The sequence below is a fragment of the Erinaceus europaeus genome, chromosome 5 (assembly GCF_950295315.1).
Source record: "Erinaceus europaeus chromosome 5, mEriEur2.1, whole genome shotgun sequence".
Classification (NCBI taxonomy): Eukaryota; Metazoa; Chordata; class Mammalia; order Eulipotyphla; family Erinaceidae; genus Erinaceus; species Erinaceus europaeus.
Genome location: NC_080166.1, coordinates 125,091,258 through 125,346,245, shown reverse-complemented (window position 1 = coordinate 125,346,245; position 254,988 = coordinate 125,091,258). Strand labels below are relative to the sequence as shown.

At 44.6% G+C, this 254,988-nt stretch overlaps 2 protein-coding genes, 1 long non-coding RNA gene and 1 other non-coding gene across 14 annotated transcripts; 2 read left to right on the top strand and 2 right to left on the bottom strand.

Annotated features, from left to right (window-relative positions):
• Nucleotides 1–28,599: 28,599 nt before the first annotated feature.
• On the top strand, nucleotides 28,600–97,264 carry DZIP1 (DAZ interacting zinc finger protein 1). 8 transcript variants are annotated; one of them, XM_060191763.1, is made up of 23 exons: nucleotides 28,600–28,736; nucleotides 29,328–29,425; nucleotides 29,753–29,968; nucleotides 30,970–31,193; nucleotides 31,297–31,845; nucleotides 36,002–36,086; nucleotides 38,630–38,754; nucleotides 44,010–44,171; nucleotides 50,072–50,209; nucleotides 53,876–53,938; nucleotides 59,223–59,363; nucleotides 60,601–60,649; nucleotides 64,570–64,626; nucleotides 67,756–67,815; nucleotides 76,453–76,512; nucleotides 80,845–80,987; nucleotides 82,182–82,377; nucleotides 83,539–83,707; nucleotides 86,910–86,960; nucleotides 87,858–88,048; nucleotides 91,306–91,454; nucleotides 94,278–94,452; nucleotides 96,153–97,264. In XM_060191763.1, exons 4-23 carry the CDS (start codon nucleotides 31,191–31,193, stop codon nucleotides 96,227–96,229), a joined length of 2,643 nt encoding a protein of 880 aa, XP_060047746.1. In that variant the 5' UTR covers nucleotides 28,600–28,736; nucleotides 29,328–29,425; nucleotides 29,753–29,968; nucleotides 30,970–31,190; the 3' UTR covers nucleotides 96,230–97,264. The 8 variants fall into 8 exon arrangements, with proteins under 8 accessions (XP_060047746.1, XP_060047750.1, XP_060047747.1 ...); XM_060191767.1 differs by having other exon boundaries at nucleotides 82,179–82,377; nucleotides 86,913–86,960; nucleotides 87,873–88,048; XM_060191764.1 differs by having other exon boundaries at nucleotides 82,179–82,377; nucleotides 86,913–86,960.
• Nucleotides 66,535–66,659, bottom strand: LOC132538890 (small nucleolar RNA ACA64). Its single transcript, XR_009550195.1, has one exon. It is a non-coding gene; the product is annotated as a small nucleolar RNA ACA64 (small nucleolar RNA).
• A 3,748-nt stretch (nucleotides 97,265–101,012) lies between the features above and the next one.
• On the bottom strand, nucleotides 101,013–244,620 carry CLDN10 (claudin 10). 4 transcript variants are annotated; one of them, XM_007526843.3, is made up of 5 exons: nucleotides 244,176–244,620; nucleotides 128,766–128,927; nucleotides 128,601–128,682; nucleotides 102,719–102,826; nucleotides 101,013–101,357 (listed from the first exon to the last, which is right to left on the bottom strand). In XM_007526843.3, exons 1-5 carry the CDS (start codon nucleotides 244,387–244,389, stop codon nucleotides 101,210–101,212), a joined length of 714 nt encoding a protein of 237 aa, XP_007526905.1. In that variant the 5' UTR covers nucleotides 244,390–244,620; the 3' UTR covers nucleotides 101,013–101,209. The 4 variants fall into 4 exon arrangements, with proteins under 4 accessions (XP_007526905.1, XP_007526904.1, XP_060047744.1 ...); XM_007526842.3 differs by lacking the exon at nucleotides 244,176–244,620 and adding an exon at nucleotides 139,197–139,503; XM_060191761.1 differs by lacking the exon at nucleotides 102,719–102,826.
• On the top strand, nucleotides 195,172–200,377 carry LOC132538733 (uncharacterized). The gene is made up of 3 exons (XR_009550086.1): nucleotides 195,172–195,488; nucleotides 197,894–197,975; nucleotides 200,256–200,377. It is a non-coding gene; the product is annotated as an uncharacterized LOC132538733 (long non-coding RNA).
• Nucleotides 244,621–254,988: the final 10,368 nt, after the last annotated feature.

The following is a 254,988-nucleotide window of genomic DNA, read 5'->3' as shown; positions in this document are numbered from 1 at the left end:
GAAACTCTGCGAGGGAGAAATGGACTGCGACTTGGCGGCTCCCGCCGGGGTCCTTGACACCAGCCCAGCCCGCCCTCTCTGGACATCAGCGATGGGACGTCTCCGTGGGGGAAGCAGCGAGTGCATTGCCCGGTGCAAGCGGATTGCGCTCCCTGTGTGTGTGCATGAACTTGCTACCTCCACCAGACTCAGAAATTGTAAATAGGGGCCCTCTGGAGTAGACCTAAAACAGACCTACTAGCTTTTTCCAAAATGGAGACCCCAAATCTTCATCTGCAATATTCTTGGCTTTAGGTTCCTGGTTAGTCAACGATTTGCTCTGCTTTCTGTCTTAACTCTTTCTCAGCCACCAGGTTCCAGATGTTACCATGATGCCCACCGGACTTCCCTGGGCAGACGACCCCATCAATGTGTCCTGAAGCCCTGCTTTCCCAGAGCCCTGCCCCACTAGGGAAAGAGAGAGACGGGCTGGGAGTGTGGATCGACCTGTCAACACCCATGTTCAGCAGGGGAACAATTACAGAAGCCAGACCTTCCACCTTCTGCATCCCACAATGACCTTCGGTCCATACTCCCAGATAAGAAAGCTGTCAGGGGAGGGGATGGGATATGGAGCTGTGGGGGTGTGGGCATTGTGTGGAAATGTACCCCTCTTATCCTACAGTATTGCCAATATTTCCATTTTATAAATTTTTAAAAAATTAAACAGAAAGTAAATAGGGTGCACTGTGGCTTCCTGAAGGCACTTTCTTCTTCTTCTAGCGTTTGCCCCTGAAGGCACTAAGGAGAGTGAAAACATGAAGCTTTCTGTTGCAAAGGAAGTGATTTCAGGGAAAACACACACACACACACACACACACCTGTTACCTGAGTCCTGACTAGTGGTGGAAGGCAGTGATACATAATGTTAAGAGTAAATCATTTTTTTGAAAGTAAATAATTCAAGACGGGTGGTGGCGCACCTGGTTGAGTGCACCTGTCACAAAGCACAAGGACCTGGTTGGCGCCCCAGTCCCCACCTGCAGGGGGAAAGCTTTGTGAGTGGTGAAGCAGGGCTGCAGGTGTCTCTCTGTCTCTCTCCCTCCCTATCCCCTCCTTCCCTCTCGATTTCTGGCTGTCTCTATACAAAACCTAAATTGAGATAATATAATTTAAAAAATAAATAATTGAGATCTAGGAAATGTTAAGTCCACACACCATGACTGTTAGCTAACTCACCCCCCTGCAGTAGAGGAGAAGGGTGCTGATAGGCTGAAAGCTTCCTCTTGAGGTCTCATGAAGGAGGAAAGGGTTCTTGTGAATTCTAAAGTGTTACGTGTACTGTCAGTCCCTCATTTCACAAGAGCCGCATAAGGAGGAGACGTCTTTGGAAATTCACTTGGGATTTGTTTTTCCTTCGGCTAGTTTTGTTTTGCTTTGGTTTGGTTTTGTTGTTTGTAAGAGAGACCAGAGCACTGCTCAGCTCTGGCCTTATGCTGGTATGGTTGGTGCTGAGGGTTGAACCTGGAACCCCAGAGCCTCAGGTATGAAAGACTTCCGTGGGAGTCGGGCGGTAGCGCAGTGGGTTAAGTGCATGTGGTGCAAAGCGCAAGGACCACTGTAAGGATCCCGGTTCAAGCCCCGGGCTCCCCATCTGGAGGGGAATCGCTTCACAGGCGGTGAAGTAAGTCTGCAGGTGTCTGTCTTTCTCTCCCCCTCTCCGTCTTCCCCTCTTCTCTTCATTTCTCTCTGTCCTATCCAACAACAACAACAGCGTCAATAATAATAATAAGTACAACAATAAAAAAAAAAAAAAGAAAGAAAGACTTCCGTGAACATTATGCTCTCTCCCTTGCCTTGGCTAATACACTCCTTTATTGATATCCCTAGCTGGTGTGAGGGGAGACAAATAAGTGGCAGATAGGGAGTCCGGCCTTGGCGCAGCCTGTTAAACGCACGTGGCAAAGTGCAAGGACCAGCAAAAGAATCACGGTTGGAACCCCCGGCTCCCCACCTGCAGGGGAGTCGCTTCACAGGCAGTGAAGCAGGTCTGCAGGTGTCTGTCTTTCTCTCCCCCTCTGTCTTCCCCTCCTCTCTGCTTTCTCTCTGTCCTGTCCAACAACACGACATCAATAATTACTACAACAATAAAACAACAAGAGCAACAAAAGGGAATAAATAAATATTTTTTAAAATGAATAAGTGGCAGATGGATCAAGGGAAATAACAATGGTTATGCAAAAAAAAAATTCATTCCTGGGGCTGATAAGTCACAGATTCAAACCCCCACTCACATCACCATAAACCAGAACTGAATAGTGCTGTGGTAACAAAAAAAAAAAAGAAGAAAGAAAACATAATTAGATGATTTCATTGTCCACATGTAGCTGGTGAAAACATCCTCCAAATGAGGGACTGTGACCAAGACAGTCAACAAAATGCTGAGCTTAGTGACGGAAGTTTTGTAAACAAGAACACTAGACCCATGAATCATAACCAGATTGTTTATGATGCTGATCTTAAGACAAAAATCGGCCCAGGAGGTGGCGCAGTGATCATTTGACTCTCAGTTGTGGACTCTTAGGAGCTGGCATATGCCAGAGTAGACTCTGGTCATATGGCTTGTTCTCCTCTCCATAAATAAAATTGTAAAATATATATACACAATTATATTTGCAAGGATGAGTTATTTTTACGTAGACTGCTGCTCAGCTCTGGCTCAGGTGGTGCTGGGCCTTGAACCCAGAACCTCCAGTGCCCCAGGCTGGTTCTCTCTCCACGATTTTCCTCCTCCTCCTTTTTAGTATCTTATTTAATTTTAATGAGAGAGCAAGAGACACAGAAACACACAAGAGGTAGCGAGTGGGGCCTTGAACCCACGTCCTCAGGCATGGTAAAGTACACACTTAACCTGGTGTGCCACTGTCCAGACACTTGTATCTTTTATGTTTTTTTTTTTTAAATAGCTCCTTTCACAAGAAAAGACTTGTACCTATTTTTGGTAGTGAATATTAACAAATTTACTGTGATTGTCATTTTTAATATATACATAGATCATTATTTTTTTTTTTTTTTAATTTTTTTTTTTAATATTTATTTTCTTTATTTATTCCCTTTTGTTGCCCTTGTTGTTTTATTGTTGTAGTTATTATTGTTGTTGTCATTGTTGGATAGGACAGAGAGAAATGGAGAGAGGAGGGGAAGGCAGAGAGGAGGAGAGAAAGATAGACACCTGCAGACCTGCTTCACCGCCTGTGAAGCCACTCCCCTGCAGGTGGGGAGCCGGGGTTCGAACCGGGATCCTTATGCCGGTCCTTGTGCTTTGCGCCACCTGCGCTTAACCCGCTGCGCTACAGCCCGACTCCCACATAGATCATTATTTATTTATTTGATAGAGACAAAGAGAAATTGAGAGGGAAGAGAGATAAAAAGAGAGACAGAGAGATGCCTGCAGCACTGCTTCATCGCTCATTAAACTTTCCCTCTGAAGGTGGGGGAGCTTGAACCCAAGTCCTTGTGCATTGTAATGTGTGTGCTCTACCAAGGATGCCACCAGCAAGATCCTTTTAAATGTATTTTTTTAATCTGTTTGTAGATCATTATTTTATACACCTAAAACGAATACAACTTTGCATGTCAATCATAATCAATATATTGTTTCCTTTTTTGTTGTTGTTTGTTTGTTTGCTGCTGGAGACTAGTGCCTATACAGTTCTGCTCCTGGGTGACTAGTTTTGTGCATTTTTGTTTTCAGATAGAGGGTGGGAGGCAGAGAGGCAGAGAGACACCACAGCACTGCGTTACTATTTGTGAACATTCCTCTTTGCTTGGTGCTCTTACGTGGTGGTGAAGGGCTTGAACCCAGGTCCTCGCCTCACGTGTGGTGCAGTGTGGGCTCTACTAGGTAAGTCATCTCCCTGATATTCATTATTTAATTATTTCTGTATTTAACCAGAGCACTGCTCAGTTCTGGCTTATGGTGGTGATGAGAATTTTGCATCACCATTGCAATATCTCCCTACCCCCAATCTTTAAAGTTGAGCTAGCTCCTTATCTTTTGATTTTATTCTGTGAACTCATTTTTATATAATGGATAAATGATCCAAAACTTAACCTTTCTAAATTTAATGTTGCAGTCCAACATTAAATTCAGAGATGGTATAGTGGATGAAGCACTGAACTTCTGGACCAGTGAACTATCCATGAATAGCTTGCTTAGACAGTGTGCTGCTTTGCCGCGTGCATGAACTAGACTCGAACAAAGTCCCCACTGCTTCTGTCTGTGGTCTCTTTCGTTCTCTCCCTCTCTCCCTCTCTCTCTCTCTCTCTGCCTCTCTATATCTCTCTCAAAAATAAATACATAAATAAGTCACTGGACTTTCAAGCAAGAAGTCCTGAGTTTGATCCCCAGCATCACAATGCTTTGGTTCCCTCTCTCTCTCTCTCCCCCTCCCTCCCTCCCTCCCTCTCTCTCCTTCCTCTATCACTAATTAATAGTAAATCTTAAAAAAATAAATTGTATGGTGACTAAGTAAAAATTATAATAGACAAAATATTTTCAAAGGTTTCCTATATAATTCCTATCACAGCACAAAGCAAAAGGACTTTTGTGTGCCATACCACATTCTTACATCTAAGCCCAAACATAGCAATATGTACTACTGCATAAAATACAGATGTTATTGAGATGATCCTTCAAAGAGGGTCGGGTAGCTCACTGAGTAAAGCACATGCCTTCCCGTACACACTACCCAGGTTTAAGCCCAGCACAACATGGGAAGGACTGTGGTGTCTCTCCCTCCCTGGTTGTCTCTGTCTCTCTGAATGAAAAAGAAAAAGCAGCCGGGAACAGTGAAATCTCACATGCACATGGGCCACCCCCCAAAAAATTTTAAATTAAACGTCAGGGAGGGGTGCTGGGTGGTGGTGCACCCAACTGAGCACACATTTACAAATGCATAAGATTATAGAGATAAGTTGTCCAGAAGTTGGCACAGTGGATAGAGCACTGGACTCGCAAACATGAGATCCTGAGTTCAACCCTAAAACATGAGATTCTGAGTTCAGTCCTCAAACATGAGATCCTGAATTTAATTCCTGCAGTACATGTACCAGAGTGGTGTCTGGTTCTCCCCCCCCTCTCTCCCTCTCCCTCCCACCCCCTCTTATCTTTCTCATTAATAATGTTTTTTGCCCCCAGGGTTATCACTGGGGCTTGGTGCCAGCCCTATGAATCCAGGGCTCGCAGTGACCATTTTTTTCCATTTCTTTTTATTGAATAGTGTGACCTCTACCAGGTGAGCCCTCTCTAGGCATTCTTTATTATTATTATTATTTTATTTTTATTAGTTATTTAATAATTGTTGTTTTCAACGGGCTATGTTGTTTTCGCCAGGCTGGCTTCACAGGCGGGTAACAGACGACCAGGGACTCATGGTTGAGCTGTAGGCAGGATCTCTTTATTCATGCAGGACACAGCACAATCTAAGCTGAGCTAAGCTAAACTAAACTAAAGTACCCTAAAACTCACAATGCTGTCTTTATATATACTTGCCAAGTAGGGTGGAAACAGGATGTGACATAGAGAGGGTGGAGAGAAAAGTGACTGGTGAAAATCAGAGTGTGACAAGGAGAGGATCAGGGTGTGACAAGGAGAGGGGGCGGAGCAGGTGAGAATTCTACCACTAAACCACCAATGCCCTGGAGGGAAGGTGGTGATTGTTAACAGAGGCCATGTAAATAGAATGAAGTGGTTATGCAAATAGAATAGTGTTAAGCAGGGGGGATCTAAACCAAATGAAACAGAAGGGGTTTTTAAAAGCAGAATTAGAAGATACCAACAATTCCCCCTTTCTTTTTAACTAATGGCCATAGTATCGGGATTGCGGGGCACTTTGTGAGGCAGGGAGACTGATACACCTTTTTGGGGTTCTACTGTCCCTCCTTGCTCAATCTCTCTGTGGAGAGAGAGACTAACAGGATTGACACACCCCTCAAGCTCAAGCCCTTCCAAGCTCAACCACATCCTCACAATTCCCCAACATCTCTCTCTTACTTTATGGCCATATATAACTGGGTCAATGTCTGTAAAAGGCTTCATCTCTGTCAGGGGAATATCAGTGTAGGGGTGAACAGAAACCTATATTGTACAGGCGTTTTCAAAAGAACTGGCATAAGACATGGAAAACAAAATAGGCGAACAGCAATAACCAGTGTGATGCCAAGGGGAACGTTTCTTGCCTCAAAGGGCAAGGCCTAGCAGGCAAAAGGGCATTTCTTGCCTCTGGGAGCGCTTCATGCCTCTGGGGTCATCTCTTGCCTCAAAGGGCGTTTCCTGACTCTGTGGGCATAACCTAATAAGGAGGGGGAGTTTTCTACCTCTGGGGACAGAGCCTGCAGGCGAGGTGACATGGTCTATAAAGTCTCAAGGCAATTGGCTGAAGTTAGTCTTTGAGAAACACAGCAGCGTATACCAGTAAGTCCGATGGAGGTGTCAGTCCAAAGTAGCTGACCACAGAAGAAAATGCCAAGGGATGAAATGCTGCATGTCTGTCTCGATGGGGAATGTCGGCCACCAGAATTCTGCTTTTCTGTAGAGAGTGAGCTTTGGAGTCTGTGAATCTGTTTCTTCAGGTCGTGCCAGGTCACATCATTGGTTTCTGGGGGTGTGTTGTAGTCATTCCATCTTGTGGGCGATGTCAGAGAACAGGATCCAAATGGATTTCCAGGAATTCCATTTGAGTAGATGGTTTTTCATGTGAAGACTTGACAGCTGAAATTCACTTACTTGTCAAACAAAACAAGTAGCATCAAGAGTCTCCGGAGGGCATCCTAGTCCAAAAAGCTCCTCTAAATTCCATTTAGGGTGCTTCTGACTATTCCTGCTGTATTGCTTCAGGCATCTACTTTTAAAAGCGTCTTCCCATCAAAGAAAGAATCCAATCAGGAGAGTAGAACTAACCATGTGTCTCCATTATTGGGGACTGCCAGGGTACTGGAGAATGCTTCTCAAATTAGAGTAGTCCTTCTCCATGGGAAACATGCGAGAAGAAGTCCAGAAAGTCCCAGTGTAAATCCCCATGCATATCCCAAGGTCTACGATCACGGTCATAAAGAACCAAATTGTGGCCCAGAGCAAAATGCAGTCCTTCTCCTCGGGAAACATGGGCAAGGGAATCCAGAAAGTCCAAGGAGAAATCTCCGTGCATCTCCCAAGCTCTATGATCCCGGTCATAAGAAACCAAAGTTCCCGGTCAGGAAAACAAAGTGTGGCCCAGAGCAAAATGTTCCAGAGACAGAGTAACTGTCTCATGATGAAACAGTAGAGGCTTTGGCAAACCTCTTCATAAGTAGAAGAGAAGACCATAGTGCATAGGTAGGCAAAGTCTTCACTTATCTGGGAGTTGCACAGGTCTGGTCCCACGTTGTAGGCACCATTATGTTGTTTTCGCCAAGACTGTGGCATATGAGGGGTATAATGCCACACAATTCCCACCACCAGACTTCCATACCCCTCCCCTCGACTGGAAGCTTCCCTATTCTTTTATCCCTCTGGGAATATGGACCAAAGATCTTTACAGGGTGCTGCGGAAGGTGGAAGAGCTGGCTTCTGTAATGGCTTCTTTGCTGGACATGGGCATTGACTGGTCGGTCCATACATCCAATCTGTTTCTATCTTTCCCTAGTGGGGTTGTGCTCTGGGGAAGTGGACATACTGGTGAGATTGTCTGCCCAGAAAAGTCAGGTTGGCATCATGGTAGCATTTGCAAATTGGTGGCTGAAAAGCATTAAGATATAAAGCAGAACAAACTGTTTAATAGTCAGGAACTTAAAGGTCAATAGCAGATGAAGTTTGTGATCTTCGTGTTAGAAGGAACTAGGAAGTCTATTTTAGGTATATTCCACAGGGCGTTCTTTCTTTTTAAGTGCACCTGAAGGATTCACAAAGATAGACCATATTATAGATCATAAAATTAACCTTAACTCTGGTCAACTCTGGTCTCTGGTGGTGGGAGGATTGAACCTGGAACCTTGGAGCCTCAGGCATGAGAGTCAGCTTGCACAACTACTATGCTATGTACCCTCACCCAAACCTTAACAAATGTCAAAACATTGAAATCATAGTAGAATTAAAATAATTTGAATTATATAAGGTATGTTTCTTGATTATAATACAATTACCTCAGAAATAAGTACAGTAAGAGGTCAGGTGGTGGTGTGCCTGGTTGAGTTCACATGTTAAAATCCTTAAGGACCTGGGTTCAAGCCCCTGTTCCCCACCTGCAGGGGGAAAGCTGCTCAAGTGGTAAAACAGTGCTACAAATCTCTCTTTCTCTCTCTCTACTTTCCTCCATCCCTCCCCTTTCTATTTATGTCTTTATGAATAAATAAATTTTTTTAAAGCAAGGAAGAAATAGCATAAAGGTAATGGGAAATTAATGCTTAGAAATGGCATACTTGGGAGTCGGGCGGTAGCGTAGCTGGTTAAGCGCAGGTAGCGCAAAGCACAAGGACCGGAGTAAGGATCCGGGTTCAAGCCCCCGGCTCCCCACCTCCAAGGGAGTTGCTTCACAAGTGGTGAAGCAGGTCTGCAGGTGTCTATCTTTCTCTCCCTCTCTTTGTCTTCCCCTCCTCTGTTGATTTCTCTCTGTCCTATCCAACAACAATGACATCAATGACATCAACTATAATAACTACAACAATAAAACAAGGGCAACAAAAGGAGATAAATAAATATTTTTTAAAAATGTCTGTCTTAAAAAAAAAAAGGGAGTTGGGTGGTAGCGCAGCTGGTTAAGCGCTGCAAGGACCTGAGTAAGGATCCCCATTCGAGCCCCCGGCTCCCCACCTGCAAGGGAGTCGCTTCACAGGTGGTGAAGCAGGTCTGTAGGTGTCTATCTTTCTCTCCCCCTCTTTGCCTTCCCCTCTTCTCTCCATTTCTCTTTGTCCTATCTAACAATGACATCAATAACAGTAACAATAATAACTACAACAACAATAAAAGAACAACTAGGGCAACAAAAGGGAAAATAAATAAAAATAATAATAATAAAAAGAAATATCAAACTCAGGGGCCAGGTAGTGGCGCACCTGGTTAAGCACACACATCGGGAGTCAGGTGGTAGTACAGTAGGTTAAGCACTGTTGGCGCAAAGCACAAGGACCGGCCTGAGGATCACGGTTTGAGCCCCCGGCTCCCTACCTTCAGGGGAGTCGCTTCACAGGTGGTGAAGCAGGTCTCCTGGTGTCTGTCTTTCTCTCCCCCCCCATTTCTCTCTGTCCTATCCAACAATGACGACATCAATAACAACAACAATAAAACAACAAGGGCAACAAAAGGGAATAAATATTTAATTTTTTTTTAAAAAAAAGCACATACATCACAGTGTGCAAAGACCCAGGTTCGAGCTCCTGGTCCCCAGTTACAGGGTGAAAGCTTCACAAGTGGTGAAGCAGAGCTTCAGGTGTCTGTCTCCCTCCTCCCCTCTTTATCTCCCCCCTCAATCTCAATTTCTCTCTAATTTCTCTAGCTAATAAATAAAATAAATCAAATACTTAAAAAAAAAAAAGAAATGTCAAACTCCTAAATTGATCAGTCAGAAAGGAGATCTCAAGAGAGACAGAAAGAGTAGGAGAGATGTGAAAGCAGTGCTCAACCATTGGCAGCATTTCTCCTGGTACTGTCCATGATGCTCCCACATGGTACTGGGGCTGGACCCCCGGCCCTTGAACATGGGAAGATGTGCACGCTATTGAGTGAACTCTCTCTCAGCTCCTTAGAATAAATGTTTTGGGGGACTGGGTGGTAGCGCACTGGGTTAAGCACACATAATGCAAGGATGCAAGGATCAGAGCAAGGAGCCCGATCACTTAGCAAGTGGTGAAGCAGGTCTGCAGGTGTCTATCTTTCTCCCCCCGTCTCTGTCTTCCCCTCCTCTCTCAATTTCTCTCTGTCCTATCCAACAACAACAGCAGTAACAACAACAACAGTGAGAAAAAGATGGCCACCAGGAGCAGTGGATTCCTAGTGTAAGTACCGAGCCCCAGTGATAACCCTGGAGGCAAAAAAAAAAAAAAAAATTGACAGTGGCTCAGAAAAACCTACAGGCAAGAGGAAGCTAAATAAAATAAATAAATAAATCTCACTTGCTGAACCTCCTGAACCTCTATTTCTTTCTCTTTCTCTTTTTCTCTTCTTTCTTTTTTTTTTCACCAGAGTTATCACTGCAGCTCCATACCTGCAGGATGAATTCACCTCTCCTTGATGCCATTTCCTCCTCCTACCCTTTATCCCCCTCCTCTTTATTTGATAGGACAGAGAGAAATTGAGAGGGGAGGGGGGCATAGAGAGGGAGAGAAACAGAGTCACTGGTAGTACTTGTTCCACTGCTTGTGAAGCTTCTCTTCTGCAGGTAAGGAGTGGGGGCGTGAACCCTGATCCTTGTGCATAGTAACGTGAATTTAACTAAGTGTAGCACCACCACCCCAACCTCTATTATGAATTCATGGTGACAATATACAAACTAAAATAAGAAAGTAAACAAAAGGACCTGACTTGAGTCTCCATCAAGGTCTGAGTTTCCATGGACTAAAAGCAGGCACGTGTACACAGAAACCAGAGGGCTGCAGGGCTTGTGTTTAGATCTGGGAAGGAGTCGGACGTAACCTAGAGACAGTTTCTCTGGCCTCTTTGCCATATGACAACCCATCCAAAGCAGCTAGATTCTAGAGCTCCTAACTGGGCTTTGTGGGTGCCTAGCAAAAGGGGAGCCAGCTGCCCTGGCTGGCTTGGCAATGCCAAGGAACTGCCTCTCTATCTAAGCCCCCATTTCTATTCTGGGCACCTACCAGCAGAGTTCTGTGTCCCCATTCCCTCCACTGAAAACTGCATTAGTTCTCCCAAGATCACAGATGTGGGTGTACTAATAAATATATATATGAAATATATATGCGTATATCCATTTTTTCTGCGGTCCTCCTTTCTCTTCCTATCTAAGTCGAATCTACACCTATTACTGTTTCTGAATGCCCTTCCTTTTTATTTCTCTTCTCTCTCTGGGTCCTGATGGAATTGGGGTTCCCTCTAGTCATCCTCCCCTAACATTTCTCCCTCTGGAAGTAGGGGCTAACATTCTTTTTGGAGTGCAGGAGGAAGTAGTTCTAGCTTCTGCTTCTCTGCTAGTCGTGGGCATTGGCAAGTCAATCAATAAAGTATTTCTAGAATACTGAAAACTTAACAAAGAAAAAGAGTATGTCAGAAGCCTTGAAACTACACAATTGTGAAGCCCCAGTGAAAACCCGGGCAGACCCCAGCAATATGTCCTGGAACCCCACCTCCCCAGAGTTCTACTCCTCCAAGGAAAGATAGAAACAGGCTGGGGTAGGGGGAGTCGGGCGGTAGCACAGTGGGTTATGTGGGTTAAGTGCAGGTGGCGCGAAGCACAAGGACCGGCATAAGGTTCTAGCCCCTGGCTTCCTACCTGCAGGCGAGTCATTTCACAAGCGGTGAAGCAGGTTTGCAGATGTCTCTTTTTCTCTCCTCCTCTCTGTCTTCCCCTCCTCTCTCCATTTCTCTCTGTCATATCCAACAATGATGACATCAATAACAATATCAATAATAACTACAACAAGGGCAACAAAAGGGAATAAACAAATATTTTTAAAAAAGAAAGAAAAAGAAACAGGCTGGGGATATGCATATGATAGACCTGTCAATGCCCATGTCCAGTGGAGAAACAATTACAGAAGCCAGACCTTCCACCTTCTGCACCCCATAATGATTCTGGGTCCATACTCCCAGAGAGATAAAGAATAGGGAAGCTTCCAATGAAGAGCAGGGGAATATGGAAGTCTGGTGGTGGGAATTCTGTGGAATTAAACCTCTCTTATACCATAAATTTGTTGAAAATTATTAAATCACTAATAATCAAATAAAACCCTTGTGGAAAGGAAAAAGAAAGAAAGAAGGAAAGAAAAGAAGAGAAAAAGAAGAAAGGAAGGATTGGGGAGTGGTGCACCTGGTAGAATGCACAAGTTATCATATTTGAGGGCCTGAGTTCAAATCCCTAGTCCACACATGCAGAAGGGAAGTTTTATAAGTGGTGGAACAGTGTTGTGGGTATTTCTTTTATTTCTTTCTCTGTTTATTTCTGCCTCCATCAGATTAAAGTTTTTTTTTTTTTTTTTGTAGGAAAAAGTGGTGCAGTGAATTAAAGCACTAAACTCTGAAGGGTAGAATCCTGAGTTCAACACCCAGCACTGAATACACCAGAGTGAGGTTCTGGTTCTCTGTCATGTTAAAAACTTTTAAAAAGTCATAAAGAAGGAAGGAAGAAAGGAAAGAATGGAGAAGGAAGGGAGAGAGGGAGTAATGAAAGAAGGAAGAAACAAAAAAAAAGTGACTTAGAAAAAATGTAAACTGGTGTGAAGTGACTCCCCTGCAGGTGGGGAGCTGGGGCTCAAACCCGGATCCTTATGCTGCAGGTCTTTGCGCTTCACGCCACATGCACTTAACCAGCTGCACTACTGCCCAACTCCCATTAATGCCATTCTTGTAGATTTTTAAAGTGTTCTGATAGATGGCATATTTATGGTGGTCTGACTTTATAGGAGGCCTTTCAGAAGTTCTTTCAGGGCAGGCTTGGTGATAGTTGGTTCTTTCAAATGTTGCTTGTCTGAGAAGGTTTTGATGCCTCCATCTAGTCTGAATGACAGTCTAGCAGGAGACAGTAGTCTTGGTTGCAAACCTTTCTCATTGAGCACTCAATAGATATCTTGCCATTCTCTTCTAGCCTGTAGTATTTGTATGGAGAAGTCTGCTGCTAATCTTATGGATTTTCCTCTGTAGGTGACTCTTTGTTTTTCTCTTGCAGCCTTCAGGATTCTTTCTTTATCCTTATTCTTTTCTTTTCTAAATAGGATGTGTCTTGGTGTCTTTAAGTCTGGGTTAATTCTGTTTGAGACCCTCTGGGTTTCTTGAACCTTTGTTGTCTAGACTAGACAAGTTCTCAGCTATTATGTCTTGGAGAATGTTTTATTTCCCTCCCTCTCTTTCTTCCTCTTGTAAGCCAATAATGCATATATCGTGTTTTTTGAAGTCATCCCATAGGTCTCTGTTGTTGTTTTCAGTATCTCTTAATCTTTTTTGAGATCTCTTTCTTCCTTTTTAGTTGTCTCTAATTTGTCCTCGATCTTGCTAATTCTGTCTTCAGCCTCATTTATTCTATTGTCTCTCCCCTGTACTGCTTTCTGTAGTTCATCTATTTTGTTACCCTGCTCTGATACTGCTTTAGCTTATTCAGCTGGTTGTGTTCTTAGCTCAGCTATTTCAGCCTTAAGCTCTCTCTAATAATCTTGAGATAATTAGTGTTTTCTTCCAGAGTCTCATCTGTTGTTTCTGCATTTCTGATGACAATTCTTTCAAACTCTTTACTCACTCCTGTGATTATTTCCTTAACTAGTGTTTGGATGTTGACCTAATTATGTTGTGCTTCACCCTTTGGGGGGCTTTTAGCTGAACTCTTGTCCTGGTTCATTTCTCCAATATTTCTTCTTGTTGGTTTAACCATTTTATATAGTATGTTATGAGGTCCCTCTCTTGGTACTTTTCAAATTACTGATCACTCTTGCCTGGATTGACTTGTGTCTAAGTAAGGCAATTAAAGGGTTCACAATTGTGGAAATTGACAGTTGTTTCAATATTATTTTAATCCCTGAGTTGGAGCTCAGTGGCTTAAAAACCTCTTTTGTTCTTTTTCTTCCCCCTAGGCTATGGGACTCTGAGGGCTTTTAAACTATAAGGAGGCTTCTTAGCTTAATCACTAACTCCTGACCAAGAGATATGGCAGGGTGGTGCAGAGACAATCCAGTAGTTATGCAAAGAGACTCTTACAGCCCCACTGCTAGGCCTAGATCTTCTCCTGAGTTCCCTTGTTATTTCTCTGTCCCCTGGTCTCAGCACAGATCCTCCTCCACCCCCCACCCCCTGCCCTGCTCCAGATTCTGAGGCAGTAGCAATGGAGGCTCACAGTTGCATTTGGTGAGTCTTAGGGGAGTCCTCTCCTCCCTTCAGTTGTCTTTTTGTTTGTGAAACAGACTGGAGGTGGTGTCTCAACTGGTAAACCACTTGACCCCACCAAATCTTTTAAATTTTCTGACTTCAAAATAATACCTAAGTCTTTACTTCTTTTGTCTGTTTTTTTTTAATATAACTTAGAAACTTCCATTGTTATAGGTCAGTTGTTTTCTAGAATGTATCTATATAATAATTTATGTAATTTATGTAATTTTTTGTAATAATTTATGTAATTTTTTTCAAATAATTTATGTAATTTTTTTTCTGTACTGAATCTTTCATTAAAAAATTGAAACTGTTGTAGTGTGTCTCCATAGTCTTTTTTTATTTTAATAATTAAAATTTTTTATTATCTTTATTTGTTGGATAGAGACAGCCAGAAATCAAGAAGGACAGGGGAGATAGAAAGGGAGAGAGAAAGAGAGACACCTATAGCACTGCTTCACCACTCGTGAAGTTTTCCCTGGGCAGGTGGGGGCAGGGCCTCGAACCCAGGTCCTTGTGCACTATAGCATGTGCACTTAAGCAGGTGCGCCACCACCCAGACACATAATTTTTTTTTTAAAGCACTGCTCAGCTCAGGTTTATGGTGATGCCAGGGATTGAACCTGGGCTCCTTGGTGCCTCAGGAGTGAATACCTATTGTGTAAACCTGTGAGGGGCCCGGTGGCGGTGCACATGGTAGAGTGTACATATTACAATGCTCAGGGATCCAGGTTCAAGCCTCTGGTCACCACCTGTAGGGGTGAAAGCTTCACAGGTGGTGAAGCTGTGCTGCAGGTGTCTCTCTGTCTCTCCCTCTATATATTTCCCCCTGCCTGTCAATTTCTGGTGTCTCTATCAAATAAATAAAGTTAATAAAAAAATAAGGAAAAAAAACCAAACTGTATGCTATTTCCATGACTCCCACCCATCACAGTCCCTTTTCCCACACCAGCAGAAACATAATCCTGGGAATTGGGCAGTAGCACAGTGGGTTAAGTGCACTTAGTGCGAAGCACAAGGATGGGCATAAGGATCCCAGTTCGAGCCCCTGGCTCCCCCACCTGCAGGGGAGTTGCTTCATGGATGGTGAAGCAGGCCTGCAGGCATCTATCCTTCTCTCCCCCTTTGTCTTCCCCTCCTCTCTCCATTTCTCTCTGTCCTATCTAACAACAAAGACATAAATAACAACAACAATAATACCTACAACAATAATAAAAAACAAAAAGGGCAACAAAAGGGAAAATAAATAAATAAATAAAATTTTAAAAGAAACATAGTCCCAGCACATTCTCTCTCAGACAGATTAGATTCTGGACAGAATTTCAAATAGATAAAGGTAAACAAGGCAGTGAGACTGCCTCCAGAATTAAAGAACATTCATGGACTCACCAAGTTATTTGTTTGTTTGTTTGTTTTGTTTCTACCAGAGCACTGCTTAGTTCTGGCCTATAATAGTACTGGGGATTGAATTTGTGATCTTAGATGCCTCAGACACACGCATCTCTTTGCATTACCATTATGCTATATCCCCAGTTCCAAGCTACTGAAGCTACTGTCTTTAAATATCTCCTCTGATGCTGTGGCCTCACCACCATTCTCTCAGCACTCCACCAGGGAATCAGAATTAGCAACTGTACTTGTCAAGCAAAGAATCATACCAAATACGGAAAGTGGTAGCAGAGAATGGGCACTATTGGCAAAACATGAGGAGTCTGAATTAATTATATGGCTAAGAAAAGGCAGGGAGATCTGAGGCTTCCATTCACATCCAGGCTAGAAAGTTCTGGCATTAAGAGCTGGACTTTGGTAGCTAGGAAGTCAATGCCATTGACCAGTTTAAAGGGGCGAAAACTTAGGTCCAGCTGGCTGTGATGGATCCTTCCCTCCCTTTTTTTCAATATTTTATTCATTTTATTTTCATGAGGACGATATAGAAAGATACATAGAGATAAATAGATAGACAGACAGACAGACAGACAGGAATCAGAGCACTGCTCAGCTCTGTCTTATGGTGGTGTTGGGAATTGAACCTGGGAACATGGAGCCTTGGGCATGAAAGACTTTTGCAGAACCTTGATGCTGTTTCTCCAGCCCAAGGTTTTTTGTTTGTTTGTTTGTCACACCTAATGCATAAATTTAAACAAGATAAGATAAAAATCTCAAGATTTCATGCTGGCCATACTCCTATTGCATGTATAATTTTGGCAACGGTCAAATCCTATGTGAAGTTGTCAGATCTTGGGGCCTGGGAAGTGGTTCACAGACAAAATTTTGGACTCAATCTGAAGCATGAGGTCCTCAGTTCAATCTCTGGCAATGCACCTGCCAGAATGATATTCTCTCTCTTCCTCTCTCTCTCTCTCTCTCTCTCTCTCTCATTAATACACAAATAATATTTTTTTTTAATTAAGTCATGGAGTTGGGCCATAGCTTACCCAGTTGAGAGCATGTTACTATGCTCAAGGACACAGGTTCAACCCACCAAGTTCCCACCTTTAGGGGGAAGCTTCACAAGCAGTGTCTGCAGGTGTCTCTCTTTTTCTCTCCCTCTCTACTCCCCCTTACCTCTTGATTTCTCTCCATCTCTATCCAATAAATGCAATGCAGTGCAATGCAATGCAATGTAATATACAATACAGTACAAATCATAAGACACAGGACTTGCAAAACCAGAATTAGAGCATGTCTCTGTAAGTAGAGTTCATGGTCATTGTCAGTCTACCACATGCAGGTGGAGAAGAATTTGTCACGAGAAGAACCTTGACAAATGGTAGCAGCAGCCTTTCAAAGTTGTAAGCAGGGGATGGGCGGTAGCACAGTGAGTTAAGCGCACATGGCGCAAATGGCGCAAAGCGCAAGGACCAGTGTAAGGATTCCCGTTTAAGCCTCCAGCTCCCCACCTGCAGGGGCGTCACTTCACAAGTGGTGAAGCAGGTCTGCAGGTGTCTATCTTTTTCTCACCCTGTCTTCCTCTCCTCTCTTGATTTCTCTGTCCTATCTAACAACAACAGCAATAACAACAACAATAATAACAACAATGATAAACAACAAAGGCAACAAAATGGGAAAAATGGCCGTCAGGGGCAGTGTATTCATAGTGCAGGCACCGAGCCCCAGCAATAACCCTAGAAGCAAAAAAAAAAAAAAAAGAAGTTGTAATGCATGATGCAGTGGTTCTCACACTGAGAGTCTCCAGACCAGGGACATACTCCTTGCCAAGGGAGATGGTAGATATGCAAATTATCTGTCTCTCTTCAGTTGCATTAAGTCAAACTGTCTAAGAGAGACACACAGCTCTGTGTTTTGTTTTTTTATTTTTCTCCAGGGTTATTGCTGGGGCTCAGTGCCTACACCATGAGTCCACTGCTCCTGGAGGCCACTTTTTCCCGTTTGTTGCCCTTGTTGTTTTATCATTGTTGTGGTTATTATTATTGTTGTTGTTATCGATGTTGTCATTGTTGGATAGGACAGAGAGAAATGGAGAGAGGAGGGGAAGACAGAGGGAGGAGAGAAAGATAGACACCTGCAGATCTGCTTCACCGCCTGTGAAGTGACTCCCCTGCAGGTAGGGAGCAGGGGACTCAAACCAGGATCCTTACGCCGGTCTTTGCACTTTGAACCCTGTACACTTAACCTGCTATGCTAAAACCTGACCCCCAGCTCTGTGTTGTTAACACATATTAGGGCCAGGTGGTGGCACACCTGGTTGAGCACACATGTTACAATGTTCAAGAACCTGGTTCGAGACCCTGATCCCCACTTTCAGGCAGAAAGCTTCACAAGTGGTGAAGTAGGGCTGCAGGTGTCTCTCTCTCTCTCCCTCTCTATCACCCCCTTCCCTCTCGATTTGTCTGTACCCAATAAATAAATAATAAATAATAAAAAAATCAAGGTTAAAAGAAAATCTTTCAGGAAAATTGGATGGACACCCGAGGGTGACAGAAGTGGAGAAGCCGAACTCTCCAGTCCCCCTGAAATAAGTCCTCACTCTGCTGTTTTTGGCTGAGGAGCCTGTGCCGCCTTTGCATGTGAGAACTTATGACTTTCCTCTTAAGGAGCCAACTTGGAAGGGAGCTAAGGCAACCAGCACACAAATTTAGCAGGGGAGAGGGGAAATGAGGCCATATGGAAGAGTCAGAAATCTAGAAGTGGTGGAATTGGCTGCTTTAGTTTCTCCAAAAAGTAAGAAAGAAAGTGGGAATGGGTTTGAGGAATGTAGAGACCCAGGAGGAGGATCTCTCTGTCTTGGATCAGGTCAGTTCTATTTATTTATGTATTTATTTATTTTTACCAGATCACTGCTCAGCTCTGGCTTATGGTGGTGCTGAGGACTGAACCTGGGACTTTCGGTGCCTCAGGCATGAGAGTCTTTTTGCTTAACCATTATACTATCTCTCCACTCCAGGATCAGATCAGATCTATAGTCTGCAGTGTTCCCAGAAATGATAAACTCAGTGTGTAGCAAATACATGAATACTGTTAACTATAAACCCCATTGATCTGACCCAGGGTTCATGTCTACTCATATTCAGCACAGGAGCTGGTGTAACCTCTGCATCCCTGTCAGTCTGAGCAGTCCATGGTCACAGTAAGGAACATTCTAGGCTGCACTCATTTCAGGACCTGTCTTCCTTGAGTGGCTGAGCAGGCTGACCAGCCTTCCTTTGGAGAAGCAGTCCCTACCATTGTTATTCTACATTGAGGGCAAGGTCCTAGAGAGGCCCACAATAGGGCTTATTATGTTGTTCCTGATGGAGATGACCAGTGATGGTGAAGAGAAGGATCTGTTAGAGCTCTAGGCCCATTATATCCATGTGGGGATCCCAGGATTCCCTGACTAGAGCCCCAGGTGATGGGGTGTCCTTGTAATGACCAAAAGGGCCTTCATTAAAGTGTGCCAGTTTCTGGTCTTTGTCCAGCTTTGGTAGCTCTTACTTTATCTGACAAGATTAGATTTAGAGTGATTGAGGGAAGTGAAATAGAAAGTAGGTGAGGTGGGTATCTAGGCCTAAGCAGAAAATATTTGATTAAGTACTTTATAGTGTCTTTCTTAGGTCTTTCCACTTCTGCACCCCATAAAGAATTTTGGTCCATACTCCAAGAGGGATATAAAATAGGGCACTTTCCAATGGAGGGGATGGGATATGGAACTCAGGTGGTGGGAACTGTATGGAATTATACACCTCTTAGCCTAAAATCTTGTCAATCATTATTAAATCCCTAATAAAAGAGAAAAAAAAAACACAAGCAAATGCAAACAGGAAAAAAAATTGATATGGGCCAGAGATAGCTCACTAAATAGATAATTTAATTCTTACTAAATAGATCATCATGTGTCTTAACCAAATAATGAGGCTCTGGGTTCGAGTATCCAGTACCATATAAGAGTACCATGCACAGTACCAGGGGAGAACCATGAACCATGGCTGGGAGAGGTAGGTGCTGTAGCATCTCCTCCTCCCTGTGTGTGTCTTACTCCTTTTTTTTTTTTTTCCAGTACTACAATTCCATTGCTCCTAGTGAACTTTATTTTTTTTTTTCATTTTATTGAATAGGACAGAGAGAAATTGAGATGGTAAAGGAAGATAGCGAGGGGAGAAAAGACACCTGCAGACCTGCTTCACCACTTGTGAAAGTGCCTCCCCTGCAGGTGAGGAGCCGGGGGCTCGAACCAGGATCCTTGTGTGGGTCCTTGTACTAAGTACTATGTGTGCCACCTTAAAATCATACTAGAAAGGACTTCCGGGAGTCGGGCAGTAGCACAGCAGGTTAAGCGCACATGGCACAAAGCACAAAGATCCAGGTTCAAGCCCCCCCCCCCAGCTCCCCACCTGCAGGGGAGTCCCTTCACAGGCGGTGAAGCAGGTCTGTAGGTGTCTGTCTTTCTCTCCCCCTCTGTCTTCCCTTCCTTTCTCCATTTCTCTCTGTCCTATCCAACAACAAAGACATCAACAACAACAATAACAATAACTACAACAAAAAGGGTAACAAAAGGGAATAAATAAATATTTTTTTAAAAAAGAAAGGACTTGCAAAATTATAAAGGTACTTAAACCAATTATAATCATCGAGTTATCAATTATAGTAAACTTCTAATTTGTTACAAGTTTTTTCTTCACAAGTAAGTGATTACAGCTATGTCAAGCCTTCACATGAAGAAGCATCTGCTCATATGGAATCCCCAGACCACCGCCCCCATGTCTCTGTTTCTCTCTCTATCTCCCTTCCCCCTCTCAATTTCTCTTTGTCCTGTCAAAGAAAAAAGAAGAAGGAGGAGGAGAGGAAAAAGAAAAAGGGGAAAAAATGGCTGCCAGGAGCAGCGGATTTGTCATTTAGGCAGTGAGCCCTACCTAGCCAAAATCCCAGTGGCAACTAGAGAGAGAGAGAGAGAGAGAGAGAGAGAGAGAGAGACGGGACATCAGATGGCTCAGGGAGGCTGCATAGCAGTGGATATGTGAGGTTCTGAGTTCATTTCCCATCCTGGGAAGAAAAAAAGGAATTGATTAGGTTAAGCACAGGTGGCGCAAAGCACAAGGACCAGCGTAAGGATCCTGGTTTGAGCCCCCGGCTCCCCACCTGCAGGGGAGTCGCTTCACAGGCGGTGAAGCATGTCTGCAGGTGTCTATCTTTCTCTCCCCCTCTCTGTCTTCCCCTCCTCTCTCCATTTCTCTCTGTCCTATCAATAACAACAAGGGCAACAAAAGGGAATAAATATTTTTTAAAAAAGGAATTGATTAGATTATGCTCACTCATTTTTGTTTCTCTTGTTTCTAGTTATGAAAACATAGACTAGTAAGGGGTATCAGTATGGGTTTACTGTAGTAAGCCACTCTAGGTAGTTTAAGCACTAAGGTAATTGCCTCCAACTGGATAATAACAGGTTCAAGGACTACAGCAGTGGGGGCTGGCAGGGGGCGGGGGTGGGGGCAGCTGTGCTCCTGCTGTGCTTCGGAGTTTGAGCCTCTGCTAAAACAGCCACTGCTGTTTCAGCAGTCATTTGACGCTTTGAAAGCTGTGACTAGACATGGAATTAAGCTGTTACTTTGACCAGAGGACACTGGCCAGGGTGACTTTGTGTGCCAGAGAGCAGGAAAGTAACTTCAGTCTCATTTCTGTCTCTTCATCACTCAGAAGTGTATCTGATTTGCAAAAACTCATTTGCTTCCAGAACATGAGCTAGAATGGATTCAGGAAGCCTGGCTTTTAGTTTTCTCATCTCTGCAGAGCAAGAAGGGAATGGAATGGGGCAGTGGAGAGAATTTCACTCTGGATCTACCTCTTGAGGGCAGTGGTAACTCTGTCACAAAAAGTCCTCTCTCTAGTCTTGGAAGGCCTTATTTCATGGAGCCGGAGGAGCTCAAAATGGCGGTGCCCGTACAGATGCTGTCTTCAACCAGAGGAAAACTGAGCGTGGTTACCCTACACGACTGTACCATGACCATGGCAATGAGCTTCCAAATGCGACCAAATAATCAACACTTTGTGCAAAATTGTGTCTGTGTTCTGTTATTGCCAAAACTGGCAACCCTTCTAGTTTTAAAGATTTTATTTCATTACTGTTACTGCATAGCAGTGGATATATGAGGATATAAATTATTTATTTATTTTAGAATTTATTTATTTACTCATTAGAATGATAGGAGGAGAGAGAGAAAGAACCAGACATCACTCTGGTACATGTGTTGCTGGGGATTGAACTTGGGACCTCATGGTTGAGAATACAATGTTTTATCCACTGTGCCGCCTCTGGACCACTTTATTTTGTTTTTTAATTTTTTTAACTAGAACACTGCTCAGCTCTGGCTTATGGTGATGCTGGGGAACTGAACCTGGGATTTTGGAGCCTCAGGCATGAAAGCCTTTTTTTTTTTTTTCATAACCATTATGCTGTCTCTCCGGCCCATCAGCCCCTCTAGTTTTAAGGAAGCACAAAACATATCTGTAAGAACCTTATAGCCTGGAAGATGTGATACGCCCTTGTCTGGGAGACACTGATTGGATTTTGATGGGTCCAAAAAAGCCAGGGAGTATGCTTGGACTGATAAAGACTCCAGACTTCTGGCTGGACAGAGCTGACCAGTGAAGACTGCAGTGAAACCTCTCTTGACTGACACCCACCTACTTCCTTATCAACTCTCTATTGAGTACACCCCTGCTGAGTTTTGCACACCGTTTCTGTACCTACAATGTATGATTATCCGTATTCACTGTGTGTCGCTCCACTGTACAAACTCACCATTTCCCTTCATAAATATGCATGCTTTTTCCTTGAAAAGTTCTAAATTTGTAATACTGGTCTAATCACCTAGCTCGACTTGGCATAAGACCAGTTCTTACTTTTCCTTTCTGACTATTACTCTGTAGCCTGTGCTGGTTAGGCATACTTCCCAACGCACTAATTGTTTTCTAGTTGATAAGGCTCTTCTTTCTCTATTTGGTTGCTCTTATGCGTTTTGGATATCATAATAAAAGTAGTCTGACCCTGTGTGTCAAGAGGTGGTGCATTGGGTAGGGTGCCAGACATTCAAACAAGTGGTTCAGAGTTTGATTCCCAGCCTCCCATTACCAGAGTTATGCTCTAGTTCTCTGTCATAAATAAATAAAAAATAAAAATAAAAGCAGTCCAGTGGGCTGAGTAATGGTGCACCCAGTAGACTGTACATGTTACAACAAACAAGAATCTCCATTCAAGTCCCTGCTCTCCCACCTGCAGGAGGCGAAGCTTCACAAATGGTGAAGCAGTGCTGCAGGTGTATCTCTGCCTTTCTCACTCTATCTCTCCTTGCCCTCTCAATTTCTCTCTGTCTCTATCCAATAGATAAACAAACAAATACTTAAAAATAGCCTGACACTCATAGATGGTCTTTACTCCAATTACTAAGTTAGTCCTTTTGGAATTGTTCCACAGTTTGCAGGTGTTGTTTCTTTTCTTTCTTTTTTAGATAGGACAGAGAGAAATGGAGAGAAGAGGGGGAAGACAGAGAAGGAGAGAGAAAGATAGACACCTGCAGACCTGCTTCACCACCTGTGAAGCGACTCCCCTGCAGGTGGGGAGTCGGGAGCTCAAACCCGGATCCTTAACGCTGGTCCTTGCGCTTTGCACCACGTGCGCTTAACCCGCTGCGCTACTGCCCGACTCCCAAGGATCCGGTTTGAGTCCCCACTCCCCACCTGCAGGGAGAATGCTTTATCAGCAGTGAAGCAGGTCTGCAGGTGTCTCTTTCTTTCTCCCTCTCTATCTCCCCTTCCTCCCTCAATTTCTCTGTCTTATCCAATAAGATAGAAAAATGGCCACCAGGAACAGTGAATTGGTAGTGCCAGCATAGAGCCCCAGTGATAACCCTGGAGGTGGGAAAAGATTTATTTATAAGAGAAAAGAGAGGAGAGAGAGGAGAAGAGAGAACCAGACCATCACTCTGCATACTTGATGCTGGGGCTTCAGATCAGGACCTCATGCTTGAGAGCCCGACACTTGAACCATTGTGCTGCCTCTCAGGTTGCCAGAAGGCTTGGAGTTAAAAAAAAAAAAAAGTAAATAAAAAGATTGGGCCAGCAGAATAGCTCACTTGGACAGCACACTGCTTTGCCATATGTGGGACCCACATTTGAGCCCAGCCCCCACTGCACTGAAGGAAGCTTTGGTGCTATGGGGGTCTCTCTTTGAATCTGTGCTTCTATAAAAAAAATGGATTTGGGAGCCGGGTGGTGGCGCACTGGGTTAAGCCCACATGGAGCAAAGTGCAAGGACTAGCTTAAGGATCCTGGTTCAAGCTCCCGGCTCCCCACCTGCAGGGGTGTCACTTCACAGGTGGTGAAGCAGGTCTGCAGGTGTCTTTCTCTCCCCCTCTCTATCTTCCCCTCCTTTCTCTATTTCTCTCTGTCCTATCCAACAACGACAACATCAATAATTACAATAAAACAAGGGCAATAAAAGGGAGTAAAAATGGATTCATGCATCTTATGAGAGATTTGTTAAAAAGTGAGTTTTATTAAATTGGATAGAGATAGCCATAAATCAAGAAGAAGGAGGACACAGGGAGAGAGAGATACCTGTAGCACTGCTTCACTACTTGCAAAGCTTTCCTCCTGTAGGTGGGGACCAGGGGCTTGAATTTAGGTCCTTGCACACTGTAATGTGAGTGCTTAACCAGGTGTGCCATGGCCTGGCCCCAGTCAGCTGAGTTTTTCCTAGAACTTTGCCCCTTGTACAGAAACCCTAAGTGGGTTTTCTTTCTCCCTCTCCTTCCTCTTTCTTTCTCCCTTTTCTTCCTTCTTCCTTCCTTCCTTCCTTCCTTCCTTCCTTCCTTCCTTCCTTCCTTCCTTCCTTACCTTTTAACAGAGAGGGGGGACGGGCAGAGGGAGGGAGGGAGAAACAGAGAGAGAGAGAAGATATAGCACAGCACTACTCCACCTCGTATGAACTTCCCTTGTGTAGGTATCTTCATGTGGTGGCTTGGAACTCGAACCCAGGCCTTTGTGCATGGTAAACCGTGCACTTTAATGGATGAGTTGGCTCCTGGCTCCTATATTTTATTGGGTGGGGGCCGTCTTGGGGCACTGATGGACCCATGTTAATAACCATGCTATTTTATTTCATCTTTATGAGGGAGAACGAGAGCCGCTCAGCTTGGGCATATGCTGTGTCAGAGATGAAGACTGGGAGGTCCTGCATGCAAGCTGGAATGTTTGGAATGTTCTCTTTCTTAACCCGGATGTTCGGTATATTAGAGGTCATTCTATTTTCTTTAAAAAGTGGATCAATGTTTCACAGGCCTTTGTAAGCTATATCAAACTGAAAGACCTTAGCCAGGTGATCCAAAAAAAGGCAGAAATGACCTGTATTGTCTGACTCAATAGCAGCTGATTATTTTGTTTCCTTGTCTCCCTTCAGCTCTCCAATCTTGGTTTTACTCCTGCCAGACCTGGTAGTGGTTAATAATAAATAGATACCATGCTAACCACCCTGCTCCAACTGCCTGCTCCAATGGCTTTTCACTTTTTTGTACTCTGCTGCTTTCAAGGAAGAGAAATTCACCTTTAAAATAGGTTCAGCGGAATCGGGCGGTGGTGCAGCGGGTTAAGCACAGGTGGCGCAAAGCGCAAGGACCAGCGTCAGGATCCCGGTTTGAGCCCCCGGCTCCCCACCTGCAGGGGAGTCGCTTCACAAGGGGTGAAGTAGATCTGCAGGTGTCTGTCTTTCTCTTCCCCTCTCTGTCTTCCCCTCCTCTTTCCATTTCTCTCTGTTCTATCCAACAACAACAATAAAACAACAAGGGCAACAAAAGGGAATAAATAAGTATTTTAAAAAGTAGGTTCAGCAACATTTAATTACTATAGAAAATAATCAATGCCTACCAATATGTTTCTATAAAAAAAATCTTTCTGTTAAAATAAAGTTCTAGGGAGTCGGGGTGGTGGCGCAGCAGGTTAAGCGCAAGTGGCGCAAAGCACAAGGGCCTGAGCAAGGATTCTGGTTTGAGCCCCCGGCTCCCCACCTGCAGGGGAGTCACTTCACAGGCAGTGAAGCAGGTCTGCAGGTGTCTATCTTTCTCTCCCCCTCTCTGTCTTCCCCTCCTCTCTCTATTTCTCTCTGTCCTATCCAACAACGATGACAACAACAATAATAACTACAACAACAATGAAAAGCAAGGAAAAATAAATACTAAATTTTAGAAGAAAAAAAAAAGTCCCGTCTTAATAAATAAGAGAAAAACAGGCCAGGCAGTGACATAAACAGTAGACAGTATGTATGGAGAGAGGAGGGGAAGACAGAGGGGGGGAGAGAAGGGACTTCCTTGCAGGTGGGGAGCTGGGGGCTCCAACCAGGATCCTTATGCTGGTCCTTGCGCTTTGCGCCACCTGAGCTTAACCCGCTGTGCTACAGCCCGACTCCCTGCTTGAAATTTCTACCTTGAAATTTTTATCTCTACTGCTTAGAGAACTAGTTATTTATTTAATTCTTTTTTCTTTTTATTCTTTATTGCCACCAGGGTCATCATTGGGGCTCGATGCTGACACTATGAATCCACCGCTCCCAGCAGTCATTTCCCTCTTTTTCTCTTATATTTGGTAGGACAGAGAGAAATTGAGAGGGGTGGAGGAGCCAGAGAAGGATAGTCACCCGTAGACCTGATACACCACTCATGAAGCTTCTATGCCCCACAACACCCACTGCAACAGGTGGGGCGATGGGGCTTGAACTCAGGTCCTTGAGCACGGTAACATGTTCACTCAAGGTCCCTGCTTAGAGAACTTTTATGGGAGTATTGAATCCTCTGAAATTTGAATCATTTAAACATCAGAAGACTCCTCTGAGGCTCCTCCAGACGTTGTGCTTTCAAATAAACACTCATGAGATTTGTAGTTGACTAGATAGCTCACCTGGTAGGGTGCCTGTCTTGCTGTGCTCTGAACCCACGTTGGAGCCCCCAGCATACCACACAGGAGTCCTCTGGCTATGGCTGTGGTGTCTCTCTATCTGAAATGCTGGTGGGAGGGCTGCAGAGATAGCATAATAGTTATACAAAAAAAGATTTTGATGCCTGAGACTCTGAGGACCTAGGTTCAATCCCCAGTACTACCTTATGCCAGAACTGAGCAGTGCTCTGATCTCTGTATCTTTCTCTCTGTATCTCTCTCATTAAAATAAACAATAAAACAATAATAATAACTACAACAATAAAACAACAAGGGCAACAAAAGGGAAGAAGTAGATAAATATTTTAAAAGAATAAACAAAATATTTAGAAACATGAAAAAGCTGGTGGGAATGGTGACAGCGTGCTTTCTTAAGCACCCCTCTCTCCCCCTACTAAAGCAACTCATTATACTTTACTATTTATTTATTTAGCCAGTGCACTGTTCAACTCTGGTTTATGGTGGTGCAGGGAATTGAACCTGGGACTTTGGAGCCTCAGGCATTAGTCTGTTTGCATAACCATTATGCCATCTACCCTCTGCCCAGCAACTCACTATACTATTGTACTATCTCACTATTATGTTGGAAACATTTTGTTAGGGTTTGGTGCAGTGTTGATTTGGCATGGGGAGTCGGGCAAGGAGCATGTTGTTATCATCCAGCCAAAAAACAATAATAATAATAATAATAATTTCAGTTATCCCTTTCTAACTGGAACAAGTTTTATCCCAAAGGACTCTACAATTTTGCTCATGGTGCTGTCAGTCATCTCAACAGGGGTCAACCTCACGCTGCTAAAATGGCATGTACCCTGACGCTGGTTGGTAGGGCCGACCTGACTGAGTGCACACATTACAGTGTGCAAGGATACCGGCTCAAGCTTGGGATCCCCACCTGCAGGGGAGAAGCTTCAGGAGCAAATGGAACAGTGTTGCAATCCCCTTCTGGATTGGTCGTTATTTTAAAGTACTTAGTCAGGTTGGGGAGACAGCATAATGGTTGTGCAAAAAGATCTTCATGCCTTAGGCTCCAAGGTCGCAGGCTCAGTCCCCAGTACTACCATGAGCCAGAGCTGAGCCGTGTTCTCTTAAAAAAAAAAAAAAAATATATATATATATATAATAAACATATAAACATTTAAATATATAAAATACAAATATAATATATAAATATCAAATATATAAAAATAAATATATATATAAGCATGGGCATCGAGTGGTGAACCAAGTACTGCAGGTGTCTTTTTGCTTTTCTTTCTCCCTCCCCATCCTCATCGCAATTTCTCTCTGCCTTATCATATTAAACATATTTAAATAAAACTTGTATGAATCAATATAAGTAAAATAAAATAAAGGGCTGGGGAGACAGCATCAAGGTTATGCAAAAAGACTTTCACACTTGAGGCACCAAAGGTCCCAGGTTTAGTCCCCAGCATGAACCAGAGCTGAACAGTGTTCTGGTAAAATAATAAGTAATAAAATAAAATGTTTAATCTGCACACTTTTCAATTTTATGCAAAATAACAACAACAAAAAAGCCACATTATTTCTAAGCCAACACCCCTACCACCCCAACTTTCCATCAACAGAAATCTAGTTGTCATCTTAAAGTGAGCATAACAAGGAGGCAGAAGCCTAGCGGGAGCTTCAAATCCTGGGGTGCTGAGCACAGCCTCATGGTCCCCTGCAAGTGCGGACTCCGGCGATTAAACCGAGAATCTCAGCACGATAGGGAACTCACAGGAAACCCTTGGGGCTAAGGGGCTGCTTGGAGCCTGGCCAACCAGCGGTTAGGAACGAGTCTGGTTTCTCTTTGAAAAGCTTTCCCGGGGCTTCCATCCTGCGCCAGCAACAGAGAGCGCCCCGGGACCACGTGTCTGCACCCGCCGCCGGATTGGCCCAGCGCGTTTTAGCGCTGCGGGTGTAGACGCGCGCGGTCCCGCCCAGCAGCCAGAGAAGCCAGGGCCGCGGAGCCGAGAGGCCAGAGGGGTTTCGCGCCGGGGAGGGGGCGGGAGGGGGGTGGGGGATCCCTAGGCGCCCGCAGCCCTGAGTCCGGGAAGGAGGCCTCGGAGCGGCGCCAGGCAGCCCGCCTCGCCTCGACTTGCCCGGCCCTGGCAGGCTGCATCCTGCGCCGCCCGGGAAGACGCAGCTGGCACGGCTGCGGCTGCTCGGTCTCCGCCCGCTCCTCCTGCGCCCGCCGCTTCCCCGCGACCTGGGTTCCCCGCGCCGTCCCCGCGGGCTTGCAGCGCCCGGCCTCCCAGCCCAGGAGCGCGCAGCCGGGGTGAGCCGAGGCACTGGATGTGCCTGCCTTCCCGCTTACCCCCCTCCCCCCCCCCCCCCCCCGGTATTACCATCCGGGGCTCTGCAAACCCCGCAGGCCTGGTGTCTGCACCCGCAAACCCTCCCCCAAACTTGCGGCTGGGAGTCCCACATCCCCTGGCCCTTGTGGGTGCAGTTCGCCGTGCGCTCCGGGTTGGAGGCACCGAGACCGTGGCGCGGCTCAGCCCAGGGATGGAGAAGCGGGTGGTGGAGGGAGCAAGGAAGCGTGCCCCCCTTTCTTTCCTGTTCCGGCCATCTTGGGCCCAAGAGTCAGCCTGGGGGCTAGGGGTGGACAGCAGCTGGGCGTTGGCGGGGGGGCGCTGGAGCGGTGGCCACCGACCGAGGTGGGGGACTGGGGCCTCGCGCCCAGGCAGCTCCCCTGCGTTCAGCCTCCAGGACCCGGGCCCGAAGCGCGCGTGAAGCCCCCTAAGAGAACGGAGATTCGGAAGGAGAAGGGCCGAGAGCTGAGACTCTCTTAACCAAGCGCCCAAATGCACCCGATTCTCCTCCCACGTGTCCCTTTGGCAATTTCTTGTCACCTCTCCTGCCTTAGGTGCTGGGGACATAGCAGTGAGCTGGAGGCCTCAAGGCCTTGGTTCCCGCTGATGCTGCAGCCTAGTGGATGGAGCCCACAGACCACAAAACCTCCAGGTTGGTATCCGGACACCCTCTTCTAAACAAGTAAGGAAACAGGCCTAGTGCTGAAACTGTTGTAGGAGAGGTTGCATGCAGTGGAAGGATCAGACCTTTAGGACCTCTCAGCCCTGAACTGCAAAGAGTGTTGTCTCTTCTCTTCCCCCCCCCCCCCCTCGGCAAAGGCCCAATAAACGTTACTGGCATGTGACGTTTCTATGAAGTCATTGGAAGCATGTGCTTATTTCCTGGCTGCATGTCCACGTTTACAGTTTCTGAAGAGGGCCGCAGATTCGGCAACTCCGAAATGTATTTTCTTTTCTCCCCGTTCATGTTGTCTGTTAGGAAAGCAAGACAGTTTCCTGATGGTGGGGCCCAGCAGGGACTCCCCGGTGGAGTGAGGGAAGTCTGGCCTTTCCTCAGCCCTGCCATCTGTGTGGTGACCGCAGGCAGACCCCAGAAGGCCCCCAGAATGAGAGGCCGGAGGTCTCCGTGGTGCTGCTAGAAATATTTTGTAGTCTTTCCAGAGAAGAGAATGCAGCCTCCACACATGTTTGTAAGGTAAGTATCAGCGATCTTCCTTTTTTTTTTTTTTTTCTTTCTTTTTTTTTTTTCCCTCCAGGGTTATTGCTGGGCTCGGTGCCTGCACCATGAATCCACCGCTCCTGGAGGCCATTTTTTCCCCCTTTTTGTTGCCCTAGTTGTTGCAGCCTCGTTGCGGTTATTATTGCCATTGTTGACGTTGATTTGTTGTTGGATAGAACAGAGAGAAATGGAGAGAGGAGGGGAAGACAGAGAGAGGGGGAGAGAAAGATAGACACCTGCAGACCTGCTTCACCGCCTGTGAAGTGACTCCCCTGCAGGTGGGGAGCCGGGGGCTCGAACCCGGATCCTCACGCCGGTCCCTGCGCTTTGCGCCACGTGCGCTTAACCCACTGCACCACCGCCCGACCCCCAGCGATCTTCCTTTTAAGTTTCCCCCACATTAACTATTTTTGCTTTCACATTTTGCATATGTAGCCCTATAAGAATCTGGGATGAAAGGAATTTTACAAATCCCTTGATGAAATAAAAATGAGGAATAGAGCGCAGTGAAGCAGAGCTGCAGGTGTCTTATCTCCTTTGTCTCTGTCTGATCAAAATATATATATATTTGTTTTATATATATATATATATATATATATATATATATATATATATATATATATATATATATATATACACACACACACACACACACACACACACACATACAACCTTATTGAGGGGAATGTACAAAACCCTCCCTTAATGTCCCGTGTGAATTTTGTTAAAATAATAATATATATATATATATATATATATATATATATATATATCTCCAGGTCATCAGCATTTCAACAAAAAACTATGCCTAAAACATACAGATTCCTCTTAGCAAAAGCTAAGAGATTTGCAAGAAACGCAGATTCCTGGGGTCTTGATGCCCCAGGCCTTAGGGGATGTTGGTGCCCATGCTGAGGTGGGGGCGGAGGTCCCGGAGGGTGGGCGGGGACGTCTCACCGGCTTCTCTGGCCCTGCAGGGGCCTGGGTGCTCGCTGACCGCGCGCGGCGCGCCCTTTGCTCCCGGTGCCCGCCCGGGGCGCTGCCATAGCAACGGCCTGGACGCCCAGACCTTAGGCCGCCGCCGCCGGGGCCCGGCCTTCTCCCGCTGCTCCGCAGGGCTCGGGCGGCGGCGGCCGGGTGGACGCCAGCGCCCCCTCCTCCTCGGATTCCAGCAGAGGCGGCCGACCGGCTTCTGAGGATGGTAAGCGGCGGCCTCGCCGGGGGCCTGGGGCGGGGACGGGCTCCAGGGAGGGCGCCCCGGGCTGCCCCGCCCCAGCGCTCGGCGTCTCCCCTCCACCCCGCAGCCCTTCCAGAAGCACGTGTATTACCCGCTGGCCGGCAGCCTGCAGGAGCCCGACCCCCCCGGCGCGGGCGCTGCCTCCATGGCGTGCGCGCCCCCCGGCCTGGCCGCGGGCCCCCTGCCGGTCTTCCAGTTCCGCCCGCGGCTGGAGAGCGTGGACTGGAGGCGGCTGAGCGCCATCGACGTGGACAAGGTGGCGGGCGCCGTGGACGTGCTGACTCTGCAGGAGAACATCATGAACATCACCTTCTGCAAGCTGGAGGACGAGAAGTGCCCGCACTGCCAGGGCGGCGTGGACCCGGTGCTGCTGAAGCTCATCCGCCTGGCGCAGCTCACCATCGAGTACCTGATGCACTCGCAGGAGTTCCTCACCGCCCAGCTGCGCGGCCTGGAGGAGCGGCTGCGGCTCAGCCTGGCCGACGGCGAGCAGAGCAAGAAGCTGCTGGCCAAGCAGGCGGGCGACCTCAAGCTGCTCAAGGAAGAGTGCAGGCGCCGCAAGAAGATGATCTCCACCCAGCAGTTGATGATCGAGGCCAAAGCCAGCTACTACCAGGTACGGCACCTCCTCCCAAATCTCAGGTTCCCGGGGCTAGGGGGCATAGAGAGCAGAGTCTGGCCTCACCCGGTGGAGCGCAGGACCTGCGTTCAAGCCCGTCTGGTCCCTGCCTGCAGAGGGGCAAGCTTCATAACTGGTGAAACAGTGCAACAGGTCTCTCTCACTCTTTCTTTTTCTCCCTCTTTATCTCCCCCTTCCTGCTTTTTTTAATATACTTTTTTTTCCACATTATTCCTCTTCCCTGTCCTTATTAATTAAATTTACTTATTTGTTGGATAGAGACAGTAAGACATTTAAAGGGCAGGGGGAGATGGGGAGAGAGAGACACCTGCTGCACTGCTTCACCATTTGCAGAGTTTTTTTGTGCAGGTGGAGGCCGAGGGCCTCGAACCCACGTCCTTGCGCATTGTAACACGTGCACTCAACCAGGTGTGCCACCACTTGACCCCTATTTTTTTTTATTGGGGGATTCATGGTTTACAGTTGACAGTAAAATAGTCGTTTGTACATGTGTAACATCTCTCAGTTTTCCACTCAACAATCTAACCCCTCACCTAGGTCCTCCTCTGCCCTCAAGACCCCCCCCCCCCCTTAGTGTTTTACTTTGGTGCAATATACCAAAATACCTTTTTTCTTAATATTTTTAACTTTTTCTCCCTCTTTATCTCCTCCTTCTTGCATTTCTCAAATATGTTTTTAATAAATATTTTAACTTTACTTGCTAGGACAGAGAAATTTAGAGGGAAAGGGGATAGTGAGGGAGAGACACCTGCAGCACAGCTTCACCACTGGTGAAGTTCCCCTCCTGCAGGTGGGGGCTGGTGGCTTGAATAATGTGTGCATGACCGCTGCCCCCCCACCCTGACTGTGTTCTCTGTCACTATCCAGAAATAATAAGTAAGTAGCTCAGCCTGGTCGAACCCTAGTTGGCATGCCTGAGTCCCCAGGGCTACAGTTTCAATCTCCTGTATGCCAGAGCTGAGCAGGGCTCTGGTCTCTTTCTCTCATTCACAGAATGAATCATTTTTCTTTTAGGATTTACTTATTTATTTTTATTTATTTGTTTTGGAGACAGAGAGACATTGAGAAGGAAGAGGGAGGTAGAGAGGAAGAGATAGAGAGAGAAACACCTCTAGCACTGCTTCACCACTTGTGAAGCTTGTCCCTGCCGGTGGGGACTAGGACTTGACAACGCAGCCCTGTCCCACCAGCCATGGAGCACACCTAGGTGGTCCAGAGCCTAGAGTGGACTGTCTAGGGGGTGAGCTGTCTGTCTCCCAGCTCTTGAGAGCATTTTTCAAGTCTTATTTTACTGCTGGGGAGATTAACTGCAGGTCATGTAGAATCCCTATCTGCCTTCTCACCCTGAATGGGAACCTTAAACTTTTTTAAAAGGGTTTTTTATAATTTTATTTATTTTCCCTTTTGTTGCCCTGGTTGTCTTTTTATTGTTGCTGTAGTTGTTGTTGTTATTGATGTCGGATAAGACAGAGAGAAATGGAGAGAGGAGGGGAAGTGACTTCCCTGCAGGTGGGGAGCCAGGGGTTCAAACCGGGATCCTTATGCTGGTCCTTGCGCTTCGTGCCACATGCGCTTAACCCACTGCGCTACTGCCCAACTCCTGGGAACCTTAATTTTTACAAGCATAAGAGTCTGTGCAGTGAACAGAGATCTGGAACTTCTTACTTTTTCTGGTAAAGAGTGAGCTGCCTCTTGCTCAGTGTCTGGTTCCTCTGAGATGATGGTGAAGAGCCTTTTAGTCCCACTGGAGGCACATCAGATAGCCTTGACTTTGGGGCCTGACAGACCTGGCCTTGGAATCCTGGCTCTGTCCCCATCACCAGCCACACTGGAGTGTCGTAGGGCTGGAATGAGACTAGTGGTATAAAGAGCTTGTCATAATGTGGGCACCCACACCTAGGAGATGTTTGCACCATTGAGATCTATAGTGATGGTTATCTGTGCCTTAAACTCTGGGATCCTGTTGGTTGCCATGCTAGGGAAGAGAGGCACAGAAATATGGGATATATGTATATATGTGTGTGTGTATGTATATATGATTTTTTATTTTATTAATTTATTTAATTGCCACTAGGGTTATCGCTGGGGCTTGGTGCCTGTACTATGAATCCACAGCTTCTGTGGATTCCTTTAAAATTTTTTTTTAAATTTGATAGAAAAACTGAGAGGGAAGAGAGGGAGTTAGAGGGAAAGACAGATGCCTGCAGATCTGCTTCACTACTTGTGAAGTGCTCCCCCTTAAAGTGGGGAGCAGGGTGGAAGGATGAAGCTGGGTCCTTGCACATGTTCATATCGATTCCCACTGAGCTGGTCCATCATGACTTTGTATTTGCTCATGTTAGAGCGGTTGATAGATAAGTACCTCATTTTTTGAGGTGAGAGTGCCCAGCTTTCACAATTCAAGGTGTTATAATGATGTTATGATTGATTGCATTCAAGGAACGTCCCTGTCCTTTAGAATTCAACTCTGAAATGTTACCAAATGATACTGAGAAGCTCTGAGGATTTCCTTGAGCGTAGTCCAGGACTGAAGCTATAGAAGAAATAGTGGGGGAGTCGGGCGCACGTGGCGCAAAGCGTGAGGACCGGAATGAGGATCCTGGTTCGAGCCCCCGGCTCCCCACCTGCAGGGGAGTCGCTTCACAGGCGGTGAAGTGGGTCTGCAGGTGTCTGTCTTTCTCTCCCCCTCTCTGTCTTCCCCTCCTCTCTCCATTTCTCTCTGTCCTATCCAACAACAACAACAATAACTACAATAATAAGATAGGGCAACAAAAGGGAAAATAAATATATAAAAAAAAAAGAAGAAATAGTGGAATTTCAGTTGAATCAGTGTTAGTGTAGAACATTGAGATTTTGGAATTGATTTTTTTTTAATATTTATTTATTCCTTTTTGCCGCCCTAGTTTTTTATTGTTGTAGTTATTATTGTTATTGATGTCATTGTTGTTGGATAGGACAGAGAGAAATGGAGAGAGGAGGGGAAGACAGAGAGGGGGAGAGAAAGATAGACACCTGCAGACCTGCTTCACTACCTGTGAAGCGACTCCCCTGCAGGTGGGGAGCTGGGGACTCGAACCGTGATCCTTACGCCGGTCCCTGTGCTTTGCATGGAATTGATTTTTTTCCCCCAGTGATTTCATTTCAGTAGGTCCCTGGGGAGGAAGGTCTGGGGACTTTCTGGGTAGGGGACCCTCCAATGCTCAGTCAGGCTCTGAGGTTTCTTGAGATGAGCAGAAGGCAGATTTGGCTGTGTTATCCTGGAAGGTGGTGGCTGAGTCCCAGAAAGCCCTCAGAGGGGTACTCTAACAATCAGGGGGTGATTCTCACTGCTCTGCATTCCTTTCATCACTTCTGGGCTGACTTTTTTTTTTTTTTTATTCCTTAAACTATTGTAGGGGCTGGGCGGTGGCATACCAGGTGAAGTGCACATAGTATGAAGTGCAGGGACCCGTGCAAGGATCCCAGTTTGAGCTAGAGCATCACTCTGGCATATTCGATGGGACTGAACGTGGCGTCTCATGCTTGAGAGCCCAGTACTTTATCCACTGTGCTACCTCCCGGGCTACACCAAGATGATAGCTTTGGGGTGATCTGATTCTGATTCAGTCACTTTTTTTTTTTTTAGACAGGGACAGAGAAGCAGAAAGGGGGCGGGGATGAAAAAGACCATAGCACTGGAGTTGCCTTCAGTGTGGTAGGGGCCAGGCTTGACCCTGGGCTGCACACATGGTAAAGTAGTGCACTGTCCAAGTAAGCTGTTTCAAACACCAGCACTGACGTGTGTGTGTGTGTGTGTGTGTGTGTGTGTGTGTGTGCGCATGCACGCACTTGGGCTTTGATTCCATCACTACCAGCAGTTTCTTGTCTCTTTTAATTTTGGATAGAGACAGAGGGTGAAAGAGGGAGTGGGGAGGGAGAGGAAGAGGAGAGACTTCACAGCCCCACTTCACTGTTGATGAAATTTTCTCCTGGTGCCGTGCATAATACTCCCATGTGGTGCTGGGACTTGAACCTGGGTCTTCAAATGTGGTAAAGTGTGTGATTACTGGGCGAGTTATCTCCTGGTCCCATGAGTTAGATGGAAGGACACTGGTCACAGACATTTGCATGTTGTTATTCTTTGCTCTTCCAGTGCCATTTCTGTGACAAGGCCTTTATGAACCAAGGCTTTCTCCAAGGTCACATTCAACGCCGCCACCCAGAAGACTCTCACCTGGGTAAGTGGGGTGGGGGTGTTCCCTGGCAAAGAGTTGTGTTCTTGCTAGTGTGTTCTTTGCATTTCTTTCCAGCGAGACACGGTCTGGTGCAGTTCTCAGTCTTTTTCAAAGGAAAACATAACAGTCTTTATCTATTTGACTGAATACTGAGCTCCTGCTCTGTGCTGTGCAGTGACTGCAGGCTGGGGTGATAGCTGAAAGTGGACAGGCTTTATGGGCAGGGAAGGGAGAGACACAGTGAAATGAGTGAGGGATCTTTTCCAAACGGTCAGCCCAACGGAGAAAATTAAGCAGGGTGATAGGATAGAGGAAGGTCTCCTGAGAGAGAGGGAGGCTTCACTGAGAAGGTGATATTTGATCAGAGAATGGAATGCGATGGTCCTACCCTGGAGAGAAATCAAGGAAAAAAGTCTCCCAGACCAGAGAAACTCTGCTTTGTGAGATGTGCTAATGGGAAGGATAGGAAGAGGTGTTTGAGGAACAGGGAGAAGGTTGCTGGGTTAACACCCAGGGTAGAGTAAGGGTAGAGAGGAAGAGGCCAATTGATTTCAAAGGTCAGCCTCCAGAAGCCCTGGGCAGGTGGTGGGTAGGTTGAAAGGGCAACGATGGAAGAGTGAGGAGGCAGCAGGGGCACTTCAGGGAAGACAAGATGGCGGCGGCCCGGGTTGGTATCAGGGAGGATGGGAGAAATGAAGATGAAAAGGGTGTGAGAAGGGTGTGAGTTTCTTGCAAGAGCAAGAAATTTAGGTGACCCTAGAATTGTCCTATACGTTCGGGTGAATGATGTTGTTCCTTGCTAAGATGGAAGAAGGCCTAAGGGTTTGGGAACAGATTGAAGGAAGAAGGAGAATGCAGCGCTTATGTTGGCCCTGTTCAGTATGGCCTCTGCAGCAAATGGAGATGCTGAGGGTCTATAGTTCCAGGCTGCAGATGGCACTGTAGGAGTCATTAACAGAGCCGACCTGGCTGGAGTCAGCTCCAAGGCCCTTCTAGATGCAAAAGGCTTGAATGCCCTCTCAATGTTATTGGTGCTCAAAAGGGGCAGCCAAGTTGAGTGAATAGCCTTCGGTGCATTGTCATAGAAGCCAAAGGAAATAAGGACACGGAAATTATTCACTCAATGTTTCTTAGGTGGAGGAAGATGAAGACTGAGCCGTGACCTCCGCTGTCACAAAAGCTGGTGGTGACCCTGAAATGGCCACCTTGGTGGGGACAGAAGGCCGAAGGGAGGTTGCTGAGCTGGGAGGAGGGGCTTGGACAAGGACAAAAAAAGTTTGGGTGTTGATGTGGATTAGCTGGTCTATAAAGAGGGAAATTGAAGAAGGAAGAGAAGGGATGGGTGGAGTGTCTCACCAAGGGACCAGGACTCTCACTGTCCACTGTTCTCAAAACCAAAGATGGCAGACAACGTCCATTTCTCCATGTAGGTCAAAAACACTGCAGACTGAAACAATAATCTACTGCAGTTCTCATTTATGATCTTCAGTGGTTTCAGTATCTAGAGGAGTGTTCTAGCTCGTGCTTCAATTCTTGATTTCCTTCTATGTTGGACAAGTCTGTTTCCATCCGTGCCAATTTCAGGTGAACAGATTTCTCTAGAATGTAGCTGAACTTTATGTCAACAATGTAAAACTCCACTTATAAGCCCTGGCCTGCCGATAACAATTTAGCAGTGTATTGGTGAAATTGGAATGATGAACGATTTTAACCAACCTACCATTCCTCTGTGTGAAACTGACCTGCTTTCTCTTCTTGTTTCAGTATCTTATTCTGTTTCATACTTGTTTCAGAGGGCTTCTTTCAGACTCTGAAATGAGTATTATTTCTTCAGGTCATCTTTGAGGTTCTGACTTTCTGCTTTGGTTTCCATCCCTTTCATGTCTGCCCTCACAGACCCATGTATATCCATTCAGTCATGTGTACACCTGCATGTAAGTACATTGGACATTGTAGCCTTCCCTTCACTTGTTGCTTCCTTTTACAACTTTCCACCAGTACCTCAGTGGTACTGAGTTTGCATTTTTCAGTGTCAGGCTCTGCTGGTCTGGGCACTGCTGGTTGGGTTCCTAGTTGTATTTGGTGGGTGCCAATGGGATGGTGACCTCAGTTCAGGGTAGGGGTGCCTGCCTTGGAAGTTAAGTCCTTGTTTCCCTTCTCTGGTTGAGACCAGCATCTCTAAGAAGCAACAAGGGATACCACTGAGTTTCAGCAGCCAGGATTGTCCCTGTCATCATTATCGCTCCATCTTTGTTCTCACATGTACTCTGGAACATGATTGGAACCTCAGTTCAGTGGCTGAAAGAAGCTGTCATAAATAATCCAGAACCCAGTCAGATAAAACACTGGAAATAAACATCAAGGGAGAACAATTTGGCTCATGTAGCATGAAACAAAAACAAACAAACATATATATATGGCAGTAACATCCCAAGTAAGAGCAGAGTCCTTAGTCTCTGTCTTAGTGATAGGACTGTGCCCTGTAACTTTGCAAATTGGTGTTTGATAAGAGATGGGATCTTGACAAACTGTTTCTGTTGTGACAGAGTATAAGAAGAGGGCACAGACAGACAGGCTCCAGAATGAGGTGGACATGCTGAAGGAGGAACTGCAGCTCACCAAGTCCCAACTGGAGGCTGCACAGCACGCCCACGCCGTCAGAGTCTCCAAGGTAAGAGTGCGGCCCTCAGATGGTGCCGTTCTGAGAATGCCTGGTGCTGGGCCAGATGATGACCCCCCTGGTAGAGGACACACATCATCATGTGAGAGGACCCTGGTTCAAACCCCTGGTCCCCATCTGAGAGGGAAGCTTCGTGAATGGTGGGGCAGTGCTGCAAGTGTCTCTCTTCCCTTCCCCTCTGGTTCTGTCTCTTACCCTCTAGCAAAGGGAGAGATAGATAGATAGATAGATAGATAGAATATATGTCTGGTGTTGATTTCTTTTATGTTCACTAAAATCTACCAGAGAAGCCTTCTGGTCCTGGAGTTTGCTTTGTTAGAAAGTGTTCTGTTTTGTTTAGCTTACTGATTAATTTTCCTTATTTGTAATGGGTCTATTTAAATTTCAATGTCTCCATGATTTAGTTTTGGTAGGTTGTATGCTTTTAGTAATGTATCTATTCCTTTCAGATTGCTCAAGGCGTAGGCAGTCCATTTTGGCTATAGAAGAAGTTTCGTCAGGGAGCCAGGCGGCGGTGCTCTGGGTTAAGTGCACATAGTACAAAGTGCGAGGACCTGTGCAAGGACCCCGGTTCTAGCCCCTGGTTCCCCCACCTGCAGGGGGATCACTTCACAAGTGGTGAAGCAGGCCTGCAGGTGTCTTATCATTCTCTCTTCCTCTCTGACTCCCCCTCCCCTCTCAGTTTCTCTCTGCTCTATCAAATACAAAATGGGGAAAGAATGGTCTCCAGGAGCAGTGGATCTGTAGTGCTGCCCCTGAGCCCCTGTGATGACCCTGGAGGCAAAAAGAAGTTTCTTGAGAACCTTTTGTGATTCTGTGATCAGTTTTTAAAAAATATTTATTTATTTATTCCCTTTTGTTGCTCTTGTTTTTTTTAATCATCTTTTAAAAATTTATTTTCCCTTTTTGTTTTATTGTTGTAATTATTGTTGTTACTGATGTCGTTGTTGTTAGATAGGACAGAGAGAAATGTAGAGAGTATGGGGAGACAGAGAGGGGGAGAGAGACAGACACCTCCATCTGTGAAGCGACTTCCCTGCAGGGGGGGAGCCGGGGGCTTGAACCGGGATCCTTACTCCAGTCCTTGCACTTGGTGCCACATGCGCTTAAACCACTGCACTACTGCCGGACTCCCACCTTTGTTGTTTTATTGTTGTAGTTATAATTGTTTTTGTTATTGATGTCATTGTTGGATAGGACAGAGAGAAATGGAGAGAGGAGGGGAAGACAAAGAGGGGGAGAGAAAGACAGACACCTGCAGACCTGCTTCACTGCCTGTGAAGCGACTGCCCTGCAAGTGGGGAGCTGGGGGCTCGAACTGGGATCCTTATACTGGTCCTTGTGCTTCGCACCACGTGTGCTTAACCCGCTGCGCTACCGCCCGACCCCCCATGATATCAGTTTTAAGGTCTCTTTTTTATTATTCCAATCTTGTTTTCTTTCCCTCCTCTTGTTTGGTCTAGCTGAAAATTTGTCAGGTTTATTTCTTATTAAAAAACTCAGCTTTGGAGATGGGTGCACCTTGTTGAGCGGACGTGTGACTTTGCACAAGGACCTGGGTTCCAGCCTCCAATCCCCCACCTGCAGGGGTAAAACTTTGCAAGTGGTGAAGCAGTGCTGCCGGTGTCTCCCTCCCTGTCTCCCACTTCCCTCTTCATTTCTGTCTGTCTCTAACCAATAAATTAAATAAAGATGACTAAAAAAATAATAATAACTCAGCTTTGTTGATTGTGTGTATGTGTGTTCAGTACAGTGTGTTTAACCTGTTGTTTTCCTATGCTCTGTTTAATTTATTCCCGCTGTATAATTCCTGTTATTTCCTTCCATCTCATACTTCTGGGCTTAGTTCTTTCTGGTTCTTTGAGCTGTGAAGGTAGGTTGTATGCTGAGATCTTTCCTATTTTTGTGAATGAAGGCATTCACAGCTATAAGCTTTGTTCCCACAGCTGCTTCTGCTGCTCCCCTTTGTCGCTTGCTGTGCTGTGTTTCCATTTTCATCTGTCTCAAGATGTGTGTGTGTGTGTGTGTGTGTGTGTTAAGTTGCTTTATTGAATAGAGACAGAAATCAAGAGAGACGGGAGAGAGAGAGAGAGACCTGCAGCACTTCTTCACTGCTTGTGAAGCTTCCCCCCCTGCAGATGGGGACTGGGGGGTCTTGCAGCCCAGTGCCTTGTAACAGGCGAGGTCTACTGGGCACACCACCTCCTAGTCTGCCTCCACCAAAATGTTTTTTAATACAGAGATTTTAAAAGATTTTGTTTGTCACCAGGGTTTCACTGTCCGGAGCAGACCTGTCATTTGAAGCTACTTCATATTTTCCTATTTTAATTCTCTCTGTGTGTCCTCCTTCCTCTCTCCCCCCTCTTGCTCTCTCTCATCTACCTCAAGATTTTTTTTTTTTTTTTTGCCAGAGCACTGCTCAGCTCTGGCTGATGGTGGTACAGGGGATTGAACCTGGGACTTTGGAGCCTCAGGTATAGAGTCTCTTTGCATAACCATTATGCTGTCTACCCCTGCCCCCCTTTTTTTTTTAACAATTTCTTTTTGTTTTCCTACTTTGTTTTTTTAATTATTTATTTATTCCCTTTTGTTGCTCTTGTTGTTTCATTGTAGTTGTTGTTGGATAGGAGAGAGAGAAATGGAGAGAGGAGGAGAAGACAGAGAGGGAGAGAGAAAGATAGACACCTGCAGCCCTGCTTCACCGCCTGTGGAGCAACTCCCCTGCAGGTGGGGAGCCGGGGGCTGGAACCGGGGTCCTTGTGCTTTGCGCCACCTGCGCTTAACCCGCTGCGCTACCGCCCGACTCCCTGTTTTCCTACTTTGACCTGCTGGATTGTCAAGTGTATGTTGTTTAGTTTCCATGTATTTGTGAATTTTCCAGCTTTCCTTCTGTCTTTTTTTTTTTTTTTTCTTCCAGTGTTATCACTTTGGTTCAGTGCTGCCACTATAAACCCACTGCTCTCGGCTATTTTTTCCATTTTATTGGCTAGGACAGAGAAATGGAGAGAGGAGGGGAGGTAGGGAGACAGAAAGATAGACACCTGCAGACCTGCTTCACCATTTGTGAAGCGTCCTCCCTGTAGGTGGGGAGCCGGGGGTTTGAACCTGGATCCTTGCACGGGTCCTTGGGTTTATTTACTATGTGCACTGAGTACTGTATGCGCTTAGTAGTATGTGTGCTTAACAGGGTGCGCCACCGCTCGGCCCCCTTCAGCTTCCTTTCTGTTACTGATTTCTAGTATACCATTGTGATCAGAAAAGATTTGGGAGATACTTTTAATTTTCTTGAATTGTTTAGATTTGTTTTGTGACCTTACATATAAGCTACCCTGGTGAATATTCCTCTGTGTTTAAAATCATATTTGTGGCTGTTAGACTTTTCTATGTCAGGTTTATTTCTTATTAAAAAAAAAAACAACAGCTCAGTTTTGATGTGTGTGTTTAAATCCTGTTTGCTTATTTTTTTCCCCTCTAAATTTTATCTGCCCATTATCCAGTGAGGTACAAAAGTTCTCTATTCTGGGAACTGAGGAGTTAGCAGAATGGTTCTGCAAGAGACTTTTATGTCTGAGGTTTTGAGGTTCCAGGTTCAATCCCCAGCACCGCCATAAGCCAGAGCTTATTTATGAGTAGTGTTCTGATAAAAATAAAAAAAAAAAAGATCTCTAGTCTTATCATATTGGTGTTTATCTTTCCTTTTAGTTCTGTTAGTCTTTGCTCTATATATTTAGGTGTTGGTAGCAATGTTGATGCATAAATACTTAGCTGTTTTGTCTCCTTGAGGAACTGACCCCTTTTCATTACATACTGTTCTTATGTATCTGAGATTTAAAAAATTACATAATTAATATGCGGTCTGGTGGTGGCACAGCAGGTTGAGTGCACACATTACCATCCCTAATGGGCCTGGCCTTAAGGTCCTGGGCCCTACCTCCAGAGCAGGAAGCTTCATAAGCAGTGAAGCAGTATTGCAGGTGTCCGTCTTTCTCTCTTCCCCCATCTCCTCCTCCCCTCCTCTCTCAACTTCTCTCTGTCCTAGCAAATAAAAGAGGAGAAGGTGGCCACCAGGAGTAGTAGATTCACTGTGTAAGGCAAAGAACTCCTACAATAACCCTGGTGATGGTAATAAAAAAATTAATGTAGGCATTTAGAGTTACGAAGTTTTCTCAAGGATCGATTTGACTTTTTCATTTTGGTATTCTGTATTTTCATTTGCCTTCTACTTAAACTATTTTTTTCTAGTGAGTTTTTCTTTGACTCACTGACTGGTCGGGTTATATTGTTTAATTCCCATGTGTTTGTGAATGTCCCTTCCGCTACTGATTTTTCTAGCTTCAGTGCATTGTGATTAGATGAGATACTAACCACGTTTTCAGTCTTGTATTACATATTCCGATGAGCTCCAGGCGGTGGTACATCTGGTTAAGCGCAAGGACCCGTGTAAGGATTTGGGTTCAGGCCCCCGATCCCCACTTGCTTCAGGAGTGGTGAAGTAGGTCTGCAGGTTATCTTTCTTTGCCTCCAGGGTTATCACTGGGGCTCGGTGCCTGCACTATGTCCACTGTTCCTGGAGGCCATTTTTTCCCTTTTGTTGCCCTTGTTTATTGTTGTTGTTATTATTACTGTTGTTATTGCTGTTGTCATTGTTGGATAGGACAGAGAGAAATGGAGAGAGGAGGGGAAGACAGAGAGGGAGAGAGAAAGATAGACACCTGCAGACCTGCTTCACCACTTGTGAAGCGACCTCCCCTGCAGGTGGGGATCTGGGGCCTCTCGAACCGGGATCTTTATGCCGGTCCTTGCGCTTTGCACCATGTACACTTAACCTGCTGTGCTGCCGCCCGCCGCCTCTCTTTCCCTTTCGCCTCCTCCTCTCTCAATTTCTCTCTGTTCTATTCAATAAAAAGTGGCTGTCAAGAGCAGTGGATTTGCAGTGCTGATAGTCCGTCTACCTATTACCACACACCTGCCCTTGAAGACATGTAATACATGTTCACAGATCTTGTAGTTTGGGGCCTCTGGGTTTGTCTTTCAAGGACTATAAGTACAGAGGATGGGGTGTACTGGGTCTGGAAAAGTCATCCACAGAACCGCTAGTATTGACAGATAAAGCATTATTGCTTAGCCAAACTCAAATATGCAGGACAAGCAGCCATGCTTGGAGTGAAGCTACATTCACTGATTTGAAAATGTGCTTCTTTGCTTCATATCAGAACTATTAAAACCCTGTATGAAAACGGTTGCAGGAATATGAAATGCAGAAGGCAAAAGAGGAAGAATTTCTGAAATTATTTGACCGATGGAAAGAAGAAGAGAAGGAGAAGCTAGTGGGTGAAATGGAAAAAGTCAAGGAAATGTTTATGAAGGAGTTTAAAGAACTAACTTCCAAGAATTCAGCATTAGAATATGTAAGTATTGGTGCCCGTGAGGAGTTCCTGTGGTCTTGGTGAAGCTGTTGACCTTATCAGACAGTGTTAAAATGACCTGATGGAGTAGAGCCAGAATTTTTGTTTTCTTTTTCATATTTTTCTTATTGGATAGAGAAAGAGACATTGAGAGGGGAAGGAATGAATGATAGCGAGTGAGAGAAACAGAGACACCTGCAGGACTGCTTCACCACTCGTGACGTTTTCCCCATGCAGGTGGGTGACCAGGGGCTTGAACCTGCGTCCTTTGCACTGCAGTGTGTGTGCTTAACGAGAAATTTCTTTTGTGCGTGTTTGTCCAGAAACCCTTCCTCCTTGAAAGTCCTATGGTCTCTTCATCCTTTCTCTCCCCCTCTGTGTCACTATCTTTAAAAAAATAAGATGGGGGGAGACAGCATAATGGTTATCCAAACAGACTGTTATGCTTGAGGCTTTGAGGTCCCAGGTTTGATCCCCCACACCTCCAGAAGCCAGAGCTGAACAGTGCTCTGATTACAAAGAAAACAAGCAAAATATCAAATCAAATCAAATGAAATCAAATCAAAAAATAAACCGAGGGCTGGCGAAGTAGCTCACTGTGCTTGTACCATACCTTGGTGCTGTGCGTGCGACCCGCATGCAAACCTCGGCTCCCACTGCAGTGAAGGAAGTTTCAGTGCTGTGATTACTGTCTCTCTGTCTTCTGCATCTCTGCCTGTCACTGTCTCGGAGAGAGAGAGAGAGAGAGAGAGAGAGAGGTGGTGGTGGAGGTCTCTCTTTCCTTAGCTTATTGGGTACACTTACTTATTTTTTTAAAGTATGCTTACTTTCTTAATCGTGGTAATAAAATTATTAATTTAATTTAATTTTTGTAAATTCTTTAAAAATATTTATCTATTTTTTATATTTATTTTATTTATTTATTCCCTTTTGTTGCCCTTGTTGTTTTATTGTTGTAGTTATTATTGTTGTTGTCGTTGTTGGATAGGACAGAGAGAAATGGAGAGAGGAGGGGAAGACAGAGAGGAGGAGAGAAAGATAGACACCTGCAGACCTGCTTCACTGCCTGTGAAGCGACTCCCCTGCAGGTGGGGAGCCGGGGTTCGAACTGGGATCCTTATGCTGGTCCTTGTGCTTTGCGCCACCTGCGCTTAACCCGCTGCGCTACAGCCCGACTCCCCAAAATATTTATCTATTTATTCCTTTTTGTTGCCCTTGTTGTTTTTTTTTTTATTGTTGTAGTTATTATTGTTGTTTCTCTTTTTAAAAAAATATTTATTTATTTTCCCTTTTGTTGCCCTTGTTGTTATTGTTGTAGTTATTATTGTTGTTATTGATGTCATCGTTGTTAGGACAGAGAGAAATGGAGAGAGGAGGGGAAGACAGAGAGGGAGAGAGAAAGATAGACACCTGCAGACCTGCTTCACCGCCTGTGAAGTGACTCCCCTGCAGGTGGGGAGCCAGGGGCTTGAACAGGCAACCTTATGTCGGTCCTTGTGCTTTGTGCCACATGCACTTAACCCACTGTGCTACCGTCCGACTCCCAATTATTGTTGTTGTTATTGATGTCGTTGTTGTTGGCTAGGACAGAGAGAAATCGAGAGAGGAGGGGAAGGCAGAGAGGGGAATAGAAAGACACCTGCAGACCTCCTTCACTGCCTGTGAAGCAACTCCCCTGCAAGTGGGGAGCCAGGGGCTCGAACCAGGATCCTTGCTCCAGTCCTTACACTTTGTGCCACTTGTGCTTAACCCGTACACTACCACCCAACTCCCTATTTTGTTTAATTTTATGAAGAGACAGAACCTGAGTATCACTCTGGCAATATGATATTGGGGCTCAAACTTGGGACCTCATGCTTGAGAGTCTAAAGGTTTATTCAGGGGGCCAGGCAGTGGCACACTGGGTTACGTGGATCCTGGATCGAGCCCCAGCTCCCCACCTGTAGGGGGGTCACTTTGCAAGCAGTGAAGCATGTCTCCAGGTGTCTATCTTCCTCCCCCCCATCCTCCTCTCCTCTTTCAACTTTTCTCTGTCCTATTCAGCAACAAGAACAATAACAGCAACAACAGCAATGGAAAAAAGAAGGCCTCCAGGAGCCCCAGCGATAACCCTGGAGGCCAAAACCAAAAAGGTTTATTCACTGTGCCACCTCCTGCCCTCAACCCCCCATTGGTGCTCTGGAGATTGAACCTGGCACCTCCAGCACGCTATGTGCCACCACTGCAGTCTCTCAGCCTGAGTTTTAGATCACTTTATACCATAAAACTCTCCCTGAGTTTTGGAATGTTCCAAGACCATAAGGCACTTTCTGGAAACGCTGACACAGACCATCATCCCTGTGAGAGAGGATCTGGAAGAAGAGGAGAAGGCAGCTGAGTGGGAAAGACAGAGAGGCAGGACCCTCCACAGACCTTCCTCAGCCCCCAGCCTGACTGGTGGGGAGGATAGGGCCTCTAGAGGAGGCAGGATGTGGCAAAATGAGCCTTTCTCCTGAGAGAGGAGCTGTGGTTACGTTCTGTCCTGGTAACTTGGGTGACAGACAGAGAGACACCTGCCTGGGGGCGGGGGGGGGGGGGGGGGGGGGGGAGGGGGAACTCAGCCTCCCTGACCCCTTCCTCAGCAGTCAGCTCTCACCATCCTCCAGGGAAGCTCAGTCTGGTGGAGTCATCCTGGCAGGAGAGGATGGCCCGGGAGGTGAGATCCTGGAGCGCCCCCTAGGGGCTAGCAAGCTCTATGCACTGAAGTCCAGAGAGTTTTGCTCTGAAAACTACTTGAAAACTGTCACTTGGCATGCTTTTTTAAATAAATATTTTATTAATCTTATTTATTTATTTATTTTTATTTATTTAATTTTTTAACCAGAGCACCATTCAGCTCTGGCTTATGGTGGTGTGGGGGATTGGACCTGGGACTTTGGAGCCTCAGGCATGAGAGTCTGTTTGCATAACCATTATGCTATCTACCCTCCACCCTATCTTATTTATATTTTAATATTTATTTATTTCCCTTTTGTTGCCCTTGTTTTTTTTTGTTGTTATAGTTATTGTTGTTGTTACTGATGTCATCATTGTTGGATAGGACAGAGAGAAATGGAGAGGGGAGGGGAAGGCAGAGAGGGGAAGAGAAAGACAAACATCTGCAGACCTGCTTCACTGCTTGTGAAGTGACTCCCCTGCAGGTGGGGAGCGGGGGTGGGGGGGCTCGAAATGGGATCCTTACGCCGGTCCTTGCGCTTTGTGCCATGTGCGCTTAACATGATGTGCTATTGCCCGACTCCCATTAATCTTATTTTTAAAATTAAATCACTAGTTCATTTCAGTTTGATAGGACAGAGATATGGAAGGGAGGAGGGGAGATAGATAGATAGACAGATAGATAGGAAGGGTGGGGGATGGGAAGGGAAGAGACCTGCGCTGTATCATTCATGAAGGTTCCCCCACTGCAGGTGGGCACTGGGGGCTTGAACCCACGACCTGGTGCATGATAACCTGTGTCATGTGCACTCAGCCTGGCACACTACCATCTGGCCCGACTGTTTTATGTATTTTTAAATATATATGTGAAGAGAGAGAGAAGAGAGATGCTTTGAACTCTGGCTCATGGTGGTGCTGGGGATTGAACCTGAGACCTCAGGGTCTCAGGTGTGAAAGTCTTTTGCTGAAGCACTATGCTGTCTCCACAGCCCTTGGTATGCTTTTTTGTATGACCCTTTGAGCTGTGAATGGTCGGGTGTGCTGTGTGTTAGCTCTGCCTGCTGCGCAGTTTCTTCCCCCACCCCCACTTCTCACACTCTGCTCTTTGTTCATGAGGCAATAGGGAGTGAACCACGGCCCTCACACACAGGCGTAATATTCTCCCCCACCAAGTTTGTTGTTGTTGTTGTTTTTAATTCTTTAGATTTTGAGAAAGTGGAAAGGGGGCAGACAGACAAGAAGAGATAAAGAGAGAGGGAGAGACAGGAAAACCTTAAGCAGTGGAGTGGTGCCCAGCCTTCTGATACTGAAGTTCACATAGCATCTTCTGCTTTTTCTGAGAGTTTTCTCTTTTTAAATTTTTTATAATTTTCTTTTCTTTTTTTTTTTTTTTTTTTGTCTCCAGGGTTATTGCTGGGGTTTGGTGCCTACACTACAAATCCACTGCTCCTGGAGGCCAGTTTTTCCATTTTATTGGATAGGACAGAGAGAAATGGAGAGAGGAGGGGAAGACAGAGAGGGAGAGAGAAAGACAGACACCTGCAGACCTGCTTCACTGCTTGTGAAGCGTCCCCCCCTTGCAGGTGGGGAGCCAGGGGCTTGAACCCAGGTTCTTTTGTGGGTGCTTGCCCTTACTACTATGTGCACTTAACTGGGTGCACCACTGCCTGCCCCCCCCTTTTTTGCCTTCAGGGTTACTGGTGAATCTCAGTACCCCAAGCCTCCATTCCTGGTGACTTGTTTTTAATTTTTTTTATAGCCACCAGCGTTGTAGATGGGGCTAGATACTAGCACTATGAATCCATTATTCCCGGTGGTCATTTCTGGATAGGACAGAGAGAAATTGAAAGGGGAGAAGGGGAGAGGGAGAGAGAAAGATAGACACCTATAGATTTGTTTCACTGCTCATGAAGCTTTCCTCCTGCAGGTGGGGAGTAGGGGCTCAAACCTATCCCCTTGTGCGTGGTAACGTGAACACTCAACGGGCCATGCCACTGCCTAACCCCCCCCCCCCCCATGGCCATTATTTTAATAGAGGGAGGGAGGGATTTGAGAGGGAGGGAGAAAGAGGGGAGGGACGGGGGGAAGAGAGACACCTGTAGCACCTGCTTGACTGCTTGTGAAGCCCCTCTCCAACCTCCCCACCCCCATAAGTGGAGAATTGCAGGTTCAAACCCAGGTCCTTGTGCATGGTAACATGCACACTACTCTACCAGGTGACCCACCACCCCGCACCTTTTCTGCGGGTTCTAACTGCTAGTAACTCTGGGATGCGCGTACGAGCAAAGCGCACTCTTAATACTCAGTGGCTCACTGATGACTGAGGCCCTAGCAGGGTGGCGGGTGGTGGCCTTGTCACTTAATCACCTTGAAAGCCTGCTGCTCCCAGTCCCTCTGCTTCTGGCAACTGTTGAGAGGCCTTGGACATGTTTAGATGGCTATTTTTTTTTTTTTTGCCTCCAGGGTTATCTCTGGGGCTTGAGGCTTGGTGCCTACACTACGAACCCACTGCTCCTGGAGGCCATCTTTTTTTTTTTTTTTTTCCTGTTGTTGTTGCTGTTATTATTGTTCTTGTTGTTGCTGCTGTTGTTGGATAGGACAGAGAATAATTGAGAGAGGAGGGGAAGACAAAATGGAAGAGGACAGACACCTGCAGGCCTGTTTCACTGCTTGTGAAGAGACCCCCCCCTTGCAGTTGGGAAGCAGGGGGCTCGAACTGGGATCTTTGCATGTGTCCCTGTGCTTTGCTTAACCCGGTGAGCTACTGCCTGGCCCCCTGGTTAATTTTTTTTTTTAATGATATGATGTGTATTTGTTTTAATATTTTTATTTATTTATAATTGGATAGAGAAATTGAGAGGGCAATGGGAGACAGAAAGGGAGAGAGACAGAGAGACACCTGTAGCCCTGCTTCACCACTCGTGAAGCTTTCCCCCTGCAGGTGGGGACCAGGGGCTTGAACCTGGAACCTTACGCGCTGTAATGTGAGCGCTTAACCAGGTGCGCCACCACCTGGCCCCATGTGGTTAAATTACTGTATTCCCTTTCTCACCTGGTACGTCTTCCCTTGGAAAAACCGGGGAGCATGAAGAGAAGGCGGGAGAAGCAGGTGGCAGACACCAGAGAAGCACAGCGACAGTCGGGGTCCCAGTGAGGCTGCACACCCCCCCCCCCCCATTCTCTTTCCGACTGCGTCTGTTCTTTCCCAGCAACTGTCAGAGATCCAGAAGTCCAACATGCAGATCAAGTCCAACATCGGCACACTGAGAGACGCACACGAGCTCAAAGAAGAGCGGCCACAGCAACCCCAGGATTTCCAGAATGTCATGCAGCTTCTTGACAGTCAGGTGCGTGGCAGCGAGCGAGGGAAGGGGAGGCCAGAGTGGGCCGTGGAAACCCCTCTCACTGAAACAGTTTCCAGCATGCGTCATCCACAGGAAAAGTGTTTTCTCAGTGACCCTGAAGATGACTAGTCTTCCTTCCTTTCTTCCTTCCTTCCTTCCTTCCTTCCTTCCTTCCTTCCTTCCTCCCTCCCTCCCTCCCTCCCTCCCTCCATTCCTTCCTTCTTCCCTCCCTCCCTCCCTCCCCTCCCTCCCTCCCTCCCTCCTTTCTTTCTTTCTTTCTTTCTTTCTTTCTTTCTTTCTTTCTTTCTTCCTTCCTTTCTTTCCCTCCAGGGTTATTGCTGGGGCTCGGTGACTGCACTACGAATCCAGTGCTCCTGGAGGCTATTTTATCTTTTTTGTTGTTCTTGTTTATAGTTGTTGATGTTGCTGTTACTATTATTGTTGTTGGACAGGACAGAGAGAAATGGAGAGAGGAGGGGAAGACAGAGAGGCGGAGAGAAGGATAGACACCTGCAGACCTGCTTCACAGCTTGTGAAGCAACCCCCCTGCTGGTGGGGAGCTGGGGGCTGGAACTGGGATCCTTCCTCTGGTCCTTGCGCTTTGTGCTGTGTGTGTTTAACCCGGTGCACTACTGCCCGGCCCCCTCTTTACTTTAATTTCTATGTAGTTTATTTGATAAGACAGAGAGATACCGAACTGGGAAGGGAAGTTAAGAGATGTGCAGAGAGAGACAGACACGTGTAGTTCGTTTTCACCACTCAGAAGCTTCCCCTCTGCAGGTGGGGAGTGGGAGCTTGAACCTGGATCCTTGTGCACTGTAATGTGTGTGCTCAACCACCCGACCCCATCTCCCCCACCCCCCATATTTATTTATGAGAGAGAGTACCAGAGCATCACTCTGGCACATGCCATGCTGGGGATTGAACTCAAAACTTCCTGGCTAAGAGTCCAGTGCTTTATCCACTGTACCACCTCCCAGGCTGCTAATCTTTTTTTTTTTCCCCTTCGTACACACATAAAATGCAGAACAGGTGTCCACTAGGTGCTTGTTAATTGACCCAATGTGCCTACAAGACAGTCAGCAAAATCACTTCACTGCTCCCTAAGGCAGTACTCAGATCTGCTGGCATTGCCTTGCTGTTCGCTTTCACTTTGGAAAGGCAGCAAAAGGTCTGCTGAAGCTCCGGCTTATTTTTAGAGCTAGACAGGTGGCCGCCTGGACAGGTCGTCAGTCTCCCCTGCTGGGCAGGGGCAGGTGTGGGTACAGGCACCGGGAAGTGAGCCCTCATTTAGGATTTTTTTTTTTTTTTTTTTTTGCCTCCAGGGTTATCAGTGGGGCTTGGTGCTGTTTTATTGGATAGGGCAGAGAGAAATTGAGAGAGGAGGGGGAGAAAGAGAGGGAGATGAGAGAGAGAGAGAGAGACTTGCACACTACTTCACTGCTTTAGAAGCATCCTCCTTGCAGATGGGGATCAAAGGGCTCGAACCCAGATCTTTGTGTGGGCCCTTGTGTATCACACTATGCACGCTTAACTGGGTGCACCACTGCCCGACCTCCATTCAGGAATTTTCTTAAAGCCAGAATACATCATTTACAAAGTTTTTCCTCTCTCTCTCTCTCCCTTCCTTCCTTCCTTCCTCCCTTCCTTTCTTTCTCCTTTCCTTCTTTCCTTCCTTCTTTCTTTTTTCTCCATATAGACAGACAGAGGGAGAGGAGAAATGATACAGTGTATGTGTGTGTGTGTGTGTGTGTGTGTGTGTGTGTGTGGTGGTGGGGGGACTTGAAGCTGGATTGTGGTCATGACAAAGCAGGCTCACTGTCCAGGTATCCAGGTGGGCTCTTTGGCCAGCCCAAATATGTGCTTTTGAAATACCGTCTACTGCTTCTGTTTCTTGCTTCTCTGCTTGTTCTTCCTCCCTCTGGTTTGCAGCCTTTCAAAGTCATGCTCCTTTTCACAGGCCAAAGCGTGGAACTCTTTCCCAGCTTTCAGAGTCCCGTGGGATCTTAACCCCACCGATTATTTATTAAAGGAGGAGGAAAGAGAGGGAGGAAGCATAGGACCACTCTGCTACTCGTGATACTGGGAATCAAACTTGGGACCTCACATGTGAGAGCTCAATGCTTTATCCACTTGCCACATCCTAGGCAACTATTTTATTTTATTATTTTTTAAAATTCTTTTTAATCAGGATACTGCTTAACTCTGGCTTATGGAGGTGCTGTGGGATTAAATCTGGAACCTCAAGCATGAAAGTTTTCGCATAACCATTATACAATTTTCCCCAGCCCTTGCTATTTTATTATTATTATTATTTCTTAATGAGTTTATTATTTTCTTGTTAAGATCTATTTTATTTATTAAATTGGAGATAGAGGGCAGGAGGAGATAGAATAATGGTTATACAAAGAGAGTCTTATGCCTATGGTCCGGGAGGTGGCTCAGTGGATAAAGCACTGGACTCTCAAGCATGAGGTCCTGAGTTCAATCCCCAGAAGCACATGTACCAGAGTGATGTCTGGTTCTTTCTCTCTATCCTCCTAGCTTTCTCATAAATAAATAAATAAATAAATAAAATCTGAGAGAGAGAGACACTCATGCCTGAGGCTCCAAAGTCCCAGGTTCAGTCCCCCATACTACCATAAACCAGAGCTGAGCAGTGCTCTGGTAAAAAAAAAAAAAAAAAAAGATATATAGAGAGATCGAGATCCTCAGAGAGAGAAAGAGAGAGGCAGAGGTAAGCCAGAACACCACTCTGATACACACAGTGCCAAGGATCTAACCGGGTGCCTTGGGCCTGCAAGTCCTATGCTCTACCAGCTGGGCTGTTTCACTGGCCACTGGGCCCTATTTCCTTGATACTGGCAGCAGCGGATCTCACATAGCTCATAAGTAAGATAAATCTTAAAAGAATAAATTTAGTGACAGATAGCCACACCCACTCACTTACATACTCAAGGCCAGTGTTATTGCCAGGGCTCTGTGTCGGCACTATACATCCACTGTTCTTGGTGGCTATCATCATTTCCCTCTCTCTCTCTCTCTCTCTCTCTCTCTCTCTCTCTCTCTCCTTTCTATTTTGTTTAACAGGATAAAAAGAAGTTGAGAGGGGAGGGGGAGATGGAGAGATAGATAAGGAGAAAGATAGACACCCACAGACCTCTTTCACCACACCTGAAGCTTCCCCCTATACAGGTGAGGAGCAGGAGCTTGAACTCAGGTCCAGGGAGGGAGAGGGAGAGACACTGCACACTGCTTCAGGGCTCATGAAGCACTCCCCTCCCTCTCTGCCTGCCCTCCCCACCCCCTCCTCTCTTCCCAGGCACTTCTGTGTGGTGGCCTGGGACTAGAATCCATATTCTCACATATGGTGACATGTAAGCTGTAGCGGGTGAACCGCCTGCAGAATTGCTCAGCATTTCACACATACACACACACACACACACACACACACACACACACACACGCACACACACGCACACACACACACACACTCTAAATGTGCCAGTTACAATTTGACCACATTTTCACTGAATTTTACAAGTAGTTGTACACGCACACGTACACACACACACACACACACACACACACACACACACAGCCTTCATTTGGAGTTAACTTCAGCGTTCACAGCAATATCCTGGTTTTTCTCACTTTACTGTCCCCTAGGAAAGCAAGTGGACGGCTCGTGTCCAAGCCCTGCATTCTGAACATAAGAAGGAGAAGGGCCGGGTAAGCGTTTCACACACCTATGACCTCTGTGTGGATCATTCTGGGAAGGACCATCCTTTGTGGGCCCGACTTATTCCACAGAGTCCCTTCAAACGAAGTGCCAGGCTGTTCTGGAAGGGGCAGAGCGAAAGGAGAGACGATCTCCTCCTGGCCGGGAAGAAGTCAGCTGCAGATTGGGAAGTAGAGGTGGGGCAGCTTGGCCCTGCAGTTCACAACCTGGAACAGCACAAGTCAGAACCTGCAGGTCACACTGTCCTTGTGTCTGGAAAAATCTTTACACCTTCTCTCTGCTCTGTGTTGTTAGTCTTGGATCATGGGCTCTACCCCCTCTCCCCGTGTGTTATAGGGGACAGGTTGTTCTAGCAAAATTCCACAGTCTACATGGCTTAAACCACAGACACTTGGTGTGTGTGTGTTCCTATCAGGGCTTTGAGCCCGTATGAGTCCACTGCACCGAGGGGACTGTTTTTTTCCTTTTTCAATTTCAGAGAGAGTCAGGAGAGACACCTCAGTATATTGCTTCACCATTATGTAGCTCTGGGTATCGAACCAGAACCTCAGGCATGCAAGTCTGATCGTCTGCCACTTGAGAGCTGTCTTTTTTTTTTTTTTTAATTTTTAATTTATAAAAAGGAAACATTGACAAAACCATAGGATAAGAGGGGTACAGCTTCACACAGTTCCCACCAGAACTCTGTATCCCATCCCCTCCCCTGATAGCTTTCCTATTCTTTATCCCTCTGGGAGTATGGACCCAGCGTCACTGTGGGATACAGAAGGTGGAAGGTCCGTGCGTGAGAGCTGTCTACCCAGCCATAAAATTCTGTTTCAAATCCTTATTTTGAACCAGTGTTCCTAGATAACTTGGAGCTTCTACTCTTACTATCCAAGACTTTTTTTTTTTAACAGCATGGATGACGGAACTCATCCGTCATCAATTTTCCTTATTAAATTTTCCTTATTAACAGGGCTGCCTGATTTGTTTTTTTAATAGTTCTTTCTGCTTCTCTACATCTTGCAGTCGCTCAGAATCCCAGTGGCATTTTGCTGTGTGAGTTGGCCCAGGCTGTGGTTTTATACTTGAACCCTGCAAGTGGTGACGGAGCCCTTCTCCAGCTCGCCCCAGGGCCCTGGAGGTGTGGAGTATTTGGTGCCACCACTAGGTGGCACTCTTCCCTTGCCGGCTGATCCTGCTTCTGCCTTCTCCCTCCGTTTCCCTTCCACCCTAACAGAGGTGAAATCACTCAGGCTTAGTAGCCTCTGCCGTGGACTAACTGCTAATTATTCCACATGATCGGTGCCCACTGCTGTACACTGAACACATTGTATTTCTCTGTGGAAGGGAAGTTGATGATCGTCGATTTTTTTTTTTTTTTTATTGCTTGACTCAGATCCTTGGCAGTCTCTTTCTTTCATTTTTTTAAAAATGACATTGGTAAGAGTTCAAAGACCCAGAAAAATGATGGCTTGCACTTTTGACCCAACAGAAGACTCTTTAGAGCTTGGGAGGCTGGAGAACAGCCTTGCAAGGAAAGGGGAGAAAGTCGGGGTGGATGCGGAGGCTATAGTAAATGGATTGAGGGGGTCGAGCAGTAGCGCAGTAGGTTAAGCACACATGGCACGAAGTGCAAGGACCTGGCTCATAAGGATCCTGGTTCGAGCCCTGGCTCCCCACCTGCAGGGGAGTTGCTTCACAAGCAGTGAAGCAGGTCTGCAGATGTCTGTCTTTCTCACCCCCTCTCTTGTCTTCCCTTCCCCTCTCCATTTCTCTCTGTCCTATTCAAAAACAATGACAATGATATCAACAATAATAACAATGATAAACAACAAGGGCAACAAAAGGGAAGCAATAGCCTCTAGGAGCAGTGGATTTGTAGTGCAGGCACTGAGCCCCAGCAATAACCTCGAAGCAAAAAAAGAAAAAAAGGACCGAGGGGGGGTGCTGGGAGACAGCTCACCTATATTGAGGACTCTGTTTGAGCCCCCCAGCCACCATGTGGAAGTATTACATAAAGGAGAAACTCAACAGGAGAGCAGTTCCGTGATGTCTCTCCTCTCTGTGGCTTTCTCCATCAAAACAAAAAAGAAAAGTTTGCTGGGTCACAGAAGCCAAAACTCTCACCTTTTGTACCCCAAAAAGAATTTGGTCATCACTCCTAGAGGGGTGAAGGATAGAGAGGACCAGATGACCAGAGGGCTCTGAGCCCCAATTCCATAGGGAATGGAAATGCTTGTCACTGGGGACCTTTGTTTTTATACCATCACTGAAAGGGAAATGAATTTGGAAAACAGCAGAGGAAGTCAGGCACTGTCTCCCTTATCTGAGAGAGAAGAGGAAAAAGAAAGGACACTAGGAAGTAGTAACATGCATAGGAGTGGACTTAGAAAGGAAATGAGGGCAGGATCATCGAAGTGAATAAAAATAGGCAAGACACAAAACCATGTTCACTGGAGAAGCAATTATAGAAGCCAGACCTTCCACCTGCACCTCATAAAGAATTTTGGTCTGAGTCCAGGCCAGGCGGTGGTGCACCTGGTTTAGTACACACACTACAGTGCACAATGACCCAGGTTCAAGTCCCTGGTCCCCACCTGCAGGGGGAAAGCTTCACAAGTGGTGAAGCAGGGCTGCAGGTGTCTCTCTCTTTCTCTATCTCCCCTTCCCCTCTCAATTTCTGTTTTATCCAATAATGAAAAATTTTTTTTAATTAAAATTTTGGTTCATACTCCCAGAGGGATAAAGAACAGGGAATGGGGATGTGAGGGCGATCTGGCTGTGACATCTGTCACCCCACTGATCGTCAGGGTTGATTCAGCTGATCTGGCTGGCTAGGTGGGTATCCCCTCCCTCCCTCACTGCTCCATGTGCGTCCCTCCCGAAGCTGCGCGCTCGGTCGAAGAGGACGGCCTTCCCCGAATAGAGATGGACCTGTCTTCGGTCGAGGGTATACGAGTAGCTGCGCTCCCCTGCTAGAACCTCCAAACAAGCTCTCAAGAATAGGGAATGGGACACGGAACTCTGGTGGTGGGAACGGTAGAATTGTACCCCTGTTATCTTATAACCTTGCTGATCATTATTAAATTACTAATGAAAGAGGGCAAAACAAACACAAATGTAGATACAGATATAGATAGATAGTCAGCCCATATCTGTGACCTTGGGAGCACTTCTGTAGTTTCCACTGGAGAGGGGTGGGAACACAGAGCTCTGGTGGGAGGACTGGTGTAGAATTATACCCCTATGATCTTAAAATCTTGTAACTCAATATCACAAATAAAGTTAAAGAAGAGTGCTGGGATCACAGGGATAACTTTGGTGGAGGAGGAGATAAAAAGAAAAAAAATGGGCTTCAGAGCGACAGACTTTTGGAAAACAATGTCTGACTAGCTCCTGCTAAGTTAAGCTGGACAACCACATTATAATTCTTGATACAGATTCTTTTCTGGTCCTTCTGGTCAGTTTATTTATTTATTTATTTATTTTTTACCAGAGCACTGCTTAGCTCTGGCTTATGGTGGTGTGGGGGATTGAACCTGGGACTTTGGAGCCTCAGGCATAAGAGTCTCTTTGCATAACCATTATGCTCTTTACCCCCCTCCTCTTCTGCTCAGTTCTCAAGTCTACGGTGAAGGCTGTGCCAGCCTTTGGTTTCCCCAGGTCCCATTTCTTCACAGGACCTGGACTCCCAGCTCTGTTGGTCCTCAACCCCTGCCTATTGCCATCGGCTGTCTGTCCGCCCAGCGTTCTCCCAACAGCCTCTCGGACTGGGGGGCACTCTAGCATGGCTCTGTAGATAGGTTCTCTTGAGGTATCCTCTTTGGGGGACATTGTTTACATCCTCTAGGAACCTCTAGATCTTTTCAGCCTCATTCAGGGTGGAGGACCCTTGCACCTTGTTCAGCCCGCAGACTCACACGAGCCCATGAGCCCAGAGCCCTTCAGAGCTGGGCCCTGCTAGCGTGTTTATTAAGACCATCCGTCCTTCCCTGTGAGCATTTTTCGGTTTGACTTTTTTTTTCTTGGTCATTGGGCCTTGGCTGGTCCAGCCTAACTTCAGAGGTGGTGGCGCTTATCCCCAGTGCCGTTGGGCTCTCTCCCAAGTGGTATACAGAGTGTGATTGTGGGCGGGGCGCTCGATCTTGGGCTGCATGCCTGGCAGAGCAGACACCCTGCTTGCTTGCTTTTAGCATGAAGAGATTATTTTTAGACTAGGTTTAGGTTCCCAGTTTAGGTTCGCAGTTGAGCAGAAAGTGCAGTGTTCAGCTGCCTCCTAAGCCTCCATGTGCAGAACCTCTCTGACTGTCACATCTGCAATCCGTGTGTGTGTGCGCGCGTGTTTATGAGTGGGGGGAGGAATCCCCATAACGTGGTCGCCCAGAGTCCATAATTCACATTAGCAGTTCATTCTTAGTGTTGTCCATGCTGACATTTCCTCTTCTTCTCCTCCTTGTCCTCCTCCCCCTCCTTCCTTTTCTTCCTCTTCTCCTTTCTTCTTTCTTTTGCCAGCAGGATTTTTGTTGGGGCTCACTGCCTGCATGGCGAATCTACTACTCCTGGTGGCCATTTTTTCTTATTTTCTTCCCCCCTTTTAAAGAAAAACAAACAAACAAAAAGACATGTATGTCCTGTGTTTAGTCATTTGTTTATGTTTATTGGATAGAGACAGCCAGAAATTGAAAGGGAAGGGGGTGATAGAGAGACAGAGAGACACCTATAGGTGGGGACCTGGGGCTTGAACCCGGATCCTTGCACACTGTAATGTGTGCTCAAACAGGTGTGCCACCACCCAGTCTGTTTAAAAAAATTTTTTTTTAATATTTATTTATTTCCTTTTATTGCCCTTGTTTTTTTTATTGTTGTAGTTATTATTGGTGTTGTTACTGATGTCATCATTGTTGGATAGGACAGAGAGAAATGGAAAGAGGAGGAGAAGACAGAGAGGGGGAGAGAAAGAGAGACACCTGCAGACCTGCTTCACCGCCTGTGAATTAACCCCCTTGCAGGTGGGGAGCCTGGGGCTTGAACCAGGATTCTTATGCCGGTCCTTGCGCGTTGCGTTGCACCATCTGCGCTAAACCTGCTGCGCCACTGCCCGACTCCCACCACCCAGTCTCTTCTCCCCTTTATTTGATAGGACAGAGAGAAAGTAAGAGGGGAGAGGAGAATAGAAAGGAAGAGGGACAGAGATGTCTGCAGTACTTGTTTGTTTCCGTTCTCGAGCTTCCTCCCTACAGCCGGGAGCGAGGGCTCAAAGCCAGGGGAACAGCTCTCCTGTCTCCCCAGCTCCTGTCACATATCGAGAAGCTGCGAAGCTCCATGATAGAAGATCTCAACACGAGCAACGTCTTCTACAAGAAAAGGATAGAAGAGCTAGGACAGAGGATCCAGGAACAGAACGAGCTGATTGTCACTCAGAAGCAGCAGGTGGGTCTGGCTTGAGCTCGGTGCTGGGCTTCTTTCAACAGGACCACTGATCTGAGAACACACGCTGTCAGTTGAGAGCATCTGTGAGTTAAGTAGTGCATCTCCCCAGCCCCTGCCCCCATCCCCCCAGCCCAGGATTGTTTGTAAAAATAAATCCAAGTGTTTTAGGAGGCTGGGAAATGACTCACTGGGTAGAGTGCATGAGCTACCATGTGTAAGAACCTGGGTTCGAGCCCATGGCCACCATATTGGAAGCACCTGCCTACTGAGGAGCTTCCTGAGTGGTTGAGTGGTGCTGTGGTGTCTCTCCTCCTCTCTGTATCTCTCTATTCTTGGTCTTTCACTCTCTATCTAGAGGAAAGAAAAGATTAGAATTGCTACCAGGAACAACGAAATTGCACAGACACAGCCCCAGCTGGAATCCTCGTGGCAGAGATAAATACATAAGATTTAAGTGTTTTAAAATACTGTCAAGCCAGCAGATTTGTATAGTAAGAATACTTTTTTGGGAGTCGGGAGGTAGTGCAGCGGGTTAAGCACAGGTGGCACGAAGCGCAAGGACCGGCGTAAGGATCCTGGTTCGAGCCCCCAGCTTCCCACCTGCAGAGGAATCGCTTCACAGGCGGTGAAGCAGGTCTGCAGGTGTCTAACTTTCTCTCCCCCTCTCTGTCTTCCCCTCCTCTCTCCATTTCTCTCTGTCCTATCCAACATTGACAACATCAACAACAATAACTATGGCAATAAAACAACAAGGGCAACAAAAGGGAATAAATAAATAAATACTAAAAAAAAAAGAATCCTTTTTTTGTTTGTTTGATAGAAAAAAGAGAAGTTTGGTGGGGGGGGCGGGGAGATCTCGAGAGATAAAGAGAGACACCTGCAGCACTGCTTTACCGCCTGTGAAGCTTCTCCCCTGCAGGTAGCAGCTTAGGGGACTTTAGTAGGAATTCTGAGTCACAGTAATTGCATGTACTGTAAACCGTTCATCTCCCCAACAAACAAAAAGAATTCTGACTCAACTGCAAGCTTGATAAATTCTCTGGGTCATCACTTTGAGACGCAGCCCAAATCCTAATGCCAGTTGACTAGTACATTAGCTGAATCTCTGTATCTTTGAAGGCTGTGCGTTCTCGAGACTTCAGCAGGAATGTCAAAACCTTGTAAAACTAGGGATCTGTCTGTGAACCAGGTATGACCCTCTCTACTTCCAAACAGAAGACTGTTTTTTTCTTTGCAGATTAAAGAGTTTACCAGCAAACCGTCGCACACTGCCATCGAACCCAGAGGTAAGTGGACCAGGGTCCCCGAGCTGGCCCCCCCATAACCACACGCCAGGTGTTAGACGAATATGGGGTCCTCATGGCTTAGGGTAGACTTGTGAGTCCCAAGGTGGAGATGGGGGAAGAATTGCTACCACCAGTCTAGGAACTTGAAGAAACACAGATAGCAAGACTGTCGTTGAGTGGTGTGTGTGTATGTGTGTGTGTGTGTGTGTGTGTAGCTGGGGCCTCTCGTGCATGTGACATTTAACAACTCCTGAGTCACTCTTTCATTCAGATATTAGTCACTTATTTTCTTTTTTAATTTACTTTTATTATCTGTATTGGATAGAGACAGCCAGAAATCAAGAAGGAAGGGGGAGATAGAGAGGGAGAGAGACAGAGAGACACCTGCAGCCCTGCTTCATCACTCGTGAAGCTTTCCCCCTGCAGGTGGAGACTGGAGGTTCTAACCTGGGTCCTTGCACATTGTAACATGTGTGCTCAACCAGGTGTGACACCACCCGGCCCTTGATATTAGTCACTCCCCCACACACACACACATTAGCACTCCCCTGGTGTTGTTACACTCAAGTGCTTGGGCAGCTAGGCCTGTCCCCTAGCATTTCTCTGACCTGCAGTCTCCTTCTCCTTCCTCTTCTCCTTCTCCTCCTCCTCCTTTTAAAAAAAATATTTATTTATTTATTTTCCCTTTTGTTGCCCTTGTTTTATTGTTGTAGTTATTATTGCTGTTGTTGTTAGATAGGACAGAGAGAAATGGAGAGAGGAGGGGAAGACAAAGAGGGAGAGAGAAAGATAGACACCTGCAGCCCTGCTTCACCACTTGTGAAGCCACTTTCCTGCAGGTGGGGAGCCAGGGGCTTGAACCGGTATTCTTATGCCGGTCCTTGAGCTTCGTGCCATGTGCGCTAACCCACTGCGTTATTGTCCGACTCCCCCTTCTTCTTTTATCAGAAAGCTTGTATTCATTGTGCTCAGCAACCTGAACAACTGTATGGTCAGATGGAGCTTTAATTAAAAGCACACTGACAGGGTATGGGTCGACCTGTCAACGCCCATGTTCAGTGGGGAAGCAATTACAGAAGCCAGACCTCCCACCTTCTGCACCCCACAGTGACTCTGTGTCCATACTCCCAGAGGGTTAAAGAATAGGAACGCTTTGCATAAGGATCCCGGTTCTAGCCCCTGGCTCCCCAACTGCAGGGGAGTCATTTCACAGTTGGTGAAGCAGGTCTGCAGGTGTCTGTCTCTCCCCGCACCCTGTCTTCCCCACCTCTCTCCATTTCTCTCTGTTCTATCCAACAACAATAATAACTACTACTAATAATAACTACCACTGTCAATAACAATAATAACTACTACAACAGTAAAAAGACAACAAGGGCAACAAAAGGGAAAATAAATAAATAAAATTTTTTAAAAAAAGAATAGGAAAGCTATCGGGGAGGGGATGGGATACAGAGTTCTGGTGGTGGGAAATGTGTGGAATTGTACCCCTCTTATCCTATGGTCTTGTCAATGTTTCTATTTTATTAGTAAATTTTAAAAAAAAGGTACACTGGATACTGACAGGACTCAACTCCCACCTCCAAGTAAGGCCTTTTCTAGCTTTGAGTCTCTGGAGTGAGTCTTCCCAGCTCCAACTAGCCTTCTCAGGAGGATTCAGTGGGAGAATACGCATAGTGCACCTGCTAAGCTTCTGTCGCTGTTGGCTGTTATGCTGGGAAGTCCACCCATTATTCAGAAGGCCCATAAGGACTTGCTGCTCTATTCTCAGTTGTGATTTGGGGCTAGAGGTTGATTCTGCACATAGAGAAGAAGTGCTTGGGCAGCTGACCACAGCAGTGGTGGCCACTTGTCTCTGGGTCATTCCAGGGCCTCACCAAAAGGGAGACAGAAATACGGGCTCTTAGTAGAGCCAGTCTGAGATCCTGCTGAGAGATCCCACTCTTAGTCTCTGCTTGCCTGAGAATGTTAAGTCACTCTCAGGCAGAAGTTGAGAAACAAGATCAGAAGAGAAAACTCAAGGAGAACCTGAACTGGAGTTGGTGTATTGCACCAAAGTAAAAGTCTCTGGGGTGGGGGTGGGGGGGAAGTACAGGTCCAAAAGGGATGACAGAGGACCTAGTGGGGTTGTATTGTTATATGGAAAACTGGGAAATGTGATGCATGTGCAAACTATTGTATTTACTGTTGACTGTAAAACATTAATTCCTGGGGGTCGGGCGGTGGCGCAGTGGGTTAAGCGCATGTGGTGCAAAGCGCAGGGACCGGCGTAAGGATCCCGGTTCGAGCCCCTGGCTCCCCACCTGCAGGGGAGTCGCTTCACAGGTGGTGAAGCAGGTCTGCAGGTGTCTATCTTTCTCTCCCCTTCTCTGTCTTCCCCTCCTCTCTCCATTTCTCTCTATCCTATCCAACAACGAATTGCGTCAACAAGGGCAATAATAATAACCACAACGAAGCTACAACAAGGGCAACAAAAGGGGGGAAAAAAGGCCTCCAGGAGCGGTGGATTCATGGTGCAGGCACCGAGCCCAGCAATAACCCTGGAGGAGAAAAAAAACAAAACAAAACATTAATTCCCCAATAAAGACATTTTAAAAAAGAGAAATATTTTTTTAAATAAAGATTTGTTTATTGACCTGAGAGAAAGAGAGAAAGCAAGGGACAGAGGGAGAGAGAGAACCAGAGCACCAACTCTGGCTCATTCAGTGTTGGGTATTGAACTCTGGACCTCCTGCTTGCCAATCCACATGTTTTATGCACTGCACCACCTCCCAGGCTGCAGTTATTAGGAAATCCTTGTCTACTTAATGGTTACTAGCCAGTAATGGTCTCTCTCTCTTTTCTTTTTAATAATTTATTTTTTTACTGGATAGAAACAGAGAAATTGAGATGGGAAGGAGAGGTAGAGAAAGAGACAGAGAGACACCTGCAGACTACCACTCGTGAAGCTTGTCTCCTGCAGGTGGGGACCAAGGGTTTTACATACTGTAATGTGTGTGCTTAACCTGGTGTTCCACCATCTGGAACTCCCCCCCCCCTTTTTTTAATTGCCACCAGTGTTACCACTGGAGTTCAGTGTTGACACTATGAATCCACTGCTCCTCTATTTTATTGGATAGGACAGAGAAAATCTGAGAGGGGAGGGGGATGTAGAGAGGGAGAGGGAAATAGAGACCTGCAGACCTGCTTCACCACTTGTGAAGCTTCTCCCTTTGTGAAAGGTCCCCTTTGCAGGTGGGGAATGGGGTCTGGAACCCGGTCCTTGTGGGTGGTGTTGTGTGAACTCAACCAGGTGTGCCACCACTCGGCCCCTACCAGTTAAGAACCTCACAGTCTGCATTCCTGTCTCGTTTCTGGAGGTCACCAGGGCGATACACTGGCCAACACACATGTTCCCTTGTACCTTAGGAAACAAACCCTGATTCCTTGCACAATGAGAGTTCATTGAGTGAGGGACAATGACTTAGTCACTTAGCACAAATATTTGAATGAAAAGCAGCATAAGGAAAAAGCTCTAGGGGCCGGATGGATGGTGGCACACTTGGTTGAGCACAGATGTCAGAATGTGCAAGGACCCAGGTTCGAGGCCCTGGTCCTCACCTGCAGAAGGAAGCTTCACAAGCGGCGAAGCAGTGCTGCAGGTGTCATTCATTCTCTCTCCCTGTCTATCTCCTCTTTCTATCTCAGTTTCTCTCTGCCTCCATCCAATCAATGAATAGATGTTAAAGTATTAAAGAAGAAGGGAAAAAACTGTTAGCAAAGCTTACAGTACATAGCTTTATTGGGTGAGCCGCTCCCTAGATGTTGGTGGATTTTTGTCTATTTTCTGGGGAGGAAAAAATGAAAATAAATGTTGCAGGGATAGAAGCCACAGTTTGTGGTTGTTCTTACTCATCATTTTTTTTTTTTTTTTACTTCAGGGAATCATTTGGCCTGGCAGACCTTTGACTCCAAGCCAGCCGCCCCAGCTGTACCAAGTAAGTCGCAAGGACGGGCTCAGGGGTCTAATGCTGTTTTGTAAATTGCTAATTTGTAAAGCCAATGTGTAACTTCTACCCCCTAGTTTGTGGGGCTTCTTGCTGAAAGGCAATGTGTTTGGAGCTTGTGCAATGACCTGTTTTGATGCCTGCTTTTGACCTTAGTGCTCAAACCTAAGATCATGTCCCTCTAGGTGATTTTGTGGTGAGTCGTGGTAACTACTAAAGGAACGACTAAGCATTCTTTGGCATGGCCTGAGCTGGTATTTTAGCGTGTGTGTGTGTGTGTGTGTGATCTCACAGCTCAGAGTCACATTTTTATTCAGAGAAAGGGATGGTGCAGGCAGTGGCATATCCTGACACTAAGTTCAAGGACCTGCACAAGGATCTAGGTTCAAGCACCTGGTTCCCCACTTGCAGGGGGAACACTTTCCAAGCTGCTGAGCAGGCCTGAAGATGTCTCTCTTTCTCTCTCCCTCTCTATCTCCCCCTCCTCTCTCAGTTTCTCTCTCTTATTCAGTAAAAAAAAGGGGGGATTGCCCCCAGGAGCAGTGAATTCATAATGCCAGAGCTGATCCCCAGCAATAACCTTGGAGAGAGAGAGAGAGAGAGAGAGAGAGAGAGAATGAAGGATGGACCTTAGCACAAGAGCTTCCTCTATCACCATCACCATAGCACCTCCCATGTGATGCTGGGGCTTCAGTCTTGGTTGCACCCATGAGAATGTAGGCACCTGCCCAGTGAACTCTCTCTGGCTCCTTCAGTGGGTGCTTTTGGACTTCCCCAGGGACACATAGAGGGTGAGGATGTGGCTAAGTGTGGGGTGGCCTCCACAACTTCACACCACTGAGACCCTCTACTATCTTTCAGAGCTGTCAGGACTCAGCTGGATACAAAGCACAGAACCTCTGCAGTGTAGAAGTGAATAGGCTTTTTAATTTAATTTAATTTATTATTAGATAGAGATAGAGAGAAATTGAAAGGGAAGGGGGAAATAGAGAGGGAAAGAGACAGAGACACCTGCAGGCCTGCTTCACCACCCGTGAAGCTTTTCCCGCTGCAGGTGGGGACCAGGGTCTTGAACCTTGTGCACGATAATGTGTGCGCTCAACCAGGCACCACTGCCTGGCTCCGAATAGGCTGTTTTCTTTCTCCTGTTCCTCCTCTCCTTCTCCTTTCTTTGTCTTCTCCCTCCTTCCTTCATCCTTTCTTCTTCTCCTTCTTTTAAAATTTTTTAAAATATTTATTTTCCCTTTTGTTGCCCTTGTTGTAGTTATTATTGTTGTTGTTACTGATGTCGTCGTTGTTGGATAGGACAGAGAGAAATGGAGAGAGGAGGGGAAGACAGAGAGGGGGAGAGAAAGACAGTGAAGCTTGTGAAGCGAGTCCCCTGTAGGTGGGGAGCCCGGGACTCCAACTGGGATCCTTCCGCCGTCCTTGAGGTCCTTGTACTTTGTGCCACGTGCGCTTAATCCGCTGCATTTCTGCCCCATTCCCTTCCTTCTCCTTCTTTACCTTTAAAAGATGAAGCAAGGGCCTCATGCATGTGTGACACTGCTGAATGGTTTCCCCAACCCATTTTTTCTTATTTTTTATATATTTATATATTTATTTATTTTCCCTTTTGTTTTTAAATTGTTGTTGTAGTTATTATTGTTGTTATTATTATTGATGTCATCATTGTTGGACAGGACAGAGAGAAATGGAGAAAGGAGGGGAAGACAGAGAGGGGGAGAGAAAGACAGACACCGGCAGACCTGCTTCACCGCCTGTGAAGCGATCCCCTTGCAGGTGGGGAGCCGAGGGCTCCAACCGGGATCCTCACGCTGGTCCTTGGCTGCCATGTGCGCTTAACCTGCTGTGCTACCGCTCAACTCCCCCCAACCCATCCCCCCCCCCCCCCCCCGGAAGTGTTAGGGCCTGGGTTTCACCTGTGCGCACTGCGGGCGGGTGGTGAGCTGAGGCCCCGCCGCCTTTAGGTGCTGGATCTCACCCGCGGCCACGGTAGAGGCCGAAGGTGATTTTCTTTTTTTTTTTTTCTTTTTTTTTAAATTTATTTATTCCCTTTTGTTGCCCTTGTTGTTTTATTGTTGTAGTTATTATTGTTGTTGTCATTGTTGGATAGGACAGAGAGAAATGGAGAGAGGAGGGGAAGACAGAGGGGGAGAGAAAGACACCTGCAGACCTGCTTCACCGCCTGTGAAGCGACTCCCCTGCAGGTGGGGAGCTGAGGTTCGAACCGGGATCCTTATGCCGGTCCTTGTGCTTTGCGCCACCTGTGCTTAGCCCGCTGCACTACAGCCCGACTCCCCGAAGGTGATTTTCTAAAGACGCCGACCCAACCCATTTTTTAAAGTCTGTATACTTAGAGAAACGTAAGGAAGGAGAGGAAAGACACCAAAACTCCAGTCTACCATCCATGGAGCGCTCCTGTTGTTGTCCATGCGGTTTCCATATGGTGCTGGCAGAGGAAGCCAGGGCCTTATGTATGTGAGGGGTGCGCTCTGCCCTCTGAGCTGTGTCTCAGCCCATACAGATTACTAAATCCAAGTCTCCTCCTCCTCTTTCCTGTCTCTCCCTCCTCCTCCTCCTCCTCCTCCTTATTACTTACCAGAACACTGTTCAGCTCTAGCTGATGGTGGCACTGGAGATGGCACCTCAGGCATGAAAGTCCTTAGTAGTCCTACTAGTGCTATTCCTCTGACGGTTTTTTAAAAAAAAAAACAATAAATAATAAATAACCAATAAAGAGATGGGTGGCGATGCACTCGTTTAAGTGTATATAGCACTAAGCACAAGGATCCCTGAAAGGATCTGGGTCTGAGCCGATGGCTCCCCACCTGCAGGAGAAAAGCTTCACAGGTAATGAAACAGGTCCGTAGGTGTTTCGCTGTCTCTCTCCCTCTCTATCTCCCCCTCCTCTCAATTTCCCTCTGCCCTAGCCAATAAAACGGAAAAAGATGACCTCCAGGAGTAGTGGATTCATAGTGCTGCCACCGAGCCCCGGTGTTAAACCTGGTGGCAATAAAAAAAAAAAAAGAGAGAGAGGAGGAGAGATTTATGGGGCTGGGAGATGCTCATGTTTGAATCTTGAGACCCTGTAAGCATTTTTTGTCTCTGCCGTTTCAGTGAGCAGCGCCCCGGCCCCGCCAGCGGCAGATACTAAACCCAGTCTGGCAGCAGTGCACGGTAAGCTTCAGCAGAGTCTCGGCTGTTTTCTGTGCAGTTTGCGCCTGGGGTCAGATCACTTATTAACTGAAAGTGCTTCTGTGGGGGCTCATTATGGAAAGCAGAGAGCAATGGGGTGAATGCAGAAAAAGAAAAAAAAAAGAGTTCCCCAAATAGCACCCTCATTTCACACCATTGTGAACTGAACTGAACTGCACTGAATCAAATGTCAGGACGTAGAAATAATGGTCAGGCTGCCAGACTCGCACATAGAGATTGTAACTTGGGGAGGCACTTGGATGAAAGGCATGGCTTGCGGTGGGAGGTAGTCAGTACTGGGGTCAGAAAGAGGGTGACTTTTGACCAGATCAGCCAACCAGCACATGCCACAGGGCTTGTGGGATTGTTTTTGTAACTTTCAATGTGGTAGCAGGTCACCCTTTTCAAACAAACAGGTGGAGCAGTGGGTCGGGGAAAAAAAATCTAGAAAAGATGTGGTAGGAACCGAAAGGAGAAAAAAATAAAAAAGGTAGGCACTCACCACTGAATGGAAGCGCGGCCAGGACCTTCTCTTTGAATGGCACTCCTCAGGTGATCATTTTTATCACGATCCCTTCCACAGGGTGAATGTATGAGCATATTTAACTTCTTACATCTGGAACTTACAGTTTTGTCAGTATGTGTTACAATGTGTGGCTTCTGTATAGTAAATGAATTAAGATGGGGGGGTTGCTTTTTCTTCTCTTTCTTTTTCTTCTTTCCTTTTCTATTTTTCAAATATATATTGGATAGAGACAGAAATTAAGAGGGGAGAGGGAGATAGCGGGAAAGAGATAGTGAGACACCTGCAGCCCTGCTTCACCACAGGTGGAGCTTTCCCTCTGCTGGTGGGGACCAGTCCGTGTGCACTGAAATGTGTGTACTTAATCAGGTCACCACAGGTGAAGCTTTCCCTCTGCTGGTGGGGACCAGTCCGTGTGCACTGAAATGTGTGTGCTTAATCAGGTCACCACAGGTGGAGCTTTCCCTCTGCTGGTGGGGACCAGTCCGTGTGCACTGAAATGTGTGTGCTTAATCAGGTCACCACAGGTGGAGCTTTCCCTCTGCTGGTGGGGACCAGTCCGTGTGCACTGAAATGTGTGTGCTTAATCAGGTCACCACAGGTGGAGCTTTCCCTCTGCTGGTGGGGACCAGTCCGTGTGCACTGAAATGTGTGTGCTTACTCAGGTGAGCCACTGCCTGGCTCGTTCTTCCTTTCTCTCTGCCATCCTCCCTCCTTTTTTTTTTTTTTTTCCCCCTCCAGGGTTATTGCTGGATAACAATCTTCCGCTCCTGGTGGCCATTTCTCCTCCATTTTATTAGATAGGACAGAGAGAAGTTGAGAGGGGAAGAGGAGATGGAGAGGGAGAGAGAAAGACATCTGCAGCGTGAAGTGTCCCCCTACAGTTGCAGAGCCAGGGACTCAAACTTAGATCCTTGCGTGGTCCTTGCACTTAGTACTGTGTGCACTTAACTGGGTGTGCTACTGCCAGGCCCCCTCTTTTTAGTGTTTCTTTGCCACGAGGATTATCTCTGGGGTTTGGTGCCTGCACATGAATACACTGCTCCTGGCGGCCATTTTTTCCCCCTTATTGAATAGAACAGAGAGATTGAGAGGGGAGGGGGACATAGAGAGGGAAAGAGACAGAGAGGAGACACTTAGAATACATCTCATGAGCCTTCCCACCCTGCAGTTGGAGACCAGGGGATCTGAACCCATGTCCTTGCACAGCTAAGGTCCTTGCACACTGTAATGTGTATACTCAACAGGGTGCACCACCGCTTGACCCCAAGGTGTTATCTTGTCCCTGTCTTAGCTATAAAATCTGTAGTCTAATGATTGCTTTGTTCCTTCCCCCGCCCCCTTTCTTTCAGCTTTGGAATGAGACTTAAATCAGCATGTCTGGCCTGGCACTTTGTCACATCTCTCTATTGGCCCATGTCTGTGGCCTTCTAGAATGATCCTTTCTGTTCACTAACTGATTCACCAAGTGCTGATTGTCCACCTTCTGCTCCCCAGCCTTTTTCTTTTTCTTTCTTGCCAGAACATTGCTAAGATCTGGCTTCTGGTGTTGCTCAGTCTGGGGACTGAAGCTTTCTATATTTAACCACTATGCCCTTTCCCAAGTCTGGTTGCCCCATTTCCTCTCCCATCAAACCATTTCAGATTTACCAGCCTCCCTGAGCTCGTGCTAACCAAATGCACAAAAGCCACCTGCATGAGGGCTGCCATTATTCCCAGATTCTGAGAGGATGCACTTGTTCCCCTGTGGGCCAGTGATAGGTGTCCAGTCCACGTGGGCTTCATACCAATTTGCTGGAACGTTACCTACACCAGAAGTCGGTCACTGAGAATCACCTTTTGCAGTATTTAAGTCAGGCGGAAGTCTCCCTTGCTTCCTTTCTCAGGATGAATTCTTTTTTTTTTTCATTATCTTTACTTATTGGATAGAGACAGCCGGAAATTGAGAGGGTAGGGGAGATAGAGAGGGAGAGAGAAAGAGATACCTGTAGCCCTGCTTCACCACTTGCAAAGCTTTCCCTCTGCAGGTGGTGACCGGGGGCTGAAACCTGGGTTTTTGAGCACTGTAACATGTGCACTCAACCAGGTGCGCCACCACCCGATCCCTCTCAGGGTGAATTAAAAAAAAAATTATTAGTGATTTAATAATGACTAACAAGATTGTAACATAACAGGTACAATTCCACACAGTTCCCTCCACTGGAGTCCCACATCCCATCCCCTCCATTGGAAGCTCCCCTATTTTTTATCCTTCTGGGAGTATGGATCAAAATTCTTTATGGGGTGCAGAAGGTGGAAGGTCTAGCTTCTGTAATAGCTTCTCTGCTGGACATCGGCCTTGACAGGTTGATCTATACCCCTAGCCTGTTTCTATCTTTCCTATGGGGCAGGGCTCTGGAGAGGTGAGGTTCCAGGACACATAGGTGAGGTTGTCTGCCCAGGGAAGTCAGGATGGCATCATGGTAGCGTCTGCAATTTGGTGGCTGAAAATCGTTAAGTTGTAAAGAAGGGCAAACTGATTAATGAACAGGAACTGAAATGGAGGAGTAGAGCAGATAAGAATAGGGATCTTAGGGTGGAAAGAGGTGAAGAAATCTATTTTAGGTATGTTCCTTGGGGCTTAGGATTACTGTAATTTTTGCTTGAGTTTGATAGCTAACATAGAGTTGGACAAAACTATTGTCTGAGAAGATGGTATCAGAGTTGAGCATAAGGCTAGAAAATTTGATTAGGGTAGAGAATAGCTCCCAGTCTTGAAGAAAATCTTGGAATAAAATTAACCATTTACTCCATCCACCTGATTCAGGGCCCATATATATTCCTATTTAGAACAGAAACCTGTGTTGCCTCTGAGTTCCTGTTGATTTGAGCTTGCAGCCCATGTCACAGCTGGGAACATTCTAGGCTGCCCTCATTTCAGGACCAGTTTTCCTCAAGTGGCAGAGTAGGCTGACCCAGCCTCCCTTCAGATAGTGGGGTGTTTCTACCATTGCTACTTTGCAGTGAGGGCTAGGTCCTGGAGAGGGCTTATGTTGATGCTTCTGATGGAAGTGACCAGTGATGGTGGAGTGAGGGATCTGTTAGACTTCTAGGCTGAGGGTGATTTTGTAGAAGGCATTGCTGACCCTTCTCGTGCTTCATTTATTTATTTGTTTATATGTTGATGGTCTTATTCTGTTGGCCATCTGCCTGACATCATAGGGGAGCCTCCCTCCCCTTCATCTTTGGGGTGCTTGACTCAGCACACGAAGGTGTGTCCCCGCTGTCTGGGCTAACTCAGGGGTCCTAATCAGTCTATGAGCTCCAGGGATCTAGGATCTAGCAACTCTACCAAGGTCCCTTGCTGGCATCAGCTAGGACTGAAATACCTGTTTGAAAGGCCAACTAGGCCTGGCACAGCCCCCGGCTCAGGATCCAAGCTGGTTTGAGAGCTTCTCAATGGGCAGGGCCAAGGGGCAAGCAGAGCAGGCCCATTGACCACTGCATTCTCTCCTCAACTGCTACAGAGTCCTCCAACTTCACGGCTGAGCCAGTGGCGGGTAGGGAAGTTTATGATGTATTATTACACAACCTTAATTAGTCTGGTCACTTCTCTCTTTCCCCTACTTTCATCTGAAAGTCTGGTGAGCTCTTTGCCATAGAGAAAGTTGTGTTGATTCACCTTTTTTTTTTGGGGGGGGGGGTGAATTCACCTTTTTTTTTTTACAGGGCAGCACTCTTAGATGTGCAAGGAAGCAAGACTGGGTGGCAGGGGGACACTGAACCAAGCCCCATCTTCAGCTGATGTCAGACAAAAGGCAGAAGCAGTCAGCAGCAGGAAAGCACTAGAACAGTGCGGGAAACCAGCAGGCTGTGCAGAGTGCAGAAGCAGTTAGAGGCCTAGAGGGTGGATAAGACTGTTCTTGGCCACCTTTGAGGGCCATTCTGTGGCATCGTGCAGCTGCTGTGTGGTCTGACAGCTGAACATGGCAGGGAGAGAGAAGCAGTGCTTCTGGAAGCGTGGCTGAGTCATGACCCAAGAGGTGGTGCAATGATTGAGCTTGGGACTTGCAACTCAGAGGTTCTGAGATCAGTCCCCAGTACCACTTGTCCCACATAGCCACATGACCCCTTTCTCTGGCTTACAAAATAAACAAAAAAATAAAGCTGTATGACCAAACAAACATGGGCACAAAAACCAAAGAGCCAGAGCTGGCTCTTGGTGAGGGCACTTTTTTTTTTTTTTTCTTTCTCTATTTTGTTTGATATGATGGTGAGAAATTGAGAGAGGACAGGGAGATAGAGGAGAGAAAGATAGACACCTGCACACCTGCTTCCCTGCTCGTGAAGCGCCCCCATTGCAGGTGGGAAGCAGGGCTCAAATCTGGGCCCTGTGCATAGTACTGTGCATAGTGCTTAGCACCACCGCCTGCCCTGACTCTATCTTTTCTTCTCTCTCTCTGCCATGACAACGATATCATTTTGGGGACGTTAGGGAGTATTCCTGGCCAACTTTTTCAGACAGAGAGAGGGAGAGAAAGGGAGAGGGAGAGACACCATAGTGCCTAAGCCTCTCTCAGAGCCTTAGTACTCCCATGAGATACCTTGGGGCTTGAACCTAGCTCTTGTACAAGACTAGTCAGGTGACTTCCCAGCTGAGCTATCTCACCGGCCCCACGGCTGAGGCTTCTTTGCCTGCCAGATGGAATGGGGAGAACAGGAATGGTTACTTCGGTGGTTAAGGATAGAACAAGGCAGAGCCTGTGGAGTCACTGAGTGTGCCCTGGTTATTATCTTCCTTTTTAAAAAAAAAATGATTTAATAATGATCAACAAGATTGTGGGATAAGATAGGTACCACCACCAGAGTTCCATATCCCATCCCCTCCATGGGAAGCTTCCCTATTCTTTATCACTCTGGGAGTAAGGACCAAAGATCTTTATGGGGTGCAGAAGGTGGGAGGTCTGGATTCTGTAATTGCTTCTTCACTGGACATGGGCATTGGCAGGTGGATCCATACTCCCCGCCTATCTCTCTCTTTCTCTAGTGAAGCAGGGCTCTGGAGAGGTGGGGTTCCAGGACACATTTGGTGAGGTCATCTGCACAGGGAAGTCAGGTTGGCATTATGGTAGCAACTGCAAGTTGGTGGCTGGAAAGCATTAAGATATAAAGCAGAACAAATTGTTTAATAATTAGGAACCTAAAGGTAAGAATATAACAGGTGATGGGATTTGGGCGGTAGTGCAGTGGGTTAAGTGCAGGTGGCGCAAAGTGCAAGGACCGATGTAAAGATCCCGGTTCGAGTCCCTGGCTCCCCACCTGCAGGGGAGTCACTTCACAGGCAGTAAAGCAGGTCTGCAGGTGTCTATCTTTCTCTCTCCCTCTCTGTCTCCCCCTCCTCTATCCATTTCTCTCTGTCCTAACAATGACGACATCAGTAATAACAATAACTACAACAGTGAAACAACAAGGGGGAAAAAAAAGGGAATAAAAGTTCAAAAAACTTTAAAAAAAGAATATAACAGGTGAGATTTGGGGTCTTCATGTTGGAAGAAGCTAGGGAGTCTATTTTAGGCATATTTCAAGGGACCCAGGACTTTACAAATTTTGCCTGAGCCTGACAGCTAACGTGGGAGATGGTGTCAGAGTTAGAAATAGGACTAGAAAGCTGGATCAGGGAAGAGAGTAGCTCCCAAATATGGGAAAAGTATATAAATACCATTAACTGTGAACCCCATCTATCTGCCCTAGGGCCCATGTCTAGTCATATTTTTCCAGTCATATTTAGAAGCCGTTGTAGCCTCTGCATGCCTGTCAGTCTGAGCTTGCATTCCATGGTCACGCTGGGAACATTCTAGACTGCACTCATCTCAGGACTATGGCAGAGTATGTTAACCCAGCCTCCCTCTGGACAGTAAGGCAATGTCCACCACTGTTGTTCTACATTGAGGGCAAGGTTCTGTAGAGGGCCACAAGAGGGTTTATGATGTTGTTTCTGATGGAGATGAGCAGTGATGGTGGAGAGAGGGCTCTGTTGGAGGTCTAGGCCCATCATATCTATGTGGGAATCCCAGGATTCCCCGACTAGGGCCCCGGATGTTGGGATGGTGTTATTGTCTTCCTGACAAGGAGTGAAACTATTCAACAGAAACAACCCAGTGGAAGATAAAACTATGGCTGAAGAGTTGGGTGGGAGTCTTTCTATTGGAGGTAATGAGAGGGGATGGACATACAGATTTTTTTTTTTTCCTGAAAGTTTCTGGCATTTTTCAAGGGAGAATTCGAGGCCCTTGGTGTTTCAGCTCTCACCTTGTCCTGCTGTGTACTACACTGGGAACGGGCCCTGTGGCTGATCACGCATGAGAATGGCAGACTCGCTCTTCCCCACCAGAGACATCAAGCCTGTTTGCTTGGGGAGCTGGAATTTGGCCCATCTCAGCCTTGTGTCAGAGGCCAGGGCTCAGGAAACTATCCCTGTCTCAGAGCCCTGCCTTCTGCACCCCATCAGGAACCGTCAGAATCTCAATTTATTCCGACTCGAGGGAAATCGGTCATAGAAGTGTATCCCCACCCAGCATAATCAGACACTAGATAATGTAACATTGACCACATGGGAGAAGGCCAGCTGAAATACTGTCAGAGGGAACTTCTAAAGCCGGGACTGTGAGTAACAAGGAGTCCATTTTCATCTTTAAGCATGAACTTGATTTTTTTTCTTTTGCATACTTTATCTCTTATTTTTAATGAAAGAGACATATATATATATATATATATATATATATATAGAGAGAGAGAGAGAGAGAGAGAGAGAGAGAGAGAAACAGTAGAGCACTGCTCAGCTCTGGCTTCTGGTGGTGCTGGGGACTGACTGAACCCGAGATCTCAAAGCCTCAGGCATGAGAGTCTTTTGCAGAAATATGCTGTCTCCCAACCCTGAACTTGACTTTTTTCCCTTTGTTACTCGGTTTTTGATAAAATGCAAATGATTTGATTTTTTTTATTCATAACAAGCTTTAAACATTTTAAAGTAGTTCTTTTCCCCACTTCTTTTTATTTTTTATTCCTTATTTAATAACTGGCAAGATTATAGGACAAGAGGAGTGCCATTCCATCTAATTCCCACCAGTTTGAACTGCTAATAACAGAGGGTTCTAGATGGTAACTCATTTTAGGTTTTATTTGTTTTTATTGTTCTTTTTTAATATACTCATTAATGAGAGGGTGAGCAAGAGAAAGAACCAGAGTGCTTGTCCTCTGTTAAAAAAAAAAAAAAAGCTGCCAGGAATGGCGCTTTATGCAGGCATGCAAGCACTGAGGCCAGTGATAACCGTGGTGGTCAGAAGACCTGGGGGGTGGGGCAAGGAGGGGGGTGCACATCAGAGCATCCGTCTGGCACATATCAGGTTGGGGATTGAGCTTGGGACTTCATGCCTACAAGCCCAGCGCTCTAGCCCCTGTGCCCATCCCAGGCCACAAGAAGTTCAGACTTTAACTTGATCTCTATTAATGATAAAAAAACTAAGAACAACACTCTGGCACATGGGATGCCAAGGATGGAACCCAAGACCAAAAATCGAACTCAGGACCTGACGCTTGACAGTCCACAGCGTCACCTTCCAGACCTAACCGAATTCTTTAGATTGATCATTTTCCGAGAGTGGAGAGATAGCTCAGCGGGTGTGTGTGTGTGTGTGTGTGTGTGTGTGTGTGTGTTCTGTCTTCCTCTATAGTGTGGGCAGTGCCATGACTCATGGTGGGGCAAGGGAAGTTCTGGTGCTGTGATGTCTCTCTCTCTTTCTCTCTCTCTCTCTCTTTCTGTTTATCTGAGTGAAAAAGCAGCCAAGGAACTTTGAAATTGTGCAAATGTGAGGGCTTCACTCTACCAAAAAAAAAAAAAAAGAAAGAAAGAAAAAGAAAGTAAGTAAGTAAGAAAAGAAAGCTAGTGTCCAGCTCTGACTAACTGCCTCTGCCTCCATACTTTCCCTAGTAGTTGGTTGGCGATTTAGGAATGATGACAACATTTGTGGAATTGTTTACCTTTCAAAGCTGTCTGAAAGAACACTGACTTTGCTTGGCTGTCGCCCTCCTGTACTCTTCTTCTCTTTCCTCGTCAGTAGAGCAGGCATTCTCGTCGCACGTGCTGGAGCCAATAGAAGAACTTTCAGAGGAAGAAAAAGGTAACAGGACGGACTTGATGAGCGTTTGCACTTGTGTGTGAGTGGTGGGTTGAGGTACTGAAGGAAACCCAGTCCTGTCAGAGGTTATCCCGTGGGTGTCTAAATAAGGGGTCCAAAGGAGGGCAGGCCATTAGGTCTGGGTCACAAGATGAGGCACAAACAGCCGTCACTATGGTTCCTTCTCATACCCTGTGAGGTGAATGAGGGACGTATCCAATTCAGACTTATTTGTTTTCATTTATTTTTTATTGCCCCAGCATTATCGATGGGGCTTGGTGCCAGCAGTATAAGTCAGCCACTCCCAGCAGTGGATACCTTTCTCTTGTATTTATTTACTTACTTCTCTAATTTTATCGGCTACGACAGAGAAATTGAGAGGGGAGGGGAAGACAGAGAGGCAGAGAGAAAGACAGACGCAGGTGTAGACCTGCTGCACTGCTCGTGAAGCTTCCCCTGCCCTGCAGGTGGGGACTGGGGGCTTGAACCTGGATCCTTAGGCCTGCAGATGCATGTGCTTAACCAGGTGCACCCCTGCTTAGCCCCCTCAAAATTTTTTTTCCCAAAAAAATAGTTTAATAGTATGGAAAATACAGCTCTGAATGTGGACTGTTGATCTTCAAAGTAAAATCTTTATGTTGGAATTTGAGAGGTCTCATAGGCTTAGGGAGGTACTTAGACTTAGTACTATTCTAGTCCTATAGTTTGGCAGCTCTAAAATTGATTGTCTGTCAATTTTGGAAGTTTACGAACTTTTTTTTTTTTTTTTTTTGCATTGTAAAGAGTATTTTTTTAAAAGCCAGACTTGTAGCTCAGTTACATTTATTTGAATGAAGCCAGTCTAGTTTTTTTCCTTTGTGATAGTGGTGCCCTGCTATAAATCATGTTCGAAAGGTTACATTGTTAGTATTGAAGTGAAACTATGTGCCCCATACCTAAACTTTTTAGTATTTGCTATAGCTTCTGTGTTCTATAGACATTTCCACTTTAAATTAAAAATTAAAATTGGGGAGTGGTCAGGCAGTAGCGCAGCTAGTTAAGCGCACGTGGGGCAAAGCGCAAGACCAGCGTAAGGATCCTGGTTCGAGACCCCAGCTCCCCACCTGCAGGGGAGTCGCTTCACAGGCGGTGAAGCAGGTCTGCAGGTGTCTGTCTTTCTCTTCCCCTGTGTCTTCCCCATCTCTCTCTATTTCTCTCTGTTCTATCCAACAACAACAACAATAATAACTACAACAACAATAGAAAAAACAAGGGCAACATGAGGGGGGAAAAAAGCAAATTAAAAAAAAAATTTAACATGGCTATGAATTGAGAGGGGGATGAACTCAGGCATTCCCAGAATGCATCAGGCTGGCCATTTTCATCTTCCTTGCAAGTTATGCAAGTGGCATATGCTCTCTGGCTTCGCCACAGATATCTTCTCTGGACGCTGGCAATGCAGAAACTGTTCATTTTTCATAGACAGGGTCTGGGATTTTGAAACTGGAGCCTCTGCTCATGTAGGTCACGTTCTTTTCAGAAGAGAACTAGAAGGTTCCAAGGGGAGCAGTCATCTGTCCACCACCCCCTTCACTCCCAGTTTCCACCCGTGGCATCTGTCTACCTGTTGCTGCAGCTGCTGCTTCTTCTCCTCCCCCTCCTTCATTAGTGACTTAATATTGATTTACAAAATTATCAGATAGCAGGGGAATAACTCCACATTGTTCCCACCACCTGAGTTCTGTGTCCCTATTTTTTCCATTGGAAAGTGCAGTGGTTCTCCCAAGGGCACTGATATGGGTTGACTGTTATTACTATAACCATATCTATCTACCCATTTTTATATGGTCCTGCCTCCCTTTCTAAGTCACACCTACACTTATTATTATTACTTCTGAGTGTGAGTGTCATTTTTTTCCTCTTTTCTCCCCAGGTCCTGGTGGAATTGGGTTTCAGAGACCTCTAGTCATCTTCTAGCATTTCTCCTCCTCTGGGAGTATGGACCAAAATTCTTTTTTTTTTTTTTTTCTCCTTTCTTTCTTTTACCAGGCACTGTTCAGCTCTGCCTTATGGTAGTGCTAGGGATTGAACCTGGGACCTTTGGTGACTCAGGCATGAAAGTCTTTTTGTATAACCATTATTCTACCTTCCCAGCCCTTGGTCCAGAATTCTTTATGGGGTGCAGAAGGTAGGTGTTCTCACTTCTGTAATTGCTTCTTTACTTAACATGAATGTTGACAGGCTGAGCCACACCCCCATCCCGTTTCCATCTTTCCCTAGTGGAGTAGGGCTCTGGAGAGATGAGACTCCAGGACACATTGGTGAGGTCACCTGCCATAGTAACACCTGCAGCTTGGTGGCAGATTACTGGCTTTGGAAGGTTGACCTCTTAGGCTTGGCATCTCTGGTTGCCTGTGCTTATTTTAAAGTCCATCTGCCCAGGACCCTTGACTGCAAATGCCACCGTTGGCCGTTGCCACTTGGGGAACCAGATCAGGGGAGGAAATAATGGTTGCTGCCTTGCCTATGCTTGGACCCAGCTCTTCTGGGAGAGAGGAGTGTGCTGAGGGCCGCTGGAATCTGTCTCAGAGTCCAAATCTAAGCTCCAGTCAAAGGCTTCCGGCTGAGCAGCTAGTGGATTGGAAGAAGATGTGTGGTTATCTTCAGTCAGTTCCCTGTCTTGCAAAGACAAGGACACTGTTAGCAAGAAGACGCTCTAATGTGAATATTCCTGCATGCTTACTTGTGGGACAGTTGTGTCGAGATGGTGTCAATGTTGCTGTCCTGTGGGGTGTTAGAATGTGAAAGGGGGGCAGGCTATAGCACATCTCGTTGAGTATAGAAGGACCTGGGTTTGAGCCCCAGCTCCCCACCTGTAGGGGGACACCTTAGGAATAGTGAATCGGGTCTGCTGGTATCCCCCCCTCCTGCCTCCCCTCCTTCCTTTTTTTTCCCTCACACCTCTCAATTTCTGTCTATCTTATCAAATAAAAAATAGGGGCGGGGTGGGGGATGGCCAGTGGGAGCAGTGAATTTGTAGTGATGGCAGCAAGCCCCAGTAATAATCCTGGTGGCAATTAAAAAAAAAGTAAGTTCAGGGGACTGGGTGGTGGCACTAGAAATGACACATCTATCACATGTGTCCTTTGAAATTCTTTTTGAGTGGAGCCGCATGGAACCCAAAAGGGTCCTTCCTCCCAAACCTTTCAGCATCTCTCTGGGTCCTCACAGAGTTGGAGTTCAGAGCCCTCTGGTCATCTTCCCCCTATCATTTCTCCCCTGCTAGGAATATGGACCAAAATTCTCTTTGGGGTTCAGAAGGTGGGAGATCTGGCTTCTGTAATTACTTCTTCACTGGACATGGATGTTGGCAGGTTGAGCCACACCCCCAGCCTGTTTCTGTCTTTCCCTAGTGGGGCAGAGCTCTGGAGTAGTGTGGTTCCAGGATACATTTGGGAGGGTGTCTGCCTGGGGAAGTCAGAATGGCATCCTGGTAGCATCTGTAACCTGGTGGCTGAAAAGCAGTAAGATATAAAAGCAGGACAAAAATGATTAATAAACAGGATCCAAAAAGTAGGAATTGAGCAGATGAGAATATAGATTTTGTGGTGGAAAGAAGCTAGCAAGTCCATTTTAGGTATGCTCTTAGGGGCCCATGACTTTTAGGTGATTTTTGCTTGATAGCCAACATAGAGGCGGACTGGAAATGTCTGAGAAGATGGTGCTAGCTTTAAACATTATGATACTTGGGGCTGGGACCCAAAAGAGTGCACATGTTAATTGTGCAAGGTCCTGGGTTCAAACTCTCATTCCCCATTTGCAAAGGGGGAAGCTTCATCAAGTTGTACTTAAGTGCTGTATATTGGGCTGAATGATTAAAATATCTGATGACACTAAAAACATGACAAAGAGGGGAGTCAGGTGGTAATGCAGTAGGCTAAGCACAGGTGGTGTAAAGTACAAGGACTGGTGTAAGGATCCTGGTTCGAGCCCCAGGCTCCCCACCTGCACAGGGGGGTTACTTCACAGGTGGTGAAGCAGGTCTGTAGGTGTCTATCTTTCTCTCCCCTTCTCTATCTTCCCTTCCTCTCCATTTCTCTCTATCCTATCCAACAACAGTGACATCAATAACAACAATAATAATAACTACAACAATAAAAAACCAAGGGCTACAAAAGGGAATAAATAAATATTTGGAAAAAAAAAAAGACATGACAAAGGCTGGCTTGCTGTTTGAAGCTATATTTTGCCATTTCCTGCTTAGGGATTTATTTGCACTTTTATTATTATTTTTTAATCTGAATTTGTTTAACCCTTAATGCCTCTTTTTTTTCCTTTCGAAAAACTTTATTTCAGGAAGGGACAGCGAACAGAAACTAAGTAACCACAGGATACATTTAAGGAAGGTGTTGAAAAGTAACCCGACCTTCACAAAGGAAATACGAACAGTCTTGGAGCAGAGTTTGGTAGAGAAGCTGGAAACCTTGGGGATTGATGCAGTAAGCTCATCCATTTTTTTTTCCCCAGGGTTATTGCTAGAGTTGGTGCAGGTACTACAAATCCACTGCTCCTGGCAGCCATTTTTTCCCATTCTGTTGGATAGGACAGAGAGAAATTGAGCGAGGACCAGGAGATAGCGAGGGAGAGAGAAAGATAGGCAGCTGTAGACCTGCTTTGCTGCTTATGAAGCGACCCACTCCCTGCAAATGGTACGCGGACGCTCGAACCCAGATTCTTGTGGGGCTACTTGCTGCACTAGGTGTGTGTAAATGGGTGCGCCACTCTCCGACCCCCAACTCATCCATCTTTGGACTTCTTGCTCATTTTGTTTTCTAAGTTAAGGGAAGAGAAGAAGGCTTGGTGGCTCTGTCCAGGAGAGCTTGCCTTTGCTCTCTGTGCCTGGCTCGTGCCTCAGACGTCACAGATCAAACCTGAAACAAATCTGTGAGGGCCAAGCTCTGTTTTCACAGAGAAGCTACAAGTTTATGCCTGTGTGGTATATACGGACACATCTGCAATGGACACACGTGTCTACATGTATATCCAGATAAATATGGATGTAGATGTTGGTTATATGTGTACGGGGATGTGTGTGTGATTTGCAGGCACCATCCAGATCAGAAGGTTGGCTCTTTCTTTCTTTCTTCCTTCCTTCCTTTCTTTCTTTCTTTTCACACCAGGGCTATCACTGGGGTTTGGTGCATGCAGGATGAATCCACTGTCCCTAGCAGTCATTTTTCCTCCTTTCTTTGATAGGACGGAGAGAAATTGAGAGGGGAGGGGAGATAAAGGAGAGAGACAGAGAGACACTTGCGGTATTTGCTTTACTGCTTGTGAAAGTGGGGAATGGGGGTTCGAACCAGGGTCCTTGCACATGGTAACCTGTGTGCTTAACCAGATGATCTATCACCTGCCCCCTAATTTCTAATACCCTAGAAGAGTCTTTGACCTTTTTCTAGTCAGTACCACCCATCCTACCTCATTGAGTCTTCCCATCCTTCAGCCTCCCCTTAAGCCACTGGGGCCTCCCTCCCCTGGCCTCGCTCCTTATGGCCCCCCTGTGTGTTGAAATGCCCCCACCTGACACACAGCAGTAAGGATGAAGGGTTGGGATGGTAATGCTAGCGAATGTTGAGGCAGAGGAAATATCCCAGGATGTCACTGACAGACTTGACACCTTCTCCCTTCAGCAGAGCCGCAGCATTTCAAGTGAGCACTTCAGCAGAGCGCTGAGGTCCCTGGAGATGACGAGACGGGAACGAGAAAAGAAAATCCCTAACATCCAGCAGATCCGAGACTACCTTGCATATCAGGTGGACCTGAAAGTCGAGGAGAGAACATCAGTGTCTTCAGGGAAGCCCGTGACCAACGGGCATTTTGTGGCTACAGGTGGGAGGAGGGTTGAATGATGGTTCACCGATCTTCACACATAATGGGCAACTCTTACTGTGTAAACTGCCAGGCTAGCATGGGGGTGCCTCTCTGGGTTGAAGAGAACGTGACTGGAGCCAGCCTGGGCTGCTACTCAGTGGCATGAGGGAGATGACTCATGAACAGAGCTCATGGAGGCAAGGCAATTTGATTCTTTATTGATCAGGGAGCCCAGGCTTTTAAAGGTCAGACCCGGAAGTGGCAAGTCGGAAATGGAAATGGCTTGACATGGTTTGGAAAGGGGCAGAGAAAGGCAAAAGGGGCTGGGAAAGGTAACTTCCTTAGCAACTGTTGTGAGGGTTTTAATTGGTAGGATAAATAATATCTTGCAGGCAGGGAGAGTCTTGAGGGTAGAAAGAAGATAGATCAAAGGAATGGAATCAGTGGGGATCTTTCAGGCAAAACAATGATTATGTAGATAATAAGGGAGCAGGCCATAGTATCAGGAATGCAGGGTGCTTTGTGAGGCAGGGAGTCTGATAAGACGGGGCAAACCTTTGGGGTTACTCCTGTCTCTCCTTGCTCAACCTCTCAGTAGAGAGAGAGAGAGAGAGACTGACAGGATAGACACACTCCTCAGTCCAAACCCTGCCAGGCTCTACCACATCCTCACAATTTCCCAACAGTGAACCATTATATGTTAGATGTATATATATGTTTGTATACACACACACACACACACACACACACACACACACACACACACACGCCACCAGGGTTATTACTGGGACTCGGTGCCTGCACTATGAATCCACTGCTCTTGGAGGCAATTTTTTCTCTTTTGTTGCCCTTTTTTATCGTTATTGTTGTTGTTATTGCTGTTGTTGTTGTTGGATAGGAAAGAGAGAAATCTAGAGAGGAGGGGGAGACGGGGGAGAGAAAGATAGACACCTGCAGAAACAACGATGACATCATTAACAACTACAACAACAATGAAAAACAACATGGGCAACAAAAGGCAAAATAAATATAAAAAATTAATTAATTAATTAAAAAACCTCTCCTATTCTGTGAGCTAGTCCCTAGAGATGGACTTGTTTATGTCACTGCCAATGTAGACTGTACTGTATATTCTTCTAAACATATAGCATATTCATCTGCTATTCCTTTACCACTCAGAAAGGCCACGGAGAGTCTCCAGTGACAGCATTGTCTCTGAGAAGCCCAATGTCTCTCAAATGGACACCCTTTCTACTGGCGAAATACCCAAAACAATCCAGCTTCCTCCCAAAAGCAGACAGCTGGTTAGACAGAGGCCTGTGTTTACGGACAAGACATCTGTTCCCAAGTGCGTATTAATTTTTTATAGTTTTTTTTAAAAAAATTTAATTATCTTTATTTCTTTAATAGAGACAGCCAGAAATTGAGAGGAAAGGGGATACAGGGAGGGAAGGAGACAGACAGACCTCTGCAGCCCTGCTTCACCGTTTGTGAAGCTTTCCCCTGCAGGTGGGGACCAGGGGCTTGAACCTGGGTCCTTGCGTTATAGTGTGCACTCAGCCAGGTGAGCCACCACCCGGCCCCTCAAGTGAGTATTTTACCACCTCTTTTGCCAAAGCAAAATTCCACAGATAAATGGCTTACACGAGGGATGTTTATTTCCTCACACTTCGAAGGCCGAGACTGGGCTGCCGGCATGGTTAGGTGCAGTTTTCTTCCTGGACTGGTAGGTGGGTCACCTCACTGTCCTCCCATGGTGGACAAATGTTGGTCTGCTTCTAAATTCTGCTTAAAAGACCTTCATCACATTAGGTTCTCTTGTATTGCTTAACGCTGTGGTCTATTTACATAATCATTGTTTTCACTGGTTTAATCCCCACTGGCTAGCTTTTTCCTTCTCCCCACCCCCTATCCTACATACCTCCTCTTCCTGACACTTCCGCCTCAGGAGATATAAAGGACAGTATTTTCTAATGAATAGAGATTAGATTGTTGAACTGCATCCCCGCTCGTCAGTAAAGATTGAACTGCGCGTCCCACTGAGCATGAGTCCCTGGTCGCCTCTCTCCCCCCACCCCGCGAAGCTAGCCCGGCAGACAAAGAAAGAAAGAGCAAAAGAGCTCGCCCACCCTTCCTTCCTCCCTTCCTTCCTTCCTTCCTTCCTTCCTTCCTTCCTTCCTTCCTTCCTTCCTCCTCCCTTCCTATTGTTGTTAGGATTCATCACTCTGGACCAACACTTTTTTAAATTAAGGATTAAACTTTTTTTTTTAAGTTTTTTAAAATTTATTTATTTATTCCCTTTTGTTGCCCTTGTTGCTTTATTGTTGTAATAATTATTGTTGTCTGTCTTCATTGTTGGATAGGACAGAGAGAAATGGAGAGAGGAGGGGAAGACAGAGATGGGGAGAGAAAGACAGACACCTGCAGACCTGCTTCACCGCCTGTGAAGGGACTCCCCTGCAGGTGGGGAGCCAGGGGCTTGAACCAGGATCCTTACGCCGGTCCTTGCAATTTGCACCACATGTGCTTAAGCCACTGCACCACCGCCTGACCCCCAGGATTAAACTTCTAAAAAATATTTTATTTATATTATTTTTAATGAGAGAGAGAGGTACACACAGAGAGAGACACCAGAGCACTGCTAAGCTCTGGCTTATAGTGAGGCTGGGTATTGAACTTGGGGCTTTGGAGCCTCAGGTATGAAAGTGTTTTATGAAACCATTATGTTGTCTCCCCAGCCCAAGGATTAAACTGTTGTAATTTAACTTAAAAGGGGGTTGGTTGGGGCCTGCTGTGCATAAAAGGATTCACAGCAGGGAGCTGGGAACTGGTTTAAACAATACAAGGTTTATTAGGGTGAAACAGGTAAAAGGTAAAATAAGCAATTATCATCAAGGGTTAAGAGTTTGCTAGGTCCATAAAGTCTGAGTATAGTTAGCAAAAGTTTAATCTCATCAGATAAAAAATTATCAGCTCTGGTAAAGGTTGCTCATGGCTGTAGAGGGGTCTAAAAGTTTACCAGCTAGCAGAGTCATGTGTTCAGTTCCCATGGTGGATACCTGGTGCACCTCCGCCAAGATGCATCTGACCAGGAGAAGCAGCAGCAGCCAAAGAGGGTGACCTGCTCCAAGTCCCGTGCTTTATACCTTCCCGTCTCTGTCCCGCTGCCGGGTGATGCCATTCATATGCTAATCGCCCCAAATTCCTGTTGGGGTCACAACATTAAACTTGTATAAATGACTCATGGATCAGAGTTTTTTTTTTTTTAATTTAAATATGTTTTTTATTTTAAATTTTTTAAGAAAGGATTAGTGAACAAAAGCATAAGGTAGGAGGGGTACAACTCCACACAATTCCCACCACCCAATCCCCATAACCCACCCCCTCCCCTGATAGCTTTCCCATTCTCTATCCCTCTGGGAGCATGGACCCAGGGTCACTGAGGGTTGCAGAAGGTAGAAGGTCTGGCTTCTGTAATTGCTTCCCCGCTGAACATGGGCGTTGACTGGTCGGTCCATACCCCCAGCCTGCCTCTCTCTTTCCCTAGTAGGGTGTGTCTCTGGGGAAGCTGAGCTCCAGGACACATTGGTGGGGTCTTCAATCCAGGGAAGCCTAGCCAGCATCCTGTTGGCATCTGGAACCTGGTGATTGAAAAGAGAGTTAACATATGAAGCCAAACAATTTGTTGAGGGATCAGAGTTTTTTTAAATTACATGGAAATAGCCAATTTTGTCTTCATAGTGACATCAAAATCTGGGCTGATGTTTCCAGGGAGAGAGGGAGAGAGACAACACCTGGCTTCTCCCAGTGCTGCAGTGCTGGGGTAGTCAGGGCAGAAAGTGGGGTGGGGCTCAGGGCCAGGCAGGCTCCCTCTCAGCTGAACTCTCTCTCCACTCTCTTTCTCTTTGCTTATGCTTCCTTTTTCCCTCCTAGAGACCGCCTCCAGAGACTGCCACATGGAGGGTTAGGACTTCAACATGGGAATTTTAGGGGGACATAGACTTTCAGTCCCTAACAAAGACTCAACACCTGCAGTTCTGCCCAGGGGAGAAGCTTCATGAGCAGTGAAGCAGATCTGCTGGCCTCTCTCTCTCTCTTTTTGTTTTGCCTCCAGTGTTATAGCTGGGGCTTGATGCCAGTACTATAAATCCACTGCTCCTGGAGGCCATTTCTTTCCATTTTTTTAATAGGATGGGCCAAGATAGACACCTGCAGACCTGCTTCACCGCTTGTGAAATGACTTCTCTGCAGGTGGGGAACTGGGGCTCGAACCAGGATCCTTACGCCGTTCCCTGCACTTTGTACTATGCGCATTTAACCTGGTGCACTACCACCTGGCCCCTGGTGTCTCTCTCTCTTTCTCTCCTTTCCCTATCAGTTTCTCTCTATCCTAGGAGACTCACTGCTGCTTTTTTCTTCATGACTGATGCCCATTATGGGCAAAACAAACAAAAAAAACCCCATCATTTCCATAGAAATGAATGTTAAATTATTCATCCATGCCATTTAGGAATAATATATATATATATCTGCTGGTTTTTTTTTTTCAGTAGTAAGAAAAGTATAGAAGACCACCTCCCCAGAAAATCTTCAACCCTCACGTGAGTACTTGGGGTGGGGCTATGACTTAATTCATTTCACAGCACACCTCTTTCCATATGCATTCCTGTGCTGCCGGTGGTTGACTAAAGCTGTATTTGCTCAGTGACCTAACTGCTTTGTGATTCCTTTGTGATATGGGGTTTTATTCTTTATGGGATGGGAAGCAGTTCAGTCAGCTGTCATCCACTCTTGCTTCCCCAAGCCAGTGAGACCACACCTGAAGTATTTTTTTTTCAATTTTTATTTATTGATTATTGAATAGAGACAGAAATGGAGAAGGAAGGGGGGATGGAGAGGGAAAGAGACGGAGACACACCTGCAGCCCTGCTTCACCACTTGTGAAGCTTTCCCCCTGCAGGTGGGGACCAGGGGCTTGAACCCAGCTCCTTGTGCACTGTAGTGTGTGTGCTTAACCAGATGTGCCACTGCCTGGCCCCCACCTGAAATATCTTGTTCATCATCATCATCATCATCATCATCCCTGCTTCTTAGAACCCTGGGGTTGAGCAGTTTTCACTAAGCATCATGAAGGATGCTGGGCTTTCGTGGCTGGACACACAGTAGGGAGGTCAGATAATATTTTAGTGGAACTTGACAGTGGCTCTAACCTTTGTAACCTAAGTTCTCCAAGGCTACTAAGAACCCTGACTCAATGACCCTCGCTGAGCATGGGCCACTGCTTCCGCTGTTCACTTCTTATCGTTAGTATGGGAAAATACTGTCTTTTTCACAGACTAGAAATGTCCCTTCAGCCTGTTCCACACAGCCTAGTCTTGCCGTCATCTTGTCCTGTGATCCCACTGTGTGTTGGTCTGACTGCGATTCACCTGAAAGGCATATGGTGTGTCCCAAACTTTACGAAAATAGTATCCACCATGTGCCAATCATTTGTTCAGGACCCCTCCCTTTAGCTCAGAAGAGGAGCTGGAGGAGGAGGAGAATCTTGTCCAGGAGTTCACGCCCCTAGACTCGCTCCCTGTGCCTTCTGCTAAAGGCCTGAAGGACGGCCTCGGAAAGAATGCCTTCCGGAGTGACACAGAGGGAAGTGAAATGGACGACTCAGATATCTCCCCCAAGCCCACTGCCGGTGAGTTTTATCGTCTGAAAATCCTTTTTGCAAATTTTTGCCTAAGAGAGTTCTCTGATGAGGCACCAGGCACAGGAAGTCGGGACTGGGGAAGTGCTAGAAGGAAGGTTGGGCTCATCTGAAAGCGACTGTTGCCTGAGGAACATGAGCAACCAGGGGTGTCCTCTGGGGGAGGAAAGGCAGGAGTTGGGGTGTCTGAATGTGTTCATTTCCTACAACCACTATCACAAAGTACCATCCACTTGTACCACTGTTGCTGTCGGCCCGCAACAACGACACGGACGCCAGAGTCTTCTTCCTCAATTCCCTTTATTTCCTTCTTATGGCCACCTTAAGTTCCTTTCACTGTTACATAGTCAGCCAGTGGGCATTAAGCAAGCATACAGCATTCATAGATCATGCAGCCTTCTACCAATCATAAAACAGTTCACGTGTACAGCACGCAGTCTGTTCAGTTGGATCGTCCAACTTCCGCAAAGTTGTTTACCACTTTACTGGTTTAGCCACCACGTGGCCGGCGCCATCTTGGGGGCGTGATGTGCAGTGTCATTATGGCTCCCGACATACCACAAAAGTGGGTACCTCCTAGGAGCTTGAGGGAGGGAGGGAGGGACGGGGGGAGAAAGAGAGAGAGAGAGACTTGTAGACCTGCTTCACCGCTCATGAAGCTTCTCCCATGCAGGAAGAGACTTGGAGCTTGAACCCAGATCCTTGCTCTTCGTGACAAGTGTGCTCAGCTAGGTGCTCTACAGCCCAACCCCAAGGATCTTTTTTTTTTTAAAGAAATTGTGGGGACAGGCAGTGGTGCACCCGGTTAAGCACACATAGAACTATGCACAAGGAACCGGGCTTGAGCCTCCTGCCCCTCCCCCTCCCCCCCCCCCCCCCCCCCCCGCCTGCTTCAAGGACACTTCATGAGAGGTGAAGCAGGTCTCTCCCCTCTTAATTTCTGTTCTGTCAAACAAAATGGAAAAAGTGGCTGCCAAGAGCAGTGGATTCACAGTGTTGACACAAAAAAGAAATTTTGTTTAATGCAAAACTTAAAAAAATAATGTATATGTACACGTGCACCATCATAATTCCCTCTTCTTTTTTAAATTTATTTTTCATTTATTTGTAAAATGAAAAATATCAACAGAACCATAGAATAAGTGGGGTGAATATCCACACATTTCCTACCACCAGAGTTCCATATCCCATCCCCTCCATTGGTAGCTTTCCTATTCTTTATCCCTCTGTGAACATGGACCCAGGGTCATTATGAGGTGCAGAAGGTAGGAGGTCTGGTTTCTGTAATTGCTTCTCCGATGGACATGGGCGTTGACAGGTTGATCCATACTCCCAGCCTGCCTTTCTTCCTTTCTTTCTTTCTTTCTTTCTTTCTTTCTTTCTTTCTTTCTTTCTTTCTTTCTTTCTTTCTTTCACCAGAGGACTGCTCAGCTCTAGCTTATGGTGGCACAGGGGATTGAACATGGGACTTTGGAGCCTTGGGCATGAGAGTCTGTTTGCATAACCATTATGCTATCTACCCCTAAAACCTTTATTTCTCCCTCATATTTGAAGGATAATTTTGTAGGATACAATATTTGTGGCTGGATAATTCCTTCTTTATAGACTAAAATATAATCCTATGATCACCCATTTCTCTCTGGTAGAGACAGGAGAGGGAGAAAGACACAGAGTTAGAGAGAGGAGAGACATTCAATATCACTCAACCATTTGGGAAGCTGTTATGCTTAACCCAAAGGAGTTGGGGGCACCTGGATTTGTTCATTTCCTAGAACTGCTATCACAAAGTACCGCCCACTTGTACCACAAAAGTGGTTGCCTTCTAGGAGCCTGAGGGAGAAAGAGAGAAAGAGACCCCTGTGAGAGAGAGAGAGAGAGAGAGAGAGAGAGGGAGAGAGCCCTGTGACCTGCTTCACCGCTCATGAAGCTTCTCCTGCAGGTGGGGACCTGGAGCTTGAACCCAGTTCCTCGCACACGTTAAGGTGCAACTTTCCTGGATGGTTTATCTCTTAGTTCTTCAGTCATATGTCTTAAACATATCAGATGCAATTAATGTATTATTTTTTATTTTTTTAATATTTATTTTTCCTTTTGTTGCCTTTGTTTTTTTTTTATTGTTGTTGTAATTGATGTAGTCTTTGTTAGCTAGGACAGAGAGAAATGGAGAGAGATGGGGAAGACAGAGGGGGAGAGAAAGACACCTGCAGACCTGCTTCATCGCCTGTGAAGTGACTCCCCTGCAGGTGGGGAGCCGGGGCTTGAACTGGGATCCTTACGCCAGTCCTTGCACTTTGCACCATGTGCCCTTAACCCGCTGCGCTACCGCCCGACTCCCGCAATTAATGTATTCTATATACTCTGCCTATAGTATGTATCTTATTTCGATAACCATGTAAGAGGTAACCAATTTATTTAAAAGTAACATTTTTTTAAAGCCCCGTGTGAATGAATATTCCATGTATGCAGGCTACCTCATTGAAATGAAAGTGTCTGACCATCAGGGGGAGTGGAAACTGGCCTCCTCTAACTTAAAATGAAAGTCATTCTGGTCTAAAAGTGGATAAATGATTTTAGGTGGGGGGTGGTAGTTAGGGGTTTGCCCTCCAGGCAAACTTTTTTTTTTGCTCCAGGGTTATCGCTGGGGCTCAGTGCCAGCATTATGAGCCCTCTGCTCCTGGAGGACATCCCCCTCCCCATTTTATTGGATAGCACAGAGAAATTGCAAGGGAATGGGGAGAAAGAGGGAAAGAGAAAGATAGACACGTACAGATCTGCCTGGCTGCTTGTGAAGCATACCCCCTGGGTTCGAACCTGGATCCTTGCTCAGATTCTTGCACTTAGGACTGTGTGTGCTTAACTGGGTGTGCCACTGCCTGGCCCCTTGCAGACTTTCTTACAGACAGAAAGAGAGGGAGGGAGGGAAAGACACCACAGCACTAAAGCTTCTTCCAGGGCAGAGGTGTCAGGCTTGAACTTGGGTTGTGTATATGACAAAAGTAATAAGCACACTATCCAGGAGAGATGGTTAGCCAGCCCCAGGTGATGGGGTTTTAAAAGGAATTTCAAGTACTTAACGTCACCGTCTTAATCCCCCCCATACAGGAATTGATTTCATTTTAATAATCCACAATTATTTGCAAAGCTTAGAGTTCCTCAAACTTGCTCAAAAGGGTATCTTGGAAATGAAATCAGGCAGAGCTGTTTTTTTTTCTATAACCCTTACATATTTTTCTGTTTTGACCATACAGGAACAGGAACGGGAACAGGAACCTCCATTAAAACACTAACTGAGAAACTTGAAAAGACAGTTTCAAATAAGCAAAATGGGAATAAGCCAGTTGGTGGGCTCAGCGTAGCTGAGGTGTTCGTCAGAAAAGAGCTGCAAGAAGAAGTCCAGGTGAGCTCACCTATTCTTGCCAAGTATTCACAGTCCAGTTCATCTTTTAATGGAGGCCCCGTCACAGCCGGGTTTATCAGCGAGGTAAAAAGCAGCACAACAGTCATTACAGCAGAGACTGTGATGCCAGATATCATGTTTTCAACACATTCCCCTCCCCATTCCATAGAGAACCAGAGATAGTGAAATAATATTTGGTGATAACGTCTCATATGATTATTAAGCGTTCCAGGTTTTCAAAAATTCTGTCACATGGATTATTTGATGCCTGTGGGTATATATGGTTTAATTAATTAGTTAATTTTTAGTTTTTAATATTAATTTTCCCTTTTGTTGCCCTTGCTTTAGTTATTGATAGCGTCGTTTTTGTTGCCTTTGTTGTAGTTATTGATGTCGTCATTGTTGGGTAGGATAGAAAGAAACAGAGGAGGGGAAGACAGAGGTGGGGAGAGAGAGACAGACCCTGCAGACCTGCTGCACCGCCTGCGAAGTGATTTATAATTTTTAATTATCACCAGGGTTATCACCGGGGTTGGCACTTCAAATCCACCGCTCCCAAGTGGCTGTTTCTACCCCCCCTCCCCACCCCTGCCTTTTTTGATAGGATAGGGAGAAATTGAGAGGCAGACAGACAGAGAGACAGAGAAAGAAGAGAGACATCTGCATACCTGCTTCACTGCTCCTGAAGTGTCCTCCTGCAGTTGGGGAGTGGGGTCTCAGATCTGAATCCTTCTGCATGGTACTGTGTGCGTTCAGCCGAACTGTGTACCACTTCCAGCCCTGCTAATGACTGAGATTATGATGGTGAGATTATCAGGCCTCCACGTTCAAGTCCAGGAAGTTCTTTGCTACTGTTGTGTGACCTGGAAGTGGACTATGGACTTCTAGGGTCTGGAACCTACTTGGGAACTGGAATAGGGGAGAGAAATGCTTTGGATAAATGTGTGACTTGAATCTTGAGGACAGATAGAGAGACAGGGAAGTGACACCAGAGGGCTTGTGCTGGCTGAGGTCTCCTGGTGTGTGCTGGTTCCGTTTGCTTATTCATCTTGTATTGCTGTGGTGGTCTCAGTTTTTCACTTCATGTTAGTCTCTTCCTCTATGGAATCCAGAGATCTCTGTCAAACTTCTTTTACGTAAATGATGGCTCTTGTCACTCACCAGTGAGCTAAGGTGTCTTCCTTGTAAATAGGTGTAGTAGATAAGTGTCCTTACACCTTACACCTGTTAGTAAGTTAGGGGCTCTTTCTGCTGGGCACCTGGAGTGAGTCTCATTTAATTAAATACCTTCTCACAGAGGCAAGAGCCCTACAGCTGGCCTAGCTCCTGCCTAGGGAGCATCCTAACTTGACTTCTACAATGGGGTGTGCCTGGGATTTTCTCTTCCTTTCTTCCTTTCTTTCTTTCTTCCTTTCTTCCTTTCTTTCTTTCCTATTGGATAGAGACAGAAAGAAATTGAGAAGGGAGGGGGAGATTGAGAGGAGAGACAGAGAGACTGGTGCTTTAAATCCACCACTCCCAGCGGCTTTTTTTCCCCTTTTTTTAAATGTTTATTTTTTTTTAATTTTATTTTTGAGAGAGATGCAGAGAGACACACAGAGAGAAACACCAGAGCACCGCACAGCTCTGGCTTATTCGTGGTGTAGGGGATTGAACCTGGGACTTTGGAGCCTCAGGCATGAGAGTCTCTTTACATAACCATTATGCCGTCTACCCCTACCCCCCCTTTTTTTTTTTGATAGGCTAGGGAGAAACAGAGAAGCAGCCCTACTTCACCACCCATGAAGCTTTCCCCCTGCAGGTGGGGACCAGGGGCTTGAACTCAGGTCTTCGTGCACTGTAATGTGTGCACTGAGCCAGCTGTGCAGTACTGGCCCCTGGAATTTTTTAAATTCATGATCACTAGGCTATAAAAGCAGACATTTCTGTGGCAAGAAACAAATAAAGTGATGATGCTTCTGCTTACATTTCTTTTGTCATTGCTGGGGCTTCACTACTCTGACTTTTCCAGAAAGAGAGGCAAAAGGAGAGAGGGAGAGATACCACAACACCACTTCACTATCCATGGAGCTTCCCTTGGTGCTGTCCATGCTCCATGTGGTACCAGGGCTCAAAGCCCAAGGCCTCGTGCACAGAGAGGTGCATGCTTTCCTGGGTGAACTCTCCTGGCTTCGGCCCCTTCTTTCCAAATTTATTTCTTTGCCTTCCAAAAATGACCACATGGGGGTCCTCTGGGCTCCCTCACCTTCCTTCCTTATCATTCAGTGCTGACTGCTCAGTTGAGCTAACAAAGAATTGAAAGGCTCTTGTTATGTGCTGTTTCTTTCAGAAACATTAACTCTGTGCCTGGGAGGTTGTGCATGGGGTGGAGAGCCAGACTTGCAAGCGTGGGGTCCTGGGTTCAGTTCCCAGCATGGCATGTGCCGGAATGATGCTCGGGCTGGCCCTTCTCTCCATATCGCCCATCAATAAATTAATCTTTTTTTTTTTTTTGCCTCCAGGGTAATCACTGGGGCTTGGTGCCAACACTACGATTCTGCTCCTCTTTTTTTTTTTTTTAAATTCAATAGGACAGAGAAGTTGAGAGGGGAGAGGGAGTGAAAGATGAGAGAGAAAAGAGAGACACCTGCAGACCCTCTTCACTGTTTGTGAAGCATCCCTGCTACAGGCGGGGAGCCAGGGACTCGAACCCAGCTCCCTTGCACGGGGTCCTTGTGCTTCGTACTATATGCACTTAACTGGGTGCGCCACCACCTGGCCCCCTCAATAAATGAATCTTTATCCAAAAGGAAACATGACTTCTCTCCACATGTTTTTATTCAGTGTATGGATGTCGATGACGATGACTGGGACATCTCCTCTTTAGAGGAAGAGAAACCTCTGGGGAAGAAAAACGGGCAGGACCCCAAGGATCCACCAGCCAAGAAGAAGGACCCACATCCTGCCCAAGTGCCGTGTGCCTGGGGTGCAGTCAGTTCCAAGGGCGTCCGGACTGAAGGTTTGCATCTCCCGCAGAGCTCGCTCCCTGTCGTGTCGTCTTTGCCAATGACAAACAGCCTCTGCAAATATTTAACTGAGCTATGCCAGCAATGCCCTCGGCAAACCGCTTTCCTGTCCTAACCAAGGTCTTGGCTCCTCTCTCTCTTTCCCTCCTTCCCTTCCCTTCCCTTCCCTTCCCTTCCCTTCCCTTCCCTTCCCTTCCCTTCCCTTCCCTTCCCTTCCCTTTCCTTTTCTTTTCCTTCTACCCTGCCCCTCTTGCTTTCTGCTGGGGGGGAGGAATGGGGGTTCTTGGGGTTTCTGTGCTGGGCGTTGAACCCGGGGCCATATATATGCAAAGCAGGCATCCTATCACTGAACTACTTCCAGTCCCCATCCTTTCAGTGCCTTCTTTATGATATTTCTTTCTTTTTTTCTTTCCCCATTTTATTGGCTAGGACAGAGAAAAATTGAGAGAGGAAGGAGAGATAGAGAGGGTGAGAGAAATAGAGACACCTGAAGACCTGCTTCACTGCTTGCAAAGCTCCCCCCACACACACACACACACATACGCACACACATGTGGGGAGCCAGGGTTCAAACCCAGATCCTTTTAAAGGTCTTTGTGCTTAGTTAAGGTTAAGGATGCAACACTGCCTGGCCCCGTGTAATTTCAGTAAGGACTAAGTGTACAACACACTCACACACACACATAAGTACACACACAGGGATTTTTTTTTTTCTCCAGGGTTATTGCTGGGGCTCAGTGCCTGCACTACAAATCCACTGCTCCTGGAGGCCATTTTTGTTCCCCTTTGTTGCCCTTGTCTGTCGTTGTTAATATTATTGTTGTCGTTGTTGGATAGGACAGAGAGAAATGGAGAGAGGAAGGGAAGACAAAGAGGGGGAGAGAAAGACAGACACCTGCAGACCTGCTTCACCGCCTGTGAAGCGACTCCCCTGCAGGTGGGGAGCCGGGGGCTCAAACTGGGGTCCTTATGCCGGTCCTTGCACTTTGCGCCATGTGCGCTTAACCCGCTGCACCATCGCCTGGCACCCCCCACACTGGGATTTTTTTCCCCCTCCTCCACCAGGGGTATAGCTGGGGCTCTGTGCCCAATTCCATTGCTCCTGGTGGACATTTTTTTTAAAAATATATATTTATTTAAGGAAGGAGAAAGGATAAAGAATAAAGGCATGAGTAGAAAGCTTAGAGTACACCCTTGAGAAGAGGATGGCTGACGAGAAACCTCCCCCTCCTTTAGATAGAGGGTTATGGAGAGACAGAGATGGAGAGAAAGCTAGATGGGGAAAGGGAGACAGAGGAGAGACACCACAGCACCGCTCCTGAAGTTTCCCCTTTGTGTGGTGGCTGGGGGCTCAAACTCAGGTCCTTGTCATGGTAAACGTTGTGCCCAAACAGATGAGCTATCTCTTGGCCCCCTGTCTTAGTTGTTTTTATGAGAGAGGGAGAAAGCGAGCACGAGTGCAGGATGTGTTGCCTTTCTGCCTTCATGCTTCTGGGTGGAAGTTTCCACACAGGGGCCTTGGAGAAAGCCTCCCAGCGCAGCTCTTGGGGCCTGCAGGTGGTGCGGACGGGCGAGCAGATTCTAACCGGGTGAGAAGTTATAGTCTGAGGTCAGGGCGTTTTACAGGCCTGCCACCTCACCTGTTGAATCCCTGGGGCCTCTTCCTCCTCTCCCTCCTCCCCTCTCTCCACAGGACTCCAGGATGAATCGAGCACCATGAAGAGCAGCCTGGTAACCATAACTGACTGGAGCGACTCTTCAGACGTGTGACTAACCCCATGAATCAGAAGATCCTTCCCGAAGCCAGGAAGTCCGGCAACGCAGTATCTCAGCACCCTGTCCTCACACAATCTTAAGGATCCTACCTTCTTCCAGTGTTTATTCCCCATCGTTAGAAGGGAGCTGACGGAAAGTACAAGGACGTCACTTCCGCCGTACCTAAAACAGTATTGACCCACAAATCGTCAACAGTATTTTGCAGCGTGCAAAAATGTTTACGATGACTTCTGCCTTTCAGAGATAATGTTGTCATGGAAGTCATAAAAAGCTTTCTCCCCTTTAGAACGTACTCGAGTGTTCTAAGTATATTTTTTCTTTCCAGCGAACTTTTCAAGTGAAAAATGTTTTTTTTTAAACGTAGCAGGTTTCAGTTTGAATTAATTTAAAAACAAACAAACAAACAAAAAAAGTACTTTATTACACTGTCCCAATGGCAACTGTTTTGATCATAGAATTCTGTTAGCATCCTGGACATTGAATTCATGGAATCAGCAACATTGGTAACAGTAGATTGGTTATTTGCCATGTAGATCTAAGTTTGCATAAAAAAAAAGAAAGAAAAGAGAAATATAGCATTTTCCAGAACTATCTTGACGATTTTCAGCTTTGAGCATGTTGCTATGAAATAATCAATTTAGGACTCTGAATACAGTTTCACCAGCATACCCCTTACTTTGACTGGCTTATGATTAAAACGTCAGCTATTTTAAATGTCAGTTAAAAGAAAAGAGTAAGTCGTTACTGGGTTCATACGTGTTATGTAACCCCCCCCACACACACACACACGCAGGCTTTTTTACAATGCCCAACCCAGATTATAAAATACCTCAAAACCAATTTATTTTTTAACAGTGACCTTTGCCAACAGTTAAAAAGTTCATATCAACTGTTGTTTTCTGTGTCTTTTATACTTTGTGGTACTAGCTGTACTGGTTAAAAAACAAAGTGCCATTTTAACACTAGCTTATTTGTTGGGTTTGGGGCCTTTTCATTTTGTCACCTTTTCAAGTAAAGTCCTCCATTCGATCCTGACGACTGCGGCTGAGTTATTCGAGACGATCTGAGTTAAACTTACCTCATTCAGAGATTTACAATACCTTGCTCTAAAGTAAGAACAGCTCGGCCAGGTGGTGCCACACCTGGTTGAATGTACCTTTTCTATACCATGCTCCAAGACTCAGGTTCAAGCTCCCGGTCCCCACCTGCAGGGGGGAAGCTTCATGAGCAGTTGAGCTGGGCTGCAAGTCTCTCTCTCTCTCTCTCTCTCTCTCACACACACACACACACACACACACACACACACACACACACACATCTCCCCCTCCCTTCTCAATTTCTCCTGTCCTATCACATGGAGAGAAACAAACATACCAAGAAAAAAGAAAGAAAAAGTAAAAATATAAAGAACAACTCTTTGTTTCTGCCTCACCGAGGTCCTCTAGGTCGTAACCCATTCCCACCTTTATAAGAATCTCCACAGGGTAGGGCTCCTGCATTGCCATGCTCAGGCCCACATTCAAGCCCTGGCACCACATGGAGGTGCTTTGGCAGTGGGGGAAACTCTACTGTGTTATTTCGTCTCTTACCTGAAGGAATAGCGGCCTGAGAACTGTGAAATCGTATATACACAAAGCACTGCGAAAAGAAAAAAGGGGGCCGGACGGTAGTGCAGTGGGTTAAGCACACATGATGTAAAGTGCAAGGACCAACACAAAGGATCCTGGTTTGAAACCCTCAGGCTCCCCACCTGAAAGGGGGTCACTTCACAAGCAGTGAAGCAGGTCTGCAGGTGTCTCTCTTTCTCTCACCCTCTCTTCCCTTCCTCTCTCAATTTCTCTCTGTCCTATCCAACAACAACAGTAATAACAATAATAATAACAACAATAATGGCAACAAAATGGAACAAATGGCCTCTAGGAGCAGTGAATTCATAGTGCCGGCACCGAGCCCCAGCAAGAACCCTGGCGGTTAAGTGGGGGGGGAGAAGGGGAATGAAAGCAAGCAAGCGAAATCTTCCCTAGAGACATTCTATGCAAATACACTTACTTTAGATGCAACTTTATATATTTTATTTATTTATTGGATAAGATCCAGGGAATTTAAGAGGGAAGGAGGAGACAGACACTGGCAGCGCTGCTTCACTGCTCATGAAGCTTCTCTCCTGTAGGTGGGGAGCGGGGCTAGAATCCGGGTCCTTCCTTGCACATGGTAACCTGTGCACTCATCCAGGCATGCCACTGCCTAGACCCCCCCTCCCCATGTAGAACTTTGTATAAGCTTTCATAATGTAACAGGACAAAGACATGCAAGCAACAAAATCACACCCAGTCTAACAAGGCATATGGCTGGCCTCATGCAGTCAACAGATGAACATTGAATGACTTGGATCCATTTCTTTTTGGCTTGCTGGGGTTTCTTGTACCTCAGTGACTCCGCCTTCTTCTGGTGGACTTTTCATTTGCGAAATGGAGAGAGGGAAGATACCATAGCACTTATGCCTGGTACTTCCACAGGGTGCCAGGGGCTCAAACTCAGGTCTTTAGACACAGTGAAGTTTGCACTCTGCCAGGTGAACTATCTGCAGTCCTCCCTTTTTTAACATGTTAGTAGTTCATTTAAAACAGCTTTGAGATGTAGTTATGACTGATCTTATCTCATGCTCTTAATCCAATGCTCTCTCTACTCATGGTGTCACTTCTCAGGCTGCTGTGTAATCTAAAAGAAACCAAGAGGTGTGAAGTAGCTAGCTAAAGGTCCTTCAGCCAAAATAGGGAGAGCCAGCTGGGGATACTCAATTAAAAAAAAAAAATATATATATATATATATATATATATATATTACTTATTGGCTAAAAACAGATTGAGAGGGTAGGGAGAGATAGGAAGAGAGCCAGACACCTGCAGCACTGCTTCACTGCTCAGGAAGCTGCCCTGTAATAAGGACTAGGCTCTCGAACCTGGGTCTTTTCACTTGGTAACTTGTATGTTTAACTGGTTGTGCCATTGCCTGGCTCCCTAGAACCCAAATTTTGTCTGCCTTGCCTTTGTCTCTGAATGTAAATAAAAGTTTAAAAAAATGGGAGTCGGGCCGTAGCGCAAGGGACTCTTAATAAGCATGAGGTCTTGAGTTCAATCCCTGGCAGCACATGTACCAAAGTGATGTCTGGTTTTTTAAAAAAATTTTTATATTTATTTATTTTTCCCTTTTGTTGCCCTTGTTGTTTTATTGTTGTTGTAGTTATTATTATTGTTGTTGGATAGGACAGAGAGAAATGGAGAGAGGAGGGGAAGACAGAGAGGAGGAGAGAAAGACACCTGCAGACCTGCTTCACTGCTTGTGAAGTGACTCCCCTGTAGGAGGGGAGCCGGGGGCTCGAACTGGGATCCTTACACCCGTTCTTGTGCTTTGCACCACGTGCGCTTAACCCACTGAGCTACTGCCCGACTCCCGTGATGTCTGTTTTTTTTCTCTCTCTGCTTTCATCTCCAGTTGAGTCCAGGCACCCAGGAGTGCCCACCACAGGAGACAGTGATAGGGATGAAGCAGGTTATGGCATGTTAGTTTTTCAGGACTCAGTCTAGCACACACCATCTTGTTAGTGGAGAGAACTTAAATGATAGGCGTTTTGCCAAAAGGGTGAAATTCCTGATTTTGTCCAGAAATTACATGTGTCATGCTAAAACTCGGCCCCCTGGATGAAAGTGAGGCAGGTGCTGTGCTCCAGAAATGCCCTGGGCTGGCTCCAGAAATGCTCTGGGCTGGCTCCAGAAATGCCCTGGGCTGACTCCAGACTCAGCCATGGTCAAGGTCCCCAGCTCAGCCCTCATTTGGTGCTCTTGCCTGGAATCTGTACTCTGTCAGAGAAGCCTAAGTGATTATGTGAGGTGGACAGGCCAGGGGAGGGTATGTAAGGGGTGGGGGGTGTCCCTTAGGGGAGATGCTGGTTTTTTTTTTTTAACACTTTCATTTTTCCTTTTTAAAAATTTTTAAAAAATATTTATTTATTCCCTTTTGTTGCCCTTGTAGTTACTGCTGTTCTTCTTGTTGCTAGGACAGAGAGAAATGGAGAGAGGAGAGGAAGATGGGGGGCGGGGGAGAGAAAGACACCTGCAGACCTGCTTCACTGCCTGTGAAGGGACTCCCTTGCAGGTGGGGAGCCAGGGGCTCGAACTGGGATCTTTACACTGGTCCCTGAGCTTTGCATCACCTGCACTTAACCCGCTGCACTACCGCCTGACTCCCGAGATGCTGTGCTTTGCGTGAATGAAGTTCCGGGTTTAGTCCCTGGCACCAAAATATTTGTTTTAAGTGTAAAAATAAATGGCAATAATTTCCTGGTCTGGGTGGTGGTACACCTGCTTGAACACATGTTATAATGTGCAAGGACCCCAGTTCGAGCCCCAGCTCCCCACCTGCATGAGGGTCGCTTCACAAGCAGTGAAGCAGGTCTGCAGGTGTCTTTTTCTTTCCTTCTATCTCCCCCTCTCCTCTCAATTTCTCCTTGTCCTATCCAATAAAATGGAAAAAATGGCCACCAGGGGCAGTGGATTAGTAGTGCCAGCAATGACCCCTAGCAATAACCCTGGAGAAAAAAATATATATATAGATAGATAGATAGATAGATAGGACAGGGACACAGGTCATACTCCTAATACTTGCTGAGCCTTTGGTGCTAATTATTTTGTATGTTCTGTAAGTGCATGAAATATATACTCGACTCTTGTAAATAATCCACTTATTTTTTTTTTTTATAGAAAGCCACAACAGAAAATGATTAGCACATAACTGTGTAAGAACAGGGACATCCACATAATCAAGGACTTCTCCCAATCCTGATCTTAGATACGCTTCCATGTGTTAATTCTAGGAGGGCCCTGGATGGGGCCATCGGGGAACAGTTCATTTCCAGAAGCAACTCAAGATCTCGAGATGCAGCTTTTGTTTTTTGTTTTTGCAACTGCCAGTGCTCTTTCAGACATAAGCATTTTTGTCAAACTGTTTGGATGGGCTTGTGGTTTTAAAGTCACCGACGCCGCCACCGCCAGCACCGCCACCGCTGCCCTGATACTTTATCCGGGAAGACATGACTGAAGTGGCTCCATTGTAAGCGTACGCCATTCTGCAAGGCAAGACACATGTTTGGTGGATTGGGTTCTGCCAGTGGGAAGCACAGCTCCCTGCCTGTCCAGTGCTGAACTGAAGTCTTCTGTCGATGATCCCTTGGACTTGGCTTGCTTCTCCCCCCCACTTTAAATTAGTATTTACAGGTGTCTCTCTGCCCCTAGTCCTTCTTCTCTTTTCAGATACTCCAGTGTCAATTCTGCATGGCTGGTGTGGCCAAGAGAAAGTAGAGTTTCCCTAGAGGAAACTCATGGCTTGTTGACTTTTTTAAAAAAATATTATTTATTATTGGATAGAGATAGAGAAATTGGGAGGGGAGAGGGAGATAGAGAGGGAGAGAGACAGAGAGACACCTGCAGATCTGCTTCAACACTCATGAAGCCTTCCCTCTGCAGGTGGGGACCAGGGGCTTGAACTTGGGTCCTTGTGCACTGTAGTGTGTGCTTAACCAGGTGTACCACCACCCAGCCCCACTTGTTGACTTATTTAATGTCCTCCAAAATGATTTTTAAAGCTTCTGTCTAGAGTTCTGGACTCAAGTATTGACCCCTATCACTGACTTCTACCTAGCTGAAAATCATGATGAGGCCAGCATGAAGAACATACCACCCTGTGAGCCCATATTCTGCTTCACAGAAATAGCTTTAGAATACAAGGGTCGGTGAGCACTGGTTTTTGAGGGTAACTGTAAGCTCTAGGACATCTACGAGGCCACTGGCTGTAATCTGTTTGACTAGCCTTTCCTCATTCTAGGCCTCTGACCTTTCTCAGAAACATGTGAACTCTCTCTCTAAAATATATATATATATATATGGAGTCGGGTGGTAGCGCAGCGGGTTAAGTGCATGTGGCGCAAAGTGCAAGGACCGGTGTAAGGATCCCGGTTTGAGCCTCCAGCTCCCCACCTGCAGGGGAGTTGCTTCACAGGCATTGAAGCAGGTCTGCAGGTGTCTTATCTTTCTCTCCCCTCTCTGTCTTCCCCTCCTTTCTCCATTTCTCTCTGTCCTATCCAACAACGACGACATCAATAACTACAACAATAAAACAACAAGGGCAACAAAAGGGAATAAATAATATTTTAAAAATATTATCTATATTGGATAGAGACAGCCAGAAATAGAGAGGGAAGGGGTAAACAGAGCGGGAGAGAAGCAGAGAGACACCTTCAGCCCTGCTTCACCACTCGTGAAGCTTTCCCCATGCAGGTGAGGACCAGGGCCTTGAACCTGGGCCCTTCTGCATTGTAACGTGCGCTCAGTCAGGTACACCCTCACCTGGCCCCTCACATGAACTCTCTAGGATTTGCCTCGCGTGCCTCGCTGTACTTTCCCACAGGCCATTGCTGCATCTGTTTCGTACCTGGGTGTTTTGTGGTTGTCGGTTATTGAAAAGCAAAAGATGGCACCACCAATGATACAGAGCGAGGCTCCTGCCCATCCAATGAACAGGGCTGCCCCTAATTCGTACCTGTGAGAAGGTATTGCACAAGAATTACAGAGGACTCCTTGGGAGAGTAAACAGCATTAAACACCACCAGCCAGCACTGACACAACACTCACTGTGATTTTTTTTAATGATTTTTTAAAAATTTATTATGTACATGAGAGAAAGAGATTTAGGAAACAGAAAAAGAGAGAGAGAAGCCAGAGCATTGCTCTGGTGTATGCAGTGCAAGGGATCAAACCAGAAGCCTGGGGCATAAAAATCTGGTTCTCTGTCAGTTGAACTATCACCCCAGTGGCTCAGTGAGATTTTTTGCTGCTGGAGCTTGTACAGGAAGCAGTCACACCTTCTGTTTATGTAATGCTTTAAAATTTTTCTCCAAGGTCATTTTTTTTTGTTTTGCTTTTAAACAAAAAACCAAACAAAAAAAGATTTAGGAGGCCGGGTGGTGGTACAGGTGGTTAAGTACATAGTACTAAGTGCAAGGACTGTGCAAGAATCTGGGTTCAAGCCTCCAGCTCCCCACCTGCAGGGGGGATGCTTTACAAGTGGCAAAGCTGGTCTGCAGGTGTCTATCTTTCTCTCTCCCTCTCCCCTCTCAATTTCTCTCTGTCCTATCCAACAAGATAGAAAAAATGGCCACCAGGAACAGTGGATGTATAGTGCTGGCACTGAGCCCCAGTGATAATCTTGGAGACTATATATATATCTTCTTATTAATTGAGAGAGAAACAGCATCATTCTGGCATGTGTGGTGTCCGGGACCAAACTCAGGAACTAATGTTTGAGAGACCAACATCCTATCTACTGTGCCACCAACCTCCTGGACTGCCAGCCAGTGTGTGTCTCTTTTGGCTGCTGCTTCTTTTCCCCCACTGCGGTTCTACACCTGCACGATCCCATTGCTGCAGTCAGTAGTAGAGTAAGCTATATAGAGAGACTCTACTTAGAAAGGGAATGGCTGGGGGCCGGGCAGTAGGGCGGTGGGTTAGGCACACATAGTGTGAAACACAAGGACCAGCGTAAGGATCCCAGTTCGAGCCCCCGGCTCCCCACCTGCAGGGGGGGTGCTTTGTTGCTTCACAAGTGGTGCAGCAGGTCTGCAGGTGTCTGTCTTTCTCTCCACCTCTGTTTTTGCCCCCCTCTCAACTTCTCTCTGTCCTATTCAACAACAATAACAGCAATAAGAACAATAATAATAACAACAATGATAAACAACAGGGCAACAAAAGGGAAAAAATAGCCTCCGAGAGCAGTGGATTCGTAGTGCAGGCACCAAGTCTCAGTGATAACCCTGGAGGCAAAAAAAAAAAAAAAAAAAAAGAAAGAAAGAAAGAAAGAAAGAAAGAAAAGGAATGGCTGCCTTGGTTTCCATTTTCATGAGTAAACATTCACTAAGCTCCTGCTATGTACAAGCCCAAGTGCGAGGGCCCCTCGGAAAGGGAATAGCCAGGACCTCCATGAAGGTTTTCTTGACTGATGGGGGGATGAGAAGCAGCACAGCAACAAAAAGCAGGAGTCAAACCAATCAACTGACAGCCCTCTCCCTTCTCTCCTGGAAAAGACGCAAGTCAAGAGCCTAATCTGTCCACCTAGGGCACCTAAGGGTCCTGTGTGACAAACTTTGCTAGAACTGCTGTTTATACACCATCAGCTCTCCCATCTATCTGCCCCCCACAATTTGCCAAGGTCATGGCCAGCAGCTCAGTCCGTCCTCTGTCGTGTCTCCCCTCACAGACTATATGGCCTTTTGTGGAGGTACCACCTGAGCCCAGGTCCTCAGGACTCCTTTCAGCCACTCATACTGCGTCCTCCATGTGTCTGTGTGGTGCATGTGCTTTTAAACTCCTTCAGATGTCACCGATCCATCTGATGTGTGTGACCGCAGCCAGAGAACCCGAGAAGCAGGTACAGCACCAGCTTCCTTAGCCACTGCCATCTCACAGCAGAGGAATAAATAATAACTACACTCTAGTTCTCTGGCATATCCTAGCTGGCTGGTCACACCACTCCGCTGGTGGCCAGAGCAGACTCGAACATCAACAGACAGTCGCATCCTGGGGAGAGGGACTAAGGTACACAGGGCATCTGACTCTGCCGGGAACAAAGAAGGAAGTCACTCGCTGAAGAGGCCTGGGAGGAATGTTCACCCAGAGAAAAAAATAAGGAGTGGTGAGAGGACGCCAATATCTTGGGACTATATGTGTTCTCATGTCTGCTGGCCTCTCTCCTGAAGAACTGGCTGAATATAGAGCAGTGACTCTCTCTCTTTTAAATATTTTATTAGTGAAAGGAAAATGGGGAAAAGAGAGAAGAGGGCGGGAGTCAGGTGGCAGGCAGCACAGCGGGTTAAGCGTGCAAGGACCGGCATAAGAGAGAAGAGGGCATCACTCTGGCATATCTGATGCTGGGGACTCAGGACCTCATGCTTTAAGCCCAATGTCTTATTCACTGTGCTGCCTCCCAGGCTGCTAACTCAGTGCCTCTATACTTTTGTTGGGACCATACACCTTCATTCCAAGGCCAATAGAAATAGTCACTTGTTATGGTCCAGGAGGTGGCGCAGTGGATGGGGCATTGGACTCTCAAGCACGAGGTCCTGAGTTCAATCCCCGGCAGCACACGTACCAGATTGATGACTCGTTCCTTCTCTCTCTCCTCCTATCTTTTCTAATTAATTGATAAATAAAATATTTTTAAAAAAGAAATAGTCACTTGTCACAGGGGGAAGGGGATGTTTCATTATGCAGGATCCAGAGAGGAGGATAAAAAAGGAGGAGGAGAGGGAGCCGGGCGGTAGCGCAGCAGGTTAAGCTCACGTGGTGCAAAGCACAAGGACCAGCATAAGGATTCTGGTTCAAGCCCCTGCCTCCCCACCTGCAGGGGAGTCGCTTCACAGGCAGTGAAGCAGGTCTGCAGGTGTCTCTCTGTCTCTCTTCCTCTCTATCTCCCCCTTCTCTCCTAATTTCTCTCTGTCTCTATCCAATAACAAATAAAAAAAAATTTTAAAAAAGACTTGAAATTTAAAAAAAAAGGAGGAAGAGAGAGGAGTTGGAGAATAAGGAGCAAAGGTCAGTTCTCTCCCAGCCTGCTTTGGTCCTCAGGAAGGGTGCATGGTCAGGTTTGGCTTAAAACCATGTGGCCGTGTGACAGTAGCTGGTGTGACCTGCTTATGTCCATCCTGAGCTCTCTGTCACCCCTTCTCATGTGTGGGTCACTGGGTGAATGAGCCCCTGTTCTTTAAACCACCCAGCTCCCATCACAAGCTCCAGGAAGCAAGAAGGAGCCTCTAGAGAAGATTTGGGAGGGGTTGGACTTTTAGTGCAGAACAGAAAGTTGTCTAGAAATATGTTGATTAACCATGGTGCACACTACATATACTGTTATCAGGCAAGGTCAATTCAATGGGGGGGGGGGTGATAGGGCCAGGTGGTGATCCAGGTTCCAGTCCCAGGTCCCCACCTGCAGGGGAGGAAGCTTCATGAGTGGTGGAGCAGTGCTGCAGGTGTCTCTCCTACTCTCTGCCTCTTTTCCTCTCTCTCTCTCTGAAAAGAAAAGTGGAGAAAAAAAAAAGACAAACAAAATACATGGTCCAGGGCAGGGTAATGGCACACTCGTTTGCAAAGATTTAAGTTCAAGACCCCAGTTCCCACCTCCAGAGGGGAAGCCCAGTGATAACCCTGGTGGCAAATAAAAAAAGAAAGAGAAAAAAGAAAGAAAAAGAAAAGAAAGAAAAATGAGGGACATGGCTCCATCATCTATTTTTAACACAATTTTATTTCTGATTGATTCAACCCTCATTTGTAGTACCATATGCCTGGGAGGCACTGTTTCATACATCCCAAATGTAGAAGTGTTTGTGTACCACACTCACTATACCCACCACCAAAGCTCAAGTGTCATCATACTCATTGCCTATTTCTAATTCTGGCTCTGAGGACAATTTCATGACCATTTTAATAATGAAAATGTTACAAGGACAATACTCTCTGCCCTGAAATCCTTTCTTTTCCTGGGACATTCAAGGCTGTGTTGCACATTGGACAAGGAACACTGCACAGGTCACCCAGGGCTAAGCCTCTCATCCTACAAAGGAGCCTGGACTGGTTCTAGGACCCGGAAGCTTCTCCAATCATTCCCATCAGAGGCAAGGGCAGAAACAGGTTAATGTAAGTGCGGGGGTGGGGTGGGGTGGGGTGGGGAAGACAATGCCTTCCAAAGCCCAACAAAGCCAGCCCAGCGGAGAACTAAAGAGAGAGGGTGTGTGTGTGTGTGTGTGTGTGTGTGTGTGTGTGTGTGTGTGTGGTGGAGCGAGAGAGTTGGCCGGATGGACAGAACTAGAGTTGTTTAATCAGAGACACCTTCATCAAACAGCTTGCCCTGTGTCTCAGAAGGATGTCCTGGACACAGCCAGCTCCGCTGTTGGGATGTTTGAACAAGAATGTCAGCACAGACAGAAAGCTGAGAGCCTGCCACAGGTGTGTGCCAGTTGAGACTGTTTCAAAACATCTGGAGTTCCCTGGGAAGAGGCTCAGAGCTGTCCGTCATCAACCTCCCCCCCACCCCCCATGCAAAGACCGCTGAAGGAATGTGAAGTGTGTACACCAAAAAAAGGTCTACCTGAGAAACGTTATTATACTGCAATTACGATCTAAGGAGCCGTCCTAATTTTTTGCTGTTTTCCCCCTCCATCCCCACCACCCAGTGTTACTCCTTGTCTAAACACTCCCTGAAGCAACAGTCTGAGAAGTCTCTTAGAACATCTGGCTTCATGAGACAGTATGTCCTGGCCTGGGACCATTGTCAATTTAAAGTCTCTAGGGGCCGGGAGAGGTAGGTCTGTGCTTTGCACATCCCAACTTCCAGCTCTTGGTACTATGTGGGAGGTGCTATGATGGTTCCCCCCCACACACACACCTTCTCTCTCTGAATGAAAAAAAGCAAAAACAAACAAATGAAAAACAGCCTAGGGGGTAAAACTGAACACAGTCAAGGCTCTGCCCAGACTCCACCAAACAGAAAACAAAACTAAACAAAAACAAAAACATCATAGATCTCTAATTATAAACAGTGGTTTGGTGAGAGGAATCCTCGCCCACAGCTGAGCGGAGCACTGTTGTAAGCCATTTACAAACACATGTATGTGTTATTATAAATCAAGAGTTTACATGCCCACAAAAGCCAAAATGACCAAATGAATGGACTGTGTCTTCTTGTTCATTTGCGCTTTCTTTATTAAAAGGATCTATTTATTTTATTATTTTTTACTACTGATTTAAAAATATGTATTTATTTTTATGAGAGAGAGGGGGTCCAGGTGGTGGTGCACCTGTTAAACACATGTTACAGTGAGCAAAGACCCAGGTTCAAGCCCCTGGGCCCCCACCTGCAGGGGGAAAGCTTCACAAATGGTGAAGCAGGGCTGCAGGCGTCTCTCTGTCTCTCTCTCTCCCTATCTCCTCCTTCTTCTCAATTTCTCTCTGTCTCTATCCAATAATAAATAAATGACATTTAAAAAAAATTTAAAAATAGGGAGTCGGGCGGTGGTGCAGCGGGTTAAGCAGAAAGCGCATGAGGATCCCAGTTCGAGCCCCCGGCTCCCCACCTGCAGGGGAGTGGCTTCACAGGGGGTGAAGCAGGTTTGCAGATGTCTTTCTCTCCCCCTCTTTGTCTTCCAATCATCTCTCCATTTCTTTCTGTCCTATCCAACAACAACGACATCAATAACAACAAGAACAACAACAACAACGACAAAGATAAACAACAAGGGCAACAAAAGGGAAAACATTAATAAAAATAAAAGAAAAATGGGAAAGAAAAGGAGAATAAGGGGGAGAGAGAGGGGAAGGAGAAAGGGACAGAGGGAGAAAGAGAGACACTAGCACCCAACTTAGACTATGTGGGGCTGGGGATTGAAGCCGGCATCTCAGGCATGACCGTCCTGAGTTCTCCCATCCAGCTGTCTTCCTGGTCCTTATTTAAGCCCTAATATAGGAGGAACGTAAGAAATAAGGACAGAAAGAGAAAGCACAAAGTAAAACGGGCTGAGTTTGGTGGCTGGCACCAAAGCAGAAGACCCTGGGGAAGGGGAAGGGGAAGGGGACGCGCTGGGGAGGGGCGGGGCTTTGGGGTCCTGGTGCGTGATGGACCCAAGCTGCGGGTGAGAATGTTTTGCAGACACTGATCACAGGGAGATGAGACACCGTGTCATGTGTCCACAGCTGTACCGCCATCCATTAACCCTCCAATTAAAGAAAGCAAAAACCTCTCTGGAGAGACTTCAGAATTGTGAAGTTCTGACATGAAGCCAGTTTTACTGCCCATTAGGTGGCGCGGTGGATAAAGCAACGAACGAGCGCTTAGGCATGAAATCCCTGGCACTGGATCCCTGCCACGGGATAAGCCAGAGTGATGCTCTAGTTTTTGCTTTCATTGACAAATAGGTAAAACTTAATAAAATAAAATATTATTATTTTTTAAGTCAGTTCCCCCCTTTTTTACTATTTAATATTAGGATATATATGAAATCTATAGCATAATATATAATATATGTTATTTTATTGTGTGTTTTTTAATGTTTATTTATTTATTTATTCCCTTTTGTTGCCCTTGTTTTATTGTATAATAACTGTAGTTATTATTGGTGTCATCGTTGTTGGATAGGACAGAGAGAAATGGAGAGAAGAGGGGAAGACAGAGAGGGGGAGAGAAAGACAGACACCTGCAGACCTGCTTCACCGCCTGTAAAGTGACTCCCCTGCAAGTGGGAAGCCGGGGGCTTGAACCAGGATCCTTACGCCGGGCCTTGTGCTTTGCACCACGTGCACTTAACTCGCTGCGCTACCGTCCGACTCCCCTAATATATATTATTTTAATAAGTCCACTGTGACTGGTGGCCATTTTGGGGTGGGGGGTAACCAGAGCACTGATGAGCCCTGGTTTATGATGGTGAGGGGGACTGAACCTGGAACTTTGGAGCCTCAGGCTTGAGAGTCTCTTTGCATAAACCATTATGCTATCTAGCCCTGCCTTTTCCCCCCTTTATTTGATAGGATAGAGAGAAATGGAAGGGGTAGATAGGAAGAGAGACAGAGAGACAGCTGTAGTACTTGCTTTACTGCTTGTGAAGCTTCCCCCCTGCAGGTGGTGACTGGGGTTCAAATCCGGGTTCTTGGGCATCACTACCTGCCCCTGTCCCCAATTTTTCTTTCTTTCTTTTTTTTTTTTTTTTGAGCAGAGTACTGCTCAGCTCTGGCTTATGCAGGGGATTGAAACTGGGACTTTGGAGCCTCAGGCATGAGAGTGCCAATTTTTTAAAAAAATACATATTTTAACTTTTTTTAAAAAGCACTAAATAGGGCTGGGGAGATAGCATAATTGCCATGCAAATAACTTTCAGTTCGCAGGTTCACTCCCCAGCACCACGAGAAGCCAGAGTTGAGCAGTGCTCTGGGAGAAAATAAATAAATAAATAAATAAAATAAATGACTAAATATGCATTTTAGTCCTAGAAAAAAAAACCCTTCCCATTTTAATTCCCTATAAATTCTATCAGAGACAACAATGAATAAATAATACCTAAGTCTTGGTACTGTTCTGTTTAGGTCTGAACCCTTACAAGAATTCCACAGGAGCTGGGAAGTGGAGCACTTGGTTGAGAGCACACATTGGAGTGCACAAGGACCCAGGTTCAAGCCCCAGCCACCACCTGCAGGGAGAAGCTTCATGAATGGTGAAACAGTACTGTTGGTTTCCCTCTCTCTCTCTCTCTCTCTCTCCATGTCCTCTTTTCTCTCAGTGTCTCTGTCTCTATCTAAAATAAATAATATTTTTAAATATTTGTGTCCCACTGAGACACAAATCCTCTGAAACAATTGGGCTGGCAGGGTTTCTGTGTCCAGGTGCTTTCTCTCCCAGAGGCTTTCCCTTCTCCAGCCTGTTGAAAAGCACTTTCAGTACCCTGCCACTGGAGGAAGACTGGTCCTGAAACGAGTGCAGCCCAGAATGTTCCCAGCTGTGACCATGGACTGTGAGCTGACTGACAGAGACTCAGAGGTTACACAGGCTCCTGTGCTAAATATGGGCCCTAGATCAGATGGACGCAGTAAACAGTCAATGGTATTTATATACTTTCCTCATATTTGGGAGCTACTCTCTGCCCTAATCCAGTCTTCTAGTCCTACTCTCAGCTCTGACACCATCTTCCCAGACAGTATTTTTAGTCCACCTGCATGGCTCAGGCAAAAATTATTACAGTCATGCGTCTCTTGGAACATACCAAAAATAAACTTCCTAGCTTCTTCCCACCTGAAGACCCCTAGTTTCATTTGCTGTATTCCTATCTTTGGGTTCCTGTTTATTAATAATTTGCTTTCTATCTTGCCGCCTTTCAGCCACCAAGTTGCAGATGCTACCACGATGTTATCCTGACCTCCCAAGGCAAATGACCTCACCAATGTGTCCTGGAACCCCACCTCTCTAGAGCCCTAGGTAAAGACAGAAACAGGCTTGGAGTATGGATCCACCTGCCAATGTCCATGTCCAGCAGAGAAGCAATTACAGAAGCCAGACCTTCCACCTTCTGCACCCCATGAAGAATTTTGGCTCATAGTCCCTGAGGGATAAAGACTAGGGAAGCTTCCAATGAAGGGGATAGGATATAGAACTCTGGTGGTGGAAACTGTGTAGAATTGTACCCCTGTGCTTTACTATCTTGTTGATCACTGTTGAACCAGGAAGAAAGGAAGAAAGAAAGAAAGGAAGGAAGGAAGGAAGGAAGGAAGGAAGGAAGGAAGGAAGGAAGAAAGGGACAGCAAGGTATGTTCAGAGGACTCTTCAGCAGAGGCTGGAGTTCTCAGCCTCCAGTGAGCAAGACCTAGCAAAAGCTGAAAGGCAGGACAGGCACAGTGTCCCAGCCACTTGCCTCTGATGCTGATTGCAACCCTTCCTCACTTGAGAGATGCTAAGAAGGTAACTTTACACCTTGGACATCCACCCTTACTCCAAATGATCTGTTGCTGTACCTTTGTTGTTTCTTTTTATTTTTTATATTTATTTATTTTCCCTTTTGTTGCCCTTGTTATTTTCCATTGTTGTTGTAGTTGTTATTGTTGTTGTTATTGATGTCATCATTGATTGGATAGGACAGAGAGAGGTGAAGAGAGGACAGGAAGGCAGACAGGGGAAGGGAAAGACAGACACCTGCAGACCTGCTTCACCGCTTGTGAAGCGACTCCACTACAGGTGGGGAGCAGGGGGCTCGAACCGGGATCCTTACGCCGGTCCTTGTGCTTTGCGCCACGTGCGCTTAACCCTCTGTGCTACAGCCTGACTCCTCCTTTGTTGTTTCTGTTCACTTCTTCCTGGGCCATGTCCAGTTTTCCCATTCACATCAGGGCCTTGCTAAAGGCTGTAGACCAAGGTCACACCAGACAGATCCAAGCCGGCCATGTGAGACTGAGCTTCCTTTTCCAGACCCACACACTGGCTGGGGGCGGAGTAGGGGAACGTTTCTGAGCTACTCTGCTTGGCTGGCAAAATCTGCCTGTCTGACCTCAATTTATTGGTATAAGGGGAGGTGAAATGAGCAAATGAATAAGGGGAAAAATTGACTTCTATACAAGGAAGTTCAGATGCAGATGAGTCACTGAATACTTCCTCCCCAGAGAACCATAAATGTCAGTGGATGTTAACAGAAACCCTACTGTGGAGTTTGGGTGGCTGGAGAGGCAGTGCTCACTCGTGTATAAACTGCAGGGCCCAACATGCCTGTGCAACTCGAAGGAGAAATGATGATGTCTTCCTTCTGGAAGGACAGGGAAGGAGGTCCTTGTGAGATAAGGGCTGGGCTGCGGAGCTGGCTCTGTTGGCAGAGTGGAGAAACTTCATGCTTTGGGCCCCTGGTTCAATCTATAACACTACACACGCTCTGGTCTTGGTCAGTCTGTCTCTCTCTCTGTCTCTCTCTGTGTCTCTCTCTCTTTCTCTCTCTCTCTCTCTAACTGATAGAGGGCTGTTCACCTCTGGTTCAGGGACCTGTGTGTGGGTCTTACCAAGAACACATTTTCCAATCTGCCCTTTTACTGTGGTCTCTGTCCAGATAAGCCCCTTTTGTTAGAATAAGCTGGTGCTTTTGTTTAAGGCCGGTATATCTTTAAAGTACTAAAATGCACTGAGAGCCTCTGAGTGAGTTTCTCATCCAGCTGCCTGGCTATGCCAGTGTGTCTAGGTCCTTGCTGATGTCTCTCATTTCATGTGGAGGAAGCCAGAGCAAGAGCCTCAATCAGTGCCCTTAATTCTGATGTTTCATACTACAGCCCAGCCCTACCACTGTTGCAGCAATCCAAGGGGCATGGGTTGAAGGACACCTCTTATTTCTCTTATTTTTTTGCCTCCTTTGCCTTCCTTCCATCCAAACTCCTGGTACCAGTGGGTCTGCCGTTCCTGGGGGGCTGGTCTAAACTGCCCTGACACCAGCACAGAAGTGACATGCAGGCACTGAATCTGGCATTTTTGTTCATTTTGCTGTCGTTTTATTTTGGTTTTGTTACCATGGTTTTTGCTGGTGCTTTGAACCTGCATAATTCTCACAATCTTTTTCTTTCTTTCTTTCTTTCTTTTTTTTTTTGCCTCCAGGGTTATCACTGGAGCTCGGTGCCAACACTATGAATCTACTGCTCCTGGTGGCCATTTTTTTCCAATTTATTGGACAGGACAGAGAGAAATTGAGAGAAGAGGGGAAGCTAGGAAGGAAGAGAGAAATACACCTACAGACCTGCTTCAACTGCTTGTGAAGCGCCCCCCCCTCTGCAGGTGGGGAGCTGGGGGCTCGAACCCAGATCCTTGTGTGGGTCCTTGCACTTTGTGTTATCTGCGCTTAACTGGGTGCGCCACTGCTTGACCCCCTCACAATATTTAAAAAAATATTTCATTAATTTATTTATTGGATAGAGACAGAGAGAAATTGGGGGCAGAGAAAAAGAGACACCTGCAGCACTGCTTCACTGCCTGTGAAGTTTCCCCTCTGCAAGTAGGAAGCAGGGGCTTGAACCAGTGGCCTGAAGCAGGCAGTTCCTCTGCTCTACGAGGTATGCCACTGCCTCGTCCCCAATGCTCTGAATCATCTCACTCCTCATGGACTTAGTTTCCCTGTTGTGTGGTGCTCCTGGTAGCCTTGTGTGGTAGCATGGGGCTCGAACCCGGGTTCTCACACGTGGTAAAGTGTGAGCTGCACTGGGTAAATATCTCCTGGACCCCCTGAGCCCTGTATTTTGGAACAGATGAGAGGGACACATCTCTGTTCTCAAGGATCTTAGAGTCTAGCAGGGGGAAACATTAAGCAAATAATTACAGTAACCTGTAATGTACCTTCACAATAGAATCTGGAGAACATGTTTCTGCAAAGTCAACACCCCCCCGCCCGCCCTAATCCGGAGAGATGTGATGCAGGTAAATGCCTAAGACAACAACAGCTACTGTCATCGGCAGCTCACTGGACGTGCTGTGCGTGATATAAAAAAAATTGTTTGCATACATCGATGTATTCAGTCATTGTTACAATCTTCAGGCTAGACCTTACCGTTCCTAGTTCACAAATGAGGAAACCAGACCTCAGGTGTATTAAATTACTTGCTCTATATTTCAGCTGACTAAACAGTAGAACTAGGTCTTTACCCCTCCTTTTTTTAATTAGTCATTTAAGATTGATTTACAAAATTATAAGATGAGAGCTGGGCGGTAGCGCAGTGAGTTAAGCACACATGGTGCTGGTGCCAAGTGCAAGCGCCGGTGTAAGGATCCCGGTTCGAGCCCCCAGCTCCCCACCTGCAGCAGGGTCACTTTACAGGAGGTGAAGCTGGTTTGCAGGCTTCTGTCTTTCTCTCCCCATCTCTGTATTCCCCTCCTCTCTCCATTTCTCTCTGTCCTATTCAACAACAACAATATCAATAACAACAATAAGACAACAAGGGCAACAAAGGGGAAAAAAAGCAAATAAAAAATTAATAAAAAAATTTTAAGACACCAGGTAAAATTCCACACTGTTGCCGCTACCAGAGTTCTGTGTCCCCATTCCCTCCACTGGAAACTGCAGTAGCTCTCCCAAGATCACAGATATGGGTTGATCCTGTCTTCTCTTCCTTTCTAAGTCACACCTACATCTGTTACTACTTCTGAATGTCCTTCCTTTTATTCCCCCTCTTCTCTCTCTGGGTCCTGAGGGAGTTGGAGTTCGGAGCCCTCGAGTCATCTTCCCCTAACATTTCTCCCCCTTTGTGAGTATGGACCAAAATTCTTTTTGGGGTGCAAAAGTTGGGAGTTCTGGCTTCTGTAATTGCTTCTCTGCTGGACATGGGCATTGACAGGTTGATTTACATCTCCAGAGGACTAGTTTTTTTTTGATAGAGAGAGAGCCTAAAGAACTTGTTCTAGCACATGTAGTGATAGACTGATAGACCTGGGGACTCTAGCATGCAAATCCTGTGCTCTAACGCTGAGCTCTCTCCCTCACCCTAGAACCAGGCCTTAAAGCCCATTGTTGTGGGGTTGGGAGATAGCTCACCAATAAAGGGTACAGTGTGAGGACTTGGCTTTGAGCTCGTAGCCACCACATGGGAGCAACTGCAGGGGAGAAGTCTCATGAATGGTGGAACAGTGCTGTGGTGTCTCTCCTTCTATCTCTATTGCTATCTGCCTTACTCTTAAAAAAAACAAACAAAAAACAAGAGCCCTAGTGACAAACCTAGTGGCAAATACATAAGATGAAATACAACTTAAACTTCACACTCTTAACCACCAGTCCTTCCCTGTCCATACCCTTCAACGAGGTGAAAGGCTGTAGCAATACAATCAATGCCACCTGTTTTGCACTGCCGTTTCAGAAAGATGTGGCTTTCCTCACTCCCTGGCTCATTAAGTCCTCAGTGACTCCAGAGCTCCAGGGCATATGGAATGTTTTTTGAAGTCCTCTCCGGGCTGTCTCTTCACCCAGCACCAAAAGCGGTAAGCCTAGTCACTCAAATCAGGGCAGGCAAGTAGCTGTTAAAATCAGGGCATATTAGATATCAACAAAGGAAAATGCAGCTCATCGCAAAACAAAGCAAAAAAAAAAAAGCGTATAAATTAAATAGGAAAAACAATAGACAAACAAACTCATCCTTTCTAGATTCTCGGAGAAGTGATGTGTTGTTCTGAAGGTCACAGGAGCCAGGGAGACACCAGAGATACCCACAGAAGAATGAAGTGAAAGTTCTATGCCTCCTGTGAACTGAGAGTGGTAGCAACCCCATGACAAATATCTCTTTTTGTTTGTTTTGTTTTGGCCACCAGGGTTAGCACTGGGGCTCATTGATGGTACTAAAAATCCATCTTTCCTGTCTGCTATCTTTCCTTTTTTACTTTTTCTTTTCTATTTTATCTGGCAGAACACAGAGAATTTGAGAGATGTAGGGGAGATAGACAGGGACAGAGAAAGACAGACACCTACAGACCTGTTTCACCACATGAGAAGCATCCTCCCTGTAGGTGGGGAGCCAAGGGCTCGAACCCAGATCCTTGCCCTTTGCACTATGTGCACTTAACCGGGTGCACCACCGCTAAGGGCTAGCCCCACCCACCTCAGTGATAAATCTCACCCCTTACCAAACATCAAGCCCTGGGTTTAAGCCCTGGCATCACATGGGAACATCGCAGACATACAGACAGCGCCATGGGAGCTCCATGGATAGCCCAATGTGGTGTTTTCTTTAATCCTCTGGACCTTCAGAAACAGGAGGTGCTGCCTGTGTTGCCCACAGGAGGCGGCTGGTGGCATCCCTGAGGTCACAGAGGAGCAGGGGCCAGGGCCAAGGTTCTGACAGGTGTCTTACTCTTGAGCCTGTCTCTAACCTCTCTGGCATATCCTTCCATAATCATGCGGCAGACTCTTAGTGAATTTATTTTTTAAGGTTGTTTTTTAAATATTATCTTTATTTGATAGAGACAGCCAAAAATCAAAAGGAAGTGGGGTACAGAAAGGGAGAGAGACAGACACCTGTAGCACTACTTCACCACTTGTGAAGCTTTCCCCTTGCAGGTGGGAACTGGGGGGCTTGAACCTGGGTCCTTGCGCATTATAACGTGAGCTCAACCAGGCCGTGCCACCACCCAGGCCCCAAATTTATTTTTTTTAAGCAAGGATGTTTTCTGAGGGAGAGATAAACTCTCAGAGAGAAAGAATCAGAGAACTAGAGCAGTATATATACCATATACGATACCAGGGACCAAACTTTTTCTTCTTTTGAAAAATATTTATTTTCAGGTTCAAACCCCAGTCTCACCAGAATCCAGAGAGTCATCCTTCTGGTTAAAAAAAAAGACTTTAGGGGACGGGTGTTAGCGCACCGGGTTAAGCGCACATAGTATGAAGTGCGAAAACCCATGCAGCGATCTTGATTGGAGCCTCCAGCTCCCACCTGGAGAGGGGTCACTTCACAAGCAGTGAAGCAGGTCTTCAGGTGTCTTTCTCTCTCTATCTTCCCTTCCTCTCAATCTCTCTCTGTCTCTATCTAAGAGAGAGAGAGAGCGAGAGAGAGACTTTCCTAGCCAAAAAAAATTTAAAAATCTACTGCACAGGAGCAGTAGATTCATAGTGCAGGCACCAAGCCCCAGCGATAACCCTGGAGGCAAAAAAAAAAAAAAGCAAACAAACAAGAAACCTTATTTATTTAGTAGGACAGAGAGAAACTGAGAGGGGGAAAAGGGAGAGAGGGAGAGAGAGAGAGACACCTGCAGACCGACTTCACCACTAATGAAGCTTCCCCCCTGCAGGTGGGGACTGGGGGCTTGAACCTGGGTCCTAGAGCATGGTAATGTGTACACTCAACCAGGTGTGCACTGCCACATCCCTAGGAGGTCTAATTCTTGCCAATCAGGCATGAAACATAAAATGACCAGTCTAACTGAATGTAACCCTAGACTAAATTATTACTTATTTATTTTGTTTGCTTGCTGGAGCTCCATGCTTTCACAATACTCTTGCTCCCAGTCAGCTTACTTCCTCTTCCGAATCACAGATAGGAACAAAAAAGGAGAGAGACACAGAAAAGACACCAGACCACCACTGCCTCCACTGCAAGTGAAGTTTCCCTTTTGTTCGGCACTGCCATGTGGTGGTGGTGGTGGTGGTGGTGGTGGGGTTTCAGACCTGAGCCTTTGACTGCCTTCATTTGGGGAATAATTGGGGCTTTACTGGGCTTTGTTATGAAGAGATGGTATGCTCGGTCAAGAAGCTCAGTAATAGTGGGCACAAGTTACACACCCACCCTGAAGACCCGAGACCTCAAAGGGCTAAAGGCATTCCAAGGTTCTCTCCCTCTCTCTCTCTCTCTCTGTGTGTGTGTGTGTGTGTGTGTGTGACTGTGCACAGGTGCCTGAAGAGAAAAGTTCAGGTTTGTGGCAAGTGTTTTTGTGCTTTGTTCAGACTTGCTACCAGCCCATCTGAAAACATTTCAGAATTACACCAGGAGCTGGGAAGATAATGTGAAGTCTGCGCTCTCTTGAGAAGGGCTTCGAAAAATCTTCACCGACAGGCCAGTTTCTGGCATTTTTCTCACTCAAAGCTATGACAGAAGTGAGCAAAACTAGAGTGGGGACTGGGCGGTGGCTCAGGCAGTAACAAGCACTTGTTGCTATGAGCTCAGACCCAGATTTGAGCTCCTGACTATATAAGAGCATCTGCTGGGAGTTTCAGAACAGGGGGAACAGTGCTGTGGTATCTCTCCTCTCTCCCTCCCTTGATATTTCTGTCTCTCACCTTCTATAGAAAGAGAGAGACAGATAGATAGGTAGAGAGAACAAGAACAGTGGCTGGGGATAGCTCAACCAGCAAAGCAGGTTGTGTACACAAATGGCTTGATATGAGGCATGAAGGGTGTAGCAATGCTGTGATGTCTGTCTACTTCTCTCCTTTATCTGACTAAATCTGAGCTGGGGACATCACTCCCTGAATGGAAATACAGTGTATGTACAAGGCCCTGGTTTTATTTCCGAGTCACATAAAAATGAGAAATAAATAAGAATAAAAAGCAAATTCAGCTACCAAGTTGCAGATGCTACTAGGATTCCATCCTGGGCAGACGACCTCCCCAATGTGTCCCAAAGTCTCACCTCTCCAGAGCCCTGCCCCACTAGGGAAAGATAGAATCAGGCTGAGAATATAGATCCACCTGCCAATGTCCATGTCCAGCAAAGAAGCAAAAAAAAAAAAAGCTTCTGCCAGATCACCCACCTTCTGCACCTCATCAAGAACTCTGGTCCAGACTCCTAGAGGGATAAAGAATAGGGAAGTTTCCAATAGAGGAGATGGGATATGGAATTCTGGTGGTGGGAACTGTATGGAATATACTCCTGTTATCTTACAGTCATGTTAATCATTCTTAAATCACTAATAAAAAGTTAAAAATAAATAAAAATAAAAAGGAGAAAAAACACACAATCTTGTTTCTTGAAAGTTTCAGGCCAGCTCCGTCCAAAGACCTGCCTTCTGCTAGAGAGCCAAATGCCTTACCATCAGCCTGAACCCAGGGTTCTTGCTCTTATTTATTTATTGCCACTAGGGCATTTTAAAAACATTAATTTTGGGAGTTGGTGGTAGCACAGCGGGTTAAGTGTAGGTAGCACAAAGCGCAAGGACCGGCATAAGGATCCCTGTTCGAGCCCCTGGCTCCCCACCTGCAGGGGAGTCGCTTCACAGGTGGTGAAGCAGGTCTGCAGGTGTCTATATTCCTCTCCCCCTCTCTGTCTTATCCTCCTCTCTCCATTTCTGTCTGTCCTAACAATGACGGCATCAATAACAACAATAACTACAACAATAAAACAACAAGGGCAACAAAAGGGAATAAATTTTAAAAAATTATTTTTAAAAAATTTGTATTTATTTACTTTTGGATCAAGGCAGAAATTGAGAGGGAAGGTGGAGAAAATAGAGAGAGACAGACAGACAGACAGTCTCTTGCAGTACTGCTTTACCAATTATGAACTTTTCCCCTAGCAGATGGGGACTGGGGGCTTGAACCAGGGTCTTTGTGCATGGTGACATGGTAACTCTACTGGGTGTGCCACTGCCTAGCCCCACCATACTGGGGCATTTTGCTACTGTATGATTCCACTGCTCCTCCTGGTAGACATTTTCTCCCCAATGTGTGTGTATGGATGTGTCCGTGTGTGTGTGTCCGTGTGTGTGTGTCCGTGTGTGTGTGTGTGTGTGTGTGTGTGTGTTAGAGACTACAGCCTTGCTCCATTACTCCTGAAACTTCCCCTGCATAATTATCTCATATGGTGCCGGGGGCTTGAACTAGCGTCCTCATATCCTGTGTGCTCTCCGCAGTGAGCTGTCTCCTCTCCCTTTGGGGTGGGGGGCGTTGTCCTTGCTCTTAAACAGAAGGTGTGGGGTCTGGTGGTGGTATACTTAGTTGAGTGCATGTTACCACGTTCAAGGACGGGGTTCAAATCCCTGATCCCCATCTGTAGTGGGGAATCGTCATGAAAAGTAAAACAGTGCTGCAGGTATGTCTCTCTCCTCCTCTCTCTCTCCCTTCCCTTTCAATTTTTCTGTCTCTATCCAATAAATAGATAAAATATATAAAAGAAAACAGCAGGTTCTGTTTTCTCCCCTGTCCATGTTTCTAATCAAACTTCCACATGCACGCTCAGCCTTTGCACTCCAGAAGAGAGACAGACAAACAGCTGCCATACATCACCGCCAACTGACCAGCCTTGCTTGAAGCAGCTCAGAGCAAGGACTAGCCATGAGACTTCAGAGTCAACAAGAGAGACGCGATCTCTGCTTTGAGGTGTACCTGGTCCAGTTTGGGTGCTGAACTAATGAGTAAGTGATAAGCAGGATTAGACAGAAGCTTTGGGGTGCAAAGGGAGCTTGCAGAATGCTCTGGGTCAGACAGGGCTGGTCACCAGGTCAGAGGAGAAGGAGGGGGTTGGGGGTAAGAGCTGAGTCACCAGAAAGCACGGCAACCTGGCAGGCACCCTGACTTTGGTAAGAACAATGACACGGTCACCAAACACAGTTCCCAAGCAGGTTTGAAAGTCGTGTCAGCCTGACGCAGTCCGTGGAGCAATTCTAGCGATCTCAGGTGACACAGGCTGTCTCCCTCTGGCCAAAGGGAAGACAGACAACACCTGCTTAATGTTTAACAGCTGAATTCGGTACTGTTCCCAACAGCTGGCGCCTTCACCGACTCCCTTACCCCAGAACCTCTGAGCTGTTTACCAACATTAACTCATCCTTCAGAAAATCCCATGAATGGAATTAAATGTCAGTAAATGCCCATAAACCCTTCTGTTTCATGAAGGACAGGAAAGAAGGTCAATGCCATGGAAAGGTCCCACAAGTGAGCGAGGTATTCCCTCTGATTTCACCCAGGGAAATGCAAGCAAAGCCACGTCCTTACGGAACAGTCTACTGTTTGCTTAGTCTGACAGGCAAGAAGGATGAGAGGGTTTGATAGAAAGTCCACAGCTGGGTGGGGGGCAGGGGGAGGGAAGCAGGCTGGGGGCCACCTGGTTACTCACTCACATTACAGTACACAAGGACCTGGGTTCAAGCCTGTAGGGGGAAACCTCTGCAAGTGGTGAAGCAGGTCAGCAGGTGTCTCTCTGTTTCTTTCCTTCTCTCTAGCTCCTCCTCCCCTCTCAATTTGTCTTTATCCAGTAATAAAAAATCAATCAATAACATAGTAAGTAATAATAAAAGAAATCTCAATCTGTTTTCTTTCTGACACAGCCACAATGGGGAAAAGATCTGACCTGAGAAAAGTTTTAAGTGCTAAGGTAGAAGCTAAACATTGGCCTAGAGGGGAGAATGACTGGGAGAAATAGACCTCAGAAAACTCAAAACGACAGAGAAGTGTGGCGGACGGGAGTCATCAAGACTGAGAGCCTCAGAATGAAAACAGGACCCACCACACACACACACACACACACACACACACACACACACACACACACACACACACACAATCTAAGGTCACAGTGTCCTGTTTCCTGAGTGAGGACAGATAGTTCAGGGCTCTAACTCTGCAGGATTTGAAAAGCAGTTGCTTCATGCCAATCAGTTCTCACTCAGGACAGTTTATTTAAGAAAACAAAGCCAGACATTCAGGAAGTTAGTGGTTTTGGACAACAAAGCAATGGTGGGAATAATGTATAATTAAATGTCAAAACCTTGGCTGGGTGAATCATGCTGTTCATGAGGGGACAGCTGTTACCATAAGATTGTGTGAGGGCAGGGTTTTTTTTTTTTTTTTTTAAATTTGGTAGGTTTTGTTTTAACAAAAAAGGAGGAAGTTGGCTTGAAACAGGCCAAAGTGAAGAGTTGAGAAATTGTGTTTTTTTTCCCTCAGAACTCAGCAGGAGCCCCTCCTGGAGCCAACCATCACCCATAATTATCACTAGAGAGAAAGCAAAGAAGCCAAACAAAAGGGGGCAAATATGAGGAAATGGCAGAACACAAGCACAGTCAGATGAAACTCTGAAGACTGCCACTCTGTCAAATGATTCCAGCCTGGGGGAGAAAAGTCCCCCCACCCCCAGGGAGTGATGGGAAAAGGAAGGTTTCAGGAGGGCCAGGAACCTCATGCGTGAAGCTGTTTGCTGTGGCTCCTGCCAAGATCATGACTTCAGCTCTACAGGAGAAGAAACTCATTTCTTCCTCACCAACAGCATCTACAAAGCTCCCTGCACATAGCCATATTCTGATAATCTACAAGGATGATTCCATTAATATAGGGCAGCATTCCTAAAGAAAACATCAGCAGGGGCTGGGCGCTGGAGCACCTGCTTGAGTACGCATGTTACAATGTGCAAGGACCTGGGTTTGAACCCCCGGCTCCCACCTGCAGGGGGAAAGCTTTGTGAATGGTGAAGCAGTGCTGCAGGTGTCTCTCTGTCTCTTTCCCTCTCTATCTCTCCCTACCCTCTTGATTTCTGGCTGCCTCTATCCAATAAATAAAGATAATAATACTAAAAAAAAAGAAAACAGTAGCAAATCAATATCAAAACTGGGTTCTGGATGGTTTTAAAAATTTTTTTATATTTATTTATTTTCCCTTTTGTTGCCCTTGTTTTTATTGCTGTTGTAGTTATTATTGTTGTTGTTACTGATGTCGTCATTGTTGGATAAGAGAGAAATGGAGAGAGGAGGGGAAGACAGAGGGGGGAGAGAAAGATAGATACCTGCAGACCTGCTTCACCGCCTGTGAAGCGACCCCACTACAGGTGGGGAGCCGGGGGCTCGAACCAGGATCCTTATGCTTCACACCACGTGCACTTAACTTTCTTTTTTTTTAAAGCGCATTCTAAGATGGGCTTGAAAGCACAAGTATTTTCTCATCAGAAATCTAAATCACAGGGCCAGGCAGTGGTGCATCCAGTGGAGTGCACATATTTTAGTCCCTAGTCCCCACCTGTGGGAACAGAGTTGAGGCGCAGAGCTTCAAGAGCAATGGAGCAATGCTGCCAGTGTCTCTCCTTCTTTCTATCTCCCTCTCCGTCAAAAAAGCAGGAAAGGGGGAAAAAACCATCTGCCAGGAATGCGGAGTTGGCGTGAAGGCACTGAGCCCCTGCTACAACCTTAGTGGCAAAATAAAACAAAACAAAAACAAACGACAACAGCAAAAACAGAAACGTAAACCACAGCAAGTAACAAGCACTCGCCCCTCTGAAGAGCCCAAACCGTCTGCTCCATCTTGCCTTCCAGAGCCAGAGGGTGAGAGGATACCTGACAACAGTTTCAAGAAAACTAATGGAGTGGGAAGAAGAAAGGGAATGTGTCTCCTCTCCCCAGCCTCTTCCTCCCAAAAGTGCCATCTGTCTAAGTGAAAATTTCACTTCCCAGGCACTATGTGAGGTAAACTAGAGGGAGCCCTCTTTGAGTTCAAGGAGCTTTCTACTAGGTGAGTCGAAGAAGCTACTGAAGGGAGTCAGAACCTCCCTAGAGTGAAGCCTTTCCAAACCCAGCTCTCTCAGGACTAGCCCTGCCTTTCCCTTTGATTCTCAAAATCTGAGAAGCTGACTACTTAACTTGAGGTGATGCCAGCCAAGGAAGTGATAGCTCCCAAAACATGCTCAAAACTTAGGTGTAAAGCCCATGACTGTAAGAAAATCAATTTACAAGAGAGAGAGAAAAGAAGAGAAAGGGCCAGAGGATGACTCTGGCATGTGCAATGCTGGGAATTGAACTTGGGACCTCCTGTATGAGAGTCCAACAGTTCATCCATTTTCATGGCACAAGACTATCATGAGTCAGGAGTGATGGAAGAAGTGTATCTGGTATTGATGTGTAGTTTAGTGATCTTCCTCGCTTTTAGTTCCCTCTCTTCCTCTACAGACATCAGCAAAGAGAAGGAAATTGAGTGAGTCAAGTTGTTGGCTTTCACAGAAGCAAGTTTTATTGAAATGCCGTCTGTGAATTCCTGACAGTGTCACGTGTTATTTTCAGGCCTTTTTCCCATCACAGTGGGTAATTAAACCTGATCCTGTGAGAATGTCATACATCAGAAAAGGTAACAGCAGCAAATGCTGGAGAGGTTCTGGGGTCAAAGGAACCCTCCTGCCCTGCTGGTGGGAATGTAAATTGGTCCAACCTCTGTGGAGAGCAGTCTGGAGAACTCTCAGAAGGCTAGAAATGGACCTACCCTATGACCCTGCAATTCCTCTCCTGGGGATATATCCTAAGGAACCCAACACACCCATCCAAAAAGGTCTGTGTACACATATGTTCTTGGCAGCACAATTTGTAATAGCCAAAACCTGGAAGCAACCCAGGTGTCCAACAACAGATGAGTGGCTGAGCAAGTTGCGATATATATATATATATAATGGAATACTACTCAGGTATAAAAAATGGTGACTTCACCATTTTCAGCTGATCTTGGATGGATCTTGAAAAATTCATGTTAAGTGAAATAAGTCAGAAACAGAAGGATGAATATGGGATGATCTCACTCTCAGGAAGAAGTTGAAAAACAAGATCAGAAAAGAAAACATAAGTAGAACCTGAACTGGAATTGGTGTATTGCACCAAAGTAAAAGACTCTGGGGTGGGTGGGTGGAGAGAACACAGATCCAAGAAGGATGGCAGAGGACCTAGTGGGGGTTGTATTGTTATATGGAAAACTGGGAAATGTTATGCATGTACAAACTATTGTATTTACTGTCAAATGAAAAACATTAATTCCCCAATAAAGAAATAATAAAAAAAAAAGAATTAGAGTACAGTCAACCTACTGGTTTGACCCAAGTTCCCTTGAACACATCTCCCTTTAGTTTTCTTTTCTTAAAAATTGGGGCTGCCAACAGAATCTTTTTTTTAATTTTAATTAATTATTATTATTATTATTTTGCCTCCAGGGTTACCACTAGGGCTCGGTGCCTGCACCATGAATCCATTGCTCCTAGAGACCACTCCCTTCCCTTCCCATCGCCCCTTTTGTTTTATCATTGTTGTGGTTATCATTATCACTGTTGTTATTGATGTCATTGTTGTTGGACAGGACAGAGAGAAATGGAGAGAGGAGGGGAAGAAAGAGAGGGGGAGAGAAAGACAGACACCTGCAGACCTGCCTCACCACCTGTGAAGCGCTCCCCTTGCGCTTTGCACCATGTGCACTCAACCTGCTGCGCTACTGCCTGCCCCTGCCCCCCAGAATCAACTTTATAGGACAGTTATAAGAATAAAATGCTGTCAGCAGTGCTCTGCTTAGCGCACCACAGGGCTTCAACATGTGCTAATAGTTTATTATCTGCTTATGATAGATGGATTTCCTATTTAAGCATTGACTGTATTAAAGGAAAAAGGAGAGGGGCCGGACAGTAGCACAGCAGGTTAAGTGCACATGGTGCAAAGTGCAAAGACTGGTGTAGGGATCCCAGTTCGAGCCCCCAGTTCCCCACCTGCAGGGGAGTCACTTCACAGGCGGTGAAGCAGGTCTGCAGGTGTCTATCTTTCTCTCCCCCTCCTCTCTCCATTTCTCTCTGTCCTATCCAACAACAAGAACAATAACAACAACAATAATAATCACAGTAACGACAGACGATAAGAGCAGCAAAAGGAGAAAAATGGCCTCCAGGAGCAGTGAATTTGTAGTGCAGGCACTGAGCCCCAGCAATAACCCTGGAGGCGGAAAAAAAAAAAAAAAGGAAAAAGGAGAAACTCAATTTCCTGAAGTATCTTGCAGTCTGCCAGAAAAAAAAAAAAAAAAAAAAGAAGTGATGCACACCAGCCTGGCAATTTAGTAAGTACTTACTCCAAATTCTCTAATGTCTGATCTGAAGACTCACTAGCCCGGCTGAGGCGGGGCACACACACACAGGCATGGCATTCGGCTGAGGAAGGAGGGTATTTTCTCATGAAAGACAAACTATTTGACCTATTACCATTCTAGCCTGATTTCCCCGGGGATTTCCAATGCCGAGAAGTAAGCCTAGGGAAACAATAAAAAGCAACTGCCCATAGTTATAAAAACAACTATCACCACCACCAAACTGAACTGTAAATGCCAAAGTATTTGCCTGTAACCAAGACTGAATCACATCTGGGTACCACTGCCACTCCAGAGTGCCTTTGAAAAAGCCCAGCATCAACACATCCATCCAAAAAGATCTGTGTACACATATGTTCTTGGCAGCACAATTTGTAATAGCCAAAACCTGGAAGCAACCCAGGTGTCCAACAACAGATGAGTGGCTGAGCAAGTTGTGGTATATATATACAATGGAATACTACTCAGCTGTAAAAAATGGTGACTTCACCGTTTTCAGCCGAGCTTGGATGGACCTTGAAAAAATCATGTTGAGTGAAATAAGTCAGAAACAGAAGGATGAATACGGGATGATCTCACTCTCAGGCCGAAGTTGAAAAACAAGATTAGAAAAGAAAACACAAGTCGAACCTGAAATGGAATTGGAGTATTACACCAAAGTAAAAGACTCTGGGATGGGTGGGTGGATGGGGAGAATACAGGTCCATGAAAAATGATGAATGAAATAGTGGGGGTTGTATTGTTAAATGGGAATCTGGGGAATGTTATGCATGTAAAAAAAAAAAAAAGAAGTAGAAACGCAAAGCAGAAATTGACTGAGTTTGGAGTATGGCACCAAAGTAAGAAAGCAGAAGTACACTAGAGTTTGCAGTGAGTACCTCCCTAATACTTCCTCTCCACTTTTCCAAGCTTTGGGTCCATGATTGCTCAACAATTTGTTTGGCTTTGTATGTTAACTCTCTTTTCAGTCACCAGGTTCCAGGTGTCATCAGGATGCCGGCCAGACTTCCCTGGATTGAAGACCCCACCAATATGTCCTGGAGCTCAGCTTCCCCAGAGACCCACCCTACTAGGCAAAGAGAGAGGCAGACTGGGAGTATGGACCGACCAGTCAACGCCCATGTTCAGCGGGGAAGCAATTACAGAAGCCAGACCTTCTACCTTCTGCAACCCACAATGACCCTGGGTCCATGCTCCCAGAGGGATAGAGAATGGGAAAGCTATCGGGGGAGGGGGTGGGATATGGAGATTGGGCGGTGGGAATTGTGTGGAGTTGTACCCCTTCTACCCTATGGTTTTGTTAATTAATCCTTTCTTAAATTAAAAAAAAAAAAACCGAAAAAGCCCAGCATGATATACAGTTGTTATTAAAAAAAACAACTAGTATCAGCTTAATACATCATAGAGATTTCAGATATGTACAGTACCAGTCAACATCTGTATTCAGTTCTATCCACTACCAAATAGATGTCTAGCTGACTGCGATGCCTGACTTCTCTTCTGGGTACCACTAATTTCATTTCACTCTAGAAACTTTTTGTTTGATTCAGTACATTTGTGGTATATATGTGTGGACTGCAAGAGAGTAAAATCACTTGGTGTTTGTCTTTCTCAGTCTGACTTATTATTTGGCTTAATTTTAACTTAATGGCAGGGTTTCATCTTTTTTAATAGCCGAGTAGTGTGCCATCATGTATCTAAACCACATTTTCTTAATCCAGTCACCAGCCAAGGGCACTTGGGTTGTTTCTAAGTCTTGGCTATTGTAAATACCGCTGTGATGAATATGCATGTATCTCTTGGAGTTAGTGTGTTTGCATTCTCTAGGTAAACAGTCATGAACAACGGAATAGGGTTATATGGAATGTCTGCTTTTCATTGAGGAATTCTATCTCTATCTCCCGCTTCCCTCTCAATTTCTCTGTCTCTATCCAATCATAAATAAATGAAAAGACTTAAAAAAGTGTTTTTTTTAAAAGAACAGAGAAAAAACCAAATATTTTTTAAAAGTTGATTAGGTATAGCCTGCTAAAACAGGAGCCAACAAAGCATGTCTAAGAGAAAGGGCCCCCCAAATGGCATGTGGCTGATATCAGTTTGGATGGATCATGAGCAAAGCTAGCTTATACTTGCCTATTATCCTGCTTCATCTTCCTTTCTTTCCTGTCTCACAGCTCTTCCACATTCCCTCTATCTGACCTCAGTTTGATGATTCTAAGAGATGCAGTTTCTAGTTCTGAATCTGACACCTAGAGCTATTTTGAGACCAGACACGATGCGACACTAGTGCAGTGACTGTGCCTCTTTTGCCCATGGGGCACACATCCAGTGCCTGATCCCAGGTCATGTCATGTCATGCAACGCCACGCATCAGGCTTGTCTCATTTAGCTGTCCAGGTAAGAAACGCCATATGCCTTCATATAGAATATTAACGTGTGCGTGTTTCCCACAAGTCAGAAGCAGGGACACCATGAAAAGCACCTACTTTTGTTCGACGAAGAGAGGGTCGAAGAACTCCGTGGTGATCTTGTTAGCGTAAAGGGAACAACCAGTCATGGAGCAGAGCCCTGCAGAGCAGAGAAGAGGAGAGGCCACAGTAAGCCTAGGCTCGCAGTGAAGTGCCCCATCCAGAGGGAACTCAGCTATTTACCTGAAAGGATGAAAACAATCCCAGCCAGACAAGCGATTTTGGCTTTGGCTTTGTCGGAGCCTCCGACTTTCGTACACTTCATTCCAAACAGGGCAAATATGGAGCCAAAAAAGCCCAGGCTGACGGCAGCGATCATGAGTCCTCGGCAGGCCTGGATGTAACCTACAACAGAGGCCGTCACGTTTATAAACACAGAACTGCACACATTCCGAGAAGGGTTCCTCCTTCTGAATGATCGTTTCAGCTCCTGGAAATGTGACCATAATGGCTTAAACACCTGGCAAGACAGGCCAGAAAGCAAAGCAAACTGATCCATATCTAGCACCTGTTAAAGCTCCCATACTGTACTGTCTGGCGTCCGTGTGAACCCCAGGGCAGACCTCTGAATGGTGGGATTCCCGCCCTTGCCAGGGGAGAAAACAGAGGCGTGTAGGAGTTGTTTGATACAGAGATAAGTTAGGAAGAGACGGAGCAAAGTAGACCCTATGCAGATCTGACTGTGAGTACCAGGTCACACTTCCTTTCACCAGGAGAAAAGTCACTTGCCACCACCTCAACCCTCTTGCTCCTTTGTATGCTGGATCTTGGACAGTCTTTTCAATTTTAGTTACTGGGGCCAGGTTGTGGCAGATGGAGTTTAGTGCACATATTGTCATGCTCCAGGACCCAGGTTCAAGCCCCCGACTCCTACCTGCACAGGGGACCCTTCAGGAGTCGTGAAGCAGATCTGCAAGTGTCTATCTTTCTCTCTCCTTATCTCTCCCTTCCTTCTCCACCTCTCTCTGTCTTATTCAATTATCAAAAAAAGTAGAAAGGAGAAAAAGATCACTGGGAGATATGGATTCATAGTGCCGGCACGGAGCCCTAGCAGTAACCCTGGTGTCAATGAAATAAAATGCATTTATCTATTTTTGTTTTGATAGGACAGAGAGAAGAACCTGAGAGGAAAGGGGGAGATAGAGAGGGAGAAAGAAGAAAGACACTTGCAGCACTGCTTCACAGCTCGTGAAGCTTCCTCCCTGCAGGGGGACTTGAACCCAGATCCTTGTGCATGGTAATGTGCATGCTCAACCCCACACACACCATCGCCCAGTTCCTCAGACCTTGGAAATGGAGGTTGTCATGGTTTTGACATTATGAAACTGTTAACGGGGTAGCCAGGGCCCCAAAGGCCCGGGTGTGCCAGTACTAGTGCACATGCGGACACTGAGCCACGAGACCAGCCAGGCTAGCAGCTTCAATCAGGCAGAGTCTAGATCGATCACGTTCATGACACTTTCTTGTTCTCAGGCCACACTGAGTAGAAGTAGGTTCTTAAAAAGCATTGGTTGTTTTGGAGAAGAATCTTCGAGCCTTATAAACCGTTGGCAGGCCATAAGTAGCTCACTTAGTGCGCTGCGTTGGCATGTACGTGACTCAGGTTCAAGCGTGGCCCCCACCACATTGAAGGAAGGTTCTGTGCGGTGGTCTCTTTCATTCTCTCTGCCTCTATCTTTCTGCCTCTCTCTAAAAAAAAAAAAAAAGGGAAAAAAAGAGGAATGAAATGAAGTGCTGGCACAAGTGGGTGCTTTCAAAGGAGCCCTGAAGCTTGTTTGGCTGGTTGGTTTGACCATTCCCTTGACACCAGTCATTTCCTTAGTCACATGTTTCTGTTTACACAGTCAGAATGATGCCAAACTTCAACCCCGCTTCTGTCAAGATACCAACAAATTTTAAATGTACGGGACTTAAACTCATAAAGGACTCTCCTGTAAGACCGTCATTTCAGCTGGATGCAGGGCCAGGTCTTAACCTGATAGAGACGGAAAAAGGTGCATAGCAGGTGCAAGAAGACACTTGATAAGCAGATGAACATATTGGATGAATCAGGCTGATGAAATTTTATTTAATTATTTTGCTCCCAGGGTTTTTGCTGGGACTTTGTTCCTGCAAAACTCCACCATTTCCAGTGGATTATTTTTTTTCTTTTAGGTAGAGGATGAGATAGAGAGAGAGAGAGACAGAGACAGAGGAGAGGGGGAGAGATACAGAGAAGGGGAGAAATACAGGGGAGAGAGATAGAGAGACAGAGAGGGGAAGAGAGAGATAGGGGAAGACAGAAAGAGAGAAAAAGAGATACTACAACACTTCTCCACTACTCATAAAACTTCTGCCGTATGTGTTGCTCCCATGTAACAGCTGGGAGTTCAAACCCAGGTCCTTACATATGCACTCTACCAGGTAAGCTATCTCCCACCCCCTAAACAAGTCATATGGAATTAAACTGTAACCTAGAAAAAAAAAAAAAACAACCATCTAACTCATAACTCCCTTATTCCTAACACTTAGGAAAAGCCTAAGGTAAGTACTGATTCTAAAATAATCATAAATTCAGAAAGAATGCTGGCAGGGGAGCCTCCACTCCTTGTATCTTCAAGTGAGAATGACATCTGAAGTTTCCACCATCGGCCTGGGCTCTCTGCAGAAAGGCGCTCTTGTGCCAGCATGGCGTCCCCGAGACCCACACGCGCACATTACAAACAGCCAGGATCTCCTATTGCGCAGTGTGAGTTGCTGCCAGGCAGAAAAATCATTTCCCTGGTGGTGAGGCAACCAAAATCAGCACAAGAAAACTTAATTTTAGGAATAAAGAAGAACAGAGGTTCTTCTGCCAATTACTGAGCTTAGTCTATTTTACACTTCAGACCCATCAGGTAGAACCAGGGAGCAGGCTGAAGCACCGACAGAGAGAGGAAGCCTGGTAGCTTCTTGAACGACTGAACAAAAGAAACACACTTGCCAGTTACTAGCAAGGGTACTGGACAGTGTGGTATCCTTATGTTCTGAGGTTTATTGTGACCTCTGGCGTTGAGTGGCTTTAACTGCCTCTGATGGAATCACTGGACAGGCAAACCAGTTTGTGTCTGATGTAACCTCTGTATTATCCATGTAGGAAAAAAATCACCCCAGAAAAACTATCAGGCACCATCATTTGCACTCACTTTAGAAATCTTGCAGACTTTCTGTGAACATCCAAAAGCTTGGCAAAAAGGTTAAATTGGACAACTGGATCATTTAGGACACAGATTTCATTTTCCCAGAGAGTAAAAGAAGATGGGAACCCTGGACTGATACATTCAATGCTAACTGATAAAAAAAAGAGAGAGAGAGAGAGTAATCCTTCCCTCCCTTCTTTTCTTTCTTTTTTTTTTTTTTCTTTTTTCTTGTTTGATAGGTCAGATAGAAATTGAGAGGGGAGGGAGTTGGGCGGTAGCGCAGCAGGTTAAGCACAGGTGGCGCAAAGCCCAAGGACTGGCATAAGGATCCCGGTTCGAGCCCCTGGCTCCCCATCTGCAGGGGAGTTGCTTCACAGGTGGTGAAGCAGGTCTGCAGGTGTCTATCTTTCTCTCCCCCTCTCTGTCTTCCCCTCCTCTCTCCATTTCTCTCTCTCCTATCCAACAACAATGACATCAATAACAACAATAATAACTACAACAGTAAAACAACAAGGGCAACAAAAGGGAATAAATAAAAATTAAAAAATTAAAAAAAGAAATTGAGCGGGGAGGGGAAGATAGAGGGGAGGGAGGGAGGGAGGGAGAGAGAGAGAGAGAGAGAGAGAGAGCTGCAGATCTGCTTCAGTGCTTGTGAGGCTTTCCTCCTGTAGGTGAGAAATAAGGGACTGAACTCAGTTCCTTGTGCCTGGTAATGTGTGTGCTTAAGCAGATGTGCCCTCCCCCCCTCCAACCCCCCCTCCTTATCCTCCCGTCCGTCCTTCCTTCCTTCCTTCCTTCCTTCTTTCCTTCCTTCCTTTTACTCTCTTTTTCTGCCTTCCCTCTTCCTTCTCTTTATTTTTCTTTTTCTTCCTTTTCTTTTTCCTCCTCTTTTTCTCCCCTCATTCTTCCTTCCTTCCTTTTTTCTCTTTCTTTCTCTCTCTCTCTCTTTCTTTTCTCTCTTTCTACTGCTCAGCTCTTGTATATGGTGGTGCTGAGCACTAAACCTGGGACCTTGGAGCCTCAGGCAGAAAAAGTCTTTTGCAGAACCATTATGCTATTTCCTCTACACTAAATTCTATTTTCTTTATATATGACTCATGATATTGTTTTGGAGTTTCTTATTCAATTCTGTTTTTCTCCTGACTTTGAACTCTTGGCATAAAGATAAGAAAAGAGATGGAGAAGGCAGGCTCTGATGCAGTCAAATTCTTCCCTAGTACCAAGCTATACTAACAACAACAATAACCTGATCAGGGGAAATAGTACAGTAGCTCATACACCAAACTCTCACGTCTGAGGTTCCAAGAACCCAGGTACAATCCCCTGCACCACCAAAAATTAAGAGCTGAGCAGTGCTCTGGCTTAAACACATGCACACGCACACACAGAAATTTACTCATATACATGCAGAGAAGGCAGTTCACCAGAATAATTGGCTAGATTTTTGGAAAAGGAGAGCAAAAAGTTCCTGGGAATCCATTCCTCTACCAGCTGTAAACACAATGAAGCTGTTGGTGGACTGAAGGAATGGCCATTGCTTAAAATATTGGCAACAAACTCTTCCAGAGTTTGTCTTTTGCAAGGCAGACCTCTCCAACCTTGCTTTTACGGCAGTTCTGGAGGGCAAGACTTCGAAGTAATACTACTGAGTGAAGGGGCAGTAAAAAGCTAGCCAAGGAAGCCATTATTTTTGACAGGTCTAATTTACTCACACTGTTAATCGCTAATTAACACATTAAGGTGCTGAGGCATGAATATATTTACTTAGAAGGGCTCTGAAGTGTAATTTATAGTTAATTCTCTTGGGAGAAACAGCAAACATTCCCACTAACAGAAATAGATGAACCAAATCTCAGTTGAAGTTGGAACTGTCTGCAAAGGGGTGTGGGCGAGCCGTAAACAGAAATCACCCAGTCCTTCAACCGTGAACTTTTTCCATGAGTAAAATACAGTGATTTTAAATTCATGCATTCCATGGGAGGCCACCTTCAAGCTGTCCTTTAAAGGTTAAGGGCTTCCCAAGGAATGTATGCCTCTTTTTCCCTCTGGACTATAAAAGTGAAAATAGCCACTCGGTGGAGATAGCCACTGGCAGAGTGCACCTGCTGGCCTCTGGCTTGAAGGGAAGGAAAAGAATGAACCTTTTTCCCATCAGGATCAAGATGTGTGTGTTTTTTTCTTTGCAAACCGCAAACAGCCATGGGCTTTGAATTCTAGGTCCAATTTTCCTCTCTGCCTGCTGTGTCCCTTTGACTAGATCACTTAGCCTTCATTTTCTCATCCATACAATAGGCAGAAAAACACTCACTTCCCGGGATGGGCACTAGAAACCAAGAACCTGGGAAAAAGCTCAGCCAGCTCCTCCCCCCCCCACCCCACCCCCCGTCCCCATGAACCTTTAGCTTGATCCTAAGCAGAAATAATGAGAGTAGGGGTTGAATTATGGCAAAAAATGTGGAATGTGCACATTTAGAGTTTTGAGAGGAGTCTCATTTTCCTTTGAGGGAAGACTGGGTTGACTGTGATACTTCATAACCTCCTTCACCTAAGAAATCCAGAAAAACAAATAATTTGGAATAGTCAATTTTATCATCTGCAACCAAGAGGTCAGTTCTTCTACCAAAGGCTAAAGGAGAGGACTGGGCAGTAGCTCACTCAGTTGAGCACACATATTACAGTGCTCAAGGACCCAGGTTCAAGCCCCTGCTCTTCATCTGGGGGGGGGGGAGCTTCACAAGTGCTGAAGCAGTGCTACATGTGTCTCTCTGTCTGTTTTTCTATATCCCTCTCCCCTCTCAATTGCTCTCTGTCTCTAACCAAAATAAGATATATATAATTTTAAAAGGATAGGTGGGAGATAGAGAGGTGTGAGTCTCTCCCTTGTTAGATTTTCTTCTCTAGAACTTCTGTTGGTGTAATGCAGCAGAGGACTGGTCTACATCACAACTCACAGGGATATAGTTGGTTTTTTTCCCACTTCAGAGACGATGTCAAGTTCACATATTGTGGAAAGGACCTGCGTTAGAATCCTGGGACCCAGGGAAGGAGGAGGCAGGGAGTCCTACTCAGGGAAGTTCATTTAGAGGTGTGAGAAATCACCCCCTCTATGACAATGTGGCCTTGTGGGTAAACCACCCAAAGTGCTGTCCTAGGATAGAGAAAACAGTGAGATGGATTGGCTTCTTTTTAATAATAATAAAAGTGCATTTGTGGGGCCAGGTGGTGGCACACCTGGCTGAACGCACACATTAACATGCTTGAGGACTGGAGTTTGAGCCCCCATTCAGCATCTGCATGAAGGACACTTCACAAGTGGTGAAGCAGGTCTGCAGGTGTTTTTCTTTCTCTCTGCCTCTTTGTCTGCCCCTCCTCTCTCAATTTCTCTCTGTCTGATCAAATAAAATAGAAAGTGGAGGGGAGGATGAAATGGTGGCTGGGGTGGCAGATTCATAGTGCCAGCACCAAGCTTCAGTGATAACCATGGTGACAACAAAAAAGTGCATTTGCTCATTAAGACAAGAGGGAGAACCAGAGGGCATTGCGCTGGTACATGTAATGTCAGGGAATCAAGCCTGGGACTGCGTGCAAGGTTCTTAAACTGAAAGATAGAGTCGGCAGGAAGAGAGTGACAGCAGGAAGTTTTGCATGAGAAAGGACCGTATTCCTATTCATTAATCATTTTGTTCTGCTTTGTAGCTTATTGCCTTTCGGCCAACAAGTTGAAGATACTATCATGATTCCATCTTGATTTCCTTGGGCAGACAACCTCACCAGTGTTCTGGAACCTCAGCTCTCCAGAGCCCTACCCTACAAGAGAAAGATAGAAGCAGGTTGAGGGTATGGATTGACCTGTCAATACCCATGTCCAACAGAGAAGCAATTACAGAATTCCCACCTTCTACAAAAAAAAGAGTTTTGGTTCATATTCCCAGCAAGGGAGAAATGTTTGGGGAAGATGACCAGAGGGCTCTGAAGGTCAGCTCTATCAGGACTGGGAGAGAGAAGAGGAAAAATGGAGAGAAAGACATTTGGACGTAGTAATAGGTGGATATGTGACTTGGAAAGGAAGAGAAGATAAGACCATGGGGAAAAAAGGGGGTAAATATACACTAATATATGTAGATAGTTGGAGAAATAATAGGTAACCCATATCTGCAACCATAGGAGAACAGTTATAGCTTCCAATGGAGGGATTGGGGATCCAGAACTCTGGTGGTGGGAAAGGTGTGGAGTTGTACCCCTGTTATCTTGTAATTTTGTAAATCAATATTAAATCACTAATAAACTTTAAGAAAAAAGAAAGGACACCATAAACTTAAATGACAAGCAATGAACTGAGATGACAACATACATATAGAAAAGCAAGAATTGACATTTAGAATTAAAAAAAATCATTTAAACAGAGAGGAAATTACAGAATCACAGGCATAAGATGTGGACAGGCAAATTCAAAAGAAAGCAAATGTATGGACAGAGAGGCCGGGCAGCTATGCCACCCAGTTGAGCATAGATATTATGACTCACTGGTGACACCGACTAAGAAACCCAGTTGTGAGGCTGTGGGGAAATGGGTATCCTTATATTTTTTCTGGGGGTGGTGGTGGTGACTTGGCTCTAATAATACCATTTCTCAGATATCTAGTATCTATAAAGACTGATGCAGCAGATACAAAGCACTAACAGCAGCAAAGGTTTGGAAAGGGCCCAACATCCAGCAAATGGGGAAGCGGTTAAATAAACCAGTTTGTCCAGACCACTGAATACCATGCAGTCATTAAGATCGCTCCAAGGTAGAGTGCACAGGAGTTGCATGGGTAAAGTCCAGGCTTGGTCCCCAGCATCACATAAAGACAAAGAAAGACCTCAGCAAAGTAGAATATCATAAAGGGCAAGCAGTGCACTGGTCTCTCGGTCAATTAAAAAACAAAGCTACTCCTGGATGCACTGACTTAGAGTAAGATATGATATTCATCTGTAAATGCTGCAGAACAATAGGTGGTATGAAGCTATTATACAGTCATTTTTCTAGACATACGAGCACACTCTAAGGCCATTGTACAAATCAATCTTATTTTCATTAAATGCTCAAGGGTCTCCAGAGTTGGGATATAAAACTAGGCTTGCCTTCCTCTCCTCTGCTGCCAAATTCCATTCCTCCACTCTCTCTCTTTCTCTCTGCCACCAGGGTTGCTGGGACTCAGTGTCTGATGAATCCACTACCAGCAGTCATTTTCAATAGGATAGAGAAAAAAATGAGAGACGGGTGGTGGTAGATAGCATAATGGTTATGCAAACAGACTCTCATGCCTGAGGCTCTGTCAAGTCCCAGGTTCAATCCCTTGCACCACCATAAGCCAAAGCTGAGCAGTGCTCTGGTTAAAAAAGAAAAGAAAAAATGAGAGAGAAGGGAGAGACAGAGAGAGAGAGAGAGAGAGAGAGAGAGAGAGAGAGACCTGCAGCACTGTTTCACCACTTGCAAAGCTCCCCGCCTGCAGGTGGGGACTGGGGGCTTGAACCCTGGTCCTTGCATATGGTAATGTGTGTGTGTGTGTTCTACCAGGTGAGCCAGCACGGGGTCCCTAGGAACCCATTTTAAAACACTGCAGAAAGGTAGGTACTGTGATGTCCTTTTTAAAAAGCCATTTTCTAGATGCACAAAGGCCATTTTGCAAACCAAGCTTGTTTTTGCTTGTTCTCCAGGACCTTCAGAGTTGGTATATGAAAGTAAGGTTGCCTTCCTCCTCCCTGCCCCCAAATCCCAATGCTCCACTCACTCTTGTCTGAGAGGCATAAAGTACAAACTTTATTCCTTACCTGTTAGGTAGCTATAGAAATCAGCAGGGAAACACAGAGGTCGGGAGAGCCCCCCCCCCCCCCCCAGTTCTCCAGTTCACTCACATCTGCGATGCATAAGGTGGAAATTCTTAGTACTCTGCACCCAGTAACATGCCTGGAGCAGTTCCTTCTCTTCTCTCCTTTGTCTCTCCCCTCAACAACCCCTTTCTACCCAACGGGTCTGTCCCACAGAAGCGAGCTCGCCTATCTGGCTCGAGATCTCACTTAACAACAATTACAACGGAAGCAGGCACTTGGGACAGTGGTTGTCAGCTCCAAACTCCTGCAGGCAAACCACAGAAACAAGAGGCTGCCTGTTGAGAGCACCTGCTTGGGAGTCTGTGCTTGGGAAGACACCCAACTCTAATCCAAGGAAATCACCCCAGCCCTGACCTCACCTGCATGGTTCCACCGCTGCTCCTCTAGGACCAATTCCCAGACACACAGCTTCCCCCAAACACCACACAGAGTAACAGTTGGTTTGCCTTTGGAGGAGGGGCAGAAAGCAAGCAGCACCTTGGTGTGTATGTGTGTGTGTGTGTGTGGTCACAATTCAGTCTTGCCTTGCATTTAGACAGCTTTGCAAATAAAAACCTGCAGCACAGGGGAGACTAGGCAAGCATTTCTGCCGGGAACGTCATCAAGTTCTGTGCCGGGATAGGCTTGGGGAGATGAAGGAATGGGGTTAGAACTTGGTCAGTCTCTGGGACCTGGCCGAGAGCTACGGCTATATGGATGGCAGAATGGTTTGTTTTCCATGCAAACCCAGAGCTGTCACTCTCAGGCTAACAACAGGGTAAGTGCAGAAAGTAGCAGAACAGGCCAACAGGAGCGAGAAAGATGAGTCCTGACCAGTCTTTTCTGCCGTGAGGTCCAGACAGGAGCTACTCATTTTCCTAAAATCTGCAGTAAGGGTCAGACACTTAAGTTGGGAGCCTGTTTTCTTAAGGACCATGACAAGGAGAGACCTACTCCCACAATATGTTACCGTTCCTCTTGCCTCCTTTCCACAGCACCAAATGAACCTTTTCAAAAGGGACACCAGGACAAACGGATTTTTGTCAAATCCTTGATGCCATTTAAACCACTTTCAGGCTCCCCCACTTTGGAGGGGTGGGAGTGGGGAAGGGTGGAACATCCCACACAAACACACACATTCTGTATGATCCTGCATCTTCAAAACTCCAGGGAGAAGGTAGGGGGTGTCCCAAGGCATGTCCTTGACTCTTGGCACAGCAAAACTGCTTCCCCTGACACCCCAAAGTCCCCCTCCCTTGCTGGGCATGTTCTGCACTGCCCCACCCCCACCCCCAGCGTCTTTGGGGCTCCAGGCTGCAGTGGGTGCTCCCATGCAACTGATAAGGGGGGGGGGCTGTCCTTGATATATCAGAGGCCCTGTAGGGGTCAAGGAAGGGGGATAGGGCTGAGCCCCCGGGGTGGGGGGAGGAGGTGCCCAGCTCAGGGGTGCTGTTGGGCACCTTCTGTCCTGGTGCACTGGGAAGGAGAGAGGGTTGAGGGAGGGAGGACCAGGGTCAGAACCTAGGGCCTGGCGGGGGTCCAGGATGAAGGTGGGAGTCTTGGGGGGTGGGGTCTTGGAGGTCTGGGGGTGGGGGATGCAGACCGTCCAGCGCCAGCATGGAGGGGAAGTCCTTGCAGTTGGAGACACCGGTGGAGTCGGTCACGCACGTCTTCCACAGGTTGGCCCAATAGGTGGCGGTGGTGATGACCGTGCCATCGATGGTGGACACCTTCCAGTAGTCGGTGGGCAGCGTCGAGGACACCAGCACCCAGCCCGAGATGGAGACCATGAAGGCGATGATCTCCGACGCCGTGCTCGCCATGCCGCCCGCTGCAGCAGCGATCCCGCTCCGGATCCCACTCGCCGCCCGCCGCGACCCCCCGCGCTCCGGCCCAGCCGCTTTGGGCCCCGCCGCTCCGCCTCCGCGGCCGCCCCGCCCCGCGCCCCGACCCCGCAGGCCTCCCGACCCGGCGCTAGAGGGCGCGCGCGCGGGTCCCGGGACGCGCCCTCGGGGCTCGCTGCCCCCGGCTCTCTGCAGCCACCTGACCCGCGCTACGCAAGTCTGCAGGATCCAGACCTGAGCTCCCCTCCGCCCCCCTTCCCCGACCCGGGGAGGCCGCAGGACCCCGCGAAGAATGAGTCTGAAATTGCAAGGGCAATTTCACCAAGTTGCAGGTGCTCCTATGATTCCGTCCTGACTTCCCTGGGCAGACGACCTCACCAAAATGTCCTGGAACCCCACCTCTCCAGAGCCCTGCCCCACTAGGGAACTATAGGAACAGGCTGGGGGTATGAATCAACCTGCCAACGCCCTTGTCCAGCGGAGAAGCAATTACAGAAACCAGGCCTTCCAGCCTCTGGCAACCCATAAAGAATTTTGGTCTATACTCCCAGAAGCATAAACAATAGGGAAGTGTCCAATGGAGGGGATGGGACATGGACCTCTGGTGTTGGGAATTGTATGGAATTATACCTTTGTTGTCTTATAATCTTGTTAAGCATTATTAAATACAAACTTAAAAAAGAAAAAAAAAAACCACGAAAAACCTTGCAAGGGACAGACAGGCAGCTGCGTCTCATCCACCCCACCCGCCCAACTCCCCTGGGCAAAGAGCTGAGCACCCAGAGCTCCTGGGAAAGACACCGAGAGCTTGGTGTATGCCCTGAAAGGACATGGCCTGGTGACCCAGCCCAGTGCTGGTGGGGCTTGGGAAGGGGAGGCATGTATGGCATGCAGAAAAGTCTTTTTTTCTAATTATTATTATTTTTTTAAAAAAGATTTTATTTATTTATTAATGAGAAAGATAGGAGAGAGAGAAAGAACCAGACATCACTCTGGTACATGTGTTGCCGGGGATTGAACTCGGGACCTCATGCTTGAGGGTCTAGTGCCCTAGCCACTGCACCACCTCCCGGACCACCACTCTAATTATTATTTATTTATGAGAAAGATAGGAGGAGAGAGAGAAAGAACTAGACATCACTCTGGTACACATGCTGCCAGGGATTGAACTCAGAACCTCATGCTTGAGAATCCAGTGCTTTATCCACTGTGCCACCTCCTGTACCATCAGAAAAGTCTTTTTATTTACCCCCCCCCCCCAGCACTGCTCATCTCTGGCATATGGTGGTACTGGGGATTGAACCTGGGATCCTCAGGAGTGAGAGTCTCTTTGCATAACCATTATGCTATCTAACCCACCCTGTTTGTTTATTTATCTATTTATTAGATGACATAGAGAGAAATGAAGGGGGCAGGCTTAATTTGGGAGAGAAATAGAGAGACACCTGCAACACTGCTTTACCACTCGTGGACCTTCCCTTCTGCATTTGAGCACCAAGGGCTTGAACCCAGGTCCTTATGCATGGTAACATGTGTGCTCAACCAGATGCACTACCACCTGCCCCCTGGAAAGTTTCTGTTAAGATATGGGGGCCCAGGCCTCAGTTCAACAATGCAGCCCCGAGCAAACCCCTCCCTCCAACCTTAATCTTTTTTTTTAAATAACATTTAAAACTTTTATTTCAATGAGAGGGATAGATACAGATAGATACCAGCTCTGATTCATAGTGGTGCTGGAGTTTGGCCTCAGGCAGGAAAGTCTTTTGCAGAACCATGACGCTGTCTCTCCAGCTCCCAACTTTGGTTGTGGTTGCACCTGCCACGGTGCTGAGATGAGAGCAAGGCACTGGGACTTGTATTTCAAACATTTCCTCCTAAGTCCAGCTCCCTCCCACTTCTCTGAGTCTGTTCTAGAAATGAATACTTTCATTTTAGTAGAAATGGCTCTATATCTTGTTTCTCTTAAAAAAATTTTTTTAAAACCACCTCCACTGTTCCGCTTAATTGAAGAATAAACTCATCTTTCCTCCACTGCCGGTTCAAGGTAAACATAGAGCTCAGGTTGTACTTTCAAATCCTGAGGTCACATATCTGGACATAAGTGAGAGAACAAAGACACTGGCTTTATTATGGGCTTATTACTTGCCCAGTGGAAGTTCTTGAAGTTCTGGGTAGGCGCTTTCAGAATCTGCTTCGTGCCAAAAGTCACCGAAGGTCTCAAGCCTCGTCTAACTCTGTTTCACAATCTTAATGTGGGGACACTTTAGTTCCTTGTAAATACTTTATCAATCTCCCTAGCCACTTTTTTTTTCCTTTTTGACCAAATGAGTACAGAGTGAATTTAGAGGTGATTAAATGCCCCCAAAGGACAAGAAAGAATCTTGACCTATAGACTCCTTAGAATTTAGATTTGAAATAATTGGAGACGTTTAGCACAAGATCTCACACTCAGAATGCTGTTATCCTGTCTATTTCCAGAGATGGAGATATTATATATATATATTTCCTTTTGGCCATCACCATAGTTTCACTACTCCAGGATGATTTGAGAGATAAAGGAGAGTGAGAGAGGAAGAGTGGGTGAGAGGGAGAGGGAGAAAGGCGGGGGGGGGGGGGGGGGAGGGGACACAGCACTGAAGCTTCCTCCAGTGTGATGGAGGAGAGGTTTGATCCTAGGTCATGTGCATGGAAAGGAATATTTGGTTTATGCTTCAACTTTTTTTTTAATTTTTTTTTTTTTTTTTGGCCTCCACAGTTATCACTGGGGCTTGGTGCTGGCACTACGAATTCACTGCTCCTGTGGCCATTTTTCTGATACCTTGGATAGGACAGAGAAATTGAGAGGGAAGAGGAAGATAGATAGATAGAAAGAAAGGAAGGAAGAAAGGAAGAGAGAAAGAAAGAAAGAAAGAAAGAAAGGCACCTATAGACCTGCTTCACTGCTTGTGAGGCAACGTTCCCCCACCCCTGAAGGTGGGGAGCAGGATGCTCGAACCAGTGCTTCCTACTATGTGCGCTTAATCTGGTGCGCCACCACCTGGGCCCCTTATGTTACAACTTTCAAAAAAAAAAATATTTGTTTGCTTTGGATAGAGACAAGAGAAAATGAGAAAGAAGGGGGAGATCAAGAGGAAGAAAAGATAGATACGTGCAACACTAGTTCACTGCTTGTAAAGCTTCCCCCTTTTAGGTGAGTGCTCCAATTTTTAAGACCATGGGTTCAGTAGAAGGCAAGGCATGTGTCCTGGTTTGGTTGGGCTGGGACACGCTTTTAGACATTTTTTATGCTGTGCTCAAATTGGTCTACCTTGCATCCAAATAATCTATAATGAGAGTAGACAGGCTCAATCCTACCAGCTTGGGACAGCAGCCTTATATGTGCTTAGCCATTGGTGGCTTAAGTGAATGGGAATGAGAGAGAAGATGATTTTGTCTGTGAGATGCATATATGGTTGCCCTTTGTTTGCTCTTGGCCCTAGTTTGCCCTGACATATTAAGCTGACTTTGTTGATGGGTCCAGCATTCAAACAATTGAGGAAGCACCCACACCTCACTCCATTCTATTCCTCTGCTCTGCTTTCCAAGTCCGTTTCCTTTGAGTATTGACTACAAGTGTCCTCTATTCCCTTGTAGGTTTTGCCATTTCTGTTAATTTTTCTTTGTGTTTTGCCTTTTAAAAGCCCTTCTATCATCTGTTTTCTTTTCTTTTCTTTTCTTTTTTTGCCCTCCAGCATGTTTCTATGATAGTTTCTCTGCTTTATTCCTTTCTGAAGAGTCTGCCTACTGCTGATCTGGTTTACTGTTCAAACAACACAGGAAGTCTTAAACCAGAACATAATCAGTTTAATAGTTTCCTAAAATTGAAAATTGCACAAATGTTGGTTTTGTTCATTGCCTGGTCATGTCAGACAGTCTTTGCTTGTGTTTCCCTTATGTTAGGTACTCACTAACATTGACTCTTCTTTTACAGACTTAACACTGACTTTTTTTTTTTTTTTTTGCCTCACTGGAGCTTGGTGCTGGCACCATGAATCCACTGCTCCCAGTGGCCATTTTTTCCTTTTTATTCTTTCTATTTTATCGGCTAGGACAAAGATAAATTGAGAAGGGAAGGGAAGATGGGGAGGTAGAGAGAAAGATAGACACCTACAAACCTGCTTTACTGTTAACGAAGCTTCCCCCTGGTAGGTGGGGGCCAGGGGCTTGAACCTGGGTCCTTGCACATGGTAATGTGTGCACACAACTGGGTGTGGACTGCCTGCCCACCCCCACAAACACTGACTTATTTTTGAGGCAAGAAACTGTATTGTCACTAGTGCAGTGTTACCATACTACTAGTTGCTATATTGGATGTGCTATTAGACTTTAAAAATCCAGATATTGGGAGTCGGGCAGTGGCGCAGCGGGTTAAGCACACGTGGCACAAAGTGCAAGGACCAGCATAAGGATCCCGGTTTGAGCCCCCGGCTCCCCACCTGCAGGGGAGTTGCTTCACAGGCAGTAAAGCAGGTCTGCAGGTGTCTATCTTTCTCTCCCCCTCTCTGTCTTTCCCTCCTCTCTCCATTTCTCTCTGTCCTCTCCAACAACAACGGCATCAATAACCACAAAAATGTTAAACAATAAGGGCAACAAAAGGGAAAATAAATAAATATAATTTTTTTAAAAAAAAAATCCACATATTCAGGTCACCACTGCAATTCTGAATTCCAGCTGAGATCCCCAAGGAAATCTCTCTTCCTCTTGTATCATCAGATGGCATAAGCCAGCTCTCTGGGGGTGGGTCTGGTAGTAATATATTTAATGCTTATATATCATGCAGGCATGCTGAGAACAATTGCTCTGCTGAGCTGAATATCATGGCTAGGCGCATAATTGGTTAATTTAACAAAAAAACTGATCCTCTCTATTACAGAGAGAAAGGATATTAATCCCTGGGTTTGAGGATTTTAAAAAGAGAAATATGATTTTACTGTGGAGGTTGTAACATGCAATTTTGACTTAAAAGGGATTAAAACACCACCAGCAATTCATCTATTAAGCCCTGGAAGGCAATGCTGTGAGTTCCTTTGCCAGCCGAACAGCAGGGTCGTCATGCCTGTGAACCTGATCACTTCACTTTCATCCTTTGTCCTTTTGATGAGGTGGAACAATTCTAAATGCTTTTCTTTTTTATTCTCTGGCGTGTACTGCAACTTTGGCTATAGAGAGTTATATTTTAGAGCCTTCAGGTGCCTAACCAAAGGATGAAAAAGACTAACTTTCTTTAATATCCAAGGAATATTATGTAATGAGTCCCAGCATTGATTTTAGACTGTCTTGTAGCTCAAGGTTTTCAAAACCAGGGTAGTCAGAAGAAACCCAGAGATAGTCAGATGACTGTGTAATCCAATATAGCAACATCCAGAAAATAAAGCCAGACCAAATAGACTTTTTTTTTGTTAACCGAGAAAGAATGGCTAAATGGCCTGTTTCACTTTAAGATTATAGAGTCCTAAGTAACCTTTGCAGTTAATCTCCAGAACACCTTTTAACTGATAATAGCTCCTTTCTTTTCTTTAGAATTCAGTCCACTGGAAATTTCATTTGACAATTCATAACAAGTTATTCTTCATTTAAATATGAGAGTGAGTGCAGTTAGCAAGTTACATCTCCAGATATCCAGCTTTACATCTTAATGAACAATAATTTGGTCATTAGTAAAAAGTGGGGATTTTGTTTTCTTTTCTTTTTTTTTTTGGATTTTGTTTTCTGATATGAAAGCTACTCATTTATTGGTAGATGGATATATTTGACATGAAGCTATTTGGTATCTTGAAATATATCATGGGGCTTCCACTTCTGGGCCTAAAGCACAGGGATTAGCACTGAAAGTTATTTCTTTGGCATTATTGTGGTTATTAAGAAAAAAAAAATCATAGGATTTCTCCTCCCAACCCCCACTCCCCACCCCCCCACCCCAGGGCTGTTCAATAGGAATAAAAACCAGTTAAGCGACTGAGCAGGAGATTTGCTGAAATTCTTTACTTGAGATTCAACTCACCTGCCAAACAACACAGGTGTGCTTTTCACTAGCTCAAGGCTTTTCTAAGCATCAAATTTAGTTTCAGTATACATTAGCTTCTTCCTAGATTCCAAGGAGGTGGCATGCCTGCTAATCAGGTGGGAAGGAACTAAAGTCCTGATAAATATGGTATTAACACACACACACACACACACACACACACACACACACACACACACACCACTTCCCAGGAGTTACCTATTGTTACACCACATTAAAGAAGACATTAATTCCCATCCTAAGATCATTGATTAGCCTATCTGTGATCTTCCTTCCAAGTTATGCTAACACTCTTGGTTTGTCTTAATTCCAGGATTTTTTTTTTTTTTTTGTAATCAACTTAATACAAAGGCTAGAGTCGCAGGAGTAGTAATAGTCATGGGAATGAACAGTCACAAATATCAGCATCCCTGTGTGTGTGTGTGTGTGTGTGTGTGTGTGTGTGTGTGTGTGTGTTGTGCTAATTATTAACAAACAGCTGCCTTGTTTTATCCTTTGGCTCTCCTGCAAGTCACTGCCCTCTATCTTAAATATTTGTTCAATCTAACTTCCACTTCCCCCAAGTTGGGCAGCAAATGAATTTAGATATTTTGGGCAAGTCACTCTGAGTTACAGCTTCCTCATTTTTAAATGGAAGGGATTATTTTGGATGCTCTCCAAGACCCTGTTGAACTCATAAAGTTATTTTTTATTTGTTTGTTTGTTTTTTAATGGAATAAACACTCAAATGGACAGGAGCAAACACAGAACTATCAGGGAGAAGACAGATAAGAGTCTGTACCTGCGGTCCCGTCCGTTTTGTTTCTGTTCCTTTCCTGTCATTACCCACCCCCGCCTTGGGCAGTATTTGAAGTGGGGAGGGTTTGTGTGTGTGGAAGAGGGCGATTGTGAAGAGAATGCTTTACAATCTCAACTTTTACTTTTGCATATTAGAAGTGTGTGCTAAAGCAGTTCAACTCAGGAAACAGATTTTTCACAGGTGTAGACAAGGGAACTGTCAAGACATGGGTAAAACTTGAGCTTAGTGTGACCTTGAGCAGGTCGCCTGATCACTCACATCTGTTCAACTATAAGACAGTAAGAAACAATTGAGCCTTATGCAGCCTTTGTGAGGATTAGAGACAGTGTATAGGAAGGACTTGGAACATGGTCAGTTCTAGCCCAAACGGGAATTGTTGAGTTCATGCACATTCTCCCTCTTAAAAATATAAAATTTTGTTTTTCATAGAGGTGGGATCAATCAGAGTTAGTTATTGAATAGAATTGAATTGTAAAGAAGAGGGAGGAGGAGAGGGGAGAGGAGGGAAGTAGTTGGTGAGAGAAGGAAAAGGAGGAGGGGAAGGGGAAAGAGAAGGGAAAGAAGAAGGAGGATGCCAGGTGGTGGCGCACCTGGTTGAGCGCACATGTTACAATGTGCAAGGACCCAGGTTCAAGGCCCCAGTCCTCACCTGCAGGAGGAAAGCTTCACAAATGGTGAAGCAGGGCTGCAGGTGTCTCTCTCTCTCCTTCTCTGTCTCCCCTTTCCTCTCAATTTCTGGCTGTCTCTATCCAGTAAATCTATGAAGATAATAAGAGAGAAGGAGGAAGAGTAGGAGAAGAAGGGGTGTAGCAGAACATTAACAAAGAGATCTCTGTGGAGAGGAACCAGGAAGTGAAATGGACATTTGTCCAAGGGAGAGCAAATGTGGGTAGGAAGTTCTAGAAAAGAAATAAAACTCACTTGTCAGCAGTTATATGTAAAAAGAGGTAAGCCAAACAAACTATGGATAACAGAACTGCAGAAAGGGGATAAAAGAAGTGAAAATGGGTCCTTTGGAATATAACTCAAATATGCCTACTAGCTAGCTACAAAATGGAGACCTCCCCCCCAAACTCTTCATCTGCACTACTTCAGCCTTTAGGTTCATGATTAGTCAACAACTTGTTTGGCTTTATATGTTAACTCTCTTTTCAGCTACCAGGTTCCAGATGCTACCATGATGCCAACCAGACTTACCTGGGCAGACAACCCCACCAATATGTCCTGGAGCTCCACTTCCCCAAAGCCCTGCCCCACTAGAAAAAGAGAGAGACAGGCTGGGAGTATAGATGAACCTGTCAATGCCCATGTTCATCAGGGAAGCAAATACAGAAGCCAGACCTCCCACCTTCTGCATCCCACAACGACCCTGGGTCCATACTCCCGGAGGGATAAAGAATAGGAAAGCTATCAGGGGACAGGATGGGATACAGAGTTCTGGTGGTGGGGATTGTGTGGAATTGTACCGCTCTTATCCTCTGGTTTTGTCAGTGTTTCCTTTTTATAAATAAAAATTTTAAAAAAGTACAGAAAAAAAAAGTGAGGAGGCCATGGGTGTAGGGAGGAGGAGTTAAGACAGCACTGAAAAAAAAGGTGGCCACTAGAGCAGATTAGAGAATTGTTTTCTCTGCCCTGACCTGACTTCTCATTGTCATTATGTGGAAGGGGCAAGAAGGGACACATTCTAGTGCCTGTCACTAAAGAAAGAGGCCTTCCCCTCTTCCTGGCGCTGAGACTAGAGCTAGAGAGTTTATCCAAAGGATTCAGCATACCATGTGCTAACCATTTGGTTTCACTACCCAGGACTGTTGGGTAGTATGCCAGCTCCCCCTGGCTTCTGCTTAACCATATGCCTATATAGGGATTGATTTGATCCCATTCAAAGCTTTGGTCTATTTACATAAATCACTTTTACATTTACATAAAGCACCACATTCCCTCCAGGCCATTAGTGGTTTAGTGGTAGAATTCTCACCTGCTCCACCCCCTCTCCTTGTCACACCCTGATCCTCTCTTTGTCACACCCTGATCCTCTCTTTGTCACACCCTGATCTTCCACCAGTCACTTTTTGCTCCACCCTCTCTATGTCACATCCTGTTTCCACCCTACTTGGAGAGTATAAAAACAGCTGCTCTTCTGATTAAAGACACTTGGAAATTGCTTTCCGGCTCCGAGAGTTCCAGAGTGTATCTCCTGCAAAGTTAGTGCGGCACGAGTTCCTGATCCCTCTCCCACGCAGCAGCCTAGATCGGCTCCAGTTGAGTTCTCTCCAACCCAGAGAGCACTAGCTCGGGAAGAAGCTTTATTTTTAATGATAGACAGATAGATAGACAGATAGACAGACAGACATCAGAGTACAGGTTTATGGTAGCGCTGATGACTAAACCTGGACCTCAGGAATGAGGCTCCTACACTTAGGCTATCCCCCCAGCCCTAATACTTTAAAGGTGCTAAGCAAATATTTTTGCTAAATTCATATTCCAAAACCAAAACAAAATGAAACAAACAAGCAAAAAAAAAAAAAAAAAAAACCCTGGGATTAGAGGGGCCGGTGATGTGTCACCTGGTGGATCACATGTGTTAGCATATGAGGACCAGGGCTCAAGTCCTGGTTCCTCACCTATAGGAAGGGAGCTTCAAGAGCAGGTCTGCAAGTGTGTTTTCTTTTCCCTGTGTTTTTCAGTCCCTCTTTCTGTTTCTTTTCATCACTCTGTTTCCTATCCTCTATGAAAAAGAATGAAAGGAAAAAGAAAAAATATATAATAAAGCCTTCAGGAATAGTGACAACAACAAGATACAGAGTCCTAGCAATAATCCTGGTAACAAAAAGAAAAATCACCCTAGAATCAGAGAAAAATATACATTTCTGATAAAAAGTCTCACTGGTTATCTACTTGTTACCAAATGAGACCTGCATAACTGAAATTAAAAATTCTGCCTGGACACCATTTCTGTCCATCTTCTGTCTTACTAAACTCCCTACATGTGGCAGAGAACTTGACCCATTGTATAGGTTTAACAAGTATTCATTAAATTAGCCATTAAATGAATGAGAGTTCATTTAAAAATAAAGCTGAACACTGCATGAAAGCTATACACTTAAAGCACAGATGGAGAAACAGAACACAACTATATAAATGGCACTCACAAACTTGCTTCTTTAAACTTAAAGACCCGCAATAGACACCGTTAGAATTAGCCTCCTAGAACTAATGTTTTCAGTCACTGATGTAACACCCACCCTGCACTATGTCTGCCTCTCTGACTTGAAGAACAGTTAATAAGTGGTGCATGCTAAGTTCCATCTCCAGGTGTTTATTCAGCTCTGGCTGATAGTGGTGATTCTGGGACTCTAGAGACTCAGGCATGAGAGTTTTTTTTTTTTTTTTTTTTTTTTTTTTTGCATAACCATTACGCTATTTACCCTGCCCCCATCTCCAGAATTAAAGATTGAAGTAAAGACAATCAGAAATCAAATCTCTTTATAAGAATTAAAAATTCTTTGTTTGTTGGTTATGACTGGGATTTCACTGTTCCGGGCTGACTTTTTCAGATAGAAAAGACAGAGAGAAAATGATTGACACCATGATAGTGACACTTCCTTTAATACAGTGGAGTTGGGGGTCAATCCTTGACCATGACAAAGCCAGGACATCACACAAGTGAGTTTTCTTGCCAGCTCTTCCTTAAATTAACAATGCTGCTTTTTAGAATTAATAGTCCTTAATTTCTTTGGGGAAAAACACACAAAGTCACGGGGACTAAAATGTAAAAGTGATTTATGTAAGTAGACCAAAGCTTTGAATGGGATCAAATCAATCCCTATATAGGCATATGGTTAAGCAGAAGCCAAGGGGAGCTGGCATACTACCCAACACAGGACAATTGACTAGAAGTTGAACATGAACACTTTCAGGGTCAGAAATGCAAATTCTTATGGATGGAGAGGTGGCTCAGCAGGCTGGAAGCAGAGACTCACAGGTTCAAATCTTGGCACTGCACATGCCATCTGCTTGTAAAGCAAATAAACAATTGTAAAGTCTCCTATTTTTTTTTTTTGTCTCCAGGGTTATTGCTGGGGCTTGGTGCCTTCACCATGAATCCACTGCTCCTGGAGGCCATTTTTCCCCCTCTTTTGTTGCCCTTGTTGTTTTGTCATTGTTGTGGTTATTATTATTATTGCTATTGATGTTGTTGTTGTTGGATAGGACAGAGAGAAATGGAGAGGGGAGGGGAAGACAGAGACGAGGAGAGAAAGATAGACACCTGCAGACCTGCTTCATCGCTTGTAAAGCGACCCACTGCAGATGGGGAGTCGTGGACTTGAACCCGGATCCTCACTCCGGTCTTTGTGCTTTTTGCCATGTGTGCTTAACCCACTGCGCTAACGCCTGGCCTCTGAAGTCTCCTATTTTTATCTAATAAAAGATTATATTGAGGGGATGGATGATGGTGCACCTGGTAAAACACACATGCTACCATGCACAAGGGTCCAGATTCAAGCCCACTTCCCACCTGTTGAGGGAAACTTCACCAGTAGTGAAACAGTGCTGCAGGTCCCTGTCTCTGGTTCTCTATCACTCCTTTCCCTCTCAATTTCTTTCTGTATCTTAGTGAAATAAATAAAGATACAAAAGACAGCTACAAAGACAATTACTGGATGTTTTCATTCGTGTGTGGAGTCTAGGCAATGGATACACATGAACTTGCAAAAAAAAAAACCACCAAAAAACAGACCAGTTTCTAAGACTTGCTGAGAACTCTGGTGCTTATCTTTGGGAGGTGAGAGAGTTAGGACACAAAACTTTGGTCGTGGGTTTGGTATAGCACTATACCCTGTAATCTTATAATCTTTGATTTTATTTTACTTTATATTTTATTGCTAGGACAGAGAGAAATTGAGAAGGAAAGTGGGATAGAGATGGACAGTGAAAGAAACACTTGCAATATTGCTTCACCACTCTGTTCAGATAGAGTGTTTCTAGTATTCTCTGTGTCTAGGAAAACACACACACACACACACACACACACACACACACACACACACACACACACACACACAATTAGTGTTATTCTAGATATATATTTCTGTTTTAGGAGGATGACTGTAATACTCAAAAGTATTTGAACATTTCTGTTAAAAATGCCTTGGATAATGCTGGTTTATTCTCTCACAGCTTATGTCTGGGACATTTTTCTGGACAAGCATCTGTGTGAATATGTATATACTCACATGCATATATATCTATATATATATGTGTGTGTGTGTGTTAAGTATATCATGTACATGCACACAGCTCAATAATTGTCTTCACTGTGCTGTGAACCTTGCAATAAACTCTCTGACTCTGTTGACTGAGTGAGCAGCCATCTTGCTCTCCATAATCATAGTGTCCTGTGGTATGGCCTGATCTTGCTATGTTTATTTTATCTTCTAATGAGATCTAGACCCGTATTAGCTGACGAGCACTGTGATACAGTAAAACAAAGGAGAAGTGTCACAGTCAGGTGTAAAATACACATTCTCTTCCTTCCTTTCTCTTCTCTCTTCCTCCGTCTGTCTGTCTGCCTGCCTCCCTCTACCTGGTATTGTTGGGGTTTTCTGCAATGCTTAATTGCTAAGGTTTGCCTATAGCAGTGCAGGATGGCTCTTTTGTTAACATTTATTTATTTTCCCTTTTGTTGCCATTTTTAAAAAGTATTTTATTTTATTTATTTATTCCCTTTTGTTGCCCTTGTTGTTTTATTGTTGTAGTTATTATTGTTGTGGTCGTTGTTGGATAGGACAGAGAGAAATGGAGAGAGGAGGGGAAGACAGAGAGGAGGAGAGAAAGAGAGACACCTGCAGACCTGCTTCACCGCCTGTGAAGTGACTCCCCTGCAGGTGGGGAGCCAGGGTTCGAACCAGGATCCTTATGCCGATCCTTGTGCTTTGCGCCACCTGCGCTTAACCCGCTGCGCTACAGCCCGACTCCCTTGTTGTCATTTTTTTATTGTTGTTGTAGTTATTGTTGTTGTCGTTGTTATTTATGTCGTTGTTAGAACAGAGAGAAATGGAGAGAGTAGGGGAAGACAGAGAGGGGGAGAAAAAGAGAGACACCTGCAGACTTGCTTCACTGCTTGTGCTGGCTCTTTTATCTAACTTTTTTTTTTTTTCCTCCTCCAGGGTTATTGCTGGGCTCGGTGCCTGCACCATGAATCCACCGCTCCTGGAGGCCATTTTTCCCCCCCTTTTTTGTTGCCCTTGTTGTAGCTTCGTTGTGGTTATTATTATTGCCCTTGTTGACGCAATTCGTTGTTGGATAGGACAGAGAGAAATGGAGAGAGGAGGGGAAAACAGAGTGGGGGAGGGAAAGATAGACACCTGCAGACCTGCTTCACCGCCTGTGAAGCGACTCCCCTGCAGGTGGGGAGCCGGGGGCTTGAACCGGGATCCTTACGCTGGTCCCTGCGCTTTGCGCCACATGCGCTTAACCCACTGTGCCACCGCCCGACCCCCATCTGACTTTTTTTTTTAAAGGTCTATTTATTTTATGAATGAGTCTGAATAAGGGACTAGAGCTCCCCTCAGTCAAATGTGGTGGTAGGGAGTGAGCCTGGGCTCTCTTATATGTAAAGCGTGCCCTCTACCCACAAAGCTAACTTCCTGACCAATTATAAACGGGTTATTTAAAACCCAAGTTTATCAATCACCAAAGTTCATATTCCTATTATATCGTAATAGTATCCTAGCCACTCAAGTTTCGAAGATGTATGAAGGCATGGTTTTTATGATGAGAAATGTCAATCCTCAAGGCCGGGTGGTGGTGCATCTGGTTGAGTACACATGTTGAGTACATGAGCGAGGACCCAGATTTGAGTCCCGGTCCCCACCTGCAGGGGGAAAGCTTTCTGAGTCATGAAGCAGGGCTGCAGGTGTCTCTCTGTCTCTCTCCCTCTTTATCACCCCCTTCCTTTTCAATTTTTTTTCTGGCTGTCTTCATCCAATAAATAAATAAATAAAAGATAAAACAATTAAAATATATAAAGCCTCAGCCAATTTAATACATTACTGTATCCAAGTTAGATGTATGCTATCAACTGAAGAATAAATACTTCATGTATTCTACTTTAGATCGTGTCAATTTAGCGGGGGTAGACAGCATAATGGTTATGCAGACAGCCTGTCATGCCTGAGGCTCTGAAGTCCCAGGCTCAATCCCCCGCACCACCATAAGCCAAAGCTTATCAGTGCTCTGGTAAAAAAAAAAGAAAAGAAAAATAAAAAAGAAATTTAAAAGAGTGATATCAAAATATATCAATTTAAAAAACTTATTCAAGTTTGATGCTGAAGAGGCATCTCTGGATTATTATCCTGGTTTAGTTAGTTAAAAATTGAAAGTATTGGGAGTTGGGCGGTGGTGCAGCGGGTTAAGTGCACATGGCACAGAGCGCAAGGACCGGCAGAAGGATCCCAGTTCAAACCCCCGGCTCCCCACCTGTAGGGGAATCGCTTCACAGGCGGTGAAGCAGGTCCACAGGTGTCTATCTTTCTCTCTCCCTCTCTGTCTTCCCCTCCTCTCTCCATTTCTCTCTGTCCTATCCAACAAACATCCGTAACAAAAACAATAAGAACTACAATGATAAAACAAGGAAAACAAAAGGAAATAAATAAATTTTTTTTAAAAAGTTAAAATTTTGGGTTTGGTGGTGGCACACCTTGTAAAGTGCACATGTTACCATGCGCAAGGACCCAAGTTCAAATTCTTGGTCCTCACCTCCAGCAGGGAAGCTTCCTAAGCAGTGAAGTGGGCTACCGGTCTCTCTCTTTCTCTTTCCCTTTTTCTCTCTCCTTCCCCCACTCTCAAATTTTTCTCTTTCTTAGTCCAAAACAAACAAAAAGTGGCCATCAGGAGTATTAGATATGTCAGACAGGCACCAAGCCCCAGTGATAACCCTGGTGACAATTTAAAAGTTGAAATCTATCATTTTACGTATATCAATAGATTCTCCTCAGTGGTGTATTCGTGCTGAGAAAATATTTGCAAGTATTTACAGGAAGTTCTTTGTTTTGGATAAATACAGAGTCATGTCAACAAGTGACTTTTGAATAGTGACATGAAAAGAAAGAAAGTAACAATGGAATTGTATGGTGATAATAAGGCAGACAGATAATAGACACACCTCTTTTTGTGGTTCAAAGCACTGGCTGTTTCTGTGTTTGATTTAGGGCTTGTGAAGTTTTAATAAAACGTCTGAAGAACAAAGTTGATGTCATGTTTTGCTTGTGATTGGTACAAATGCCACACCTCTGGGGTTTCAGGCATAAATCTTCCTGACAAACAAGTATCCTTGAAGTCAGCTACTTCCCCACCAGACAGTTTTATGTTTGTAATTCTGCAGATTGGACCAGTGTTTTTTCTTTTCTCAAGTCAAGACACAGTATAAAAGATCACATTGTGGGGGCTGGGTGGTGGAGAACTGGGTTAAATATACATAGTATGAAGCACAAGGATCCTGGTTTGAGTACCCGACTCCCCCTCCTGATGGGGGGGTCGTCACCTCATAAGCAGTGAAGCAGGTCTTCAGGTGTTTATCTTTCTCTCCCCCTCATCTCTCAATTTCTTTCTGTCCTACTGAATAAAATAGGGAAAAAAATGGCCACAGGAGCAGTGGATTCATACTGCAGGCACTGAGCTCCAGCAATAACCCTGGAGGCAAATAAATACACAAATAAATAAATAGCATGGTAAATAGCCAACGAAGTGTGTTTTATCAAGGTGCATGATATCCTGTGTGTTAGTCTCTAGATTTCATGTATAAAAGAAGGAAGACAATACAATAAATGTCATTATTTCATGTTATTTTCTAGACATGAGTGAAAGAACAGAAAACTTCAAAGCATAGATGCTATACAGCTGGATATATTATGAATGCTTGGTAGAGCTGTTGAATTTACTTTTATTAGTCAAAATAAGGCTAAGGACTGAAATATTGGCTAGAATAGTAAGCACAGCTTTTTTTCCCTTAAAGCTATGTGTAAATGTCTCACTTCATATTCTCTTTCAAATAAATTGTCCTTTAAAATATTTTATTTATTTATATATATGTATATATACACAGAGAGAGAGAGAGAGAGAGAGGGAGACTACAATACTGCTCGACTGATAGTGCTGGGTATTGAACCTGGGACCTCAGAGTCTCAGGCATGAAAATCTTTTGTGGAGCCAATTTGTTATCTCTCCAGCCCAATTGTCTTTTTAAATGAAGAACTATTGTTCTTCCCAATTAAAATCTTACAGGCAAACATGGGGTATTATTTTATACTCCAAATGCTAAGTTAATTCCCAAATGATTATTCTCTTTTATCTTGTAAAATGCTCATGACATATTCACATAAAAATACTATATTTAAAAGGCTGGAAAGTAGCTCACCTAGTGTGCATAGCTTGTCGTATTTCAGGCCCTGGTTCGAGTCTCAGCACCACATGGGAACTTCGGGGAAATCCATGGATGTGGAAGGATGCTCAAGAATCTCTCCTCTCTTTCTTTCTGTCTCCTGTCTCCCTCTCTCCTCTCTCTTTCTAAAAACAAACAAACAAACAAACAAATAAGTAAAAAGAAGTTGGGATCTGGAATCACAGAGAAATACAGTGCATATGGGAGACACTGATTTTATTCCCCAGTATCCATTACATTTAAAAAAATATATATTTAAAGAAGAGTTTCTATACAGTGATTTGGAATCACATAGTAGGATTTTAGAAAAATTCAGTGTTATTTTTGTGTTTCGCTCTGTTGTTTATTTATTTTTTTTAAATTGCCATCAGGGTTGTTGCTGGGGCTTGGTGTCTACACAACTAATCCCCCCAATCTGGCAGTCATTTTTTGTTACCTTTTCTTTCTATTTTGTGTAAGGCAGCCCCCCTGCCCTGCTCCATGCTGCATTGCTGATAGTATGGCCTATTTACATGATCATTGTTTTGCCTGATCTATCTTCTTTCTACCTCGAGACCCGCCCTGACTTCATGGTATTAATTAATCCCACCAGTTAAAACCTTCGCAAGAGTTGCTAAGGGAGTTTCTACCATTAGCCCCCTCTTTCTTTTTCTCCACCCCCTTTCCTAGCCGTTTCCTTTTCCGACTTGCCACTTCCGGTTTTCTAAGATATAAAAGCGTTGTCTCTGATCAGTAAAGACGCATTGCATTCCCACTCTCCCACGAGTAAGCAGCAGCCCAGGTTGGCTCCAGTTGAGTTCTCTCTAACCCATGCCCTGGAAGAAGCACCCTCATGCTAGCCTGGCAATTTTGTTTGATAAGACAGAGAGAAATTGAGAGAGGCATGGGAGAGAGGAAGAGAGGCACCTGCAGACTTGCTCCACCGCTCGAGAAGTACTGCGTGCACCACCCGGGTCCTCGTGCGTGGTTGTGTGTGTGCTCAACTGGGTGCACCACCACCTGGCCTCTGTGTTCTGCTCTGTGTGTAAACTGACTGTGGTCTACCAGGAATGACTGCATTCTGACTTAACTCACAGACTCCACCTGCCAGCTTCTTACATCCTTCTTCCTCACCAACAATTAGTCTTGACCTTAAAGACATTCTGTGTCACCAGTTGAGTGACATCAAGTGCAAGGAAAAGCACCCCACAAAGCTTCCCTCTTGAAAATAGATTTCTTTCTCCTCACCACCTAGGACGCTCCAGCTTCCTCTCAGGTGCAACGCAGGAGTAGGGTGGTGTAACCTCGCCTGTCACTGGACAAATATGATGTGAATCTCAGCCAATTATGACTTGTCTTTCACAAAGTTATGAGTGACTATGATTCTTTTTAATTATTTGGTAAATGTAGCATACATATTCTCACTGCCAATTTCCATTATTAAAAAAAAAAACTATTTTACCAGAGCACTTCTCAGCTCTGGTTTATGATGGTGTGGGGGATTAAACCTGGGGCTTCGGGGCCTCAGGCATGAGAGTCTCTTTGCATAACCATTATGCTATTTCCCCTGCCTTATTTATTTATTTTTGATAGAGAGAAATTGAGCAAAAGAGGGAGAGAGAGAGAGAGAAAGAGGCATCTGAAGCACTGTGTCACTGCTTGTGAAACTTCTCCTCATCAAGTGGGAATCAGGGGGGATTAAAAGTTTTTCATTTTTTACCTAATGGGGCAAAAAGATTTGCAGTTATATTTCAAAAATCACATTGAGGTGGGGGGGTGAGGCTCCAAGGTCCCAGGTTAAATTCCCCATAAGCCAGAGTTGAGCAGTTCTCTGAGAAAAAAAAAAAAGCTTCAAAATCACATTGAGGTATACACATTTAAATTTCTTTTTTTTAAGTTTTTAAACAATATTTGTTTATTCCCTTTTGTTGCCCGTGTTTTATTGTTGTAGTTATTATTAATATCGTTGTTGTTGGATAGGACAGAGAGAAATGGAGAGAGGAGGGGAAGACAGAGAGGGGAGAGAAAGACAGACACCTGCAGACCTGCTTCACCACCTGTGAAGCAGCTCCCCTGCAGGTGGGGAGCCAGGGCTAGAACCGGGATCCTTACGTTGGTCCTTGCACTTCGTGCCACACGCGCTTAACCTGCTGTGCAACCGCCCGACTCTCTATACATTTAGATTTCTAAACCAAACCTTACACACATGAAAAATGGAATTTGAATGTCACTGCCATTAGAGTGTCCTCCTTCACTAATTCCTATGCTTATAAGACAGAGCATAGGTAGCATTGCTATTATTTAATTTTTCATCTTTTGTTTATTTATTATCACAAGAGGAGAGAGAGAGGACATCAGAACATCACTGCAGCACATACAATGCTGAGGATTGATCTTGGATTGACCTCTTGTATTAGGGTCTAACCGTTTAGCTACTGTGCCACATTCTGGGCTGCTCACTCCCACTACCTTTTTAAAAATCTTTCTGGAGAGCTCTCTGGATACCTCTCAGAAGGCTAAAAGTGGACCTACCCTATGACCCTGTAATTCCTCTCCTGGGTATATATCCCAATGAACCAAACACAACCATCCAAAAATGATTTGTGTATACCTATATTTATAGCAGTACAATTTGTAATAATCAGAACCTGGAAGCAACCCAGGTGTCCAACAACAGATGAGTAGCTGAGCAAGTTGTGGTCTATATACACAATGGAATACTACTCAGCTATTAAAAATGGTGACTTCGGGGAGTCAGGCTGTAGTGCAGCAGGCTAAGCGCAGGTGGCGCAAAGCACAAGGACCGGCATAAGGATCCTGGTTCGAACCCCGGCTCCCCACCTGCAGGGGAGTCGCTTCACAGGCGGTGAAGCAGGTCTGCAGGTGTCTATCTTTCTCTCCTCCTCTCTGTCTTCCCCTCCCTCTCTCCATTTCTCTCTGTCCTATCCAACAACGACAACAACAATAATAACTACAACAATAAAACAACAAGGGCAACAAAAGGGAATAAATAATAAATAAAATAATAAATATAAAAAAATTAAAAAAAAATGGTGACTTCACCTTCTTTACCCCATCTTGAATGGAGCTTGAACAAATCATGTTAAGTGAGATCAGCCAGAGAGAGAAGGAAGAATACAGGATGATCTCGCTCATAGACAGAAGTTGAAAAATAAAAACAGAAGGGAAAATACTAAGCAGAACTTGGATTGGAGTTGGTGCAAAAGCCTCTGGGGTGGGAGAGAGGGTTCAGATTCTGGGATGTAATGGTGGAAGAGGACCTGGGAATTAGATTGTTATGTGGAAAACTGAGAAAAGTTACACATGTACTAACCACTGTGGACTGTAAACCATTAATCCCCCAATAAAGAAATAAAAAAATCTTTCCTATCTTTTTAAAAATTGTCACCAAGGTTATTACTAGGGCTTGGTACCTCTACAATGAATCCCATCTTCTTTCTTTTTTTCTATGTGATAGGGCAGAGAGAATCTGTGAGGGGATAAAGAGGTAGAGGGTGGAGAAACAGAGAGATACTTACAATGCTTATTTCACTGTTTATGATAATTCTCCCCTGCAGGGGGCTTGAACCTGGGTTCTTGTGAATGGGAACATGTAAGCTTAGCCAGGTGTGCCACTACCCACATATTTTTTTTTTTTAAGATTTATTTATGGAAAAGGAAGAGAGATTTTGAGCACGCAGGAGATCAAACTTGGAACCTTATGCTTGAAAGTCCAATGCTTTATCCATTGTGCCACCTCCCAGGCCATGATCTATCTCTCTTTAATCATCACACTTGAATGCAATATATGGAACTAGCACTGGGATGGCATTTAAAGGACTTGGCACCTAGTTCAAACTCTGTGACTCCTTGATTAACTTGGGTTTATTATTCCTATTAAAAAGAGAGTCTATAAAAATGAAGAAAGTCTATAAAATTCTTCCTAGTTCCAACAATAGAGAGAAGAGATTACAAGAGAAAAGTTCCAGTGGAAGAATATTGCTTCCTCCCCACAGTGCTGACATAGGCACATCAAGAAGGAATGAGAGGGGCTCCGCAAGTGGCCAGAAGGTGGCTCACCCAGTGGAGTGCACACCTTGCCATGTGGGAGGATGCTGGATTAGACCTCTCCAACCCCACACGACGCAGGAGCAATATAAAGTGGTAGGATGGTATTGGGATCTCTCTCTCTGTTTCTCCTTCTCTTTCTGACTCCCCCTCTCCTTTTCTCCCTCTCTCTTCCTCTCCCCCCACTCCCTTTCTATCTCTTTGGGGGGAAAAAAAAGAGCAATGTAGTTGTAGCATTTAGGCAAGAGAGTTAGACTCAAGAATATCACCACCTCACAGATTCACCCTGAAGTTCTCAAGTGTGCTGAGGATCTCATCAACCTTATCCTGCTCTCTCCTTGTTATTTCCATTTGCTTCTGTTCACCACTTTTCACCTGGAACCAGGAGCTAAGGAAACCATGGAGCCCATCATCACTCCAAATCCTTCCTCCTCCCCAAAGTTTCAGAACGAAAAGGCAGAGCAAGTCTGAGTTTGAGACCCACATCGCCTGATCCCCTTAGGCCTGTTCTGGGGCCTGGGTGCCTGTGTTTATTTTCACGGTTGAAATGAAGCAACATTTGTTGGGTCCCAGAGCAGGTTAATGAAGGGGCTGGGTTTAGCACACACAGAGCGGCTGGCTTCTCAGTGTGGGCCCTGGGCCACAGGGCCACGTGGCTGTTCCACTCAAGGTTCCAAATCACACACTTGTCACTGCAGGGGACTTCCTAAGCCCATTGTTGTGATCAAGCTTTATTAAACCAGACACGTCCAAAAGAGCTTAAACTTCAAAGCCTGGAAACTTTAGAGACACTACTTCCTCTACTCTATGGAAATAAAGTGCAGCAGGTGGGAAACTAGTAATGTCAGTGGTACAAGGTAAGAGTCCAGACAAACATGAAATTCAGTGGCTCAAGCTCTTTAGTTAGAGGTCTGATGGTATTTTTGTGGACTACACAGGGAACCAGCTTTAAGAATTTATATCATGGGGGCCGGGCGGTAGCACAGTGGGTTAAGCACACATGGTGTGAAGTACAAGGAACACCTGCTTAAGGAACCCAGTTCAAGCCCCCGGCTCCCCACCTGCACAGAGGTCACTTCATTAGTGGTGAAGCAGGTCTGCAGGTGACTGTCTTTCTCTCCCCCTCTCTGTCTTCCCCTCTTCTCTCGATTTCTCTCTGTCCTGTCCAACAACAACAGTGGCAACAATAACAACAACAACAACAACAAGGTAACAAAAATGGGGAAAAAAATGGCCTCCAGAAGCAGTGGATTTGTAGTGTAGGCACTGAGCCACAGTGATAACCTTGGAGGCAAAAAAAAAAACAAAAAAAAAACCCAAGAATTTATATCATTTCCTTGTCAGAGCCACTAGCCAGCATCTAATCTTTGTTTAGTTTGTTTTTTTTTTGATATTTTCAAATTATATATATATACCTTGTGTTTCTGTCTAATTCAGACTAACAACTCAAAAGTAACCTTCTGTAATTTAATTTTGTAATTTAGTCAATATCTAGCCAGATCATGGTGGTAAGTTGTTCTTAAAGACATAAAGTAAATAAAAGTATTTTCAAAAGGGGGTGGTGGTGGTGCACCTGGTTAAGCGCACACATTACAGTGCGCAAGGACCCAGGTTTAAGCTCCTGGTCCCCACCTGCAGGGGAAAGCTTCACAAGAGGTGAAGCAGGGCTGGTAAGTGTCTCTCTGTCTCTCTCCCTCCGCCTCCCTTCTCAATGTCTTTATCCAATAATAAATAAAAATATTTTTTAAAAGATATCTATCTGGGGCTGGGTGGTGGCACCTGGTTGAGCACACATGTTACAGTGTGCAAGGACCCAGGTTCAAGCCCCCAGTCTCCACCTGCAGGGGTAAAGATTCACGAGTGGTGAGGCAGGGCTGTAGGTGTCTCTCTGTCTCTTTCCCTTTCTATCACCCCCTTTCCTCTCAATTTCTGGCTGTTTCTATCCAACAAATAAGTAAAGATAATAAAAAAATTTAAAAACTAACTAAATAAACCTTTAAAAAAAGTTATCTATTTAACATATAGACGTAGATACATAGATATATATGGTAGAGTACTGCTCAGTCTGGCTTCTGGTGGTGCCATGGATTGAAACTGATTTGTATTTATTTATTTTGTTCATTTATTTTTTATTTAATTTTTTAATATTTTTCCCCTTTTGTTGCCCTTGTTTTTCATTGTTGTTGTAGTTATTATTGTTGTAGTTATTATTATGGTTGTTGTTATTGTACAGGACAGAGAGAAATGGAGAGAGGAGGGGAAGACAGAGAGGGGGAGAGAAAGACAGACACCTGCAGACCTGCTTCACTGCCTGTGAAGTGACTCCCCTGCAGGTGGGGAGCCGGGGGCTGAAACTGGGGTTCTTTTGCAGGTCCTTGCGCTTTGCGCCACGTGAGCTTAACCTGTTGCGCTACTTCCCGACTCCCTTATTTATTTTTTAACCAGAGCACTGGGTCATGGCGGTGCTGGGGATTGAATTTAGGACCTCAAAGCCTTAGGCGTTAGAGTTACTTGCATACCTTTTGCCACCACCCCAAAGTAAATCTTTGTTAAATCACCATGGATATCTTTTGAAAGTTGGTTAAGAACCAAAAGAACCATACTCATTTGAGCTCAAAATAATGGTGACCATCTTCTTAGTTCTATAGTTTTCCTGAATAAACCCATGTTTTGTGCCAGCAAATTCCTAGGCAATTAGGTAGGTAGAGAAGTTAGACTTGCTAAATCAAGCCAATTCCTGAAGCAACTACCAAGAAGCAGAGGTGTACAATCTCCCAGTGTGGAAGTGGTCTCCTAGTGGGGAGCGACTATACTTTCCTCTGTATTTCAGGTCCAGAATTTGGGTAGGTGTATTTCCGTCCCGTCAGATTATCTAGAGTTCACTGCAGTCATTGGAAAGATGGATTCCTCTTTGTGTCTCCTTTTTTTTTTTAAATCAGAGCACAGCTTAGCTCTGGTTTACGGTGATGCAGGGGATTGAACCTGGGACTTTGGAACCTCAGGCATGAAAGTCTCTTTGCATAACCATTATGCTATCTACCCCAGCCTGTCTCCTATTTTCATAGTGTGTGTTTATGGAGCCCAGCAGAACTCCAGCACATCTTTGGTCAATCTTTCTCATGAGAAAAATATGATATGGAAATCATAGTGAGACTTACCCAAAGGAACAGTTTGCATTATTCAATTTGTGAGAGATTGCATCTTTCTTTAAAAAAAAAATTATTGGTAGTGCAGTGGGTTAAGTGCAGGTGGCGCAAAGCACAAGGACCAGCATAAAGATCCCATTTCGAGCCCCCAGCTCTCCACCTGCAGGGTAGTTGCTTCACAAGCGGTGAAGCAGGTCTGCAGGTGTCTGTCTTTCTCTCCCCCTCTCTGTCTTCCCCTCCTCTCTCCATTTCTCTCTGTCCTACCCAACAATGACGATAGTAATAACTACAACAATAAAACAAGGGCAACAAAAGTGAATAAATAAATATTTAAAAAAATTATTGAATAGAGACAGAGAGAAATCAAGAGAAGAGGTGGAGATGGAGAGAGTGAGAGACACCTACAGCACTGCTTCACTGTTCGTGAAGTGGAGCTTCCTGCCATAGACAGGGACCAGGAGCTTGAACCCAGGTACGTGTGCGTGGTAACATGTGCTCTCCCAACTGTGCCACCACCTGGCCCCACATTATTCAATTTGTCAATCATTCTGCTTCTTGCATGTGATCAGAGTCCAACATACAGAGTATTTAAAATATGTGCAATCATAGGTGTCATGGGAAAAAAGTTATAAGGGTGAAAACAGTTCAGATTAGTTATTAACCATCCCCTTACAATGTCTGAACTACATTACTTCACTAGTCATTTTTCAAGCTGTGTGGAATGGAATACACCTTAGAAGGCTGTCAAAAACTGTACTTTAAATCACATTTAATTCTTAATTTTAAAGTGCCTGTCTTTATTTGATCTTTCTCCCATGAAGAAAAGCATTAGACTTGGACTTATTTCTTTACTTCAGCAATAGCCGGACTCTTTGCTGAAAGTGCCCCAAACTAAGAGCAAAGACACTTAATTAGCAGTCACACACTAGCACTTCATTCATATTCAGACACCACAGGAATAATATTTCCGCATTAAGTGACAGCAGCTGTGAAATTACACTACTAGGACAACCAAATTTTACTAGACTTATTTCATGAGAGATTTGCGCCCTCTTTTGGATAAAAGTTGTCAAGACATTCAAATGTGAGCTCTGAAATGCAGTCAGTGGCTTGTAAATAAAGTTTTGTTTTGGCTGGGTGTATGGATCCAACTGCCAATGCCGGTGTCCTGCAGAGAAGCAATTACAGAAGCCAGAACTCCTAGCTTCTGCACCCCAAAAACAACTTTGATCCGTACTCCCGGTGGGGAGGATAAGAGGCTCTGAACTCCAGCTCCACTGGGACCTGGAGAGAAAGGAGGAAAAGGGGAGGGACATTTGGATGTAGTAGTAGGGTTATGTGTGGCTTGGAGGGGAAGAGAGGACAGGACCTGGCAGAAAAAGGGGCAACTATGTACGAATGTCACAATTATGTACAGGTAGTCGGAGAGATGATGGTTAACCCATGTCTGCAACCTTAGGAGAACTGCTGTGGCTTGCAGAGGAGGGATTGGGGATTCAGAACTCTGGAGGTGGGAATGGTATGGAATTATACCCCCATTGACACATAATTTTATAAATCAATTTTAAATCACTAGTAAAATAACAAAAAACACAAAGTTTTCTTTTTAAGGCCAGGGGAAAGAAGGATAAAGAGCAGATGCAAGACATTGCAGGGATAGCATTTACTGAGTTGTAAGGCAAAGATTTTGTGGCTACAAACTGAAAATGGCAATATGAAGAGACTAGAATTAGGAGTCTGTAAATTTTCATTAAAATGTGCTGAGAAGCTTTGCTCAGTGTTAAGCTACAAATCATATGTATATATAGATGTAGATGTAGACATACACATATACATAGATATAGACAGGTAGTTATAGAATCAACTTGTATCTCTGATCTTGCGAGAACTACTGTAGTTTCCAATGGAAGGAATGGGGACACAGAACTCTGGTGGTGGGAACCATATGGAATTATATTCCTATTACCGTACAATTTTGAAAATCAATATTAAATCACTAATAAAAGGGGAAAAAAGCAGTATTTCCTGGGGTCCATTTTCCAAAAAGGAATGATGAATTTAAAAAAAACAATATTGATAAATACAGTAAAAAAAGAAAAGAAAAGAATGGTAAGGCCTCAGTTTGTATCAGTAAGAAAGACTGGCTAGTTGGGTAAATTTTCTGCTTGAATGAAATGGATTTCAAGGAGTGTTTTTTTTTTCCCCCCAGAGTTCAGCAAATACACCAGCATTTAAAATCATCATGGTGGGGTCCTTACACCAGTCCTAACCTTTGCACCATGTGTGCTTAACCCACTGCGTTACTGCCAGACTCCCATTTAAAAATTTTTTTTTTACTTATAAAAAGGAAACACTGACAACAACAACAACAACAAACCATAGGATAATATTGCCTGAAAGTTTACCACTGTACTATTTTACATTCTCACTAACAATATTTGGGAATTCCATCTGTCCTGCTGCTTTGTCAACATTTGATGTTATGAATCTTATTTTAACCATTTTAATGGTTACAAACCTATTTCATTGTGTCTATAGTTTCCATTTCCCTCATGATGAATGATGCTAACCTTGCTTTTGTGTGCTTATTACCCTTTCAAATACTTCTTTTATGAAGTGGGTCTGTGCAAATCTTTTGTTCACTTTTTATTAGATGTTTCTTTATTATTACAGTTTTCTGTAGGCTAGATGCCAGTTGTTTATTTACAAAATGGCTACACAAAATTGTCTTTTGATGAACCGAAGGATTAAATATTGATGAAGTCTAAAATATTAGGTTAGCCATTCTTTTTTTTTTTTTTTTAAGGTTGTTGTGTCTTGTAACCTGTTTGACATTTTTGCCTATCCCACACCATGTATTTTTCTCCAATGCTTTATGGTTTTAGATTTCTGTGTAAGCCTGTGACCTACCTCCAAGTAATGCTGATGTGTTTGTTGTGAGTTTGGAGTCAAGTTTAATTTTTCCATATGAGTCTTTACTTATTTCAGCATCATTTCTTAACTTCTTATTGAACTGCTTCATTGAAAATAATGCATGTATAAATGTGGGTCTTTATATCTTTATTTTTTTTTTGGGGGGGCTAATGGTTTACAGTATAGTCTTTAACACACAGGCACACCTTTCATCTCCCCTTGATTGGTTTCTAGGAAACACACTAGATATTTAGGACAGAGACAAAGAGAAATTGAGATGGGAGGGAGACATAGAAAGGGAGACAGCTGCAGAATATATCACTACTTGGCTTCTTTCATCTTTTCAAACATGTAGATACTGAGCAGCCAACATCCAAATATTTGTTTTTAAAAGATCATCTCTTGGTTTAACCTTTACACACTATAACCTGAACAATATTTCTGCAAAGGGGGTCAGGTAGTGGTGCACCCGGTTGAGCACACCTGTTATCACGCGCAGACCCAGGTTCGAGCTCTTGCTTTACCCCAACAGAAGGGCCCCTTCATGAGTGGTGAAACAGCCCTGCAGCTGTCTTTCACTCTCCATTTCTATGTGTTCCTCTCCCCTCTAGTTTCTCTCTGTCCTACCAAATAAAACATAAAAAAGAAAGGAAGGAAGAAAAAAATTGGCCATTGGGAGTGGTAGATTCCTAGTACAGGCACCAAGCCCCAGCAACAACCCTGATAGCAATTTAAAAAAGGAAGGAAGGAAGGAAGGAAGGAAGGGAGGAAGGAAGGAAGGAAGGAAGGAGTAAACAGCATAATGGCTATGCAAACAGATTCTCATGCCTGAGGCTCTAAAATCCCAGGTTCAATTCCCTGCATCACCATATGAGCCAGAGCTGATCACTGCTCTGGTTAAAAGAAAATTAAAAAAAAATTTTTTTAATGAAAGAAAAGAAAAACCAAGGACCTCTTACTTTAAAATATAAATCAATTTCTCTCTTTTGGGGATTTCACATTCGTGTTATCAGTCAAATGTATTGGAATCTTTGTTTAAAAATTGAAGGCAGGGGGCAGGTGGTGGCTCATCTGGTTGAGTGCACATGATACAATGCACAAGGACCCAGGTTCAAGTCCCCGGTCCCCATCTGCATGGGGAAAGCTTTGCAAGTGATGAAGCTTTGTTGCAGGTGTCTCTCTGTCTCTCTCCCTCTCTATTACCCCCAACCCTCTTGATTTCTGGCTGTCTCTATCTAATTAATAAATAAAGACAATAAAATTATTTTTTTAAAAAAGTTAAAGGGGCAGAGAAATATCTCACTGGGTAGGGTTAAGTGTTCCTTGTTATATGGGTAGCCTGGATACAAACCTTGGTCCTATGCAGGAGGAGCTATGGCATCAGATAGGGTTCAGTACTTTCATCTCTTTCTCTCGCCTCTCTCCCCTCCCCCGCCCCCCCCCCATATCTATCTGAATAAAAATTAACTTGTAGTGGTAAAATTGGAGACTCTGACTGGAATGGAGAAAAGGGGGGGGAAGGGCCTTAAAATGCAAGATGGGGACCAGATGGTAGCTCAACAGGTTAAACGCAGATGACACCAAGCGCAAGGACCTGTGTAAGGATCCGGCTTCCAGCTCCCAGCTCTTCACCTGCAGTGCGTTGCCTCACAGGTGGTGAAGCAGCTCTGTAGGTGTCTTATCTTTCTCTCCCCCTGTCTTCCCCTCCTCTCTTGATTTCTCTCTGTCTTATCCAACAATAATGACAGCAATGACAACAACAACAATAATAATAACAGCAATGATAAACAACAAGGGCAACAAAAGGGAAAATAGCTTCCAGGAGCAGTGGATTCATACTTGGATTCCTGCAGGCACTGAGCCCAAGTTATAACCCTGGAGGCAGAAGAAGAAGAAGAAGAAGAAGAAGAAGAAGAAGAAGAAGAAAGCAAGATCAAGAACCATGTTACTGCTATTATATCTTTTATTTTTTTATTTTTCCATTATTCATTATTTGATAAAGATGACTGTTTCCTGTTACTGCCTTAGTAGGTTACTGGCAAAGGGTATTTCTAGGAATTCTGTATGTAAACTACATAAGTGTTTTCCTTTTATTTATTTATTTTTATTTGGAAAAAAAACCACAAAACTATGTAGGGGGATGGGTATTCACTAGAGTTACTGTGGTGATCTCCACCCTCCCCATTTTTGTTGTTGCTTTTATTGGTTAGGACAGAGACATTGAGAGGGGAGGGGAAGACAGAGAGAGAGAGAGAAAGAGAGACACCTGCAGACCTGCTTCCCACGCTGCTTCACATGCAGGTGAGGAGCCAGAGCCTCAAACCGGGACCCTTGTGCTTTGCACTATGTGCACTTCACCCAGTGTGCTGCTTACTGCCCGGTCCCCAATCATTTTTTTTTAAACACACACAGACATCAGCTCACTGTGTTGATGAACCAACAGAACACTTAATTATACTTCAGTAAAAGAAAAAAGGAGACAAAGAAGGAAAGAGAAGAAAAATCATTCTTTGTTCCTATTACAATAGGGTATTGTAAAGATCTGTGAGTCCCAAGGAAATACCTGGAGGAAACCTACAGACAGATAAAACAGTCAAAACCATAAGGTGCAAAGTAAGGGAGAAACCCAAGGGGTCCTCATGAAAAGTCTGGGGGCAGGTATTTCCTGCTGTGAACAGCTGGTGAGCAGTGTATTAACATTCTTCTCTGGGTGAAGTGGAGCTCTTTTTGCACTAATGGAGACACACTCAAGGCTGCTCCTTTAGGCCTGAGCAGCTGGGAAGGTCCAGTGACTGTGCCTTTCTTGGCACCCTCTGTAAAGCTGGCTGACCCAAGGGGATTTGCCTTTTCTTGACACCCGTAATTTAATCACTCCTTTCCTTCCGGTTGGGATTGCTTGACCACTTACAGCCTGCCCCGAGTCTTTGTCTCATGTCACTCATAAATGTTGTGGTTTAAACACAAAGCATTGTCACCTCCCCCCCTCCCCCACCACACCTCCAAATAAACAGTGGCTCTGCAAATGTCACTGTGCCCAGGAAACAGGTTGAAATAATTCATGGTGCATTGTGGAAACTTTTGAAAGTTCCCTGCTCCTTGCAGGGTCAGGTGGCAGCTAGAATCAGGAACAAACAAATATAGGTGTTTGCTTGCTAATGTGAACTGGACAAAGTAATTTCTACTTGATGGTTCTAGGCACTGAAATTCATCTGAATGGAGAGGGATGTTTTAATATATGAAATCAGTGCACGCTCTATATCTTTTCTTTTTTACTTAAGTAGAACAAATACTTTTAAATAATGAAAGTGACTCTACACAATAACTACATTGGATTTGACTCCAAGATAAGTGTGTCTTCTCCACCATCATGATTAACTGTACCAATGGATCAGATCTAATAGGCAAATGTCCAGGGAGCTCTATTTCTTGCTCAACTGAAGGACAAAAATATTGAACTCAAGCTTTTTTTTTTGGCTCAGTGCTGGCACTATGAATCCATTATTCCTGGTGGCCACTACCCCCCCCCCCATTTTATTAGATAGGACAGAGAGAATCTGAGAGAAGAGGGGGAGACAGAGAGGGAGAGAGAAGGATAGACACCTGTAGACCTGTTTCACTACTTGTGAAGTGTCCCCCCTGTTGGGGGCTCAAAACCAAATTGAATCCTTGTGCGGGTCCTTGTGCTTAGTACATGTATGTTTAACCACATGCACCACCACCTGGCCCCTGAGCCCAAACTATTTTAAGCCAAGAATAGCACCATCAGAATTCTAGCTATATCCATTATTTACATATGAGCCTTGGTAATGCCAGGGGGTTTTGTACTTCTTGAAAAGAAGCAGAGAAAGAAAAAAAAAGCAAAACAAAAGCATTATTGTCCTACAAAAGACTTTTGGAGAATGGGAAAGGATTACTTGTGCATGAAGCTAAACATAGTAAGAGTTACAGAGAAGTCAGGTGACAAAGTTATTCCAGCCTGGGGGCAGTCTCACCTAGGAGCTAAGAATTCTGCTGTGAATTCTGCTGGAGCTCCCATGCCCTTGACGGCCCCCAACACCATATTAATTAATAAGGCTAATGGTTCCTAACAGTTCCTTTCAAGCCCATTTCCTATGTAACACAGTACATTCTTTTGACAGAAGCGTGTCTATTCACTTCAATGAGCTGGAGACCTTACTTGCCAGGGAAGAAATAATTCACAGGATGTGAAGAAAACATTGCCCCATTATGGGAAAAGAAAGTACCTCTAATTTAACAAGGGGGTAGAGTGAGGGGGGGGGAGGAGAAATGAAATAAATTTACAGGTAGAGCAAGTGGAGATGTAAATAGTAAATAATATCTGCTGAGTTTTCTTCTAATTATTGTGAGGATTATTTCTCTCCATTTAGAAATGCATAGGATATAACATGATTATAATCACACAAAAACATTGGGAGAAAAATAACCTATGTGTGGGTATTAATCTTTGACTGACCCAACCAGTTCTACGTTAAAAAAAATTCTTTGTTTCCAGAAGAAACAAAACACCCCCAATTAACCATCAGCCAGTCATCATGTTGGCTGGAACCTTTTTTAAATTATTTATTTATTATTGGACATATATAGAGAGAAATTGAGAGGGGAGGAGGAGGCAGAGAGGGAGAGAGACAGAGAGACACCTACAGCCCTGCTTCACCACTCGTGAAGTTTTCCCCCTGCAGGTGGGGACCAGGGGCTTGAACCTAGGTCCTTATGCACTGTAATGTGTGCACTTAACCAGGTGTGCCACCACCTGGCTCCTGCACCTTTTCTAGTTCTAGGTAGACATTCAATTCAGGCTGTGCTCAAGCACTAAGGATCAGTCTGTGAGGTGTCTGAATGACCTAGGTAAAAAAAAAAAAAAAAGTGGGAATCAGGTAGTAGTGCAGCGGATTAAGCACAGGTGGCGTAAAACACAAGGACTGCTGTAAGGATTCTGGTTCGAGCTCCCCATCTGCAATGGAGTCGCTTCACAAGCAGTGAAGCAGATCTGCAGGTGTCTATCTTTCTCTCCCCTCTCTGTCTTCTCCTTCTCTCTTCATTTCTCTCTGTCCTATCCAACAACGACATCAGTAGCTACAACAATAAAACAACAAGGGCAACAAAGGGGAATAAGTAAATAAATAAATATTTTTTTAAAAAGAGTAAGCTTATTAAGAGTAAGCTTTATGTTTTTTTTTCTTTCACTCTTCCCACCTGCAGGCCATTTTATGTGATGGGTAGTTTTGCAAGTGGTGAAGCAGTGTTGTAGGTGTCTCTCTGTCTCTTTACCGCCCCATCTCCCCCTATTTCTGGTTGTAACTATTTAATAAATAAATAAAGATAATAGAAATTTAAAAAAGAAATTTGTAGTGCATATACACAATGGAATACTACTCAGCTCATAAGAAGATGAATTCAACTTGTTAAAAAATTTTTGCCTCCAGGGTTATCACTGGGGCTCGGTGTCAGCACTATAAATGTACTACTTCTGGTGGTCATCTCCCCCTCCCATTTCATTGGATAGGACAGAGATGAGTTGAAAGAGGAGGGGGAGACAGAGAGGGAGAGAGAAAGATTAACACATACAGACCTGCTTCACTACTTGTGAAGCATCCTCCCTGCAGGTGGGGAACTGGGGGCTTAAACCCGGATCCTTACGTGGGTCCTTGCATGGGTCCTTGTGTTTAGTACTATATGTGTTTAACCAGGTGCATCACCTCCTGGCTCATGAATTCACCTTCTTCACCTCAGCTTGGATGAAGCGTGAGGAAATCATGTTAAGTGAGATCAGCCAGAAAGAGAAGGATGAATATGGGATAATCTCACTCATAAACAGAATTTTAAAAATAAGAACAGAAAGGGAATCACAAAGTTGATCTTGATCTAAGTTTGGTGTATTGCACCAAGTACAGGACTTCAGGCAAGGGACAGACTTTTGTATCCTGATGCTCAATGGGCTGTGTGTGAGAGTATTTCGCAGAAAACTGAGAAAAAAATTTACACATGTACCAACAACTATATTTACTATAAACCATTAATCCCCCAATAAAAATATTTAAAAGACAAAGTCTTTCTCCTACAAAGGCTACATTCAATTTAGAGTGAAGGACTGTAACTTCAATGAATGAAGTTTTTGTTCATTCCATCAATGCAGTTTGTCTTTACATAAAAAGAAAGGAGATTGACTTCTGCAAAAAAGACGATGGACATAATATTTACATTTACTTCATCCTGAAACTCTACTAAAAAGACAGCCAGTGTATTTTAAATAAGTTGCATATAATCACCAAAAGTGAGAGTAGAGGTGATAGAGGAGACCAAACATAAGATTTGATGTCTGGCCATGATATACGAAGGGTAAGCTGCCTAACAGAGCTGAGAGGGTGAAATCCTATGTTGGCCATGAAGAAAGCCAAGAAACAACATGAATGAATGATATTGAAGAACTGTCACACTATGAACATCCCAGACATCTTTGAAAAGGGACAAAGTGAGGCTCTAAGTAGGAGGGTCCTATTTCCTCTTCTTCTCCTTCTCCTTCACCTTCTCCTTCTCCTCCTCCTCCTCCTCCTCCTCCTCCTCCTCCTCCTCCTCCTCCTCCTCCTCCTTCTCCTTCTTCTCCTTCTCCTTCTCCTTCTCCTTCTCCTCCTCCTCCTTCTCTTCCTTCTCCTTCTTTTCCTCTCCTTCTCCTTCTCCTTCTTCTTCCTCTTCTTCTTCCTCCTCCTCCTCCTCTTCCTCTTCTTCTCCTCCTGCTCCTCCTCCTGCTCCTCCTCCTCCTGCTCCCCCTCCTGCTCCTCCTCCTGCTCCTCCTCCTCCTGCTCCTCCTCCTGCTCCCCCTCCTGCTCCTCCTCCTGCTCCTCCTCCTGCTCCTCCTCCTGCTCCTCCTCCTCCTGCTCCTCCTCCTGCTCCTCCTCCTGCTCCTCCTCCTGCTCCTTCTCTTTTTGCTCCTTCTCCTTCTTTTTGCTTGCTAGGGTATTCCTGGGGCTCGGTGCCTGTACTACGAATCCACTGCTCCTGGCAGCCATTTTTCCATCGATGTTGTTGTTGCTCCTATTATCGTTGGATAGGACAGAGAGAAATTGAGAGAGAAAGGAAGACAGAGAAGGAGAAAGATAGACACCTATAGACCTGCTTCACTGCTTGTGAAGTGACCCCCTGCAAGTGGGGAGCTGGGATCTCGAACCGGGATCCTTTCTTTTGGCACTTCTTCTTCTAGCGTTTGCCCTTCTTTCGTAGCCAGTCAACAGCGTCAAGTTGAGCCTGATGTAAAGTTTCGAGACCTCCTTTGAATCTGGAGAGGTGGCAGTCGTTGACTATGTGGGTCATAGTCTGTCTGTAGCCGCAGGGGCAGTTCGGGTCGTCTCTGGCTCCCCAGCGATGGAACATAGCGGCGCGCTTAACTAAGTGCTATCGCCCGGCCCCCAAGTGGGTCATATTTCTTTATCAACTTTGTCCACTACGGCATATACTCCTTTCTCACCGAAACAGAAAACTGAAGTTGGTTTTCTGGGCTGTTACACTTTTATTTTTGAACTGAGAGAACACAAGTGCAAAGAAAGAGTGCAATTATCAAAGCAGTTTCTTGTTTGCGTAAAAGGCAGTAGCCTTGAAATTCCCTTTTTATGCAGTTGTTTGTTGAGTGCTTTTAGTATGAGTTGCTTGTAGTATGAGGTGGAAAATTCCTTGCCCCTTCCCCCTTGAATAAACAGGACCTAATCAGTGAAGGCCACCCATTGTTTTGTAAGTTGTTCGAAGGACCCTGCATGGGACAAGCCTTATCAGGACCTAATCAGTGAAGGCCACCCATTGTTTTAAGGACCCTGCACAGGGACAAGCCTTATCAGGACCTTTGCACAGACTTTGTGGTGTGCTGTCTACCAGATGGGTGGTCATAGCTGATGGCGGGAGGATGTGGCGACCCTGCCTGGTTGAATTCTATTGGTTGTATGATCTTACTATATTTGAAACTAGCCCGCGCTTTGCTTTGAATGGATCATGCTTTTGCTAAGTTTGAAATGATTGGATTTTGTGTTTGCTATAGCCTGTTATTGGATGTAGGTTGACAAGGTGATGTGCTCCCCCTCCCTGAGTGTAGTCTGAATTCCTATAAATTGTGTGGTTTGAGCCCTGTTCGGGGTCGAGCTTGGTAGACTAACACCAGTCACCATCTCGGCCCGGATTGCAATTCGTCAATAAACATCTTTGCTTCCTTGCAGTGGATGGTGGTTTGATTTATGCTCGCTAACAGTTTGTTTGCTTGTTTTACTTTTAACCAGAGCATTGCTCAACTCTGGCTAATGGTGATCCCAGGGATTGAACTTAGTGCTCAGAGCTTCAGGCAGGAAAGCCTTTTACAGAGCTATTATGCTATCTCCCTGGCCCTCTAAGAGAAATTTTGTTGCTGAGTGTTCTTGAAGAAATAGTCTTCCATGTGTGAGATAAATATTCCTGTTGTCTGGAATCCAGTAAAGGCCTGAAGGCTAGCACCGAGATTGAAGGAATCCTTGAAGAAGCAACTCTTCCTGAAACAGGACTCCCATCATTATGTGGACTATTAGAAACGGCTGAAGCATTTAGATTCTCTCAATCGGAAAAGCAGCCCAAGGTCCTCTACCACCAGGCAGTCAAGATGGCGGTCCACCATGTGTAAGGTAACCAACCAGGGCTGAGTTGCCTTTTTTTTTTTTTATGATTCCATAATGTGGAATGATCTGGGTTTCTTATTTATTTATTTATTTTCCCTTTTGTTGCCATTGTTTTTTATTATTGTTGAAGTTATTGTTGTTGATGTCATTTTTGGATAGGACAGAGAGAAATGGAGAGAGGAGGGGAAGACAGAGAGGGGAGAGAAAGAGACACCTGCAGACCTGCTTCACTGCCTGTGAAGTGACTCCTCTGCAGGTGGGGAGGTAGGTGCTCGAACTGGGATTGTTACACTGGTCCTTGCGCTTTGCGCTACGTGCCCTTAACCAGCTGCACTACCGCCTGACCCCTGGTTTCTTACTTTATAACTTGGATTCTGGAGTTGAAATTTTAAAGATTACTTTAAAGGGTTAAATTAGCAGATTTAAAAAGAGAATTGGTGTCCTTTATTTTGAAATTATTTCTGTGCCAACTATATATTTTATTAATTATATATGATTTTATGAGATGGTAGACACTTTGGAATTTTTACCTCCATAGTGACATAAGTGCTTTGAATTCAGAATGCTAATATTGGTGTTAGATTAACTCTTTAAAATTTTTTTTATCTTTATTTATTTATTGGATAGAGACAGTCAAAAAAAGAGAGGGAAGGTGGTGATAGGGAGATAGACACAGAGATACCTGCACCACTTGTGAAGCTTTCCTCCTGCAGGTAGGGACCAGGGGCTTGAACCTGGGTCCTTGAGCATTATAACATGTGTGCTTAACCAGGTGCGCCACCACCTGGCTCAAACTCTGCCAATTTAATAAAGATGGGAAACTTTAGACTCTGATTACTAAAGTAATGACATTGACTAATACAATATTGTATGTCTCAGTATATCCTGCACTCTGTCACATACTGTGTGAACATCACGAAAGTGACATTTCACAGCAACCACTTTGCAGACCAGGAAACTGAAATGAAACAAGAAAAAAAGCATAATGTCAACCCAGGCAGTTCTCTTCAGTTACTTTGTCCACTATTCTCCCTCAACAGTTTCTTCCTCTTTAATTAATTTTGTTTTAATGAAAAAGAGATACAGAGAAAAAGATGTGTGCGAGTGAGTGAGTGAGTGAGTGGGTGTGTGTGTGTGTGTGTGTGTGTGAGAGAGAGAGAGAGAGAGAGAGGTTCTAGAGCACTGATGATCTCTGGTTGATGGTGGTGCTGGGGATTGAACCTAGGACTTTAGAGTCTTAGGCCTGAAAGTGTTTATGCAGAGCCATTATGCTATCTCCCTGTAGGGACACTGTGAGGATATGGCTGAGCATGGTGTGGAGCCTCCTACTGAAAAGTGGGAGCCTGGATGGCACAACCTTTCTGTCAGTCTCTCTCTACTTGAGATGGAGCAAGGAAGAAAACGACCACCAGGGAAAAGCTCCCTCTCTCAGCTCCCTGCCTCACGGTAGCCCACTCCCTTATTATCAAATAATCATTGTTTGGCCTGAAAGTCCCCCCCTACTTCCCCACCCATTCCATTCCTTTGATCATAGCTGATCTCTTCTCTCTGCCCTCAGGACCCCCCTCTGGCTGCTGGTTACTGATAACCTTGCTTTCTCGTTCCTTTAACTGATTACACCTCTTGCTCAACAATAACGGGAAAAGTCCTGACCCTCCCCCAGGCCCTTTGCCTCCCTACCATATATGGTACACACGTCACTTCCTCCTGCAACCCCTTATAAGCCCTGCTTTGTTGTTCAGTAAATGGATTTGTGCATGAAACATTCCCCTGGTGATCTCTGGTGGAGCCTCTTGCTACACAGGGAAAGATCCAGTCTGCTCATTCTTACTGCCCCGGAACATTCCTTCTGGGCCCCCTGCATCTGGTGCTCAACAGAGCGGGTAAGCCCGAAGTCTGTGCCCGGGAAGAGGGCTCTCCACCGAAGAGTCCGACATCTCCCCAGTCCTCAACAGTTTCTAGTTGTTTTTGTCATTAACAAAATATGTTACTAAACTTTCATTTTTGGGAGGGTTAATTTTTATGATGATTATTAACTATAATTGTGCTCTTCCTCTTTACTTTGAAATATAAAAAAGTAAGTTTTGCTACAGTGGGGTCATTTGATACAAAATATATTTAAATATTAAAAGTTGCTTCATCCACTACCAAGTATAGTGTATATGTGATACAGTGTACAGAAAACCTATTTGCACACAGACTATATTTTATCACATCAGTCCACGTGGGCTACGAGTTTTTATTGATAGTTGAAGGTTTACTCTATTGTTACTGTTTATGTTAAGATAGTGAGCATTGGGAGGGTACGATGGTTCACTTAGATAGTATACTACTTTGCTATATGCATGTCCCAGGCTTGAGATTGGCCCCTACCTTATTTATTTATTTATTTATTACAATAGTTTGTACATTTCTGTTTTCCACACAATACAACCTCCACTAGGTCCTCTGTCATCCTTTATTTATTTATTTATTTTTATTTTTACCAGAACATTGCTCAGCTCTGGTTTATGGTGGTTCAGGGCCTTGAACCTGGGACTTTGGAGGCTCAGGCATGAGAGGCTGTTTGCATAACCATCATGCTATCTGCCCTTTGCTTGGTCTTCCCTACCTTTTTAAAGGAAGCATTGGTGCTGTGGTTTCTCTCTCTCTCTCTCTCTATCTGTCTTTCTGTCTCATTCTTTCTATCAGAAAAAGTAAAAAGTCAAAACAAAACATAGTAATCATTTTCATGTGTCTTCATCTATATGTAACACTATATATATTTTCCTCAAACTATATCTGAACGAAATGCAAAGTCATAATTACGGGCAATTCTTTATCTGTCCTTCAGATTTCCATATGCTTTTCCTTCCTGATTTGCCTGGAAGCTTTTCATGGCTGATTTTCATGTATGACTCTCACCTTCCATCTTGACCCGGACCCTGAGCTGCTCAGAATAGTTGACAGCATATTACTGTAATTTACATTTAATGAAGTTTCCTTCTATGAAACCCTTTATGTATTGTCAGAAGGATGGATCCTTATGCCTATGGCGAGGAATTGCTGAGGGTGACAGCTTGTCAGGATGGAAAGACTCACTAAGAGCTACAAGAACGAAGGCTGGAGTTAGAAGACTCCTTCCATCACTTCTGACTGGGTGTTCTTGCACCAACTGCTGCATCTCTCCGGCCTTAGATGGAGAGAAAACCTCCTCTTTCTACCTCCAGGGTTATTATAAACATCTGGTATGATAGCCACTGCAGAATCAATAGCTACAGCAGAATAATATATCGAGCCTCCCTCTTTTTTCCAGTTTAAAACATGCAAACAAAGAAACCTTAAGTTTTGAAGTTCTCACCTAAAGCATAAAGCCTGGATGCTATGACAATAGCACTCATGAGAGAAAGGTCTGGAACATTACAGAGTTCTTGCCTTCTCAGTCCTCTGAGGAAGCCCTGGGATGCTCACATTCAGCTTTCTCATTTGGTGAGATAAAAATTACAGAAGCCAGATCTTCCACCCTCTGCAACCCACAACAACCCTGGATCCGTACCCCTAGAGAGACAGAGAATGGGAAGGCTATCAGGGGAGGGGATGGGATATGGAGATCGGGTTATGGGAATTGTGCAGAACTGTGCCCCTGTTACTCTATGGTCTTGTTAATGTCTCCTTTCTTAAATTAAAAAAAAAAAAATTAGCCCCTGACACACCTGACTATGTTCCCCAGACAGCGAGAAGGGGGCTTCTGCCACATCTGCTGGTCACTTCTATTCACTGTAAAAGATCTATAATCTATGAGACAGGAAATCTTATTTCCTTCATAAGTTTCTTGCCCCATCTATTTATGCTTTCTTTTATATTATATATGTATTTTTTTACAAGCTGCTGTAAAATTCTTTTTGGAGTGAAATAAATCCTTGAAAATGTTACAATTTTCATAGTGAATACATTAATACTGTTCAAAATGTCCAAGCTAATGATTCCAGAATAACACATCATGGGGGGTGGGCAGTGGTGTACCTGGTTAAGGGCACAAACTACCAAACTCAAGAACCAGGGTTCGAGCCCCCACACCCCACCTGCAGGGGTCCGCTTCAAGAGCAGTGAGGCAGGTCTGCAGGTGTCTGTGTTTCTCTCCCCCTATCTTCTCTTCCTCTCTCAATTTTTCTCCTATCCAATAAAAGAAGATTTAAAAAAAAAAAAGGAAAAAATAGCTGCAGGGAGGGGTGGACTGATTTAGTGCAGGCACTGAGCCCCAGAAATAACCCTGGTGGCAGTAAAAAATAAAAATGAAAGAATAACATATCTTTCCAGAAACTATTAACACAACGATTAAGATTTATCTTAATCAGAAAAAAAGAACATATCTCAGTTTCTATCAAGACCAACTATTTTCCATTTGCCTTACTGACAATTTTCTATTAGTTGTTAAGATTCAATTTAAATATCGGGTTTCAGGGAGTCAGGCGGTAGCCCAGCGGGTTAAGCCCACATAGCCTGAAGTGCAAGGACCAGCGTAAGGATAGCCCCTGACTGACCAGCGTAAGGATAGCCCCTGACTCCCCACCTGCAGGGGAGTCACTTCACAGGCGGTGAAGCAGGTCTGCAGGTGTCTGTCTATCTCTCCCCCTCTCTGTCTTTCCCTCTTCTCTCCATTTCTCTCTGTCCTAACAACGATGACATCAATAACAACAACAACAACAACAATAAAAAAACAAGGGCAACAAAAGGGAAAATAAATTTAAAAATATCAGTTTTCCTTCCTTATTGTACCCTTCTCCCATCACCTGGTCCCTAAGGTCAGTAGATCTAGGCTTGGCATGTCCCGTTATGTGCTTGTCTGTGGGTACGGTCCCCAGAGGACAAGGACAGTCTCACCTCTATGTCTCCAATGTCAGTCTCCAGTCTAGAGCAGGAATGAATGCTTGGTGATGGCCCATGAGACAGAAGAGAGGAGGAGAGAGAGGAAGGGAAGGATGGAGGAAAGGAAGGGAAAGATGGACAAGTGGAAGAAAGGAAAGGAAATTAAGAAAGACGACGACTGGGGCTTGATGGAGGTGCACCTGGTAGAATTACTGTGAGTGAGGACGTGGGTTCAAACCCCTGGTTTCCACCTGTAGGGGGTGGGGGGAGTTTCACAAGCAGTGAAGCAGGTGTTTCTTCTCTCTCTTTCTCTGTCTGTCAACTTCTATCAAAGAAAAGGGGGAGGGGAATAGCTGCCAGGAGCAGGAAGGAAGGAAGGAAGGAAGAAAGAAAGAAAGAAAGAAAGAAAGAAAGACTCCCCACCTGCAGGGGAGTCACTTCACAAGCAGTGAAGCAGGTCTGCAGGTGTCTGTCTTTCTCTCCTCCTCTCTATCTTCCCTCCTCTCTCCATTTCTCTCTGTCCTATCCAACAATGATGACATCAATAGCTATAGCAAAAAAACAAACAAAAAAAACAAGGGCAATAAAAGGGAATAAATAAATATTTAAAAGTCTTTGGAAGAAAGGAAGGAAAGAAGGAAGGAAGAAATGGGACATGTAAAAACACCTCACTAGGTATGGCTCCTGTCCTGTTGTCTGCACGTGCTCATGAATGCTGATACTACCTAGAAGTAACATGACAGCTCCCAGAAAACACCCCTGTTATAGTGCCTTTCTAGCTCTCTCTGTTCCTCTGTCTGTATAGATTTTTTAGCATTATTTATTTTAATGAGAGAGAAAGAGAGAGAGGAAGAGAGAGATACATATGTAGGGAGAGAGGGAGACCAGAGCAGTACTCAGCTCTGGCTTTTGGTGGTGTTGGGGACTGAACCCGGGGCCACAGAGCCTCAGGCATGAAAGTCTTCTGCAGAACCATTATGCTGTCTCCCCAGCGGTCTCTCTCGCTCTCTATTTCTTTCTGAATGAAAAAAGAATTGACCATCACTCATGTGAGAGGACCTCTGCTCTGCAAAGCAAAGAAACAAAACAAAAAGAAAAATAGCAATAAAGAAAGAGTGAAGGTGACAAGGAGAGTTGAAGGGGGGAAAATAATGCACTAATTCAGAATAGAGGTAGAGAGCCTTTTTTTCTTTCAAGGGTTATTTGGTGTGTGTGTGTGTGTGTGTGTGTGTGCGTATAACATGACAACATGACATAACATGACATGAATGACATAACATAACATAACATAACATAACATAACATAACATAACATAACATAACATAACATAACATAACATAACATAACATAACATCATTCTCACACCATACAGAATTAACAAGTTTAAAATAAGTACCTGAGGCTCTGTGGGGCCACAGAGCCTTAGGCATGAAAGTTTTCTGCAGGGAGTCAGGCAGTAGCGCAGTGGGTTAAGCACACATGGCACAAAGTGCAAGGACCAGTGTAAGGATCCCGGTTCGAGCCCTGGCTTCCCATCTGCAGGGGAGTCGCTTCACAAGTGGTGAAGCAGGTCTGCAGGTGTCTATCTTTCTCTTCCCTTTTCTGTCTCCCCTCCTCTCTCCATTTCTCTCTGTCCTATCCAACAACGACTGCATCAAGAACAACAATAATAACTACAACAGTGGTCCGGGAGGTGGCGCAGTGGCGCAGTGGACTCTCAAGCATGAGGTCCTGAGTTTGATCTCGGGCAGCACATGTGCCAGAATGATGTCTGGTTCTTTCTCTGTCCTCCTGTCTTTCTCATTAATAATAAATAAAATATTTTTTAAAAAAGAAACTTAAAAAATAATAACTATAACAATAAAACAACAAGGGCAACAAAAGGGAATAAATAAATACATAAATAAATATTTAAAAAAAGAAAGTCTTCTACTGTTGTCCCCAAGAAGTCCCTGAGAACACAGAGGGTTACAAATCTCTGAGCAGTATTTGTTTACTGAATAAAAGGAATGTTTGGTGGGATGGGAGGGGTGATGCGGGGTTACAAATTGGCTTTCTTTGAGAATCACTTAAGTTTCTCATTTCCTTCTCTATGTTTTTGGTAAAAACATTATCCTCTTGGATTTCCCTGAGTAGAAGCACAGGGAAGGAGCTTGAAAGTATTCAGAAAGCTATGTGCTCTCAAAACACAGCCCAATGTTGTTCAGAAGACCTGTCTCCTAACAATCTGATCCAAGCACTTTAGTCAATACATACCTGGAGTCTACACTTCCCTCTGGCCTCCAGCTAAACTCTCTAAGAGCTGGATGAAGATACTACTTCTTGTGTCTTGTAGTCCTGCTGAGTCTGTCTGGAGATTTAGAATGGAATGACCCTGTCCCGAACATCATGGGACAACTGACTGGTGAAAAATATTGTATGGCTGGGAAGTCTAGTTTCTCCTTACTGTTAGGCCAGTGTACACCTAAGATGGGTTCATTCAGACGTTTCAACACACGTCATTTTAAACTGATCAAAGAGATGTTTGGTGAAAACAGCAACAACAAGCTGACCTGGGCTACTGTCCACTATTCCTAGCCCATCGCTGTTATGAAAGCAGACCAGAACTAGGCTCTCTGTAGGGGAACTTAGGGAGGAAGGAGGCTAGAGCTTACTGAGGTGGCTTTCCAAGGTCACACACCTGGAATGTGTATAGCATCACAAGCCACATTACTTCAATAGAATTAAATAATTGAATGACTTAAAGTCAAAGAACACACATCTATGGTAATTAGAAAAGGCTGGGGGGGGGGGGCCTAGACCTCTAGTGGGTCCCTCTCTCCACCACTGCTGATCATCTCCAATAGGAACAGCATCGTGGAAACTTGTGTGGGCCTCCACAGGTCCTTGCCCTCAAGGTGAAACAACAATAGTAGGGACTGCCCCACTCTTTGAAGGGAGGTTGCATCAGCATACTCTGCTGCTCAGCTAAGGCTGGTCCTGAACTGGGAATTGGGTACAGCCTAGAATGATCCTAGCTGTGACCACAGAGTGCGAGCTCAGACCTATAGGGATGCAGAGGTTACATAGGCTGCTGTGCTGAATATAGACCCCAGATCAGATCAATCAGATCAGTTAATGGTATTTATATACTTTTCCCATATTTGGGAGCTACTCTCTTCCTAGCTTTCTAGTTCTATTTCCAACTCTGATACCATCTCTCCAGACAAATCCTTTAGCATTACCTGCAAATTAGCTGTCAGGCTCAGGCAAAAATTAGTAAAGTCTCCCCACACCTATGGACATCTAATCTTTGATAAGGGGGCCCAAAGCATTAAATGGAAGAAGGAGGCTCTCTTCAATAAATAGTGCTGGGAAAACTGGGTTGTAACATGCAGAATGAAATTGAACCACTTTATCTCACCAGAAACAAAAATCAACTCCAAATGGATCAAAGACCTGGATGTTAGACCAAAAACAATCAAAAACTTAGAGGAAAACATTGGTAAAACACTTTCCCACCTACACCTCAAGGACATCTTTAATGAAATAAACCCAATTGTAAGAAAGACTAAAGAAAAAAAAAAAAAAGCCAATGGGACTACATCAAATTGAAAAGCTTCTGCACATCCAAAGAAACTATTAAACAAACAAAGAGACCCCTCATAGAATGGTAGAAGATCTTCACATGCCATATATCAGACAAGAAACTAATCACCAAAATATATAAAGAGCTCAGCAAACTTAGCAACAAAAAAGCAGATGACCCCATCCAAAAATGGGCAGAGGATATGAACAAAACATTCACCTCAGAGGAGATCCAAAAGGCTAACAAACATATGAAAAACTGCTCTAGGTCACTGATTGTCAGAGAAATGAAAATTAAGACAACACTGAGATACTACCTCACTCCTGTAAGAATGGCATACATCAAAAAGGACAGCAGCAACAAATGCTGGAGAGGCTGTGGGGACAGAGGAACCCTTTTACATTGCTGGTGGGAATGTAAATTGGTACAGCCTCTATGGAGAGCAGTCTGGAAAAGTCTCACAAGGCTAGACGTGGACCTTCCATATGACCCAGTAATTCCTCTCCTGGGGTTATACCCCAAGGACTCTATAACACCCAACCAAAAAGAGGTGTGTACTCCTATGTTCATAGCAGCACAATTCATAATAGCTAAAACCTGGAAGCAACCCAGGTGCTCAACAACAGATGAGTGGCTGAGAAAGCTGTGGTATATATGCACAATGGAATACTATGCAGCTATCAAGAACAATAAACCCACCTTCTCTGACCCATCTTGGACAGAGCTAGAAGGAATTATGTTAAGTGAGCTAAGTCAGAAAGATACAGATGAGTATGGGATGATCCCACTCATCAACAGAAGTTGATAAAGAAGATCTGAAAGGGAAACTAAAAGCAGGACCTGACCAAATTGTAAGTAGGGCACCAAAGTAAAAACCCTGTGGTGAGGGGTAGACATGCAGCTTCCTGGGCTGGTGGGGGCTAGGGGTGGATGGGTGGGATGGGACACAGTCTTTTGGTGGTGGGAATGGTGTTCATGTACACTCCTAGTAAAGTGTAGTCATATAAATCACTAGTTTATTAATATTAGGGGGAAAATTAATTGTATGTCTCAAAGTTTTTAAAACCCAGACTGAGTCTTCTTAATATATAGGCTGTGTATTTGATATGCAGACTCTCTCAAAAGCCTATACCAAGTAGATCAGAAGCTGCCGGGATAGCCTGAGGGTGCTTCTTCCAGAGCTAGTGCTCTCTGGGTTGGAGAGAACTCAACTGGAGCCGATCTAGGCTGCTGCGTGGGAGAGGGATCAGGAACTCGTGCCGCACTAACTTCGCAGGAGATACACTCTGGAACTCTCGGAGCCGGAAAGCAATTTCTAAGTGTCTTTAATCAGAAGAGCAGCTGTTTTTATACTCTTCAAGTAGGGTGGAAACAGGATGTGATATAGAGAGGGTGGAGCGAAAAGTGACTGGTGGAAGATCAGGGTGTGACAAGGAGAGGGGGTAGAGCAGGTGAGAATTCTACCACTGAACCACCAATGCCCTGGAGGGAAGGTGGTGCTTTATGTAAATGTAAAAGTGATTTATGTAAATAGACCGCAGTTTTGAATGGGATCAAACTAATCTTATATAGACATACTGGTGTTTAAGCTGGGGGAGCTGGCATACTATCCAACAAGAAGCAACCAATAGCACAGCTACATACAAGACACTGGGCACTGTACAGCAAACCCTAGCAAAAGGACTTTTCAAAGTTAACCCAATTACCAAATAATGTGATGATAACATTAACTATCGATTGTCTTTTTGAACCCTAAGACAGCAGGAACCTCACATCTCCATTATAGAGCCTCTACTTCCCCCAGTCCTGGAACCCTTGGATAGGGCCCACTTTCCCACATGCCTCTCCCAATCCATATAAAACAATATTGCATCTGCCGATCACAACCTAATCAACACAACGATTGCCACCTCAACATGCTTCAGCTCAGACTGTGTCCAGAGACTTCATGTGTGGAATGACAACCCTTCAGCTTCATTACTCAGGTGAGACCTTTCCTTTCATAGTATTCTCTAATTCCATCCCAGGTGGTTCACTTTCTAACAGAGTCCCAAAACCTAGATATACACCAGGTTCTGTGAGAGAGAGCATATGTTCACACGTATCCATAAACTAGTGCAAAATATATACCTGAAAGCAGAAGTACACTAGAGTTTGCAGTGAGTACCCCCCTAACACTTCCTCTCCACAATTCCAACCTTTGGGTCCATGATTGCTCAACAATTTGTTTGGCTTTGTATGTTAAGTCTCTTTTCAGCCACCAGGTTCCAGATGCCATCAGGATGCCTGCCAGGCTTCCCTGGACTGAAGACCCCACCAATGTGTCCTGGAGCTCTGCTTCCCCAGAGACCCAACCTACTAGGGAAAGAGAGAGACAGACTGGGAGTATGAACCGACCAGTCAACGTCCATGTTCAGTGGGGAAGCAATTACAGAAGCCAGACCTTCCACCTTCTGCAACCCACAACGACCCTGGGTCCATGCTCCCAGAGGAATCGAGAGTGGGAAAGTTATCAGGGGAGGGGATGGGATATGTAGATTGGGTGGTGGGAATTGTGTGGAGTTGTACCCCTCCTACCCTATGGTTTTGTTAATTTATCCTTTCTTAAATAAAAAATAAATTAAAAAAATTAGTAAAGTCATAGGTCCCTTGGAATATACTTAAAATAGACTTCCTAGCTTTTTCTAAAATGGAGACCCCCAAATCTCACCTGCTATATTTTTACCTAAAGGTTCCTGATTATTAAACAATTTGTTCTGCATTATATCTTAATTTTAGCTTTTCAGCCACCAAGTTGCAGATGCTACCATGATGCCAACCTGACTTCCCTGGGTAGACAACCTCACCTATGTATCCTGGAACCTCATCTCTCCAGAGTCCTATTCCACTAGGGAAAGACAGAAACAGATGTCGAGTATGGATTGACCTGCTAATGCCCGTGTCTAGTGAAGAAGCAATTACAGAAGCCAGACCTCCCACCTTCTGAACCCCATAATGATCCTGGGTCCATACTCCCAGAGGGCTAAAGAATAGGGAAGCTTCCAGTGGAGGGGATGGGATACGGAGCTCTGGCGATGGGAATTGTGTGGAATTGTACCCGTTACCCTACGGTCTTGTTGATCATTATTAAATCAACTAAAAAAAAAAGCAAAGAAAGTCCTGGGCTCAGGTAGTGATGCACTCAGCAGAGTGCACAAGTTACCATGGGGAAGGACCTGGGTTTAAGTCCGTAGGCCCCACTTGCAGGAAGGAAGCTCCACAAGTAGTGGAGCAAGGCTGTAGGCATTTCAATCTCTCTCTCTTTCTTTCTCTTCCTTTCATTTTCCCTTCCCTCTCAATTTCTGTCTATATGCAATAAATAAATCCAAGTAAAATATAAAAAACAATTAGTAAGTCCTTATTATATCTGAAAGGGAAAGTTTTGTCAAAACTGGATCTGGGAGATGGTCCATCCGGTAGAGTGCACACTACCATGAATAAGGACCCAGGTTTAAGCCCCTGGGACCACATGGGGATACCACTCACGGCACCAGGGGAAATCCAGCAATGGTGGAGTGATGCTATGATGTCTCTCTTTCTTCCTCAGTCTGATTTAAAAAAAAAAAATCTATCTGTTAGTGGGGGAAAGACAAGAGCATCACTCCGGCACATGTGCTGCTGAGGATTGAACCTGGGGCCTCATGCTTGAGAGTTGGACACTTTACCCACTGCCCCACCTCCCAGGCTGACTAATTGGATCTCAAAAGGGACAAATGTTCATGAAGAACAGTGGAATCACACATGGAGGAGAGATTGGCAGGCAAGTAAAAAACAAAACAACAAGAGGGGACCAGGAAATAGCTTAGCCAGTGGAGTGCACACTTTGCCATGAGTGAGGACCCAGATTCAAACCCCTGATTTCCCCATAGAGGGCATCATATGAAGGGGAAGCTTCGCAAGTAGCGGAACAGTGCCGTGGCTGTTATTTCTCCTCTCTTTTGTTTCTCGTCCTCAATCTAAGAAACAAAAAAAAGTCTGGTGACCTGGGAAGGTGGCACAGTGGGTAAAGCATTGGAGACCTCAAGCATGAGGTCCCCAGGTCAGTTGCTAGTATTGCATATGCCAGAGTTGAAGGACTCTCTGCTCTTTGCCTCTTACTCGCTCAAGAAAACAAGAATGAATGTACAAACGAACGGACAAAGGAATGAATTACTGAGTGAGCGACAAGACCAGACAAGCTTGGAGGCTGACTGACCCAAGTCCTGTTCAGGGGTGCTGGCTCACAGCCTCATGAGTGGTCATGGAGAAACCTTTTTTGAAAAGACTCATGTTCTTCATATTATAGTTCCCTTACTCACTCCCAAGCTATCATTATCAAAGCAAGGACTGCAAAAGCTGAATAAGGGCAAGAGACTGGCATACTTTAACGATGACTCTTTAGTCACTATCAGGCCACCCCATCAGCTGGTCTCCCTAGCTGGGGAGTCCTGAGATTCCCAAATGGACATGGGCGTAGATCTTGAATAAATCCCTCTCTCCATTGTTACTGGTCATCTCTATCAGGAACAATGAAACAGACACCTTTGTGGGCCTCCATAGGACCTAGCCCTCAACTTGGATCAACAACGGTAGAGAATGTTCCATCCTCTGAAGGGAGGCTGGACAACATACTCTATGCTACACCTGAGGAAGATGGGTCCTGTTATTGAGGCAGCTTGGAATGTTTCTACTCATGACCACAGAATGTGAAGTTGGATCTACAGGGATGCAGAGGTCACACAGGCTCCTAAGCTGAATATGGGCCCCAGATCACATCAAATCGATGGGGTTCAGTCAACAATATTTATTCACCTTTCCCATATTTGGGAGCTACTCTTTTCCCTGATCCAGCTTTCTGTTCCTTTTTCCAGCCATGACATCATCTCCCCAGACAATAACTTGGATCCACTTGCATTTCAGATTTCAGGCTCAGGGAAAAACAAACAAACAAACAAACAAACAAACAAACCCAACTTTGGAATATAACTAAAATATGCCTACTAGCTATCTACAAAATGGAGACAGCCCCCCCCCCCCCCCACTCTTCATCTGCACTATACCGGCCTTTAGGTTCATGATTAGTCAACAACTTTTTTGGCTTTGTATGTTAACTCTCTTTTCAGCCACCAGGTTCCAGATGCTAGCATGATGCCAACCAGACTTCCCTGGACAGACAACCCCACCAATGTGTCCTGGAGTTCCACTTATCCAGATCCCTACCTCACTAGGGAAAGAGAGAGGCAGGCTGGGAGTATGGATCGACCTGTCAACACCCATGTTCATTGGGGAAGCAATTACAGAAACCAGACCTTCCACCTTCTGCATCCCATAATGACCTTAGGTCCATACTCCCAGAGGGTTAAAGAACAGGAAAGCTATCAGGGGAGGGGATGGGATATGGAGTTCTGATGGTAGGAATTGTGTGGAGTTGTACCCCTTTTATCCTATGGTTTTGTCAGTGTTTCCTTTTTATAAATAAAATTTAAAAAAGAAAATAAAAGACTCCTATGTTCATCTCACACATCTCAACAGCGAGGTAACTCTCTGTCCTAAGCCCATTTCTTATTGATGTAGTGGGTTTTCAAAAGATATTTTTCTAACTTTTTAAAACTAATGTAGCATTATAGCACACTATATAGTTTCAAATATGTATCAAATGTTTCAAGTCATTGATAAAGAAATGCAAAGAAGACAACAGTGAGATTCCACTTCACACCAGTCATATATTGGAAATGACAGCAACAACAAATGCTAGAGAGGTTGTGGGGGCAAAGGAACCCTTCTGAACTGCTTGTGGAAATGTATTTTGGTCCAACCCTTGTGGAGAAGAGTATGGAGAACTCTCAGAAGGCTAAAAGTGGACCTACCCTATGACCCTGCAATAACTCTCCTAGGGATATAACCTAAGTAAACAAATACTCACTAAAAATACTGTGTCTACCTATGTTCATAGCAGCACAATTTGTAATATCACACTCTTAGGAGTGTGTTGGACACCCAGGTGTCCAACAACAGATGAGTGGCTGAGTAAGTTGTGGTCTATATATACACAGTGGAATACTATTTAGTTATTAAGAATGATGAAGTCACCTTCTTCACCTCATCTTGGATGGAGCTTGAAGGAATCATGTTAAGTGAGATAAGCCAGAAAGGATGAATATGGGATGACCTCACTCATGGACAGAAGTGAGAAATAAGAACAGACAGGGAAACACAAAGCAGAACTTAGACTGGATTTGGTTTATTACACCAAAGAAAGGGACTTTGGGGTGTGTGTGTGTGGGTGCTTTCAGGTCCTGGAACATGATGGTGGAGGAGGACCTAAGCTCGGGAGGGGGTAAGAGTATCTTGCAGAAAACTGAGAAATTTTACACATGTACCAACAACTCTATTTACAGTTAACCATTAATCCCCCCCAACAAAAAAAAATGAGAATGCTAAAAAGAAAACTTGAGGCATGGAGTCAGAGCTGAATGGCTGTCTCTTACTCCTCATTCACTCATTAAAAGATAAATCTAAATAAACAAGTAAATATAAAAATGTGTGAGGGTAGAAGATAGCTTGCCAGGGAGGGCATGGTCCTTATGTGTACAGCTGGGATTTGAACCCTGGTGTCCTAGGAGAGTGTCATGGCACTGGGGAAGCTATGGTGCTGTTGGGGGGTCTCTCCCTCTCTCTAGTTCTCTGAAATGAAAAAGTTGGCCCAGAAGTGGAGAAATTACACCTATATGAGGCACTAGTGCTACCCAAAAAATATCATAAAACAAACAGACCACATAATTACACACACACACACACACACACACACACACACACACACACACTTTATGACTGAGTTCAGTTCCATATATATATATATATATATATATATATATATATATATATAGTTACGAGCTTGTTCCAGTGTGCCAGGTGATGGTACACCTGGTTAAGTATACACATTACAGTGCATAAAGACATGGGTTCAAATTCCTGGTCCCCATCTGCAGGGGGAACTTCACCAGTGCTGCAGCTATCTCTTTGTTTCTCTCCCTTTCTATTTCCTCTCCCTTGCTCAGTTTCTCTCTGTCTCTATCCAATCAATCAATCAATCAATCAATCAGTCAATAAATAAAATTAGAGAAAAAAATTTGTTCCATCCAGAGGAGTTTTCACTTTTTATAACCTTTTAATTCTTTTTTTTTTTTTTTTTTTTTTTGCCTCCAGGGTTATTGCTGGGACTCGGTACCTACACTACAAATCCACTGCTCCTGGAGGCTATTTTTCCCCTTTTGTTGTCCTTGTTGTTTATTTTTGTTGTTATTATTATTGGTGTTATTGTTGTTGGATAGGACAGAGAGAAATTGAGAGAGGATGGGAAGACAGAAAGAGGGAGAGAAAGACAGACATCTGCAGACTTGCTTCACCACCTGTGAAGTGACCCCCCCCCCCTGCAGGTGGAGAGCTGGGGGCTCAAACTGGGATGCTTATGCCGGTCCTTGCACCATGTGCGCTTAACCTGCTGCACTACTGCCCGGCTCCCACCTTTTAATTTTCTTAGCTTTCCTAAATTAAGAAGTAGGTGTGATTTCTTGTTCAGAAGGGTAAGCCCAGTGCACTGCATTTATACTTTAAATGGCCCAGAAGGAGACACAGTGCTGGGTTAGGAGGCTATGGAAAAAGGGATGGCAGGAAATATAATAGGGTCTTGAAGGGGTGTTCCATGCTATTAAGTGGAGCAAGTATGTGCTTTGGTTTGAGTATGTGCCCCTCAAATGCAATGAGCTTTAGTCTTTATGTTAGGAAACACACACATTACATATCCGACTTCGCCTTCACCTTGTGTGTGCCAGCTTAGCCGAGCATCTGTCAGATAGTGGAGACTCAGATATTCATTGAATCATGAATAAAACTGATATTCTTGGCCTTGCATTACAAGGGCCACTGCACAACAGCAGGAGCAACCTAAATCCCAGAGAATCAGACATCTACTGAGCATGTGCCAGTACTGGTAAAAAGAAGCTTCTGCTTACAGTAAACTGGAGTTTCTGCATTTAGGATTGGTCCAATCCCTGCCTAAACTCAGGCACAGAGCCCTCATCTCCCAGCTCACCCGGAAGCACTTCTCAGGCAGAAAGAAGTGGTGTCAGGTGTCTGGGATTGAAGGGAACAGGGTTGGGACTGGAACTGGAAATTCCTGGGACAACAATCAACATGGCAGAAACTGACCCACTGTTCTTGGATGGAGTCAGTCACAGTACATCTACTTGCCCATCTATGGCTTCCAAGATGTCACAGTTAGACCAGACACACCACCTGATTAACAGAGAAAAAGAAGAAGGTATGGAAAGATGGATGGAGGAAGGAAGGATGGAAGGATGGAAGGAAGGATGGAAGGATGGAAGGAAGGATGGAAGGAAAGAAAAGAGGATGGGAGGGAAGGAGGAAAGGAAAATGGAAAAAAAAAGAAGGGAGGGATCATTTATTATGTGTTTATTTATTTGTTTATATATTTCATAGAGAATAGATATATTAGATAGGTAGATAGATAGATAGATAGATAGACAGACTGACAGATACCATAGCACAGAAGCTTTCTTCAGTGTGGTAGGGGCCAAGCTTGAACCTGGGTCACAGCCAATGGCAAAGCAGCACATTATCTAAGTGAGCTATTTGGCTGGCCCAGGGAGAGGAATCCTTGTCTCTTTATCTTGCCTGTGTAGATAGCAGTAAAGTCCATCACAAAGAAAAGCGAGTCTGCAGTCCTGGGTCTGAGTGAGAGAAAGAGTTCTCTCACTCAAGTTTCTCCACATTTGTTTCTGTTCACAGACACTTTGTGAAAGCTTTTCTTGTTTCAGGCATCTTCTTCTCTCTCTTCTTTTTGTTCTCTGCCATTCTAGCAAAAGTTTTGCTTTTTTCCACCTGAAGAAAACCCCACAATGGACTGGACAAATAATACTAATCTGTATTTATGGTATCTCCCTCCACTTAACGCTGTGTTTGGTACTTACAGTTGACTGACTTCTGGATGTATGAAAAGACTGGACAAGGTTCTTGTAAAACTGGTTGTCAAAGCCTAAAATCTGTAGATGTTCCAAAAACCTGTGAGTTTTAAGAAATGATCCCTTGGATTGACCTGTCAATGCCCATGTTCAGCGAGGAAGCAATTACAGAAGTCAGACCTTTCACCTTCTGCACCCCACCATGACCTTGGGTCCATACTCCCAGAGGGTTAAAGAATAGGAAAGCTATCAGGGGAGAGGATGGGATATGGAGTTCTGGTGGTGGGAATTGTGTGGAGAAAAATATCCTCTTTACCCTGATTGATGTAAGAACACTCAGATGGGACACAGAAGCATTCATGAGGGTCATCTTGTTTTCTGTAGAACTGAGACTACAAGGATGAAGTACCATCCATTGTTCTCCTACACTGGTTTGAATGTTCTTTGAATATCTGCCCCAACCCTTTGGAGAAAACTCCCTCATGGTTCATTGTGTGCTAAGAAACAGGAGAGTGACTTGAGGTGGGGAGATTGTCCTATCATTTTGCAGAGCTCTAATGGAGATATAAGTGAGATGTTTCTCCATTAGTGAACCCTAACACACACACACACACACACACACACACACACACACACACACACACACACACACACACACACGCCCTTAGACTGAGTAGTAGCAGAGAATATTTTAAAGATACTAGCAAAGCATTTATTGAGACTGATAGACATACAGATGTCTACCTTACCAAGGAAGTTTTTCCCTCTTTTAAGACAGAGAAGGAGATCTTACCACAAGTCAAGTCATGAATATGTCTATATTCTTCCTTTCAAGCATAGGTACAGGTCAACACACTTCAAAGACATCTGCTTTGCCCACTCCCTCTTTAGTACATTTAATATATTGTGACAGTAATCTGACAAATAGGCAAGAAAATGTGAACTCTACTTCTCCTTTCTCCAGCTGCCAACAACCTATGTTGGCTTCCCTCATGGAGACAAAAATATCCTTCGGATAAACCACAAAGTGACTCTGGGCCTGGGTTGGAACCAAAGTCAACTCTGAGAGATGATATTTACTGATATGAATGAGAGCTAATAACTGTGCACTGAAGAAAGGGAGCCAGTCACCTGCTGGAAGACCTCACTGGGCTTGCTACAAGATTTTCTCTGAAACAGAGCAGTGAGTGAGCCATGTGACTATGACAATGCTAGTGATCTTGCAAAAACAGGGATTTATGCTAAGTTTCTAGGTGACTAGAACCAGAAGATCTATTTTTAAATTTTGAGAGTCTGGCATTTAGTGAGGCTTTCCAATGTAACTATAGTTAATGCACATTTATGTAGAAAAACAAATGAGTTATATTTATGGCCTTCTCGTTTATTAAAGTAACCAAAAAAGACAAGAAAGGAACAACAGCAACAAAAAAATACATAGAATAAATGAGAAAATAAGCAGCAAAATTTAGACTTTGACCGAACAATAATAATGATCACATTAAATGTAAATAGACCAAATATCTCAATTAAAGATAGGAATTATATGAGATTAAAAATAGAGCAAGACCCAATCATGTACTGTTCACAAGAAATGCACTTTATATAAATATACAGGCATTTAAGTGTAAATTCCCTAAGTATAAAGAGGAAATATGGGATATATTCATAAAAATACTAATCATGGGGGCTGGGTGGTACTGAACCAGGTTAAGGGCACATAGTATGAAGCACAAGGGCAGATGCAAGGATCCTGGTTCAAGCCCCGAGCTCCCCACCTGCAGGGGGGTCACTTCACAAGCAGTGAAGCAGGTCTGCAGGTGTCTGTCTTTCTTTCTCCCTTTCTACCTTCCCCTCCTCTCTCCATTTCTCTCTGTCCTATCCAACAACAGCAACAATAGCAACAATAGCAACAATATCAACAACAACAACAACAACATGTGCATTCAACCAGGTGCGCCACCAATGGGTCCCATACAACAACGACAGCAGCAACAGCAATAATGACAAAAAGATGGCGGCCATGAGCAATGAATCTGTGCAGGCACTGGGCCTTAGCAAAACCCTGGAGGAAAAGAAGCCAAAAAAGCCCCTAACTAATCATAAGAAAACTAGAGTAACTGTTGATTTTAGGCAAAGAGAATTGCTAGGGGTAATTTGGGTTATTTCCTAATGATAATTTATCAATTCATCAATGAGACCAAACTATGTCCTTGATAATATCTCTTTCACACATCACTTTGCCTCTATGTTGTCTTTTCACTCCACTGAGTTCCATTCTCCCAGTTCCTTGGCAGGCTGATACCTCTACCCCATTTGAAACTTTTTGATTTGTATGTACATATTTAAAACAAAAAACAATAGGATTACTTCTCAATCTGAAAGCCTTTAACAGGTCCCAGTCATTTGCTGGATGAAGCTTAGGTATATATTCCTTAATGTCAAAGACTTGCCCCAAACCAACCCTCCAGTCTTGTCCCTGACTGATGTCATTTATCCTTGACTCCACTCACAACAGTTACTCCCTATTTCAGAACAAGCAGCACTTCTCTGTGCCTACTTCTTCCACCTGGCAGGCATCCCCTCCTTGTACTTCCTCAGCTGTTCATTCAATACCCTTGGTTCTGAGCTGTATATGAACTCGCCACTGATTTCTTTCCTCCCTTCATCTATTCCAGCAGCACTGGCTTTATATCTGTGATTTTGACTCTTACTAGCATTTTTGCATTTGCTGTTCCCACATCAAGATTTGCTCTTCTGCTGGATCATTAACAGGTTTAGAGTTTTCCTTTTATTTTTTAAAAAGAAAACATTGGGGGTCTGGGGGTGGTGCACCTGGTTGAGCATACACATTATAGTGCCCAAGAACTTGGGTTCAAGCCCCTGGCCCCCATCTGCAGGCTTCAGAACAGTGGGAGCAGTGCTGTAGGAGTCTCAGTCTCTCTCTCTCTCCCTCACTATCTCCCCTTCTTCTCTCAATTTCTCTCTGTCCTATCAAATAAAAAGGAAAACAAATCTTTTCACCTAAATACATATCATGCGTGTGTGTGTGTGTGTGTGTGTGTGTGTGTGTGCTGGAAGCTTAAACTTTCTTTGAAACATGTTCTAGTCTGATTCTACTTAGGGATTACTTCATGCAAAGAGGATCTGGAGTTTGGCATGTGGACCAACCAGTGAGAATTCAATAAAACAACAGCAGAGAGGGAGGCGGGGGCGGGATGCCTGGAGAGGAGAGTGTGTAGTGAGTTCCAGAGAAGTCCTTGCCTCAGACCATGACAGTGACCTTTAGACAGTCTGATGCCTTAACTCCTTGAGTGCCCTCTGACTCTAACAAAGAATCACTGTCTGTGTTTCATTGTAACTACAAGCTACTTGATTGAGAAAGCTCCTCTCAGTTGACTTTTAAAACTCAACTTTATGCTTTATTCACAATTGTCAAGGAGTAGAAGCAACCTAAATGCCCATCAACAGACCACTGGATGAAGAAGTTATGGGATGCATATTCAGTGGAATACTACTATGACTTAAAAAGACAATATTGTGTCCTTCAGGACAAAACACATGCAACTGGAGGTGATTATGCCTAGTGAAGTAAGTACAGAAGTGAAAGACTACTACTGGATGTTTTTACTCATATCTGAAACACAGAAAATGGAAGAGGGAGGGAGGAAAGGAGGGAGAGAAAGAGAAAGAGAGAGAGAGAGAGAGAGAGAGAGAGAGAGAGAGAGCTGTCTTAAGATTTTATGGAGGGGATGGGATACAGAACTCTGGTGGTGGGAACTATGTTAACTGTACCCCTGATATCTTACAGTCCTGTTAGTCATTATTAAATGACTAACAGGACTGTAAGATTATATTATATTATATTATATTATATTATATTATATTATATTATATTATATTATATTATATTATATTATATATAATACATATTGTATATAATATATATTATATCATATATAATTTTTTTTCCTCCAGGGTTATTGCTGGGCTTGGTACATGCACCATGAATCCACTGCTCCTGGAGGCCATTTTTCCCCCTTTTTGTTGCCCTAGTTGTTGCAGCCTCATTGCAGTTATTATTGCCATTGTTGACGTTGCTTTGTTGTTGGATAGGACAGAGAGAAATGGAGAGAGGAGGGGAAGACAGAGAGAGAGGGGAGAGAAAGATAGACACCTGCAGACCTGCTTCACCGCCTGTGAAGTGACTCCCCTGCAGGTGGGGAGCCGGGGGCTCGAACCGGGATCCTTATGCTGGTCCCTACGCTTTGCGCCATATATAATTTTTTTAAAAGACTGAGAACTATGGTGGTTAACATGGGTTCGAGGGAGAGGGGGAATCACAGAACTTTGTTGCCAAGTGTGGTGGGGAACTATGCCTCTGTAATCTTAGAACCCTGAAAATCATTATTAAAACACTAATAAAGAGAATAAAAGAAAGCTTGCCTTGAATTCCATATCCGTGTGTGTGTGTGTGTGTGTGTGTGTGTATGGTGTGTGCCTGTGTGTTTTATAAGATTTATCCATTCAAGTCCCATAACCTCTGTTTAAATTCAACATCTCTTTAATGTTTCTGAAGCCACCTTTTCTCTCCTCTCCTTTGATGCTTTTATCACAGAATGCCAGCTTCTGGGGTGCATTCAGTGTGGCCTGCTTTCTTTTGAGAGAAAAATGTCTGGCAACTCACTCTTTGGCTGTGAGAAATGATGAATGGGGTTTCAGTGCTTGGGGTTTGCAGGCTGGCACCAATCTTTCACCTCGTTACATAAAGGAGGGGGCCTTCACATCTTGAGTTCCAGGGGGAATGTTTATGCTGACATCCCACTGTTGTGTGGGTTATTAAAGCAGGCAGCGGTAACTGCTGTGATCACTCCAGCAAGGAGGCCCAGGTGGTTCTGTCTGCTCTGGGTAGGTATGTGTCAGCTTAGGGTAGATGGTGAGGACAGGCTTGTACCCTCCTGGAGTGACTAGTCTGTCCTTTGTGGAATGCCAGCTCTGCTTCTGGCTAGGGTTAAGCTGCTGGGCACTGAGTCTTGGCATCCAGACCCTGCTCCCTCCAGCCCAGTCCCACCACTTCAGCTTCCTGGCATGGGCTTGTGATATCTCTGGCTGTTTCTATCAGGGCCATGATAGAAGCCATGATCCAAAATAGAGACTTGACCTTGAGCCTATGGTGAAGTTTCAGTATTCACCCTAAGCAGAGGTTACCTACTGGCTTACAATGATACATAATGACATAGCAAGTTATTCTCTTTCTCTCTTTATAATTTTTTGTTAATTTTAGTTTGCTTATTGGATAGGATAGAAGGAAATAGAGAGGGGAGGGGAAGATAGAGAGGGAAAGATACAGAGAGACACCTGCAGGTCTCTTTACACCACTTGCAAAGCTTCCTCCTGTAGGTGGGGAATGGGGTCTTGAACCCAGCTCCCTGTTCATGGTAACATGTGTACTCAGCTGGGTGTGCCATCACCTGGTGCTCTCTATTTAATATTTATTAATCACAATGAGAAAGGGAGGGAGAGAGAGAACCAGAGCATCATACATGCCCATTTTTACTTACTTCTGGGACCTTGCATTCACTACCTTTCTAAGCTACACTCACACCCATTACTGCTTCTAGGTGTCCTTCCTTTTTCCTCTTCCCTCGCAAATAAGAGAAACAATGCCTGACTCCCTCAGATGTTCCCCCAAAATCTCTCTTCCCTATGGTATACAAACAAAGGTTCCTGGTCACAAAAGTTCCTGGTCCTGGTGGGACTGGGGTTTAGAGCCCTCTGGTCTTCTTCCCCTAACATCTGTTCCCTCTCTAGGAGTATGGACCAAAATTCTTTTTGGGATGCAGAAGGTGGGAGTTCTGGCTTCTATCATTGCTTCTCTGCTGGACATGGACATTAGCAGGTCAAAAAAGGTTCACCATCATTTGAAAAAGAAACTGGCTGCCCTTTAGAAATCAGATCCGGGCAGATTTCTTAAAGTTGTCTTAAATTCTTTCTAGGGAATTACAAGGAATGAGTTCAAATGAGAGACCTAGTTGAGCAAGGGAAAAAGAAGATCTTCCCTGCCTGTTGCTGTGCCCAGTGTTTGCCAAATATTTGTGTTTTTTAAAAAATATTTTATTTACAATAGAGAAGTTGGGAAGGAAAGGGTACAGGGAGGGAGGGAAGGAGAGAGAGATACAGATACAGAGACAGAGACAGAGAGAGAGATACAGCACTACTTCACCACTCATGAAGCCCCGCCCCTGCAGGCAGGGAATGGGGGCTTGAACCTGGGTTCCTGGGCTTGGTAGGATATGCTCAAACAGGGTCACCACTTCTCAGCCCCTTTGCTGAATATTTGAAAGGACCAAAAAAAAAAAAAAAAGTGTGTGAGTAAGGTGGGAGGGTGAATCCCATCGTTTGTATCCTTAAAATGCAATATTAAGTGAGTCAGGCAGTAGTGCAGCGGGTTAAGCGCATGTGGTGCAAAGCGCAAGGACCGGTGTTAAGGATCCCAGTTATAGCCCCTGGCTCCCCACCTGCAAGGGGAGTTACTTCACAGGTGGTGAAGCAGGTCTGCAGGTGTCTGTCTTTCTCTCAGCCCTCTCTGTCTTCCCCATCTCTCTCCATTTCTCTCTGTTCTATCTGACAACGACGGCATCAATAACACCAACAATAATAACTACAACAATGAAAATAACAAGGGCAACAAAAGGGAATAAATAAATAAATAGTAAAAAAAAATGCAGTGTTAATTGTTACTAAGTATTTTGTTGTTGTCCCTGAAACTTTACATCTGTGGGCTGATTTTTTTTTTCAGAGAGAGAGAGGGTGAGAGGTGGAGAGAGGGAGAGAGACAGAAAGGCAGAGATCAAGAGAAAGAAACAACACCAAATCTTCCTCCAAGGCAGTGGGGGCTGGGCCGGAACCTGGTTGAGTGCATGGCAAAGCTGCCTACTATTCTGTGGGTACTATTTTGTGGGCCCTTTACTATTTTAAAATATGTTGTACTGGATACATTTAGAAACAACAGGAATAAGAAAGACTGCTAGGGAGAGGCTCAGAAAAATCACCAAACCGCGAAGTGTTAGAAGCCAAAGATTTCCTATCTGCTGTTGACTGATGGGCTCAGTGATTCCATCCAGTCCTCACATTCTGATGGCTTGTTCTTCAGAAACTGTGAGGAGAATGAGTTTGGAAAGGAAATTGTGTTTATTCAGACACTGCTGCCCCAAGCAGCTGAGACAGTGCCTTCATAATGGGTATTTAACACAGAGCTCAATTGTGCAAACAGATACAGCTGGTTTCTCAAGCAGGAGAAGACATTAAACACCGGTAGCCTCAGTTACTGACAGGAGGGGAAGGTTGACAAAGCAGAGATAAACTTCAATGGGACCGTCCCATACTCTCTTGATTTAAACCAAATGGAAACTATTGGACATCATCATTTTCCCCTTGAGCCGAAATGTACTTAGGCTTTCTGCCATGTTTCACAGTGCAGACAGGCAGACAGGCAGATAGGCAGACAGGTTAGCTCTTATTCCCCCCCACCCCTTGTGTGTTTATGGATTCACCTATAAAAGTGAAGTTTTCCTTTGGGTAAATGCAAGTGGAATCAGCAGATTTTATGGTTATTGGTGCCATCTACTGGTGGTATGTGGTATGGCAACTTTTACTAGGTTTAAAAATACAGCCAGAACAGAGAACCGGAAGTGAATAAAAGTGTTGGTGCACAAGGTTGAGTACACGTACACACACACACACACACACATTCTGTGTCCAGTAAATAAATAAAGATAATTTAAAGATTAAAAAAAAGAAATACATAAAAAAAAACCCTGCTTCCTGCTTCTGTCATCAGCTCTCTTCATCCTGTGGGCCAAACCAAATCCTGAGGGGCTGGGTGTGGGGAGAAGTTGTCTGCCAGCACAGGCAAGAGCGCCTCTCTGTTAGATGTGGGCCTTTGGGGGAGCTGCCCCTAGAAGAAAGTATGTGAGTGATTGAAATATTACAGGCTGAATAACTGGGCAGACCACAAGGAGTCAGGGCTGCAGGCTTAAGTCACTGGGTATAGGAGGCGCCTTCAGGGGACACGGGAGAAGGTGGGACAGAGGTGTCCTCCCAGCCTGGGGGGTCAGCCCTGCATCTATCTGTATGTGCCGTCTGACCTTGAACCACTTAACACTAAGTCCCTTTGCTTGCGTGTCTGGGGCATCTTGTCCTCCACCAGGCTTGTCCTGGAGTTTATAGGGATGGTTAAATCCGACACACCTGTACCACTCAGAGCTGAGTAAAAGGCAGCTAGCTCCTGGGCATAAGACGTTTTACCTTTGACACCTCCACATTCAAGGCTTGCTATCGCAGTCACTTCCTCCCTAGCTCCTCAAACTCCAGGAACAAGAAACCACTCAGGCTCCAGATGCAGAGCTTTGCCGAGGCTGGACTAGAGACCCCAAGCTCCCCGGGAACCAAGTGCAATTCCTAGGATACCTCACCAGTCACAACTCTTACAAGGTTTGTGATGCATTAAAAAAAAACTCAGTCTGTGCATTTAAAAGTTTGAGACATTCAATCAGTTTGCCCCTCTCATATTAATTAAATAGTGATTTATATGACTACAAATTGATAGCAGTGTACATAAACACCATTCCCACCCACCCCACCACCCCCGCCCCGTGAAGCCAAACATCCACCCTCACCCTCAACCCAGGGTTTTTACTTTGGTGCCCTACTCCAAATTCAGTCAAATCCTGCTTTGAGTTTCCCTCTCTGTTCTTCTTTCTCAACTTCTGTTGATGAGTGGGATCATCCCATACTTGTGTTTATCTTTCTGACTTAGCTCACTTAACATAATTCCTTCTAGCTCCATCCAAGATGGGTCAGAGAAGGTGGGTTCAATTTTTCCTGCATGCTTCTCTCACTTCATACCAAATGATATTGCATCCGCCAGTCCCAACCTAATCAACACAATGAGTGCCACCTCAGCATGCTTCACTTCAGACTGTGTCCAGAGACGTCAGATGTGGAATGTCTTTACCCTCATTACTCGGGTGAGACCTTTCCTTTCATAGGATTCCCTAATTCCATTTCAGGTAGTTCACTTCCTAACAAAGTCCCAAAACCTAGATATAGACCAGGTCCTGTGAGATAGGGCATATGTTCACATGTATCCATAAATTAGGGCAAAATATATACCTGAAAGCAAAAGTGCACAGTAGTCTGCAGTGAGTCAGTATCAAGTTCATAATGAAATAGTGTCTGCTTAGACTTAGATAGCTCCTCACTTACTTTCTATTACACTTCCCTCACTTACTCCAATGCTAACCTTATCAAAGCAAGAACTGCAAAAGCTGAATAAGGGCAAGAGACTGGCATACTTTAACGATGACTCTTTAGTCACTATCAGGCCACCCCATCAGCTGGGGCCCTAGTCAGGGAGTCCTGAGATTCCCAAACAGACATGCTGGACCTAGACCTCGAATAAATCCCTTTCTCCATTGTTACTGGTCATCTCTATCAGGAACAACAAAATAGACCCCTTTGTGGGACCCTATAGGACCTTGTCCTCAATGTGGATCAACAACAATAGAAAATGTTCCATCCTCTGAAGGGAGGCTGGACAACATACTCTATGCTACACCTGAGGAAGATGAGTCCTGATACTGGGGCAGCTTGGAATGTTCCTACTCATGACCACAGAATGTGAGCTCAGATCTACAGGGATACATGGGGTTGTGAGGTTAGAGAAAAGCCCCAAATACTGAGAACAGCCGTTAACCCGAAACCAACTGTTCCTTGTTCTGCGTAAATATTTCTACCTGTACCCACCCTGTGATAACTATAAAAAGGTGGGATGAAAATTGATTAGAGTCGCAGACTCTCCCCTTGCTTGGAAGGGTGTCGGCGGCCTAAGCTTAAGCTTCCTAATAAAGGTTCTTGCTATTGCATGTGATTCCGGTCTTCTTTGCGTGAGATTGGGACTTGAATTTTTGGGCATAACATATGGGGGCTTGTCCGAGATCCCCCATCTCACTAAAAGAACGCCAGCTTCACTGAGCCTTCAGGACCAGTCAAACTTCAGGTATCTGTAGCGAGAGAAACTTGGAGTCGAAGGCGGATGCGCTGGGCAGCTCCAGGTCCAGGGTCCTGGGAGACATCCCAGATCCTGCTGTAGGGGATCAGATCCCCCTCGCAAATTTTGAAGGGAGAGTGGGTCGCTCCCACAAAGTGATGAAAGGCTGTCCTCCCATCTATAGGGAAACTGCGAGAGGCCGTCCTCCCATCTGTAAGGAAGCAGCGGTGAGAGGCTGACTGGCTAGTGCAGGTTCAAATGAAATTCAGGTTGTTGCAGGAGACTATGTATATGACTGTTTCTATTATTGATCGGTTCATGCAGAACAATTGTGTGCCCAAGAAGATGCTGCAGCTGGTTAGTGTTACTGCTATGTTTGTTGCAAGCAAATATGGAGATGTACCCTCCAGAAATCGGCGACTTCGCCTTTGTGACTGATAATACCTATACTAAGCCCCAAATCAGACAGATAGAAATTCCTAGCAGACACCACAGCAAGACAAGTATGAGCTCCAGATAAAAGAGTTGCCTTTTGCCGATAAGCGCGGTAGGTAACTGGTGGGTACAGATGATGGTAAACTCCTCTTACCCCAAGCTCTGGCCAAACACCTGCTACAGCATATATACAGAACTACCCACCTGGGATGAAGAAAAATGGTCGAATTTTTGCAAGAAGCCAGCCTGAGAATCCACAATAAGAGCCAACTGATTAAGGAAATAGTTGCAGAATGCAAAGCCTACAGACTTGCAAATGCTAGCAACCAGCCTAGAACTCCCATGGTGTGTGAGAAAGGAGCCAGACAAGGTGCCTACTGGGAGACAGATTTCACTGAGGTAAAACCAGGAAAAAATGGGTGTAAGTATATGCTAGTATTTGTAGATACCTTTTCAGGATGGACTGAGGCATTCCCTACTAGGAGGGAGACAGCCCAGACAGTGGCAAAGAAACTACTGGAAGAGATTTTTCCCAGGTTTGGTATGCCCCTTCAGTTAAGCTCAGATGGTGGTCCAGCCTTCGCTTCCCAGGTGACCCAGAGCTTGGTGGGTGTCCTTGGGGCAAAATGGGAATTACATTGTACCTACAGGCCCCAAAGCACAGGACAGGTAGAAAGGATGAATAGAACTCTAAAAGAGACCTTAACAAAATTAACTGTGGAGACTGGCATAGACTGGGTAACTCTCCTTCCCTTTGCCCTTTATAGAGTGAAGAATACCCCCTATACTGCAAAGCTGACCCCATTCGAAATCATGTGTGGTCGTCCCATAATCCCAGCCTTGAGATCAGACTTGCTCGCTGATACTAATGATCAGGACCTACTTGCCTCTTTACAGACAATAGCTCGAGCCCAAAAGTGTGTGTGGCCAAGACTGAGAGCAATATAGGAAGCTGTACCCCCTCCAAACCCTCATCCCTTCCAGCCGGGAGACTCAGTCTTGGTGAGACACCACCAAAAAGAGACACTTGAGCCCCGGTGGAAAGGAGCGTATAATGTCATCTTAGCTACCCCCACGGCTCTGAAGGTGGATGGAATCGGCCCTTGGATCCACCACTCTCACGTCCGTGCAGCAGAGACAGAAGAGTTCAAGACCAGATGGCAACTCAAGTCTGTTCCCAAACACCCGCTCAAGCTCCGGTTGGTCTGCTCGTGACTCTGTAGACTCTTTCTCTCCTGGTGACTCTAATCTTCGTTTCTGCTACTACTGCTCCTCATGCCCCACTGATACCAGGACAGTAGTCTGAAACAGAGATTGGCCCAAGATTGGGCCCTAGAAGTTACAAAAAGACAAGGGGGAATGTGAGGTTAGAGAAAAGCCTCAAATACTGAGAACAGCCGTTAACCCGAAACCAACTGTTCCTTGTTCTGCGTAAATATTTCCACCTGTACCCACCCTGTGATAACTATAAAAAGGTGGGATGAAAAAGGGTTGCAGACTCATCCCTTGCCTGGAAGGCTGTCGGCGGCCTAAGCTTAAGCTTCCTAATAAAGGCTCTTGCTATTGCATGTGATTCCGGTCTTCTTTGCGTGAGATCAGGACTGGAACTTCTGGGCATAACAGGGTCACATAGGCTCCTAAGCTGAATATGGGCCCCAGATCACATCAAATCAATGGGGTTCACAGTCAACAATATTTATTCACCTTTCCCATATTTGGGAGCTACTCTTTTCCCTGATTCAGCTTTGTTCCTTTTTCCAGCCATGGCATCATCTCCCCAGACAATAACTTGGATCCATTTGCAATTCAGATTTCAGGCTCAGGGGAAAAAAAAAGCTAGTATAGCCACAGGCCCTTTGGAATATAACTAAAATATGCCTACTAGCTATCTACAAAATGGAGACAGTCCCCCGCCCCCCAACTCTTTATCTGCACTATTCCAGCCTTTAGGTTCATGATTAGTCAACAACTTGTTTGGCTTTGTATGTTAACTCTCTTTTCAGCCACCAGGTTCCAGATGCTAACATGATGCCAACCAGACTTCCCTGGACAGATGACCCCACTAATGTGTCCTGGAGCTCCACTTCCCCAGAGCCCTGCCCCATTAGGGAAAGAGAGAGGCAGGCTGGGAGTATGGATCGACCCGTCAATGCCCATGTTCATCGGGGAAGCAATTACAGAAGCCAGACCTTCCACCTTTTGCACCCCATAATGATCCTGGGTCCATACTCCCAGAGAGTTAAGGAATAGGAAAGCTGTCCGGAGAGGGGGTGGGATATGGAGTTCTGATGGTGGGAATTATATGGAGTTTTACCCCTCTTACCCTATGGTTTTGTTGATGTTTCCTTTTTATAAATAAAATTTTAAGAAATGGGAAAAAAAGTTTGTGATGAACAGTTGGAACATGGATGCAGCTTCCAGTGATAGTGGCGCCATACTGCGAGTCACCACGAGGGGACAGCAAAACACAAGTCTCGATGTAAGCAATCTGGAAGCCAACGGGCGCTCCCCACCCCCACCCCTCACCTGCTCCTACTGGATCATTAGAACCTGTTGTTGTGACGCTTCCTTCCCTCCTCCAGGCGCAGCCCTTAATATCTTAAAGAAGGAAAAGGCCCGTCAGTTTGCCAACTTGGTTGCAAATTGAAAAGCCAGCTTTTTGGAGGATGGGGGTGGGGGAAGGGTCTGAACAAGTGCGGTTAAATGTGGGCTGCGGAGGCAGGAATCCGTGAAGCCTGCTTGCAACCAAGTTTAAAAGCCACACTTTTCAAGCCAAAGAGCATGCGTCTCCTCCAGAGAGCAGCTGGCTTGCGTGTCTAAAACCTCCCTGCCAGAAGCATCTCCCACTGCACTCTCTCTCTCTGAGACTGTCTGCCCTTGGTGTGCCAGTGAGTCACCCAAGGGTGACACTGGGTGTCTGCAGCGTGGGCTCAGGTGGGCCCGAGGGTCCTGTAGGTAAGTTTGGGAGGCCAGGCAGTGGCACGCTTGGCTAAGTGCATGTGTGACCATGTGCACAAGGACCCAGGTTCAAGCCCTCGCCCCTCATCTGCAGTCAGGAAAGCTTACTGAGTTGTGAAACAGTGCTGCAGATCTCTCTCTCTCCCCCTCTCTCTCCCTCCCCTTATATCCCCTCCCCTCTGAATTTCTCTCTGCCCTATCAAATAAAATAAATACAAAGTTCAAAAAGGGGACAGATGATGGCACATCTGGTTGAGTGCACATATCACCATGCACAAGGACCCAGGTTCAGCCCCTGGTCCCCAACTGCAGGGAAGAAACTTCACAATTGGTGAAGCAGGGCTGCAGGTGTCTCTTCTCTCTCATCTATCTTTCTATCTACCTATTTCTCTATATCTGTCTCTCCTTCCCTCTCAATATCTCTCTGTCTCTAGCCAATAAATAAACAAGCAAATAAAAAATTTAAAGAGAGTAGCCTGAAGTCCTTGCAGGCACCTTTGACACTGATCCCTGGCTCTTTGTAGTTCTTCTTCTGTTAGAGGGTGAGGGTTGGCCCATGCCTCATTCTGTTCCCCACCGCCCAGCCCCATGGCAGGAACAAGACGTTCTCTGACCTCCCTGCTGAATGAGTGTGAAGATGCCTGTTGTGAGCAAAGCTCCCCCCTGGACAGAGTGAGGTGAGGGCCTTTCTGAGGCTCAGCGGATTCATGTAATTTAACCTGCAAGTTCACTGTAGGATGATATGCATGGTAGCATCCTCTCTCTCTCTCTCTCTCTCTCTCTCTCTCTCTCTCTCCCAGTCTAACCATCCTGCTCTTCCCAGGGAGAGGGGTTCTTTTTTCCTCAGCCCCCCACCCCCCAGTTCAAGACTGCCCCTATTAGCTCCATTTGTCTAACCAAGCATCTACAAGACACCCATCTTGTTCCCCTGCCTTAAGGCGTCTATGACAGATCCATTTTTTAATATAAAAAATAGAGATGCCTTGTGATCCAGAAATACCACTCCTAGGCACATTGGCAAAGGACATGGAAAAAAAAAAACTAGTTTGAAAGGCTATCTGCAACCTTAAATCCATAACTGCATTATTCAGTCACCAAAGGGTGGAAGCGACCTAAATGCCCTTCAGCAGCTGGTGGGCTGAAGTACAGGCGTTCTGCTTTGGACACAAAATCAGGGAAGTGCTACTCGGTGGTTAAACAGATGATATTGTCGTGTACAGAGGGAAGTAGAGTTGATTATGATAAATGAAAATGAGGTGAAAGTCCATCCATCCTTTCATCCAGATGGTTTCCCTCATCTGTGGAATATAAATAACCAAAATGAATGGACTTAAGTTGGGCAGTATGCCAGTTCCCCCTGCTTAATTGCTGTGGTCTATTTACATAAACCACTGTTAACTAAGTCTCCAGAGCATTGGTTTAATCCCAGCTGGTTCAAGATGTCTTTTTGCTCCGCCCCCTCTCCTAGTACACCCTGATTTCCACCAGTCTTTTTTTGCTCCACCCTCTCTACATCATATCCTGTTTCCACCCTACTTGGCGAGTATATATAAGGACAGGATTGTGATTAGAGATAGCTTAGATTGCGCTGCTTTCCACATGAATAAAGACTGAACTGTGTACCACTCAGCCATGAGTCTCTGGTTGTCTCTCTCTCCCATCTGTGAAGCTAGCCTGGCAGACTTACAAAAAGATTAAAAAAAAAAAAGCTTGCAAGTGGACTTCCTTTTGGGAACAAAGGGTCTCTCCACCCATCGGTCCAGTTTGACACAGTTGGGAGCACTGTCAGGAGGTGTTGTGATGAGCCCTGCCACCATCAGACTTTCGGCCTCCTTGTCTAACTTGCACCTCTAGACAATCTCTCTCCAACCTCTGCTCCCATACCCCTTAACCTCTTTCTGCTCCTCTAATTCACCAAGCTCCCTTAGGTGCTAGACCTTTGGACCTGTCTTTCTCCTGTCTGGAAATGGCCTAGAAACTCCTCTCTTTCACTGCCTAACTCTCCCTCATCCTGCAAACTGAAGCAAAATATCACATTGCAAATAAGCATATGGCCCCACCAGATGGTTATAGCCAACCTCTCCTTCCTTTTTTCTTTAGCAAAACTAAAGGAAGGGCAGAACTGTGTCTCCCTTAGGTACCCAGCTCAGAGTCCAGTGCACAGTAGGAGTGCAAGGGTTTGTCACATGAAAAAACACTGACTTTAGGTAACCAACTTCCCAGTCTCCAAATTGGTCCGCTTGTTCCTCTCTTGCCCTTGGGCTAACCATGTGTCTAGACCATGTGGATCTTAGTTTCTTCCTTTGCAAACCAAGGTGATTAAACCATGAGGTCTATAAGTTCACCACTTAAAAACTTATAGAACTTTGCCCTTTCCTCTTAAAAGTGGGGGGGAAAAATCAAGCCTCACAAGTGAAATTAACTCTCCTCTGGATGGTAATAGATCATTAGCAAGGCTCTAACAGCTGCTAAAGATAGACGCTGCAGGGAAAGCAGACACTGTAAATATCACAATGCATGTGACCTTTCCTGAATTAGCAGAAACCCAAGTTAATAAATAGTTGGCTACTGTACTCAGATCATAACTCTCTGTGGCATAGCATGTCTGCTTTTGGAGTTGGCTAGGACTCTCTATGTGTCAGCTGAGGCTGCACTTTTGAAGTGCTTCTATATTTAAACCACAGAAGTCAGACTGTGCAGGTCTCATGGGATGGATGCCATGGGCAAGAAAGGAACCACCTCCACCCACCTCCCCTCACCCCCACCAGACTGCAAGGAAAACTTAAATGGTCTCCAGGAGTTAATGATCATTTTATTTGAATGCCATGTTTGGAAATGAACCCAGGGTCTTATGAAAGCATGATGCCACTGACTTGCCTCCCTGGTTCAACTTTTAGTCTCTATTTTTGAGAAAGAAATAGAGAGACACTAAGAGAGAGAGACACCAAAGCACCACGCCATCATCCATGGGACTCCCTCAGTACTGTTCATGCTGGGAATCAAACCCACACCTTCATCCATGGTAACATTTACATTTACCCACTGAAACATCTTTCAGGCCCAACCATTGCTGCTTTATGGTGAGGGCAAGGTCCTGGGAAGGCTCGTAAGAGGGCTTATAATGATGATCCTGATGGAAGTAACTACTGATGGTGGAGAGAGGGATCTACTAGAAGTCTAGGCTCATCATACTTGAGTGGAAATCCAAGGATTCCCGAAGGCCCCTGATGTGGGGGTAGTGTGATATTGACCAGTCTCTTGTCCTTATCCAACTTGTGTAGTAAAATGAGTATATAGTTTTTCACTAATAACCAAGATCACCAGGCATAAAAGTCCATCACATAGCACAGCATAGGATCAAGTGTGGCCACCACCACACTAACAAGGAAGCCTTGGTGCTCTTTGTTTCTCTGTCTTTTTTTCTCTGCTTGAAAAAGTTTGCCTGGAGCAGAAAAGCCACAGTGATAATACCAACAGCAAAGTGCACATCACACCTAGAAAGTAGGGTCCCTCCTCCAATAAAAATAAAACTAGAATCTCATAAAGAAAGCCCCTAGATATAAATACCAGCTGACAAAAGATAGACCCTTATAAAAATGTTATCCTAAAAAAAAAAAAAAGAGTGCCAGTTTATAGTAATTACTGCTCTTCAATAAACACATTGCATTTTTTTTTTTAAAGAAAGAAGACATGGCAATTTATAGATTTAAAAAGATTTAAGAGGCCTATTAGTCAAATACAAGGTAAGGGACCTTTTGGACCCTGATGTGAACAAACCAACTAAAAAAAAAAAGTAATTATAAGATAATCAGAGGTAGGGGCCAATGGTGGCCCACACCTGGTTGAGTGCACATGTCACAATGTGCAAGGACCTGGGTTCGAGCCCTTGGTCTCCACCTGTATACCTGCAGGGGGCAAGCTTTGCGAGTAGTGAAGATATATATATTGACCAGTACACAGTCCAGCTCTGGTTGATGTTGGTGCCAGGGGTTAAGTCTGGGTTCTCTGCAAACTTCTGGTTTTTTTTTTTTGCCTCCAGGGTTATTGCTGGGGCTTGGTGCTTGTACTCTGAATCCACTGCTCCTGGAGGCCATTTTTCACATTTTGTTGCCCTTGTTGTTATCATTGCCATTGTTGTTGTTGGATAGGACAGAGAGAAATTGAGAGAGGAGGGGAAGACAGAGATGGAGAGAGAAAGGCAGATGCCTGCAGACCTGCTTCACCTCTTGTGAAGCAACCCCCCTGCAGGTGGGCAGTTGGGGGCTGGAATGGGGATCCTTATGCGGGTCCTTGCGCTTTGTGCCATGTGTGCTTAACCTTCTGTGCTACTGCCTTGCCCCCCCAAAACTTCTATTTTTAAGGCACTAATCAAAGTCCAGTTCTTTTTTTTTTTTTTTTTTGGTCTACTACAAATATATCTTCATTGCCTCCTCCACATTATGATTGCAGAATCTCCTCCTTCATTACATTAAGAGAATTCCCATTTATTTTAAGCTTCATTTATTTACCTGAAGTGATTTTTTAAAAAATCATCAAAATGTGGGCCAGAGAGATATCTTGCAGGTTAGGGCCCCTACCTTTGTCATGGAAACAGCTTTGGTTCAAGCCCTGGGTCCACATGTATGGTCATGTCATGGTGCTATGGTATCACACTCTCCCCCAGCCTCTCTGTTCCTCCTTTGAATGAAAAAGGGATTTGGAATGGTGAAATAGTATTTGCTCAAGGCCCTGACCTTAAAATAAAAAACAAACATGGAACCAGGCCCCTGCTTCATGGTGAAATAGAGCTGAAGATGTGTCTCTCTGTTTCTCTTCCTTTCTGTCACCCAGATTGCAGGCTGTCTCTTGATTGCAGGCTGTCTCTATACAATAAATAAATAAAGATAATTTTAAAAAATGATATATGTTGACATGGTTATGTATACAATTCAAATGTAGCAAATATGAAGTGAAATACACTTAAATGAATAAAAGGAATTATACACCACAACCGAATGGGATTTATCCCAGGGGTGCAAGGTAATCAATTAATTTAACACTTAAAACATATTTATTTATATATATTTTTGCTTACAGTTGCTGGGGCTTGGTGCTGGCACCATCCACCATTTCTGGTGGCCTTTTTTTCTTCTTTCTTTCTTTTTATAGGACAGATAGAAATTGGGAGAGGAGGGGGAGATAGAGAGAGGGTACAAAAGATAGACACCTGCAGACCTGCATTAACATTCATGAAGTGGACCCCCTGCAGTTGGGGAGCAGGGGCTTGAACTCAGTTCCTTGCATATCCTTGCACATGGAATTATGTGCACTTAACTGAGTGTGCCACTGCCTGGCCCCCGACACCTGAAACTTATATGGTATGATGCAATTAAAAATAAATATAGGGAGTCGGGCGGTAGAGCAGCAGGTTAAGTACACGTGGTGCAAAGCTCAAGGACCGGCATAAGGATCCCGGTTCGAGTCCCTGGCTCCCTACCTGCAGGGGAGAGTCGCTTCACAAACGGTGAAGCAGGTCTGCAGGTGTCTGTCTTTCTCCTCCACCATCTTATCTATCTTTCTCCCCCTCCCCATCTTCCCCTCTTCTCTCCATTTCTCTGTCCTATCCAACAACAATGACATCAATAAAACAATAATAACTACAACAATAAAACAACAAGGGCAACAGAAGGGAATAAATAAATATTAAAATAAACAAGTAAATATAAACTAAAACAAAAGATAAGACCAATTGCTAAAGCACATCACAGCAAGAGTCAAAAAGAAGGATTCCACGATCACCTTATCATTTGCAGGATACTCCTGTGACAAAATTCAGATTGATGGGCCCCCAGATTAAGGACACCTATTTAAGAGAGTTTCTAAAGATATGGGTATGAAGAGCAATAGTGAAGAAAGACTCTGAGTGGGGGCCAGGTGGGGGGTGCACCTGGCTGAGCACACCTGTTACGTTGCTCAAAGACTCAGGTTCAAGTTAGCAGTCCTGTCTCCTCATGATAGGTGTCTGCATACCATACCCTCTACCCAAAATAATAATTATTAATTCTTGCTGGAACCAGTAAGACATTACCACTGTTTTTTGTAATCTCTACCCGATAAAGCTTTTTTATATTGCCATGAACAGAGATGACCTGCACTGCTATGGACAGGAATCCTATGTACTCAAGTTTTCTACAAGTCAACTTCTTCCTTAGCAGAACTGTAAAACAGCCTCATGAACGGCAATTATGTTTACAACAGTTGAGTAAGAGCCGCTACCTGGCATTCCACTCAAAAGATATTCTGCAATTTCCTCTTGCCCTTTCAACATCATCCTGAACTATCACTTCAGTACTATCATTTAATTAATAGCTCTCTAGTTCATCTAGAGTTCTAGCCTTTGCTTCTCCCTCCCAACTCACAAAACAAACAAACAAGCAGGAAAATGTCTCTGTACTTGTAATGGACTGTGAAAACATTAGGAAATGTATTAATTTAATAAGAATATGAGGGGAAAGGGTTCTACTTAATAATAGACTTTAAATGCTGCACTTACAGTGATTTGTTTAAAAAAAAACAGGTTTTTGCATCTCACAGAGGAGCACAGAAATAAAGTATTTGTGTTAACTGTTGGTTTACAAGGCAAAGTTGGCTTCAGGAATCTGAAAAAATCAGAAGTGAAGATTCACTGTTGTTGGGCTTGTTTGTTACGTAGTGATTTTCTGATTGTAGCTAAGTCATACACCAATCCATATCTACCTGACCCCTGTGAGATGACAGACAGCTGAGACACCCCTGCTTCACAGCCAGTTAGTTCTGGTATCTCAGGATCAACAGGAAAGAAGTGAGTCAGGGACCATAATCACAGATGTGTGCAGCCTTTTCTGCTTGAGGGGCGGGGAGGGGGGAATCCTTATTTGGAAATGATTCGAATATCAGATGAGAGGCAGCCCCAGAGAAATTCAGGCTCAGTGTAAACAATACCATCAGGAAGATTAATGAAGCCAAGAACTGGTTCTTTGAAAGGATAAATAAAATAGATAAACCGACAGCTACACTCATTAAGAGAAAAAGAGAGAAAACTAGAGTAAAAATCACTCAGAAACAAAAGAGGAGATATCACAACAGATGAAACAGAGATACAAAAAGATCATGCAAGACTATTAGGGACATCTATATGGAAATAACTCAGCAACTTAGAAAAAATGGACACATTCTTATGGTCATACCAACTGCCAACCTTGACACGAGAGGAAGTAAGTAAACTTAACACTAGTAAATAAATTGGAACCATAATCAAATCACAGTACTCCTTAGTTCCATTTAGTGTAGTGTGCTTCCTAACAAAGCCTCAAAACCTAGATATAGACCAGGACCCATGAGATAGGGCATACGTACACATGTATCCATAAGTTAGGGGGAAATATATACCTTAAAGCAAATGTGCACGATAGTTTGCAGTGAGTCAATAAATGCAGCAAACAAGTAGAAAGACCTAAAAAAGATACCACAAACTATCCAATCAAATAGTTTCTACTTAGACCTAGATATCCTCCTCACCTATGTCCTATTTCATTCCCTCAATCACTCCAAAGCTAACCTTGTCAGACAAAATAAGGACAATAAAATCTGAATAAGGGCAAGACCAGCACACTTTAATGATGACCCTTTGGTCACTCCCAGGCCACCCCCACACCTGGGGCCCTAGTCAGCGGGTCCTGGGATTCCCACACAGATATGATGGTCCTAGACCTCTAACCGATCCCTCTCGCCACTTTCACTGGTCATCTCCATCAGGAACAACATAATGAACCCTTTTGTAGGCCTCTATAGGGCCTTGCCCTCAATGTGGATCAACAATGGTAGGGCATGATCCATTCTTTGAAGGGAGGGTGGGCAACATACTCTACCACTCAAGTAAGATGAGTCCTGAAATGAGTGCAGCCTGGAATGTTCCTAGCCATGACCACAGAATGTGAGCTCAGACCTGCAGGGATGCAAAGGTTACATAGGCTCCTGTGCTGAACATGGGCCCCAGATCAAATCAATGGGGGTATACAGTTAACAATATTCATATGCTTTCCCCATATTTGGAAGCTACTCTCTTCCTTGATCCACCTTTCTAGTTCTTTTTCCAACTCTGACACCATCTCTCCAGACAATACCTTGGGTCCATCTACATATTAACTGTCAGATTCAGGCAAAAGCTAGTAAAGTCATGGGCCCCTTGGAATATACCTAAAATAGACCTACTAGCTTTTTCCAAAACGGAGACCCCAAATCTTTATCCACAATATTCTTGCCTTTAGGTTCATGATTAGTCAACTATTTGTTCTGCTTTATATATCAACTCTTTTTTCAGCCCTCAGGTTTCAGATGCTACCATGATGCCAACTGGACTTCCCTGAGCAAACGACCCCACAAATGTGTCCTGGAGCCCTACCTCCCCAGATCCCCACTAGGGAAAGAGAGAGACAGGCTGGGAGTATGGATCGACCCATCAACGCCCATGTTCAGCGGGGAAGCAATTACAGAAGCCAGACCTTCCACCTTCTGCATCCCTTAATGACCTTGGGTCCATACTCCCAGAGGGATAAAGAATAAGAAGGTTTTCTAGGAAGGGGGTGAGATATGGAGTTCTGGTGGAGGGAATTGTATGGAATTGTACCCCTTATCCTATTGTTTTGTTTATATTTTCTATTTTACAAATAAAAATTTTAAAATGTTATGGGACATATACTCAATGGAACTTTCCTTAGAAATAATAAAAAGATGATATTATGTCCTTCAGGATAAAGTTCATGGAATTAGAGGAGACTATGCTTAGGAAAGCAAGTAAGGAGGTGAAAAACAACTACAGAATGGTTTCACTCATATGCAGAAGATAGAGAATTAAACTTGTGAATGTGAAAAAAGTCAACGTCTATCTAAGGCTGTGGGAGAAAGACAGTGGTTATCTATGGGGGTGGGGATGGGGACGCAGACCTTTGGACACAGGAATGGCGATAAAAAAATGACTATACTAAACTATTACTCAGTAAAACTCTGAAGTGTAAAAAGAGAAATTTAGGCTCAGAAATAATATCTGGTCACCAGAAGGAACCAAGGTAATTTCTAGCTGCAGAGGCGGTGATGGTAGATGAGGAGAAAGAGAACAAAACAGCAGGAGCAACTGGAAATCCTTTATTCCCATGTGTTTCACCATGTACCAGGGCAAACAAAAGACCAACACCCCCTGTCAGCTGTCAAGGAGGACCCTGAACTACACACCTAGATTCTCAAAGAGGCTTCATTTTCATCCAAAACCAACTCTCCTAATGTATGGTATAAGATGATGGCTTCTCTGAAGCAGATGTTCTATGTTTATACTGCTGTAAGGCTCTAACTCAGTGAATCTTCTTCTCTCTCTTATTTATGCTGAGCACTTAAAGTCATCTCCAGAGATGTAGAGGTCACTAGGTATCAGATCTGCCTTCTGAATTTAAGGATTGTCCCCTCAGGCAAAAATGCCTGAATGAACATAGAGGTGGGTACTAAATGTGTACAGAGGGGCAGTTGAAAGTGTATAATAATACAAAAAAGGCTGAAGGAGGGAGTGATTTTGTAGGGGAGTATGAATTGGGTTTGGTATCTGTTGTATTCATTTATTCATTACTTACAGCTTGGTAGTGAAGGATATAAGTATACATCTCTCTCCATGTATATTTGTATATTTCCAAGGAACACAAAGACACACATTCGAAAGAATATATGTAAAAAATAATAAAATAATAAAAAAGAATATATGTGCCCCCATATATAGTTGTACTAGTTACAATAACCCAAATACAGAATAAATCTAAATGTTCAGAAACATATAACTGGATAAAGAAGTTGCAGGATATATAGTCACTGGAATACTGTCCTGTAATTAAGAAGGATGATGTTGGGGCTGGCAAAATAGCTCACTGGGATAGTGTGCCTGCTTGGCCATGCACGTGACTCAGGTTCAATTCTAGTCCCCATTGCATCAGAAGAAGGAAGCTTCAGTACTGGTGTGTCTTCTCTTCTCTCTCTCTCTTTCACACACACACACACACACACACACACACACACACACACACACACACACACACACACACACTCACACATGGAGAGAGAGAAGAGAGAGAGAGAGGAGGGATATTGTATTGTTCATGACAAAAGTGGTGGAAATGGAGGTTATTATGATAAGTGAAATAAAGAGATAAAAAACAGCCACCAGACAGTTTCACTCATGATATAGGTAACTAAAATAAGCGATAATTGCAAAAAAGCTACAAAACTGTCACTTAGAATTTGTGAGAACTATAGTAAGTATCAGAGGTGGAGGGGGTACAGGAACTTTAGTGGAGGGTGTGGAAAATTGTACACACACACACACACACACACACACACACACACGTGAAAGTACACCCCAATGCATGCTGGGTTAAGTACACATAGTACAAACCGTAAGGGCCTGTGTGAGGATCCCAGTTCGAGCCCCTGTCTCCCCACCTTTGGGGGGTTGCTTCACAGGCAGTGAAGGAAGCCTGCAGGTGTCTATCTTTCTCCCTTTCTATCTTCCCTTCCCCTCTCAATTTCTTTCTGTTCTATCAAAAAAATCAGAAAAATAGGCACAGGAGCAGTGGATTTATAGTGTAGGCTGGGACTGTAAGTCCCAGCAATAATTCTGGAGGTAATGAAGAAGGAGGAGGAGAAGGAGGAGGAGGGGGAGGGGGAGGGGAGGAGAAGGAGAAGGAAGAGAAGAAGGAGGAGAAGGAGAAGAAGGAGGAGGAGGAGGAGGTGAAGGAGGAGAAGGAGAAGGAGAAATAGAAGAAGAAAGAGAAGAAGGAGAATAAGGAGGAGGAGGAGGAGAAATAGAAGAAGAAGAAGAAGAAGAAGAAGAAGAAGAAGAAGAAGAAGAAGAAGAAGAAGAAGAAGAAGAAGGAGAAGAAGAAGAAGAAGAAGAAGGAGAATAAGGAGGAGAAGGAAGAGAAGAAGGAGAAATAGAAGAAGGAGGAGGAGAAGGAGAAATAGAAGAAGGAGAAATAGAAGGAGAAGGGGAAGGGGAAGGGGAAAGGGAAGGGAAAGGAGAAGGAGAAAAAGTATTTTAAAAAGTAAATCTCTCCTGAAGAATAGAAACACTAACTTGGCTTTCTTCGATACATCCTTATAAGCAAAGCAAACTGCCTTATGCAGAGAAAATGCTTCCTGGATGCTTGTGGAATGAGTGCATGAAGGGGTGCATATTCAAATATCCTTTGCTTCTTGCTGTTCCTTTGAGCAAATTTGGCTAAGATAAGGGAGTAAAGGTTAAAAAGAAGGGAGAATTGAGATGGAGATGTAAGACTGTGGCAGACAGATGTGAAAGATAACAAAGGGCCTGAGTCATGTTGTATTTGGAAAGTAAGGAGAGAGAAGAGACAGATAGAAGAAGAAGAAGAAGAAGAAGAAGAGGAAGAGGAAGAGGAAGAGGAAGAGGAAGAAGGAGAAGGAGAGAAGGAGGAAGAGGAGGAGGAGGAAGAGGAGGAGGAGGAGGAGGAGGAGAGATAGCTGGCTCATCTACTGGGTTCTACAAGCTTTATATTTAAGGGGTGTGGAATCTGAAGTTTAACCTCAATGGACACACAATTTCATTGTTCCTAATATCATCTCAACAAAAGCCTCTTGTGGTGTCTGGCTTGCTGGGTCCAATGCAGTCATATTTTACTGTGTTCCATGGCATCTGTTTTCACTCTTGAACCAGAGACTTTCTGCACAGTCATCTTGAAGTCTAACTTAGCTTGCACAACATGTTGCTTAGTAATTAAATTAAAATCGCAGGATGTTTTGGATTAGAGGAATCTTCCTTCAACCAGACCAGAGGTTAGTGCGAGTGTGACCTGTCTGAGGTAGAATTCCCTCATCCAAAACATCTGAACATTGCACTGGATTAATTTGCAACTCACGGGGAGATCTTAAGTCCAATTTGCTAGAGATTTTTCTATTTCCATTTCTCTTTTCAGTTCAGGTCATTATGTATTTATTCAGCTCTGTTATTGAAAATGATATGAAAAGTATTACCGAGTTCAAAAGAATACAGAAAATGGCAGATAAAATGCAAGGAAAGGAAGAAAAGTAATGAGTGAATAAATAAGTTCATTCATGAATAAAGAATTTATTCATGAATAAATAAATTCATTCATCCAACAAATGAACTTACACAGCCCTTATTATTATTTTTTTTTTACCATGCACTGAGCTAGGTAGGACCTGTGCAGGATAGAGAAAAATATGTGCTGGTGTTTCTATTCTCTAGGAATTGAAATTTTGCTGTGTTTGTTTTTAAATGAAAACTTTGCCATTGGGCAGTTTAAACTCAGTTTATATTGGTGGCTTAATTCTATAAAAATTCTTACAACAAAAGCAGAGGAGCAATTTCCTTGCACCTTTAAGAAGATGCTGAATGGCCTTTGTGAGGAAAACACAAACAAAATCATTTTGCCCCATTGGATAGGACGTGGGAGATTTGGCTGGACTGAATCCCATGGCCATTCACCAGCAGACTGTAGGAAGAGAATATATATATTATTAGAGGATGTTGAGAATAATCTAATCCTTGGTGCAAGATATAAGTGATACTGTGTGTGTGTGTGAGAGAGAGAGAGAGAGAGAGAGAAGGAGAGAGAAAGAGAGAGAGAGAGAGAGAGAGAGAGAGAGAGAGAGAGGGCATTGTCACAAAGGTATATAACTTTAGAAGAAATTACCTTTAGCAAAAAATGAATTGGCAAGGACTGAATGTTCACAGAGTTGTGAAGCATGTTGAGAACATTTCTGTTTAATTCACCTGTGCCCCAACCCTTGACAACTCCTTCCTTGTCAAACTGTGGCTCTTCAGGATTCGGTGAAACAAAAATAATATAGAGAGCAGCAGACTTGTCACAGTGAGAACTGCTGAAAAGGTTAGAAAGGGAGAGTGGCGAAAAGACAAGGCTGGTGCTTGACGTTTGCTCCCCATGGCCGCCATGTTTGGTCCACTGGGGCTGCTAGAACAAAGCACCACAGACAAAAATGAATGACAACAGTTCTGGGGGCTGGAAGTCTGGGGTCTGGAGGACAGTGTAGCTGAGTTCTGGTGAGAGCCTGCTTCTGGGCTGGGAATCCATTACCCCTAATGTGGTGGGAGAGGAGGAGAGAATTCTCTGGACTTGTTTTGAATTTTTAAAAAATTATTTATTTATGTTTCCTTTTGCTGCCCTTTTTATTGTTGTAGTTATTGCTGTTATTATTGATGTTGTCCATATTGGATAGGACAGAGAGAAATGGAGAGAGGAGGGCAAGACAGAGAGGGGGAGAGAAAGATAGACACCTGCAGACCTGCTTCACCACCTGTGAAGTGACTCCCCTGCAGGTGGGGAGCCGGGGTGGGGGGGTTGACCTGGGATCCTTAGGCCGGTCCCTGTGCTTTGTGCCACGTGCACTTCAGTGGCTGCACTACTGCCCGACTCCCTCTGGACTTCTTTTGTAAAGACACTAATTACCTTCCAATACTGTCACACTGGGGCCAGGTTTCAGTTTATGAATTCTGGAAGGCAGGAGGATACACAAGCATTCAGTCCCACTGCACCTTGCTTATTTCCTTCTGTTCCACTGGAACCTGAGCTTCATGACAGCAGGACTTTGATGTACTTTTTTTTTGCTGTGTTTTCACTATCAATAACTGTAGAATGAATGAATGAATGAATGAATGAGCGAGTATCTCCCCAATACTAGATAAGACAAATGCTAGATCTATTGCTTAAGACCAAAGGAGAACCAAGAAGTGGCCAGGAACCAGAAATGAGTTTATGTTCTCATTCCCAGGAGTCCAGGACCATGAGTAAGACTGAGTTTCCAGCTGAAAGAAGCTGATCTCTACTAGGAAAAAGAACTACCAGCCATGTGCCCAACTATCCTTTCAACATGAAAGAGAAACACTGGAGGGACTCTCAAACATACAAAAACTGGAGGGACTCATGACCACCAACCCTGTCTTGCAAAAACTACTGAAAGGAGTCCTACTGGAAAAAGAGATTTTTAAAAAACCCTCTAATTCCAAAGGAGGTAATCTGAAGTAGACCAATAATGGGAACTCAAACAATAGCAACACAAGGAATAGGCATGTAGAAGGCAGAAAGGACAGAGTGATGTGACCAGTGTTGGTGAGCTAAGGCCTAAATATCAGAACAGAAACACTTAAGTTTTGATCTTTGCTTCACTTTTGCTGAAAGCAGAAGGAAAAGTGTTGGGTGGGATGAATCAGGAAGAGAAGGAAGAATACAGAATGAATTCACATGTAGGCGGAACTCAGGAGAACACAGAATGAAGCTTGAACTTGGGGGGCAGTGTACTTGGGGAGGAGAGGGAATAGGAGGGTATAGGGAAGGGGGAGTGGGAGTCCTTGGGGGGGTGTGGGATCAAAGTATGTAGCAGACACCTGCTATTCAAAACTGAAAAACCATACAGAAAGGTGCTGCAACCCATTATCCCCCAAATTAATATATATGTTTGGCTGACAGGGAGACACAAAGTGGTGTGAGGTAGGGGCTGGGTGGTGGTACACCTGGTAGAGTGCACACATTACAATGGTGCACAAGGATATGGGTTCAAGCCTCCCAGTTCCCACCTGCAGGGAGGAAGTTTCATGAGCAGAGAAGCAGTACTGTGAGTCTATCTATCTATCCATCTATCTATCTTGATTTCCCTCTTCCTTCTTAATTTCTCTCTATCTCTATAAAAAAAAAAGTGGTGTGAGAATGGAGACAGAGGAAAAGTGACCATCATCTATGATCCAAAGGAGGATACATGCTCATTCTCCAAGTGACTGCAAAAGTTGACTTGGAGAGATCTCTCAGTGGTGGCATTGTGCAAACAGGAAGCCATTGGTGCCATATTTAAAAAAAAATGACTTAGAGCCTGCAAGATAGCTCACCTGTATAGTGAGTGCACTGTCCATGCTATGCATGAGACCCAGGTTTGATCCCAGCCTCCAGAGCAATGAAGGAAGCTTTTGTGCTGTGGTGACTTTCTCTCTCCATTTGCCTCTTTCTTAAACATTGAAAAAGACGCAGTGACTACAAAAAAAAGTGGAGGGGGGTCCTGGCAGTAGCACAGTGGGTTAAGTACACATGGCACAAAGCGCAAGGACCAGTGAAGGGATCCCAGTTCAAGCCCTGGCTCCCTACCTGCAGGGGCGTCACTTCACAAGCAGTGAAGCAGGTCTGCAGGTGTCTGTCTTTCTCTTCCCCCTCTTCTCCCTCCATTTCTCTTTGTCCCACCCATAAACAATGACATAATAACAACAACAACGATAAATAACAAGGGCATCAAAAAGGGGGGAAGTGGCCTCCAGGAGCAGTTGGATTCATAGTGCAGGCTCTGAGCCCCAGCAATAACCTTGGAGGAAAAAAAAAAAAGAAAGAAAAAAAGTGTAGGGAGACTTAGTTTATTGTTTCTATTTTTTTTCTAAGAAAAATTGTGGAAGAAATACTAAAATTAAAAAAATACAGGCTAAACCTTAATGTGTGTCATGTCTGAAGACAGGATACCATTAGTGGAACACAAAATTGAAGAAATGGTCCTCTGATCTTTGAAGCTCTTATCCAATCCTGCCCAGAAGTTGCTCACTCTGCCTAGTACTGAGTGGTAGGTAATTCTGACATGCTTCTTCTTCTCTTTGCTTTCTCAGGACTCACTGTTTATCAACCAGCAGGCAAGCTGGAATCACAGTCATTCACCCTTTACAACCATCAATCAGTCATCGGTACAGAGACTTAGCAAAACTCAACAAAAATGTCCTTTATCTATTCCTAGCTGTAACCATGGACTGTGAGCTCAGACTGACAGGGACTCAGAGGTCGCACAGGCTCCTGTGCTAAGTAGGAATATATATGCGCCCTGGGTCAGAATGATGAGGCTAACAGTCAGTGGTATTTGTATATTTTGCTCATGTTTGAGAGCTATTCTCTGCCCTAATCCAGCTTTCTGATTCTGTTCTCAACTTTGACACCATCTTCCTAGACAATATTTTTAGTCCACCTGCATATCAGGCTCAGGCAAAAATTATTAAAGTCATGGGCCCCTTGGAACACACCTAAAGCAGGCTTCCTAACTTCTTCCCACCTGAAGACCCTTAATTTCATCTGCTCTATTCCTACCTTTGGGTTCCTATTTATTGAACAGCTTGTCCTGCTTTATCTATCACCTTTCAAGTCACCAAGTTGCAGATGCTACTCTGATACTATCCTGAATTTCCTGGGCAGATGATTTCCCAATGTGTCCTGAAGTCTCACCTCTCTAGAGCCCTGCCCCACTAGGGAAAGACAGAAACAGGGTGGGGGCATGGACTGACCTGTCCATGTCTATGTCCAGTGGAGAAGCAATTACAGAAGCCAGACCTTCCACCTCCTTCACCACATAAAGAATTTTGGTTCATGCTCCCAAAGGAATAAGGAATAGGGAAGTTTACAATGGAGGGGATGGGACACCGAATTCTGGTGGTGGGAACTATGTGGAATTGTACCCCTCTTATCCCATAATCTTGTTAATCATTATTAAACCACTATAAAAATGTTCTTTATCAATTGGTAACATAAAATGTATGCTACAGAACATGGCATGATTATTGTTTGTAAAGTATGTGCTATGTATCCTCCATCCTTCCTTTCTTTCTTCCTTCCTTCCTAATTTTGTTCCTGTTTGTTTTTTTATTTCTTTATTGGGGAATTAATGTTTTACATTTGACAGTAAATACAATAGTTTGTACATGTGTTACATCCCCCAGTTTTCTATATAACAATACAACCCCCACTAGGTCCTCTGCCATCCTTTTTGGACCTGTATTCTCCCCCCCACCCCACACACCCAGAGTCTTTTACTTTGGTGCAACATGACAATTCCAGTTCAGGTTCCACTTGTGTTTTCTCTTCTGATTTTGTTTTTCAACTTCTACCTGAGAGTGAGATCATCTCATATTCATCCTTCTGTTTCTGATTTATTCCACTTAACATAATTTCTTCAAGCTCCATCCAAGATCGGCTGAAAAAGGTGAAGTCACCTTTTTAATAGCTGAGTAGGATTCCATAGTGTATATATACCAAAACTTGCTCAGCCACTCATCTGTTTTTGGACACCTGGGTTGTTTCCACGTTTTGGCTATTACAAATTGTGCTGCTAAGAACATATGTGTACACAGACCTTTTTGGATGGGTGTGTTGGATTCCTTAGGATATATCCCCAGGAGAGGAATTGCAGGATCATTGCCTTCTGAGAGTTCTCCAGACTGTTCTCCACAGAGGTTGGACCAACTGACATTCCCACCAGCAGTGCAGGAGGGTTCCTTTGACCACACAAGCTCTCCAGCATTTGCTGCTGTTACCTTTTCTGATGTATGACATTCTCACAGGAGTGGAATGGTATATCATTGTTGTCTTTATTTGCATTTCTCTGTAATAAAAGACTTGGAGCATTTTTTCATGTGTTTCTTGGCCTTTTGGATCTTTTCTGTGGTGAATATTCTGTCCATGTCCTCTCTCCATTTTTGAATGGGGTTATTTGTTTTCTTGTTGTTGATTTTGGCAAACTCTTTATATATTTTGGTTATTAGCCTCTTGTCTGTTGTATGGCATGTAAAGATATTCTCCCATTCTGTGAGAGGTCTCTTTGTTTGGGTAGTGGTTTCTTTTGCTGTGCAGAAGCTTTTTAATTTGATGTAGTCCCATAGGTTTATGCCTGCCTTAGTCTTCTTTGTAATTGGATTCGTTTCACTGAAGATGTCTTTAAAATTAATTCGGAAAAGAGTTCTGCCAATATTTTCCTCTAAGTATCTGGTAGTTTCTGGTCTAACATCCAAGTACTTGATACACTTGGAATTTACTTTTGTATTTGGTAAAATATAGTGGTTCAGTTTCATTCTTCTGCATGTTGCAACCCATTTTTTTCCAACACCATTTGTTGAAGAGATTCTGCTTTCCCCATTTAATAGTCTGGGCCCCTTTGTCAAAGATTAGATGTCCATAGGTGTGGGGGCTTACTTCTGGGCTCTCAATACTATTCCACTGGACAGTGTGTCTATTCATGTTCCAGTACCAAGAAGTTTTGATGAGAATGGCCCTATAATACAATTTGAGATCTGGGTGTGTGATGCCTCCAGTTCTGTTCTTTCTTCTCAAGATTGTTTTGGCAATTCTAGGTATTTTCTGGTTCCAGATAAACATTTTTAGCATTTGTTCTATTCTCCTAAAAAATGTGGTTGTGATCTTGATGGGGATAGCATTAAATTTGTATATGGCTCTGGGTAGTATATTCATATTGATGATGTTAATTCTACCAACCCATGAACATGAAATATCTTTCCATTTCTTTGTGTCTTTTTCAATTTCCTTGAGTAGTGACTCATAATTTTCAGTATACAAGTCTTTCACTTCTTTGGTTAAGTTTATTCCTAGATATTTTATTGTTTTTTGTTGCTATAGTAAAAGGAATTGATTTTGGATTTCAACTTCTTCTAACTTAGTGTTTGCATAGAGGAATGCCACTGACTTTTGAATGTTAATTTTGTAGCCTGACACCTTACTGTATTGCCTGATGATTTCCAAAATTTTGCTGGATTCCTTGGGTTTTTCTATGTATACTATCATGTCATTTGCAAATAGGGAGAGTTTGACTTCTTCTCTACCAATCTGTGTGCCTTTAATTCCTTGCTTCTGCCTGATTGCTATGGCAAGAACTTCCAACACTATGTTGAATAATAATGGTGATAGTGGGCAGCTCTGTCTAGTACCTGATCTGAGGGGAAATACTTCCAGTTTTTCACCATTGAGTATGATGTTGGCTGTAGGTTTTCTATAGAGAGACTCCACTATCTTCAGGAATTTTCCATCTATACCCATTGTTTATAGTGTTTTGATCATAAAGGGGTGTTGTATTTTGTCAAAGGCTTTCTCTGCATCTATTGATATGACCATGTGGTTTTTGGTCTTGCTTTTACTGATGTGGTGGATCACATTGTTTGATTTGCATATATTAAACCAACCTTGCATGCCTGAGATAAACCCCACTTGGTCATGATGAACAATCTTTTTGATATACTGCTATATGTGGTTGGTTAGAATTTTGTTCAATATTTTCACATCTATGTTCATCAGAGATATTGGTCTGTAGTTTTCTTTTTTTGTTTGTGTGCCTGTCTGTTTTTGGTATCAAAGTGATGTTGGTTTCATAGAAGCTGGAAGGCAGTATTCCAGTGTCTTCAATCTTCTGGAAGACTTTTAAAAGTAGAGGTTTTAGTTCTTCTTTGAAGGTTTTGTAGAATTCATTTGTAAAACCCTCTGTTCCGGGACTTTTATTCTTGGGGAGGTTTTTGATAACTGTTTCAATTTCATTAGCTGTGATGGGCCTGTTCATGTTTTCTAGTTCCTCTTTACTTAATTTTGGAAGTTCGTAGGTATCTAGGAAATTGTCCATTTCTTCCAGATTCTCTAGCTTAGTGGCATAGTTGTTTATAGAAGTCTCGTATAGATATGCTGAATTTCTGTAGTGTCTGTTGTGATATCTCCTCTTTCATTTATGATCCAATTTATTTGGGTCTTGTCCCTTTTTTGTTTTGTGAGTCCGGCTAAAGGTTTGGCAATTTTGTTCACTCTTTCGAAGAACCAACATTTACTTTCACTGATCTTTTGTATGGTTTTATTATTTTCAGTGTTATTTATTTATGCCCTAACTTTAGTTATTTCTGTCTTTCTGGTTGCTTTAGGGTTCCTTTGTTATTCCTTTTCTAGGTCTTTGAGATGTGCAATCAGGTGTTTATTTGTGCTTTTTATTGTTTACTAGTGTATGCTTGTATGGCTATGAACTTCCTTCTCAGGACTGCCTTAGCTGTGTCCCAAATATTTTGATAGCTTGTGTCTTCATTGTCATTGAACTCTCAAAACACTTTTATTTCATCCTTCATTTCCTCTTTGACTCAGTAGTTGTTAAGTAGTGTACTGTTGAGACTATTACTTTGGGACTATTACTAGTCTTTTGTTGGTTGTTAAGTGTTAGTTTAATTAAGTGTGGTCTGTTAAGTGTGGTCTGAGAAGATTCTTGGGATGATTCCAATGCTCTTGAATTTTCTGATGCTGTCTTTGTGGCCTAACATATGGTCTATCCTTGAGAATGACCCATGTGGACTTGAGTAAAATGTGTATTCCAGTTTCTTGGGATGAATGACTCTGAAAATGTCCAATAGTTCTAGTTTATCTATCTCCTCATTTAGCTCCCTCATGTCTTTATTGATTTTCTGCCTGGATGATCTGTCAAGTTGAGAGAGTGGGGTATTGAAGTCCCCTACTATGACTTTGTTGGTGTTAATATATTGCTGTAGCTCTTTCAATAGATGTTTGATATATTTAGATGGCTTCTCATTGGGTACATAGATGTTAATAATTGTTAAGTCCTCTTGATTGACTGATCCACTGTGCATTAAGTAGTATCCATCCCTATCTTTTTAAATTTTATTTATTTTAAAGTCTCTCATGTCAGATAAAAGAATAGCTGTTCCTGCCCTTTTTTGTGGGCCATTGGCTTGTATAATAGTTTTCCATCCTTCACTTTGAGTCTGTGTTTGTCTGGTTGAGTTAGGTGGGTTTCCTGTAGATAGCATATTGTTGGGTTTTGTTTTCTGATCCATCTTCCTACTTTGTGCCTTTTAATAGGTGAATTACGGCCATCGACATTTATTGATATCAAAGATTGAAGATATTTTAACGCCATTCTTGTAGATTTTTAGAGTGTTCTGACATATGACCTATTTATGGTGGTCTGACTGTTTATAGGAGACCTTTCAGAACTTCTTTCAGGGCAGGCTTGGTGATAGTTGATTCTTTCAAATGTTGCTTGTCTGAGGAGGTTTTTATGCCTCCATCTAGTCTGAATGACAGTCTAGCAGGATATAGTCATCTTGGTTGGAAACCTTTCTCATTGAGCACTCGATAGATATCTTGTCATTCTCTTCTGGCCTGTAGTGTTTATGTGGAGAAGTCTGCTGCTAATCTTATGGGTTTTCCTCTGTAGGTGACTCTTTGTTTTTCTCTTGTAGCCTTCAGGATCCTTTCTTTATCCTTACTCCTTTCCATTCTAAATATGATGTGTCTTGGTGTCTTTAAGTCTGGGTTAATTCTGTTTGGGACACTCTGGGCTTCTTGAACCTTTATGTCTTTGATTTTGTCTAGACTAGAGAAGTTCTCAGCTATTATGTCCTGAAGAATGCTTTCTTCCCCTCCTTCTCTTCCTCTGGTAAGCCAATAATGTGTATATTGTTTCTTTAGAATTCATCCCATAGGTCTCTGTTGTTGTTTTCAGTATCTCTTAATCTCTTTCTGAGATCTTTTACTTCTTTTTTTAGTTGTCTCTAATTCATCCTTGATCTTGCTAATTCTGTCTTCAGCCTCATTTATTCTATTCTCTCTCCTCTCTACTGTTTTCTGGAATTCATCTATTTTCTTACCCTGTTCTGACACTGTTTTAGCTTGTTCAGCTAATTGTGTTCTTAGCTGAGCTGTTTCAGCTTTCAGCTCTCTAATAACCTTGAGATAATTAGTGTTTTCTTCCAGGGTCTTCTTTGTTGTTTCTGCATTTCTGATGACAATTCTTTTAAACTGTTTACTCACTCCTGTTATTATTTCATTAACTAGTGTTTAGGTGTTGACCTCATTATTTTGTGCTTCAGCCTTTGGGGAGGGCTTTTAGCTGGACTCTTGTCCTGGTTCATTTCTCTAATATATCTTCTTGTTGGTTTAACCATTCTATATAGTATGTTATGAGGTCCCTCTCTTGGTGTTTTTGAAGTTACTGATCACTCTTGCCTGGATTGACTTGTGTCTAAGTAAGGTAATTAAAGGGTTCACAGTTGTGGAAAGTTATAGTTGTTTCAATATTATTTTAATCCCTGAGTTGGAACTCAGTGGCTTAAAAGCCTCTTTTATTCTTTTGCTTCCCTGTAGGCTATGGGAGCCTGAGGAGTTTTAAACTACAAGTAGGCTTCTTAGCTTAATCACTAACTCCTGACCAAGAGATAAAGCAGTGTGGTACAGAGATAATCCAATGGTTATGCAAAGACTCTCATAGCCCCACTGCTAGGGCACCGAGATCTTCTCCTGAGTTCCCTTGTTAGTTCTCTGTCCCCTGGTGTCAGCCCAGGGCCTCCCTGCTGCTGCTCCAGATTCTGAGGGCAGTAGCAATGGAGACTCACAGTTGCATTTGGTGAGTCTTAGGGGAGTCCTCTCCTTCCTTCAGCCATCTTTTTGTTGGTGAAAGAGACTGGAGGTGGTGTCTCAACTGGTAAACTTGGGCTGTTAGCAGCCACTTAATCTTTCCCTAGGCTCCTCACTGTCCACGAGCCACATGTGTTTGCACTCACTGGTGATTTGGTGGGTTCCTGAAGTTGTTCTAGTCCTGTCTTGTTGCAGTCCCACGTGGTCTTCTTTGGTATTCCTAGTTGACCAGGGAGAGGAGAAGAAAGAAACACAGCTGCTGCTGCTTCATAGCCCCCAATTTTCTTCTTTTCTTAACCTGCTCAGCTTTAGTTTATAATGGTTCCAGGAGTTGACCTTGCGACCTTAGAGCTCTTCGGGGTGCACTGGTTATTAGCATTTGCCAGCACTGTCCAAAATCAAGACCCAGGGTGGAAAGCACTGAGTGCTGAAGCAGAGTGCTAGAGTGGGCAGGGGCTGACTCAGGCTCTCCAAGAGATATGGGTGGGTACCACAGGCTCCATGAAGGAAATGTGAGCTGGCAAGCAAAAGTACTATAGTTGTGGGCCCCAAGGAACAGGCCTAAAATGGACTTCCTAGCTTTCCTCCACACTAAGATCCCTAATCTCATCTACTCTGTTCCTACATTTTGGTTCCTGTTCATTAACCATTTTGTCTCACTTTATGTCCTGCCACCTTCCAGACACCAACTTACAGAGGCTAAAATGATTCCATCCTGACTTTTCTGGGCAGACAACCCTACCAATGTGTCCTGGAATCTCACCTCTCCAGAGTCCTACCCGACTAGGGAAAGATAGAAACAGGCTGGGGGTATGAACTGAGCTGTCAATGTCCATGTCTAGTGGAGAAGCAATTACAGAAGCAAGAACTCCTACTTTCTGCACCCCAAAAACAATCTTGATCCATACTTCCAATGGGGTAGAAGTGATAGGAGAAGAAGATAAAAGGGCTCTAAATTCCAGCTCCATCAGTACCTGGAGAAAGTGGAGGAAAAGGAGAGGGATATCTGGATGTAGTAAAGGTGTCATGAGTGGCTTAGAGGGGAAGAGAGGACTGGACCTGGAAGAAAAAGGGGCAATTATGTACAAATGTAGACAGTTGCAGTGATGACATTCGGCCCATGTCTGCAATGTTAGGGGAACAACTGTGGTGGCTTGCAGTGGGGAAACTGGGGATTCAGAATTCTGGTGGTGGGAATGGTGTGGAATGATACCCCTGTTGACATGTAAATCAATATTAAATCTCTAATAAAATTTAAAAAGAAAAAGAAAATGGGAGCTGGTGGAGTCCTAAGAAATCAAAGAAAACATTTCCACAGGAGGCCCTGGGTTTGTTGCTCTTTCAGAGCAAGAGGGAGATGCCCTTCTCTGAGAAATGAGGGCACCACCCGCCTGATGCTGTGACTACCCTCTGTCTCCAGGGACTCTGAAAACTACAAAGGAGTTTCCCGCAGCTGGGATGAGCTCGGGAATCATTGGAGGTGTAGAATCAGGAGCCACCTTCTTTCTCTGTAGTTCCAGGACCCCAGACGGTACTGACTAGGTTCAGAGTGAGAGACTGAGTTCTACTGGCAGAAACACCAATTAGCCCGGGGGTTCTGAAAATGGACTTTTCATTATTATTTTTTTAACTGGATTTGCAGAGTTGGGGATGCATGCTCTCTTTTGTGGCAAGAGATGGAATTTGACCCTGGAATATCATATCGCAACTAAAAATTACATATATAGTTATATATGGGGGGCAGGTGGTACGTAGTGCACCAGGCTAAGCGCACGTAGTGCAAAGCACAAAGGACCTGTGCAGGGTCCGAGTTCGAGTCCCAGGCTCCTCATCTGCAGGAGGGGTTGCCTCACAAGCGGTGAAGCAGGTCAGCAGATGTCTAGCTTTCTCTTCCTCTCTCTGTCTTCCCTTCCTCTCTCAATTTATCTCTGTTCTTTCTGTCCTATACAACAACAACAATAATAGCAACAACAACTATGGAAAAAAGATGACTGCCAGGAGCAGTGGATTTGTAGTGCCGGCACCAAGCCCCAGCAATTACCCTGGAGGCAAAAAGGAAAAAAAGAAAGAAAGAAAGAAAAATTATATACTGCTGGGTCAGAGAGGTGACTCAGTCAGAAAACTCTCACTTTACAAACGTGGCTCCAGGATCAGTGGCCGCCAGCCAGCACCACATGTGAGCAGCCCAGAACTTTATGGATGACAAAGCAGAGCTTTGTGCTGTCTCGGTCTCATTGTCCTTATCTCACTCTCTAGGAAAGTAGAAGAAAATAATTGGGTTGGAGTGGTGGCCCAGTGACAAAGTACAGATACAAGAATCTGGGCTTTAATCTCCAGAGCCACATTACAAAAAACTGTTTTGCAGGCTAGAGCTATGGATTGACCTGCCAACATCCATGTCCAGTAGAGAAGCAGTTACAGAAGCCAGACCTTCCACCTTCTGCACCCCAAAAGGAATTTTGGTTCATATTCCCAGTGGAGGAGAAATGATAGGAGGAAGACGACCAGAGGGTTCTGAACTCCAACTTCACCAAGACCTGGAAAGAGAAGAGGAAAAAGGAAGGGACATTTGGAAGTAGCAATTGGTGTGGGTGTGACTTGGAAAGGAAGAGAAAATAGGATCATGGAAAAGTATGGGCAAATATGTACCAGTATAGACAGATAGTTGCAGATATAATAGTCTGGGTCCATGCTCCCAGAGGTTTAAAGAACAGGAAAGCTTTAGGGGAGGGGATGGGATACGGAGTTCTGGTGGTAGGAACTGTGTAGAATTGTACCCTTTTTATCCTATGGTTTTGTCGGTGTTTCCTTTTTATAAATAAAAATTTTTAAAAAGGGGAGTCAGGCGGTAGAGTAGCAGGTTAAGCACATGTGGCGCGATGTGGAAGGACGGGTGTAAGGATCCTGGCTCGAGCCCCCAGCTCCCCACCTGCAGGGGGGTCGCTTCACAGGCGGTGAAGCAGATCTGCAGGTGTCTATCTTTCTTTCCCCCTCTCTGTCTTCCCCTCCTCTCTCCATTTCTCTCTGTCCTATCCAATAATGATGACATCAATAACAACAACAATAATAATTACAACAACAATAAAAAACAAGGGCAACAAAAGGGAAAATTAATTAACTAATTAATTAATTTTTTAAAAAAGAAAGAATAGTCGACCCATGTGTGCAACCTTAGGAGAAACTGCTGTAGCTTCCAATGGAGGGGTGGAGTATCCAGAACTCTGGTGGTGGGGACAGTGCAGAGAGAGAAGACAGGACGCACACTGGATGGTAGAAGCCAGTGTGGTGGTTTTTGACCATAAGTGAGAAAAGACAGCACTAACAACTTCAAGTGGGAAAAGCTTCTGCACAGCAGCTTTGTTTGTTGGGAGAGATGTACTAAGGGGCTTATCCAGACGCCTAGTTTGCTCAGAAAACATAGTTCACTCTTTTTCTGTGCCTGTGTACAGGCAGGATGGTGGAATTTGACATAAAGTGATGGGACCACAACAAATTGATTGAGAAGAATCTGAATCCTTCTGGAAGCAAATAGGAGGGAGATTAGGAAATAATCCTAAGAATTCCCAGGGGGAGTCAGGCGGTAGCGCAGCAGGTTAAGCGCACATGGCCCAAAGTGCAAGGACCAGTGTAAGGATCCTGGTTCAAGCCCCTGGCTCCCCAACTACAGGGGAGTCGCTTCGCAGGCAGTGAAGCAACTCTGCAGATGTCTATCTTTCTCTCCCCCTCTCTGTCTTCCCCTCCTCTCTCCATTTCTCTCTGTCCTATCCAACAACGATGACATCAACAACAACAATAACTACAACAACAATAAAAACAATAAGGACAACAAATAGGAAATAAATATTTTTAAAATCTTTAAAAAAAAAAATAAAAAGAATTCCCAAGAATCTTCACAGATATGTAGAATAGGGGAAGCTGAAAAGCCTAGAATTTCTTCCTGGATCCTGGCATCTTCAAGTCAGTAGGAGACAACTGAGTCGACAGTAAGGGCATACAGTAAGGGCCTACAGTAAGGGCGTGCAGTAAGGGCATGCAGTAAGGGCATGCAGTAAGGACATACAGTAAGGGCATACAGTAAGGGCGTGCAGTAAGGGCATACAGCAAGGGCCTACAGTAAGGGCATACAGTAAGGGCCTACAGTGAGGGCCTACAGTGAGGGCCTACAGTGAGGGCCTACAGTAAGTGCCTACAGTGAGGGCCTACAGTAAGGGCATACAGTAAGGGCTTACATTAAGGGCATGCAGTAAGGGTGTACAGTAAGGGCTACAGTAAAGGCCTACAGTAAGGGCCTGCAGTAAAAGCATACAGTAAGGGCCTGCAGTAAGAGCATACAGTAAGGGCATACAGTGAGAGCCTACAGTGAGGGCCTACAGTGAGGGCATACAGCAAGGGCCTACAGTGAGGGCATACAGTAAGGGCCTACAGTAAGGGAATGCAGTGAGGGCATACAGTGAGGGCATACAGTAAGGGCCTACAGTGAGGGCCTACAGTAAGTGCCTACAGTGAGGGCCTACAGTAAGTGCCTACAGTGAGGGCCTACAGTAAGGGCCTACAGTGAGGGCCTACAGTAAGGGCCTACAGTGAGGGCCTACAGTAAGGGCCTACAGTGAGGTCATACAGTAAGGGCCTACAGTAAGGGCATGCAGTGAGAGTATACAGTGAGGGCATACAGTGAGGACATACAGTAAGGGCCTACAGTGAGGGCCTACAGTAAGGGCCTACAGTGAGGGCATACAGTGAGGGCATATAGTAATGGCATACAGTAAGGGTATACAGTGAGGGCACACAGTGAGGGCCTACAGTGAGGGCCTACAGTAAGGGCCTACAGTAAGGGCATGCAGTGAGGGCCTACAGTCACCAGGCAAACAGTTGAAATAGGGAAGCATGGGTCACTAGCACAAGGTGCAGGGCAGGTGTCACTAAGGGAAGTGGGGTCTGGTTTTATGCTGAGTAGTCAGGGTGATTGCTTTGAAATCCACACATATTTAGGAACTTTCCAGGGTGGGTGAGATATCATTCTGGTTATGCAAAAAGACTCTCATGTCTGAGGTTCCAAGTTCCTCAGGTTCAAACTCCCTCACCCCCATGAGCCAGAGCCGAGCAGCGCTCTCACAGAAACAAACAGACGGGCAAACAAAGAAACAAAAGTCTTCCAGGAAAAATCATGCATACTCATGATGGGCCAAGGTGGGCAAACTTAGCTGAGGAGTTCCCAGAGTCATATGTCAGGAGCACAGAAAACGGTGGGCGAATGTCACGGCGGGCATGAATGTCTGGAGAGGAGGAAGCAGATGGCTGGGCATCAAGGAAGCCGCCACTGTTTAGTCTGCACTGCCTAGTTCTTTGCAGTCAGAGACCTGGGGGCCCTCATCAGTACAAAAATATTTCTTGATCTAGTCAAAGCCAAAAGGAAGGTCTCTCAGGAGAGGCTGTCATATTCTCCAAACAGCATCCTTAGCCAGAGGGGTTTTTGTTTGGTTTTCTTCTTCCTTAATGCTACAGAATCCATCTCAGATTTTTTTTTTTCCCAGCGGGGTTATCACTGGGTCTCAGTGCCTGTATACTTGTACCACTCTCTCCAAGTTTTGTTTCTCTTTCTTTTTGGTAGAGATTGAAAAAGAGAATGAGATAGAAGGGAAGAGAGGGGACAGAGAGGGAGGGGGAAGAGAGAAGCAGGAGGAGAAGGAAAAGGAGGTGGAGGAAAAAGAGGAGGAGACAACGGAGGAGAAAGAGAAAGAGAAGGAGAATGAAGGAAGAGGCAGGATAAGAGGAGGAATAGAATGAGAAGGAGGGAGAAGAAGAGGCCTGTGGCACTGCTCCGCCACTCCTGAAGCTGCTCCAGTGCAGGTGGGTACTAGGACATTAGACCTGGTGCTCAAGCACTGTCATATGTGTGTTCTACTGGGTAAGCCACCAGCTGCCTGCCCTGCCCCCATCTCAGCTTTGCATAAGTTTTTAGTTATTTGGCTGCAATTCCCTTCTGGAACGTAGATATAAAGACTGGCATTGTGGAGAGTATAACACTTGTACCCAAGAATAATAAGATAAACAAGATGAGCTATAAAAGAGGTTGGAAACATTCTTTGAAGCATGCTAAGGGAAGACCAAAGATATAGAAACAGGAAGGAGAAGAACCTCTCTGAGGTTCCTAAGAAAGGACATCATAAATACTTTCAGAAGTTAAAGAAATGTGTCTGAGTATGTGTGTGTTGGGGGGGGGTGGTCAGGAAACAGGGTGTTTTTTTTATTGTTAGCGTTATCCTTATTAGATAGAAACAGACAGAGATTGAGATGAAAGGGGGAGATAGAGAGGAAGGGAAAGAGAGACACCTGCAGCTCTGCTTCACCACTTGCAAAGCTTTCTCCTTGCAGATGGAGACTGAAGGCTTGAACCTGGGTCCTTGTGCATTATAACATATTCTCTCAACCAGGTGCACCACCACCCGGCCCCCAAACAGGATTTCTGAGAAATAGCTAATGGAGAAAAATCAGGAAGGAAGCAACTTATTGTTACAAGATGATTGCCACTCCTTATGGCCACCATCTGACTTAAAATTAATAAGCCATATCAAATGATTTCTAAAGCAATCATCGTCAGACATGTTCTGTAATAGAGATAACCCAAATGGAACAGGGCTATCTCAAGAAGGTTCTGGCTTGTAATTTCACCTGTCGTGACTGAAAGGCTCTTTATGTTAACCTTGCACATTTTGCCCTGTTATTCACAGCCTGCAGAAACATGAACCTCACAACAATAGTCCTGCTTTCCAGCCCTGGGTCAGAATCCAGCCAATGAAGAGCTAGAGAGGCCTGTTTTTTTCTGCTGACTGCCGTCATGCCTGGCTGGGCAATATATGAGCGGGCCAACAGCCACATCCATATCTCTGGGTCACTAATTACCAAAGGGAGGACTCAACCCAGACTCCCTGGAAGGAGAGAAGTCCTCAGGGACTGAGTCCCCTCGAATAATCCAAAGCATCAGAGTTATTCTGATTTCTCTCTCCACCTCTCAAATGCAGTTTTTGACAGCCCCAGGGAATGCCTGTGATTCTGTAGGTGCTAGCATCTAGAGAAAAATGCCAGACTGTCATGTCAGAATGAAGCAAAAGAAGAACAGGTCAGACTTAGGAATTTTTGCATTTCAGATTTTTAAAGTCATTAAAATAATAAAGTAGATAAATTCCAAAGTAAATAGTTTCTTTGGAAAGCAAAGTTCATCAATACTCAAAAATTATTACTTTCTAAGTGATTATCAATGTTCTTGGGGTTTGTGAGTCTATTGTGCCTGTGTAACGGTGTACCTTTGCAAATATTTTCCCATATTCAGTGACCAACCAATTTAGTAATTTGACATTCCCTTGGTAGTAAAGCTCAGTACATTCTAGAAGAAATTGTTAAAGACCTTAGAGCTCTTGGTGTAGAAAGAAGCATCCTCAGAGACTCAGCATGATTCCTGTAGATTGCAAGCCCTTCTCTTTGACAGTTTCTAACAAAGAGAGAACTTTTCAACTTCCATCACTGCTATGCTTGTGGACAAAAAAGAAACATGAACCCAAAAACATCTAGACAGTCTCAAAATGTCACCTCACATGAGAAACCTGGACAAACAATGCCCACACCTTGATTCCTTTCTTTTCTCCCATTCCCTCAATTTGACAAATAACTCATTGTTCTAATATAAGCCCAAGGAACATGAATTTTATGTAGGGTACTCTTCTAGGCAAGGGTTGAGTTGCTAAATTCTTGTCCTCACAGGTCTTCTAATTTGGAATTGAGAATGGGTGGGTATTCAAGGAACCATGCTAGAAGCCAGAGTGACAACATCACAAAAAGAAAAGTCCCCGGAGTGAACAGAGAGGTAGCACAGTGATAGTGTGTGGGGCTTGCATGAGGTCCTGAGTTTGATCCCTGGTATTGTACATAGCAGAGTGATGTTCTGGGTCTTACTCTAATAGCTGTCTTAAAAATAAGTAAATAAATAAACAAAATAGAGCCAAGTATAGTGGTGGGTGGCCAGTGGAAATGAAAGTCTTTGTTGAAATACTTAAAAAAAAAATGTGTTCTGGTATTAGTGGTGGAATTGGAAGAAAGAGAAATAAGTAACATTGAGGAAAGGCATTTTTCCCAAACAGTATGAGGAGAGAGAGAGAGTCACAGACAAAGGAAAAAGTTAAGCACAAAGTCCAATCTGGTGAAACAGAGGTCTGGAAAGGCATGTGGAGACTTCTTACACTCTCTTTATGCTGGGGATCAGTCATGGGAGTCCTGGACAGACAGGCAATGCAAAGTCTAGGTTCAGGAATCACTCAGTCTGGTGCTAACCTGTACTGTCATGGCCTTCGCCATGAAATTAAGCAAGCTATGAATCTCTGTAGGCTCTGGATCCCTGACTATAGAGTGAGCATCATGGCTGGAAGCAAATACTCTGTTTTTTTCACTTACATATGCACAGTACTGCTGGGTGACTCCCTGGAACTTTTTTTTTTTTAATTCCTCTCAGTTTTAGAAAAGAGAGAGGGAGAGAGAGAGGCACAAAACGTCATTTCATCACTCATGGAGCTTCCCCACCTGTGCTGTCCATGGTGCTGGAGCTCAAACTGAAGCTCTCATGTACAACTCATGGGCCCTCAACTCTACCTCTGGCTTCCAGAATGTTGTCTCCAAATATAGCTGAATAAAGTTCGAAGTTCCACTGCAAGAAACTCTCTGCCTCTTCACCTTTTCTCTGGCAGTGCTGGAACGGAGCAAGTATGGGTAGCTGAAAAAGTCACGATGTGCATTTCTATGTTTTTTTCTCTACAAAAAAATGCATCATGACTTTTCCAAAGACCCAACAGAAGAGCAGAGGTTATGCCTTTCTAGTGTTTGCCACTCACCTAGATAAATAGGGAGGGTCTGCAGGTTGAGTGCCCCCACTCCTAACAGTAATCAGAACCAGCAACCCCCCAGAGTGGGAGGGCAGGCAGTAGAGGCTATGGGGCTGCAGAAGAGGCTGTTCAGGTCTGTAGAAGTGTGACTGTGCATTATATAACATGCTATGTGTTTGTTTCAATTTCTGATACTCTCTGGGTTTTAATGAAAGATGGGAGGAAGAAGGGGAGAGAGGAAGGAAAGAAGGGTAAAAGAAAAATGGGAGAGAGGAAGGAAGGAAACTTATCATTATGGAAGACTCATCTACCATGGTGCTGTCCATGATGCTTCTGTGTGATGTCCGGAATGGAATCGAAGATGCCATGCATCTTCGATTCAACATGGCAGACCTTTTAGTGTTGAACCACATGCGGGGTCCTCAGATCTGGCTTTTTACACCTCTCTGTAGATCCTCGGTCTCAGTCATCCCCCTAGCTTGCTGTTCCCTGATACAACTGGCTACTTCTTGCTTTTAGGCTCCACTCTGTATATGCCAGGCAAAGTTCTCTATACAGTTAACTCATTTAATCCACACTGCCTACCTCTCAAGTAGACAATTCGCCCATTTTACAGTCACGCTAAAGCATCTCACCTCATGCCATATGGTTAATAAGTTGTAGAGCTAGAAGAATCCCTTGACCTGAAATGCCCTCCTTTTCTTTCTCCTTGGCAAACTTTTAATCATTTTTCAAGACACTGTAAGCACTAGCTCTTCTGAGAACCCTGCCCTCCAACACCCTGCACTGAGTGGCCAATAACTCTTATCTAACTGTTTGCTTAAGTGATGTCTCCCTCTAAGTAGCATATGCCCTGAGGGAAAATGTCTGTTTGAGTCCCCAGAACCTACCTGCTCTGCCAGGAATCAAATAAATGCTGTGAAGAAAAGACTCTTCGATGAAGAAATGAATTAACTATTAAACAGTGTTCCTTGCGTCTTTGTAATAGGGCATTACAGCAAGTTGCCTAACTGTCAACCCCTGGTAGTCAGTCTACTGTGGTGCATACAAACAGCTGGCCAAGGCTTAATGGTGGGCCAGTGGTTTCCTAAAATCAGCTTCATCACCTCAAGTGCCTGGGTGAGCAGTATACCTTTTTTTCTTTTTTAAAACATATATATAATTGCCACCAGGATTATCGCTGGGGCTTGGTGCCAGCACTATGAATCACTGTTCTTAAAAGCTACTTTTTCCCTCCCCACCCCCATTTTATTAGATAGGACAGAGGGAAATTGAGAGGGGAGGAGGAGATAGAGAGGGAGAGAGTAAGAAAGACACCTGTAGACCTTCTTCACTACTTTTGAAGCTCCTCCCCCCCTACAGGTGGAGATTAGAGGCTTGAACCTGTGTTCTCCCACATGGTAATGTGTGTGCTTAACCAGGTGTACCACCACCTGGCCCCCACAATACAGCTTTCTAAAATCCACTGGAATCACCTACAATGGCACAATGGCTGAAAGTTTCAAAGTCACTCATTTCAGACTCCTTGCTCAGAAGATGCCCTTTAATTCTGTTGCCTTTAGGATGAGAGTTAGACTAGGAGTGAGCACTGGAATCTGTTGGAATCATCATTACTACTGAGATGGCCACTCTCGAGGCATTGAGAGAGGCATTTAGGCTCTTGGTAGAATAATCATTTTGATGATGTTAATTCTTCCAATCCATAAACATGGGGTATCTTCCCTCATCTTTGTATTTTTTTCTTTCTATTTGACTAATGACTCATACTTTTCAATATACACATCTTTTACTTCTTTTGTTAGGTTTAGTCCTAGATATTTTATTATTTTTGCTGTTATAGTGAATGGGACTGATTTCTGGATTGCTTGTTCTTCTCACTTAGTGTTTTCATCAAGGAATGCCACTGTCGTTTGCATATTAATTTTGTAATCTGACACCTTATGATATTAACTGATAATTTTCAGAAGCTTCCTGATGTGAAGGGAAAACACAAAGTAGAACTTGGATGGGGGTTGGTGTATTAGCACCAAAGAAAAGAACTCTGGGGGTGTCAGGGGAGGATGTATTTTAGTACTGAGCACTCCAATTCTCCAGACACATTTTATAGAAGTGCTCATTGTTTCCAGGTTCTACCATGAAAATGCAAATTTGCATACCTTGGGTGATCAACTATGTCAATTCATACACAAAGGAGCGCTGGTGGGTTTTTTTTTTCATTATTATTATTCAAACAGGAACACACTGAGTGTTTCTTGGGCTTATTTTTGGGGATGAGAACTGCCAGTGCCAAAACCTGAGGTTTTATATAGTATTTAAATAATTATATGCAGCTGGAACCCAGCAATGAAGTAATCTAAAATTAAAATTTACTTTATGTTACCTCAGTTCAATTTTTTTTTTTTTACCAGCTCTGGCTTTTGGTGGTACTGGGGTTTGAACCTGGGAGCTCAGAGCCTCAGGCATGAAAGTCGTCTGCATAGCCATTATGCTGTCTCCCCAGCTCCAGAGTTTAAATTTCAGTGAATGAGCATATCTCCTGAAATTAAGAGGAAATAATGCCTTCCGGTGGAGTGCATACTCATCAAATGTGTTATTTTTGAAAAACAAAAACAACATTATGACACTGGGGCTTTGTACTTGCATGATTCCACTGTTCCCAACAGAATTTTTTTCCCCTTTAAAGTGTTTTAGGTAGAGACAGAGGTGCTCTAGAATTGAGCATTAGTCTGACAATCACTTTGAGGGACACTTGGAATCTAGCTCTCTTGACCTGCAAGAAAGGAACTTAAGAATGAAGGACAGAGCCCTGCCCCACTAGGGAAAGAGAGAGGCAGGCTGGGAGTATGGATCCACCTGTTAATGCCCAGGTTCAGCGGGGAAGCAATTACAGAAGCCAGACCTTCCACCTTCTGCATCCCACAATGACCCTGGGTCCATGCTCCCAGAGGGATAGAGAATGGGAAAGCTATCAGGGGAGGGAATGGGATATGGAGCTCTGGTGGTGGGAATTGTACCCCTCTTATCCTATGATCTTGTCAGTGTTTCCATTTTATAAATAAAAACTAAAAAATAAAGTGAATGCCAAAGTCAAGTTCTTGCAGTCACGTAAAGAAAGGTATCAGCACTTGGAGTCATCTTGCAATGCAGTGAGCTTTCTTCCTGTCTCCGGAGTGCACGTCCTAAATCGCTCCTGCTCCTTCGTTTTCCTCCAGAAACACAATTTCACTCTCATCACAAACTGTCTCACTCACTCTTTTTGGTGACCCCATTACTTGGTGAATATATACCCACATGCATCAGAAGCACAGGAAGTCAGGACAGGTCAGGTCCCTGTCTGCCATGCCATCATGATTTGACTTCCATCCCTCCCTGAAGGAACGCTCTGGGGATCCTTTCTCCCCATCAGAAATTCTGCTCTTCTGCCTGTGAGAGCTGCTTTGCTTTCACAGTTCAGACCTCCCAATTCACATGGACATGAGAGCAAAACAAAACAGGATGAAGCAAAAGGCACAGCTGGGAGCAGATATTGTATCTAAGCACAGCAAAGTGCTTTTGAGACAGAATCAAGAAGCTTTAAGGCTGCAGTGAGGACTGAGTTACAAGTGTCCCTATGGTTTTCCTGAAATTCACCTCACAGAATGTACTTCCATGGGGCTGGGGCTGGGGCTGGGGCTGGGGCTGGGGGCTGGGGCTGGGGGGGGCAGGGGCATCTTCACCCTAATAGTAAAAGCTCCTTGCCCCAAAATGGTACTAGCTTATGCCATATCTTTAAAGGATGCCCCTTTAAAGGGGGTCCGGTGATGGCACACCTGGTTGAATGTACATATTAGCAAGGACCAGGACTGGGGTTCAAGCCCCTACTCCCCTTATGCAAGGGTCAAGCTTCACAAGCAATGAAGCAGATCTGCAGCTCTCTCTCTCTTTCTCTCTCTCTCCATCCTTTCAGTTTATATCTTATCAAATAAAATAGAAAGGAAAAAAAAGTGAAGGAATGACTGCTGGGAGCAGTAGATTCATAGTATTGGCACCAAGCCCCAGCAATAACCTTGATAGCAATAAAAATAAATCATATCATATAATAAATAAAAATAAAGAAATCACAAAAAACCCCTAAAAGACTGGGGCTATAGTGGAGACTCTAAGTGAACTGCTGGTGTTATGTAAGCAGCAAAGGCCACGCTCTTACAACTTAGAAAAGTTTTCTGAGGGGCAGGTGGTGGTGCACCTGATTAAATGCATGTATTACCATGTGCATGGACCCTGTTCAAACCCCCCAGCCCCCCCACCTGCAGAGGAATAGTGAAGCAGGGATACAGATGTCTGTCTCTCCCTTTCTGTCTCCCCTCCCTTTCAGTTTCCCTCTGTTCTATCCAATCAAATAAACATTTAAATTTATTTTTTTAATATTTATTTATTCATTCCCCTTTTTGCCCTTGTATTATTTTTGTTGTTATTGATGTTGTTGTTGTTAGATAGGACAGAGAGAAATGGAGAGAGGTGGGGAAGACAGAGGGGGAGAGAAAGATAGACACCTGCAGACCTGCTTCACTGTCTGTGAAGCGACTCCCCTGCAGGTGAGGAGCTGGTGCTCAAACTGGGATCCTTAGGCCAGTCATTGCGCTTTGTGCCACGTGCGCTTAACCTGCTGTGCCACTGTCCAACTCCCACATTTAAATTTATTTCAAAAATGGGGAAAAGAAAAGAAGGAAATAAAAAAGAAAGCCTTCTGTCTTCCCTTCCCAGTCTGACTTAGCTTAAAAAGATTTCTCTCAAATTGACAACATAGGCTTAACTAGTTCATTATTGTAAAAGGCAATACTCCTCCATGCTCACTCCTCATTGGTTTATGAGCTCTTCTCAACCCAGAATTTTCCTGATGTGGGAGAGCTTACTGGCACAGAAGGTTCCCCTGGCTCCCTGTGATCATGTCTGGAAGTAGGCATGAGGGAAACCAGCCAGTGTCTCCAATAAAGAGTCCACAGGAGCAAGGAGTTTCACTTTCTGGAGTCCCTATTTCATTTGAAGAAATGAATCAGTTTCCCTGACATTGAAACTATATATTTTATTTATTTATTTTTACCAAAGCACTGTTCAGCTCTGGTTTATGGTGGTGTGGGGGACTGAACCTGGGACTTTGAAGTCTCAGGCATGTGAGTCTCTTTGCATAATCTTTATGCTATCTCTCTCACCCCAAACTAGATTTCTGTCGTCCTCTGTATCTTTCATGAAAGTGTTGATTGATTCAGGATGAAAAAAGTGCTATATTAACCTCGTTTATTTTAGAGGAAGCATTATTGAAATACATTTTTCCATATTACCTCATAGGCTTAGAGCACCACAGCTAGAGAGTTCACTGTTTTTATTATCAAGAGGCATAGTAGGGAGACTTGAGTTGTAATAGTGGAAGATTATTTCATACCATTCAACATTATGTAGTAACATGATTCTGACAGCCTGTTGTTAAGATGAATTCAGAGTAGTTGTTCAATCAAAGAAGAAATGACATGGTTGTTTAGCCTACTGTGGAGTGAAGGGTGAACACCTATTTTCTTTCCTTTCCTTTCCTTTCCTTTCCTTTCCTTTTCTTTTCTTTTCTTTTCTGCCACCAAGATTAGTGCTGGGTGGGGCTTGGTGCTGGCACTATGAATCCACCACTCCTGGTAAGCATTTTTTTTCTATTTTTTAACTGATAGGACAGAGAGGCATTGAGAGGGGATGGGAAGAAAGAGGGAGAAAGATAGACACCTGCAGGCCTGCTTCACCACTCAGGAAGCTTCCCCCCTGCAGGTGGGGAGTGGGAGCTCGAACCCAGGTCCTTGAGCATAGTAATGTGTGTGTACGTAACCAGGTGTGCCACTACCCCACCCCTGAATACCCATTCTACACAATAACTATGTTTCATTTAGGAATCTGTAATGAAGAGAGATAAACAAAATAATCTATTCTAAACATGTGGACTCAGTAAAGGACAAAGAAATGTCACTCACCCACAGTTCATATCTTCGAGTTGATCCCCAAGATGGGAAATGGGCCATGGAGAGAGAATGAACAGAGTTGTACAGAAGGGCAGCAGTATCCTTACGGCACTTTTTTCCTTCTAGAACTTTCCTTGTGTTTAGGGGCCCTCTGGAGAAGGGCTCTCTCACTCTATAGTATAAGGAAGAATGCCTACACATCCCCAAATAAGCTTAGCAAGTCCTCTACTGGGTACACAGGAAAGGCCATGCTTTTTGGAGGCCTCACTGGGGTGACCAAGCTTGAGCAGTTCTATTGCTGGTCATTATGAATCTCTTGGCTTTAACTAAGTATTCTCTCTTTATCTTTTGGCAGGAACCATGGACTAATGACATGAATACTTAACACAAAAATCCCACAAAGTCTTAGGCTTTAGTAACTTCCAAGTTAAAATGTTATTTCACTTCCTTTACTGGGGCCAAGGTACAGTTTTGCCATTTGATGGGGAAAAAGTCTACAGTTTAAAAAACACTAGGGAGCGGGGGAGGCAATTATTAAGACAAGAAACCTATAGCCTGTGGCAGTTTTGTAAAACAAATCAAAAACTAGTTCAGGCAGGCAGAAAGCAGAAGCAGACTGTGACATTTTTGCATAAAAACAAATAATAAGTAATGGTTTGTCTGTAGGTATCCAGAGGAATGAAGGGGCCTTTATTTTTTTTCCTTTTTTAAGATACATATACTTGTAACAAGTTTCTAATATGCATGATCTTGTGTATATATATATATATATATTTTTTTTTTTTTTTTAACAGAGCAACAGAAAAGGGAAGTACACAGGAATTTCTTTCAGGAGAACTGCTTTCCAAGTTTGCTATACTATCACTATGCATGATGTATAAATATATGATATATATAGAAATATATTAATGAATATACATAGGAAATATTAGCACCTGGGAGACAGCACAGTGATTACGCACCAGATTTTCATGCCCAAGGCCCAGGTGCAGACTAGGCACCACTATATGCCAGAACATTCCCTCCCTCCCTCTCTCTCTCTCTCTCTCTCTCTCTCACTTAAATAAAGTATAATCAAAAGGGGACATGGAGATAGTCAGATGTCTTAGAGCACTAAATTCACATGTCTGAAGCCCCAGAGGTCCCCAGTTCAAACAAGCCCCACCAGTACCACTGTAAATCAGAGCTAAGCAGTCCTCTGGTGCCTCTCTTTTCCTCACAATAATGATAATAATTATGATAATAATAAATAAATATTTATGTTAAAAAATAACATATGCTTATGGGAGAACACCCTCCCATAAGCATATTTCCTTCTTTACTCAGTACTATTCATCTTATCAGTACTTCTCCCACTCTGAACATGTGTATTTCCTGTTCAGGTGACCTAACAAAGTATAGACAAAAATATGATTCACTAACAGCATGTGATTACACACACAGACACTTCCCTCACAATGCCACTTACAAAAGCTATAAACCAACTAATAAAACCACCTAGCCACTTGAAGGCTTTCCTTTGGAGTCTATGATACATGTATAATAACTAAAGGATCCAGGCAGTTATCCCTGAATTCCTGTTGTCAAATGCAACACAGCATTTAATTCTCATCGGACACTGGCACCCACCAGCCATCTTGGGCTAATGTCTGCACTTTCCTTAAGCACTCAGCCTTCACAGAGTTGACCCAGCAAGGAAAGAACTGGACCTTCTAGTCTTCCACCCCAAAGCTGGCTCATACCTTCCACCTTGAAGATAGTGAAGTGTGGCCGGCAGTGGAAGGAGCCCAGTGCGTTTCCTGCGCAGTTCATCCACAGTCCCTGGTACACCCAAGTGGCTGTGATCACCGAGGATGCTCTGGTGGTGACTTTCCACTCATTGGATGTGGTGGCAGCCACCAGTGCTCCAAACCCTCCAACCCCAAACACCAGAGCGGAGATCTGTGCCCTGGACATGTTGTGGAGCCTGGGGCCAGTGACTCAGGGCCCCTCTGAGTGCCTGGATGGTCTAAACAGGCAGCCGACAGGCCGCACTCACGCCACCGTCACCACAAGTTAGTGCGGGCTGGTGACAGTAGTTCATGCTGCAGACATCCCAGAGTTTAGGAGAAAGTCTCACTGACCGATGGCATTCTAACCAGAGCCGTAGCTGAGTTCTCTAAGTTCCTACCATGGGTGCCTGCTAAAAATTTGGAGGAAAATCTTAAAAGGTCTTTGATTTGTAGTTATTTTTCCTGCATGGCACCATAGTTAATGCTTAATTTTCTGTTAGCCCAAAGCTTAACGAAGCATGCAGCTACCAGATATTACAAAGTACAAATTATACAGTAACAGTTAAGGCTGATTTGACCAATGACCTAGTCTTGCTCGCTTTCAAATCTTGACACAAATGGAATTGTATTAAATGTATTCGTCCATAACCTCTTTTTTTTCCCCACAAACAACAGTATGCTTGGGAGCCTGCTCTGTGTTTAGGAATGTAACCACTGTTTATTAAATATTATACATGAGCACAATCATTTCATTCTCTATGTTAAGTGAATATCACTTTTTTTGTGTGGATGAACATTCTTTTTTTTTTTTTTCTGCCCCATTCCAATAACAGCTTATTGCAGCTATCAACATTGTCCTGCTATTTCTCCTTGTCTATAGGTACAAGGGTTTTCCAGGGCATATTGTAGGGACAGAACTGCTAGGGTGAAGGAAATACTCATCTGTTTGTTTTTTGTTGGTTTGTTTTACAAGAACTCATTCTGGCTATTGGTGGAGCTGGGAATGAGTTCTGTAAACACTTGAATCTAGATCCTTTGGGCTGCTCTACTCCACTTCCCAGCCCAGAAACACGTATCTCTAGACAATTCTTGATTAGCTAATACGCTTAGTATTATTAAAGCTTATTTCTTGATAACAATGAATTGTTGCTTTGCTAAATAGAGCAGTTTACTATCCTCTATCAGTGGGTGAGACCTCATTGGCTCATAACTCTGAATGGTGCAGTGTTGCTAGAATTATTGTTTGGCCATTCTGATGGGCATAGAGATACTACACTATGGTCACTGGGTGGGGGTAGACAGCATAATGGTATGCAAAGAAATTCTCATGCTTGAGGCTCCAAAGTCCCAGGTTCAATCCCCTGTACTGCCATGAATCAGAGCTGAGTAGTGCTCTGGTAAAAAACAAACAAATGAAAAAAACAAAAAACAAAACACATCATGCTGATTAATTTGTTTCTTCAGTCTATTAGTGAAGTCAGATGCCTGCCTCCATGGGTGGCCAACACTATATCGTTTCTTCTCCAAAACAGAAGATTCTGGGTGCATCTGGGTGACAAGTCTAGCAGATGGAGACTTGTCTCAAGTGGCCTCCCCCAGGGCTCTGTTCTGGCTCCTACACTATTTAATATTTACATCAATGACCTTCCAGAAACTTCTTCAAGGAAGTTCATCTACGCCGATGACATCTGCTGTGCAACTCAGGCATCCAAGTTTGACATCCTCAAGGAAACACTCACGAAAGACATGTCTCTGATATCTGATTACTGTTCTTCTTCTTCTAGCGTTTGCCCTTCTTCCGTAGCCAGTCAACAGAGTCAGGTTGAGCCTGATGTAAAGTTTCGAGACCTCCTTTGAATCTGGAGAGGTGGCAGTCGTTGACTATGTGGGTCATAGTCTGTCTGTAGCCGCAGGGGCAGTTCGGGTCGTCTCTGGCTCCCCAGTGATGGAACATAGCGGCGCACCGGCCATGGCCTGCTCGATAGCGATTGAGGAGGGCCCAATCATAACGTGCTAGGTCAAAGCCGGGTTGATGCTTACAGGGGTCTGTGATGAGGTGTTTGTTCTTTACCTCAGCTGACTGCCAACTCTGTTTCCAAGAGTCTGGAACATTGATGTAAATATTAAATAGCTCCTATGCTATTTAATATTTACATCAATGACCTCCCAGAAACTTCTTCAAGGAAGTTCATCTACGCCGATGACATCTACTATGCAACTCAGGCATCCAAGTTCGACATCCTCGAGGAAACACTCACGAAAGACATGTCTCTGATATCTGATTACTGTAAAAAATGGTGACTAATTCCCAGCACTGCAAAAATGGTATCATCTGTTTTCCATCTACACCATACCTCGGCCTCACGTGAGCTTGATGTGCAGCTTGGCGATACGAGAATCCGGCATGAAGCCCAGCCAGTCTATCTTGGCGTTACTCTCGATCGCACTCTGTCATTTCACAAACATCTCATAAAAACTGCAGCAAAGGTGGGCGCGAGGAACCACATCATTGCAAGACTGGCCAGCTCCTCATGGTGCGCGAGCGCTGCCACACTACGATCATCATCTCTGGCATTATGCTATTCCACTGCAGAATACTGTGCCCCAGTATGGTTCCGTAGCCCCCATGTCCACTTGGTCGATTCCAAATTATATTCCTCCATGAGGATAATTTCTGGAACCATCCGTTCCACCCCGGTTCCATGGCTGCCAGTTCTTAGCAACATCGCCCCGCCAGATATTCGTCGGGATGCGGCATCATCTAAGTTCATTTCCCACGTCTACGCTCGACCGGACCTGCCAATATACGCGGATATCTTCGCCCACCCTGTCCAACGCTTGACGTCTCGTCACCCAATCTGGTCCCCTATGCCTACACTGAACTTCTCTGTTCCAGACTCTTGGAAACAGAGCTGGCAGTCAGCTGAGGTAAAGAACAAACACCTCATCACAGACCCCTGCAAGCGTCAACCCGGCTTTGACCTAGCACGTTATGATTGGGCCCTCCTCCATCGCTATCGAACAGGCCATGGCCGGTGCGCCGCTATGTTCCATCGCTGGGGAGCCAGAGATGACCCGAAATGCCCCTGCGGCTACAGACAGACTATGACCCACAGAGTCAACGACTGCCACCGCTCCAGATTCAAAGGAGGTCTCGAAACTTGACATCAGGCTCAACCTGACGCTGTTGACTGGCTACGGAAGAAGGGCAAACGCTAGAAGAAGTAGAAGAAGTGAAGTCAGACATCTTCACATGTTTTCATTGCCCCACTGAGTTTGTCTACAAGCACAGATTTGTACTGTCTGATTATTTTAAACCACTGAATTGTTCACCCTCTCATAATTTATCTTTAGTTCTCTACCTATTTTTAATAGTAACCATTGTTGACTGTGAGAGCTGTAATTATATTCTCCAACTATGATTTAAATCTTTATATGGCCATTTGGTAGAGTCTTAATTTTAATGAAGTCAAATTGATCAAGTGTTTGCTAAATGACTTGTACTTTGAATGTCTAAAGATATTTCCTAAGTATTAAGTACTCACCCTCCAAATAAAAACATATATATATATATACTAACTTGAAAAGAAATACATATGCATTCCTGTGATATTATGGCATTATTTATAATAATTAAGAACTAGAAACAACCTAAGTGTTTATCAATTGACAAATAGATAAAGAAGACCCTCCCACACACAGGAATATGATTTAGCTATAAAAAGAAACAAGATGAAATCCTGCCATTTGCAGCAACACAGAGTACCTAGAAAGTATTATGCTAAGGAAATAAACCAGGTGGAGAAAAAAAATACCATGTGGTTTCACTTATATGTTGTATGCAGAGAAAAATGAACAGGTGAATTAAATAAAACAATAAGAAATCTTTTTTTATATTTACTTTCCCTTTTTTTGCCCTTTTTTCCCCTTTTATTGCTGTAGTTACTGATGTTGTCTGTCGTTGTTGTTAGATAGGACAGAGAGAAATGGAGAGAGGAAGGGAAGACAGAAAGGAGGAGAGAAAGATAAACACCTGCAGACCTGCTTCACTGCCTGTGAAGCAACTCCCCGGCTTGAACCGGGATCCTTAGGCTGGTCCTTGCACTTCACACCACGTGCGTTTAACCCACTGCGCTACCACCCAACTTCGAATAAGAAATCTTTGTATCATAAGACCAACTCATAGTTTCTAGAAGGGAGGGGAAAGTTGGAGGGTTGAGGGAGGGGGCACACAGACTCATTTCAAGGATGCACACCTGGGCCCTAGATTGTATATAACGTGATGACACTTGAATGAAGCATTTGAGGAATCTCCTGGCAGGTGACACGGTAGCTAAACTGAATTTACAGGCATAAGGGCCTGAGTATAGTCACATGTGCCAGCGTGATGTCCAGGTTCTCTCCTATTTCCTTCATAGATAAAATCTATTTCAAAATTAAAGATATTACCTTCAATAATAGTACACTGCCTATATTCTTATTTTCATAGCTTTAGCTTTCACATTTAAGTTTTTAAATTACCTAGAAATCTGGGAGTCGGGCAGTAGCACAGCGGGCTAAGCGCATGTGGCCCAAAGCACGAGGACTGGCATAAGGATCCTGGTTCGAGGCCCCGGCTCCCCACCTGCAGGGGAGTTGCTTCACAAGTGGTAAAGCAGATCTGCAGGTGTCTATTTTTCTCTCCCCCTGTCTCTCTTCCTCTTCTCTCTCTGTTTCTCTGTCCTATCCAACAACGACCACATCAATAACTATAACAATAAAACAAGGGCAACAAAAGAGAATAAATAAATCTAAAAAAATTACCTCGAAATGTTTTTCCTGAGTTTTGTGACTTGGATGTGTTTAATTTACTTTTTTTTTTCACATGTCTGAAAGGCTAAGGTTCCTATCTTTACTGGGAAGTCCTTTGTTTCCTGGTTGATAGGCAGTAACACCTCTATCGTATCACATTTTGGTTCCACATTTTTGTTCTGTCCCAGCTCCCTGCTTGTATTTCTCTGCACCAGTATAACACTTTCTCAGTTACTTTGACTCATATGTGTTGAAATCTTGCCAACATCTCTTTTTTTTCAAGAGTGGCTGGGTTCAAAACTTTGCTACGTGTATGGCAAGGCACATAGCCTATCCAGTACGCGATTCCTTGGCTTGATAAACCTCTTTTTAATTATATATTTATTTACTTTTTGCTACCGAGGTTACTGCTGAGACTTAGTGCCTGTGTAACTCCACTGCTCCCAGCAGCTGTTTTTTTTTTTTTTTTTGCTTCCTTTAATTTTCTTTCCTTCCTTTTTTTATAGAGGGTGGGAGGGTGAGAGAGAGAGAGAAAGGGAAGACACCTGCAGCACTACACAATCACATTTAAACCTTCCTCTTTGTAGGTGGAGACTAGGGTTGAACCAGGGGCCTCACACTTGGTAACAAGTGCTCTACCGGGTGAACCCCCACCCAGACCCTAAAACTCTCTTTTTTTAATGCAATGGCAGGGAGATAGCATAATTGTTATGTAAAAAGACCTTCATGCCTGAGGCCCTCAAGGCTCCAGATTCAATCCCCAGCACCACCATAAGCCAGAGAGCTAAGCAATGTCCAGTAAAGCAAACAAACAAATTAATTAATAATAGACACTTATTTTAAAAAAGAAAATAAAAATATTGGAAAATTAAAATGAATTATCTATTTATTTATGATAGAAGGAGAACCAGGGTACCACTCTGGCATATATGATACTGGGGATCAAACTTGGAATCTCATGCTCATAAGGCCAGTGCTGTACCCCTTCTGCCACCTTCTGTGCTGTGATAAACCTTTTTATTTTTTAAATTGTCACTAGAGTTATAATTGGGGCTGGTGCCTGCACTATCAATTCACGGCTTCCAGCAGCCTTCCCTAAGCCTTACCTTTTGTTGTTGTTGTTAGTTTCTTTTTTTTTTTAAACACAGAGAAACTGAAAAAAGAATAAGGAATTAGACAGAAAGAGAGACACCTGCAGCTCTGCTTCACCATTTGTAAAACGCCCCCGCCCCCCCCCCCCCCCCCGCATATGTTGAGGGAGGGTGGGGTAGGGCTTAAACCCAGGTCCTTGGGCTTGGTGATGTGTGTGTTACCACCCAGCCCAGATAAGCCTCTGTTATTAATGCATGCACTTCTCCATCACACAATGAGTTGAATTCTGAGAAAAAAAAACACCTGGTTCTTCACTTATGGTAAACAAACAAACAAACAAAATCTGGTTGCTGTTTTTTTTCACCTTCTCTTCTAATCTGTCCCGGACCATACACTCCAGATTTAGCAGATACAGTTAAATTCCCATTTCAGGCTATAAGCCACTTTCATTTGGCTTCTATTCCTCTCTCTCTCTTTCTCTCTCTCTCTCAAACTTTATTCGTTTGTTTATTTATTTGATATAAAGAGTGAAACTAAGATGGAAGGGAGAGACTGAGAGGGAGAGGGAGAGGGACACCTGCAGCCCTGCTTCACCACTCTTGAGACATCCCCCTGCAGGTGGGGACTGGGGGCTTGAATCTTGGTCCTTGTGCATGGTAATATGTGCGCTTAACCAGATGCACCACCACCAACCCCCCTGGCTTCCATTTCTGAAGAATGCTTTTAGGTATGAGATATCTGTTTGTGTGTTTGGGAGTCAAAAAGAAGAAAAGCAACCATGTGAATGGCAAGGAAATAAACTTTTAGACATACACTACCTTTGGGCGTTGAACTTCATGAAAAAAAAGTTATTTCCTAATGACAATTGTATTGGCAGATGTGGGGGATCGTCAATCTCTTTGGTATGTAGTTCCAGACATCGTAGGCTGCAGATGTTCTTGACTCAAGAAGACTGAGAAATAGTGAACTTGGTGACACTGAGCAGGTAAGAGGAAGCCAAGAGATGGAGAAGCTCACCACTGACAGTAAGTGTATCTCTTGCTCAGAGATCTGAGCTCAGTAAAGATGAGCTAACAGCAGAGGGTGGTACTGTCCCGTCATGACTGCGACTTTGCTGCAGGAGGTTGTCAAAGGCACTGCCTTGCCAAATGTGTTTCACTTGGGCGCACTTGCTTCAAAGTGCCGTTCAAAGCAAATAGGATGGACTCATTACAGGCAGTAAATTGAATAGATGGCTGTTAAGGCCATCAGTACAAGGAGAAATTAAGAAGGCAACCCAACCCTGGATGGTAGTGGTGTTTGAAAAAAAAAAAATATATATATATATTATTGAATGACTGGTCACTGTTTTCAGTAAACAACCTAATGGACAGTCAAGTTTATACACATAGAGAGAGCCAGAAAGTCAAGATGAATAGCTCAAGTTTGAATTAATTTGGGTTGGGATCACTGTCTTCACCCATTTTTTCTTCCACCAGGTTTATTGTTGGGGCTTGGTGTCTGTACTACAAACACACTGCTTCCGGTCTCTTTTTTTTTGTTTTGTTTTTTGTCTTTAATTTTCATTAGATAGGACAGAGAGAAATTGAGAGAGGAGGAGGAGAAGATAGAGAGGGAAGTAAAACGACAGACACCTGTAGACCTGCTTCCCCACTCATGAAACACTCCTACCGCAGGTGGGGAGTGGAGTCTTGAACCCAGGTTCTTGTGCAATTGGTGCCCTGAATCGTGAAGTGAATCCTCCCCGCCCCACCAGGGTGTGAAGACTCATTACTTTCTACTTAAACAAATGCCAAATAAAAATCATACAGTTACTCCTACTCCTCTTGTTGGCCGTCAAGCTGTTTGATTTGACCCAGACATGCATGAGCTGTGCTGTTTTCTCTTGATGTTTGCTGTGGATATGGAGGACACTTTGAGAACATTCCTCCTGTGTTCCTCCAGCAGGCTGGGTGGATGCTCAGAGCTTAACGGATGCTTTAGGCTTCCATTCCCCAAACTTAGCCTGAACACAAATCACTTGGCAACTTCAGAGGACTTAGAACACTCAGCCAACCAGCACCCAGCCTCAGCCCCGGCTCCTGACTGTGTCATAACTGGCAAAGATGATGGTAGAAGACAGCCACACGCACTGCCCCCACTGCTGGACTGACGCAATGCACCTTTTCTTCCTGTCAACGACAAATATAAACACATGTACAAGAGTGTCGAAATTATTATCGAATAATGTAATCCAGCACATGGCTGTGGTTGGATTGTGTGTGCTTATTAAGGGCGTTTCTTTTTTAAATTTTTCTTTATTTATCACTGAATAGAGACAAAGAGAAACTGAAAAGGGAGAGGGAGATAGGGAGGGAAAGAGACAGAGAGACACTTGCAGCCCTGCTTCATCCCTCATGAAGATTTACCCCTGCAGGTGCGGACCAGGGGCTTGAACTTGGGTCCTTGTGCATCGGAACATGTGCACTTAATCAGGTGTGCCATTGGCTGGCCCTTATTAAGGGTGTTCTCCTTCTGCCTCCATCCTGAGTACCACTTAGTTCTAGTCCTCACTGATGGACCACCCATTTGCATTCAGCATTTGTCTTCAGATTCGAAGTTCTTCTCCAAATTGTTCCTTGTGGACATCCATTATCGGGCCCAGAGTTCTGGCTCTTTGTTTATCTGGGTGGATCTAGGACTAACATTTCTTTTTAGCACATACCAGTACTCGCTGCTCCTTCATTACCGTCGGTGAACACGTCATTGGCTCTTGCTTATTTTAGGATGATGTCCCTAATTCAACCCCACCCCCCATAAAAGCACAGAAGCCTGGAGAGATGATTCTAGAACTGCATACAGTGTCTACACTTCCTCGTACAGGCAGAGCACCAACGTGAGTTATCACATGTACTGGTTTAAACTTACTAGTTCACAGAGAACCTCCCTAACTTCTCCAAAGGAACTTTCTGCCTCCCAAAGGAGATTAAAGAGCTTGCCAGGTAAATGGTTGTTTGTTCAGTGTTTTGTACCACTTGATGGTTCCTACCAAAACGGAGTCCTCATCTCCAGGTTACCTGCCAAAGAGCCTCTTCCCCTCCCCACATGGCTTACTGAATTACTGGGGATTTCGGTGCATTCTAGACAGGGTGCTAGAATGTACCAAAATCAACCCACATCATCCTCAGGGGCGGGAGCTGCCTTTTCTGGATTAGCTTGTAGTGACTCAGGGCTCACTATGGGCATTGGAAGCACTGTTCTACTTTATTTAATTAATTTTATTTTTTTAATATTAGCTAACTTAATTTCATTTATTTATTTATTTATTATTGAATAGAGGCCGAAAGAACTTGAGAGGGGAGGGCAAGACAGAGTAGGAGAGAGGAGATACCAGCAGCATCACTCGTGAGGTTTTCCCCTGCAGCTGGGGGACCAGGGATGCGAACCCGCATCCTTGCACACTACAGTGTAGAAAAGCCAGTTCTATTCTAGAGGGAGATGGGCTAGTGTTGGAATGAGGCTCTTTTTGTCCACCATGTATAGTGAGGGACTTGATGCAAGAAGCGTGGGGACACTGGTGTGAAGAGGAAGAAGTGACAGGCACAGCCTCACCAGCCTCTGCTACTATTATTGACGGTCCCTTGGAAAGGCATTTGTGACAGCTTCTGGAAGCAGACAATAGTGGTGGAGAGGAATGGGCAGGTGCTTTGGAGCCAGACAAAGCTGGTTGGCCTCACCCTTAGAGGATGTGCTCTAAGGCCATTTATTTATGTTTAACTTAAACAATTATAAATAGGGAGTCAGGCGGTAGCACAGCGGGTTGAGTGCATGTGGCACAAAGCACAAGGACCTGCTTAAGGATCCCGGTTAAAACTCCCAGCTCCCCACCTGCCGGGGGGGGGGGGGTTGCTTCACAGGTGGTGAAGCAGGTCTGCAGGTCTTTCTCTCCCCATCTCTCCCCATCTCTGTCTTCGCCTCCTCTCACCATTTCTCTCTGTCCTATCCAACAACGATGACATCAAGAGCAACAATAACCACAACTATAAAACAAGGGCAACAAAAGGGGAAATAAATTATAAAAAATATATAAATAGTGGTGATATACAACTGATGGTTTATGCATTTTTAAGTGTGCTTATCTCACGTGGCATGGAGCAATTTCACATGGTTGTGCCCCTATTCCTAGGCATCTCCAGAATTTTAACACATTAATTGATTTGTGAATTGATCAATTAATTAATCCTAGGCCACCAGCTTCTGTTTTGTTTCATTTTCTGGGGCTTCATACCTGCACTGAGTCCACTACTCCTGGTGGACTCTTCCCCCCTCCCCTCCCAGAGAGATGGTGAGAGAAGAGAGGGAAAGAACACTTCTACACTGCTGGTGGGAATGTAAAGTGATCAGCCTCCTGTGGAAAACAGCCTGGAGAACTCTTAGAGCATTAGTAATGGACCTACCCTGTGACACAGCATTTTCTCTTCTAGGGGATTTTCCAAAGAACACAAAACACACCTACCTGAGGAGATCTATGTACACCTATGTTCATAGCACAGTTTGGTAATAGCCCAAACCTAGAAGAAACACAAATGTCCAAAGACAGGTAAGTGGTTAAGGAAGTTGTAAGATATATATATTAGCTATGAAGAAATGTGGAAATCTAGGAGTGGACCTACTCTATGACCCTGTAATCCCTCTCCTGGTGATATGTCCTAAGGAACCAAACACAACCATCCAAAAAGATCTGTGTACACCCATGTTCATAGCAGCACAATTTTTAATAGCCATAACCTGGAAGAAACCCAGGAGTCCAACAACAGATGAGTGGCTGAGCAAGTTGCGGTCTATATACACAATGGAATACTACTCAGTTGTAAAAACTGGTGAATTCAGGGGGTCTGAAAGCAGCGCAGTGGGTTTAGCA

Excerpts from the sequence above, each read along its gene's own strand:
- CLDN10 (XM_007526842.3), bottom strand. The coding sequence starts at position 139,416 with ATGGCGAGCACGGCGTCGGAGATCATCGCCTTCATGGTCTCCATCTCG. Across the intron at positions 128,928-139,196 it reads CTCCATGCTGGCGCTGGACG|GTTACATCCAGGCCTGCCGA; the intron begins GTCTGCATCCCC and ends CCTCTGTTGTAG. Across the intron at positions 128,683-128,765 it reads GATTGTTTTCATCCTTTCAG|GGCTCTGCTCCATGACTGGT; the intron begins GTAAATAGCTGA and ends TCTGCTCTGCAG.
- DZIP1 (XM_060191762.1), top strand. Across the intron at positions 60,650-64,569 it reads CACTGCCATCGAACCCAGAG|GGAATCATTTGGCCTGGCAG; the intron begins GTAAGTGGACCA and ends TTTTTACTTCAG. Across the intron at positions 82,378-83,538 it reads CGGGCATTTTGTGGCTACAG|AAAGGCCACGGAGAGTCTCC; the intron begins GTGGGAGGAGGG and ends TTTACCACTCAG.